Genomic DNA, 287,416 nt, shown 5'->3' on the forward strand with positions numbered 1-287,416 from the left:
TGTGCCGAAGGCTTCATTTTCTATTAAGACAGCTGTTCATGGGAAAGGGGACGTAGTGGTTTGACTTTCTTGCCTTTGTTGGTAATCTCATAATTCCAACTCAGACTACCACAGTAATGGCTGCCTGCAGAGTCTCACCCCCTCTTCTGTGTCTCTAAGTCATATCTGATTGTGTAACTGGCTTGCTTGGAAGCCCCCACGAACAGAAGAGAGCCTCACCATCACTTTGAAGGCCTCCCTTCCATCGTTTTAAGATCTTGAAATCCAACCTGAGTGGACCACACCGTTATATGGTTTCCTGGCTTTTGATGTGCATTGCACCTTAGTGTAGTCTGAACGTGTTAAACTTGGCTGACAAAGTCATTCATCTTACAAAGTCCAACATGAAAACAATTTCTAGTACATTCTTGATGGTACTCTACTCCTTTACCCGGATGTGCCATGCTGTCCATTCAACATAATTGTGTGGCTGTCTGTTCCAAGGCTCGCTACTCTATGAAAGGCCGGCTCTGGTCCTCTGTGTGTGAGTGGGTGGCTGATGAGCCTGAGCCTGAGCAGTTTGCCTGTTTTGTTTAACCAATTTCTGATCTTACAAATACAAGGACCAGCCTTTGATAGACAGAAGGGGTTTCTGCTGTAGCTGAAGATGACCTTCAACTCCTGTTCCTTCTGCCTTCCTAGCACTGGGACTATAGGCATAGACTAAGTCAGGTTTTTTGAAGATCTTAAGTGAAGTGTGACACTTTGACTAAAGTGTTTTTGAATAAAGAATCCATATACAGTCTTACAAACCAGAATAGGGAAGTGTAGAATGAGAGCTCGTGACTTGTCCAAGGTCACAGTAAATACGTCATCCAAGCTTCTAATTAATATTCATAGCAACCTGACACAGCAGTAACATTATCACTGTTGTGTAGATGAGAAAACAGTCAGAAAGAATTTGCCTAAGTTCACACAGTCGGTAACTGACAAAACTGGACTTCAAAGTCAACCTTGAACTAGGATGTGTGCCTGACTAAGCCGAGGTTCCCATCACATAGTTTCAGAAGCTGTCATTCTTCTCAAGGGGTCAGAGTTGACAATCTAGGTTTCCATAGTCTCATCTCTGTCCCCTTATGATAAGAGCCAGACGTTGTATACAAGTAAGCAAGGACCATCTTTTTTCTAGCTTTTGGGTTCAATTACCAGAAATTCAAGTAAATGACAAATAACACCCGCATTACCTAGCTCATCCTGTCCTTTTGACCAGAAAGTGGATCAGCAATAGAAAAGACAAAGACCAAGGATTCTTTGACTTAAGGCTGAATGGTATGACTCAACGGTTGTTCTGAGACTGAGGAATAACACAGTCACAAATGATTTCCTCACAGGCATGAGGATCCAGAATCCTGTCCAGCATGGGCCTCCACTGGCTGACAACTCTTAAATGGTTAATGTGGTTTAAGTGTCAGTTACTGACTCTAATTCTACTCATAAACGCATTAATTAGCCTGTCATTTTCTTTTTGTATGTGTATGAGTGTGGAGACCAGAGGGCAACCCCGGGTGTCTTCTGCCTTGATTGAGACTTTCTCTGCCAAGGATGCATGCATGCTGTGTCTAGCTAGCTTTGGAGCTGAGCATTCTCTCCTCCCCACCCTGCTGTGGAATCTCTGAGGCTATAGACATGTTAATTGCTCATGCTTTTGCATTGAGTACAGGGATTCATCTCCCCAGCCCCTGACAACATTGTTTACCTGTAGTTTGTAATTAATGAAAAAGTCGACCCACTTGATTATATTTTAAATCATTAAGCTACCTTGCTTTTATTTGGCTATCCATATTCATCTTTTGTTCTTTTTTGCCATTTACTTTGAGAGTTTAGAGGAGCTGATAAAGGTTAAATCCAGACTTGCCTCTCACAGATCAGGGCTGCTTGTTTAGTGACCATGAAATGCAGCAAAAGCCAGCTAATGGAGCAAATGATTTCTATTTAATGTCTGTTTTCATTTTAAAAGTACACAGGTTACGTTAATGTTGTTTACCTTGGGTGATCCAAGTTGTGTAATAGAAAAAATTGGCATATCAGTGTGTCTGCTATGTTAGGGTTAGGTTTTTAAAAACCAAAAATCAGCTATTCCTGCCAGATGTTAGTGGCACACCCCTTTAATCCCAGCACTCAGGAGGCAGAGGCAGGTTGAGGTTGAGTTCAAGGCCAGCCTGGTCTACAGAGCAAGTTCCAGGACAGCCTCCAAAGCCACAGAGAAACCCTGTCTCCAAAAAAACAGAAAACAACAAAAAAGCTAACCCTTCCTGTGCTGGTATTTGTGGCAGTACCTTATTTTGACTCTAGGGGGCAGAGTCTCCTGCTCCAGGCATTCATGGGGACATTTTTCCAATCCTGGTATGTGGTTGTGTTTATCAGTAGATTTACCTTTAGTAAGTGGCAGTATAAGAGCAGAAATGCCCCTTTTTAATGTGTGTTAATGGGGTTCCTTGATAGTAATCTTTAAAAAATGCTTTCAACTTTTATTTCTGAAAATAGTTTCAAGGTAAACTTGATAATTAAGCTGCAGCTAAAATCCAGAGTTTGTTTGTTTGAAGTGGATGTGGTGGCTTCACACAAGTGGTCCCTACACTCTGGAAATGGAGGCAGGAGGGCCAGGCCTTTGGGCCCAGCCTGGGTCACAGAGGTTGGTTTGTGTGTGTGTGTGTGTGTGTCTCACATGATTTGTGATTTGACCTTGGCAGTTTCCTTAATCTTTTCATGTAAAGGTCTTAAAACATCAAAATATTTTATTGGACTTTGTTCTGTTGACCAAGAAAATAAAGTTCAGCCAGGTATGGAGGTTTGTGTCTGTAATCTTAGTACCTGGGAGGCTTGACGTAAGAGAATTCTGAAATCAGGCAGGTCTAGGCTGCATAGGAATAAAGGGAGGAGGAGAGGAAGCCGAATAAAGTCAAGGCTAAGGGTGTTCTGTATAGATGGTTGTCTGGAAGGCATGAGGCTATGGGCTTGGTCCCGGGTGCCATGGAATTAAGGAGGCCTTGTGTATCTATATGGAATTCTTCTGGGGTGGGGTGGGGTGTTGCTATGTATAGCTAGTGGCCTCAGACTCATAGCTGTCCACCTGTCTCAGCCCTCTGCGTACTAGGACTGCGGCCCACCACCACCACACCTGGGTGGGATTTTTTGCATCACGCATTTGTTTAGGGAACTATGGATTAGGAGTTGGTCTGCACTAGCCTATCTATATTGGGCAACATAACTGGATTTTTTAGGAATAAGATGAAAAGGTCCTCCAGTTTTTCAGGTTTGACATTTTTGTTCATGGAAATTTTCTGTGGCCATAAACAGTAACAGTGGGGGGGTGGAGTACTCTTTATTGTACAGTTCCATAGTCTTCCTCCATCCAGGCCTTCCTTAATGTGAAGGTGGAGCCTGCTTACCATGCTGTGGAGATGCTCTGACCACCTAGGAAGGACTGGTCCAGAATTAGAACAGACACCTGTGAGGTTCCCTGAACCTTCACCTGTGCTTTTAACCTCAGAACAGACTCTAAGACTGGGAGAGGAAAAATACAGCTGGTGGTGACTTAGCATGGCTAAAAGGTGATGCGTGTGTTGGAAAGGACATTGCTCTCCTGTGAAGTGTGTTGTGTATCTAAATGCATACAGTATGTGCACTGGGAGGTTTTTCTGAAACCACCAGTTCAGAAAAAGCTGGGGTTTGTGGGAATAAGAAATAAATTACGCCACGTTAACGTGCCCCTAAAAAGTTAATTTACAAATGTTGCATTGCTGTCATTAAAAATAAAAAACCTGCTTGTTCTCATGCTAGTTTAATGTGAGGGTTCTAAGAATGAGAACTTAGTTTTGTTGGTAAGCTCTCTGACCCTGGTAAGTGTTTTGGTGAAGCTTGTGAGTGAGTGTCTGTTGATGTGTAAAGTTACTAATGAAGCTCTTCTTTCCCACTTCAAGATGATGACAAAGACGAGCGAGCATCGAGAACGCGCAGGGTAGAGTCAGGAGAAACGGCCAAGAAGAAGAAGTAGACAGGGTGCGACAAGAACACCCGGGCTGCTGAGCCCTTGAGATGTGGCGTTTAAGGAACTAACACGATCGCCTCAAGACTTCCCACTATAGAATTCGTTTTTTATTTAAAGCCTGTGTGTATTCACAACTCTAATGGTGATCTGTGATTGTGTACTGACAGTACTGGAAGCATTCTGGCTATCACAGAATTGGTGACAGGAGTGGAGAGTTTTGTCACATGGACATGCCAGTGTTCTTTGAACCTTTTATAAAGGAATATATTTTTAAAGTAAATATATTGTAATGTACTGTGAACTTGTGGGTGCTTTTCTTTAGTGTCTGTACAGTGTAAATAGATGATCATGGAAATAAAACTACTTATTGCTATTATTGTATGCCACTGACGAGTATTTGACGAGCAGTCTGTTTGCCCTGTGACCTTTTAATTCACAGTAGGGATTAGCATGTAGGGAGAGCCTCCCATGTTTAGGTGCCTTGTACATACTTCCATAGAGTACACGTTCGTCTTCTGTTTTGTAATGAAGAGAGCTTGAAGAACTGGACGGGGTTACACAGCCACTGAGTGAAGACAAGCAGACTAACTCAGGACTCTGACTCCAGAGCCAGATGGAACGACCTGACTGCTCATCAGACTTTAGTCGCTATCCTCTCCTCCATGTACACTTGTGCTGTAGGGGAGGTCTTTCCTGTCGTTATTCAGCTGCACTTACAGTATATGCCTTACAGTGTGATTACTTGTTCATTCCCTCATTAAATATACTGGCTAGGCTCTTCTGTGAAAGATTACCAGATTGAGCACAGAACATCAGGTATCCAATTAAATTTGAATCTGAGTATATGTGATATGAGACACATTAAAAATTAATCTGAAGTTCCAACTTAACTGAGCATTTTGTTTATTTTGTGAGCTGGGTGTGAAGCCCAAACCCTGTCCATGCTAGGCCAATGCTGCGCTTTCTACTTTCCTTGCCCAGCTCCTGTGTGAATGCTGTCTAACAAGCAAAGCAAAGGGAACCTCTATTCTGTGTCCTTCCCGGTCTCTATTCTCCGGCTCCTCCATCTTCCCTGAGGCCAGCATACCCCGTGCCGTAATTCTTCCCACCAGTTCATGGCAGATTGAGGCACGCTGCCACCTTGGGAACGCTGTCATGGTCTGCCTTGGGCTTGTACATCCAGCTCTAGTTCCCCTTGTCTAAAAGCCCCCACATAGTGTCCAAGCCACACCTCCCGTATTTTCTTTCTGCCCCCTGCTTTACTACCTGACAGGTCTGGTGGAAACTTCCTGTCCTACCATGCTCTCTTGAAGTTTAATCCAGCTGCAAGGAATGAGTTACAGTTCCCAGATGTGCTTTTCTGATGTATTGTTCTGTTCTGCCTTATACCCTCTGCTTGGTCTGGCTCTTGTCCAGTGACCTAGTGAACTCCAGTGACATGTTCCCCTTGGATTCATTTCTTACCTGCCCACTGCCTGGCTCTCCTCAACACTGACTAGCCAAAGTGTACCAGATCCTACTTTCCAAGCAGGGGAAAATGAGGTACAGACTAATTTACTCAAGGGTGGAGAAGGGATAGGCCAGTGGGTTTAGTAAGCTGTTAAACCAGACAACCCAGAGTTCAATCTCCAAAAGCCACACAGCCAGTTCCCACAATTGTCCTCCAATCTACACTCATGTATGCACACCTCCCCATTGACATACACACACAAAGAAATGAATAGGGTGTTTATGTTTAAAAGTAGGGGAGTCACTCATCAAAGTTTTAAAAATACATTTATTCAAGGGAGACTGAGCAGTATGGCCCCAGGGTCAGAGTAGCCACTACACTGAGACTTGAATGCAGGAAGGCACCTGCAATTAGTTTAGTCACGTGTATTTGGTTCAAAGAATGTCTTTCTGTAGCTTGAATAATAAAACCCACAGAGAAGCAAAGCGGCCAGCCCTAGAGAGTTCTCGCCTCTACCACCGCTCGGACAGAAGGGGCGCTCCACCGAACCTCACCAAACTTCACAACCGCACTGCTGCTCAGATTCACTGGGCTTCTGTCTCCCGCTGTCTTATATCCACTCTAGTGCATGGGATTAACGGTGTGGGATCCCAAGTGCTGGGATCACCTCTGTGTGAGCTGTTTCTCTTTCATACTGGATCTATTTCATGCAGCCTCTGTCTCTCGAAAGTTGTGATTAAAGGTGTGTACCACCACTGCCTGGCCTCTATGCCTAGCTAGTGTGGCTAGCTTTGTACTCTAACCTTCAGGCAAGCTGTATTTGTTATAAATAAATATCACCACATTTTACCATTGGGGTATTTACATATCTAAAGAAATAACAAATCGGAGCAGGAGAGAAGGCTCAGGTGTTAAGAGTATTGGCCGCTTTTCCAGAGTACCAGGATTCAGTTCCCAGCACCCACAGGGCAGGCAGCTCACAACTGTCTGTAACTCCAGTAACCCACACACCAGTGGACATAAAATGAAGTTAAATAAATTTCTAGAAAAATTAACAAATCCACCAGGTGTTGGTGGCGCATGCCTTTAATCCCAGCACTCGGGAGGCAGAGGTAGACAACTCTCTTTGAGTTTGAGACCAGCCTGGTCTACAGAGCTAGTTCCAAGACAGAGAAACCTTGTCTTGAAAAAGAACAATAAAGAAAAGGAGAAATTAACAAATCCCAAGCTGACCAGTCTTGATCTAAAGTACCAGGAACATCTTTCAGACGAACCATCTCAATACAAAGTCAACATGCGAATGTTTTAGGAAAGTTAGTGCATATTTCAAGGACTTAGATTTTTCCTTTTAAAGACCCTTAACTAAAGCCCGAAAGCAACAAGTCTGAGACTATATCCTCCTTCCCAAAATAGTTTTCAAGAGAAGGAATGCAGCTCAATGGTGCTTGTTTGGTCTACAAGGCCATGGGTTCAATCTCCAGCACAGACAGACAGATTTGTTTATGGCAGTGCTGGGGATAAAACCCAGTCTGACACGTGTATTGAGCTGTGTTTGTCACTAGCCCTCATTTTGCCTTGCAAAGTCAGTCTCCAGGTAGCCACAACCGTTCCCTGAAAGTCTGCTGGTTTTCCTCTCTCATTTCTAATTATGGCTTGAGTTTAAAACCCTAGCACCTAGACAGCAGCTCCCAAAGGATGTATGAGGGCAGCCTTCCCACAACTGGTATTGTTTTAGGTGTGAGCATCGCCTCGCTTTTTTAGGCTCTTGAAATGACAGGCTTAACAAGCCAGACTTGTAGTATTCTGGTACCCCGGGTCTGGAACTCCCCTCTCTTTCCCTGTGTTTACCACTTCCTGAAAAAAGAAAAAGAAACAGGATTTGATGCATAAATTGAAGAAAGACAAGAGCTGCTTTCCTGGCATAATTACCTGCCTCTGCTTCTAAAGAGAACTCAAATCCTAGCAACCCTCTCTGGCATGCCTTGGAGTTTGTATTCACATTTTAAATTTAGACTCCCACGGGAAAGTGCCATGGGATTACTGAACAATCACTTCTCCAACTAAGGAAGCGACTTCCCGCAAAGGACGAGCAAGCCAATACAGAAGAAACCACAGGTGTTGGTACTGTGGAAATCTTATGACTCGGTTGCTCTTTTTCCTAGTTTAACTTTGGACACAGGTGTGTGCATGCACACATGTACGAGCGCTTGCGCGCGAGCTCATACACACACACACACACACACACACACACACACACTTGTTCCCTGTGGCTTTCTCTTACCGATAATGGAAAGTTCCCGTGTTCATCCTCGGGCCTTCACCTCTGATCCTGCCCTAACTATGAAAAGTGGCCAGGAGCCCTGCCGTAGGATTTCTTAAAGACATCCAGGGCCCATATGTCAAGTGTGAAGACAGCTCACTTCCTCTTCTTCCTCCTCCCCCATCCTCCTTCCTTTCCTTCTCTCGTCTTCCTTTCTTCCTCCCTCCTCCAGCTCCTCCTCTATTCCTGCTTTTCTCTTCTCCTTCCTTTTCCCCTTCCTCCCTTCCTCTTCCTCTCATCTCCCTTCCTCCCTCCTACTCCTCCGGTTTCCTCCCCTCCTCCTCCTTTAATTCAGCTTAATTGCCTGAGTTCCCAAAGCTCTCTGCCTGCTGTCCCTCCATACCAAACTAATTAGTGCAATTATCTGTGCCGTCCATGGCTACAGATCAGTTAGAGCCTGTTATTGAGGTTAACAAATGAGAGGGTTAATTTTTCCTGACTGCCCCGTCGCTGGGAAAGAAACATAATAAGCCTTTGTGTTTGCGCTTTCAGATCCTCAGGCCCCCTTCTCTCTGGGCACTGCTGCCACCCAGAAAAGGGATTTACTGTGGGTCTCAGGAGTCTCCGGAACCCAGAGATAAGTGGCTCAGGGCTGAGCAGAAGCCTGGAATTCACCACCACACACCAAGGGACCCCCAGCCTTGTTGTTTCGGGGTGGGAAAAGTTTCGGTGCTTCTTGAAAATATACTTCTAGGTCCTTCCTGAGCCAACTAGAGATGCTAACTTAAAACGTTAACACGTGGTAAATGGCTTTTTCTAACAAACTGGTTGGTGCCCTGCATATATTAACTGTCTTAGAGGATGCTGAATTCACCCGGTGAGTCTGGCTGTATGAGCCGCCTGGCTTTCCTGTTTTTTGCCACCTGTATTTTTACTGTAACCCTGGGAAGGAGACCCTGCGTCACCAGGCTGGGGAGCTGAGCTCTGCTCTTCCTTTCATACTTTTGCTCTCTCTAAAGTCAGTGAAGATGGGACATTCAAATTTTCTTGTTATTTTCCTGATTTCAACTAATTTTTCCCTAAGAATTGTGGGAATGTGATAGATACGTGAGAATGCATATCGGTGCCCCCACAGAAATGTCACACGCTAGGGAAATGTCCCGAATTTCACAGAAGCACACACAGAGCCCTACATGCTTGTGTTTGGGGTTTGCTGTTGTTGTTTTGCTGTTGCTACAAACTTATTTAGTCTTTTCAAAAACCAGAATATTTTATACCAAAATACACATTATAATTCTTAAGTCCAATCACTTCAATTAATTCTCGTTATATCAATGTTATATATAAAATCTTTGTACTATTAATATTCACAAAAGTTTTTCTGATTATGAAAAAATGATACTTTCTCACTGTCTTAGAGGTTCTAGAAGTTCTAGAAACAGGAAAACTGTAGGCAAAAAAAAAATCTATTGATAAAAAATAAATAAATAAAATGAATGATTTAGATTAAAAAGAAAAAGGAAAAAATCTATTGTACCATGTTCTCTTAATTTTCTACATATATGATGTACTAATGCTAGACAAGACACCTACTCTCTTACTAACATTTAACCTTTTCAGTGCCATGGGAATTCCCCTCTCCCACCCCTCCCCACCCCCTCAGCCCGAGACAGGGTGTGTGTGTGTGTGTGTGTGTGTGTGTGTGTGTGTGTGTACACTTGGCTGTCCTGAATCTAGTTCTGTAGACCAAGCTGGGCTTGAACTCACAAGAATCCACCTGTCTCTGACCCCCCCCCCCAGTACTGGGATTAAAGGCGTGCGCCACCGTGTGACTTCTTTAAAAATCTATTTTGGGTGCTGGCAAGAAGGCTTAGCAGTTAAGAGCACTTTCTGCTCTTGCAGAGGACCTGGGTTCGCTTCCCAATATTATGGCTCCCAACCGTCTACTCCAGTGGCTCTGATGCCCTTCTCTTTGGCGTTTGTGGGCACCTGCATGCATGTGCTGCACATATATACACTCAGACAGTCAGACAGACAGACAGACACACACACACACACACACACACACAGGTATACAAAATAAGTTTTAAAACTTTTTAAAGATATTCAACTTCATTGCATCATAGTTTAACATTTAGCTATCAGACAATAAAATTACTTCCATTTTTTTTTTTTTTTGAAAAGTTAAAAATTCTTTAACTTTTATTCCTGGTACCACTACCACAATTTACAGGGCAATATACCTGATGTAATGCAAAGAAAAATACAAAGCTACAACAGATGAAAGACCTCAGGAATTATATCTAATCGACACCACATCGCATTAATCTTTTGCAAACTGTGGCTATGCCAGTCCTGAACAAGAAGGGTTTCCTGTTTAAGCTGCAGTCACTTTTCTGACTCTGGATCATCGTTCCTCCTGGGGCAGATTTTTACAGTTCCTCTAATGCATTTGGGACGGCTGTCTTAGGGTAGCCTGCAGCTTTCCTGACAACTCCTTGCTCTCTCTCCTGCTAAGAGCCACAGCCCTTTTCTGCTATATATATTTTTTAAACCTTCTGCTACCGTATCCACCACCAGATCCACAGCCACCACCATAGGGACAGCCTCTGCTTCTTCCACCAAAACTGCCCCCTTTCATGGGTCCATAGTTTAACTGCTGTTGTCCACTATAATTTCCAAAGTCATTCTGGTTTCCACCACCATAATTACCTCCACCAAAATTTCCTCCTTCATTGTAACCATCATATCCTCCTCCACCGCCATATCCCCCACCTTGGTTTTCACGTCCTATCCGCCACCACCATAACCGCCTCTACTACTGTAACCAGGACACAGGACACCACCATAGTTGCCACTGTCTCCCCCAAATCCATTCTATCCACCATCACCACCTCCATAACTTCCTCTGCCGACACCACTTCCCCCACCAGAGCCTCCTCTTCCACCAAAGTTTCCACCACGACCAAAATTACCTCCACCACCTCAGAGTTTCCTCCACGACCCATAACGCTGCCAGAGCCACCTCCAGCAGAGGGCATCTCTTGTTTAGAAAGGGCCTTTTTCACTTCACAATTATGCCCATTAATAGTGTGGTATTTCTGAACAACAATTTTATCAACGATGTGTCATGATCATCAAAAGTTACAAAAGCAAATCCTCTCTTTTGTCCACTCTGCCTGTCTTCCGTCACTTCTATGGTTTCAATCTTGCCATACTTTTCGAAGTAGCCTCTCAGATTATATTCTTCTGTATCTTTAATACCACCAACAAAAAAATTTTTTTCACTGTTAAACGGGCACTGGGCTTTACAGAATCCTCTCTAGAGATGGCTCTTTGGTTCTAGCACACGCCCATCAACCTTGTGTGGCCAAGCACGCATTGCAGCATCCAGCTCTTCAACACAAGAGTAGGTCGCAAAACCAAAGCCCCTGGAACGTTTTGTTTGGAGTCTCTCATTACCACACAGTCTGTAAGTGTGTCCATTCCTCAAAATGTTCTCTTAAGCTGTCATCTGTGGTTTCAAAGCTCAGACCACTAATAAACACCTTCCTCAACTGTTCTGGTTCCTTTGGACCGTGGCCCTCCCCCAATGGTGGTGGCGATGGCCGTTGTCAGGCTGGAGTGACCGGGAGGAGATTTTACCCTCATTTTGACTCGCGTCTTCCAACTCGAGTTCAATATTACTTACAAATTTTTTACCACTATAAATAACACTATGGTGGGCACTTTCAGTCTTTGGTAACAGTGTTGATCATGGGACTGCTTTTCTAAGGTTTCAACATGAAATCACTAACACTTGGAGGTGTTTGCTTTGCTCAAAGTCATGCTCCTAACCGATCTTCCTGTCGGGGGTGGGGTGGGAGCTTAGGTAGTCTTCCAACTTGCTCTGTGATGAACGAACCTTGAACTCCGGATCCCCCTGTCTCCACCTCCCCCACGTTAGGATGATGAGCATGTGCCGCCATGCCCAGCTTCTACTTTTAACTTCTTGAGGCTGCATCTGAATAGCCCCTTCCAACGCTTTAGTACACCTTGAAATCCTAAATGGTAAGCTTCTCACCACAAAGCAGATGGTTATGACGAGAACGTGGCCTTTCTTCTGTGCCCTCTTTTAGCTCTTCTCAAAAGCCCTGCTTCTGTTTTTAGACTGCTCCAAGAGCGGTACTTGTCAGTGCTCCCTCCGAGAACCGGCTCCTTTGGCCTCTGGCAGTAGAAATTGATGGCTAATGTGGGCGAAAGACAAATGTGGGGTGAAAAGAAACGTCCAGAAAGAAACAAAGTAGACTAGACTACCTCTACCAGCAACACGTCTGCATTACTAAAACGGTGTGGCAATTAGCAGAGACAGACCTTAGGGGGAGCCAGAGGCTACTGAACTAAGGCCGCTGCCTGGAGCTCTAGGAAGTCCCTTAGTTCGGGGTTTGCCTCTTTGCAGGAGGCGACCTTAGCTACTCTGAGAAAGGAGGGCCGCGAGGCATTTCTCCATTCTCATCATAGCTCGTGGGACTGGGGAACTCCACAGTCACAGCTCTTGGGAAAGTGAGTCTGGGGGTTAAAAGCTCAGGGCTAAGAGAGGATATCAGGACTCAGGATCCAGGCTCTCTCCTGGTCAGGGGAGCATATTGCACCAGTCCAGGAACCCACTCCTAGAGGGCCACATTTATCATACCTGTCTATTTGGCTTAGGGCATGGCATCGGCCAAAAAGGGGCGGGGCTGTAAGGGAATGAGATGCTGAGGGAGGAACCCCTTGTGATAGAGAAGTTTAAAGGGGGCGGGATAAAAGGAACTGAAAAGAGCCGCAATTCCTTGACAGCAAGCTCTTCGGTATGCTAATAGGCTCCACAGGCAGCCATTTGACTCCTTAGGTAGAGGGGCGAGGTCCTGACATTTATAGACTATGTCATAGCTACTCTGTAACTGGCCTTGATATTCTAGTCCTGTCCCTTACTACACATAAGTTCCAGCCAACTGCTAAAGCTCTCCAAGCCTCATTTTTCTTATCTCTAAATGTGAGACAACCCTAGGAGCTATTTTACGACAGGAGATAGTTCAGGCAAAAGCCCTTTTGTTCCCTGCTTCTTTCTTTGTCTTCTTTCTGTATGGGTCTAGACGTTCTTAACTGATAGTGAGTCCCAACGGTTTCTTTCTTTATCAGTGTTGTTACTGTGGAATGACCTTTGTCATGAATATAAACCTCAACGGTAATACTGTTTAAATGGACAACTTTGATAGGAACTTTTATTACATGATTTAAACCATCACTTCAACGAATTCGTGCACAAAAGCCAGGTGTACTATTGCTTGCATGCCTGTAATCTCTGCACTGGAGAGACCGAGGCAGGAAGATGGGGCCCGTCAAGGTCATCTTTCTTGAACTAGCCTATCCAGTTTAAGGCCAGTCAGTCTCTGTTTCAAGAGCCAAACAAACAAAAGTCTAAAAAGCGAGTAGATAACGCATGGCCACAGATGGAAATTGCTGTGATGTGGAATGTGGGATTCAGTGTGGTGTGAATGTGGTAGGTGCTACTCATTGCTTGCCCCTGCTTTTCTTCTCCGCTTGGACGATGAGAAGACCCTGCTTCCCAGCCCCTGTGCAGTCAGACCAGACCTCATGATGGGTCTCTCCTCATGAAGCAAATCCCTGTTGAGCTGGGTCCTGGGGTGGGGGGCTCTGGGGAACATACTGACATTGGTTGTGCAGTTATGTTCGCTGTCCTTTTCCAATACAGAATGTAATGAGAACATGTAAATTTTCAAGTTGCAATGAAAGACCCAATAGCTGTCTATCACAATGGGATCTTTCCAGAATTTTACATGACAATCTCACTTTTGTTTATTTCTTGAGATAGGGTGCTGTTGTTTCAAACTGGAAATCCTCCTGCCTCGGTGCTGGGGTCAGATCACTATCACCCTCCACCCTTTTTAGAGCTCTGTGACTGAAATCAGGCCAGTAAGTGCTAACATTCTTCTGAGGTTTAGAACATAGGAAATGTTCTAAACATTACTCCAATCCTCAGTTTCCAAGCTTTTAGCTGGAAGGCCTCTGGGCTGAAATGACCCCCTTCCCCCTACTCTCCACCCCCACCCCCAGATCTGGAGCTGCCTCATATTAAAACAAAACCTGACAGGAACAGTAAAAATAAGTGTAACCAATTAGAAAAACCACAGTGAGAAGCTAAGTAGTACTTCCCACTTCAACTGATCAAATATGTCTTCTATCTTCCTTTGAAAATCCAAAAGTGCTCTTTTTTGGGGGGAGGGGGTGGCGTTGGGACAGGGTTTCTCTGTATTGCTTTGGAGCCTGCCCTGGAACTGGCTCTGTAGACCAGGCTGGTCTCAAACTCACGGAGATCACCTGCCTCTGCCTCCTGAGTGCTGGGTGCACCACCAACACCGGGCTCCAAACGTGCTCTCTTACACTTTCCTGAAGACTGCTTGCTGCTTACGCCTGATGCTGTCTGATTGGTGTATCACCGAACACTCAGTCTTTAAGATTGGAATGTGTCTAATCTAAGTCTGTGTTACAATACCCTTTCAGAATCCTGTAAGGAGACACTAAGGAACTTTCCGGAAAAAAAGAAATGAAATCAGGATTTGTCCTCAGGGCATCAGACTCAATGCTCTCAGTGACTATGCAAGGAATATGCACTTTTTGTTTCTACACTCCCCATAGAAAAATGCAGTGTCTTTTTTTCTACTTTGAAAATAGGCACTGACAGATAAAAAAAGAGAAAAGCCTTCATACTCATTAACAAAATAATTTTTAAAATAAGTTTAACATGAAAGGTTTGAGACATATATCAGGAAAGGAGATCTGGGAAGATGGCTCAGCATGTAAAGACCTTGCTGCCAAGTCTGATGACTGCAGTTCAATCCCTGGAACCTACCTCTATGTGCATGCTCTAGCATGTGTGCACACATACAGACACATGCTAAATAAATAGCTTTTATAAGATTTCACTTATGTATTATGTATACAGTGGTCTGTCCGCATGTACCCCTGCAGGCCAGAAGAGGGTGCCAGATCTCATTGCAAATGCTTGTGAGCCCTCATGTGGTTGCTGGGAATTGAACTCAGGACCTCTGGAAGACTAGCTAGTATTCTTAACCACTGAGCCATCTCTCCAGCCCCAATAAGTAGTTTTATTGTTTTGTTTTTTTAAAGTTGTTTTGTTTTTTTAAAGTAAGGGATACATAAAGTATGTTCAGAAGTTCGGTTTTTTTAATGGTAAGTTTTTTTTTTTATGAGAAAAAATGTCTCAACATGTTTTAGGTAGGAGAATTTAATATTACAAAAGTTAATAATCTTAACTTAGGGCCTCTTAGTACAACCAGTGGTTTTAACAACTATCTTATTGTTGCTGTGAGGAGATGCCATGTTTAAGGCAACTTATTAAAGGAAGCATTTAACTGGGGCTTGCTCACGGCTTCAGAGGGTTTGTCTATGACCATCAAGGTGGGGAGCAAGCAAGCAGCAGCTGAGAGCTCAAATGATGTACTTCCTTCCTCAAGGCCACACCCACACCTCCTAACCCTTCCCAAGCATTTACACTAAGGACCAAACACTCAATGAGCCAGTGGGGGCCATGCGCACTAAAACTACCACAATCTAGACGCTTAGCTTCCCTTTCATAAGCTTGGGCCCCTGGGGCTGGTAAGTTGTTCACTCACACCGGAAATGTAAGCTGCTCCTCTCTTACTGCCTGGCTGTGTCCGCATCTAGACCTTTCCTTCAAGGGTTGGAAGGTTGCCCCAAAGTGGTAATGCAGAGACTGACAGCGATCTTAGGGTCAATCTACAGAGAAGAGATTTTGCTCAAAATATCACAGAAAGGCCTCAGCTAGTTCTCCAAGAAGCTCTTTAGTTGATGACAGATGTCTCAGTTGGTAAAGTGCTTGCCGTACAAGTATAAGGACAGGAGCTCCATCCCCTGGACCCCTGTAAAAACCCCACAGCAGCAGCAGCACAGCTATAACCCCAGTGTTGGAGAGCCAGAAGGATCCCTGAGACTATTGGCCGGCCAAAGTGAATTGGTGGCCTCTTGAGACCCTGACTTTAAAACACAGGGTTGGCAGCAATTGAGGAAGACACTTTTTATCCCATGTTGTTTTAATTGTGTATTTTGCAGATGCCCCAGACGCTTGGACACACAGTAAGTTAGTGTGTATAAAATGCTGTACGTCTAATTCATCTCTTAAGGATGGCCTGTTCCCCAGGTGTCACCAAAGAATTCACTTTACAGGTGGCAAAAGAAGATAAGGTTGCTTGATGGTTAACCTTCATTGTCAACCTGACTGGAGTTAGAATCCCCCCCCCCAGAGGCACACCCCTGGGTGGTCTGTGATGGCATTCTCAGAGAGGCGTAACAGAGGAGGGGACACTCACCCTACTGTGGAGTGTCGCTTTAACCATGTAAAGAAGAGTTGCATTTGTTTATGCTGCATTTGTCTAATTATGTAAAGATCTGTTGCTGTGCCTGCCTAGTCACCTGATTGGTCTAAGAAAGAGCTGAGTGCCCAAGAGCTAGGAGTAGAGGGATCTAGACTGGAGAGGATGAGAGAAAATTGATTAAATAAATTATGGTTCATTCAACCTGTGGACCAATTGGAAAATCAAAAGGCCATTATTAAAGACTGATAACTATAAGGTGTTCTTGGAAGATGCCCCAGGACACAGTTCAGATAAGACAGGCAAGAACTATCATAGGCGCGCGTGCGCGCACACACACACACACACGCGCACGCACACACACACGCGCGCACGCACACACACGCGCACGCACACACACATGCACCCGCGTGCACACACACACGTGCACGCACACGCGCGCACACACACACACCCGCGCGCGCACACACGCGCGCACGCACACACGCACACACACACGCACCCGCGTGCACACACACACGTGCACGCACACGCGCGCACACACACACACCCGCGCGCGCACACACGCGCGCACGCACACACGCACACACACACGCACCCGCGCGCACACACACACACGCGCACGCACACACGCACACACACACGCACCCGCGCGCACACACACACACGCACCCGCGCGCACACACACACCCGCGCGCGCACACACACACACACACCCGCGCGCACACACACGCGTGCACGCACACACACACGGCATACATGAGGGGAAAAGGACATGTTCATAGCATATGAATATATTACTTTTATTCATATGGGAATACTCATTTCTTGGGATTAAGAAACAACCAACCACCTGGCAGGGCGGCCCAGGCCTTTCATCCCAGCACTTGGGAGGCAGAGGCAGGCAGATCTCTGTGAGTTCGAGGCCAGCCTAGTGTATAGAATGAGTTCCAGGACAGGCTCTAAAGCCACAGAGAAATCCTGCCTAGAAGTAAGTAAGTAAGTAAGTAAGTAAATAAATAAATAAATAAATGGAAGGAAGGAAGGAAGGAAGGAAGGAAGGAAGGAAGGAAGGAAGGAAAGAAGCAACCAACCTCATGAAAGTTATTCCACTCATGAATTTGAATAACGATTTGTGAGATTGGTGATGGCTGCTTCTGTCTTCTTGGCGCTGCCTAGAGTCACCTGAGAAGAGTCTCAGTGAGGATGGCCTGTGGGTATGTCTGTGGGGATGCAGTGAAATATTCACTTCGTCCGCACCTGCGGAACAGACCACGCCCACTGGGGGGTGGGAAGGGACTAGGTCTGAGGAGGGGGCTTGGGAGCTCTCTTGCTTGCAGCACAGGACGGGAGCACTTCAGGAGGCATCCTTGGGACCAGGAACCTGCTGGTGTTCACCTGTCTTGTTGTGAGTTATTTCTCCCTGAATAAACATCTATTCTGCCTGTTTCTCCTGATCCTCATTAAACCTCAATGGGGGGGGGGGTTGTCTTAGTTGCCTTAGTTAATGTAAGAAGACCCAGCCGAGTTCCCTAAGTTTGGGCTCTGACCAAGAGTAGAAGAACCTAGCTAAGTGCATGTATGTGTTTCCTTCTCTGCTCTTGATGGTGAATGTGCTCTGGCTGGCTGCTAAGGCATCTGCCAGCTTGATTTCCCAACCATGAGGGGCTGCAGCCTGGAATTGTGTACTGAAATAGACTTCTCCTCCTCCACTAAGTACTTTTTGTTAGGGTATTTAATCACAACAAAAACTAAACTAAAACAGGTACTCACCAAAATGTTAACAGTAGTTACTACAGAGTGGCATGGTGTCAAGTCCCTAAATATTATATATATAATATGCATACATATTTAATTGTAAAGATGTATTTTAACATAGTCAGGTAGTTCTCTTTTTTTAAGATTTATTTATTTAAATAAGTGGTCTGCCTGTAGAAGAGAACATCAAATCTTATTACATATGGTTGTGAGCTACCATATGTTTGCTGGGAATTGAACTCAGGACCTCAGAAGAGCAGTCAGTGCTTCCCTCCCCCCCATCCCCAGGACAGCTTTGGAGCCTGTCCTGGAAATAGCTCTTATAGACCAGGCTGGTCTCAAATTCACAGAGATCTGTCTGCCTCTGCCTCCCAAATGCTGAGACTAAAGGCGTGCGCCACCAACACCCAGCTCAGTCAGTGCTTTTAACTGCGAAGCCATCTCTCAGGTAATTTTCATCGTGAGCAAATTAAAATAATGAAAAATTTCAATTAAGCAATGAGAATGTCTAAGTATTTAAAAACTTTTGCAGTTTTCCAGTCAAAAATAAATAAATAAATAATGAACTAGAGGCTGGAAAGATGGCTCAGAGGTTAGAGCACTCGCTGCTCTTGCAGGGGCCTGTATTCAGTTCTGGAACCCACATGGTGGCTCACAAACATCTGTATTTATACAAGCAAAATATCCATACAAGTAAGATTAAACAAACCTTTAAAAAATTAAAAATAAGTAAATCTTTGCCTGGAAAAATTGATATGTAAGTATGCAGGCAGAGGAGCTCTCAGGATGGTGTCTCCACCCCAGGGCTGGGCTACAGGCATGCTTGTCCTGTGTCTCTGGTTTTGTTGCATTTTTGGTATCAGGTGCTGAGATTCAAAGTCTCATGCTTATATAACAAGCATCCTTACCCACCAAGTCCTCTTCAGCCTGGGAATTTTTATTAACTTTGTTTTGTTTTTGCTATTTCAAGACACGTTTTCACCCTGTAGGCCAGATTGGCTTGGAAATCACTATATGCTAGCCTCTAATTTACAGCAATCCTCCTGCCTCAGCCTCCCAAGTGAAGAAGGGACTCAGGCCTGAGCCCCAGAGACCGGTTTGTTGGGACAGCGTCTCATGTAACCCAGACATACTATGCAGCCAAGGATGAGCGTGAACGCCTGCCTTGTGGTTGACCTCCCGAGGGCTGGAATTACAGGCACACACCACCACACCTGGCTTTCTGTACTGTTGGGGATGAAACCCAGGCTTCCTGCACGTTTTCTCCAGACTGAACCACAGCAATTGAGCTGTATCCTCAACATAGGAATTTTTCTCTTGAGTTCACCCATAGGTATAATATATAAACCACTTCTTTTAACCAAGCGAAGCCCTGCCTATTAACAAGAAGCCACGTATCTTCGAGCAACCCCACCTTACACTGAAGCTGTGCTATCAGCCAAGGACAATCACGAGAGAGAGCAGGCCAGGGATAAACCCTGACAGAATGAAGATTCGAAGACAGGCCCCGCCGGGCGTCGGTGGCTCATACCTTTGATCCCAGCACTCAGGAGGATCTCTGTGAGTTCGAGGACAGCCTGGTCTACAAAGCGAGTTCCAGGACAGGCTCCAAAGCAATACAGAGAAACCTTGTCTCAAAAAAAAAAAAAAAAAAAAAAAAAAACCAAGAGAGAGGGGGAGAAGGAGGGAAGAGAGACAGAGAGAGACAGAGAGAGAGAGGCAGGCAGAGAGAGAGAGAGAGGCAGGCAGAGAGAGAGGCAGAGAGAGAGAGAGAGGCCCCTGTTTTCAGCTAGCGCACACATACCCAGTCCTCCTCCTGGCTCCCCTGGGCTCTCTGACTCCCGCTCTCGCACCCAGTCTTTTTCTGCTTTTCCTACGGCTCCATCTTTGCGTTCTTTTCCAGCACCGTGTTCCAAGTGACCCTTCTTTCTCCCCCAGTGACAGCCTATTGGCATTTAGTGTTCATCAATGTATTTCTCTTTCAGTGACCAGGAGTTTAGACTCAGCAGTATTTGGGGCTGTGGGTTGATCCGTCTGCCCCATCCTCTGGGTTTCCAGAGCCCCGGGCCGTCCTCCTTCGTCCTGCTGGGAGCCTTGCTTTCTCGTGGGCTGTGGGTTGGGCAGTCACTTGCTTTCTGATCTAATCCAAACCAACCCTTCCAGAGGGAAGAACACTCATGATACTTAAATGGAATCTGCCTTAACTCTGCAGTTGTGAAATATTAGCCATGCTTTGCTAAGCACTGTCCAAACCGCTGCTGAAAGCTGTGGAAATCTTCAGTCTCAGGCGGTGATGCAACCGGTAAGCAAACAATAGCTGCTTCTATCCAGGATAAGATGTGGGATTCGGGTACGACTATTAAAAAGCAAAGAATTGTGGTTTGTCGTTCATTAGTAAAAGTTATGTTCAACAGCTCTGTCATGATTGGTTATCGGCACATTTTCAAACCAGAGATTTTTTTTTTTCATGGTTTGGAAAATTCCAGTGGCGCTCTGCCGTTTCCTTATTGACAGAAGCCATCAGGCTTCCCAAAAGGGTCTTATCTGCCAGGAACAGCCGTTACTACCAAGCTGCCAGACAGGTTCAGTGGGGTTACACAGCGCTTGGGAGTTGCAGGCCAGGCGGGGTGAACTCTGGCTTTCTCCATTCATGGGCTGCAGGCTTTGACCTGTAAGTAGGTGCCTAAATTGTCTGCTTTGTCACACAAATAAGCCTCAGCAGTCATAGTGATGCCCTTTGTTACGTGGCTGAGCTTTGCTCCTAAGGCACTGTATTAAGTGAGTTGCTGTATAAATTGCTGCTGTACTTGAAGTTATGCCTGGTATTTCCATAAAACCCTTTCAAGACATGATATAATGATTCAATTTTTATTTATAGCAGCCAATGAGAACAAGGCCTTTCCTACAGCTTCAGCTTCTAGAAGCCACCCTAAAGTAACAGCAACAAGAGCCTTTGGCCGAGGCCCGTGACCTTCAAGGACTCAGGGACTCGGTGCCCGAAGGAGTGGCTTCAACTCCTTTGAGATGGCCTCTCCCTTCTCTGCCTACGGTGATGGGCCTTCATTCTGGTGTTGAAAAGCAGATTTCAGATTGGTGGTAGTTTGCTCTTGATGGTTTACAGAAGTTTTCAATTTGGGAAATTGAAAAAAAAATGCCACAAATGTGGCATCATCTTTGACATTCATTTATAGAATGAATCCCTAGGCAAGCTTTGCCCTGTTTTATTCCTAAAATAGAGAAAAATTGGCTAAATGGTTGAAAGTGATATTTACATATCAATTCTTACTGTGGAGGTCGTTTGGCAGGATGGTAAGGATAATGGGTTTTGGAAGTAAGATTGGGACATTGAGTCATCAAATCACAAAACCATTTTAAATGTCACCTGTACTTAGCACTTCTGGTAATATAGTCCTCCTAATCTTCCGGTCTCCACCTTCCAAGTACTTGGATTACAGGAAGTGATTAGCTTTTTAAGGGTACTGTTTTAGTGGCATACATTCAAGGGAAAGAACTTTATTATTTACTCCCTTTTTTGTTTTGTTTTGTTTTGTTTTGCGAGACAGAGCTTCTCTGTGTAGCCCTGGCTCTCCTGGAACTTGCTCTGTGGACCAGACTGGTCTCAGACTCAGAGGTCTGCCTGTCTCTGCCTCCTCCTGGGATTAAAGGTGTGTACCACCGATGTCTGGCTTTAACTATTTATTCTTATTATTAACTCTGAAATGGAGAGTATTGAGAAGTATTGCCTAGTTGTCAGATTAAGGAAAAAACAGTTGCAATTTTATATAATTATATATTAATAATAGTTAATAATAACAATTTTAATAAACTTAAAACAAGTTGTTCTATAACAATTGGAAGCAGTTGGTGCCCTGTTCACTCTAGAGCAATTACCATGAGGCTTAAAAATGGTCAAATGTTGCCAGCTTGGATTTTTGTGGTTTCACAACTTTTTCCCTGTCTTAGTGTTTATATATTTATCTTCAAACCATTTTCTTCTGTATTCATCCATTCATTCTTTAGTTTTTGACTATTTGTCAGGCCCTGAGAAGAGGGGAGAAAAAATATTCAATGTTTGGGCTGAGATTGGAAAACAGGATAGATTCTCTGTATGTTCTCAAAGTTAGTGGGAAAGACAGATAGTAAACATAAAATGTCAATTTTTTAAAAAGATCCTTACAGCTTACCATACCTGTTGCGATCGCTCTTGGTGTCACCATAGTGACACTGGAGACACACTCTGAAAGATGAAAAGGGTGAGCCCTAAAGACTCTTCAGAGCAGGAAATGCTCTGACAAGATCAAGAGATAGGAAGGTAACCAGCATGGCCCGAGGGTGTCTTAGTTTCTTTCCTTGTTGCTGTGACAAAACATTCTGGCAAAAGGAACTCAAGGATAGAGGGCTGGCCCACACAGGTCAGGGGTCCAGCCGCTGCCTGCGGCGTGGAGGTGTCAGGAGCCACCATCTGTGGGCAGGAAGCAGAGAGCTGTGAAGGAAAAGGGATGCTGAGCTCTGCTTTTCCTCCAGTGTGGTCCAGAATCTCAGCCAGGAAACGGTGCCTGCCGCTCACAGTGGGTGGGTCTTTCACTTCTAGGAAGGAATTCAAGATAATCCCCATTTACCTTAAAGAGAACGAAAAGATGACATTGTGTCTGTGCTCTGCCCCAGTTCCTCTGCAGAAATCGACCCCTCAGGCTGTTGGTATCAGGAAGTGGGACTTTTGAATGGGATCTGAGTCCTTAAGAAGAGTCCCAAAGGCTGGCGGCTACACGGCCAAGTGCAGAGGATCTCCATATGCGTGTGGAGAGCCCTTTGGGGCAGGGAGGGGGGTTTGAACCACTCTTTTACAGTGATCACCTAAGACCACCAGATATGTTCATTACAATTCATAGCCGTAACAGAATTATAATTATGAAGTAGCAATGAAAATAGTTTTATGGTTGGGGCTCACCACACATGAGGAGCTGTATTAAATAAAGGGTCACCGCATTAGGAAGGTTGAGAACCGCACACGGGCTTAGTGGGTAAAGGCACTTCCTGTCAAGCCTGACAACCTGAATTCAATCCCTGGGACCCACAGGGTAGAAGGAAAGATCTGACTCACCTGAGTTGTCTGTGTTCCACGTGCTAGGGAGCTCGCAGGCACGCGCACACACACTAAAAATACAACTACAAAATAATTTAAAACAAAAGAAGCCCGTGAGCGGCTCTTGACCCAGCCACTGAGTGTGGACACAGGAAGAAAGCACTGGGTGTGAGGCGGAAAGCAGTCCTCCTCTGACCACAGACCTCCTCCTGCATGTCTGTCTTTGAGTTCCTAGCATGGAGAACTGGGTGGGTAGCTGGGTGGGTAGCCACCAGCTACCAGGTTTTTGTTTGTTTGGTGTTTGTTTTTTTATGGCAGTCAGAACAGATTGAAGCAGTAAGGATGGAAGGTGGTAGAAATTACATCCAGTGGGCTCCTAGGCTGAGCTCAGGAATTTAGAATGCATTCGGTAAACACTGGGGTCAGGTAAGAGCAGAGGGACATTCACCCGGAGTATTGCTGCTGCTTAAGACAAGGACCTCGGGCTGTGATTAATCTGTTGCTGCTCAGGAAAGAGCTTCTCATTTTACAAGCTTGTATTGAAACCCGTAACTAACTGGAACAGCCTTTTGCACCAGAATTATGTCACTAGTCAAAAATTAGGAGGCTGCCCCAAAGTGCAAAGTTTTTGAACTCTATGGCATGCCTCTGAGAACAAGCAGAAACAGACTGATCTTGTTCCAAGCATCTGTATGAGCCACGTGAACAACTTAAAGGACCACAAATAATATCATTCCCTTCCTTTTCTCTGGATATTAGAAATCAAAAGCCGTAGCGCTTATTTGATTCTATTGAAATTGGCTCAGAGATAGCAGAGTAACAACTCACAGTTGGGGGTGGTCCCTGGGGTGCAATCACGCTTTCCTTCCTTGTAGACTTGGAGGGTAGACTTTTATTACTTATACTATTTTGATGAAATGAGAAAACTCCGTTCGTTCTGCATTTCGCGAAGCCTTTCCATTTAAGTGTGAGTTGGACTTCATCTGGTCTGGGGTTAGTCATTTCACTGGTGGTGCAGAATCTGCCTCATCTTTCCCGAAGGCAGGCACAGGCTGTGCTTTTTTCGTAGGCAATAGTTATGTCATCTTCCTTACGCCTCTCGTCTATCTGCTGTGGCCTGTCATTGACCTCATCCACACACGTTCTTGGGCCCTCTCTTTCTCCAAGAGCAGTTTTGGAATGCTTGCATGGAGAATTGGTTTATATTTTGGCTCATTATTTTGTTAACATAACACGATGGAATGCAATCCTTGCTTCTCAGCCTTGGCAGGTCTCGGCAGTAATTGCTACTTGCTTCACTGTGATTCCCATCGTGGGGGGGGGGAGGGGAAACACTCACTCTTCTTTTCATGGAAAGCCGTGCCTCGCATCTTCCTCCTGGCCTCTTCTCTCTTGTCCTCTGATGCAGCTTTTGCCTTCATGTTGTACGTGAAGCAGACAGCTTACTGTTGCCACTAGTATGGAACCTCCCACTCTCCTCTCTCCAGCCAGCATTTTGATGCTGCTTCCTGTACCAAGTCTGCTTGGAACCCTTTCATCAGAAATCTATTTGACCTGTCATCGGGCATGTCCCCTAAGACTATGAGCTAAGAGGTTTCAAACCTGGGACAAACGGCTGAGGTGCCTACTTATAACATATAACTTATAACTAACGTGTTCAGATTTCCTACAGACAACAGACAGAAGCCAAAAACCAGTAAAGACCCGTGACTAGCGTGGGAGAGAAGGAGCCAGCTGTTTGGGGAAGGAACAGGTAGAGAGAAAGGGAAGTCTCAGGCAAGGTTGTAGCTGGGCATGATGGCACACGCCTTTAACCCCTGACTTTGGGATGCAGAGGCAGTCAGATCTCTGGTCTATAGAGTGAGCTCCAGGACAGCCATGGCTACACAGAGAAACTCTGTTTCAAAAAAGGAAAACAACAATAATAAACGACCAAGCATAAAAAACATGAAGAAAAGAGAAAAGACAGATGAAGGAAGGAAAGAAACCAGTGTGTTTTTTTGCTATGAATTCTGAAAGTCCCTTAGCAATTCTGTGACCCTGGGTGAGTTACCATTCCTTTTCACGCCTCGGGCTTCTCCGTCTGTAAAGCGGGGGAGTAAGCCAAGTCTCTCAGAGCTGTGACAATCCAGGAGAATATGAAGGACTTGGTGTTTGTCAAAGAGCAGGACTCCCCAAAGACGTTAGCTTTTTCCATTACTGTGTTGAAAAGGAACGGAGTGACTGGTCTAAACTGCCCACTGGCACAAAGAAAGTCTGGTGAGGTCTGGTGCGCAGCTGGGAAACAAGCAGATTGGGTAGATGTGTGAAGACATTTCCAAGTTGCAGATCAGAAAGGCAAACGGGCCAGCAGCCATCTACGGGTCAGGAACACTGGGGATATCAAATGTGAATGAAGAGCAGGGTTTGAGGACCCTGTGGCTGTGGATTCAAAGCTCAAAGACGAGAGAAGGTCGAGTATATTTACCTATTCAGCCAAGACCTTGTGATTTCCTTAGCCCACTGGAGTGTGGCCAAAAATATCATGGCCCTCAGAGGCATGCTGTGGGCAACCACTTCACCTTCTCCAGGTAGCAGACACTGCCCAGTAGAGAACAATCTGGGTCTGAGTATCCACAAACGGAAAGGATTTCTCTTTGTCGCCTCCAAGACTCTGAAGTTGTCATACAGTTTCTGTGGGAGTCAGAGAGGGCATCAAATGCCCTGGAACCAGGGATCTGCAGTTACAGAAGATTACGAGAGTCTCTGTGGGTGCTAGGAACTGAACCCAGTCCTTTCCAAGAGTATCAAATTATATTAACTGCTGAGCCATCCTCTTCAGCCTTAGCAACTGATGTAGCTTTGTTATGTCCAAAAGTTTCAGCGTATGAGCTGTGGGCTGTGGTTCGAAACAACTGTTCAGTATTGTAAATCTTTGCTCATTACTCAGCCTGTCCTGTGGCATAAGGGTGACCTAGTGGTCCATGTCCGATCTGGATGGCTGAATGTTTTCTGATTACTCTAGTTGTATACTGATTTGGCACCATCTGACTGCTTGGAAGTTGGAGCACAAGGTAACGTAGTAAACCCTGGGGATTTGTGCACTTTCTCTGAGGCTGGGTCAGGAGATCCCATGCAGCTCTGTAAGCGAATACTCGAGGGCTTCATTGGGAGCCCGGATGGTTAACCCTGATCATTCAGTTGGCGATGACTAGAAGCACACAGGAGGAGACCAACCTAGGAACGCTGGGAAGGAGTTAAAGTGTGTTACTTGAGTAAGAAGATCCTTTCCTAAATGTCGGCGCGTGGTGCTGGTCCACGGTCTGGAGGCCAGGAGAGAGTGGACCCCACACTAGCGATCATTTCGCTCCGCTTCCTGGCTGTAGATGCCACGTGACCAGTCACGGTCTCTTCCTCCTGCTGCCGCGCCTTCCCTGCCACGGCGGACTGTACCCTCAAACTATGAGCCAAAATAAACCTTCCCTCCCTCAAGCGTCACTGATGTAGACGCTTTGCCATTGGGGGCTCCGGCGCCCAATTCCACCTTTGATACTGATTAGTCTGGCTGAGAGATACTGAAAGACTCCCGACATCTGCACCCCGGCTGTTCTTTTTAGAGTGTCCGTATGGGGGTTGCATGTAGACCAGCTAGGCTTCATAGCTGAAAGATATCCAGAACACTCCAAACCCCAGTCTGTCTTTCCGCTCCACGGTTATTTCATATAGAACTTGTCATGACTACATTCCAGGGCATGTATCCAAACCTGTGGGTGTACCTTAAGTTTACATTACTACATTTTATCAGAAAGCTTTCTCTTGTTTTCTCCCTGTCTGTAGCACATAGACTAAATATAACCGTGATTCATGTATTAAACACGCATCCATTTAATTTACTCGCAGGTAAACAGAGACATAAAACTTCTCATACCTCCAGGCAGTCTTGACTTCGGCATTGAACTTTGCTGGGAGGGAGCTTTGTTCCCTTTTTATTTGAACAATCTTTAGGCATGTAATTATGAGGTTACCGGCTGGTGTGCATAGTGAAGAAAAAAAAAAGTTTTCAGATTAGTGAATGTCTTCTCCATTTAAAGAAAAACACTTTCCTTCCCCCAGAGTTCCTGATAGAAACAGAACTCCAAATGGATCACTAAATTATGAAAAAAAAGTTTAAAGATACATATTTGACAAAATATACTAACCATAAAACACTGTGTTCTAAGGTAATTATTCTTTATTACCAGAATATTATTTTAATATTGTTAATGATATTGTTGAAGCATTTTAAAACATGCTTTTCCAGCAGCAACTGCTCATGGGAAGAATACACTTCAGTAACTGAGTTTGTATGTGTGTTGGAGTGGTTACATGAGGAGTTTTGCCTTTTGGTTATTTTTTGCTTTTCTACCTTTCTAGGTTATCTATGCCTTAACACATACTTTACTGTCAGATAAAACAATGCTTGTAAATGTGATGGAATTTTAGAAGGGGGGTAGGGGTGAGGGGTGGGGGAATGTTAGGCTGTTGGTTCATTTGTGAGATCCTCCTGCTCCAGCCTCTCAGGTGTTGTGGTGGCTGGTGTGCCCAGCCTGGAGAACCGAATCAGGACCTTCCTCAGGCCCACGTGACCATCACCAAAGGCCCAGTGGCCATCACCAAAGGCCCAGTGGCCATCACCAAAGGCCCAGTGGCCATCACCAAAGACCCACCTGGCCATCACCAAAGGCCCAGTGGCCATCACCAAAGGCCCAGTGGCCATCACCAAAGGCCCAGTGGACATCACCAAAGGCCCAGTGGCCATCACCAAAGGCCCAGTGGCCATCACCAAAGGCCCAGTGACCATCACCAAAGACCCAGTGGCCATCATCAAAGGCCCAGTGGCCATCACCAAAGGCCCAGTGGCCATCACCAAAGGCCCAGTGGCCATCATCAAAGGCTTTGCTCTCAGGCTTTTGGCTTCCTCATGTGAACATGGTGATGGTCCCGTTTATTCTATTTATTTACCCCCAACACTTTTGGGTGACACTCAGAGGTAAAGTTTGAACGCTTCACGTGGATCGAATTCTGAGCATGGGGTTCATGCTGAGACTGAGATTGCTACTGTGAAAATGAGACGAGCAGAGGACTTTGGTTGTCACCAAACATGTTACTCCTTGGGTCATAAGGCTGACTGAGTATTTAAAATTATGATGCTTAGTAATTTAGTACTTTTTCAAAAGTTCTGTAAGCAACATCTATGCAATACTTCCCGATGATCAGAGGATACAAAAACAAAAAAGCAAGTAGTGTGCATATCTGGTTGATCTGCCTCAGTGTCCTATTATCCCATACAGCAACCTTAACAATGCCCAGGGGTGAGGCGGGGTGGGGGATTGAGGGGCTGGTGCATGCCTTTAATCCCAGCATGGAGGCGGTAGTAGATGGATCTCTGTGAGTTTGGGGCCAGCCTGGTCAATAGAGTGAGTTCCAAGATAGCCAGGACTGTTTCACAGAGAGACCTTGTCTTGAAAAACCAAGCAAGCATGTAACGAGTACGGTTTTTTCCGCCTGCCGCCTCCCGGTCTTGTCCCGCTGCCGCACCAGCCCCAAATACAGATGGCTGTGAGCCACCATGTGGTTGCTGGGAATTGAACTCAGGACCTTTGGAAGACAAGCAACCAAACAAAAAGAATGCAGTGAACGGAAAGATGGCCCAGAGGTTGAGTGTGAACTGCTCTTGCCAAGAGTCTCAGCTCCATTCAAAGCCAGCAGTTCACAACTGCCTATGGCCGTAACTCCAGGGGATCCAACACCTTTTTGTGGCCTCTGTGGGCACTGATGGGAAATGTCCTTCTGTATGCTGTGAATATATGTTTCTCTTATTGCTTGATGAATAAATCTGTTTTGGCCAATGGACAGGCAGGATTTAACCAGGCAGAAAATTGGAACATGGACAGAGAAAGGTAGTGGGAGGAGTCAGGGAGATGCTATGTAGCTACCAAAGAAGCAAGAGATCTGGGCATCACCCATGAGCCAACACCATGTGGAGATACACAGATTAATAGAAATGGATTAGTAATTAAGAGAGAGCTAGCCAGTGAGAAGCCTGAGCCATTAGCTAATTAATATAAGCTTCTGTGTGTTTATTTGGAACTGAACAGCTGCAGGATCAGGCGGAACAGAAACTTCTGTCCACAGGGTGCTGTTCACATGTGCACAAAACCATACACAAACATACATGTAATTAACAATAAAATCTTTAGGGGTTAGAGGGCTCTGCTCTTCTGGAACACTTGGGTTCAATTTTCAGCACATACATGGCAGCTCACAATCATCTGTAACTCCAATACCAAGAGATCCAAAACCTTCCTCTGCCTTTGCAGGCACTGCAGGGATTGTGTAGATATGTGCACACGTAGGCAAAATACTCATACTCATAAAGATTAAAAGAAACAAAATCTTTTTAAAGGGGGTTGTAAAACTTACTTCTTCAGCCAAGGATTATAGAAAAGAACACAAGACAAGGATAGGCTCTTGGTAGGCTACTACTTCTGGGGCTGAGGAAGCCACTGTTCGCTTTTCCTAGGAAGTCTGGTTGCTACACCTGGATCTGTGCCTGTTTTGGCAGGGCCTGTCCGGCCCCAGAAGGCACTGAGTTTGGAACTCTTTGATGGAAATGCAAGATCAAGTTATCTTTGAACAATTCAACCCCGTCTTTTTAAGAGTGATTACTCATTTCCCTAAGGTCTTTGACCTTTGTCACAGCTGTCAGTAAGTGGCTATCAGTGGCCGTGGTGGTTCTGCGTCTTCAATTAAGAAGTCATGTGTTGAATACATAGAACTGAAGGTTGAAAAACCAGAATGTGGAGTGTCGTATCCACCACAATGAGACAAGGCTTTGAAGTGGTTTTGCATCTCTAGGTGTGTTGTGGAAAAGTGTCATCAGTCTGCCTCGGAGAGTCACTAGAGCTGTGGTTTTGTCAATGATGAAGGCGGATTAGGTGGTCCTACTGTTCACCTTGGCCTTTACTAACGTGCAAAGGGCTTTCATTCCTGGATGGATGGAGACAGTGAAACTGGAAAAAGGTGTATTTTTGAACAGGAACTTGACATAAGTCTGATGTCCAGAACTTAAAGCTGGGTAGGAAAATAGAATGGCAAGCCATGTAGGTTTGAAGAGTAACACATGATTTCAGCCTTCAGAGAAAACATAATGCAGGGGACAGTTCCCTTGGTGATGACTCCTTTGTCGTGTGGTTAGTAACTAGAGAGGATTTTTCAGCACAAAGAAATAATCTGTACTTCCTGGTGGAGCATCAATATAAACAAAAGCTAAATATCTTGTTCTTTGGAACTATGCTCTTAGAAACCAGGTTTCTTTATTGCTTTTTAAATTAGTGAATTGATTTATTAATTGTGTGAGAGCCTGTGTGTGAGTATGAGTGCCTGTGCATGAGTGAGAGTATGTGTGTGTGTAAGTGTGTGAGTGTGCACCTGAGTTGCCCTGGAGCGTGTGTGGAGGTTGGAGGACATCCTAGGCTCTCTCGTTTCTGTTGCACAGCAGTGAACTCTAGGCTTCTTTAGTCTGCAGGCATCGGCAGAGTCTCCTGTTCCCAGCTCCCGTTTCTCTGTTGCGGGGCTAGGGTAACAGGTTCATGCCATCCCTTCTAGTTTGTTTATGCGGTGTGTAGGGAACTGCTAAGCCACCTGCCAAGCTCCAGGCAAGTTATTCTGAGCTGGTGGCTAAGCTAGTAGAAGCACTTGAGTTATTTGTTTGTTTGTTTGTTTGAGGCAGGGTTTCTCTGTGGCTTTGGAGGCTGTCCTCAGGCTGGGCTCGAATAGCTCTGCAGTTTGATTCTCCTGCTCTGCCTCCAGAGTGCTGGGATTAAAGGCATGCAGCCCCAAGTCCTGGCCTAGAAGAAGTACTTGATACCAAGTGTGTTGGTTTGAATAAGAATGGCCCCATAGACCCGTATTTGAATGCTTAGGGAGGGGCTTTAGGAAGTGTGTCCTTGTGGGAGGAAGGCTGCCCCTGGGATGTGAGCCCTGAGGCTTCAGAAGTTTAAGCCAGGCCCTGGTGGCTCAGCCCTCTCTTCCTGCTGCCTGCTGAGTGGGATGCGGGACTCTGAGCCCCTTAAGCAGCACCATGTCTGCCTGGGTGTTGCCCCCCCCACGCCCACCTGTAAACCAACTCAAGTAAATGTTTTCTTTATGAGAGTTGCTGTGGCTATGGTATCTCTTTCACAACAACAGAATGCTGACTAAGTCACAAGCAAAGGAGAGGTTGGTGGAGGTAGGGAGGCGGCTATCAGAGAGTTGAGACACACAAGAGAAGGGATGGATTGGGAAGTTTGGGAGTGTTGCCTGGCAGCCTTGGGGGACCCTGGTGCAAATGCAAGGAATGAAGAAAAATTAGTTTGAACCAGGGTTGAGGTTTCGCCGAATGAGCAGGGTGAATCGGGACATAGGTGAGGAATAGCCCTTCCCCTGGGAAAACAGGACCTGGACTAGGTGATCAAGAGAGTGTAGTTAGGGAGTGTGTTGGAACCGAGGAAGTGGTGTGTGGTGAAAGACCGCAGAGCGTGGACCTTCACGCTCCCACTCAGGAAAGGCGCCCCCCCCAATCCTCATGAGAAGTGGTCTTGATGTAAACGCATGAGGCTTTTATATTCCAAGTGCACTGGGGTCCACAGTCATATGCCAAGCAGGGTAGAGAACTTAGGACCACGAGGGCGGAAGTAATATAGCTTTTATAGGATTACAACAAAGCCCCGCACATCTTAAACCAATCATCTCAGCATCCAGAGCCCGCGCGGTGCAGACCAATCAATTTAAACCATTCAAGCCTGCGCTTTATAGACCAATCAGTTTCCTATAGCCCTGGAAGTTTGCATTCTCTGGGGTTCCTGGGTGGGATGACAAAGCTCACAGGTCCTGTCCTAAATAGCAAAGAATGTGACCTTTTGCCTATTTACTGGCTGAGGGCAGGGTCTGGATTTTAAGGTTTAAACTTTTAGCTTCCTGGGGTCATTGGAGAGTTAGGTTGTATTTTTCCATCCTTACAGTGGAATTGTAGCTAACTGGTTGTGACAAGGGCTAAGGTGTGACTCTGGCACTGGGTGGCGCATGCCTTTAATCTTAATCTCAGCACTTGGTTGAGAGGCAGAGGTAGAGGCAGGGGGATCTCTGCGAGTTCCAGGTCAGCCATAGCTACAAAGTGAAACCCCCATCTTAAAGAAAGAAAAAAAAGACAGAACAGGGCATTAGGTGTATCCTTACATAAATAATGGAATCACCAAGATGGCAAAAAAATGACAAATAAATAACGAGGTACATGCTGGAATAAAGCAGAGTAAGCAAGCTGTCATGTGACTACAAAAAAAAAAAAAAAAAAAAAAGCAAAAGTGCATGGGACAGTCCCCAAAGCATGGGCAAGCATCAGGACAGTATGTGACAGGACAGGACAGCGTAGCAGGAAGCCCTAAACTTACTGAGATTTCAGCTAGGGGTATTGACTCCAGGCCTCCAGGCTTCAATTCCAGGGGGCAGAGCTCTGCGAGCTTGAAGCCCACGTGGGCTACATAGTGAGACCCTGCTTTAAAAAAAAATGTCTTTGATATTTTTATTTTGTAATTTTTAAAATCATTGAGATTTTTTTCTTTTTCAACTGTTTTTGGTAACTTGATCATGCAGCTTTCTAGCCTGCACTTTGTACTGACCACCTTGTGTACCAATATGGAAAGACTGAACATGCCTGGAAGTCACTCATTTCAGAAGTGCTGTCGTAGTCAGGGTTTCCTTCTAAATGACAGAGATAACTTTGTAAAACTCTCCTCTGGGCGGAGCATGGCGGCTCACATCTCTAACCTCTGCACTCCAGAGCCTGGGACAGTGGTAGAGTTGCAAAGTCTGAAGACAGCCTGGGCTCCATAGTGAATTTTAGTCCAGTCTGAGCTACAGGATGGAATAGTCTCCAAACAAAATGGAGAAGGGGACTTACCTGAAATCTTGGGATCACAGGGTCACACTTAGTTTGCTTTTGAAATTCCGTGACGGGGCTGGGGAGATGACTCAGTAGCTGAGAGTGCGTGTTGCTCTTCCGAGGACGGAAGTTTGACGGAACTCACAACCACCTGTAACTCATGGGGGACCATATTCCCTCTTCTGTTCTTCAAGTACATCTACACACGTAGCAACCATAAACACATACACATAACTAAAAATAAATCTTTAAAAGAATCTGTGGCCAGGTGTGGGGGCTCACACCTTTAATTCCAGCACTTGGGAGGCAGAGGTAGGAGGATCTCTGTGAAGTCAAGGCCAGCCTGCTCTACACAGAGGTTCTAGGACAGACAGGGCACGATAATTGAAAAGACCCAGAGACAGATATTGGTATTCAAACTTCAAGCTGAAGATCAGAAAAGCAAAACAGCTGGGTACTAACTAGCTTTTACACTTCCCAGACAGAATGGGCTGATCCTGGCTCCACCAACCTCACTGTAATTCCTGGGATGGCTATGCTCTCCTCGACGTGACTGGAGAATCCTGAGAGTTCAATATCTTCCTATCCTCAATGTGGCTGGAGAATGAATGTCTGATACTGAGACATTCTGAGACTCCTGAATTATATACCTTCATAATGCTGGGACTAAAGGTGTGTGATCCCAGATGCTGAGATCAAGGCATGAGCGTTGTTAACTTTTTTCTATTGTGTAGGCCATGGTGGCCTGAACTAACAGAGATCCCTCTATCTCTTAATCCTGATTAAAGGTGTGTACCACCACTGCCTGATCTCTAAAGCTTGAGTCTGACTGAGCTTTCTGAATCCTCAGGCAAGCTTTAATAAATCATAAATAATAGATCACCACAACACAATGAGACTATGTCTCAAAACAAACAAAAGCAAAAAAACGAAACCACAACAAAATAAAATAAAAATTAAATCTCTGTGACAATCCAGTGGCATATACTCATCTGAGACAGGGTTTCTCTGTAGCTTTGGAACCTGTCCTGGAACTAACTCTTGTAGACCAGGCTGGTCTTGAACTTACAGAGATCTGCCTGCATCTGCCTCCCGAGTGCTGGGATTAAAGGCATGGGCCACCAGTGCCCGGCGGATAATAACCATCTTTGACTATATAAGAAGTTTGAAGTCAGTCTGATCTGCAAAAGGCTCTGTTTCAAAATAAAATAAAATGAATTAAAAGGAAACAAAATGAAACAACTCAACTTATGGTGGCTGATCTTTGTCAGCTTGATTGATTTAGAATCACTGAAGACACTCTAGAGACACATACCTCTAGCTGCAGTTGTGTGGACATTTAAAGGAAGATTAACGTAGCTGGGAAGACTTAGCTTGAATTGGTGGCAGCATCCATGTGCCCTGGGACTGGATGGAACAGGAGAGGAAAAAGGAAGAGGTGATCTGAGTACCAGTTTCCTCTCTGCTCTGTTTTGAAATGTGGGTGGTAGGTAGCATGCTGACTGGTACCCGCAAACTGTGAGCCAACAAAACCCTTCCTCCCTCAGCTTCCTTCTTATTGGCTATTTGGCCCCAATCATAACAGTGACGATAACAATGCTAAATTGCATTGTCTTGCTTTTAAAAATCAGACCACATTTAGGTATTCTATTCTGTGTGGTTTTGCAAATAAATTCACAGATAAATGGGAATATGGGCTGTAGCTCTAACAGCCCTGATTATGATTGTTTTAAAGAAAAATTGAAACATTTGGTTGTGTTTCCCACAAAATCATAAAACATTAAACTATTTTCTGAAAGGTGATCGGTTAGTTTGTAGCAAGGAATATTCAAGTAAGAGCAAATGATGTCTCAGGAAGAGTGGCTAGCATCTATTTCTGTTTCAGGAAATGCCACCTGGTGCCACGTTTGTTTTCCCAGCTCACCATGGTGAATTTGAGCAAGTAATAAGTATAGATCAGATAAGATTAGGTAATATAAAAGGTCATCGAGTATTCTAAAGCATTAAATGTTTCTAAATGTTAGAAAACACATGCAAATTTAGCAAAAAGTTTTCCTTTCTTTACTTTACAGGAAGCTGGGAAACAAAAAGGAATGTTTCAAACTGCCAGATGTTAATCAAGAGCCACTGTATGGAGAACACACCATCTGTGTCAGGCGGCAGTGTGGTCTGCTGTAGGCTCAAGTTACTTTTTACTCAGTACCAATGGAGCTGCATGGTAGGTCAGATAGGTCTGCACCCCAGGATTTCAGTGAGGCAGTTTAGGAAGAGACACCTGCAAAAATTCCAGGGCTAAACTTACCTTTGGTTCCTTTAAGAATGTCATGGAAGACAGAACTAGCTAGATTGTCTAGAAAACAACTGTTAACACACTTAGCTACATCCCTTCCGTGACTGTTCAACGAGCCCCGTGCCTCAGCCTGCCTGTTTTCCCCTTCTCCTAGATCGAGCCCGCCCCATCCCAGCCTGCTTGGCTTCCTGCCTTCTCGGAACTGTATTATCCCAGTGTTAAATCTTTTGTGCCAGTGCCAGTGCCGTAGCTGTCAATTCAAGAAACACCAAAGTGATTGCCAAGCCTCCGAGAAACAAGTGTCAACACTGGAAGATGTCTTGGTCACCTCCTAGTTTCCATGGGAATCTGCAAGATTAGGCAGGAAAGGAAATGGAGATAACTGAACAACCTAAGATCAAAACCTTGCTACAGTGGATCATACTATAGATCATGCCTGTTCTGCAGTTCTGAGGATATGTTGCCTTAGAAGGACATGCTTGCAAACTTTTTTATTGAAGTATAGAAAAATAGGGTTAGCCAGGGATTGGTGGCGCACGCCTTTAGTCCCGGCACTGGGGAGGCAGAGGCAGGTGAATCTCTGTGAGTTTGAGACCAGTTTACAGAGCTAGTCCCAGGCTTCCAAAGCAATACAGAGAAACCCTGTCTTGAAAAACCAAAAAAACCAAAACAAAAAAAAAAAAAAAAAAAAAAGTAGTATGTATTTAAGTCCATTAAATAGTATTACATGATCACAGCTGTATTATTAATTTCTGTGACTCAAAATAGAGTTAAAATTGTGAATTCACATTCTAGAACATTCCCAGGCTGACCTGTGAACTTCTTATCTTCCTGCCTGTTCCTCCTGTGTGCTGAGATTAATTACAGGTGTGGGTCATCGAGTGCGGTTTATTTGGTGTTTGGGATAGAATCTGAGTTTGTACACCTGCTCTCAGTAAGGCACACTGAGCCCTAGCCCTAGCCTGGTCCACATCCTCAGTTTAAAGTAGTGTTGGATTTCATTGTGGCGTGCTATATTCTGAGTGATGCCTAAAGCAATGCACGGCATGGCATAGTACACTGACCACAGAATTTCATGACTTCTGAACAAGTTAGCAAGTTGAATTAAGGACAGAGTCCAATATATAGATCTCTCTTTCTCTCTCCCAGTGCAGCTTATGGGATTTTAAACTCTGTTAACTACAAATAATAAAATGATTGTGCAACACAGTTGGAAGGAAAGCAAATTTTGAGATAGAGATCAAATTGTGTTTATAGGATCTGTTATTGGCAGCCTTGTCATCAGCCACTTCCTGTGGGAATATTCACTGGGGAATATTTTTATGCCTTGATTATTCATGAAACAGCCTTGGGCTTCTACAATAAAAATGTTCTAGCATTGACAGTATAAACAGCACAGTGCAACATTTCATCTTCAGAATTAATATTATTTTTCAAACTGTCTTTCCCATTTGTTACTGAAAGAAATTTAAGACAACACCAATATGCCATGATCTAGTGGAGAGTCGAGCAACAGACTGGAAACGGAAGCTACTTGTTTTCTCTAACACTGCTGTCAGTAAAAACAGTTCGCCATGTACAGTGTTTAAGACATGGTATTTACCACAGTACAGGATAGTAGTTTCTGTCCTAAGAAAATGGATGCATTTTGAATTTTCTCATAAGGGAGACAAAATACGCATACAAACTATGTAAAACTAAATAGGTACAACAATATGTCTCAATAAACATGACAAAGATGTGTGTGTGTGTGTGTGCGTGCGCTGGATAGCGGTAAAGGATTGTTGGAGTTTGATAGAACTTGAGATCATGTGATGCTCTGAGTTGAAAGTAAGGATGGGTGGATGAGTAGTTCGACTCCCAACCCCTACCCCCATACATTCTCATGTTTTTTTAGTGTGTCACAGCCATGTGTAGATGTTAGAACATAAAGGGTCCCCACCTTCCAACATGTGGGTCCTGAGGACACAACTCAGATTGAAGTCATCAAGCTTGAAGGCAGGCACCTTTGTCTGCTGAAAATTCCTGTCACTTCCTTTGTTTAGTTTTTTGAGAGAGGGTCTCTCTAAACAGTTCAGGCTGTCCATCACACGCCCCCACCCAATGCCTCCTCCCTGCTGCTGACAATACAAATATGTACCCCACCACACCAAGCCCAGGATGAGTAAGATCTCCACAAACACAGATGTAGGGGACATTACTCCAGGAGGCAGAGAGACAGGACCTAACAGACAGAGTATAGATGTAAGCCAGTTTAGATGACGGAAGCTTTGCTGCAGAAAACACAACTCACATAGAGGACCACACTGGAATAAGTTAGGACCGAGCTACTTTATTTTGTAAGCACCATGTGGTCAATTACTGCTTTTCCAGGACTTGAGTACCTACTAAGTGCAGGTATGTGCATTACGAGTAGCCCAAAGGCCACTCCTAATGTATGAAAACTAAAACGTGTATCTGAAATCAGGGATGACGGTAACACTGGTTCTTGTCTATCATTGCCAGGTAAGTTAAGCGTGAGGGACTTGGATTTGGTGTTGCTATACAGAGAGCATAGGCCTTCCTGTTTTCTGAGAGTAAGCATTTCCAAATTCCACCCTTTCTCCATTTCAATCCAGCTGTTTCCAAACGAAGAGCCAGCATCTTTGCATTTAAAAGTTGTAAACTAGTGTTTTTAATTTGGTAGTTTTACCCAGGACTCTGATATCTGTGGCTCCATTTAACATGTTTCCCTTAGAGGAGGAATTAACGTTGGGTGAGCACGCATCATTTTTACTGAAGGAAAAACGGATTTGAAGGAGAGGAAACTGCAGTGATTTAGGGCATTTAAAAAAAATCCTTAGCAAAAAGGAATTGCTGCAAATTCCCTTTTTCATTATTTATTTTTATGTGCACAGTCGTTTTGCGTGCGACTGTCTGTCTACAACAAACACACATGCCAGAAAAGGCCAGAAGAGGGCATCCGAACCCCTGCAACTGGAGTTACTGAAGGTTGCGGGCCGCCAGGGCTGCGAATCGAACCCATGCCCTCTACAAGAGCAGCCCGCGCTCCTAAGAGCCGAGCCACCTCTCCAGGCCCGCAGATTCCTTTGCAACAGCTCCGGGGGCGGGGAGGGCAGGGACCTGATCGGAACATCTGGGGAGCATCGCTCCAGTGAGATACACCTGCACTCACCCTGGATCCATCCAAACAGTCTTTGTTGCCCTCAAGCCGGGACTTGCTGCCCCGGAGCCACGCCCCCCGCGGGGGGCGGCGGGGAGGGGCCGGGGAAGGTGTCGGGGCGGCAGCGGGACCCGCCCCACCTTTCCCTCCCCGCCGGCCCCGCCCCGGGAGCGCCCACCTCGGCCAGGCTGCGCGGCGGCCCGCGCGCCCCGTCGCGGCTCCGGCTCCGGCTCCGGCTCCGGCTCCGGGGCATGCGCGCTGCCGCGCCCGCGCCCTGCCCCCACGGCCCGCCGCGGCAGAGTTATGCCAAGTATGTGAGGCGCTGGCGGGCACCGGCCGCGGTCATGGAGAGCCGCCGCCTCCGCCTCCGCCCGCGCGGGACTCGGAGCCAGCCCCGCGCCCAGGGCGAGGCGGCGCGCATGGCGGAGCCCCCGCGGAGGACGCTCGGCCGGCTCCGGGAGCGCCGCGGCCCCGGGACGCTCGAGCCGGGCGCGGGCACCGTGGCCGCTTCGCTCCCCGAGGGACGCTCGCCGCCCCGCGGGCTCGTGGGCCCCGGCACGGAGCGGCCCGCGTGGGGCAGCGGGGTGCGCTCCGAGCGGCCGGGCGCGCGGCTGCCGTGCTCTCGCGGGGCTCCGGAGGCCGCCGCTCGGGGCCGATCGCCGGATCGCGCCATCCCGGGCCCCGAGGGCAGCGGCGACGACGGGGAGGACGAGGGCGCCGACTACTACGAGAACCTGCCCGCGGGCTGCGCGCCCGAGGGGGCGGAGGCGCTGCCGGCCTCGCCTTCCCCGGCGGCGGCGGGCTCCTCCCCGGGGGTGGAGGGCGGCCGCCTGGAGACGGGCAGGCTGCAGACCCAGTTGCGAGAGGCCTATTATCTGCTGATCCAGGCCATGCACGACCTGCCCCCTGACTCGGGCACGCGGCGGGGCGGACCCGCAGCAGCCCGGGCTCCGGCCCAGCAGCCGCCTCTCCCCCACGGCGCAGCCGTGCGCCCAGCCGGCGGCCCCCGAGGCGACGCCCGCCCTTCGCAGCAGGTGTCCCCGCCCCGGTCGCCTCCGAAGGAGTCGGTGGTAGGGCGGCCGCTGAGTCCTCGGATGAGGCTGTCCTGTTGCAGAAGTCTCGAGAGCCTCCGCGTGAGGCCGCAGTCGCCTCTGCTCCAGCGGTGGGCGAGCGACAGCTGGATCTCGTGGGGTGCGCACCGGGACAGGGACGAGCCCCCGCCACGTGGAGGTGGGATGGACGGCTGGAGCCGGGGCGGCCACCGGGCGGCTGCGTCCGCCGTGCTCCTGCCTTCCATCTGCCAGGACCCGGGCCGGTCCTCGGGGCGTCCCTACAGGGATCTTGCGGCGGCGACCTCTGTGAGAGCCAGCAGCCTAGAGGACCGTCCCGAGGGGCCTCCCCTCCTCAAGCCACCTGCGGTGACAGTCAAGAAGCTGCAGAAGTGGATGTACAAAGGACGCCTGCTGTCCCTGGGGATGAAGGGTCGCGCTCGTGGGCCCGCAGCCAACGTTCCCGGAGCGCAGGGAACCTCTCCAAATTTGGGCAGTTGGAAAGTGCATGAAAACCACGTCCTCTCGGTGACCACGGACCAGAGAATCACACTGACAGGTAGGGACACTTTGCAGTCAATATGCTAAGCAACCTTCCAAATGCTGCGACCCTTTAGTACAGCTCCTCATGTTGCGAGACCTCCAACTACAAAATCATTTCCGTGTTACTTTATAACTAAGTTTGCTAGTGTTAGGAATCCTAACGTAAATAGCTGATACACAGCCCCGTGGCGGTCGCGACCCTCAGGTTGAGAACCGCTGCTGTGGCGTTTACAAAGTGGGCTTCTGCCAAGTGTTTTTGCAGACGGTCGCGTGACTCTGCCAGTGTCGCGCATTAACTGTGTTCCTCTCGCCCTCCCTTTCCCTCCTCCTCCCTTCCTGCTTTTTCCTTCTTTCCCTTTTAGGATTTTTTTCTTCCTCCTCCAAGAGTAAGCGCTCTCCTCCCTTAGGACAACAGTGACTAAAAGTTAAATTCTTTACATGCTTTTTCTGTAGATGGCCCACACTGTCTTGATTTTTCTCTCTAGCTCTAGGCAAACCCTAAGGCTTGGGAAGCTTGTGAACCTGAATTTGATCCAAGGTAGAATTTTACAGGCTTCATAAGCTGTCATTTTACTTATTAGGCCTTATTTCTTCTCACCCAGGTACTCACACATACTTGAGCTCAGACTGGCTGGCCACACACACATAAACAGACCCACCGCACAGCCCAACTAAACCCAAAGCTAAGATTTCATTCACTTGTAGAAAACCTAGGCTAATGAAAATAAATGTCATTCAGCACTTGCCCATGTCCAAGCGCCCAAAGTCACTTGGAAACACTATTTATAGTAGAAAAGAATTTTTTAAGCCTGTTTGTCCTTATATAGTGTTCACGCTGCTTGGTTTGGTATGTGTGTGGTTTGTAGTAATCACTGAAGGTCTAGGTTATCAGTTTTAGAAATCTCTGAATCTTGTAAATATCAGAGTTCTCTGGTGAAAGAAACTCCAAAACCCTGTGGTGTCTCACATCCCTTAAATACAGGGGCTTCAGTGAAGAGTTTTAAAAATAGTAAGTACTGAAAGTGATGGTTTCATGGAGTGTGTATGCATTCCAGGTGCGGTGGCTTGCATCTCTATCCCAGCACTCTGGAGGGAGGCAGAGGCAGGTGGGTCTCTGTGAGTTCCAGGCCAGCCTGGCCTACACAGTGAGACCACGTCCAAGAGAGTTCCTTCCGTCATGGCATTAAATCTGGAGGTGCTACCAACTTCAAAAAGAAATTAAACCAAATAGTGCAATTCCTATACCAGTATTTTATGAGAAGTCTAGCCTAAAGCTGCCCAAATCCCCCATGTAAAAACTTCGTCTTCCTTACCTCCGTTCATATCACAGTTTATTCCTTAGGAAGTGAAAATGATAAAACAGTTTTTTAGCTTCTGAGATGTGGGTAGTTGAAAGTTTTTCTCCATGGTCTGCACTGTTCTGGATTCTTTTGCTCCTATCTTCTCCCCATCCACGATAAGGCCATTGTCGCTCAACACGAAGGACCTAGAGGTAAGGAAGGTGCTGAAGGTGTCTTGCTGCTCTACAGATTCACATCGCTGCTGTACAGAGATTCATGCCGTCCTGTGGATTCAAACTCAGTTCTCATGACTCAGAAACCTCACCGTAGAAGGTCCAAGAGACTCAAACTTCTCTAGAGGCTTGATCCAATTAATTTCATTAAATGGCTTGACCTGAGGAGAGGGACAGAGTTTTATAAACACGCTTTAGAGCACAGAGAAGATAGGGGGGGGGTTCTAGAGTAGTCTTCAAAACCTTTAAAAGAATTTAATGATAATTTAGTTCATTTTTAAACTGAAATGTTATGTGTATGGTGCTTACATGTATTTGTGGGCACTGCGTACCTGCCTGGTTCCTTGGAGGCCGTCCTCTGGAACCGGAATTAGACAAGCTGTGAGCCTCCCTGTGTGGGTGCTAGGAATTGAACTAGGGTCCTCCGAAAGAAAAGTGCTCTTTTCTGGTGACCCATCTCTCCTCCATCCTTGCTGTATTCCTTGTACTTAAAGTTGATGTTACTTGGAATTCTCTTGAGTCGTTTTGTTGGGTTGTTTATGTCGCTCAGTGGTAGAGTAGATGCTTAGTAGGGTCAAGACCTGGCTTTGATTGCAGAGTCTTTCTTCCTCCAACACATGAGAGAGAATAAAATAAAATTCCCGAAACTGTTTTCTTTTGAAAAGTTATACAAAAGTCTGGTTTTGAAGCAGACTATTCTTAGTTGTACAAAAGGAGGTATCTTAAAGGATTTATATCACATTTTCTAAATATTCATAAGGATATTTCCTTTCAAAATAAGATTGCAGTTCAGAATATAATAGCTATGTAGCAGGATGGAGTTACCCAATCTGAGTATTTTTAAAAAGTTTGGAGACTATTATGACATTGGGGACAAGTGGCTTTCTGTTTTGCTATCTGGCTCTACCAGGGACCGTTAAACTTTTGATGGTATTATAATGCCAGCAGTGTGATGCATTTAAGTGTGTAGTGTTCACAGATTGGCCAATTTGTTCATAATTGAGATGATTATTTAAGAAATCTAAGTCATTACACATAGTAAATATTGTCAAGTTCCTGCAGGCCTTAAAATTATGAAGGAATCATAGTTTATTTGCCAGTTGAACTTCATTATAAGTCTTAGCTTTAATTAGCGTGTAATTTTTAGAAATATATTTTGGGGCATCAGTGAGGTTTTTTTTTTGGCTGTTCATTCGTTGAGCCCCTTTGACTCCACTCTTGCCTCTGTGAAGGGAGACGTGGTATGTAACTGTTACTAACTTAACCTGGAAGTTTTAAGGTACTGTTACTTAGATGGCATGGTCTTTGTTGTTGCTTCTGTAGCCAGTGCTGGTCTTGAACTCCAGATCTGTGAATGACCATTCTTTGTGGAGAATGGCCTAGGGCTCCCTGCTCTGTACCCACCGAGCAGCACCCCAGATTCCTTTTTGTATGACCTTTTTTGTTTGTTGCTTTGGAGATAGAACTCACTGTGGAGATCAGGCTGGCCTTGAATTTACACAGATCCTCCTGCCTCCTGAGTGCTGGGATTAAAGGCATGAGTCTTTGTGACTGGATCTGCCCCTCTCTCTTGCCCCTTTTAAGGTTTATTTATTTGTATCTTATGTGTATGACTGTTTTGTTTGTGCACTGATAGGTACAGATGGTTGTTGGCTGCCATGTGGGGGGCTGGGATTAGAACCTGGGTCTTCTAGGCGCTCTTAATTGCTCAGCCATCTTCCCAGACCCCCAGATGGAATGATTTTTAACCATCATAAGTGAAGCTGATAGCCTAGTACAGATTCTCATCTACTACTTTTCTGAACGTCTGGTTTCATGATTGCTTTTGCATTGACGCACCTTCAGGACCCCCATCATTACCAGCAGCATGGGATTGGTTTCTGAAAGTCTTCTCTCTTGAAATCCCATGTGGCACAGCTTGGCGTCCAGGCCTTTGGAAGCAAGTGCAGCTTTTTTTCGTTTGTTGTTTTGGGAGAGTGCCATGGAACATTGGAGTTGCTGGTGGCTGGAAAACTTTGAGAATTACAAAATCAGCAGAAAATAGTGTCCTGTTGGTTTGAAAGTCCCGTGCTTCTAAATCAGTGATTTCCAATCCAAGAGATGTCTGCTGATCTTTCGAGAACATCTTGGGCTGTTTTCTAGGCCCTTTGCTGCAGAAGATTTGCTGTTCACCATTTGAGAAGGATGTTTGCAAACAGTGCATATGGATTCCTGGAAAACCTCTTCAGAGTGTGGGCAGGGTCCTGAGCCTCTGGGTTCTAACAGGCTTTCAGTAGACAGATGGTACCGTTTGGAAGACCACCCTTTAGTGACATCTGGAGTTCTCACGAACCTCAGTCTAGAAAGACTTCCTTATTTAATACCTGATACTTATCCTGACCCCAGGTAGAGCAAAGAAGAGAGCTCTCTCTGCTTCAATCTTCTATGAATTAGTAGTTAGTGCTTATAACATGTGATGTATTTAAGCAGTTGTCCTGATCCCATCTCCCACCAATCAATACTGGAGATATTGGAACCTGCCCAAGAGGGGAGCATGGAGGAACAGTGGTTAATAGGTTCTGGACTTGTGGACAGACTTTACTTCCTTGACTTTAGACAGGATACTCAGCCTCTTGTGGCATTTTTTTCCTTAGTCTGCTGTGAGGATACTAAAATAATCTGGGACTGTGAAGGCCCTAGGCCCTGGCAGGTTTTGTGAGGGTACTTTCTTGCCTAGTTGGAGTGTGAGAAGATTGAGGAGTTAGGCCTGGGGGAGCTTTGAGGCTGAACTAGAGAGATACCCCCACCCAGTGGTACTTCCTTATTCTGTTCTCTCCAATGCCTCCTATTGCCAGGCAGGGGTGGCGCACACCTGGAATCCTAGAGATCCCAGTAGGTGGGTTCTATGAGTTCGAGGCCAGCCTGGTCTACAAAGTGAGTTCTAGGACAGCCAGAGCTACACGGATAAAACCCTGTCTCAGAAACAACAAAAGAGGACAGCTCAAAGTTTTTCTTTCTACCTTTTCGATGTGAGAGTATGGTTTGCTCCGGGGTTTTTATTGCCAGTCATAAGGGGAGGAAAAAAAAAAAATGTGTCTCTCCTTACCCCCTACCCCCTTTCAGATTTATAATCTGGGAAGTGCACACGAGTTCCGTTTTCTTAAACAAACAGAACCTAAGCTTAGACTTCAATGTCCGATGCTTATAAAAATGCTTTTATTTGAGGGTTTTAAAGAGAAGAAAGGACACCGTTTCCTTCAGGAGATTTTAGGGTGGTGAGAAGATTCCCATGGATGCTGTACATTTTCAGTTAGCAGTGAAATACATAGTGGAAATTATAGCTTCTGAAGTCCATAGTTGCAAGAGAGTGCTGTTTTTGCCCTGCAAGTTGACATGCTTATTTTACTTCCATCTTCTTGTGTATATACAATCTGAAGCAAGGTTTAACTCTTAACATCTGAACAATTGAATTAGGCATTACCTTTTAGCATAGACAGGGAGGGTAGAGAAGACTACACACAGCCTTCCAAGTTCAGTGAGAGACCCTGTCTGGATAAAGCAAGATGGCAGGGCCTGGAGAGAAGGCTCAGTGGTTAAGTGCCTGCCTGGTTCTTGCCGAGGACCCAGGTTTGTTAACCAGTACCCATGTGATGGCTCACAGCCTTCGGCAACTGCAGTTCCAGGGAATCCTGATGCCACCCTCTGCTTCTCTGAAGATCCGCACAATGTCACACACTGTCAGACCACACACACAATCACAAAAATAGCGTCTTACCACATGCCTGTCCCTTTTAGTAGCATAACACTTTGATTAAGCACATCAGCTTGTTTAGACATAAGATGCTAATAGCTTTGTTTTTGTTGCTGCTGTTCCTTGGAATGTAGTCCGTGTAGATGCCTGTCAGGGTTAGTGTGGGATGTATAGCGCGTGACAAATAATGATAGGATGCAAAATAATGTACCTACCTGTCTAAATTTTTGGGTGTAGTTAAGGAACTCTGAGAAGATAAACAAGATGTGACTCCTAGCTTCAACGCTGTAATTGTGTCAGAGCTGTGTGTAAACAGTGTCCTGTACAGGTAGGGTATGCCATTACATAATAAGAGACGTGGACCGAAATGTGAGGTAGCTCTAAATTTCAGAGCACTGGGCAAGAGCCTGTGGTCCCTGGGAACCCAAGTCCCAGTGATGTCTGTTCTTGTGCTTGCTATCTTTGAACGTGAAGGAGAGAGAGCTGAAGAAACTTTTTTTTTTTTTTTTTAATATAAATTTTGTTTTTATTTTAGTTTTCCAAGATAGGGTTTCTCCATGTAACCCTGGCTGCCCTGAAACTTGCTCTGTAGACCAGGCTGGCTTTGAACTCAGAAATCCGCCTGCCTCTGCCTCCCAAGTGCTGGAATTAAAAGCGTGCACCACTGCCTGACTTATTTTTCAATTATGGGTCTATGTATCTATGTCCACGTGAATACTGTTGCCTGTGGAGGCCAAAAGAGGCGTTATCCTGTGGAGCTGGGGTTCCAGGGGTTGTAGGCTTCCTGATATGGGTGCTGGGAACCCAACTTGTGTCTAATGCAGGAGCAGTGAGTGCCCTTAATAACTGAACCATCTCTGCAGCCCCAAAGAGAGACACTTGAATCAAGTTTCCATTAATTAAAAATATTAAAAAGGAAATCATTTCAAGGTATTTTTGAGTATGTGTCATGTTTGCACCTTCATCCTGGAGGGTGGAGGTATTACTCTCTTCCCATGTTTCTGCAAGGGAAGAGTAGGGATGGAGAGCTGCCTATTCTGTTTATCAGCTAGGTGGTCCACAGAAGACCTTGACATCACTCTTTTATGAACAGCTACCCCAAAAGGTACAATGCCGGCTGTCTCATGTTCAGGGAGAGGTGCTTCCCTACTGTGAGTGGGCTGTGTGGTCTGTGGGGAGGGGTAAGGGTGCTAGTTGTCAGGTTAGACAGTTGAACACCACTCATACTCACAGGATTGCTGTAGAGCAGTGGTTCTCAACCTGTGGGTGGAGGGCATCACCTAAGACCATTGGAAAACACAGATACAATTCATAACAGTAGCAAGATTACAGTTATGAAGTGGCAATGAAAATAATGTTATGGTTGGGGGACACTACAACGTGAGGAACTGTGTTAAAGGGCCACAGCGTCAGGAAGGGTGAAGGCCACTGCTGTAGAGGGACAGGGCATCCAGAGCTTTCTTGCTGCTTTCTCTCTCTTGCCTGGTACCTTGAGTAGATCAATGACTTACATAGTAGGAGCTCTTGAGAGTTAGAACAGCCAAGTGAGCACTCAGGAGGTAGAGGCAGGTGGATCTCTGTGAGTTCCAGGACAGCCAGGGCCGCACAGAGAAACTCTGTCCGGAAAAACAAAACAAAACAAACAAACAAAAGAGCTAGTCTAGATTGTATCTAGAAATAGTTGAACTCAACCCTCAATTTGTGATAAGGTTTTGCTTTGATTAGCTGCTTGGTTGGGTACCTGTTTAGGTTTAAATTTGTATTTTTAAAGTTTATTTATTTACATTTTTATTTGTTTGTTTGTTCTTTTCAGTAAATGGAAGGCTACTGAAAGCCTTGATTTTACATGGACCTAATTTTTTTGTCATGAAGCTTCTCATAGCTTAATGTTTTTTATCACTGCTATTAAATCATTGTTTTATTTGCTGTAACAAGATGAATTAGCTGTATATATATTCAGACTGTAATAACAGTATAATCTAATAATATGATAACAGTAATAATAGTAATAATTTAAAGACACGATGTGATCTCAGATTTCCACAAACGTGGCTGTTCTTTCATTTTGTGTAGTGAATGTTGTTTTGATAGATACGTGCTTAGCTTGGTCACTGCCACTTAACTCTTAGGATGCAGAGGAAGCGGACACTCCTTTAGTTGAAAGTAAGGTAACATTGCTTATAACATTGTAACACTATACTGACAAGGTACACATGGAAGTGTCTGGGGTCTTCACTGGATTGTGGGAAGGGGCTATTTTGTTCAACATTTATCTTTTCCTTGTGTTTGTGCTTTAATTAAAGTTAAAAATTTAAAGGGCTTTTATTAAAAATTAATCTCTGTGAAAGTAAAAGAATGCTACTTTGTGCTTCCTCATGACTTCTGGCCGTTTTAACAGTGAGTTGGATATTATTCAGATATCAATTTAAAAAGTGTTCCTAAGACACTTTCAATAAGTTATTTTGCTTAGAGCGAGGCTCCAGCACTGTTGTGTTTTGCAATAGAGGCAGTGTGAGCTTGTTTTTTATTTTCCCTTAGAATTTCATAACCCTCAATAACCACTCGAATTTCTGACTGAAATTATATTTCCGTGGAAAAAGCAATGTTTTTGTGATTTGACTTTGATCTGTGACTATAGTTAATATCACTTCTATTTTAAACATTTTGATAGCTGGTCCGAAGTGACATGTCTGTCTTGCTCTGCGCGACATTACCATGTTCTCTTGTCTCCTTTGAAGCAGACTTATTTGAGAACGACGGTGGGTCTCCACTGAGGAAGAGAGAACCTGTGGATGTAAAGGACAGCACAGAACTTAGAGAGCGCCAGCCCCTCAACAGCATCACTGTCTCAAAGAAACGCAATTGGCTGTATCAGAGCACCCTGAGGTCGCAGAGTCTGCAGGAGAGCAGATGCAATTTCTCCTCCCTCTCCCCCGCGTCTCCACACAGACACAGGCAGTTGCCACGTTCCTGTAAGCCCCCCAAGAAACACTGCACACATGCGATGTGTAATGCCGCCAGCTCTTCCCCATCGGGACACTGCTCTTTAGACTTCAGTGAGGACACCGATGCCGATGACGAAGGAGAGATATGGTATAACCCCATCCCTGAGGAAGATGACCTTGGCCTAGCGAGTGCCTTGAGACTTGAGGAGGCAAAAGCTGCCACGGTGAAGCTCCCTGCTCTCAGAGTGAGCATGTTGTCCGCTAGAGACCTGAGGAAGGCTGAGCCTCATGGTGAAGAGTCGCCGTGCCCTGCCCAACACACAGGGGATGCCCAGGCTATACCGTCAAATGGAATTATTTCTGCAGATTCCATCCATTCCACAGAAGCTGTGCGGCAGGGCAAGCACAGGTTCGGACGCCGGGCCCCAGGGATGATGGCAGAGGACAGCCCCATGTTGAAATCTGCTTTTACAGGTAAAAATGATTGTACAGCTGAATTTTCTTTTTTCCTTTTCAAGTCTGTGATAGTTCCTAAAACTTAGATGATGTCGGCCGTATGTCCTTAGAAAGGGAAGATGTTTCCGGTAGCGATGGCTCAGCTTTTATAGTGCTCTTGTGAAGACCTGAGTGTGGGTCCCACACCCACATCTATTTGCTCACAATCACAGCTACCTATAGTTCCAGCTCCCACAGGATCCAGCACCTCTAGCTTGGTACAACAATACCTCTTGGTGTGTGTTTAAGCATTTCTTGTTTTATACGTCTCATAGCTGTTTTGTGATTTGTTTGGTGGTGTAATTCTAGAATTCTAGAATAGAATTTTGTAGTAATTCGACTCCTAAGTTTTAAAAATCAGCAATTTGTGTGTGTGTGCGCGCAAGTGTGTTCACAAGTTCGTGTCAGGGACAACCTTGGGTGTCTGTCCTCACCTTCCACCTTGTTTGAGGCAGGACGTCTCTCTTCGTTGCATGTGGCATGTGCCAGGCTGGCTTCACTTCCCGGCTCGAGGTAGCACACTGCCCACTGACACACACTACAGCACCTGGCTTTACACAGGCTCCAAGGACTTGAACTTAGGTTCTCGTGCTTGTGCAGGGGGCACTCTCTCACTGAGCCATCTGTGTAGCCCCACATTTTTCTTTTAATAAATTCCCTCTCATCTGCAGTAGAATCTCTAACATATAACACGTTTCATTTTTAACAACTAACGACTTAGGTAGGACACGCTTATTAACAGTTTATAAAAAGAACCTTGTCATTAAATTCCTTAATAATGTAGGAACACACAGAGCAGTTTAATACACTGAGCAGCCTTCCTATTAACAGACCAGGTTAATGTTAGATAAAGCAGACCCTGATGGCTACAGCACGTTCTAGACCAATGACCCAATAGGATTGTGATTGGCAGTACAACGGATGCTTTGTCCGATATGAATGAAGCACTCCAATCCTTACCAGCCGTTTACCAGAAAAGCCCAGTGTGCCTACTTAAAACAGTCCTCTTTCTGTAGAAAGATCGTGCTTGTTGTCAGGGCACAGGGATGCGCAGAAGGTGGCTTTCATGTTAACTATTTAAGAAAGGTCGATTAATCTACTGATCTGAGCAGATCTCATCTTAACCCGGAAATAGTTTTTCTGAGATTAGATTCTGGCATTAAGGCTATTGGATCTTTATCTAAAGTAGTAGACAAAATCTGGAAATTGAATATGAAATACTTGGGATGATGTTGAATTTGCGGGGGTGGGGAGGTGAAAGGGTGAGGGGGAAGCATGTATTACGAGCAGTTTCCTGCCAGCCTGGTCCCACAGCTGCGTCAGCTGCAAAATAACACACAGACTCAATTAGTTATAAGCTGTTGGCCAATGGCTAGAGCTTTCTATTTGCTAGCTCTGTCTTAAATATTAACTCATTTCTATCAATCTAAGTGTCTCCATGTGGTCTTACTGGAGAGAGAGAGAGACAGAGAGAGAGACAGAGACATCGACCGGACCTCTTATTCCTACATCTTGACTTTTCTCTACTACATCTCCCAGAATTCTCTTTGTGTCCTCGTCCCGCCTATCTTGCTTCCCTATTGGCCAGCAGTGCTTTATTCATTAACCAATAAGAGAAACATATTTACAGAATGACATCTTCCATTAGGCATGTTTTTCAAGACAGGGTCTCTGTGTAGACCAGGTTGGCCTTGAACTCAGAAACCCACCTGCCTCCACCTCTCCAGTGCTGGGACTAAAGGTGTTTGGCACTGATTTTTTTTTTTTTTTTTTAAAGAAATTTTAACTTACATATTTCAGAACGTTCTTTTTTCCTTTCCTTTTTTAATTTTTTTGGTTTTCTGAGACAGATTTCTCTGTATAATAGTTCTGGCTGTCCTGGAACTCACTCTAGACCAGGCTGGCTTCTAACTCACAAAGATACACCTGCATCTGCTTCCCGAGTGCTGCGATTAAAGGTGTGCATCACTACCACCTGGGTTCAGAACATATTTTTATTTTGTTTGATTGATTTGAACACTTAGTAGGAACATGTAAATACTCAAAAATGAAATTGATTGATCTGTCCTTCTTAACTGGTTTTGCCAGAACGAGCTTTTCAGGAAGTTTAATTGGATGTAGAATATCCTAATCAATTTTTAGAACAAAGAGGGCCTCTCTCCGCTGCCCTATTACGGATTTCGGTGGTTTTTCGCTGTTTTAAAGATGAACACTGCTCTGTGTAACACTCGGCTTTAGAGGGTGTGGGTGCAAAAGCGGCGTTGTGGGTTAGAGTTGTGTTTCTAGTTGGATGTTCTGGGATGGATGCTTGTCCAATTCCTCCAGAACGTAAGCCGTCATTTAAGCATCTGCACTCACTGGAGTGGACCGCAGAGGGACATGTGAACAGGGAGTCCGTGACCCTGGCTGCGTGACATCCAGCCTACCTATAAAGTAGAAATAAGAGGTTGGTACACTCTCTTTATAATGTTCTTCTTTTTTTCTTTTTAAGGTCCTGGGATCTTGGTTTCTACAAACAGGACTGAACTGAGAGCTATGGAACCATCTTCTCCAAGCCCTAGCCCTGTGAAGAAAGGCAGTTCAATTACTTGGTCTTTGCCAGATAAAATAAAATCTCCACGCACTGTGAGGAAAATATCCATGAAAATGAAACGGTTGCCAGAATTCAGCCGGAAGCTGGGTGCCAGGGGACCCCCACACTACGTGAACAGTCCAGATAGTACGTCACCGTCGTCTAAATGTAACTGCCGTGAACTGCCTCATAGTGTCACTGTGTCCTCTGGGAACCCAACCAGGAACGTTATAAGCCGGTACCATCTTGATACCACTGTATCATCTCAGCACACTTACCAGAAGAAAGCCACTGGGAGCTCCAAGTATTCCTGCAAGGGTGGTTACCTCAGCGACGGAGACTCACCCGAACTTAGAACCAAATCTAGCAAACATGGATCCGAGCACAAACTCGGAAAAGGGAGAGAAGCCATTCCAAGCAGTTGTTGCAAAAACGAACTAGATATAGATGCCTTTAGACATTACAGCTTTGCTGACCAACCCAAGTGCTCACAGTACATATCTGGGCTCATGAGTGTGCATTTCTATGGTGCAGAGGGTTTAAAGCCACCCCGCATAGATTCCAAAGACGTCTTTTGTGCAATTCAGGTAGACTCAGTAAACAAAGCCAGAACAGCTTTGCTCACCTGTCGGACGACGTTTTTAGACATGGACCACACTTTCAACATAGAGATCGAAAACGCACAACATCTGAAACTGGTGGTCTTCAGCTGGGAGCCCACTCCAAGGAGAAATCGAGTGTGCTGTCATGGCACAATTGTCCTGCCTACTTTATTCCGCGTGACAAAGACACATCAGCTGGCTGTCAAACTTGAACCCAGAGGCCTTATTTATGTCAAGGTGACCCTCATGGAACAGTGGGAGAATTCTCTCCATGGCCTGGATAAAAACCGTGAATCGGTCGTGTTTGGGGTTGACATTCAGAAAGTCGTAGAGAAAGAAAATGCGGGCTCGATGGTGCCGCTGTTGATACAGAAATGCATCATGGAGATTGAAAGGAGGGGCTGCCAGGTATTTCTCTGTGTTCCCTACTTCTCCTTTATTAGTTGATGGTTAAGTCTGAGAAAGGAATCCAAGGTAAGGTTGGAAAAAAAACAATTTAGCTATTTCCCCAGCTCTGCTGTACTTGCATTACATTATTCTTGGAGTGTGCATCATATCTTAGCTTTGGTTGCCCGTGATTGAGAGCCTGCTAGATGGTCCCACAGTTTAGGTTCTGAAACAGAACTGTGTGGGGCTTTAGGGCTGCAAGGGACTAGATTCTTTACAACGATCTGTCTAGAAAAGCTGGTTACGCCGAAAGGCTCGGTCCCTTGATAGACATTTCTTCGTGCATTGAAATCCCAGGCCGTTCCAACAATGTGTCACAGGGTCTGGCTTCATATCTGAGAGTAACCTCATCCTTAAGAAGGCCGCACTTACCGGCTCTTTACTCTGAGGGGAGGTGAGGAGAGCTTCTATTGGTCAGATCACGTGTCCGTGTTTTGTTTTTGTTTTGCATGGTGTGTGCCTGGAAGCCCATGGCAGCTTGGAGAGGGTGTTTGGGTGCCCTGGAACTAGATTTACAGACAATTGTGAGTGGCCCTATGGGTGCTAGGAATCGAACCAAGCTCCTGTGGGAGGGCAGTCAGCAGCTCTTAACTGCAGAAATAGTGTTCGTGCTTCTAAAATAGAATGGCAAAGGCCTACAGAACAAACGTTATTTGCAACACAGTTTGAAACACACCAGAAGTAGGGTGTGTAACCTGGAGAGCTTCAGCCCAGACACATGATTCCGTCTGGTTTGTGTCGTCTCTTTGGAACAAGTCATTTGCATTACTGCCCAACTTCTAGTCAACTATATTTTATTCATAAGGGTTCTAGTTCCTCTCCTGTCCCCACCCCACCTTGTGTAGAAACTCAGTGATTAGGCAGACTTTAAAGTTAATCATTAAATAGAAACTTTCCAATTTATAATTAAAACAAGGAGCATAAGCAGTATTACATTATTAGTTTATTTTATAAAAGGTGTATAAGGACTGCTATTTTTGCTGGGTGATGGTGACACATGCCTTTAATCCCTGGAGGCAGAGGCAGGTGGCTCTGTTGGGTTCGAGGCCAGCATGGTCTACAGAGTGAGTGCCAGAGAGACTCCAAAGCTACACAGAGAAACCCTGTCTCGAAAAACGCAAAAAAAAAAAGAAAAAGAAAAAGAAAAACGATAGATTGATCGATAGATATCCTGGACTAGGGAGATGGCACAGCAGGGAAAGGATGTTGCCTTCATATGTGGACCATGGCAAAATGGTGCACACTCAGGACGCATGCCTCATGCACTGGTGCACACTCAGAACGCATGCCACACGCACTGGTGCACACTCAGAACGCATGCCACACACCCTGGTGCACACTCAGAACGCATGCCACACACCCTGGTGCACACTCAGAACGCATGCCACACACCCTGGTGCACACTCAGAACGCATGCCACACACCCTGGTGCACGCGCAGAACAGATGACTCTGTCATTGTAATACAAAACAAAGACTTCCTGTGACCTAAAATCTTTCAACAGTGCATTAGGAATTGTATGTTGGTTTAAACCACAACCCTGGTCCTGAATTCTTGATCCTTCTGCCTCCGTCTCAAAGTACCCACACTGCAGGCATCATATGTGGGGGCTGGAGAGATGGCTCAGTAGTTGAGCTCCTGCTGCTCTTCCAGAAGACTGAGGTTCTGTTCCCAACACCCATGTCTAGCAGCTCGTCTCAGCCTGTGACTTCAGCCCCAGGGGAGCTGACACTTCTGGACCTGCACTCATATCACACACACACACACACACACACACACACACACACCACACCCCTGTACTCACACACACACACCTGTACACACACACACTCCTGTACACACACACACTCCTGTACACACACACACACTCCTGTACACACACACACTCCTGTACACACACACACACACACACACACACTCTTAAAAATAAGTGTTTGGGCCTAGAGAGATTGCTCAACAATTCAGAGCACTGTCTGCTCTTGCAGAGAACCTGGACCTGATTCCCAGCAACCACATGTGGCTCACAATCGTCTGTTACTCCATGTCTAAGAGACCTAACACCCTTTCCGACCCCATGGTCACCAAGCGTTTTCATAGTGCACAGACACATGTGTGGGGTAAAATAATGACTAAAAAGTCATTTAGAAAGCTGCATATTTTTAAGAAGTATTTGCTTTGAGTCCTTCCCTTCTCTCGCATCCAAGAGACCGCGTGGAAAGGGGTCTGCTAAGCCTGTGCTGTGCAGCCTGCCACACATTGTCCCACTTAAGTTTTGTTTGGCCCTCTGCTACTGTTTTTGCTTTTTTCACTGTGAAAACCATTGGTGCGCAGAGAGAGGGCGTGGCACAGACATGTGCTTCCTGTAGATGCTCTGGCCACTGCTGCCTCTGCTTCCCGTGGGAAAGGTCACACCAGAGGTCACACTCGCGGCCCGTGCGCTGTAGCTCAAGTGTGTTCGTGACTCAGCCTCTGAACTGAGGGCTGCATCACAAATGTCCTTTCCTTGATGTACACTCAGATCTTCGTCCTTTAAAACCTGTGTTTGTAATTTGAGCTTTTGGGGATAAGACGTTTGATCCGCTTACTGTCTCAAGTAGTAGTCTTACGTTTATTTCATCTTCAAGTTCAGAGGTGTAAATCTTTTTATTTTTTTAACAGTTTTTTATAAATATTTATAGTATTTTATTATACTTAAATGGGCCTTTATCGAAAGGGCTGGGGTGCAGTTGGTTACTATGGAAACATTTCCCTTGATCCTATTTAACATTTGGGCTTTGTTCTCTTTGTCCTGTACATTTAACCTGAAATGTTACTTACCTTATTTGTGGGTTTCTCCCAGATGGTGGATCCTGTTTGCTGGTCAGGACCATGACAGAGAGGTGGCTTCTCTGGATTTTATGCCTGCCAGTTGCCTGGATTTTCTTTTTTAATTATTAGTATTTTATTCCATGTGCGTGGTGTTTTGCCTGCACTTGTGTGTAAGCACCATGCGTGTGCAGCCCGCTGTGTTTTCACCGTGTCTCTTGAGACGGTGTGGTAGCCCTAACATGCTCTCCTCAGTATCAGTGGCTCGGGACCTTTAGGACCTTGAAATGAGAACCGTCTTTCCAGCATAGTCCTCAGCTTGCCTTGGGTGTTGTTGACCCTTTTGCAGGTAGGAGCACTTAGCATGAATGTTTACCCCTTTGAAGTAGAGTCAGGTCTCTGCCCGTGTTTCAGTTAGCACAGCTAGTCGTCTGAGTTCTTTGGACACCATTTGTCCATGTTGTTGGTGAAGCTTTCCCGTATCAAACCCACCTCTCTGCTGTTGTCTTTCAGCCTGGACATTTCATTTGACTTCTTCACCTTCTGCTCACTGAAAATACCCTGCAGATCCCTAATTCATATTTTGAGAGGATTGTTCATGTTTGTTATTGTGAAATAGTTTTCTGTAACTGTTCCTTCAACTCAGGTGGCTGCTTTTTAAATAGTCTTTTGATTTGAAAGTATAGGCGACAACCCCTTATACTCCTTAAATTCCCTCCCTCCCTCCCTCCCTCCCTCCCTCCCTCCTTACCTTCCCCCGCCCCAATACAGTCTCTTGTAGCCCATGCTGGCTTTGAATTTACTATGCATCTAAGAGTGATTGTGAATTCCTGGCCCTCCTGATTCCAGCTCCCAAGAGCTGGGACTATGGATATGCATGCCACCACACCAGGTTTTTATGGTGTTGGAGATGGTACCCAGGGGATTCTATTAGCTGGACGCCCCCCCCCCACCTCCGTATTGCGGTTAAATAAGGATCAGGATAAACAAATAGGCCGAATAGATGTTTATTCAGGGAGAAATAACTTACAACCTAGACAGATGAACACCAGGAAATTCAACCCGATCCTCTCCTGTCCCAGTCACGCCGGAAAGAGAGGCCTTTCCTGGCCCCCTCCGACCTCCTTCCACAGGTCACTTCCGCCCATGGCTCCACCCCCCAATGGGCGTGGTCAGTGCCACAGAAGGAGACAAAGTGAATATCCCACTGCACCTCCGTTTCCTTAAATTACTTGAGGTTTAGTCTTTCAAAAGAATCTAGTAGATTAGCCTGAGATTTATTTATTTATTTGTTGTTTATTTTGGGGGGACCAGGTTGGCTTCCTCTCTTGGGTGTGTGTTGAGCTTCTGAAGACTTAATAATTAGAAGAGCTGGCAGTGTTTACATGACAAGTATTTTTGTAGGGCCTGGAGTAAGCACTGTCTTTGTAACTATCTATGACTTTTAAAATATGCTTTACTTTTATTTTTAAAATTTGTTTTACTACCTATTTTTACCTAAAATAGCTTTATTTTTTTTTTCCATCACTGTATAATCAATTACCTTGAGATCCCAGAAGCTGCATTTGGGTTGTTACAATAAATTTAGGGTATTTCTGATTGCCAAGCTCATGTGATTTATACCTTTGCTTTCATGACCGTCTCGGTAATGTGGCGTTTTGTTTCCAGGTTGTAGGCCTGTATCGATTGTGTGGTTCAGCAGCTGTCAAGAAAGAGCTTCGAGAGGCTTTTGAGAAGGATAGCAAAACTGTTGGTCTGTGTGAAGACCAGTACCCAGATATAAATGTAATAACAGGTAAAAATAGACTTTATTCTCTGTTCGTTCTGGAAAGACTACACCGGAAGGAAGGAAAGTGGAAATCCGCGTTTATTACCTACGCTCAGTTTGATTTCTTTCTGAATGAAGTCTTACTTTCCTTCCTCCGTAAACTACTGCATGTTCTTTTCTGAGGGGAGATGCTGAGATATGGCTCCATTCTTAAACAGCCAACTAAATTCACCACAGCAGACCTGCGTCTTCGTGGAGAGAACTAAAATGCCCCGGGAGTTCAGTTTTCCTGTCGCGTAGGTGGTTAACGGAAAGGAAATGGTCGCCTGATGAGAGAGTTTAGATTATTTAACAGGTAGAGGGGCTCCCTTAAAGGTTCTGGAGTAGGGGAGTGGGGTCACTAAAGGCTGTTTTGAGGGATCTTACTCTGCAACTGTGTGTGGTGAACTGAAGAGAAGAAAGTTAGGGAACTATGGTGATCTCCCAACATCACCCTGATGAGGCCGAAACACACTGCAGTGTGGGGGGGGGAAGGGGGTGGGGGACAAACAGGCATCCGGAGCTAAGAAAAAGAAATGATTCTGGAAGGTAGCTGGCCATGCCCTGTCCGCAGAGATAGACTAGGGGCGCAGAAATGCTGTCTCAGTGTTGGGAAAGATCAAACCTGAGTTTTGAAGTAGGAGATGTGAGTGGAGAGGTCAGGTGGAGTGGAAAGTTCCCATCTGCTGCGGAGGAAGATGTCCTTTCCCCTCCAGAGACGAGGTCTCCTTGGGTAGCTTACGCGGGCCTCAGATTTGCTACCCCCCTGCCTCAGCCTTCCTTGTGTGGGAGTTACGGGTCAGGGCCACCATGCCCCGCATGAGGAGCGGTCTTTGCCCCAGTAGTGACTACGGCCCAGCGCATAGCAGTGCAAACAGTACTAGCAGTTGTGAGGCACAGAAAATAGGGAATTTGAGAATGACTGGCATAGAAATTCAATCCTGGGATTGTCCATAACAGTTTATAAAGGCAAGAACTTGGGAAGTGTTTAAACTTTGGAGGCAGGCGAAGAAGGAAGAACCTTGGAAAGTTCGGAGGAGACAGAAAGTTTGGGAAAGCAGAGCCAGCGGTTGCTACGGATTATGTGAGGCAGCAGTATGGTGTGGAGGGGCGTCCCTGGGGAGAATGGGAAAGGTGTTTGCATTTGAGATTGCTCCTGGCCTTTCTAATAATCTTCTGGGTCTGTTCTGTCACCTACAATTTCCTGTGGCTTTACTTTTTAAGTACTAAAGTTTTGGGGCCGGTGTGGAGGTACGTCCGTTCCGTTCACCTGGTTCTTCACATCCTGTAGCCAGACTTGCCTTCGCTCTCATTTATTTGATCCTCTGCAACCCAAGATCAGTGAGAAGCAGACCCCAGACATCAAGCCCTCCCAGCCACAGGTGCCCAGTGGGTCCTCTGTTTTCGCTCTGCACCTGTGCTCTATTGCCTGACATTTTCTTTTCCTTATGTGTTCATGTTTACCTCTCCTGATTTGTTTTCCTATTTTATGCATGATGACTTTTAGGTAAGAATTTAAGGAAAATGACTTGTACCTTGAAGTGTACTTTTAGGATCACAGCTTTAGGAATAGTTGAAGCTCAGGGTGCCGAGTGGCTCATATAGAAACTTGTATAGAGTGTTTCCTATCATCTTGAATGATGTAACTTTGAGCTAAAGCAATTCACTACTAAGAGAGGCAAACCAAGGTATTTTCCCTTTCTTATGGACATTTCATTTATTGACTTTCTTTTGAAACTTTTTAAAAAAATGATTTATTTATTTTTATTTTATGTACATTGGTGTTTTGCCTGCATGTAGGTCTGTGTGAGGGTGTTGTATCCTCTGGAGGTGGAGTTACAGACAGTTTGGAGTTGCCATGTGGGTGCTAGGATGTGGTAATGTATTGTTTATGATTTAATAAAACCACTGGAGATCAAAATGCAAAGCTAGCCACAGCCATAGAGCCAGGCAGTGGTGATACTTTAACTCTGCCAGCCACACTAGTTAGCTATGGAAGCTGGGCAATGGTGGCACACACCTTTAATCTCAGGACTCAGAAGACGGAGGCAGATGGATCTCTGTGAGTTCAAGGCCATACAGGGTTACATTAGAGTGAATCAGTCTAAAAGAGAAACAGCTCACACAAAGGAGATAGATAGATCTCAGCACTTGGGATCACACGCCTTGAATCCCAGCTTTAGAGAGGTATAGAAGATAGGAGCGGGCATTCAGTAGTCAGTCTCAGAGGTTTATTCTCCAGCCACGCTGAGGACAGGACAGCCCTTTCAGCCTGAGGTAGAGGTAGTGGCCGGCTGCTTTGCTTCTCTGATCTTCAGCTTGAGCCCCATTATCAATCTCTGTGTTTTTATTATTTGTGGTTCACTGGGAATTGAACCCGGGTCCTCTGTAAGAACAGCTAGTGCTCTTACTTAGCCTCTGAGCCATCTTTCCAGCTCCTCATTTTAGTTTTGAGACAGCCTCACTATGTAGTAGTTTTGAGACAGCCTCACTGTGTAGTTCTGGATGGCTTGCAGCTTCCCATGGAGACCATGCTGGCCTCAGACTCACAGAGATCAACCCATTTTCCCTCCCATACATCACCATACCTGGCTCAGATACATTTTTAACAAATCAGAAACTAGGTTTCTGGTAAAGAGAGGCTTATTACTTAAAAAAAAAAATGAGATAACATATTATTTGTAAAATTAGCAAAGGGTTCATTTTGAGAAGTCATTAAAGGAAAAGCTTATAGATACCTGTTTCTAGGAAAGTATAAACAAAAGTAAACTTTTGTCTCTGTGACGCCTTAGCTTAGGAATGAGAGTAATGCTTGACTGTTTAGGGATGGAAGGTGTGATTTGAGACAACTCTTTTGTTTAAGAAGGGATCCTCGGGTTTGGATACTTGCAATGTTTGTAGACATGAACATAGGTTAGTGAGGGTCTGGTTTGTAGCGTTCTTTTGTAAATAGGAGAGTCTAAAGCCACAAACTACATGGTTCTTGCCTCTGTTATTTGCACTGTTCCATTTCAGTTAAGCTATTTTTCAAAGGAATTTGGAGCTGTTTTCTTTCTTGATTAAAAATACGAAACAACAATGGAATGATTTGTCTGAGAAGTGGCGCTGGGATCGGGATAAATTACACACGGGGTCTCCGAGCCTCCAAAGAGAGTGTCGTGCGTGCGTTCGGGAATTGGCCAGGGATGAAGTTGTCACATGTGTTTATTCTACATGAACTCACATTTCTGCCCAAACTCAGGAAAATAATAGCTGAGTGAGACTAAACACAGAAGTGAATGAAGTGAATGCTGCCGTGTGTTCCGAAGTTCATGTGTATTTAGTGGTCTTTTCCGCCTGGAACAGAATGGAACGCTTCAGACAGTGTTTTTAGAATAGGTACAGAGTTTAAGGAGGGAAGTCTTGATACCTTGTCTCTGGTTGTAGTTTCCATCATTTTACGTGACTTGAGCATGCAAACAACAAGTTCAGAACTGGCCTCAAATTTACAACCCTGCATTAGCGTCCCAAGTACTGGGCAGGATTACCTGTGTGCCACCTGTCCTGGTGCCGGGCGACCTTTACGTCAACTCGACTTCAACGACTCACTCCTAAGGTCTGACCTGGCTTTTGTTATCCAGAAACCGTTTGTCTTCAGCATTTGAATTTATTCCATCCCAGATCTTTCCTGTCTCTCCAGCTTTCTCATTATTTTCCAGTTGCTTTTTCCCACTGAGTCAGTCTCCTCTAATGTACGTGTGTTTGCGGCTTCTTCCTGAGTCCCCTAAGTTATAATATCCCTTTCTGTGGTTCATTATTTCAGTTACTTCCATCAAGGTCCCGAGTGTCCTTCCATGGCCTCTTCTTCGTTTCTCCCATCTAACAAAGCTTCCAACCTGAAATGCCAGTAGTTAGTATTACAAAACAGCTTTATTGAGGCATAATTGCCATAAAATAAAATGGCATGTATTGAAAGTGTGAAGCGGGTGTTTTCACAAGTGTATGCCCCAGGAAACCGTAGCCAGGGTGAGTAGAAAGGATGCGAGTGTCCCCCAAGTCCTCCTGCCTGCGCCATTACTCCATCGCTTCCGTCCTTAGGCAGCCATACATCTTCCTATTGCTAGAAGTTGACTTCCTTTCGTGTAAGGTATATAATAGAACTGTACAGGAGGGGCTTTTCCTTTTTATAAGCAAGTGGAAGTAAGTACATGGTTTTGTTTAATAGCAAAATTATTTTGAAATCCCCCATGTTATTCCAAGTGTCTATGGCCTGTTTTTTATTTTATTTTTATTTATTTATTTTTTATGCCAGTGTTCCACACTATGTTTATAGTGGACATAATGCCATTGGTGCATCCATTCATCTCTAGACCGACATTGACTTTGTTTCCAGTTTGGGGTTGTTACAGCTAGAGCTGCTGTGGGCATTCATGCACAGGTTGTAATCACATATGCATGTCTAGTGATGCCTAACCCACACCATCTTAACTGTTTAATGTGCAACGAGACTTGGAATCTCAGGTACAGTTAGGGTTTGCATTGGAGAGATCCCTTGAGGGGAAGTGTTCAAGGATAGAGCTTCGGGGTCATGATTGAATCATGAGGGTTCTGGCTCCATCAACGGATTAACCCATTGGTGGGAAGATGGAAAGCCTGGTCTGCTTGAAGGAACTGCGTCACTGGTGTGTTGCTCATTGTCCCTAGTCTCCTTCTCATGCTCTCCAGGTCCCCGCAGTGGTAAGTAGTAGCTCTCCTTGTCCATGCCCCTCTGTTGTGTTTCTGCGTCATCACAGGCCTAGCCATGGAGCCAGCCATGAGCCCAACCTCCAAAATCATGAGCCAAATTAAACTCTTCTCTGGAACACTACTTTTCCTCAGTCAGGTGTGCTATTGCATGCCTTTAATCCCAGCTCTCATGAGGCAGAGGCAGGTGGATCTCTGTGAGTTTGAGGCCAGCCTGGTCTTCATATGAGTTCCCGGACAGCCAGGGCTATGTGGAGAGGCTTGGTGGAACAAAAGAAAGACAACAGAAAGCCCTTGCCTCAGATACTCTGTCAGGGTTAGGAAACTGGTGTGGAGCTCTTGGTTCCCAGCCTCACTGTTTTCCTTCTTTGTATGCTTTGCAGGAGTCTCTTTGTGGGTGCATTGCCGTAGGCCCTTTGTGTCCCCTATGCTTTGCAGGAGTCTCTTTGTGGGTGCACAATGGCCTCCAGAGGTCCAGGCTGTGCCCAGCCCTGGAAATCTTGGCTCAGTTGCTGTCCTAGCAGTGCCCTTGCTGTGGGGTGGGCGAGGGGGTCTGAGGGGAGTTCAGGGTGGGGTGGGAAAGCTTATTGAGCTTTTGATTACAATGACAGTATCAGGTTGAGAAGAATTGACATCTTTACATTAAACCACACGCTCTACCTCAAACCTTCTATTCTCCTCCAGGGTTGTGTTTAATTTCTCTCAGCAATTACTGTCCTTACACTGTGTCTTTTTTTTTTTAAGATTTATTTATTATTTATTTATTACATGTACAGTATTCTGCATGTATCCCTGTAGGCCAGAAGAGGGCACCAGATCTCATTACAGATGGTTGTGAACCACCATGTGGTTGCTGGGAATTGAACTCAGGACCTCTGAGCAATCAGTGCTCTTAACCTCTGAGCCATCTCTCCAGCCATTACACTGTGTTTTTACACATTATTCTATTTATTCCTAAGTACCAAGATATCATTTATTTATTGGCCCTTTTGACTGTTTGCCTCAGAGAAATATTGACTTGCAACTCTTGCCCCTGTTAGATGCTTGCCTTTATTATTAGACTGAAGTTGTCTTTGTATACTCTGGTTCAGGCCCCTAATCTAATAAATGATGTACTAATATTTTGTTTCCCTCCAGCCCCCCATTGTGTGGATTGTCTTTTCGCTCTTTTCATGACTCTAAGTTAGTTTTGATGATTCCAACTTTCTTTTTCACTTAAAACTTTGGCTGTTGTATCTGAGGCTTTTTTCACCCTAAATTTGTGAAAATACTCATCATTTTCTTCTGAGAGTTTCATGATTTTTACCTCTTACATTTAGATCTGTTACTCTTAAGTTTTGTGCATTTTGTAAGTCGTGCTTTAGTCTTTAGCAAGTGGGTGTCTGCTTGTTCGGACTTAATGCTTTTTCCCTATTGCACTTGACTGTTTTCTTGTTTGTTTATGTTGTCTTGTGTATTAGTGGTTTGCTTGCGTGTGTGTATGTGCACTGTGTGTATGCATGGTTCCTGCTGAGGTCAGAGGATGGCGTTGCATGCAGTCCCTGGAACTCAGTTACAGATGCTGTGAGCTAAGCTACCACAGGGTACTAGGAACTGAACCCTGGTCGTCTGTAAGAGCAGCACGTGCTGTGCAACCCCTGAGCCATCTCTCCTGCACCGTCAATGAGCTGTCTTCACTACTCCATCGGGCTGTGCCTCTTGTTGCCTGCGGTCACACTGATGACTGAAGCTCAGCAGGATTTGAAGTTGGCAGGTTTTAGTCCCCACATTTTCCTTTCCACGATATCTAGGCTGTTCGAATTTAGAATCAGTTTACAAGTTTCTGTGACAGAGCTAGCTGCGTATTGTTTATTTATTTGGTGATGATGGGGATCAGATCCAGGGCTTGTAGATGCTAGGCAAACACTCCACCACTGAGTTACACCCCTTGCTCCTAGCTGGGATTCTGTTAGGATCGGCATGGATTCTTAAAGATCTGCTAAGATTTTTTTCAAGACAAATTGTTAGCTTTCTGAGTAACATTTTGTACCTGTTTTGTTCCCGCACATATTTAATTCTTTTTGGTGCTAATGTGTTGGGATTGCTTTTCATTTATTCACTTATTTATTCCTTTATTTACTTAGTTTTTATCTCTACCACTTGTCCTCTTCCTCCCACAATGCTCTGTACCCCACCTGTTCTTCTCCCGAGTCTACAGATACCTTACTCTCGTCACGGGTCACCTTGTTACTTATTGACGCCCTTGCTGCCTCCCGCCACAGAGACAGAAGCCGTCAGGTGGGAGCAGCGTGTCTGCTGTGCCCGCGGGGTCGGTCATTCTTCCCATCTTCCCACAACCCTGGGTGATGGGTACAAACGATCGTCCTGACTTCTTGAACTGATCCCAGCCCTTCGTTTTCCCAGGAGTCTCTGCTGCTTCCCTGGGGACCCCCCCCCCATTTGGGTATAGTCCCTCTCTGCTGTCTTTCATGCCCATTCGTCTGACCAGCCGCCTGGCTCTGTCCTTTGCCAAGGCAGCTGATTTCCTTTTGTCTTCTTCTTTTGGTCCCCATCTCTGATTTGTCTCTAGGTCATTGTCTCCTAGACCTAGCTACAAAAACCTTTGCCATAGACTCACGAGAGCAATTTGTTTATAAATACAGGGTTGTGGACCTTGGCAGGAGGTCATGATGCAGCAGGGGTGGGGTGGGGGGTGGGGTGGGGGGTGGGGTGGGGGGTGGGGTGGGGGTGGAACAGACTGCTCTCTGTGGCATTTGTGGCCATTCCTATCTAACCTAGTTATTACTGTGTGTCACTTGATACCTCAGAGCCTGTGTCTTGAAGCAGCCCTTCCTTGTCTTTCTACTCATCTCTGACACACCTTTTCTAACCACAGGGGTCTTCTGTCACTCTTCCCTAGCTGGGTTTGAGAGAGTGCTTCCCTTTGGAGTTAGTTCCTAGTCATCTCTTGACACTGTTTTTCGATGCATGCATGCACGCACCAACACAGCGTTTTTGGGGATCAGGTGAGTAGGAGACAAGAACTCATTTGTCATGCTGTCCTGGAAGATGACCTTGAACTTCAGACCCTTACACACCCTGAGCTCCAGCCATCTTAAGTTGCTCTCCTCAGGGGCAGATCTTTGGTCACATCTTCCTAAGTCTCCTAAAATTTGTATGGAGCAAACTTACATATCCCATAGACACGCTTCCTGCCTGATAAACTGTAGTTCCTTCTGTCTCTGTCTCAAACAAGACTCACTTGGATGGTAAAGCCCTATTCTTGGCAGAGAAGCAGTCAACCTTCCCTTTCTGCTGAGTTACAAATGCTTTTTAGAACTTACTGTCGGTCATAGTCTTCAGACATCTCCTAACTTTATGGTGACTTTTGTTTTTGACTTTTGTTTTAATTTTCTTGGTATTAGGAATGATCTTTTTCCTTTTGTAAGACAGTGTAGCCTTAGAGACAATCCATTTAAGATACGTGTTATGATATGTTGATGTCCCTTGATTCACAAAGGCTTCGAACAGTTGGTATCCTTTCAATATCAAAAGTTTAGAAGTTCAAAATTTGGATAGTTAAACAGCTTACAACTAACATCTGTAGTTCTTACTGTCTTAACTTCTTGCAGTATCTTCTCACGGGGGGGGGGGGCGGGGGAGGGTCATTAGGGCTTATGTAGCAAGAACATCTTCAAAACTATTGAAATTATGTCTGTATTTTAGCATGTTCCAAACAAAGTTAGTTACTAAGGAAACTTTCACGAATGAAAATCGCCAGCGTTTTTGTGATAATACTTTTTATGTTGTTGTTTGTATTGTTTTCGGAAGGTCAAAAGTTGGACTGCTGTGATGTTTGCATTTTTAAAGATTTCGCTGTGCTGACCTCTCTGTGGAGACCCATCGCCGATTTCCCGTCTATCTTTGCAGGTGTCCTTAAAGACTATCTAAGAGAACTTCCTTCTCCGCTGATAACAAAGCAGCTGTATGAGGCCGTGTTAGATGCCATGGTGAAAAGTCCTTTGAAAATGTCATCAAATGGTTGTGAGAATGAGTCCGGTGACTCCCAGTTCGCAGTCGGCCTACTGAATTGCTTGCCGGATGTTGAGAAGGTAGGTGTACTTGGTAGACCTTTTCCTGAAAGCTGGCACACGAGCTCATCGTTTAGACTCCATCACCACACACAGCCTTTTAGGTCTCTGGCATTTGTGGCTCTTGGGTTTAGGTCCTGCCTTTCCCACTTCTTAAATGCATCTGGAAATCAGTTTTATGTTTTCCGCGTATGACTTTAGCCCAGGCAGGAATGTGTCTTGAGTTCTCTTTTAAGGATTTATTTTATTAGCTGGGCAATAGTGGTTCATGCCTTTAATCGTAGGACTTGAGAGGTAGAGGTAGGTGGATCTTTGTGAGTTTGAGGCCAGCTTGGTTTACAGAGTGAGTTCGAGGACAGCCAGGGCTAGAAAAACAAAAACAAATAACAAGCAACAAAAAAAGAAAGGGCGCGAAGGAAATGTCTATCAAAGTAACACTTAGGAACAGTATTACACGTGAAAAAGATTTACATGTATGTACGTGTGTGTACCATGTGCATGCTTGGTACCTACAGTGTGGAGAAGAGGGTGCTGGCTCCCCTGGAGCTGGAGTTACCTTGTGAGCTGCTTGACCTAAGTGCTAGGAGCTGAACTCAGGTCCTCTGCAAGAGCAGCAAGCACTTTTAACCACTGCGCCATCTTTCCAGCCCCCAAATAGCAGTTTGTAAATTCACATCCATTGCTTTAATATAATTTATAAAGAAACTACAGCTCCTTTCTTAAAATGTTGATAAAACATACCACTACTTAAAAAGAATAACTCTTACCATAGGTGCTTAATATTTAAATGACTTTCCCTTTTGAGCCAACTTCCTTTATTAATTTAAGGATTTGAAACAGTAAATTTTCCCCCCACCCCAGGAAATATATATACATATGTATTTGGTTTCTTGAGACAGGGTTTCTCTGTGTAGACCTGGCTGTCCTGGAAACTCTCTGTAGACCAGGCTGACCTTGAACTTAGAGATCCACCTGACTTTGCTTCCCGAGTGCTGTGTTTAAAGGGCATACACCACCATGCCTGGCTCAGGACATTTTTCTTTTAAACTCTGCTGCTATTTTTTCTCCTTATAATTTTGTCTGTTTAAGAATATTTGTTAGTTAAAAAGCATGATGGGAAGCGAGAGAAGCGTGTCGTCCCTTAGAAGCCATTCTTTTACATTAGATCGCCACAGTCCTGGCTCTGCTTCTAACTTCACACTTCCTAGTGTGCTGCCCCTTTGTGCAAGCCCAGGGTCGTCTTTATTTAAGCCAACAGCAGCTGCTGGTGTTGCTTTAGAGGATGAAGGAAATGGCTTTTCCTAAAGGGGCCAGTTGGAATTTAGAATACATTACTAATATTTTATGTGGACGTCTAACCACTGAGTGTGTTAAATCCTGTTTGGACATATTTAGGCGACCCTGAAGATGTTGTTAGACCACCTGAAACTGGTAGCTTCATATCATGAAGTGAATAAGATGACGTGCCAGAATTTAGCTGTGTGCTTTGGGCCAGTGTTGCTTAACCAGAGGCAAGAGACTCCGACCCACAACAACAGAGTCTTCGCCGATTCCGAAGAGCTCGCCAGCGCCTTGGACTTCAAGAAGCACATCCAGGTTCTTCATTACTTGCTCCAGCTCTGGCCAGGTAAAGGAGTTTCTGAAGGATATTTCTGTAGCAGCCATGGGATATGTGGGGTAGAAATGATTAAAATGCCTGGATGTGATTTGGGTGGGGGGGGTATGTAGATTTTTGCTTTTTCAATTCTGAAGAATTGCCACCTGCTCTATAGTGTTTGCTGTTTGTATCTTGTGTTTGATATAACGCTGTTTGAGCCATTGTCCACGTTTTGGGTGTAGTAAGACCTGGATTGGAATGCCGCTTGCACCACATACCTTGGCAAGCTAAGTTTATAGACTGAAAATTAAGTGCAAGATTGTGCTTAAGGCACAGCACAGCCCTGAACACATGGTGCTCAGTTATTCATGTAACTTCTATTTAGTTTGCTATGAAGCAAGTTTCATTTTTCTTTTTAAGTCTAGTCTTAGGATTTATTTTGTTTCTATTTTGTGATGTGCTCATGAGGATGGGAGTCTGAGGAGGTCAGAAGAAGGGTCCCCTGCAGCAGGAGCCAAGCAGGCAATTGTGAGCTACCAGATGTGGGTTCTCCCGAAGAGCAGCAAGTGCTCTTAAACACTACGTCATCACTCCAGCCCATGTCCATTCTTTGCGACAGAACCACAATATAATGGCTATTTTTAAATTACTTCAGCTCCTGCTGGCGATTATCTCTGACATTTTGGCCTTAAAAATTGGTTTTGCATGGTACTGAAGAGATGAATCAATGGTTAGAGCACTGGCTGCTCTCCCAGAGGACCCAAAGGGCAGGCTCAACTCCCAGCACCCACGTGGTGGCTCACAACCATCTGTAACTCCAGTACCAGGAAATCGGATGCATTTCTTCTTCTCACATCTGTGGGTATCAGCCACTCACATGCAGAAAAAAAATACATAAATAACAAACATTTGTAAAACTTTTGTTTAGTGTGCGTGTGTGTGTGTGCGCGCGTGCGCGCCTGAGGTCAGAGGACAGCTCCTCCCACCATGTGGTACTATGGATGGGACTGGGATCCTCACCCTTGAGCAGTAAGCTCTCTTACTCACCGAGCCATCTTCCCAGTCCTACCCCTTACTTCTCTGTGCTACACACACATCTGTGTGTGTGCAAATTTAAGTAGATTCATTACCAGCTAGATTTTGCTTGTCTAAGATTTATTTTGTTTTGTATGTGTGTTTTGCTTGCATGTCTGTCTGATGTCAGATCCCCTGGAACTGGAGTTACAGACAGTTGTTAGGGACTAGGAATTGAACCTGTTTCCACTGCAGGAACAACCAGTGCTCTTAGCCTCTGAGCCGTCTCCACAGCCCGTTGACTGTATTGTAATGATAACTTGAAACAACTCTCTCATGTTTAGCTAGCATCTTATTCCAAAGACTTTTGTTGCTGGTTGTAATCATAACCTTTTTCTATAACCTCTTATTTTCCTTGAAAGTACCTTAGACAAAAGACAGAGCCAGGCAGAGGTTGAGGGAAACAATGGTTTTCCCTTCTGAATTGCCTGTTAGGGATTTCAGGGATGGGGACATCATGTAACTAAGGTGCAGTTACTGGGCCTGTGTAACTGAGGTGAGAGAGAGTGCCGGAGCTGTCCCATGCATCAGTGGAAGGGCACACAGCTTAACTATTCTGGGAATCTCCTGCACTCCAGGGCTCTTAAGAGTTGCCTTCAGCCTCTTTCGTTATATGCATTTTCATACACATTTTGCTTTTTGTGTTACTGTTGTTACTCCCCTCCCTCACCCCAGTTTGGGGCAAGCAGATAATTTGCTTAGAGATTTCTGTGTGTACTGTCCTGTCTTCGAAGTGCAAAGCCTGCTGTATTAGCCCCTGAAGGGAACACTGCCTCATCGTCCAGCACACCTGCTTGTCAATCTGCCAATGGCTTTGCCGCTGGGTGAGCAACAGGTCCTGGCACTGCAGAAACACAGACACCTGTATAGGACAGTCTTCCTCTTACATGTTTTGTATTTGGGGCTTTAAAAAAAAAAAAACAAAGGGCTTGGGATTGAAAGGAGTGCTGGATGGTATTGTTAGTCTCCACTACTTTCAGAGTGGAGCTGTAGATTTAAAAGTTGTTGCTGTCCACATTGCTTGCGATGAATACACTTGGGGCAGGGTTTCCTACTTCTTACTGGGTTGTAAAATTTTTAAGGTCATAGATGATATTTACCTACCCCATATTCTTACTTCCTGGCATTAACGGCCATCTAGCATAGTTCTAGTAAATAAAGATGTTGTTTTCTAAGGAAAAGTAATACAGGGAACTGAAATCTACTGGTATAAAATATAAGGACAAATGAAGTTTTTAGTACTCATTACACTTTGAAGTGTCCTCAGCAGCCTTACTCGGTGGTGTTTTTACTTCTTTCTGTTGAAAACAGTGAACAGAAGCCCAGGGAAAGCCAGGCCTTCTCTTTCAGGTTAAGGTTAGCCGTTTTCCTTACAAATTTGGAGGACAACATCCCAGTATCAGTAGTTTAAAAAGACAGCTGCATTGATGCTTCCAGAAATTGATTTTTAGTCTAACGTAAAATACTGATTTAATTGGCTTCTTGAGTGTTCTCCAGAGATACTGGCAAAGTAGAGTTTCAGTAGAGTCCTGGCTGAGCAGAAGAGATGTGGATTTTTCCTGAGGTTGCCAGTGTGCTGTCAAACTGCTTGGCAGAAACTTTGGGCCCAAGAGTGACAACAGGAATAGCACAGAGGACAAGGGAAGCCAAGAAGCAGCGAGATAATAAGGTCTCTTGTCCTCCACTGGTGCCAGGCACACACCTGTACACATACAAACATGTGGGCACAAGATTCATGCGAAAAATAAATCTCTAAAAGTGAAGTAAGTAGAAACATTAAAAACATGCAATGTACAGCTGCTAAAATAAAAGTTACATTTGTGAAATATCTACATTTGTGAAATGTCGGGAATATTATTTTGAGTGGAAGACTAGGATGTGTATATCTTTCTTAAGTTGTTTTCTTTTGCAAACAAACCTTCATTGTATGTTGCAAAATCGAGTTATCACTGGTTTATGTCCCCTTAGTGAGGATGCTATAAGGGAGAGACACATGGAATAAGCCAGAAGAAAGAGATATAGGCAGTGTGGATAGTCTTTAATAACTACGCCTAAGCATTTTACAGTCGACTTTATATGCAGAAGAACCTTAGACAAATACTTTGCTCTAAGTAAGCAATGGAAGTCTTGTTTTGTATGAAGTCCTGTGTGTCTGTCCTCTTCCCTGTGACCAGTACAATGCAAGATGGCAGAACACAGCTTATCTCAGAAAAAAATATTTTAAATACAAAGAGTGTTATTTGAGGTTGTTAAATCTCTAACCAGAATTGGAAAATAAAATATCTGTGCTATTTCCAGGCAAAAAGAAGACGATTAGTAGCTAATGCTGTATAATCACTCAGGTAAACAATGGCCGAGTCTTGTAGTCATGCATTTTATCCAAGTGAAATTTGGGCTGCTTGGTAAATGATGACACACTGCTAACTGCAAAAAAAAAAAAAAAAGCCCACTAAGGTCAGAGCTAGAAAATCACTTTAGATGCCTTTGCCTCGGCTAGATGTTTGTAGAAAAAGAACTTCTTGTTTCATGCCATTTACGCACGTCTTGCCTGCTTTTTTGCTGTAGCCTTTAATGTAAGAGAAGCTACTAGCATAGAATTACAGCTAGATAACAATTAACTTGCACAGAAAGTTAATCAGCGTTGGGAGGTCTCATTGGGGAATGTTTCTATTGAGCATGAAGTAGTATCACTGAACGTTCTAGTCTGTATGCCTAATCTTAATTATACGGTGGCAGGAAAATTATTGTGGGATGCTTTCTTCCAATAGAATGCATGTCTCAAGTGCATGGATGTGGTTGGTTATTAAATGGCTTTATTGTCTGCTCCGTCTTCCTAAGGCGAAGGCTGTAACTAAAGCACATGTATTCATTTCTAGTGCAACGTTTAGCGGTCAAAGAACCCACAGACAGTTTGTGCCTGGAGCAGTCATCTCTGAATCATTTGAGGCGAAAGAAAGAGCGGCCATGTGTATTGAATCTGAGCAGTGTGGATTCATCGGGGGTGCTGAGGCCAAGACAGACCAGACTCGATAGTCCACTCAGCAACCGCTATGCAGGAGACTGGAGCAGTTGTGGGGAAAACTACTTTTTAAATACAAAAGACAATTTCAAAGATTTGGATTATGATTGTGTTCCCTTAGAAGATGGGGAAGATAGAGATCATTGCAAAACCAATGGAGCAGAGGTCGTGATGGAGCAGCAGCTTGCCATGTCTAAGGCGTGCACGTTCCAGACGTACTTGACAATGGAGACCATCGAGTCTACGATGAATCAGAAGGCTAACCTCAGAGATCTGCAAGAAAGTATTGATGCTTTGATTGGCAGTCTGGAGCGTGAGCTCAACAAGAATAAACTCAATATGAGTGTTTGAGATGGGGGGGGGCGCTTTATTTCAGGTCAATCCTCAGTTTCCTTTCTTATTCCTCCCTTCGTGTCACTGTGTGTGTGTATGTGTTCCTAATAAGTTCATGTGATTCAATTACAGACACTATTCATTAATATGGTTGTTTTAGTTATGACAGTTTGGGGGGCATAAAGCTAACTTGGACTTTGGGGAACATTTTAATAAGCCTAGCTGGTCGTGTGGAGGGAACTTGGATCAGGAACGTTTTCACCCCTCAAGCCTTTGGAGCATTGTGAGGACTGCTCTTCTGTAGGTGGGGACAATTGTCCTCTGCAGAGGACACTGCAGCTGGCCAGGCTGATTTGCAGTCAGAGTCCTAGTGCAATGCCATTTGGTCACATTTCATTTGCAATACGAATGCTGCTATAAGAAAACTTTTTATAAATGTAAAATTATACAGAGAATAATTAATGTATTTTGTATTAACATCCAGTAATTATTTAAGCTTATAAAAATTAAATATTTTTATGTTTCTGAGAACGTGTATATATTTATAAGTGCGTTGTGTGTATAGGTTTTACAATGAGGGAAGGGTTTGGCTCTAGAATTCTATATATTTTAAAAAGTATATTTCATGGGGCCAAATTTGTTAGCTTAAAAATGTGTTCTTCAGGGAAAGACTGTTTAAGTTAAAAGAATAAGTTACATAAAAGCCTCTTGAATGAAGACACACCAGAAGTGTTAGAGGAGAAATGATGGTGCTTCCCTTTTGCTTCTTAGATACAGTGTCCCTGTGAAAAGTCATAGTCTAAGCTGGACCCTTCAGCTGCGTAAGGGACCCAGTGACCCCTTAGTGACCTAAGGAAACCTCACCTGTTCTGTGCATTTCTGCCTTCTGTGATGCTGTATTTATTTGTAGCGGTACACCTAAAATGTTGACTTCACAATTGCTCTTGTTTCTAAAGAAGTCCTCTTGCCAGGATGCTGCATGATACCATTGTTTTTTATTAACTTATTATTATGTACATCTGTGAGGCAGTTGTTACAGAAACAATACTGGTATTTGAAAAGACGTAAATTTAGAAGGCTTTTAAAAATTAAATTGTCATGTGTTTAAAAAAAAACTTTTATACTTACAGATGTATAATTATAAAAGTATAAATGAAACCTGAGTTACCAGGTTTAAAGTGTGACAGCTGTGCAAAAACTGGCTTCTTAATGTATTTCTAAATATTAGAGTGTTTAATGTAACAACCACTTCTGTGTAATACACGAACATTCAGGTATTTAATTTGAAAGCCACTGTATAGGAAAAGTAACTATTTTTGTGTGAGACTTTCATTTTCTACAACTTTGTGTAACAAACACCGGAGACTATGCACCAGGTGTGTGTCATGGGTGAACAAAGTGTTGTTAAATGTTTCCCAGGGAAAGTTGTCCATTTTCTTCCTTTTGTATCATAATACACTATGTAAGTAAAGTAACTTTTATTAAAAATATTATAACAGTGTCATGCTATTATAACTGATTTTAAGGGTTATTTTCACATTCTTATTTCTCTGTGTAGTCCTGGCTGTCCTGGAACTTGTCTGTAGACAAGGCTGGCCTCTAGCTAAGAGATTCTGCCTGCTTCTGCAGTGCTGGGACTCTCTGTCTCTCTCTCTGTCTCTCTCTCTCTGTGTGTCTCTGTTTCTCTCTCTCTGTCTCTCACACTCATTCTTAAATGAGTTATTCAGATATATATTCATTATATGTCCAAAATTGGAATTTTCTGGAGACTGAAATACTTCAAGGTCTATTCTTATTTTTATTTATTTATTATTATTATTATTATTATTATTATTATTGGGTTTTCGAGACAGGGTTTCTCAGTGACTTTGGGGCCTGTCCTGGAACTAGCAGGCTAGTCTCGAACTTACAGAGATCCACCTGCCTCTGCCTCCCCAGTGCTGGGAGTAAAGGCGTGTGCCACCAACGCCCGGGTTCTTATTTATTTTTATTGAGAATAGTTCTTAACTAGTGTCTGTCACCTTGATTATGTTAAACATTTTTTTTTTTTCTAAATCGCTGTCAGAACTACAAGCCTTTTTTTCTTGCCTTTGCTGCTTCCAGAATTAACAAATTTAGGTGCCGTTACATAAGCATTTAAAAAAATTACACCATATTTTAGCGTGTGCACGCGCGTGCGTGTGTGTGTGTGTGTGTGTGCGTGCGCGTGCGTGCGTGTTTGGGTGGGGCACACTGACACCTCCCATGGTACGTGTGTGGGGTCTTAGAGATCAAACTTAGGCATCATGCTTGGCTTTTCCCACTGAGCCATCACTGCCCCGAGCAAGTCCTCACTGAAATGTGTTCTGATCCACATCCGTCAGCTTCTGGATCTGTTTGCTGAGAGCCCCGGTCCCTGCATCTGCTGGAGGCTGAGCAGGGCACATCAGGATAAACTTGGAATCTCTCCATGTCTCACCGGGTCTTCATTTGTCCCCCCCCCCCCCCTTCATTTTGATTGGCCTTGCAGTCAGGCACCTGTTGAAACTAGTTTAGAACACTGGAGGCGTTTCACATTAGGTAAACAGTCTTTCCGGTTGTGTAGAAAGCTGAGGCAGAAACATGGTCACTCAGACGAGAAACAGCAGTAGAGGTGTGTGTGTGTGTGTGTGCGTGTGCGTGTGTGTGTGTGTGTGTGTGTGCGCGTGTGTGTACGTGTTCGTGTGCGTGTGAGGAGCCCAAAGAATCTGCCTGCAGGTTTTGGAAGCTTAGCTCAAACAGTAGAAGGGAGTTGCCAGAAAAAAAGAAATCAAATGGCCAGGCATGATGGATGGCACACACCTTTAATCCCAGCACTCAGGAGGCAGAAACGGGGATCTCTGAGTTTGTGGCCATCGTGGTCTACATAGTAAATTCCAGGACAGCCAGGTTACATAGACCTTGTCTAAAAACAAAGACCCCAAATGATTTCCTGCTAAAGTGGTCCTTAGATTAGATGGTATTGGTAGCAGCCCTTATCAGAGTGCTTCATGATGTCCTGTGTCTGGTGCTGATGCTGGTCACCCCCAGACTCTGGACCAGAAGGCTTATTGCACATCTCTAAGGACTGCAATGTCTCATAGCCATCCATGAAAATGGCAGAATGTGTAGTTTTATGTTAGGGACCCAAAGAAAATGAATTCGGAATTTATTTCCTGATCACAGAGTAATTTATATTTATTTATTTTGGTTTTTCAAGGCAAGGTTTCTCTGTGTAACAGCTCTGGCGGTACTGGAACTTTCTTTTGTAGAACAGGCTGGCCTCTAACTCACAGAGATCCACCTGCTCTGCCTCCTGAGTGCTGGGGTTAAAGGCGTGCGCCACCACTGCTTGGCATATAATTTTGTGTTAAAATCATCATTTTTAACTTGAAATGACAAAATTGGATTACCCTTAAGACTAACAACTCCCCCAAAGGCTGAAGGATCACTGCAAGTTCAAGGCCAGCCAGGACTATTTAGTAAAACCCTGTCTCAAAAATTCCCACAAATCCTAATTGGGTTCCTATTCACCTGAGTATAGGAGAGATGATCTTTGACCTCCATTTCCTGGCCAGTTTGCAGAAACCCATCTGGTTGGTTCTCATAGCTGGTGAGCAGTGGAGTACTGCATGCAGTTCTTGGTCACACTCTGACTCAGCTGAACATTAACCGGCTAACTCAAGCATAAAAGGGATTTTAAAACCAGGAGTCAGAGGCAAGGTTCTCCTAAGGTGTTGACAGACTTATATCTTGTACTTGCTGGTTTCAAAGATGGTTATATCTCAAGTTGCACACTTTCGATTTGTGATGTTTTATAAGTTATGCTTCAGTTAAAAAAATGTATGCTAAAAATAATCGGCAGGCTAAGAAAGTTTGAGAAGAGGTAGGAACGATGGTAGTCCTGATGTCCCTGCTGTGATGACCACGCCCTGATGCCCCTGCTGTGGGGACCACGCGGCGCCCTGATGCCCCTGCTGTGGGGACCACTGCCCTGATGCCCTGATGCCCCTGCTGCTGATGCCCACGCCCGGTGGCCCCGGCGGGGGGGCCCCCCCCCGGGGCCCCTGATGTCCCTGCTGTGATGACCACGCCCTGATGCCCCTGCTGTGGGGACCACTGCCCTGATGCCCTGATGTCCCTGCTGTGATGACCACGCCCTGATGTCCCTGCTGTTCTGACCACGCCCTGATGCCCCTGCTGTGGGGACCACTGCCCTGATGCCCTGATGTCCCTGCTGTGCTGACTACTGCTCTTCGGCATTTCTGATGTGCATTTCCTGACTAAGGCACCAGTTCTGTCCCCTGTCTCCATTGGTTAGGAATTCACTCTATACTTCCCCAGGAACAGTGGTTCTCAACATCCTTAATGCTGTGACCCTTACACAGTTTCTCATGTTGTGGTGACCCCCGGCCATGAAATTATTTTCATTGCTACTCCATAACTGTAATGTAAGTACCTGACACTCAGCATGTCTGATGTGCAGCCCCTGTGAGAGGTCGTTGGATTCCCACCACTCCCGGGTCGAGTGAGAGCCGCTGTAGCCTAAAGCGTATGGTAGTGGATTTCCTGACTACAGGGGGATAATCCGAGTGGCACAACTGAGGAGGAAATGCCCACAGCGCTTCTCTGTTCTCTGTTTTACCCTGTCGCTGCCATGCTGGTCCCCTCCACCTACCCCTATATCCTCCCATCAGAGACCTGAGTGTGCTGGGTCCCAAACTGCCGTACTTGTTCCTGCTCACAGCCTAACGTGTTTCTTCTGTTTCCCAACGGCTGCCGCTGTTCCCTCTGTGTCCACGGTCTGTGGAGACCAAAGTGCCGTGGAAAGGTAGAGTCCCACGCTTGCTGGGTGTTGCTGTTCCTTGTATTCAACCCGTCCTGGAGTGTCGCTTGTCCCAGGGGCTCTCCGCGTGCCCCTCTGCTTGGGAAGCTCTATCCACCTGTTACTTAGGTAGAGCCTTTTCGTCATTCCTGTCTCTGATGAAATGTCACTTCAAAGAGGCTATGTATTAATTACTTTTCTATTGCTGAGACAAAACTCCGTGACCAGTGTTTGGGCTTACTGTTCCAGAGGGGTAAGAGCCATCATGACAGGCAAGTGGCAGGTATGGCTGTTGGAACTGAAAAGCGGGAGACGGAGAGCAAAGCGGGAATGGTGCACGGCTTTTAAACCGCAGTGGCGTACTTCGTTCAGCAAAGCCACACCCCCTAAACCTTCCCAAATAGCACCGCCAACCGGGGACCACGTGCTCAAACATCTGAGCCTGTGGGGGACATTTTCCTTCAAGCCATCGCAGGCTGGAGATGGCTCAGCAGGCAAGGGCGCTGGCTGCCAACCAAGTGCAAGGACCTGAGTGACCAGGTGGACGGGGAGGGCTGCTTCCGGTTGCTTCCGACTCCCTTATGTGCACAGTGTCACACACACACGCACATGTGTACATGCACAATAAGCAAGTTTAGAAAACAAAACATTATTAGCCCTTATCATACCTACTGGGACTGGCATATTTCCATCAGAGTGGTTGCCTGAAGTTACCTTGTTTTGTTATCTGCCTCTGCCTTTCAGATGTAAACAGTGTTCCCATGGCAACAAGAACCTTGTACGTCTAGTTCATTGCCATATGCCTAGAGGGGCAATAACTTAGAAGATAATCAGCTAATGAATGACTGCAAAAGATACTCTTAGGATAGTTGTCTTTTTATTGAGGAACGACAAAAACTAAGGGCTGTAAGATGCATATTTGACTTTAAAATATTCTTCACTCGTTGGGGCTGGAAAGATGGCACAGTGGTTAAGAACACTTGTTGCCTGTAACTCCAGCACCCTGCAGGAGACCCAATGCCCTCCTTTGCGTAAGCACATGCATGACACATGAATACACATATACACAAAGTGCTCTTTCATGATAAATGGTCCGTCTTTCTTTTTGTCTTAATGACATATCTTTGCTTTGGAATTAAAATGGACGTGGAAAATCAATCACAAAAGTTAGTTGCTAAATTTTGGGTAGTAGCTGTTACAGAGTGCGAATAATTAAATAAATTACATAGGACAGGTCTCTGAGGAAAGTTTTATTTAAATGTGTCTTTCTACAAATGGTGAGTAAAATATACCCCTTTTGGTTCTTGCCAGATTCATCTGATTGTGTATTATAGATGGAATTTTCTAGAAATGCAAAGATGTATTTTCTACTTTATTAGAAGGAAATAGTTTATAAGTAGGATGCTTCCTTGTTAGAGAAGCCGAGAAATCACACAGGGAACAGATAAAACATCTGATGGTTTTATTTTTCTCGTCCAGTGTCCTAAGACTCTTGCTTGGTGGGGGAGGGGTCTTCACCCTTGCTTAGGGCCTCTCAATACACTTTCAAGTCATTTGTGTGTCTTTGTTTTTGCCTAATGGAGACATGGGCATAGCGAAATCTTGGGTTTTTCCTACATATGTCTGTGGAAATTCCACTCATCAAAATAAAGTCCCATGGATAAGTTAAAATTCCAACTGTAGAAATATGTAGTTCACGTGAAGTCAAGCGAGGGAACCCCCTTTCACACCCAGGGTTGTTGGTGTGTGTGTGTGTGTGTGTGTGTGTGTGTGTGTGTGTGACATTACCAGAGCTACCTGTCACTTGTGTACTTTCCTCAGCTGCAGATGACAGTGACCCTTTGTTCTTGACCTTTGATCAGGAAGCAAGACATAGGTTGCCAGCTTGCTTGTGTCCCTTCTTGCCTAGCCCTTTCCTCCTGTGGCCATGTCAGGCGAGTTTGCATCATTAGGTAAGTGAGAAGTGCTTGTTTAGACTGGCAGATGAGGGATGAGAACACAGGCTGCTGGCTATCTACATTTGATCTGGTCTGGCTTTTCCTGGGGAGACATGAACAAACGTCTGTTCACTCCAGGTAGCACCCACAACAAAATAAAACTGATTCCAACCAAGTGTAGCTTGATCAACAAGAGACTTTATGATCATGCAGGAGCATGGCTGGCTCGGAGGCCGCCGCCCACCCCTGCACTGGTACTGACTCGGGAAGCTGCCCCCTGCATCTTCCCGCTTGGCTTGCAGGCAGCTCTGGGAAGAATTCCTTGCTCCAGCGATTGTTCACAGCTTACAAACTTCAGGCTGGGGTCTCGTTAGTCTTGCAGCTTCCTAGCTTCTGAGTCCTGTAGACTTCTGGCTGCTTGATGAGTCTTCCTCATTCCTCCAGCAAGCAATGGTTGGATTTGGAGGAAGTAATAACACAGTAGGTCTGTGCTGAATTAGCGCACAGCCAAGCAAATGGGCTGCACCCATGTCTTTTCTTCTCACAACACTTCAGTGTGGACACAGAGCTGGATGCAGCATGGCAAACACCCTTTATGAGAATGAGCGTGTTAGGCTGCAGAGATGGCTCAGTGCTTAGCAGCACTTGGTTTTGCAGATGGGGTTTTGACGCCCACGTGGAGGCTCACGAGTTTAACTCCTGTTCCAGGGGTCTGGCCGTTTCCAGGCATGTACTGGGTACACATACATACATACATGCATGGGAAACTCATGCATTAAAAAGGAACATTTCCTATAGATGTTTGGTCATGTTCCTATCCTTATCTATCTTAATTTTTGTTTTGGGGCACAGGATTTTAGTATGTAGCTTTGGCTGTCCTGGAACTCACCCTGTAGCCCAGGGTAGCCTTGAACTCACAGAGATCCACCTGCCTTTGCATAAGTACTGGAATTGAAGGCGTGAGCCACCATGCCTAGCTATAATATACTTTTCTTATTTCTTTAGGGTATCTGTTAAGGCCCAGCAAGATGGTTCAGTAGAGGTGGTTTGATGGCCCTTGCAGGCCCATGGAGAGTAGAACTATTAGGGGGTGTGGCCCTGTTGTAGTACATATGGTTTTGTTGGAGGAAGTGTGTCACAGAGGGGAGGCTTTGAGGTTTCAGAAGCTCCAGCCCAGCCCAATGGCTCTGTCTTCCCGCTGTCTGCAGGTTCTGATGTAGAACTCTAAGCTACTTTCCATCACCGAGTCTGCCTGTGTACCACCATGCTCCCTGCCACGACTATAAAGGACTAAGCCTCTGAATTATAAGCCAGCCCAAAATAAATTTTTTTCCTTTATGAGAGTTGTTGTGGTCCTGGGGTCTCTTCACAGAATCAGAAACCCAACTAACGTACTCAGTTTCAAGCCTGGCAACTTGAGTTCGATCCCTGGGACAGACGTGATGGAAGGCGGGAACTGACTGCTCCAAGTTGTATCCTACACACACTGTGGTACTCACTCCATACATATAAACATATAATGTGATTTTTTAAAATTAGAAAATACCTTTTAATAGTAAAATGTAAGGTAAACATCATCATTCTGTGAGTGGAAAACTAGTGTCACTCATCACCAACAAGTGTAATTTTTCCTCTACATAAAAGTAAACTCACAACCTGTTAAGTGTGTGGTGCTACACACCTTGAGCAGGATACACACAGTAACCGAAGGGATGCTGCTATGGTCTCAATCCTGCCTCCTTTCTGTCACAAACGGGGACATGGAAGTCAAAGCTGCTCTGGAGTTGGGCACATGGCTAATACCAGGCTGTTCTCTGTTTAAGGGTTGGATGCATCTTGTCCAGATAAACATTTACCCCGTCTCATCCTGAGGGGTCCATGCAGAGGTGAAGCTCTCCTAATGGGAGACTAGAGAGGGTCTGACTGCAGCGTGGCTCATTCTTCTGACCCCTGTAGGATGCTGGTAGAAACACCTGAAGCCCAGTCCTCACTGCCTGGATGTCTGCCACAGGAGTTCCTCAAGTGTGGCTGCCCGCTCCGCATTTTACCTTTCAGTGTTTAACACTTTAATGGTGCCCCAGCAAATCTTCCTATGCGTTAACATCTGCTTTAACAGAAGGTGGTTGGAGACACATAACACCTACTTTCCCTCCTAAGGTTAGAACTAAGGCATGAGTTAGATATGCACAGGCTGAAACACCGCCAACGGATGAAGGTACGGAAGGAAGATGCTGAGAACCCTCCCCGGATGGCCTTCTCCATTCTTCTGCCCATTCATTGGCAGGCTTAGTGCAAAAGCCTATTGGCTCTATAAATCCCTCCACCAGGGCTACAGAGATGGCCAGTGCTCCTTCAGAGGACCAAGGAGGTCAGTTTTTAGGAGTCACATGGTATGGTTCAGCATCTCCTATAACTGGAGCTCCAGAGGACCCCATCAGACTTCATGGCCTCTGAGTGTACTGTATGTGCGCACATATACATATACACACAATAAAACTAATCTTTAAAAAATGCACACAGTGGGTAGTGGCGGTACACACGGTAGTCAGATTTTTCTTTGGGCTACCAGCTCACAAATAGTGACCTGGACACTTATTATTAATTATGGAAGCTTGGCTCCAAGTCTGCTGGGAAGTCTGCCGGCTGGATTCTTCCTCTTCTCCTCCCTGGAAACCCCACCTACCCTCCCCTGCCTAGCTATTGGCTGTCTAGCTTTTTATTACACCAATCACAACAACAGGTCTTCACACAGTGTACAAGTATTCTCAAACAGCCCATGCATGTAATTCAAGTACTCGGGAGGCAGAGGCAGGTGGGTCATTGTGAAGTCAAGGCCACCCTGGTCTACAGACTGAGTTCCTGGACAGCTAGGGCTATACAAAGAAATCCTGTCTTTAAAAACCAAAAACCAACCAACAAAAAAAAAAAAAAAAAAAAAAAAAAAAAAAGAAAATGGCGATGAAAACAAAACAAAGACGAACCAACACGATTTGCTGGCTGTGGGGCAGTGTAGACAACACCAACTGCTCCCGTCTGTTCGCTTAGATCAGTCAGCTTTGACTTTGGGTATGCAAACGAGGGAGCTGAAGTGGGAGGCAATGGTTTCCTGCCCTGAGGTTTAGGGTTTCCTCCCGTGTAAGGAAACAGGAAAAGCGCAGGAAGCCACCCCCTCATAGCTGCTCCTATTGCTTCCCCCTAGACTGACCAAAATGTGGGGACCTCCTACAAGAAGAGCAGGAGCCAGAAACAATGGGCTGTGTGTGAGCAGCCAAAAACAACACAGGTTTTCGAAGCACTCCATAGCAGTTGCTGCTGTGAGGTACCCGGCTGATTTCCCAAACCTCAAACAGTTGGGCATCTCCTCTCCTCGCTAGACAGATATTTCTGTGCTGATGCACAGGTGGCCATGTGCCCATTCTAGCTGCCTCGAGCTGCAGTAGCTCATGTAGCCATTCCTTTGCCTCGTGTCCAAGAGGCGGTCACCACCTCCCCTTCCCCCTCCATCTCCTCCTCCTCTTCCCAATTGTCTCTCTCTGAGTTCTCGCTAGGAAGAACACAGCCTCTTTTCTGATTTAAATCTTAGGGTGTGTGTGTGTGCACCTAAGAAATAATACATATATATTTGAGACAGAGTCACATTGTGTAAAACAGGTTGAACTCAAACTTACATCAAGTCTGTCTTTGCCTCCTGGGTGCTGGCATTGCAAACAACCCCTACCATGCCCAGCAACATTTTATTTTTATAAAGCACACAAACACACACATTACTTGTCAGTACTCAAGTCATGTCCGTTAATGAGATGACATTTGAAACAACTGTACTGGCACTTTGCTGTCTCTTCCTCAGTCGAATGCCCAGGCTGATTCTGCCCACTGGTCCTCAAAACGGCTCAGCAGCCATGCGTGAAGCAAATTCACCAGACAGGCTTTACTCTGCCCTTCACTGAGATTCAGTTTCCTGATGGGGACCCAGCTCAGTTACCTAGTAACTGCCCTGGCATTGGCAGCCTAGCAACAGGGCAGAATGTCACCTACTGCTGCCCGTGCTCAGGGGCAGAAGGGCACAGGGAACTGTTAATTATTCACTACATTTGTGGGTTTGCAGACCTGCAAAGGACATGGCCACAGTCCTCGGGGGCTAATTGCCTTTTCATCCAAAGTGCACGCAAATGATGTGCTTATCTGTGGGCCTGAAAATATCCTGGCTTAATTACACACTTCTTGGTGAGCGGAAAGCAATTTGTAAAGCTGAATGATAATAACATTTAATCTAATAACCACATATTGGGTGACTAGTTACTGAGTAATGTGTTATGTTCTGGAAAAGAAAGGAAGAAAGGAATGAAGAAAGCTAGATAAGGTAAAGAGTGATAGAACAGCACACCTGATGTTCTAGACTCCATGTGAACAAATGGACATGCAGATGTACACACACAGTGTGAGTATGCACCCCTCCCCCACACCACACGTGTACACACAAAGAGCTTGCAGGGAGGGAGGGAGGGAGGGAGGGAGGGAGGAGACGGGGTGTACGAGAATTTCCCTTTAACTAAGATTAGGGAACAATTCAGCTTGTCTAAGGTGACAAGTTCAGGTCTGCTAGGATGTAGAGCACTGTAAGGCAGGGAGGACAGAAAAAGATTGTGATTGTGATTTACAATACAGGAGGAGGGGTGGGGGGCGGGGGCGGGGGAGGAACCAACAGCAGGGACAGAGGCAGGACTCTGGGGACTCTGGGGAGGAGCATCACTTAGCTCCATCTCTTGCACACAAGCTGTCTCTACGTTTGCAGTGCCTACTTAGAGCTTTATCAGCCCAACTGCGTTCTTTGCTGGGGTTCAGCAGATCTGTCACCTGCTAAATGAAGGGTCTGAGCCAGAGAAAGGGGTGTCAGCTGGTGGGATCCAAGAGCCTCGGAGAGAGCTCATTGCACTGCTGAGCTTGCCTGAGTTCTTGTGCCGTGGGGGCGTCCAAGGGAGGAACAGTGTGTAACTGAGATGATGCTAGGGTGACTGAGGTGCAGTCTGTCTGTCTGTATTACATCCTCTCCCCTCTCCCTCCACAGGTACAGATCTTTCCCAGATCTATGTCACCTCCCGGTGAAGTGCTTGACAGGCACACTCACTGAGCAGTTCAAGCTCCCTGGATGAAGTTCTAGGCAGGCTGGTTGAGAGTTCAAGACCAGGCAGGTGATTTGCTGTTCTAAACAACAATAAACTCCAAACCCCGTATGCTGACAAATATGTGGCTTCCAGCTGGTTGGATGATGCTCTCACAGAGCTCCGTCATCTGTCCAAGGGCACGCAGGCGGGTAAGCGCCCGTCTCTGGCTGACTTGACAGTCTCCTTCCCTCCATTAACCTGAGTTATAACCTATGGCCCCTCTGTGTCTTCCCTTCCCACTCTGTGAGCCTCTCAGTTCTGTCTTAACACAACGTTTTACATCCAAGGCCTTCTAGTCTTTCACCTTCAACTATCATCACCACCTCCTAAGAGGGTTTCTGGCTAGGTGGCTCTCCTCTCTAATCCATTCCTTATCTTCCTAAAGGAAAGCGGATCGGATCCTTCCGGCTTAGCCCTTCTGTTAATCCCCCCACACCCTCCTTGGGCAGGGTGACGGGAGCATCACCTTGGGATTCCACGCTTTCCTGCAGTGCACGTACCTGCACTAGTTAAATGAGTGGGGTGCCGTCCACACCTTGGAGGAAAGCTTTACCCTTGTAGTGCCTCTAAGGAGAATGGCTTACTAGGCTCTTCTGCTTGTATCACTGGGTCCCTGGTTGCTGGAACTGCTTGCGGAGGATCACGAGGTGTGGCTCTGTTGGAACTCTGTATCCTCATGGCTGTGTCTCAAGAGGGGCTCTCAGCTACTGCTCCAGTGCCAGCTGCCATGCTCCCTGGCGTGGTGGTCGCAGACTCTAACCCCCTCAAGCTGCGAGCCCCAAATTAAATGTGCTCTTTCAATAAGCTGCCTTGGTTGTGGCGTCTCATCGCATCAATAGAAAAGTCACTGTAAGACAGCTGCCGCAAGGGTGCGTTCTGATGCCCTTCACTGGGTAAAGAAGGTCTTCTCTGTAGTTGCTAAGAATGGGCTGGTGCCATGAATGTTGCATTTTTAGCAAATGTTTTCTGTGCGTACCAGCATTACAATTCCTCTGTTCAGTCAATCTTTGACTCTTTTTTTCTACTGTTAAATCAATCTTTGTTTTCCTGGATACATCCACCCGGCTCTTCCCATGTTATCCTTCTAAAAATACATTTCTGGATTCAGTTGGCTAATACTGTGTTTACAACATGGCCCTACTGTTAGTTTTCAGGCGTCTGTGCTGGCCTGCCCTTGGGGTCCTGACAGGATACGCCCTCAGCTGCAGCCACTGAGAGCACCACATGTGCACATTCACTGTGTTCCTTTTAAAAAGGGCCCCTCCCCTCCCCCTCCCTTCTTTCTCTCTCTTTTTCTCTCTCTCTCTCTTTCTCTTCCACCACTCTTGTTCTTAGGGACCCGTCCATCTCTGCGCCGCCCCCCCCCCCCCCGTCGTCTGCCCCTTCTCTCTCCAATTCTAATGAACTGCCTATGTGAGACCTGTTGTGTGGTATGACTTCTCTTTGAGGTGGTTTTTAAACTATAACACCTACCATCTGTTCTCTGGCTTGGGGGAACACATTTCTTTTGGAGAGGTGGACCAAAAGTAATGTGTTGGGGAGAAACGCAGTCTGGTTTCTGTTTCTGTCTGGAATTAGGGCTTCTGCATGACCAGGCCTGGGGGGCGGGGGGCAGTCTGAAGCTGGGTAATACCACTATAGGAAAATAAAGATGTTCTTATTAAAAAGGACCACATTCTGCACACAGTTCAATAAAGCTCAGCATGAGATTGAGATAAACATGACAGAATTTAATTGGTTTAATGCCAGTGAAATAAAAGCCTGAATTTACAAATAAACCTATATATGTGGATCAGTATATATATATATAAAACCTTGGATAAAACACAATTGATAAAAAAGAGGGGAGATCAAGAGAGTCACTCCAGGAACCATCTTCCAGAATCTTTGCTATATCATATCCAAGTATGACACCTTATCCGAGACCTTGACTATGCCGAGATTGAAGAGGACGGCTTTCTCGAGCTCCAAGTAGCTGTCATATTCCAACTTCATTTCAGCCTCCATCTGCTCTTTTGTCTTATTATAGACTCTCTAGGTGGAGACAAGCACTATAAATCACAGATAGCTTGAAAACCCAAGGGGAAGGACAAGGAGCTGGTTTAAGGACAGCTGGCTTCTCTCTGGAAGGCGTTTGTGGGAGTGTAGAACAGGTGGACCAGAGGGCAGTCTGACGTGCTGGGGAAGTTGGGGAGTGGGGGGCGGCCTGCCCTAGAAGCGGTCCTCAACCTTCCTGATTCTGCGATCCTTTAATACAGTTCCTCATGCTGTGGTGAGGGCCACCCCCCCCAACTATAAAATTATCTTTGTTGCTACCTCATAACTGTAGTGTTGCTAAGGTTATGCATTGCACTGTGAATGTCTACGTCTCCCAGTGGCCTTAGGTGACCCTGTGGAAGGGGTGGGAACTGTGGCTGTAGAGCCTGCTGCAGACAAGCAGACTCCTCTCTCTGCATTTCCTCATGCGGACTGGAGGCAGGGTGCTGGCTTGCAGACCTGCTTGGTACTTAGATTTGTAGCGGTGGATAAACTGCTGATGTGGAGAGTGACACAGTGCCTCACACTGAAGCACTTAAGCCGGTGTTTGTGAGTGTGCAAAACCCCCCAAACAACAACAACAACAAACAAACAAACAAAACTTCCACCAATTCATTTGTGCCAGTGGGACCAGACAGGAGGTCAGTTTGCTGGGATCACTGTATGTTGTCGCAACCAAGGGTGTTCTTTGAAATGAGCCAGCCCTCCGCTTTGATTGTATGACTGCGTGGCTGTCAGTGAGTGATGCATGCACATCTTTGAAGTAGCCTCTTGCTATTGCTTTTCTTAGGGACCTGGGTTCTCACCTAGAAATTGACTTTGGAGGAAGCTATATGCTTGGCTGTGAAGAGGGTGGGGTCATTGGGAAACTGTGGTGACAAAGAGGCAAGGGAGGAGACAAGCCACCAGGAGACACGGTTACAGACCCAGGTGACTCCAGTGGGAACAGGAGAAGAGCAGTTTATAGCGCATGTAATCCCCAATTCTGGTGTATGACAGAAAACCAGCCCTAGAACTCCTGTCCCTCAGGGAAGGGCCGAGGAGGAGGAGAGTGGGCCTGCAGAGTGTCACATTCCTCTGTCCGGCTGTGTGGAAGATGGGCATGTTCTCCTCTTCTGTTTCAGAGATCACAGCACTACCCATCATGGTGTGATAAAAAACACCTCTCTCTCATCTCTCTGCTTCCATAGTTAGTGTAACAACCATTTGGTGCGGGTGGTCATGTTATTTAGTGGAAAGCATCTCTCTGCTTCCATAGTTAGTGTAACAACCATTTGGTGTGGGTGGTCATGTTATTTAGTGGAAAGCATCTCTCTGCTTCCATAGTTAGTGTAACAACCATTTGGTGTGGGTGGTCATGTTATTTAGTGGAAAGCATCTCTCTGCTTCCATAGTTAGTGTAACAACCATTTGGTGCGGGTGGTCATGTTATTTAGTGGAAAGCCTTCCAGCAATCACCAGAGGTAGTGATTTCTAGTGATTTCTAGACAAGACAGCCAAAGCTCAGCCAAGTTGGGGGCCAGCTCACGCCTTGACTTTTGTATGGCCTGTTTTGATGCAACGCTCCCCAGACATAGAAATTCTATGTAATGAAAGCACTTACCTGTGGACCTTGTATCTCCAGGAAAGGACTTTGGAACTATAGGAAATTACAGAAAGATGGCTTGGGCAGAATCTCACTGTGTGTCAGGGATGGTGAGCTGGCTGGCTGGGCAGAGTGCCTGATGATGTGAGCTCCTTCCTTGAGACTTTCATGACACACAATTGACTCTCATAAATTGTCCTCTGACCTCCAGATAGGTGTGAGTTGTGTACAGACTTACCACCCGAACCCACTCACATGCAATAACAGATAAACGTGGGATAGGGTCCCACTATATGCTCAACAGATAGCTGTCACTTATGGTGGTCTAGGCAATCAGAGAAATGCCCACTGGAGTCTCCTAGGGAAAAGCAGAGAGCCACAGAGCACACAGGACTCAGTGGGGTGAGCCGAGTGACTCTTTCCCACTGGGAGGAGGAGGAGACATGTCTCCTTCTCGAAATCTCACTCACAGTTTTCTTCTTTGCCATTTCCAGGGCTATTTCTCTCTTTTCTTGGTCACGGACAATCTTGCGCTGCTGGACATATTCCAGATGCCTGACTTCTCTTTCAAAGTAGTAGTTCACACTCGATACCTACCAGAAGCAAAGGTAGGTGATGAGCTTAACCACACAGGGACGCCCAAGGCTCTGTTAGAATGCCTGCTGCTCTGTGGTTGGGATTTTCCCACCGCATCTCCCAGCTCCAACTGACCAGGACCTCACAACCACTCTCTTAACCACATGAGCAGAAGAACCACCATAGAATGCTTCTCGTCCTTTAGGCAGGTGTGAATTGGAGGTGTGCCTGCAGGCCGGGGAAGCTAGCTCCATGTGCATGCTCCTGTGCTTATTACACTCAGGCCCCTGTGACTTGCAGGTTCGCCATTATGGTTGGAAGGAGAGAGCTGCAAAATCTTTCAGTTGGTATAGTAGAGAGATTTAGGAATTTGCTGTCTCCTCTTTTCTTTCTTCTTACTTTGGAGACTGAAGTTGCATGCCCTCAGTTGAACTCAGTAAACTCAGATGATAGCTATGGAGACTTTCTATTTCTGATTGTGAGCCCAGCCTTTAATGGTTGAGCCATCTCTCCAGCCCTCTATGGAGATTTTAAAGGGATTAGAAGCAGAGCTGAATTCCCAGCCCCCCCAGAGGGCTTAGCATGCAGGCTTATGGGCATTGGCAGGGATGCAACCGAGACCTCTCTTGGGAAAGGCAATCTGCACAAGCATGGTACCTGTTAGGAACTAGCCTGATGCTGGGACTCATAGGCTGCAACCTGTATAATTAATGTGAGTGCATATATACTTATGTTTTTCATTCATCAATCCTTTTATGCCTTCATTCTTAGTATTGGTTGCAACACTTCGGTGGTGAGCATAAGGGTTGGAGGGGGCAGAGCATTGCGGTTCGGAAGCAGGGCCAGCAACATGCAGAGGTTAGGAAGGGTGATGGAGAGATGTGAACAACAGAAGGGGAGGATGACACTGTAGAGACAGAGCTAAAACTCAGTTACAGTCTGAAAATAATGACTTTCCCAGATTGCACTTCATTCATTCGACTTCTTTCCCATCTCAGGTTTGATTAGTTTCCTTAGCTTCAAGCTATCTAATTCATACGATAACATATTCTCTTATTATTTAAAATGGCACAAGTTTCTCATTCTCTTGTAAAACAGAAGTGCCAACATTTTAAACACACTTTTAACGTATGCCCCCAAAGGTTGGCGAGATGGTTTGGCAGGTAAGGTGATTGCTGCCAAGTTTGCTGACCTGAGTTCAATCCCTGCTACCCACGTGGTAGAAGGAGAGAACCCAACCCCTGCAAGTTGTTCCCTGACTTCCACGAGTGTGCTACGGCAAAGCCGAGACTACTAACCTCGTTAAAGGAAGGGTGGCTTAATGTCCAAGGGATTTCCAAGATATGCAGTGTTCCGTAGTAATCAGCTATGGCTATGAACTGCTGCTTAGCTGAAAGGTAAAAAAAAAAAATGGCGGGGGGTGGTGGTAATTCTGCAAACAGAAAGTCATCTAAAGAGGTTGAACACAAAAGTCGGGTTGTTTGTGGTTTCCCGAAGGACCTGCTGTGGCTGCCAAGCTCCTGGCAACTCCATCGTGTGCTCACGACTGGACTATGCAAACACGGGCAAGTCGTGTTTTCCAGTTGATGAGATGAAAGCTAAAACTCCGAGTCTTTGTCAGCCTCCCCAACCCCAAATCTCTCTCTTCCGGTGTCTGTATAAGGACAGGAGCTGATAGCTCATTTTCTCCGTGGCCTTAGGAGAGCAGGGATAGCACAGGGTTCTGATCCATGAAGCCCATTTCAGCCAACACACCAAAAGCTGACTTTCCCAAACACAGCCCAAACCGTGGTTTTCCTATGACAAGACAATGTGTGTGAGCATGCTAATTCTCTGTCTCTGTGCTCCCTTCCCCTTTTTAGGAGGTTTGGTTCAAATTGCTGAGTCCTACACTAAAACCCTGCAGGTACAAAGCTCTGTTCCCAGGCTAGGAAAACAAACATGCTTTGGCCGTGCCTCATGGCTAACTGGAAACCAGACTAAGACTGTCTAGAAATCCTGAAGCCTGAGTCTTGGGGTGGGGTGTTTCTAGGAAAGAAAGCCTAGAGACAATCTTGTGCCTATAGACTTTTGGAAACAAAGGGAAAGTTCTTCCAGTAAAGACAGGCTTACTGGAGTTACACAGAAAATATTATTTGAGCCAAACAAAAAACAAATTGAAAATCATAAAAAAAAAATCCAAAGGAAATAAATCACTTTTCTATTTATGCAGAATTTATGCTTCTGTGGTAGTATACTGCTGTTTACTCATACATAAACCAGATACGAAGGCTTATGTAACCCTAGAGAATCGTGTGCTCCCATGAAGGGACTTGCTTGACACGGTCATTGGAAGCATCACTAAAGTACATAACATTTGGAAAGTTGACCAAGAAACATAACTCAACATTTCTGGAAAAGAAATAGCAAACCAGCAGCAAAACTTTAGGGCAGCTCAGTTGGGCTGAGATGGAAGCTTTCCATTCTGTGGTTCAAGATAGGCCTCCACCCGACCTTAGCTGACGTCTGAGAAGTTGCTGCTGCTGAGCCCAAACAGCGAGGGAAGCTTTGGGGCTCCCAGAGTTTCAGAGTAAGACGGAGAGAAAGACGGGAATGTTGTTGGAGAAACACAGGCAAGAGTGGAGAACAGAAGGGAGGGAGGGAAAGGAAGACAGGAAGAGGGGCAGGAGGACCGGAAGGACCGGTGGGGTGTGTGGGACGGGGTAGGGGCTTTTCTAGTAAAAGTCAGAGCCATCTAGCGCCTCCATATGCAACAGGCAACAGGTGCTCCATGGGTTGGAATGAACGTACAGGAGAAGGTCCAGGGTTTGATGTAGGTGATCATGGTGATGCAGATGTTCTGAGACTGGGCTGGTTCATGAGTTTTCTCCAGGAGGTCCCAGATGTCGACGTATCCATCCTCTCGGCCGATGTAGAATACTCCGGGCCTTGTCAGGGACCAGTGCCCTGCCGTGTACCTTTTTGGTGCGCAGCATGTCTGAAGCAGCGGTCCAGTCTAAACACAAGTTTAAAAGGCACGTTGAGAACGTTTGCTGTGACTCAAGGGAGATTCACAAGGATTAATTTTTTAAGTACACATCAGCTGGCCAAGATTACTTAACCCTAAGTTTAACCCCCTGGGAATTCTTACTTCCTTTTGTTTTTGGGTTTTATTTTTATTTATTTTTTAATGGGACAGGCAGACAGACAGACACAGATGACAGAGAGTGGTGCATGCCACATGCCACAAGGCTCGGGTGGACGCCCACGGACACCTGTGTAGAGTCCCTTCTCTACTCTCTACCCACTGAGCCGTCTTGCCAGCAATGTTGTGGGTTTTTTACATTGGACAAGTTATTTTCTCTCCCGTTTATTTTTATAAGTAACCTCTTTTTTCTTTCATGTTTTAGTCTCTTTTTAGGAAAGACTGAAAGATTGAACCTTCCAGTTTGGCTTCAGAAAGTCCTGATAACCCAGTTGCCTCTTAATGGAATGGATTGCTATTTCTTTCTCTGTCTTTCTCTTTTTCTTTTCTTTCTTTTTTTCTTTTTTTGGCTTTTTGAGACAGGGTTTCACTGTATTGCTTTGGAGCCTGTCCTGGAACTAGCTCTGTAGACCAGGCTGGCCTGGAACTCACAAAGATCCGCCTGCGTCTACCTCCCGAGTGCTGGGATTAAAGGTGTGCGTCAACAACTAAACTCAGGGCTCAGGATTGCTATTTCTATGAGGTTCTGTGGACAGCAGGCATAAGGAGAGTGTAAGTGTAAGAAGTTTCTCCTCTAACTTTTTCTTGCTGCCTGAGTCCCGGTATGGTGTCCATAAGTAGCAAACAGAAAGGTGAGTGTTAAGGTTTTCGTCTGCATCCCGCACAGACTCATGTGGCGAATGCTTGGTTCCCAGCTGCTGAATTTCTTGGGGCCCAGCTGCTGAATTTCTTGGGGCCCAGCTGGAGGAAGGTCATGCCTTTGCCTACACCTGATCCTGGTCCTGCGCCTCTACTTCCTGTGAGCAGCTCCTTCTGCCTGCTGCTGCTTCAGCCTGGGACCAGGGTCAACTGAGCTGCACGAGCTGCACAACCACGCACGGGTCAGTCAGGAAACAGAAAACACCCTTCCTGCCTTAAGCTATTATTAAGGTGCTTTCGTCACAGCTACACAAAAGTCACGAAGGCAGCTGTCAATCCAATCCCAGCAGAGCCCGCACACCTTCGGCATCTCCTCTCCACCATGAGATGATGTGCTAACTTGGCAAAGCTGTGATTGGACATGCCTTCTACTGTCTTCTCCATCTACCCATGAGCTACTACATCCAAGTGTCCCTTATATTTCCAGTGGCTAAAGCAAGGCATGGGATTGCCTCTCACAAGTCCACAGCCCTGCACAGGGAACCCTGTAGCGTGGGGTGGGGAGAAGGCTGCCCAGGCCTGGCCACTCGGTGCCTCCAGGCCTTTGCATCTCCACTCTCTCTCTCAGCCTTTGGTCTCGGTGGGTGACCTGTTCTTTAGTTCCTGCCAGTCTTCTGAAAATCATGCCACAATTTTCTTTTTCTAACTGGAAAAACTTCCTCATTGTAAAAGCAAACAACAACAAGACAAATAAAGCCCATATTTATTAATAGAAAGTTTAGTGGTGGTGATTTAAGTAGCTTTCAGTTTTATAAAGTGACACCCTGTGTACAAATCACAAATTTCCTTTTAAAATTACTTGCATAAATTAAATATGCAAAGGGGGCGTTATTTGGTGAAAGAACATGTATATTCCAGTCGTGATACACATGTGTTCTCTGCCTCTGTCTCTCTCGTTTGAAAAAAAAAAAAAAAAAAAAAAAAAGAACAGGTTTGCCCCGCCCTGCTTCACTGGATTTAATTTTTTTTTTTATTTGTTTGTCTTGGCAGTCTGACTCCTGTCTGGCAGGGCCTGTCTCTCAACCCTGACCCGACCTTACCAGTGCACACATGTGTCTGGACAAGCAGTGCTCTGCGGTCTCTGGGCCCTCGGTCTACAAATGCCAACTTCCTGAACCTGCCAACATGCGGCTGGTGTGGGAGCAAAGTGGACACACGCGCAGCCATCCCCTGGACTTCGTCAGGTCATCAGGGCCCCAGCTTTACAAGGAGGCAAGCCGTGTGTCGGGTGAGCTGAGCGCAGTAGATATCGTGAGGAAAAGGCGCTATGAGGTTCCAGGGAACAAGGGCCTGCTGTGCTGTTCACTCCCTCTCTAGAAAGAAGGCCACATGGCTGTGTTTTCAAAGACAAGCAGGAGCCAGACCATCTGTCCTCATTTCTCTGGGAAGTGCCCCATAGGCATGATGTGCTGGGACAGCCATTGTTCCCAATGCCTTTCTCAGTGACAAAGACACACCCGCCCACTCAGTTCTGCAGGCAACTTACCATGACTTCTTCCTTCCAGATGGCCACATTCCATCCCCCGATAGTGAGAATGATGTCATTGTAGAAGGGTGACCTCTGGATAGTGTGGACAGCCCCGTCATGGACAGTGTAGAGGTTCACAGGTTTCTTGGCTGTGGAGGTAGGACAAGGCCAACTTTGGGCGCCTGGTCTGTCACAGAAACGTGCCCCGGGCCTCTTTCCAGGCCCTCAGCAGTGCCGTGATCTCCTTCATTTACCTGTTCATCAGTCCATTCAGGGTTGCTAAATATCTGTAGGTTGCTTACACGCACAAAGGTCTTCATGTGGGTGGCTAGACAATGGCTAGCTAGTAACGCACTGTGGTCCTGCCCTCAGGTGGCTAACACTCTAGTGGTGAGGACAAGGGGCACCTCCAACTTACGCTGAACGAGTCATTTACGTCCGAGGGCAGCTGAGCTTTGGCCGTTTCTGGTGCAGAGGAATAGTGTGCACAGAAGAACCATACCAAAGTCCATGCAAGAGGGATGGTAAGGGGGAGATGGGCTACACGTATAAGACATGACTGGACAGGGTCTAGAAGGGTCTAGAAGGGTCAGGCCGTGCAGGGCCCTGCAGATGGAATACAAAGTGCAATGTCTTTTTGTGGGTCCCGCTAAACCCACGGATGTTTCCAAAGTCACTCTGGCTGTGGTGAGAATGGGTTAGGCAAGTAGAAGCGTGGTGGGGACTCCAGTGAGGACTCTGTGGTAGTTTTGGTGTGTGTGTGTGTGTGTGTGTGTGTGTGTGTGTGTGTGTGTGTGTGAGAGAGAGATGGAGAGGAGGGAGAGAAGAAGAGAGACAGAGGGAGGGACGGAGGTGGAGGAGGGAGGGAGGGAGGGAGGGAGGGAGAGAGAGAGAGAGAGAGAGAGAGAGAGAGAGAGAGGTGACTTTAATTGAGGTGCAGTAGCGGAATGGATAATCAGGACATACTTGGACAGGCAGAGTGAGCCAGATGGAGTGCTAAGAGCAGCCTGGTTTCTGACAAGAGCAACTGGCTTGATGCAGTTTCACTGACTGCAACTAAGAGAGGTAAAGTTCAGATGCTGTGGCCAGAGCTCTCCAGAGCCTTTTGCCACAGGCTCCAGGGTCTTCCTGCCCCTCAGGTCTCCGCCCACAGGAGTAGGACTCGGGTTTCCCTTCCATCTGTCAGGGTTGACTGTTGACCTGAATGCTCTTCACTGTTGGCTCCAAACTCCCAGGATGACTATAGAAACGAACGCCCGTGGGGCCCAAGCTGCAGTGTGTCTGCAAATGCGTCCCAAGCCACAGTGTCTCTGCAATTGTGTCCTGTTCCTCATCATCATGCTACCGGAGGGCTGAACTGCCACCACCCCATCCAAACACTGATGGGATATTAAAGAGAAAGAGACCTCCTACATTTTGTAAGAAAATTATAAAGTGTGGTTTTGAAAGGCTATTTGTCCATCTACATTCACTGCACCATTATTTGCAACAGAAGAAAGGTGGGGGTAGCCATGGATGAATGCCCAAACAAAATGTGGCCTAGATATGTGGGCTGCAGAGATGGCTCAGTGGTTAAGCACACTGGCTCCTCGACCTGGGTGATTCCCAGCTTTGGAGTAGATTAGAACATCATGTCTCTGTTGAGGGGCAGAGATATTCTATCAGGAAGGGGCCATTCCTCAACAGTGTCTATGGGTAGAGATGCTAAAACCACTCAGGAGATGAGTTGTCTTTGAGGAATTGATGTAATCCATTCTCACCATGAAAATCCAGAAACCTAATCTGAGAGCTGTTGACCAGAAGGGATCATCAGCTGGAGTGTCAAGACTGGAGTCTTGGTCATAGGTCGCTTCCAGGCAGAGGTGCTCACATTGACATTGATAAGAAACCAGACCTCTCTGCTGGACCTCAGGGGCTGGGGACAAGGACATTTCCTGCTTCTGGCCAAGGACGAAAATGGAGTTGTTCACTTTCAAGGTTCTTGCCCGTAAAGTGACTTAGGTGGCCACTTCCAGTCCTCGTCATTACCTTAACAGATCGCAGGCTTCCACTACCCCAAAGCTAAGGTGTCTGTCATCTGGGGTATCGGAGACCGAGAGACGATGCCCCCTCCCTTTGCTGTGACTCAACTGCCTGGGGTTTCCAGCCATGGATTTGAAAAGTGTTCGGATTTATGATTATGATTTTTTTTTGCTTTGCTACAATAAAAATTTCAAGAACCTTTTAAAAAAAGTCCATATTCGATTATGGAATTTAGGGTAGCCCCACTCGGTGTTTTCAGACGTGAACATATCCATTTGGCTCCAGAATAAATTATCTTTTATCCCTTTTGAGGTGAGAGCTGTTTCTTCCTTCTTCCTTCCTTTCTTTTTTTTTTTTTTACATTAACAGTAGCTTGCAGGATGACTACAAAGGGTTAAAAGGGAGGGGGTTCTAGAGGTTTCAAAGATTCTGAGAAACCGGGAGGCTGAGGGAAATGTGGTCTATGGTGGTGAGCTGACTAACCAAACCAAGTCAGAGAGGCTGCTCTGGCTGGCGGTGGATTCAGGCTGCAGGGTCAGGGTCGAGCTGTGCAGTTCAGTGCAAGGAAAAGGCAACCGGGCAGGGCTGTGTCCTTCAGGAGGGGCAGAAGGTGGATGAACAGGAAGTCAGTTCTATCCAGCAGGCCACACCAGGAGAGAATGAGCTAAGCTGAAGCCCTGGGGCAGCTTGGGAGCTCTCCACCTTGACAGGCCTGTAGGAGCCATGGTCTCTGCTGTTCTAAGTGCCTACTTTTTTTTTTTTTTATCCTTTGAGGAGGAGGAGGGCAGCTGAGGGGATTACAGTCTTTCCTGGGTCTGGAATGTCTGCTAAGCTCTTGGGGCTGGTTTCCCTGACATACATATACATATACTTGCCCTTGTTTCCCTATTGCCCCAAGTCACCCTGATATACCCACCCATAGGGTGGCACCCTTTCTACAACATTAGTGGTAATTTACCAGCCGGTGCCACTGTGTGCGGCACCAGACAGGCGGGATGCCATTCGAATGTCCACCCAGCTGCAAAAGTCATCACCCGCCCTGAGGTGAGACTCTTAGGCCGGGGCATAGTCTGAAGACCTACTGCTTTACACACTATAGAGCAACTCGGAGTAAGGCACAGGCTGATCTCAACAAACAAATAAAAAATAATAATAACGGTAGCTCTTCTGGGTAGGAAACAACAAGATATGTACTTGCCAAGGCTGCATCTTGAAGACATGACAGAACTCATATGCCCCAGGCTTTCTTGAGTGGTCTAGAAAGCTCCTGGTAAGTCAGAGGACACCCTCCCAGCCCCCTGCCCAACAGTGGCTTTGTTTGTGCGGGTGCTTTTGTTTCTCTCTCTCTCTCTGGTGTTGTCCCTGAGTTAGTTTCCCTCCACACTGTCTCTGAATGAGCATGCTGTCCTGGGGGCTGGAAACCCTCGAAACTGTGTGATCAGCTATGACATTATCCACAATGGTAAGGTCTGTTCTTTTTAATAACATCCTACGATAATCTTTTCTCCCTGGCGTCCTTTGGAAGACTTGCATGCCTTTCAAAAATGAATGGAGCTGTTCCTGAGTTACTAAACGGAGTGCCAGAGCCTTCAGGCCAGGTTGTTTAAAGAAAATTATAATAAACCATAAGGCACAGGTTGGCAGCAGACTGCATGGGTTCAAAGACAACACCGATGCCCAAGGCGGTGATCCCATAGGGCTGCTGTAACAATGACATGAGTTTATTCACGGACAGTGCTTGGAAGAGTGCCTGGCATGCATACGATCTCATTGTACAGCTTAAGGGTCTACTGCATAAAACGATTCTGCCAACTGGCCTCATTCAGATCTGCATCTCTTCGCTTGCCCCTTAGAGCATGTGGAAATATTTGATGTGACCTCGCCCCCGCATCATTCGGGGTTTCTTTGTGTGTGTGTGTGTGTGTGTGTGTGTGTGTGTGTGTGTGTGTGTGTGTGTCCCGCCCCAAGAGGATGGAATTCTCTCTCCTGCCTGGTTATATAGAGTTAAGCAGACAGGAGGGATTAGGTTTCAGGTGTAGCTGCTTCTGCCTTTGCTCAGGAAGACAACCCTGGTGTTTGTTTATGAAAGGTGCAGGTTGGGAGCTCACAAGAAAGACATCTGCAGCCTGCAGACTGTGAGCAGAGCATGTGAATTACAATTCAGTGCAGCTGTGTACTAACCCCCCCCCCCCCAGCAAGCATTATCCAATGGGGATAGCAGGCTGGCACAGCACTACCTGTATTACAGTGCTTGGCTGATGGCTTCAAGGGTCTCCGCAGCCCTGGGGCTAAAGCTCTTCCTGTTTGTTGGGAACCTTCCTGTTTGTTGGGAACGGACTAAATGCCAAGGAAGGAAAAGCAACTCCTTTCATCCTGACCATCCGTAGCTCATTGGTCACCTTGCTTTTCTGCTTTGTGACTATCACCATAACTGCCTGCTAGTCTCCACTGGCTCTCACTAGGCCACTGTGACTTGCTTCCATCTTGCCTCTATTAGGAACTCTACTGACAGTAGCCATTCCTACTGACCCAGCCTCTGCTCTCTCTCTCCTCTCTCTCTCTCTCTCTCTCTCTCTCTCTCTCTCTCTCTCTCTCTCTCTCTCTCTCTCTCTCTCTCTCTCTCTCTCTCTCTCTCTCCAGGCTCTTTTTCTGAATATGACAGGCTCTAAAGATCACATGAAGACAATCTGCCCCTGGGCTGCCGTGGTTGACCTCTAAATTGCTGTGATTTGGCCCTGGATTCTCCTGCCTCCTCCCTTCCTGCTCTTTTGGATTCCCATGTACTCGCCCTGGTTGATCTTTTGACAAGGAGCATCTTTCCCTGCTGAATCTATCTGAAAATTCCCAACCCACCCTTCAGGACTGTGGTGGCTTGAATAAAATATCTCCATAGGCTCATATGGAGTGGGTGGGGTTATTTAAAAGGATTAGGACATCGGGGTTGGTGTGGCCTTATAGGAGGAAGTGTGTCACTGAGTGTAGGCTTTGAGGTTTTAAATGCTCAAGCAAGACCCAGTGTTTTTCTCTCTTCCTGCTTCCTGCCCATGCAGATATCAAACTCTCGGCTCCTTCTTCAGTCCCATGTCTGCCCGCATGCCACCATGCTTCCTACCATGATAATGGACTAAACCACTGAACCTGTAAGCCAGCCCCTACTAAATGTTTTCCTTTGTAAGAGCTGCTTAGGCATATACCCAAATGATCCACATTCATGCAACAAAGACATCTGTTCAACTATGTTCGTAGCAGGAACTTGAAGAAACCATCCTGAATGAGGTAACCCAGTCACAAAAAGAGGAACATGGTATGCACTCACTCATATATGGATTTTAGACCTAGAACAAAGGATCACCAGCCTGTAATTCACACCGTCAGAGAACTAGGATACAAGGAGGATTCTAAGAGATTCATATAAAGTCCCTCACAGAAGGGGAAGGGACAAGTTCTCCTGAGCATATGGGGAGTGGGGTGGGGAGTAGTGGAGAGGGAACTAGGAGAAAGAGAAGGGGAGGAGAGGAAAGTCAGGGGAAGAATAGATGAGTGGAGAGAGAGAGAGAGAGAGAGAGAGAGAGAGAGAGAGAGAGAGAGAGAAAGAACATAAAAGAGGGAGCCATTATAGGTTTCAAGAGAAAACTGACTCTAGAGAAAAGTCCAGAGACCTACAAGACTGACCCCAACTAACAATTTGAGCAACAGTGGAAAGGCTACAGTAATGCCCTTCCCTGATAATGAGATCAATGACTAACGTATCCACCATCATGGAGCCCCCTCATCTAGTAGCTGATGGAAACAGAAGCAGACACCCACAGCTAAACACTGAGCCAAACTGGAATCCAGATGCAGAGAGGGAGGACAAGACCAGGCTACAGAAACCCACAGAGACAGCTGACCTGAACAAGGAGGAGCTAAGGGGCCCCCAGACTGATAGCTGGGAATCCAGCATGGGACTGTCTCAGACCCCCTGAATATGGGTCTCAGTTAGAAGGCCTGGGCAGTCTAAGGGACCTCAGACAGTGGAACCAGGATGTATTCCTGGTGCACAAAAGGACTTTGGGGTTACAACCCCCATGGAGGGATGCTCCCTTAACCTAGAGACAGAAGAGAAGTCCTAGTCACTCCAAATGACTTGACAGATTTAGATGACCCCTTCAGGAAGGCATCACCCTACATGTGGATTTGGGGGGGGATGGGATGGGGGGAATGGGATGGGAGGGAGGGACGGAGAGGGAACTGGGATCGATATGTAAAATAATAATAATAATAATAATAATAATAATAATAATAATAATAATAATAAAGGAGTTGCTGTGGTCATGCTGTTTCTCCACAGCAGTAGAACATAGACGAAGACATGACTCACCTCAACTGTGGGTCCAAGTGGGACCATTTTTTAACATCCCAAGAAGGACTGTTCCCCTCTGGACTTCTGCATCTTTCTGTTTGCTAACCATGATGCTAACATCTGTTTGCCTTTCTAACAGGTCAGAGGAGGACAGCTCCTCCTCATCTACTGTCGCCATTGCCTGATCCATAGCATACAAATGGGGTAAAATTCATTTAAAATAAATGCTTGTAATTTTCCACGGTTAAATAGTTTCAAAAGCTGCCTGTGAGAGGAGATGGGACCACAGGAGAATGTTCGAGGCCAGGAGGAATTCATGTTTGTCATGGCATCGCGTCCTCTCCAGAGTGCCAAAGGAATGAAGGCTGCTATCATGATACATAGAGTCTGGCACGGAGCATACATCCTAGAGCGAATATCCATGAGTTGCCTGCTAACTATAGCGACATCGCCAAGGCTCAGGGAGCTTCCCAGGAGGAACGCAAGGTTGAGGAAAGGAACACAGTGAGGTAGGAGGTGGACTTCAGAACACACACTGTGATTACACGGTTGATCTCACAGCATTCCTGACCACTAGCATAACCTCTGGGCACGGCTGGGCCTGTTGGAGTTGGTACTGGGAAGAGGGAGAGATGACCCACAAGGCCCCAGTGCCCCTGAGGAACCACAGGCAGATGATGGTTTTTCAGTCACGTAGGGGCTCACCAAGCCCCGCCACGTCCTGAATATCTATAGATAGTTAATGGTGGCTGGAGGAGATGTGACATCTCTTCAGTGATGTAAAACTGGCCCATGCTCTTGTAAATAACCCTTAACACCAAGACCATGTAAGGAAGCCCTGTGAAACTCATTGGGACATTAAATAAACTAAAGGGGACTAGGAGGGAGGCCAAGGGGGATCAATGGGAGTTGGAGGCGATAGGAGAGGGCAATGAGGAGCAAAGATGATAAAAATGCATCTTAAATGCATGTGAAAATGCCACAATGAATCCCATTATCATGTATACTTAAATATACTAATAACAAAAGGAAGACTTTAATATCAGGTTAGTCCATCAAACTTACCCATGAATCGTCCGGTTTCTGAGTCTCTCTCCATTTTCCAGTCTGTGTATATCACTTCACCTTCCTGGAAAGGCAACAGGTTCTGGATAAATGCAATGATAAGCTCACTGGCAAGAGAACCCATATTCCCATGGTTCAGTGCTAAGACTCAGGGCACAAAGACAAATAAAGGCAACAAGTCAGCTTAGTCACACGAGAATCCAGTATACCAGGAGGGAAGAGAGGCTCCAAGTTGTTACTGGATTTGATTTCAAGATGAAATAAAAAACAAAACAAAACTGAGTTTGCTTTATGTGCACGTAGCGGCGTGAGTAACACGGGCAGCTGTGGAGACTTGTTATGTTTAGGCTTTCCTAACTGTCTGAGGATGTGGGGTGGTGGTGGTGAGAGCAAGTTAGGGTCATTCGGTGATTCGTTCTCAGCGTTTAACCAAGTCAGGACTTGGTAAAGACCTGGAATAAGACAGAGCGGAAGACGCATCACAGCATTTACCTTTTAATGCCGAGAACGAGAGGCACAGACCTCAGCTCGGATTTAGGTATTGTACAGTCTGGTGCTCATGGGGAAGCAGCAGACGAGGCAGCCACACAAATGGGAAAGAGACAGAACTCACTTTGTCACAGTGAGTGGTCCTGCCGTGACAACTGATTCTCAGTCACCTGCATCCAGGTGGCCTTGAACGTGTGACCCTCCCGCCTCCTTCTTCCACCTGCCCATGCGCTGTCAAGCCTGGTCTGTGTGGTGCTGCTACAGAGCCCAGGGCCCTGTGCGTGCTAGGCAGCTCATGGCTGACGACATCCCCAGCCCATTAAGGAGATTCCAAACCTGAGTCTTCGGGGCATCTAAGTTAGAAATCTTAAATATAAATGCACGCATTAAAACGTGAAAATGCCTTCAAACAGCAAATATGTAAAAAGAAAGAAGTAAAGGTTATAAGAATGTAACAATGGGGGCTGTAATTTAAAAACCAGACAATCCTAGTCTACCTCTGTTCCCACAAAGAACTTGGTGTTGAAGTCTTCTATGGGCTTGAGAATGTTCACTATCCCAGCTTCCAGATTGTGGTAGGGGTTGATTTCTGCTGTCTTCAGCGCTTTGACCTGGTTCAACACCTTGTCTTTCAGAAGAACGTGGATAGAAGAAGTACCTGTTGAGAGAGACAGATCTTTTAACATATGTATTATAGTTTCCTTTGCATGCTCTGTTCCATCCATCCTTTCCCCAACATGGCAGTGAGTAAGTCCAAGGCTCAGCAGGCTTCAGTTCAGCAGTAGCCCTCGTCCTTTTTAGGCCAGCACCAACTACGTCATAGTCTACATTACACATCAGAGCGAAGCGCGCAAGCGATGTAAGGGACCGCTGTTCTGGAGGCAAGATTTATTATTTCAAAGTGTGTGTGTGTGTGTGTGTGTGTGTGTGTGTAGGCACACGTGCACAGCAAGAGTATGACAGTCAGAGAACACGTTTCAGAAATTTGTTCCACCATGGGATTGACCCCAGGTCTTCAGGCTACACTGCTACACACACCCTACCTGCTGAGTCATCTTGGTGACTCAGTACAACAACTTCGTGCTGTGAAGTCAAGGAGGCCAGAGAGAGATGCTTCCACCAATTGCGATTACTCAGACTCGAGTGGGATAACCTTGGGTATTTAGTGAACTCAAAGCTCTTGAGTGGGATAACCTTGGGCATGTAGTGAACAAAAAGCTATCATTATGTGCCACTGAGCTTCAGTCTCTGGAGTTAGTGATTCTTGCAATTGACTTTTATTGACCACTTACTACGGGCCAGACACTGTATTAACCTGTCCTATGAGCCAGTCACCTCCCTTATGTATTCCTTTTACCTCTTCATCTTTCCTTCCAGATGGGATAGAGCTAAGGCATGGATGGACAGGCACAGTCGTTTACTTGGCCAAACAATGAACTGTGGCTTTGAAACTTTAAACACAGACCATCAGTGGCAGAATCCACTCCCAACTTCTATGCCACTTCTGAAAAAGTGTGTGGCAGGCTTTCAAAGAATTTAAAGTAATTCTTTAAAAGAATTCAGATGCTATTAGAGTAAAGCCTTAAAATACATACAGACTTTCTCGTGGAAAAGGGAGCTAGCTGGTGTCTACCTAGAGCCTTCACCTGTACTGATCAGTGTCACCGTATTGGAAGGTATTCTGCATGCCACTAGAGGAGAAAGGTGAACACTGATGGGAGATGCCATTCTGTAAATATGTTTCTTGCATTGGTTGGTGAATAAGGGACTGTTTGCCAATAGGAAAGCAAGATAGGCAGGTCTAGGAGACAAGGAGGTTTCAGGAAGTAATAGAGGAGATTCAAGTTGGAGGGCCTACAGGGTAGTACGCCAGGCTCTCTCTCCGGTAAAATGAGACCACGTGAAAATGCTTAGATTGATAGAAATGGGTTAATATTTAAGACAGAGCTAGCCTATAAGAAACTAGTAACAGGTCAACAGCTTTATATCTAATACAGCGTCTCTGTGTGTTATTTGGGGCTGGCTCGGCGTTGGGTCCAGACCGGCGGGAAAAACCGCTCTTTACAGAACACCAACCCAGTTACAAGAGCTTCAGTTTGCAATGATGGCCTGTCTGCAGTAGTGGCGCAAACACTGTGTAGCAAACAATCACTATCTAATTATATTTAGGGCCATAATCAGATGGAACCCATGCCTGACATTCTTGGCAGTCCAAGAACTTGAGACTAGATAGGCCAGAAACCTAAGGAAAACCCAAATACTACTGCTCTGCTAAAGGAATACAGCAATAAAATTATTCTTAATGACATTTTGTGGTATCCATAGATCAGTTTCTTGCTTAGCCATCATCGGAGAAGCTTCTTCTTACAGTGGATGGGAACAAATACAGAGGCCCACACTGGACAATGTACAGAGAGTGAGAGACCTTGGAATGCTCAGTCAAAAATGGGGTGTCTCATTAAATCCCTCCCCTCAGGATTCAGGGAAATTAGTAGAAGAACAGGTGGAAAATTTGTAAGATTGCAGTGGAGATGGAAGACATCAAGAAAACAAGGCCTTTTAGACACAATGGGGCCTGCACAACACATGAACACAGAGACTGTGGCACCATGCTCTGGGCCTGCAGAGGGCTAAGCCAGGGAGTAGACACAAGATTCCATACCTAACCCAGAAGCCACTTCCCATTGACAACTGCTCACAAAGGAAAACATAGTTTTCTCTATTGGAGTCTCACTGGAAAGACAAACCACACTTCAGGGCAGGCCCACACTAGATGACCAACCTGGAAACAAACTCAATGATATTTTTGGAGTTTAGGGTTTTTGAATGCTTTGTCTAGGCCTTCCTTCCTCCCTCCCTCCCTCCCTCCCTCCCTCCCTCTCTCTCTCTCTCTCTCTGTCTGCATCCATTATGTGTTTCTTGTTCTTTTTCTTTGGCTCCTTGTTTTTTTTCTGTTTGCTTGTTTGTTTTTTCCTATTCTGGTTTGTTTGTTTGTTTGTTCTAGTGGCCTGTTTTTTAATGAGAGAGAAAGAAAGGTTGTGGATTTGGGTGGGTATGGAGGTGTGGGGGAGGATCTGGCAAGAGTTGGGGCTAGGAAAACCATGATCATATTATATGAAAGAATATATTTTCAATTAAAAATAATACAGTATTTCTTGAAGTTATTGACCTACATCTAGGACCACCAACACTCGTGCTTTCTAAAATGGTGGGAAAAGGCAAGTGGTCCTTGGTCACTAGATGGCGACAGAATACCAGAAAACTGAGAAGGTTCAATGGGGTGTGAAATTCATGGTCAAGGTAGCTGGTGTTCCATCAATAGGCAGCTCCTCACAGGAAAGTTATGCGTGCACTCTACTAAGCAGATCCGAGGCCAGCCAGAATTCGTGCATAGCCAACAGTGTGCCCAAACCACAAGTAATGGCTAATAAATTTCTTACAGCTGGCTGTTCACACAGAAGACAGGAAGTGGCCAATCGTGGAACTGACTACAACAAGAATTTTTGGATGGCCCACTAGTGTCTCTGCTGGAAACATGCCTGTTCTTTCTGTGATGCAATTTATCCCAAATGTTTCTCTTTAAGAACAACTTATAAAATAATGTTGTCCAGAAAGACACCATTTGATGGCTTGTTTAACAACTAAGAGTGTTCTATAAGCTGCTTATATTAAATAGGGTTTTCCTTAAATGCATGCAAATGTATTTTATGTCTGACCCACCAGACATTAGCTCTATGAAAGGAAAGATTTAGCTTAAAAATATATTATTATTATTATTATTATTATTATTATTATTATTATTATTAGAGACAGGGTTTCTCTGTAGCTTTGGAGCCTGTCCTAGAATTCTCTCTGTAGGCCAGGCTGGCTTGGAACTCACAGAGATCCTCCTGCCTCTGCCTCCTGAGTTCTGGGATTAAAGGTGTGCACCACCAATGCCAGGCAAGATTTATTATTTCAAAGTGTGTGTGTGTGTTTGTGTGTGAGTGAGTGTAAATGTGGGCACACACATAACTGCAGATGCCCACTGAGTCCAAAAGAGGGTGTCCCGGAGCCTGGAACTGGAGTTAGGTGGCTGTGAGCTGTCTGATGTGGATGTTATCAACTCAACTGGCATCTACTAGAGGAGCAGAAAGTGCTCTCAAGGGCTAAGCCATCTCATCAGCCGTGAGACCTGTCTTTTTCACATTTGTGTTCTCAGAGCCTGGGGCTTTGTGAGAGTTTAAGAAATACCTGTTGATACCAATGACAGCTTATGCTGGAGAGGATGTGGAGAAAGGGAAACACCCCTCCACTGCTGGTGGGAGTGCAAACTCGTACAGCCATTTTGGAGATCAGTATGGTGGTTCCTCAGGAAAATGGGAATCAATCTACCACAGGACCCAGCAATCCCCAGCTTAGGCATATACCCAAATGATCCACATCCATGCAACAAAGACATCTGTTCAACTATGTTCATAGCAGCATTATTTGTAATAGCTAGAACCTGGAAGCAACCTAGATGCCCCTCAATTGAAGAATGGATAAAGAAGATGTGGCACATTTACACAATGGAATACTACTCAGCAGAAAAAAAATAACAGAATCTTGAAATTCACAGGCAAATGGATGGAATTTGAAGAAACCATCCTGAGTGAGATAACCCAGTCACAAAAAGAGGAATACAGTATGTACTCACTCATATATGGATTTTAGACATAGAGCAAAGGATCGCCAGCCTACAATTCACATCGCCAGAGAAGCTAGGGTACAAGGAGGAACCTAAGAAATTCATACAAGGTCCCTAGTCAGGTGAGCGAGACAGACACTGTGATGGGAGATGTGATTCTGTAACTATGTTTCTCATACTGGTTAATGAATAAAGCACTGTTGGCCAATAGGAAAGCAAGATAGGCGGGACTAGGAGACAAGGAGGAAAGAGGAAGTAGGAAGGAGGAGTCAAGATGGAGAGTCTGGAGAAGGAGAACCACCAGCCGCCTCTCGCTGGTAAGACATTGTGGAAATACATAGAAATGGGTTAATAATTAAGACAGAGCTGGCCGATAAGAAACAAGTAACTGGCCAACAGTATTGTATCAAATACAGAGTCTCTGTGCGTTATTTGTGGCTGGCGCGGCGGCGGGATAAGACCAAGTGGCGGGAGGAAAAGCCTTACTCCTTACAACACTGCAGTGCAAAACACACTTAGAAGCGCTACACTGAAAACACTGCATCGCTGCATCAGTGAGGACACTTGGACTGCACACTGCTAGTGGGCACAGCCACACAACCAGTTAGTCTGTGTGGTGGCTGATCCTGGCTGCCAGCTGGACACCAGGGATGAGGGAACCTCAGTTGAAGTATCACATCCAACAGAAAGACTTGTAGGCGTGTCTCTGGGGCATTTTAAAACTTTTACATTGACGTGGAAGGGCCCAGCCCACTGTGGGCGGTACCATGCCTAGGCAGGTGGGTCTGGGTTGTACAAGCAAGCTGGCTAACCATGGCCTGAGGAAACAAGTCTTGATAAGCAGGGTTCTTCCAGGAATTCTTGCTTTAGTATCCACCTCCAGGTGCTGGCCTTGGGCTCCTCCCCTGGCTTCTCTGGGTGACGGACTTCCCTCCCCAAGGTATGGTTGGGCCATGGTGTTTTATCACAGCAACAGAGAGTCAAACTAGGAGGGCCTGTATGAAAAGGAACGGACTAGGGACGTAGATAACATGGCTAAATCTGTTTAAGTAATGTTCCCAATTGAAAAAGCCCATCCAAAGCTGAGTGTGGGAGTGCCCACGTGTAATCCTAGCAGTAGGGAAGCTGAGGCAGGAGGCCAGCCTGGGGATACACAGTGGGAACCTGTCCCCTAGAAGCCAAATACAACAAACAGCTAGCTAAAACTGGGAGTGCATACTCTCAATAATTCATATAAAGCTGTACAGTGGCAGGAAGTTAGGACAGATGACAAAGGGAACTGCTGTGGGAGAACTGAGTGTGAGGAGCGTGCAGGCTCAACGAGGTGGCTGCTGGCTGCGAGGATGGTTTCCCTAGGTGTGCATGTGTGAGCCACCCAAACTCCCACTAATGCGCAATACACCTTACCTCTATTTTTCCAAATAAAATTATTAAGCTCAATAAAAACTCTTCACACTTTAAAAAGTGTAGTAATATTCATACTCTAAACTGGATAAATAATTTCTTTTAAAAACTGGGTAAGTATAAGTAGTCATAGATATGTGAGTAATCTATCTACTTTATGACTACTTATATTTACCCCGCCTTAGAAAATGATAATAGGGTTGGAGGTGGAGCTTGGCATCTGCAACCTCAGCACTTCCAAGGTGGGGTCTGAAGGGATGCTGAGAGTTAGAGAAGGCATGCTAATCATGCACATGCCTTCATTCTGTGGGTCAGGGACTGTGCTAATCCTTGCTTGCCCTGACCCACAGAATGAGAGAATGCACACGATTAGCACAATCCCTGACCCACAGCAGGAACTCTATGGATAATGATGGATAAATGGAATACAAGGAAGAAGAGGAGAATCCCTAGTTCCTTTAAAATCCGTGGGTCCAACCAAAGGAAAACAATCAGGCTATGTTTTAAAAATGTCCCCGAATCCAGATTCCTTCCTCCAGCACAGGTCTGCTCTAGCTGGGCATTACTTACATTAAGAAAAAAGAAGAAAAAAAAAAGGCTTTTCTTAGATGTCCTTCGTTTAAACAAACCTTAGAAATTTTACCATAGGAACTTTTGGGGGCGCTTTTAATGAACAAAGGTGGTTAGCTACCTTGTATTCTGCAAAGAAGGGGGTCTTCACTCAGGCTCAACTTGGTTGGACAGTGGTCTAAGCTCGTTTCTCCCTTAGATAGTTTTATCTGCCGGAAGAACATAAAACAAAGTTATATTCTTAGAAAATCCTCGCAGTATTTTTCTTTGCCTGTCCCTTCTGCTCCTAGATGGTAAGAAACTTACCTTCTTATTCCCTCTTCCTTTATTCCAGTTGCTCTCTCCACGGAAAGCACCGAGGGAAGCTTGCCTGGAGACATATTTCCCAGTCTCAAAGTGTTATTTCCTTTCTTTATATGTTTTATATCATATTCCAAAAGTCAGCTTTATGAGTTGTAATGTTGAATAATGATTTAGTTCCCTGTTCCCTACATCCTTCAGTAGAATGAAGTTCCACAAAGGGACCTGGCATCTCCCTGGATGCCTGCTGGTCCCATCAGGGACACATTTTACCCTGAATGACAGCTGTGGCCCTGTGCTGGCATAGTGCATTCATGGCCAGAATGAAAAATGGCCGTTAGGGTTCTTCCTCCATGTCTCTCTCCCCAGTTCTCCCCCTCTGTATGTTTATCCACTTGCAATGCCTTTAGTTTTTGGTACTTTGCATATTAATTTGTTTTGCTTAAATTGTCCACATCTCAGTAAATCTTACTCAAGACAATTTCTTTTCTTTCTTAAAAAAAAAAAAAACTCTTTTAGATTGTTAAAAATATTTTATGTGTATAGGTATTTGGCCCATATGTATGTTTGTGTACCATGTGTATGTTTGGTGTTCATAGAGGCCAGAAGAGGGCATCTGATATCTTGGAACTGGAGTCAATGATGGTTGTCGAGCCACCACATGGGTGCTGGGAATTGAACCTGCATCCTCTGCAAAGAGCCCCAACTGCTCCTAATCACTGATCCATCTGTTCAGCATCCTACTCCAGACAATTATTAATGTTCTCTTTCCTGTTCCCTCCCAGTTGATTTCAGAAATAGTCTCGCCCCTCCAAGCTCCTTTTCCAGGACCAAACACCCAGTGATATTGATGGGATATTCATAAATCACAAGATATTAAGTCTGGGAGTCAAATTATTCTAAAGACCTCCACACACCTTCCACACGCCCCCATCTACTGCCATGCTCTTTGACTCACGTTAAATACAGGCGACTTCTTATTCAGTGACTTCTAGGCTCTGTGTGGTTGGCAGTATTATAGTATCATTTCTTACTGCTCATACTTTTCCTATGGGTGTGGGGAAAACTAACTCTCCTGGGTCCACCTGAGCAGCTGCCAATCTTCAAGGAACCAATCACACACCTGTTTGTAAATTGTAGCTCACTTACTCGAGAAGTACCAACCCCTAGTTCTCTGTGATGAGGGTGTCTGTCTGGGCTGCAGGTCGGCATCGGTCATCCTCAGTCAGGAGTTTATTGGCTGAATGAACGGATCCACGAATGTTGAGGTACCGTGTTAATCTGAACCCCTCTTCATTTGGAGGGTGGGTGCGTGGGTGTGATCTGTGCAGAAGATGTAGTGTGTAGGTGGAGTAAAGACCTTGTTACTTACTCTAGACAGGGGTTTCCAGGAGAGATCCAGATGTAAGAAAGTTGATGGCACGTCAAAGGGAATTTCAATGGTTTCTTCTTTCTTCTTCTCTGCTGCTGGTTGCTGGGAGTTGTTTGTGGTTGTTGTTGTGGTTGTGGTTGTGGTTGCAGTTGCGGCTGAGCTTGTAGGTTTTTGAGGTCGAATGTCCCAAAAACATATTGTGCTAAAAGAAAGTTCATTATTATTATTATCATTATTTGTAAATGGAGTTCTTAATTGTTCTAGATAATAAAAACCCAGAGTTAGATATAGAGAAAATGCTGAGAGATTAAAGAGAAGAAGGAACAAGCCACAGCTACAGACCTTACCTCCTTAGCTTCTCAGCAGACAAGAGAATGAGTTTCTGTTTCTGCCCAGCTATCTCTCTTCCTGCCTGTCTGTACAGACCTCCAGACCTCTATGGTTGGCTAGTGACAAGCTTCATTCTCTGACCTTCAGACAGGCTTTATTTGTACAAGCCGAGATATCACCATACCTGACTCTGACCCTGAGTGCAGAGGTTAGAAGATAGCCCCAGCCTTCCTGGAGCTAGAGTTACAGGAGGTGGTGAGCTGCTGCATGTGTGTGCTGGAAACCGAACCTAGGACCTTTGCAAGAGCAGTCAGTACAGAGTCGTCTTTCCAGCACCATGTTTCATAGTTTGCAAAGTCACAGCATGCTTATGGGTATCTTGATGGTAATACACGAGGATTCAGTTTGGAAACTGAAGACTTTAAAAGGGAATATAAATGCTTTGTTAAGATACAGCTCATATATAATATGTTAATCCATTAAAGCATAATTTTAACAGTGTTTGTTAAAGACCCCAATGCCTTCTCTCGGATCTAAAGCTTCTGCTCCTGCCAGCTTTCCTTGCATAATGTGTCATTATTTCTGTCCATAAAAAGGATTTTTTTGCTTTTGTTCTTTGGATTCTCACTGTGTAGCTCTGACTGTCCCGGAACCCATAATGCAGACAGGGGCTGGCCTCAAACTCAAAGAGATCTACTTTCCTCTTCCTCCCAAGTGCTGGGATTAAAGGTGTGCACCACCACACCCTGTTATGGAATTAAATATGTGTTACATTTGTTTATGCTATGGAATATTTGTTTAATGATGCAAATATGTGTTTCATTTTTTTTTGGTGTTGCATTTTTAAACTCTGTGAAGCTGTGTTACTTTGCTTGTAATAAAGCTGATCTAATCAAGAGTTGAATGGGGTGCAAAGATGAAGCTGAATATCTCCTTCCCCGCCACAGGCTGCCAGAAGCTCATCGAAGTGGACGATGAGCGCAAGCTTCGTACGTTCTATGAGAAGCGCATGACCACAGAAGTAGCTGCTGATGCTCTGGGTGAAGAGTGGGTTACATGGTCCGAATCAGTGGTGGGAATGACAAACAATGTTTTCCCATGAAGCAAGGTGTTTTGACCCATGGCAAAGTGCGCCTGCTGTTAAGTAAGGGACATTCATGTTATAAACCAAGGAAAACTGGAGAGAGGAAGCGCAAGTCTGTTCGAGGATGCATCGTGGATGCCAATCTGAGCGTTCTCAACTTGGTCATAGTAAAAAAAGGAGAGAAGGATATTCCTGGACTGACAGATACTACTGTTCCTCGTCAGAAGGATATTCCTGGACTGACAGATACTACTGTTCCTCGTCGGTTGGGACCTAAAAGAGCTAGCAGAATCCAAAAGCTTTTTAATCTCTCTAAAGAAGATTATGTCCGCCAATATGTCATGAGGAAGCCTTTAAACAAAGAAGGTAAGAAGCCCAGGACCAAAGCACCCAAGATTCAGCATCTTGTTACTCCACGTGTCCTGCAACACAAACGCCGTCGTATTGCTCTGAAGAAACAACGTACAAAGAAAAACAAGGAGGAGGCTGCAGAAGATGCTAAACTTTTGGCCAAGAGAATAAAGGAAGCAAAAGAAAAGCTCCAGGAACAGATCACCAAAAGACGTAGGCTGTCCTCTCTGAGAGCGTCTACTTCCAAGTCTGAGTCCAGCCAAAAATGGCGAATAGCCATTCAGAAAGGATAGGCAGGGCTGGCAGGCAGAGAGAATAAACAGGAGGAGCAGGAGAAAGGAAGAGGGGGCCATCAGGGCCAGCCACCCAGCTGCATAGCGAGCCATGGAGCAAGAAGTCAAGAAGGGTATACAGAATAGAGAAGGGTAAAAAAAGATAGATGGGATAATTCAAGTCAAGAAAAGCTGGCTAGAAATAAGCCAAGCTAAGTAAAGCCAGGCATTCATAAGAAAGAATAAGCCTCTGTGTATTTATTTGGGACCTGGGTGGCAGGTCCTCCAAAGAACCAAAAGAAAGAGTAAAACAACAACAACAGCAACACCCAGCTTCAAAGATTTAAAAAACAAACAGGACCTCAGGCAGGACCTAATCCATAATTCTTAGGCTTTAGTCTTTTGAGTGCTTTGATTATGAGGCTACAAAGCTGTTTTTAATAGCAGTTCCTCCCCCCAGCATTTGGAGGCTAGATAAGCATTACTAATCTAGATAAGCATTACATTTCCTATATTGCTATGAATTATTAATTCTATAGATGGGCAGATATAATTTTATCTGAATGAATGACATGGCCATCAAATTATACCAACACTCTTCTAGTTTTAAAAAGGCTTCCCTAACATCTGTGAGATAAACTGAATTAAACAGCATATATCATAAAGTTCCAAATATGGGGTATGAAGATGCAGAATAACCATGGATAATGATATGCACTGATATCAATGGCAAAGCACAGTTAACCATCTATCTGTCTTCTAAAAGTATTTTCTTTACTACTATTATTACTGTTATTACTGTTGTTGTTATTATGTTGTGTGCATGCGTGTCTGAGCACAAGCCTGGCATGTGTGGCAGGCAGAGGACAACTGCTGAGCCTTGGCTATCCCTTTCCATCCTGGGTTCCAGGACTCTAACTCGGGCATTTTTGCCGAGGGTTTTTACCAGCTAAGCCTTCTTGCTGTCTGCTGTTTTCTTACTGTTTCCAGACTTCTCTGCAACAGAAGGCTCTGTTGTTTTCTTTTGGCCCAGAACTTGCTTTGCAGACTACTTGGCTTCCCACTCACGGGTCCTGGCCCACTGGAACCTCCTGAGTGTGGGGATTAGAGGCTCACACCATGCCGCTCCAGGTCAAAATGGTTTGTTTTACATTGCAGCAACATCACTACCAGCGACAGTCTATGCGACTCTCAGTTATACTAGGGTAATGGCCCTGATAACCTATGTATGTCATTGTATGGGCGGAAAGAAACATCGGTTTTAGGAACACCGAAGTGATACAAACACAGCTTGCGAAGGGACTCAGACATCTGACACTTACCAGTCTGCAGAGCATGTGACGAGCTGACAATTTATCCCATTCCGATTTTCAAAGACAGAGCCCATTCTGTTAATCTGTTTAAACATTTTTAAGAAAAGAAAGTTCTGGGGGGAATGGGATGGGAGGGAGGGAGGGAGAGGGAACTGGGGTCGATATATAAAATAAGAAAAAAATAAATTAAAAAAAAAAGAACGTTCTGTAAATGAATAATAGTAGGTTCCTTCTAAGGGTGCCTCTGGCCGCTAGCCATCATAGTTTCATCAGGTATACATACATACGATTCTCAAAGCATAAAAACTATTGTTAAAAAAGTGAATTCTGAGGAGCTGGAGATGATTTTTCTCGTGGTTATTTTCCTTAAATTTTTTTTTCTTTAGAAATATTTTGTTAAAATATTGCTAATACTATCATAGACATTTGGAATCTGGGTTTTTAAGATCAAATACAACTCTACTTTGAATTCTTATCTGCTCCCTGTTCACAGAAATAATTTTAGAGTTTTCATATAGTTTTACATTTTTATATATTTTATATTTTTATATAGTTTAATTAGAATGCATATCGATGCCAATTCTCAGGTTTTCCAATTCACATAGCTTGAATTTTACCTGCACATTCACAAATTGTTCTAATGGATTGTAAAATGCAGATGATGTACATCATTTCACTATTCACTGGTTGGAGAAATGCTGGCCTTTCAGTTTTTCATTATCAATTGTGGAGCCCAATATGGATTTCAGGAGACTCTTAAACAATTAAGCTCAAGAGAAGAGGAAGCTGATGGTAGCTGGGAAGTGTGGTACATGCCTTTAATTCCTGGTCTGCATAGAGAGTCCCAGAACAGCCAAGGCTACACAGAGAGACCCTGGGCCCCTAAACCCCAATTGTTTTTAAAGGAGAATAAAAGAACAGAGGAAACTGATGGTGTCCACTGTCAGATAACTGATAACTCTGTAAGCACACAGAGGGTCCTCAGGCTCCTCTCACGGTCTTCCAAGGTCCAGAGTCCCCACTAACTACTTGTTAAGGAGGCTAAAGTTGGGAGCAACTTGTGCCGGTGTCTCTCACTAATGTCTTGTCTTGCTAGGGTCCATGAGTGAGAGAGTGGCCTGTCACGGGCTTCCAGCAGGGCCGAGTGACAATGAGAGGTTGTAGCCAGTTCTGTAGGTGTCACACCAGCTTTCTGGCTGTGTGCTGAATGTTGACTTCCATTGGATTTGATAGGGTAAGAGTCTCTCCCTCTATCTACTGAGGCCACCCTGAGGGTCTCAGAGATTCATCACTCTGTGGCCTTACATTTTAAAGATTTATAACTCTGTCTGGATTATCTTTGTCAACTCAAAACAGCCTAGAGTCAACTCAAAGGAAAGCCTTGGTTGGGGAACTGCCTGGACCCAGTTGGCATCCATATGGGCATGTCTGTAGGAAATTATCTCATTCCTTGGTACCCGAGAGCCCAACCCACTGTGGGCAGAACCATCTCTAAGAAGGTGATTCTGGGCTGTATAGTGCCTGGCTGCGGTGGTGCACGCCTTTATCCCAGCACTTGGGAGGCAGAGCCAGGCGAATCTCTCTGAGTACGAGGCTAGCCTGGTCTGCAGAGTGAGTTACAGGACAGCCAGGGCTACACAGAGAAACCCTGTGTGGAAACAAACAAACAAATGAAAAACAAAACAAGAAAGTTGTCTAAGCGTGAGCCCAAGAAGGAGACAGTGGTGGAACTAGCAAGTGGGATTCCTCCAAGTTTCTGCTTCAGCTTCCTACCATGTCCTCCCTTAAGGTGGTTTAGTCAAAGCATTTTATTACAGCATCAGAGAGGAAGCTAGAGCAAACTCTTAAAACCACAACACTATTTCAGAAGCTAGGAAAAAATATTTTATAACCTAAACAGGGACTGAGAATAGCTTGGTTGGTACAGTGCTTTCCAAGTGTGCCCAGAACCCTGGTTTGACCTCCAGCTGCACCACATCAACTGCGCATGGTACACATCTGTAGCCCTCACAGGAGAATCAGAAAGGCCATCCTTGACTACATAATAAGTTCAAAGCAGGTCCAGGATAACACACACACACACACACACACACACACACACACACACACACACACACCCCTAGCAGAATTCGGGTTCGAGATGGCTTGGTGGTTAAGAGCACTGGCTGCTCTTCTAGAGGACCGAGGTTTGATTTCCAGCGCCCACACAGCCATCAACACTCACCTCAAATGAGTCTGGCAGCCAGTGTATGTCTGTGATTACTTTCCTATGTCCATTTTCTATTGAAGACACTGCACAGTGCCGGATGTACATTGCTTCCTTGTTGCTGTCTGGTTCAAGGAGAAACATAGGCTAGAGAAATGTTCAAACAAAGTTGCATTTCAGAGAGCTGATGGGTGAATTCCACTTTACTGGCTATTGCCAGAGTTGTATCAGTTAAGGGAAAACACAAATTACTGTTTCAGTATACCATATATTTAGTAACGGACTTACCAACTTGCCTTTTCAATGCAGTTTAATCACTAGACTTCACAAGGATTATAGACCCAATCTATTCTTGAAGGAGTGTTTCCATGGGTACGGGGATGCGTACATCCTACCACTCCTCAGTGAGAGAGAGCCCTATGGATCCCAAGACTGGAGAAGTGGGGCTGGAGGGATGTGTGATATGGAAGGTGAGTCCTGACCTGGAGGCTGACTGTTCTTCCCAGTACTACTACAAACTCACAGAATCATACCAGGTTTTCTTAATTTAAAATTTGCATTATTTAATTTGCTTTGTACATGTGGGAGTCAGAGGACAACTTGAGGGAGTCAGATCTCTCCATCCACCATGTGGGTCTCAGGGATGGGCCTCAGCTCATCAGGCTTGGTGACAGGTGCCTTTACCCATCGTCACCCCTTCATCTTATACATTTGAGCTGGCCCTTGGAGAGGCGAGGTGGCATGTCCAAGCCTATGAGACAGCGTCTGAATAGCCTGCCTTTCCACCCTTTCATCTTTAGACAAATCATCTGCTTCCTTCATTTTTTTTAAAACAATGAACACAGCAACAGAACTGCATAAAATTGTGCTAGACAATGTAAATTGCTTTGCTGTGTCTTTGGTGAGCACCTCCATAAAAAGTGATCCAGGACATGCCCACAAGCAGATGTGAGGGATGGTAGAATAACATTATTGCCACATTTCTTATACCGAGCCTTTAAAAAGCGTGGGGGAGTCTGTTATGTGTGTCTCTGATAAACTCTTGAGTGGATAAAAGCACCCTCGAGAGTGAAAAGCTCAGATGGCCAACCTTGAGAGTGGCCTTTTTACTTCTGCTGCTACCCGCCTTAATGTTTTCTATGCGGTCCGCATGTGAGGTGATATCCCACAGGACAACCTAAAACAGAGAGAAATGTCAGCATAGCATTTTCAGGACATGGAGTGATTGGCACACAGCCCGAGAAAAATCCATCACCTTAGGGCATAACCCTGTCTAGCCTGTAGCCTACACAGCCGAAAACTTCTAGCGCAGGTACCGAAGAGGATGTTTTCATCTCTCCATCAGTATTGGCAACTCTGTGCTCTATGTCCGTGAATGCTGTTATTGAGTAAATAAATGCAAGGTAAATACCATACACTTCCATACATGCGATGGTAAGATTTTATCCTGTGTTCTGCTCTGAGTTTACGTATAGCTGCTTCAGACCTGGGGAGAAGCAAAATTTACCCAGATTCTCAAGAATTAAGTACAAACATCCAATCATGAGGGAAGAAAGGCAGACATCTTAATTGCCTCTAATTGCTAACTCAGACTTTGTATATTACCCTAACGGTTATTCTTGTAAAAACAAGAACAAAGTAGACTATACACCACCAAGCTAGGGTAGTTGTCAGTGGCTAACTAGCATGTCCGTACGCAAAATGATATGTTAACAGAATGTCAATGTCAGAGATTCATGAGTGATTTTATTACACAGTGTCCTTCTCTAAAATATTCTAAAACAATGGCATACCGTTTTTGTTACAAATACAAAGGACTTCAGATGTTCTTGGCTTAGGAAAGGGCTCTGGGTCGTTACTACAATCTCAGTAGCTGTTGGGAAAAAGCCAGGGAGGTGTTTGTTTTCCTGCAGTTGTGGAGAAATTCACCTGGAAGCTGCAGCTGTGTGAATCTAAACTAAAGAGGTCTTCTCAGCCACACACAGGAAAAACAAATATCTTGATTCTATTTCAGTAATTGGGATTGAGTCTCATGTAGCCCAGGCTGACCTTGAGCTATCTATGTAGCCAAGGGTGACCTTAAACTCTGGATCCTCCTGCCTCCACCTCCCAAGTGCTGGGAGTGCAGGTGTGTGCCACCATTCTCTGGGGGGGGGGTGTCAAATCCAACGCTTCACACATGCTGGGCAACACTCTCTAGCTATATCCTTTGTTCCAAGTTAAGTTTCTAATAGTCAAACTCACTGCATTGAAATAACTTGAAGCTTAGACCATAGAAAGGCTTCCCGAATTCAACAGTATTTATCTTAGAAGATAAATAAAGGAAACGTAGTACCAGCTACATCCAAATTCAATGATGTATGAATATTTTTTTTATGTATGAATATTTCCCAGTGAACTTCTACTTGCATTCTGCATTATTTAGTAATTCCTACATAGCCTCAGGGACATTCAAGCAATGTTCTCTTTCCTAAGAGGTAGTGATGCTTGCATTGGTTAGTTTTTTTTTTTTTTTTTTATTGTCAGTTTGACACAAACTAGAGTCATCTGGGAAGAGAGAGAAGTTGCTTGGGTCAGAGTGGCCTGTGGGCATGTCAATGAGGCATTTTTAAAAAATTGCTAAAATTGATGTAAAAGAGCCCATCTTGAGAGGTCAATCCCTAAGCAAGTGGGCGAGGGTTGCATATGTGAAAAAAGGTACATTTAACTGAGTTTTGTTATTCTGACTGAATTACCCATGAACACCTCAAGTGTCGATATTGTGCCTGACATACTTCCTACTCAAGTCCTGACAGAATGATTGACATGTGGCCAACCTGCCTTCCCTGTGCCACACTGATCCCTTAAGTTCTAAAGTTACCAAAATCAAACTTCTTAGAGCATCGATAAATATCTGAAGACAATTTCCAATTACCTGTCCATTTATACAGCCTCCAGCGATGATATTGGGGTCACTTGGACAGAACTCAAAGCAGAAGATGTCATCCGGGCTCTCCAGCATCAACTGAAGTCAACCCCATCAATCAAAAAAAGAACAAGAAACTCTATTAATAATATTGACATGGGTATAAGTCTAACTTTGTAGCTGTTTATCAGCAGTGTGCACGTAAATCAGCCTTCAGAGGTACTTCTGTTGAATTTTTCATGGACATTGGCCTCACCTATGAAACTGATGGTTGTGCTCCCTCAGGGATCCAGTTCTGTCCATCACCCATCCAAAAGATAAAAATTATTGGGGATATGTTATATTTATAACAGAAGAATATGAGACTTTTGAAGAGTAAGCAGACAAACCCTTGTGAGAGTAAGTTAGTTGTTTTTCTTCTCCGTGGCATCTACTCAGACACACAGTGGACCGTCAAAAAGAAAATACCTGAGTGGGAGAATCTGGAAGTAATGTTGCTTAACTATTTCAAGTTTTAGAATGCTATGAAATACAGAAGATGAAAAATATGCATGCAGGAATCATTAAGTTAATATTACCACCAAGCAAGATGCATGACTATTATTTTCCACCCTCAGCACCAAAAGATAGACCCCAGGCAAAGTTTTCCAACTTGATTTTCCTTTTCTTTCTTTTTCTTTGAGAAGGGTACTTCTATGTAGTTTTGGCTATCCATGAACTCACTGTGTAGACCTGGCTGGCCTTGAACCCACAGAGATCCAGGTGCCTCTTCGTCCTGAGTGCTGGGATTAAAGGATCACACTACCATTCCCAGCCCAACTGGAGTTTTCAACTATACTTGGGAAAATTATTTTAGTTTATGGAACTTCTTGGATTTTAGAGAGAGCTCTACTTCTAAAAGTAAAAATACTAATACTATCATAATTTTGATTAGGAAATGTAAATCACCTATCCCTTAAAAGTACATATTTTTTTGGTGTGTGCATATGTGTATGGTGTGCGTCCATGTGTGTGTGTGTGTGTGTGTGTGTGTGTGTGTGTGTGTGTGTGTGTGTGTAGCTCAGAGGTTGGTGTCAACTGTCTTTTTTGATCACTCTCTGCCTTATGTATTGAGATAGGCCCCCTCACTTGACTCAGAGTCAACTCAGCTATGCAGCTATCTTTAGTTATCCAACTTGTCTCAAGGTCCCCTCCAAAGCACTGGGATTCCAGGAAGGTCGCCATAGCCACCGAGTGATTTCCTAAGTGCTAGGGATCTGAACTCAGATCCTCACTCACACACTTGCTTTACCCACAGTGCCATCTCCATAGCCCATGCTTGTCCTTTTCAAGCTATTCTTTAAACTAGAGACGAGGAAAGTAATTTCACACCTTAGACTAGACATTAGGCCACAATTCCATGGCAGAGTGGAGAGCAGCGTCCTCCTGTGCAACAGGACATTGTCTCTCAGGAGAGGCCTGCACTAGTTTCTGGTAAAGTAAGTGAAGGACTATCTGATCTGTGCATCTATAACAGAACATGCATATAACAGTAAACTAGAACATCTGCACCTATATCAGAACATGCATGTCCACTAGAACATCTGCATCACCTATAACAGAACATGCACAGTCCACTAGAACATCTGCATCACCTATAACAGAACATGCACAGTCCACTAGAACATCTGCATCACCTATAACAGAACATGCACAGTCCACTAGAACATCTGCACCTATAACAGAACATGCATGTCCACTAGAACATCTGCATCACCTATAACAGAACATGCATGTCCACTAGAACATCTGCACCTATAACAGAACATGCACAGTCCACTAGAACATCTGCACCTATAACAGAACATGCATGTCCACTAGAACATCTGCACCTATAACAGAACATGCATAGTCCACTAGAACATCTGCACCTATAACAGAACATGCATGTCCACTAGAACATCTGCACCACCTATAACAGAACATGCATGTCCACTAGAACATCTGCACCCCAGCTGCCAGTCTCATTTATGTGGGTTGATAAGGGGTTTGGTTTGAGTGTGTGTGAATGTGTATGCACGATGCTCATGTGAGTGTGTTTTAGTTAAACTGTTTGAAGTTTGAAGAGTTGAATACACAGTTCCATGTTTTGGACCTCCTTGATGACGGGCTGCCAGGAAAAGACAGAGTTATTCTGGGATGGCTGCTCCAATTACCCTCCTACACAGGTCTTCCTACTCACTATCAACCCCTACTGATGATCCTTAGAATTGAGGAAATTCTTAGGAAACCAAAACTATCTGCATTGGAACTTCTCAATATTCAAATAAAACCCATTAAAGAATTGTGTGTGTGTGTGTGTGTGTGCGCGCGCACATGTGCGAGTGTGCATGTATGTGTGTGCATGCATGTGTGCACATATGTGTATTTGCATGCCTGTATGTGTGTAGACTCAGGTGCCCTCAACCGCTTCTCTACCTTATGTTTTGAGACAGTCTTTTCTGAGCCTGAAGGTCACCAAGTGACCTCAATTGACTGGCCAGTGAGCCCCAGAGACCCTGGATCTTGTATCCCAAGCACCGTGGTTACAGTTGTGACAATCATTGTGGTGCTTTACGCGGCTTGTGAGGATATGAGCTCAGTCTTCATGCTCTTCTGCGGACACTTCACCGACTGAGCTGTCTCCCCAGCTCCAGAGCTTTACTTTTTAAAGTTGACCGGCTCAGCATAATTCCCATAAAATAACTGTAGAGTTTAGCCTGGCTCGGATTACATGATGGCAAGCTGTGACGAAAGAAATCCTATTTTCTATTTTCTAAGGGCTTACAACATTAGATCATAAAATAAATCGCAGTTAACTCTTTTTTTTTCCTAAAGACACGATGATGTCGGGGTATCCGAAAAAGCTCAGCTTTTGGTGTAGCGCCCATCTGTTACCTGAGGGTGTATGGGATCGGAGAAACTCCAGAAAAGAATCAACGATGGTTGCAGCAGTAACTTCCCGGAAAACTGAACTCTCTCTTCGTAGGAGAGGCGCACAGCCACCGACACGACTATGAGCCCTGGTTGAGACACAAGTGGTTGAAAGGCAGTGAGCGGCCACTGTCCGCAGAGACGCGTTCTGCGTCCGCCTGGGGCTTGTCCTAGCCCTGATTTAATGTTGCAGTCAGCACTCAGAATTTAGCTGTTTCAGACTGAGGTGTGCAGTTAGCACAGACAGCTTACTCGGAAGATTTTATTTTTAATTGTGTGTCTATGTGTGTCTGTCCCTGTGTGGTATGTGCACATGGGTGTCAGATCCCCTAGAGCTGGAGTTAACAGTGGTGGTGAGCCATCTGATGTGGGTGCTGGGGATGAACCCTGGTCTCCTACAAGAGCAGTATGTGCTCTTGAGCAATGAGCCCTCTCTCCAGCCTTCACGAAATACTTTTTAGTAAGGAAAATGGCAGCGAGGAGGGGTGGAAGGGAGAAAGTATGCAGAGACTTCTCTTTTCACGGCTACCCTGGAACACGCTGATTGCTTTTCCTTTAGCTGTTGAGCTCTGATCTGTCTGGAGTGTTGGGGGCAGTGAATCCGGCATGGGAGTCGGGCAGGCTCCAGGCAGAGGCAGATTTCTTCATTTACTGCCCCAGCCGCCCGGTGACCTGACAAGTCTCTCCCCCAAGTGCAGGTATGGAAAATGCTTGCTTGGCAGGGACCCGGCACTCAGTAAGTTTTCCATGTTTAGCTGAAATCTATCTCATTTTTAGTTTGAGATATTAAAGTGAGACTTTTTCAAAGAAAAAGAAGGGAACCCCTGGCATTTTCCTCCCTTACCATAGATGGTTGGGTGCCACGAGACACAGGTAATCATCTTCTCCATGGTGCTGTGAAGGTCTGTAAAGGACTGGTACTCTTTAAGGTGGGTGTCAGACTTGTCCCCGAAGGTGCTTTCTTCCTCTGCTAGGGTCTTCCAGTCATCGATGAATGTGTTCATGATCTCATTTTGCTGCAGGGCTATTTCAACACTGTTTCATTTTTAACAAAAGAAGCGGCAGACATGCTGGGTTTTAGTATTCCATGGCATTGTAACTGTCATCCCGGGCACGGAGGTCTAAAAGACCTCCATGAGGGCCATTATTGCTTACAGCCCCAAACTGGTGCTTCATGAGTCCCTTGGAAGTGTCTCTCACCATTTCCTTCTCTGGGAAGTGATGTCTACACGTAGGGTTATTTTCAATAAAATTCTAAGAGAAAAACTGTTGTGGGATATTTTCATTGCATTCTGGCACTCACAAGATTGGCAATAAAGTTACTTTGAATCAGAGGGCAGAGCTACTTCCTGACCTAAATTAGCCATAGAGGTTTTAGAGGGCCAAGGACGTATAGAGGGACACAGGAAGTAGTAGGGAGGGCCTTAGAGAGAGGCTAGGGCTTTTAGATCGAGGAAGGAGAGAGAGACAGAGATACAGAGAGACAGAGAGACAGAGAGACAGAGAAAGGAGCTTACTGGTCACTTCTCTGGTGCTTTTCCATCAATCATGTGACATGTTTATCGAATTGTTCTTTTATCAATAAAAACTTGGGAATCAGATAAGGGGTAGAAGCCCTTATTGTTTGAGACAATATTTATACCTTAAAAGAGGTTTTAAAGAGACAAAATAAAACAAAAGGATTATGAGATTAGTGGCAATAGTCCCTTAATTTTGGTTTTTACTTCTGTACCATACCAGATGGCTCTTTTGACACGAGACAGATTTTGGGTTTTCCTTTAGCAAGCATGCTCAGGTTTAGAGAAGGAGAGGGTCATGCTGAAACTCAAAAGCCAGCATCAATTTTGAATTGAATTGGTACTACAAAAAGACCAGTTGCCTTATATGTTGCATAAAGCAGCAGAAGCAAACATTTGGGAAGATTTATGAAATTTTATCCTGTTGGAAATGTGTTACACTACTAGACCAATTTACAAATTTTCTTGGGATATTTTTTCTGGATGATTCTTCATTTTCCTTCATATGTATCACCTGTCTAGTGGTCTTCAGATTCCTTAGCTGGATGCTTTTATTCTCCTGGAAAGACAAAAACAAAACCCTGGCCCAACCCTAACTTTTGAGTTCTCTCTCTCTCTCTCTCTCTCTCTCTCTCTCTGGCATGTTATATCTGATCAAATTAAAGGGATTTGCTAGTCTCTTAACCAAGATGTCTCTCCTGTTTGAATCTAATATTTATCAATTTCGGTAGTATCTATAACTTTTCTTCTCCAGTGGAAACCAAAGCAAAATCTCTTCTCCAGTGTAACACATATCCTGGTTTCCATTCTCAAGTTTGCACATCCTTAAAGTGTACAGGCTGATTTAATTTAGCAGATTTTCTACTACAATGTTTCTCCAAAGCTGCTGTCCATTTTTCATTAGCATTTAAAAAAAGCCCCACAATGAGGATTCCACCTGGATTGTGGTGATGCCGCTAAGCTGACACACACTGCCCAAAGATCAGCTTTGGACTACAAACTGCTCAGGGTGGTTTCAAGATGGCTAGCTAAGATGGTCCAGTCTCGAAGACCACTCCAGCCAGGACTTCAGATGATCCTGGTACTTTCACATCACACCAGCCACTTCTCCCTGGTCTAGACCATTGTCTTAATTTTTTCAGGGTCCCCTAAAGATGTCATCATCCCCAGATGACAGCAAGTAACTTTAAGAACTTGATACTCACATTCCCAAGGTGTGGGATGGGTGGTTTTGGGCTATTGTGGGGGTTATGGATGATTTATGGGGTTTGGTTACAAGTTGTTATTGGTCACAATCAGGGAGGAAACTAAGCAAAGGAGGTTAGATTCAGAGGTCTCTTTCTAAAAACAAAAAAGGGGATATAGGAACGATAGGATAAAAGGGTAGATTATTGGATCTACATTTAAACTATAAAAGCAATGGCTAGTTTTAAATATTTTACATTGTTATGGATTTTTGTATGCTGATACAAATTTAAGGCTATTTTTGTTATTATATATACATATATACACATATATGTATATATATAATATATATATATATATATTCTTCTTTAAGATATTGTTCCTATGCAGCTCGTTTAACAACACAATGTAAATTTCTAGTCCTTGGAAGTTATTATTATAAACTGCCTAGGGTAATTAAGAAGTACAGGCTAGTATTTAGTCACCTTTAATAATCAAGCTTATGCTAGGTATGTTTTCAAGGTTAAACAAAGATATATTTTAGATATAGGTGATCTTCAAACATTTCAGAGACCTACAGAGTATGACATTTAAGATGTTTTAATAACATAAAGCTTTTCAGTGGTGCTGCTCCTGGCAGCAGCAACAATCTGCTTCAAAAAAGGATGATGGGCATCGAAGAACCTCCATCTGGAGTTTTTTGGAGTGAGTAACTATCTAGGCAAAAGAAACTGCCTTTGCTTTGAATGCTGACAATATACTGTTCAAATTGGATAAGCAGGACACACAGAAAGCGATTGCTGAACTTGGTCAAGACAATGTAGGGCAGACAGTCCTTCAAAATTACTGCTTCACGGAAAAGTTTATCATATATTCTAGGCCTATAGGCCAAATATGGATGCCCCAATGTTACAGAGAAACCATGGGCGATTGTCCATGCAGCAAAACGTCTCTGTTGTTTGGAAGTTGTGTGCTCTATACTTCCTGTTTACTCAGGTAATATTTTATCCTTCTTGGGTTTTTTTTTTTTTTAAATAGGGATTGAAGGCTAGATAGTTATTCAGTTTTCCTTGTTACTAAATTCAGAAAGGAAAAAAAACTGTATATAAAAGATGTAAAGTTTATATAGTTGGGAAATATAAAAGCTTAAGTTGCGCTTCTTCTACTTCGGGAAAACACCAAATGGCGATGATGCCGGATGGCGGATGATGCCGGTGCAGCTGGAGGGCCCAGGACTAGGAGGCTGCAGCATCCTTGGAGGCTTTGGCAGTGGTCTCAGGGGCTGCAGTCATGGTCGAGGCTAAGGGGCTCGTGGAGGTAAAGCCCAAGACAAGGAATGGATTCCCGTCACCAAGCTGGGACGTCTGGTAAAGGACATGAAGATCAAGTCCCTGGAGGAGATCTATCTTTTCTCTCTGCCCATTAAGGAATCCGAGATTATTGACTTTTTCCTGGGGGCATCCCTTAAGGATGAGGTTCTAAAGGTCATGCCAGTACAGAAGAAGACAAGGGCTGGCCAGCGGGCTGGGTTCAAGGCTTTTGTCGCTATTGGGGACTACAACGGTCATGTTGGTCTTGGTGTTAAGTGCTCCAAGGAGGTAACCACAGCTATCCGAGGGGCCATCATCTTGGCCAAGCTTTCCATTGTCCCTGTGAGGAGAGGCTACTGGGGGAACAAGATTGGCAAGCCCCACACTGTTCCATGCAAAGTGACAGGCCGCTGTGGCTCTGTGTTGGTGCGTCTCATCCCTGCCCCCAGAGGCACTGGCATCGTCTCTGCTCCTGTGCCCAAGAAGCTACTGATGATGGCTGGTATTGATGACTGCTACACATCAGCCAGGGGCTGCACTGCCACCCTGGGCAACTTTGCCAAGGCCACCTTTGATGCCATCTCCAAGACCTACAGGTAACTGACCCCTGACCTCTGGAGAGAGACTGTGTTCACCAAGTCTCCTTATCAGGAATTCACTGACTATCTTGTGAAAGCCCATATCAGAGTCTCTGTTCAGAGGACCCAGGCTCCAGCTGTGGCTGCCACAGAAGGGGTTTTATACAAGAAAAATAAAGTGAATTAGGTCTGTTAAAAAAAAAAAAGCTTAAGTTGTTTATTCAAGAAGGTGTTTTAAGGTCTAAAGAGATAATTTCAAGATGGTAATACATATGATATTAAATGGTTTAGGTATAAAACTTTGGACTCATCAAGATAAGATAGATAATATGGTAATTTCTCCAAATTTGCCAAATACATATGGTCTGTGGTCTGGACATTGTTAATGTAATTCTTACCTGACAATTGTTCTTATTGTATATGGTTTTACTGTGTTAGAATGAAAAAACCTTTTATTTAGACAAAAATGTTGTGGGGTGTTTTGACCAAACTCTGACGTTCTTGAGACTGCCAATAACGTTTACTTTAATCAGAGGGTGGACCTAAGTGCTAGCTGACCAGAATAAGCCTTAGAGGCTTTGGATGATCAAGAGCATACAGAGAGACACAGGAAGTAGTAGGGAGGACCTTTCGGATTGAGGAAGGAGGGAGACAGTCACTGGCCGCTTCTCTGACCAATCAGGCTCTTACCCCAATATCTGACTCCCAAGTTTTTTATTGATAAAGGAATAATTAGATAAACACTTCTACTTACTCATAGACCAGACTCACACTTCCAGGAGCTTAAAATATATTAAATAATGGTAAACAGTTTTCAAACCGGAAGAAAAACAGTAATATTAGTATTTGAACCAGTGCTATTATAGTTCTTGTACACATTTTGTTCTATCTTTTGGGTCTGGGTTATTTTTCGTTTGTAACAGGGAAGGAATTCCAAAAGCCCCTTCGCATTGTAACACGGGCTTGCACCTCCTGATCTCATACCCTCCCCAAGGCCTTGTCTCCCTGCACGGCTCTCTGGAACAGTTACCAAGCTGTCTGTGCTGTCATCGCACAGCTCTTAATTTATAGTATCTGGGTGTTCCTTGCCATACATTCCAGGCTGAACTAAATCATGTAATGTGAAACGCCCCTTTACCCATGAACGGACATAAAAAGGTAGACTGTCCTTTGTATAGGTTTACCCATGAACGGACATAAAAAGGTAGATCGTCCTTTGTATAGGTGTGCATGAAACATGAATTAATTTTTTGCTTAGACTTTTATCCCATCTACAGTCTGTCATGTTCCGGCCTCAAGCATTCAGATATGTAATGCTCAACTCAATTGCTGATTTGGAATTAGGAAAACATCTTGATACACTTGGTTGTTCTCGCTGTTGGTTGGTACAGCCCTAGAATGAGATGCTTGTGATAACTTAGCAGTAGAAGGGCAGGAATCATGAAGACTCATTCACTCATGTCTTACAACTGTCCTCATATTTCTAAATGTCACACATAAAGCTGCATCTCAAGACACCATTATTAAAAATAAGTGTGTGCATATTATGTTTAAAGTTTTTAGTGTGCACTTTCTTACCTTGTGGACACATTGTTGAGGAAATCGACCAAACTCTTTGATTGTTCAAGGGTTTCTTTTTCCTCTTCTGAAAATTCTCTTGCATAATACTGTGTAGTAGCATTTTTAGGAAATGTCCTAATATAGAGGAGAAAGTTAATACCAAAACTTGGATCAGAGAAAGCAAATATATACCAGGTTAAAAGTCTATTTCTGTGGCAGTAGTGTCAGAATATCAAAATATTTTACCTTGGTACTTTTTGTTTATCATAAAATTGATACTGATCACCAAAGTCTACATGTACATTTCTCCAACATAATAAGAAAAGTCTTGGGAATGAACAGGAGAACCTGAGTAAGTAAGGGGTGTATAGGAATTTCTTCATTGTTATATTCTTCTTACACCTTTCCTATGTTTTTTAAATGATTTCCAAATAAAAGTTTACAATATAAGACTCTTTAAAGCTACTTTTAATATATATGCACTGTGCACAGTACTGGGTTTCATAAGGGTATGACGTATTTTGACCTTGTTCACTTCATAGGCCCCCACTGACCTCCATACACTAAGCCACTAGTCAGCCACAGAGGACAGGCAGTGGTGGGCACACCTTTAATCCCAGCACTCGGAGATGGATCTCTGTGAATTCAAGGTCACCTTGGGCTACATGAGAGTGAATCAGTCTAAAGGAGAAACAGAGCTCACGCATTTGATCCCAGCACTAGAGAGGAATATAGGGCAGGGGCTCGGTGCAGTCTCAGGGAGCCTGAGGTTTGGTGGAGCGCACTGCAGTCTGCGGGCGCTCTGAGATCAGGGTCTCCCCCTTTGGTCTGAGCCTTGGTAGAGGTGAGAGCTACTGGCCAGCTGCTTTGCTTTTCTGATCTTCAGCTTGAACCTCAATATCTGTCTCTGGGTTTTTATTGTTCGTCCCTTTAATTTACAGCTTCCCCTGCCCTGCCCTGTAGCACACACCACCATGGATCATATCTACACTGTAGCATCAAGTGCTTTTTGTTTCTGAGCTTGCCAGCATCTCCTGCTGGTCCACAGCTTTTTGCTTCTTTTTCCTTTTTCTTAGTTTACATATTGATCCCAGTTCCCTCTCCTTCCCTCCTTCTCTCCTTCCCTTCCCCCTCCCTCCCTCCCTCTCCTATCCCATCCCCCCTCCACATGTAGGGTGATGCCCTCCAGAAAGGGTCACCTAAATCTGTCAAGTCATTTGGAGTAGGGACTAGGCCTTCCTTCCTGCCTCTAGGCTAAGGGAGTATCCCTCCATGGGGAATGTGCTCCCAAAGTCCTTCTGTGCACCAGGAACACATTCTGGTTCCACTGTCAGAGGTCCCTTAGACTGCCCAGGCCTTCTAACTTAGACCCATGTTCAGGGGCTCTGAGTCGGTATAATGCTGATTTCCCAGCTACCAGTCTGAGGGCCCATTAGCTCCTGCTTGTTCAGGTCAGCTGTCTCTGTGGGTTTCTGCAGCCTGGTCTTGTTCTCCCTCTCTGCATCTGGATTCTAGTTCATCTCAGTGTTTAGCTGTGTACCTCACTGTGAAGGAATCAAGACTCTAGATATTATCCTAAGGGCTCTGGATGGACATTTATTGTTTTTTAATAAGTTGATGGTGGCCCAAATAAGAACTCTTGTCAATGAAGCCAGACAATCTGACACAAAGGACATAAACGGTCATTTGGAGCCAGTGCAGTGGTCTGTGCCTGTAATCCCAGCATTTAGGGAAGTGAGGCAGGAGGATCACTGTAAATTGAAGGTCAGCCTGAAATACATAGCAAGTTCCAGGCCAGCCTGGGTTAAATAGTGAGACCCCAATCGTAAAACAAAGTCTTTCAGCAGGAAGAATGGAACTTCTAGAAGACAACAGCAAAATTCCAGGCGAGAACCAGCCAGCACTGTGATTATTAACACCATTTTTCATTTTCCTGCTTCTTGTTCCCTAAGATTTGGAAAAGGGAATTATTGGGCATAGTTCAGCCTTCCTGGACTGAATACACATCTTTGTCTGTTATGTCCTGTCATACCTACCATTTTGTCTGAGTGCCCGTGTCCTTGACTTCAGGAATGACTTGCAAGCCAATGTCTTTCTCAATTTGTGTGAGTGTGTAATTTTTATCTGAGTAGGAAGCACACTCAATGTAGACATCTTTTACGCTGGAAGCATTCTGGTCTCTGAAAGCCACAGGTGCGCCAAATTGACTTCGTTTTCTAGAGATCATGTATGTCACCTGCAACACACATAAACAGCAAACAAAACCCAGTGAGGTCCCTGGAGGAGAGTGGATGTGTGCAGGGTATGCCCTGCCCTCCTAGACTCCTTTGGATTCTTCCTGTTCTTCTCTAGATCCGTGTGGCTTTTGTTCCCACAGCCTGAAGCCACCGTTCCTCAGTGAAACCATGTTCACCATGGCTGAGCCTCTCTTCCTGAAGCCACCATTCCTCAGTGAAACCGTGTTCACCATGGCTGAGCCCTCTTTTCCTGTAGACAAACGGGCCAAGAAGTGGCTGGGAGTTTACATCTTGTCCGGTGGCAGACTGGTAGGAGGTGTGTGGAGGTCCGTCTCCTGAGTCCAAGCCCTGAGTGTAATTTGTACTCCCAAGGTCCTCTACGGACTCAGGACAAAGCCTTACTTCTAGAGACTATGGCAAGCTCGTTCCCTTGGGGGGGGCTTCCTTCCCCCCTAAGCCAATTGCAGCACAACCATCTCCTCAGGAGTTGCTTTGGGAGGAACACTCCTGTATTCCTTTCCTACCATCGCTGTAACCAACTAGGGTGCCTTAAAACATAGGAACTTATTCCTACAGCCATAGAGGCTGGAATCTGTACTTGTCTAGCTGAAATGGTCTTTCCCAAGCCCTGCTGCCAGCTAGCAGTCTTCGTTATCCCTTGATCATAAATACGTTCTCCTTCAGGTCTCTACAGTCTTTGAGCAAGCATGGGTGTTGGGGATTGGGCCAAGGGCTTGGAGGGCTCGAGGTCCAGTTCTCTGTCCTTTCATCCGGCATCCCTGTCTACATCTGTACACGGCCAACTTCTCATAAGAACACTAGTCAAATTAGATTAGGAGCCGATTCGATTTTTGACCTCATTATAACTAATCATATTTGCAAAGACTCCCTCCACCCCCACATACCAGTAGTGTTACACTCTGGGGTACTAGAGGTCAAGATACTTTTAGATACCCTTTTTTTGTGGGGTGGGGTGGGGGAGAGATTCAATCCCTAACACCTGCCAAAGAAAGAAACCATTATTCTGTTAGGAAAAAGAAAGGAAGGAAGGAAGGAAGAAAAAGAAAGGTAGAAAGAAAGCCCACCGTTGCCAGTAACACATATAGCAAGCCCAGGGTGTCTCAGGAAAGAAGTATTCAGTGACTGGGAGGTAAAGACTGGAAAACATTAAAGAGTCTGACCCGCCTTTTCGATTCCTTGACAGATTCTTCCTCAATTTCTTTCTCACTGCCCAAGGACACCCAGGGCTTGGACATGGGTGGCTTGTAGACGTACATATCCTCTGGAGCAAGCTCCTTGGGTTCTTCTTGCTCCTCTGGCACTTCTGGGGGCTAGACAAGGACAGGAAGCATTCAAGAACGTATAGCCGCCCATGTATCCCGTGTGCGTCACCAATTAACCTGGCTTTTATGTGGGGACACGAAGCACTTCCTACATCTTTGTTAGCCTGTGTTTTTGTAAGTCAGCTAAGCAAAAAAAAAAAAAAAAAAAAAAAAAAAAAAAAAAAAAAAGGGGGTGGTGGTGGTGGTGGGCGAAGAACAAAGAATTAAACAGGAAGGCATCAGGGCATGGGAAGATGACGAGGAGAGACAAAGATAAGGGGATGAAGAGGACACTCCACACGCTCAAAAGCATCATTTACTGCATGGTTTTTTTTTTTTTTTTCAAATAATACAGATTGCTTAGTTTGATGGTTAAATATAAAACTCAGTTTCCCTAAATTTATGAAGGGTTAGTTGATAAGAGGAAAGTGTGTGTGTGTGTGTCTGTCTCTCTCTCTCTCTGTACTGTATTTGGGATAACCCAACCCTGGGGTATAATTTACACTCTTGAGTTCCTCTCCAGATTCAGGTCAAAGCTCACCGTTTGGAAGCTGAGCTGAGCTCAGGGACAGAGCCATCCATGTGTGGGGGCCTAGGGGGTCTCAGAAGCACCGCACCCTCCAGTAACCAGCCTGCAAGGCTTGGGATTTTCTTACCTTTAAAAAGTTCTCCTTGCCATCCTCAGTCCCGATGAGGTAAAAGTTGAGTCCGTATTTGAAGTCTCTGTCATAAACGAGCAGCAGCTCCTCCCCTGGGTATTCCTGTGGGGATATCAGCAGAAGGCGAGTGTCAGAGCACATTCAGTTTGTCCCAGTGCCAACATCAAATCTACTTGCCTGAAATGCAAACGTGGTGATAATCTGCCTGCTAAACTCAAAGCCCCAAATTATTTAATTAAAAAGTTCTTAAAAATGCAACGGATCCATGGAAACTTTACAATGCAATTTAAATTTATTTTAATTTTATATTTATTAAGTGTTGTGTTTGAAGGAATTGATAAGCACCATGTGCGTGACCAGCTTCCATGGAGGTCAGAAGAGAAAGCTGAATGCCCTGGAACTGGAGGTAGCTGGTAGCACATGGATTCCGGGAACCAGACCCCTTTGGAAGAGCTGGCAGCACTCTGAATAGCCGAGTCATCTCTCCAGCCCCATTACCATGTGGTTTTATTTCTAACAGAAGGAGGAAAACATCGGGGCTAGGGAAAATGACCCAGTTGTTAAATGTCTTCTGTGCATGCCTGAGGACCTAAGTTCAGATTCCCAGTGGGACACAGGGGCATTGTCTCTGATTTCAGGGTTGGGGTCAGGAGATACAGGAGTTGTTGTGAAACTCATTGGTTGTCCAGCCCAGCCTAACTGACAGATACCAGGCTCAGTGAGTGGTTTTGTCTAGAAAAATAAGGAGGAGTGTTATTGAGAAAGACACAGGAGGTTAACTCCCAGTCTCCACAACCCATGCACACTCATGCACCAGCACTCACAGGGTACACCTACCCATCCCAACACACACACACACACACACACACACACACACACACACACACACACACACACACAGAGCAAAGCATGCACACTGTTTGATGGTGTGGTCTACACGCTTGGAGGCAAAGCAGGACCAGACTATGGGTTAAACACTTTAAAGCAGTATAAGGAAACATTTTTTGAGACTCAGTCTTACTTTGCAGGATGGCCTGGGATTTACTATATATCCCACATTGTCCTCAGACTTGTGACCTTCCTGCCTTAGTCTCCCAACCGCCACCATGCCCAGCTAGATTCCTATTTTAAGTTTCGGGTAAGAATGAACCTTTCATTTAGCATCCTCACATAGGATTCCCAGGGGGCTGAAATAAAGAGAATGCCATTTTTGGATGCAAAATCTTCTCCAGTTAGCTGGTGTTATATGGTGGGATGTTCTTGACCTAGGATTGAGAGCCAAGAGCAAGCCTGTATTTACCCGGACGATTTTTTTGACTGGGTGGAAGTCAGATACTGCGGCTCGGTTCAGCAAGTCCGCCAAGATATCTTCTTTTTTGATGAGCTTATATGGTTGCTCCTCTGTGAAATCTTCATCTACTCGACAGCTGAATATTTCTTGGGTCTTGGTCGTTAATACTAATGGATAAATTTCTGGGTGGCCTGTGAAAACAAAGGGGAATTTGGTGGTTAAGTACAGTTTAAAATACTAGCACCGGGAAATGTGCAAGTTGTTGGTTTTTAAAAATAATTTTCTCGGTGAAAAATTCGAGACTCTAAATGTATTGCTTTTACATTTGAAGTAGCGACATTCACGGTAAACATTTTGAACCTCGGGCTTTAAAGATGACTCACTCAATAACCTTTGCCTCACAAACCCGAGGATCCGAGTTCCACCCACAGCACCCACGGAAAAGGTGGACTTGGAGGGCCACCCTTGTAATGCCAGCCACAGTGAGCTGGGAGGCAGAGAAGGCAGATCTCTGGAACTTCTGGCTCAGCAGGCTTGCCTACTTGAGTAGGTTCCAGACCAATGAGACCCTATCTCAAACAAAAGTGTAGCAAGTGGCTGAGGAACAAATGATATTCAAAGGTGTCCTCTGACCGTCACATGCACGCACACGTCTGACCTCCACATGCATGCACACATATCCGCCCACATGTACCCACTCAAACACAAATATGCATGCATGCACACACATAAAATCTCAAGCAAAATAAAAAGATGTTTACTCCAAGAAACAGCTTATTGATATTTTCCTCTCTTCATCCCATGTAGGCCTTTTAAGAAATTCTGAATCCTGCTTTTAGCATTTTACTGTTACCTCAGATGTGTTTCTAATATGACATTAAGTAACATCTCTGAAACATTATTTTAAGTTGACTTATCCCTGTATTGACCATCTTCTTACTGGTGAGTGCTGTTTTTTCTTTTTCGTTTCCAATTGTTATAACTACTCTCACAAATTAAAAAGCCTGCGGACTGTTCTCGTGTAACAAACCACTTCTTTGGGGGTAGTTTTCGAAGTGGGAGTACTGGTCTGAAGGTGTGGTGATTTTCTTTTAGGTCCCTTCAGCTTCTGTCACTCTCCCCGATCCTTTCTCTTTCTCCCACCCCTGGCCAGCCCCTAGCAGTGGCATGTCCTGGCTCAGAGGACGCAGTAGGACAAGGGAGCATTTAGCCAGTCGCCAGCCTTCACCCAAGCTGTCTTCCCGCTTTTTATCCTACTGAACATCACTGCTCTGTGCCTCCCTACAGCCCATCCTTTCGTGCCAGCATTCCTGGGGTCCCCGGGCCTGTTCTTACTTTCCCCATCTCTCATACTCCTGCATCTTCTCCATGATCGTTCCGACCAGCAGCCCACTGGTACCAGCAAAGCCAGAAAGATAACACTGCCTCAGTTGGAGCTCTGCGCTTATTTTCCTGCAGAAGTATCCTGCCCCCAAAGTGGCTCTGTGGGATAATTAGTTATGTAATTTGAGGGCCTTAAATGATCTTAGGCAGAACTCTGATTATGTATGAGAATGTATTCTAGACTGCAATTAGTTGTTGCAACAGTCATTTGTAATACACATTAATCATGAATTCTGGACAAACCCCTTTTTAACATCCTCAGAGGTACCAACGAAAAGTTTTTAGTTACTGACTTTTCAGTTAACCGAGATCCTCCGTAAGTGGTTGGAACACACGGAGGATGGTGATGTGTAGCATAGACTACATGTTAAAGGCTCTGTGGTTTCCCCAGGAAGCTGCTGGGAGGAAATGTGGACTCCTCTGCAGCAGGTGGCGCTGTACTAACTCAGGTGTTCAGAAAGGCAAGAGGCTGGCTGCCTCCCACGAAACAGGTTCTCTTTTTAAAACTGTAGCGACAGAGTCTGTTGATTGTTAGCTTTAATTATCAACTCAGTGCAACCCAGAGTCACCTGGGGCCAGGTAATCCACAGTAGATCGGCCTTATCGGCAGGTCTGTAGGGGGTGGTCGTCATTGGGTTAACTGGTGTGGACAGTTTCAGCCTCTGTGAGCGGCACCATTCCCTAGGCAAGGAGGGAGGGCCACACTCATTTGTCTCTGCTCCTGACTGAGTGTGAAGGGAGCAGCTGACGAAGTTCCTGCCTTTACTACCCCTGTCACTGGAGGACTATAAACGGAAATTGTGAGCCAAATATGTCTTACCACCCCTATGCAGCTTTCTGTCTAAAGCATGGTAAATAAGAATCTGGGAAACGATAGGCTACGGACGTGTATTCTGGGAGAAATCACCAGAAACAGATGATCGCTGCAGGTTCTCATCCCAAGGATGCCTCCGGATGCTCTCTGTCTCCGGCCAGGAAACAAGAGAGAGCTGGGGTCAGGACCCCAGACCTAGTCCCCCCCCCAGGTCACGCCCGCACCTGTCCCCATGCCCCAATGGGGCATGTGCAACAGGTACGGTTGGATGTCTCACTACATGTCTCCAGTTATTTTATCATGGCAACAAAAGTAAAGTCTGGAGTAGGGTCCCACTGTGAACACAGAGGCTGTCCAAGGACTCACTATGCAGAACAGGTTGGCTTTGAATTTGTGGTGACCCCCCTGCCTCAAGACTGCATTTCATATTTCCTGCCCCAACCAGACACACAGTTCAGCTCCTACTAACTTGTCCCCCCCCCATAAAAACAGTCCATTTTCACTAACTGGATGTTTTAAAGGCAATTTAAAGATAGGATTTGACATTTCCTTATGTAGAGGCTAGTAAACATTATAGGCTATTAGTAGCTGGGGAGGCGATTGATGGTTACTGTGAACAAGAGGCAGCTGATACAAATGTGTTCGGTGTCTTCATGCTGGCATAACAGGCAGAATAGAGCAAGGTCTAAGGATTCTGCCTCCCCACAGAGTCTGTGGCGAAACTGGATAAGACCAGTTTGCTCTTTAGGCTTTAAGGCATGTGTGGAGGCCAGCATCAGGACCTCAGGCTGCAGAACTTGAAGATCAACAGGGAGAGGCACTCACTTGAGCCTAAAGGGTAATGGGATGTTGCCTGCTCCGATGAGACTGAGGAAGGTCCAGGACATGGGCACACAGCAGTGTGTGATGTATGTATGTGTTGGGCATGGGTGCACAGCAGTGTATGATGTATGTATGTATGTGTGTGGGCATGGGTGCACAGCAGTGTGTGATGTATGTATGCATGTGTGTGGGCATGGGCGCACAGCAGTGTGTGATGTATGTATGCATGTGTGTGGGCATGGGTGCACAGCAGTGTATGATGTATGTATGTATGTGTTGGGCATGGGCACACAGCAGTGTGTGATGTATGTATGTATGTGTTGGGCATGGGCACACAGCAATGTGTGATGTATGTATGTGTGTGGGCATGTGTGCACAGCAGTGTGTGATGTATGTATGTATGTGTGTGTGTGGGCATGTGTGCACAGCAGTGTGTGATGTATGTATGTATGTGTGTGTGTGGGCATGTGTGCACAGCAGTGTGTGATGTATGTATGTATGTGTGTGTGTGGGCATGGGTGCACAGCAGTGTGTGATGTATGTATGTATGTGTGTGTGTGGGCATGGGCACACAGCAGTGTGTGACGTATGTATGTGTGTGGGCATGGGTGCACAGCAGTGTGTGATGTATGCATGTATGTGTTGGGCATGGGTGCACAGCAGTGTGTGATGTATGTATGTATGTGTGTGTGTGGGCATGGGTGCACAGCAGTGTGTGATGTATGTATGTGTGTGTGTGGGCATGGGTGCACAGCAGTGTGTGATGTATGCATGTATGTGTTGGGCATGGGTGCACAGCAGTGTGTGATGTATGTATGTATGTGTGTGTGTGGGCATGGGTGCACAGCAGTGTGTGATGTATGTATGTGTGTGTGTGGGCATGGGTGCACAGCAGTGTGTGATGTATGTATGTATGTGTGTGGGCATAGGTGCACAGCAGTGTGTGATGTATGTATGTGTTGGGCATGGGTGCACAGCAGTGTGTGATGTATGCATGTATGTGTGTGGGCATGGGTGCACAGCAGTGTGTGATGTATGTGTGTGTGTGGGCATGGGTGCACAGCAGTGTGTGATGTATGTGTGTGTGTGGTCATGGGTGCACAGCAGTGTATGATGTATGTATGTATGTGTGTGTGTGGGCATGGGTGCACAGCAGTGTGTGATGTATGCATGTATGTGTGTGTGTGGGCATGGGTGCACAGTAGTGTGTGATGTATGTATGTATGTGTTGGGCATGGGCACACAGCAGTGTGTGATGTATGTATGTATGTATGTGTTGGGCATGGGTACACAGCAGTGTGTGATGTATGTATGTATGTGTTGGGCATGGGCACACAGCAGTGTGTGATGTATGCATGTATGTGTTGGGCATGGGTGCACAGCAGTGTGTGATGTATGTGTGTGTGTGGGCATGGGTACACAGCAGTGTATGATGTATGTATGTATGTATGTATGTATGTATGTGTGTGGGCATGGGTGCACAGCAGTGTGTGATGCATGTATGTATGTGTGTGGGCATGGGTGCACAGCAGTGTGTGATGCATGTATGTATGTGTGTGGGCATGGGCGCACAGCAGTGTGTGATGTATGTATGTATGTGTTGGGCATGGGTGCACAGCAGTGTGTGATGTATGTATGTGTGTGTGTGGGCATAGGTGCACAGCAGTGTGTGATGTATGTATGTGTTGGGCATGGGTGCACAGCAGTGTGTGATGTATGTATGTGTGTGTGTGGGCATGGGTGCACAGCAGTGTGTGATGTATGCATGTATGTGTTGGGCATGGGTGCACAGCAGTGTGTGATGTATGTATGTGTGTGTGTGGGCATGGGTGCACAGCAGTGTGTGATGTATGTATGTATGTGTGTGGGCATGGGTGCACAACAGTGTGTGATGTATGTATGTACATGTTGGGCATGGGTGCACAGCAGTGTGTGATGTATGTATGTGTTGGGCATGGGTGCACAGCAGTGTGTGATGTATGTATGTGTGTGTGTGGGCATGTGTGCACAGCAGTGTGTGATGTATGTATGTATGTGTGTGTGTGGGCATGGGTGCACAGCAGTGTGTGATGTATGTATGCATGTGTGTGGGCATGGGTGCACAGCAGTGTGTGATGTATGTACGTATGTGTGTGGGCATGGGTGCACAGCAGTGTGTGATGTATGTATGCATGTGTGTGGGCATGGGCGCACAGCAGTGTGTGATGTATGTATGTATGTGTGTGGGCATGGGTGCACAGCAGTGTATGATGTATGTATGTATGTGTTGAGCATGGGTACACAGCAGTGTGTGATGTATGTATGTATGTGTTGGGCATGGGCACACAGCAGTGTGTGATGTATGTATGTGTGTGGGCATGGGTGCACAGCAGTGTGTGATGTATGTATGTATGTGTGTGGGCATGGGTGCACAGCAGTGTGTGATGTATGATGTATGTGTGTGTGTGGGCATGGGTGCACAGCAGTGTGTGATGTATGCATGTATGTGTTGGGCATGGGTGCACAGCAGTGTGTGATGTATGTATGTATGTATGTATGTGTGTGTGTGGGCATGGGTGCACAGCAGTGTGTGATGTATGCATGTATGTGTTGGGCATGGGTGCACAGCAGTGTGTGATGTATGTATGTACGTGTTGGGCATACAGTGTATGATGTATGTATGTGGGCATGGGTGCACAGCAAGCTTTGGGGGTCAGAGAACAACTGTGGAGCTGGGTCTCTCCATCCACTTTATTATTTTTTAATATAAAATTTAGTGTTTTAAAGATTATCTATTCTCGGGAGACCACACCAACTATAAAGGGTCAGTGGCTCGTCTACTAGGGGAACTGCCCTTTCCCAGGATTCTATGCCCCAAACCTTTCCCCGGGTCCATGCGCCCCAACTAGTCCCTGCCCCACTCTGGGGCCTGACTCCAACCCCAGCAGAGTCCTGCCATTGAGGTGCAGACCACACCAGCCAGAATGGGTGGGAGACCCCCTCCCAGTAGAACTGCACCCCTCCTGGATTCTTCCCATCCTTCCTTCCCCATGCCTGTCCCTGATCCCTCTGCTGGGCCTATCTGGGCTAGACAGTGAGACTTCAAATAACAGTCTGTTATTCCCACTCACCCATGCAGTCTGAGCATCATTCATACTCACCCATGCTCTCCATGTTCATGGGTTCCTCTTCTTCAGCAACTAAAACACAATGAAATATCATATTCACATTGTTGAATCCAATGACCTCACTTTGTTATAATACTGTAAAACATCAAATCTAGAACAGAGATGAAAACATGCACTGAAGAATTCAGCTGCCACGCTACTGGTTACAGAAGAAGCAGGTGTCTGTCCTTCGCTTGGGTGATGTATGTGCTGTGGCGTTTCATGAATAGTGTAGTGTGAGGCAAATGGGAGGAAGATTAACCGCCAAACATTTACTGTCTGACTTTATAACAGCAAAAGTATTCCATGTTACTTGGTAGGTAAAGCCAAAGTATACACACACAACAACATACAATAACACGTAATAGCCAACTGTACCTGGTAATGACTGTTTGGTCTTCTTTTTGACATGCTGGCCCTTTTTCTGGCTCTTGGGGCTCTTTTGTGGTTTTGGAGCCATGGCTCTGATGTAGGCTACAAAAAGAGGTACATTATTTAGTCCTGGTTTGTGCACTCAGGTGTGAGGCATTCTTACTTGGTGAACGTGATGTTTTCTAGGTTTGGGACTAGACTAAGCTGATAATGCATTTTCAGTAGGAACTTTGGGTTGGCTGAATCCTGTGACTACAGGTTGGAATGCAACAGCAGCGTGATTGAGAAGATCCTGTTCCTATGGTGCCATGGGCTGAGGTGCCTCCTCACCATCCCCGAGTCACTGGGGCCTCATTCTCTGTGGTTGCTCAGTGCTGCCTCGTACTTTGTCTCCTCACAGATGCCTGGGCTATACTGATGAGCTTAAAGCCGGTGGGATGAGCCAGGTCTACAGCACCGACATCTGTGCTTAATTCTTAAATGAATATAATTTGTCATACTCCTGTCTTAGCAAATGAGCATGTAATTATTAAGGTCTTATTTGTGCCATCCCAGGATGCTTTGATAGGCTGTAGCACGGGACAACGTCATCCTATGACATTAAATCCCTGTCAAGATAGACTTATCCTATTAAATGGATAGAGATGTGATTTCAGAGTCTGGTATAGTGGCCATGCCTATAATTGTATCTCTTGGGGGTTGGAGCAGGAGGATTGTCAGGCATCTGGGCCAGCCTGAGCTACAGTATAAGACTTGTGATTCCCGGGGTCTATGGACCAGGATTTACAAACAGTTTCTCCTTTTTAGCTGAATGGTCTTGGCAAACCATAGACCTTCTTAGTCTTTGTGTGCTTCTTTGTTTGGTGGGGATAATAAAATCTACCTCAGAAGCTGGCTATGAGGGCTCCATGAAAGTAGTAAACAGCCAATCATTAACACTGTTACTTCCGAGTGGTTTGTCATATTGTGAACTCAACAACAACACAGGTTGGGCATCATCTTGTAGCTGATGGCTGAGACGTCGTCAGTTTTGTTGATTTTTTTACCCAGTTCCTTCATTACAGAATCCTGACCAGAGTACGGGTGTCTGTGTGTTTGCCATACATGTCTTTCTTGTACACACTGGAAACATGATTTATTATTATTATTGTGTATGTGTGTGTGCCCATGCATGATGTGGGGGGAGGGGAGTGGCATGTGCGATACTGTGCTTGTGTGGCTGTCGAGGGACAGCTTTGTGGAGTTGTTTCTCTCTGTTCACTTTTGGTTCTAGGATTGAACTCAGGCTGCCAGATTTACCCAGCAAGAACTTTTCATGTTGAGTCCCGAAAAGTCCAATGTGTCTCAACCTCCACACCCCACCATCCCTCAGATTTCTGTGTTTCGGTACAAACATGTCTTAGTTGGGGTTTCTATTTCTGTGATAAAAACACCATGACCAAAAGCAGGTTGGGGAGGAAAATGCTCATTTGACTCACACTTCCACACTGTAGTCCATCACTACAGTGATGGCGGGCACTCCCACAGGGCGGGAACCTGGTGGCGGGAGCTGATGCAGAGGCCATGGAGGGGGCTGTTTATGGCTTGCTCCTCATGGCTTGCTCAGCCTACTTTCTTACAGTGTCCAGGACACCAGCCCAGGGATGGCCCCACCCACGATGGACTGCCCCCCCATCACTAATTAAGGAAATGCCCTGCATGCAGATCTTATTGAGGAATTTTCTCAAATGCAGTCCCCGCTTTTCTGATGACTCTACAGTTGGTGTCAAGCTGACATAAAACTGGCCAGCACACAAACAGGGCTATTTAAAGCCATGGCCTTCATTGATAAAGGTGTAATTTATGCCTTGATGGATATTTTATGATTCTGATAATGTTTAGACATTTCTATCCCTCCCTCTCTTCCCCCTACACCTCCCCCTCCCCCAGTGTGCAGGGGCACTTGGGATGTCATGCCTTAGGCACAGTCTACCTGTCATCATGATTTTTTGAGAAAGGGTCTTTCACTGACCTGTTCACCAAGCGGGCTAAACTGGCGGGCCATTAAGCGTGAGGAATCTTTTTGTCTCTGCTTCAGAAGCACTGAGATTTCAAGTATGTGTTACCAACCCTCCACTAAAAAACCTTTTTTAGATTTACTGTTTGTTTTATTGTATGTGTGTTTTACTTGCATGCATGTATGTGTACCATCTGCACATCTGGGCTTGCGCATGCAGATCAGAAGAGGGAATCAAGTCCCTTGGCCTGCAGTTACCGGCGACTGTGAGCCAGGCCCTCTACAAGGGGATCAAGTGATCTTAAGCACTGAGCCATCCCTCCAAACCTTCACCCTGTTTATTTCCCCTGGTATTTCTGTGACCAAATTCAGGTGCTCACAGTTGTAAGGCTGGCATTTAGCCAGCAAAGTTACTTCCTCAGCCCTGGGCTTCCGACTGAAACACATTTAATAGCATCTATTTATTGATTTTTGTATGTGTGTGGAGGACAGAGGACAACTTGCTGGAGTTAGTTCTCCTCTTCCACCATGTGGGGTCTTGGTAGCAAACTCAGGTCACCACACTTGGTGGCAGGTGCCTTTACTCATCTGCCCAAATTTCTACTTTTTAAGTGGCTCTCCCGGCTTTTTAGATGAAGTGTTACCCACCCCAGTGTCCAAAATCGTAAATTCAAACTGTGGACATCATTCTCTTTTGGAAGATTTCTCATCAGTGTATTCCTCTCCGTGTTCTATTTCAGTTTCATTTGGCTGGAAATACTCAACAACAGCCTGGCTTTGGTGGCACTCGGGAGGCAGAGGCAGGCGGATCTCTGTGAGTTCGAGGACAGCCTGGTCTACAGAGTGAGTTTCAGGACAGGCTCCAAAACAATACAGAGAAACCCTGTCTCTAAAAAACAAACAAACAAAATACTCAACAACATTGTAAACACCATTCAGCTTCATACAGCTACAGCATTGGCAATCACACAGGTGTGTGCGCATGCGCACACACATTAATGCTGCTGATAGTATTACGGCCATTACTGTTCACTGCATATTTTATACAGTGAATGTTATTTCTACATGCACGAAATGGTCAGGTCGCTTCCCTATACAAAGACATTCTCTTGGAGTATAAGATTGATGTCACTTGAAATGCAAATTTCCCAAGTCCCTTCTACTTCTGAAGAGTGGAGTTTGCATTTTAGAAGCAGGTATCAGAAGATCCTGTACTGGTGGTCTGCTTTCTCTCTCAGCCTGACTTATCTGCTGACAGGGGTTCTCAAACACACTGCCTGAGGGGTTGCTGTTCAGTATACAGTACTACTAGGGAACTACTAGGGAGGAGAGGCTACGCTAGAGGAATGAAAAAAAAAAAACTTCCTTCTTCGTCTCCCATCCCCCAGGGATCCGCTTCATCCCACGTTAATCTTCCACTGTGTTGATGAGAAACCAGGATCACGTCATTCCCATATTCACTTATGCATAATTTATTGAGCTCCTACTGCGTGCCAGGCAATGTGAGAGCAAGGACAAGACAGTATGTGCTGTCTGTTCCCGCATTCTTAGATCGCGGTTTGCTGTCTCATGGCTGTTTTGTCTCACTGGCTTAGGCTGGGAGTTTTTTGAAAGCAGCGGGGGGGGGGGGGGAGTCTTTCCTTACTTCGTAGACTTCACTGCCACCACCACATTTGGGGAGGGTTCTGAAAGCCGTTGAAATGGTTACGAGCTATTTAGTTTTCCCATGCCTCCTTTTTCCATTCTGAACCACCCTTACCTGGAATCGCTAAAGGGAAAAGAAAGCAACCTCTTGGCAGTACCCGGGAGGAAAGCTCCTTTGAGGGTTGAAGATGCTCGACTCCTCTCGCTCGGAAAAATCAATCTGAAATCTCCAGCGACAGCAGCCAGGCAGCCGGTGTTGCTAGGACGCCCCCGTTGCTAAGAGGAGGGGGGAAAGGTCTCTTTTGCTGAGATTGACAAACCCCCTGGCCAATAGCGTATTGGCGCTCAACAGTTTCTTTTATGGAAGGCTTGTAATTGGTTGTCACGTTGTGACGTCACCCAAAGTAACCCCAGAGAAGCCGGCAGTTCTCCACCAGTCAGGAGAGCGCAAGCGATTTCCGCTGCTCCTAGTAGAGCCCAGCCAGGTCCATGCCTGGCTTGGCATCCACTGCAGCATTACTCAAAGGGTGGGCAGCCCCAGGACAGCCACCTGACTCCACTGCAGGGAGCAGAATGCACCTAGAACCTGGGTAAAATTGCGGTGTGGAGCGGAAGTTGCATTCCAGTTGTCCTTGACGTGCTCAAAATAATTTTGTACAGAGTTTCATTCAAGCCTTAAGTACAAGTCTCAGAGGGAAAGCTCGACTACCTGTTGATTGTAAGGATCATTTCATCTGACTATGGGCCCTCTGGGATGGTTAGACGGAGCTCGTCTTGTCTCTCCAGGCAGCGACGGCTGCTGCTTCCTCACTCTCCTTTAAAAATACAAATTAGAACTGCTAATTTGTAACCCGGCAAAATTCAGTAAAGTAATACAGTTGACAGACACGATTGGTCTAAAGAGTCTTTTATTTTATTTTATTTTTGATAGGAGCTCACTCACTGCCATAGAACTCTGTCTGAAGGATGGAGGATGGATGGATGGACGGACGGACGGGTGGATGAACCATAGATGCCACATCTTAGCAGAGCCGAGATTAATTTACACTCTAGATATTTTTTCAAATCTCTCTCTCTCTCTCTCCCTCTCTCTCTCTCTCTCTCTCTCTCTCTCTCTCTCTCTGTGTGTGTGTGTGTGTGTGCGCGCGTGTGTGTGTGTAGGCAAGTGCCAGTATGCATATATGGAGGTCAGAAGACAGCGTCAGGTATCCGTCCTTGTTTGTTGTTTTTATGTGTAGGAACACTAAGATTACAGATGTGCACTGGCACACTTGGCCTTGTGGGTCCTGGGATTACAGATGTCTGCTAGCACACCCAGCTGTGTGTGGGTCCTGGGTTCCAACACTGCCAGGCACGGATAGTTCTCTGAGTCATATCTTCAGCCCCATCTTCCAGACATCTTTGAGGTTCCCTCCCCAGGTAGCATGCCTATTCTTCTGTTGGCAAAACTAGAAATCTTAGTCATCCCTGATTCCTGGTGTACAAAAACTTGTACAAAACTCTGAACATGACCTGAAAGATAGCTGGCAGATGCCAGATGCCTTCTTACCTCTTTTCCTGCGTCTTCACAAGTTTAGCCCAGCACTTTTGGTCCACTTCTAAGAACCCAGAAGCACGAAGGCTCAGGGGTAAAGGGTTGGCAGAAGGCTGAAGGGATGAGCACTTATCATGTAAGTGTGAGAACCCAAGCTCAGATCCAAGACCCCAGAGGCACATCCCAGTGCTTGCACAGTAAGATGAGAGATGAAACAGGAAGATTAGAGCTGTTCAGTCTCCACCTGGGCACTAGCTATATGTCCCACTCACACAAAGGTTACATTTTTTTTTTTTTGGAGAGTTTGGCGTTCTGCTCCACCATGTATCCATATCGACGTCAATTTAAAATGTGTGAAGTCACTGTTGGCTAGACTAGACATACTATCGAAAGAAAGAGAAATAGGCAGCCATCACATGGCCGTCACTTGATTTTAGGCAGCTCTGTCACCCTGTCTCAGGAGATGGCATGTTCCCAGTGGCTCCTGCTGGCACCCATGCAAGCCTCCCCTCTGGACACAGCGGCTCCTGCTGGCACCCATGCAAGCCTTCCCCTCTGGACACAGCGGCTCCTGCTGGCACCCATGCAAGCCTTCCCCTCTGGGCACAGTGGCGTTGCTTCTATTTCTGCTTCAGTCTCTGTCCTTTTCCCCATCTTCAATGCGTCACGAGACCCTTCATCTTTCAGGGCTCAACTCAGGTGCCATCCGCTCTGCACAGACGCACAAACACACAGGAGAGCTAGTCACTCTCTCCAACTCTTGCATTTGAGTTCACAACATGCAGCTATGGCTACTTTATGTGGCACATCCCTTCTTGACTGTAAGGCTGGAGTAATATCTCCTTCCTAAATGGACACCATCCAGCACAGCTCCTGAGTCACTCATATCATATTATATATACATTCATACATAATATATATATATTTGCTTATGCCAGAGCACAAATGCAAGAGAAATTAACAAAGGCTTTTAAAAATCCTTCAAATGACATATTCTCCTTCAAAAGTTTTCCAATAACTGCATTTAAGAACGACATAACCTTTAGATGCACCCCAACAAATACGTCAAAAGTCACAATACCAATCAAATAACAAAAGAAAAGGGAAGTGATTAATGCTTTCTCTATGCTGCAGATTCTTTAGTGGGCGTGGCCAGAAGAGGGGGCCAGGGTGACATGCATGTGTGTGTGTGTGCACAGAGTCAGAGTGCAAGTTCCTGTGTGTGCAGGTGTGTGCACATGCATGTGTGTGTGTGTGCACAGTCAGAGTGCAAGTTCCTTGTGTGCAGGTGTGTGTACATGCATGCATGTGTGTGTGTGCACAGAGTCAGAGTGCAAGTTCCTGTGTGTGCAGGTGTGTGTACATGCATGTGTGTGTGTGTGTGCGCACAGAGGCAGAGTGCAAGTTCCTGTGTGTGCAGGTGTGTGTACATGCATGTGTGTGTGTGTGCACAGAGGCAGAGTGCAAGTTCCTGTGTGTGCAGGTGTGTGTACATGCATGTGTGTGTGTATGTGCACAGTCAGAGTGCAAGTTCCTGTGTGTGCAGGTGTGTGTACATGCATGTGTGTGTGTATGTGCACAGTCAGAGTGCAAGTTCCTTGTGTGCAGGTGTGTGTACATGCATGCATGTGTGTGTGTATGTGCACAGTCAGAGTGCAAGTTCCTTGTGTGCAGGTGTGTGTACATGCATGCATGTGTGTGTGTGTGTGTGCACAGAGGCAGAGTTCAAGTTCCCGTGTGTGCAGGTGTGTGCACATGCATGTGTGTGTGTGTGTGCACAGAGGCAGAGTTCAAGTTCCCGTGTGTGCAGGTGTGTGCACATGCATGTGTGTGTGTGTGTGTGTGCGCACAGAGTCAGAGTGCAAGTTCCTGTGTGTGCAGGTGTGTGCACATGCATGTGTGTGTGTGTGCACAGAGGCAGAGTGCAAATTCCTGTGTGTGCACACAGAGGCTGAGGGCAACTTTGGATCTTGTTCTCATTGGCTGTCCATCTAGATGTTCGAGACAGGCTTTCACACTGGCCTGAAGCTCACCAGGTTGGCTAGACAGGCTGGCCATAAAACCCCTGGAAGCCCCCCCCCCCCGTCTGCCTCCCCAAGAGCAAGATTACACGCACACAACACATGCTTGGCATTTTTAGGTGGGTTCTTGGGGTCAGATTCAGTTCTCATGTTTGTGCAGTAAACATGGAGCCCCTGCGTGCCTGTGAGAGCCCTTCGGTGTGAGCAGGTGTTGAGCTTTGGTGAGGCACCAGATATGTCTAACTTTTTTTTTAACATTAGGGAACTTTTAATGTTTTTAAAGTGGTACTATTATACCTAAAGCAAGGAAATTATACTTGCGCCTAAATTTGTTACTGTCTACACAAGTTCCACTGACAAACTAAACTTTCCAAATTTGAGTGTGTGGGGCCACATTGCTTCCCTACGCGTAGGACAGACAAGGGTGGGATGAGCCTTCCTAGTAGATCACAGGCAGACTCCCCAGCCAGTCCTGGCCCCACAAAGAACTTTCTGTTAGAGAAAGAAGGGGAGAGGAGGGGGAGGGAGTCAGAGGAGAGAACGAAGGGATCCTTTTCTCAGCCAAGCAGACAGCTTTGAATTTAAAATAAGATCTGTGTTAAACAGTTTTGTCATGTGAGGGGACAAATCATACGGTTCTATCAGAAGGCAATTCTCCATCCCTGAGGCTAGCCAATGTTTCCCTACACTTCTGAACAGTTGGGCGTGCTGTTTCCAAAGCTGTCTGGTTTGGAAAATTAGATCTGTAATGTTAAGATAATAATTAAATCATTAATTTGAAATGTAAGCACGGGCATGTATATCTGTGAGAGAGACCGTTTCCCCCCTGAGTCAGTTAATTTTCCTTTCTCTGAAATGCTCTCACAGAAGCAGCTTGAGAGCGAAGGGTTTAATCTGGGTCACAGCCGGAGTGTACGGAGTGTTTAGTCCGTCATGGCAGGGAAGGGGCCAGGGCAGCTGGTCTCTTGCTCCACAAGTCAGGAAGGAGGCAGAGATGCATGCTGGTTCCTCACCCACTTCCTCCTTTTCATCCGGGCAAGGACCCAGGTCCTCCATGCAGTGATGCCACCTACAGTGAGAGTGGTCTTCCCGTCTCATTTCACCTAACCCGGGTAATCTCTCACAGGCATGCCCAGAGTCCAGTCTTCTAGGGGATCTAGAGGCCATTCTCACAGGCATGCCCAGAGACCAGTCTTCTAGGGGATCTAGAGGCCATTCTCACAGGCATGCCCAGAGACCAGGCTTCTAGGGGATCTAGAGGCCGTTCTCACAGGCATGCCCAGAGTCCAGTCTTCTAGGGGATCTAGAGGCCGTTCTCACAGGCATGCCCAGAGTCCAGGCTTCTAGGGGATCTAGAGGCCGTTCTGGATCCCGGGCACCCGATGAGTGTGGAGGCAGGGTATGTTTCTTTGTGTATATGCCCACTGGCATGCTGTCTATGCTCCACACCCATGCGTGTTACAGACAGCACTAACTAGACTCAGTGAGTTTTAAAGAAAACAAAGAAGAGAAATGAAGCGGGGTGGGGGGTTAGCAAGGAAATGGAGGGCTGGGTATGATCTTTATAATGTGCACATATACGATAGTCTCAGAAAATAAAGAATTACACAAAAGGCTGCATTTCAGCCACATGTAATAGCATTGTTTTGTAGTCATCTATAATAAAAATAATTAAAAGAATCTCAATAGTAGTAAAATAATGACAGGTTTCTGTGTAGCTGAACAAAACATTTTCTTTACACCCTTATAAGATATTTAATATCTGTTGTTTACTTTCCATTAAAAATGAAGGCAAAAACACATGGACTCAGGATTTTACAAGGCCAAGACCATCATTTTCTCCTACTTTACTTGAAAACCTCGTTCTATTAGGTGGTTTTCAAGGGTGATAACACGCACGGAGCTGCCATCAGCTCTGATATTGATGCCCTCTTTGGGAATCCCACCAAAGGGAGTCCTCCTGAATATGTTTTACAGTCAACTTTTCTTCAAAAATACACTCCAAAATACAATAAAGATGCAGCAAACAACAGCAACAGAGTCATTTATCACCCTCGGATGTTGTGTTAATTTCTTTTCTATTGCTGTGATAGAGCACCATGACCTAGGCGACTTCTGGAAGCGTTTGCTTTGATGCTCAGTTTCTGAAGACTGGAGTCCACCACAACAGGGCGGAGGCAGCAGGTAGGCATGGTAGCTGGGAAGGAAGCTGAGCACTCACATATGAATTGTAAGCATCAAACGGAAAGAGAAAACTGGAGTGGATCAAGGTTCTAACTCCTAAAGCCCGCCCTCACTGGCACACTCCCTCCAGCAAGGCTGTTGCTCATGAACCTCACAATGCCGCCAAATGGGGCCCGAGTGCTCAAACACGCCAGCCTCTGGGGGACATTCTCATTCAGACCACCTCAGGTATCATGTACAATTCACATCAGTATGATGGTGTTTTGTATGCCATCTTGCTCATGTCTGCATCATCCCAAGAGATGCTAAAATGCTATGATGGCTGTATCACTAGGTTATGGGGATTCTCCAGCTCTGTTTTCATCGTACAGGAACACACACTTGTAACATGGTAAAGGTTAACGTAAGGATGACTGACCGAATCATAACTGCTTCTCTTTCCTACTTCTGCCCTGCTTTCCAGAAATGTCCACCCAGATATTTGACTCTGGTGCCAAAGATGTCTTTCTTTTAGCTTCATGCCAGCGTATCCTATTTTTGAAGCTTTGTCTTTAGTGTGTGTGTGTGTGTGTGTGTGTGTGTGTACATGCGTGTGCATGCACATGTAGGCGGGTCTCAGCCTGAGTTCATGTGTACCACATGCCACATGTGTGCAGGCACCTGTAGGACCAGCAAAGGGTGTCAGATCCTATGGTGCTGGAGGTAGAGTTGGTTGAGAGTTGGTTGCTGCTATGTGGGTGGTGAGAACTGAACCCAAGCCCTCTGCAAGATCAATAAGCTCTCTTATCCCCCAAGCCGTCTCTCCAGCCATGAGTGGGTTCTACTGAACCAATAGTACTACTACGCTGATTATTGAGGTTCATTTTCCCGTTTGTGTTATCTATATAGTTTTGTTAAAAATCAACAGACAGACTCTAGGTTCTTTGCGTTGGCATATGAGTTTGTTAAATTAAAAACAACCCAGCCCTTTGGAATTTCCATTAGGGCTGGATCCAAACTATAAATGAACTGTGCAAAACCAGAGATCTTTAACAATATTGAGTCTTTGCAACTCATGAACACAGCTGAATTTTCCATTAACTTTGATTGTCCCAAAGACAAGAATGGACACCTGTCAGCACATAATACGACCCATAATTCACATGGATCATATTAATACTGATTAATATTAATTAAGTAGTTAATACACACTATTCCTTTCATTGGAGAGATTAGACATGAGAGGAAGAGAGAGTAAATGATTTCTTACAAGCAAGCAGGTAAGTGACATAGAAGGGAATTTGGGCCTCATTGAACTAACAGTAAAGCCTAACTTTTTTCATTCACTACTAGACACAGCTCAGTTGCATCAGGGCTGAGGAAGGGTCACCCCTCATTTCTGCAAACCTCCCCACAATTCAGATCATTTCTGAACAATTGTGTGTTTCAAATTCTTGCTACATTGATAATAACTTCGGCTGCACCAAGGAAGAAGACAGTGTTAAACTGTGCAGAGACATAAGGGCATTAGTAATTAAATTATACTTCCAAATTGCACTTGAGAATAGAGTGTGCCAATTATATCCTCTCAACAGCTAGCTTGTCTGTCACACTCGGGATTTGGGGATTTGGATTAATGAACAGCATAAACTTTTTGCCCTCCATTGCAAAACAAGAGTAAAAATACTTCCCCCCACAAAAAGACACAATAAAGGGTAATTCCAGTTATACATTGTGCAAATTGGTTTAGGAGTTGAAAAAAAAAGTTTCCAGAATGGTCGGTCTGCTCTGGATGTAGTTTGTGGGATACCCTGTTGGGGAGATCTACTTACTTTACAACTTTAAAACGTATTTGTTTTTTCAAAGGAGAGCATGCACACAGTCCCCCACTACCACAAATTATGAATTGAGTTTCCCACGTTTGGGGAAATCGCAGGGGTCAGGACATCCAGAGTGTACTGGATAAGCCTCATCCTGGGAAAACCAGCTTCGTGATCATGGAATCTCCCCTGCGGGGTAAGTATTCATGCCCCACGATAATGAAAATAAGGTGATAAATGAAAACAAATCTCAGGTGGTTGTAGTTAAAGTTAGCCAAAGTTCCTGCTGTCAATCAATGTTAAATGTCTCAGAGGGATTCGTGAAGAAGGGGCTGCAGTTTAAAAGTCTGCTCCCAAGCATTTGCTGTAAGGGTGTATTTTATTTTTGTGGACAAGTGTTTTGACTATGTGTTTATGTGTGCACCCCACGTATCTACCTGGTGTTCTCAGAGGCCAGGAGAGGACACCTGGTCTGCTGGAACTGGAATTGCAGATGGTTGTAAGCCATCATGTAGATTCAAACTTGGAGCCTCCGCTAGAGCAGCAAGTGTGCCTAATGTCTGGAGGTTTTCCTCCAGTCTGGCACTTTTGAAAAATACATGTTTGGTGGCTGAGAGATGGCTCAGCAGCTGAGAACACTGACTGCTTTTCCAGAGGACCCAGCACCCACATGGCAGCTCACAACTGTCTGTAACTCCAAGATTTGACATGCTAACACAGACATACATGCAGACAAAACACCAATGCACATAAAAGTTAAAAAGGAAATTGCATGTATGGGCATATGCACCTAAGTGTGGCATGCTGGTACACATGCATGCTTGTGGTGGCCAGAGGACTGCCTATGATGTGTTGTACTGAGAATTCAGTGGGACAAGGACTCTCATTGGCCTGGAGCTCACCAATTAGACTAGACAGGCTGGCCAATGAACTCAGGGATCTCTCTGTCTCTCACCTCCTGCAGGACTAGGATTGTGGGTGCCACATGGATTTGGGGGATTGACTCAGTTCCTCAAGAGTGCAAGCTTCTTTCTTCCTTCCTTTCCTTCTTTTCTTTCCTTTTTTCTTCTTTTTTTCTTTTTTGTTTGTTTTTTCGAGACAGGGTTTCTCTGTATTGTTTTGGAGCTTGTCCTGGAACTAGCTCTGTAGACCAGGCTGGCCTCGAACTCACAGAAATCCGCTTGCCTCTGCCTCCCGAGTGCTGGAATTAGAGGCGTGCACCACCAATGCTGGCTGGCAAATGTTTTTCTAAGCAAACTACCTTTCAGCCTTGTTGTATTCACATTGCACCTCAGGGCTCCCCAGGGCTCTTTCTGTCCTCTGGTTTGGGGAGAGTCAACAGCCCTTCATTTCCCGTCCTTTGATAGATGATCCAGGGCTCCGGATGGATTCCTTGTAATCTCTGTGTTCACATTGTCTGCAAAGGTGAGTATTGCGGGTCTGGGAGCCAGGTTACTGCAGGGGAGCCTCCGTGTGTATCCCACACAGCCTTTACAGCTCCATGCCACCTGTTGGAATGGTCCCCTCGTGATCCACCTGCCAGCTACTTTCCAGCTCCCGGGGAAAGCCCAGGATGGGAGCGCAGGGAATAGGCTGCTGGGGGCGTGGTGGGAGAGAGAGCCGGCACCACAGCCACACTCCTCCCCACCTGTCTCAGAGAAAGGCCGCCCCACAAAGGGCGTGGCAGGGAACCCGAGCCTTGGGGAGGAGGGTCACGAGTCTGGGCCCCGAGGAGGGCAGACGGCTGGAGCTGGAGCCTGCCGGGCTCAGAGGAGCCGAGGGTAACCCTGCGCTGATGTGTGGCTTCCTTCTGCGGCTAGCAGGACCTGACTCCTCCCCGCGGGTCCCCGCCGTTCCGCCCGTGGCCCCTCGGCGCACCTTGGGCCTCAGGTGAGCCTAGCCCAGCGCTGCCCCGGGGCATCAGGTGTCGTGGGAACGTCGTCACTTCGCCGGTGGCGCTCGTTCGCTCGGGGAGGGAGCCCGATGGCTCCAGCCGCTGGTGACACAAAGCGGGAGGGTAGGGGCCCAGGACACCTGCGCCAGCCATGGAGGGCACCCAGAGGGTAGAAGAGTGCGAGATGCACCGGTTTGGCCTCACTGGGGCTCCACCACGGACCGCAGGTCAGTGGGGCTTGTGACTGGGGTGGAGACACCCTCTGTGTCAGTCAGCTCGGCAAGGTTTGGAGGTGACAACGGAGTCCTGCCTGTCGATGCTAGCTGCGCTTTTGCAGGAGGCAGGTGAGGATGCAGCGCAGGCTGCCCCTGGAGCCCAGAGCGCTCGCTCGCTCGTTCTCTGCTTGAGGTCAACTGGACTCCCACCAGGGTCTCAGAGGCCATCCTGGAGTGGTTTCGTGTCTGCTCTTAACTTGGGCCCGTCCTTTGTAAAGGCTGTGCCCAGGGGTAGAAATGGGGGCAACCGCAGGGGCTCTGCGCTAGTCTGGATTCCAGCAGGTTGCAGAAGCCAAGATCACAGGGTGTGGTGTCTGGAAGGCAGCAGGCCAGACTTGGCTTTCTAGCTAGGAACCAGCACCACAGAGGCATGGAAGAAGAAAGAGGGGGGAGGAGGGAGGGCAGAGAGAATAGAACCGGGGTCTCATTTTGCCGGAGCAAAAGCTAAGGCTCAGTGTGGACCTAGTGAGCTGCCCCGAGTCATAGAACCAGAGAGGGAGGGAGGGAGGAAAGTGAGGAGGGGTCTCATGATGCGGAGCAGCTCTGAAGAAGGAGGTTGTGGCAGCTTGTGGTGCTCTCTCCAATTACACATTCGCTCTCTGCCGCTGCATTTCTGCAGTTCAATCCAATGTAGCCCCTGACTGCTGCGAATAAAAGATCTGTCTAGGGCTAGCACCCTGACACCTGAGGTTCCCTGTGCAGGCCTTGACATCAGCTGCTGTCAATACCTGGCCAGCCAACGTGGCTCCCCGTGGTCTGTAAGCTTAGCAGCCAGTCCAGAAGGAAAGCCGGGCTTCCGAACAACTTGAGCAGTGTTTTGAATAAATTAATGGTGGTTGGCTGTCTTCTCTTGGCTCCTGTAGGTTACTGTTACATGGTGCATGGCCAGTGTGTTTAAAGTTTAATTTCCTCTGTATCATACATGGGAACGGGCTCGGTGGGACTTCAGTAGTTCACAGAACACTTAACTGTCAACGAATTCATTATTGTAGTTACTGATACATAGCAATCGGCAGAAACTGTTTTAAGTCTCTCCTAGTTAGGGTTTCTGTTGCTGTGATAAAACACCATTACCAAAAGTAACTCAGGGAGGAAAGAGTTTATTTCAGCTTACAACTCTCAGGCCACAGTCCAACACTGTGGGAAGTCGGGGCAGAGGCTGGGGACATGAACTAAAGCAGAGGCCACGGTGAAACGCTGCTGGTTGATTTGTCCTTAGGGTTTGCTCGCCTGCCTTCCTTCCTTTTTCCTTCCTTCCTTCCTTCCTTCCATCCTTCCTTCTTCCCTTTCTCCCTTCATATCTACCCTTTGCCCTTGCAACCCTCCGCTCCCCCCAAAAGAAATTTAAGAGAGGAGAAAGAAAAAAGAGAGAAGGAAAAAATCAGTCTCATCATTGGAAGCTGTAGTGTGACAGTGAGTCGTGCAGTAAATCCTTTTGTCCACATATCTTCACCGGTTCAAGGCCTCTGCTTCTGCTGCACTGTTGATGTTGGGACCCCACTGGAGCTCCTCTTGGTTATTCTGTTGTTGCCCTGTGTTGTGGAGATCCTGCAGCTTTGGGTCTGCAGACTGGTCCCTCCCTTGCTCCAGCAGATCACAGATGAGGTGGATGTTGCAATTGGCCTACTTATAATCTTGGCTCTGGGCTTGGGCAGCTGCAGGGTTGGTCAGCCCGCCAGCCCTCCCTTGTCCTCACCGCCAGGGTGAGCTCTCCTGCATTGCCTTGGAGATAACACCCCTGGAAGCAATGAGCAAGGGGCGGGGCCAGTTGCGCCTCTATCCGCAGGGTTGGGTCTCCCACACCTACACCTTCAGGATCAGCTCTGTTGTGTGCCTGGGGTAGGGGCCCCTCTGTGCTGCTGATGAGAGGCGGGGCCAGCTCTTGAACTCATGACCTCAGGGCCAGCTCTCCCACCTGCCTCGGGTGTTGATGGGGGGAACCCCCCCCCAGCCTGTGCACCACATGACCCACCAGCAATGGGAACAGCTCTCCCATGCTCCCGCGGGGGCTCACCCACACCTCTGCCAGCGGGATTGGCTCTATTGTGCTGCCCGGGTGAGGAGGAGGGCCTGCTTGCCTGCTGCAGCTGGTGGGGGGCAGGGCCAGCTCTCCGGCCCTTCTGACCTCAGGGTCAGCTTCCTGCTCAAGCCACACAGGGCAGAGGAGTAACGGGAGATCAGCCTGCTTTCCTCCCTCCCTCCCTCCCTCCCTCCCTCCCTCCCTCCCTCTCTCTCTCTCTCTCTCTCTCTCTCTCTCTCTCTCTCTCTCTCTCTCTCTCTCAGTCTGCTAGCTCTGTTTTCCCCTCCTTTTTTTATTTAAATTTGAAACAAGGTTGTATTACATGTCAATCCCAGTTCCCTCACCCTCCCATCCTCCCCTAGCACCCCCACCAAACCCCAGCCCACACCCTTTCTGCTTTCTTATATCACCTAGGACCATCCATCTACCCAGGGATGGCCACCCCCTCCCCCAAGCGGGCTGAGCCTCCTACCTTAATATTAAGAAAAGGCCCCGAGCACACCTACAGGACAATTTTTATAGGGGTGTTCTTTTGCAGTTATGATTCCCTCTTCCACGGTATGGGTATGACTGGACTGTGTCAAGATGACGACAACCAACCCACAAAGTCCCACAGCCATACAAGAGAAAGAAGCCATCACTTCTTAGGATTTTTCACTCGAGAATACCCTACCTTCTTCAGAAGAGTAGACGAGCAGAGCAATTAGAGCTCTTGTCTCCCCTGGACAAGGCTGCGGGCTCAACCCCAGCACGGCGAAAGCAAACACATGCTGTCTCAAACACCCTCTGCTCTTTAAAATTAGTTTTTCATGCTCCTTTCTCTCCGTTATGTCTTTACCCAAGAATTGCTATACACACCCATCTTTTGAGGGACCGTGTGACAGTGGAGGCAACCACACGTCAATGCATGCCCGTGTGGTTTTCTGTGGAAGGAACTGACTGCATTTGTGGCATAGTAATGTTTTATGCATTATTGCCTTCACTCAGCAGTGGCCTTATTAATCTTTCCATTACTCAGGAGTTTAGATTGTTCCCCATGACTGGCTTTTATAGCCCAAATCTACATTTTAGGAATGTTGGGTTTGCAGAGAATGTTGTAATCCTTGTCCAACCTGCGATTCTAGACCTGGAAAGCAGTAGGTCCGATTTATCAGATGTGTAAATGTAGGCTAAACTCCTCCCCCTTCATTGTTGAGTGCACAGCATTATGGAAACTTTCAGCACAGAAGGGCTTCTGTTCTGTGTGGGAGGACTCGACTTTCTTGGTGAGAGGGGGGATCTTATTTGAATGGGTTTCCATAGTGTCACTACTAGTCTGCCAGGAAATACCAGGTAACTCCCAGTCTCTGTAGAGACTTCTTCCTCAGTCTGAAAAAGCTTCTTTACCCCTTTCAAAGAGGCAAAAGAGATAGTACATACACATGCTTCAAAGAGTAAAATGTGCTGGGTAAGAGTAAACAAGTTCAAGTATTGGGCCATTTGGGAAGTGGGCTGCAGTGGAGGGCTGCCTTCCCCGTGTAGCAGAGGCTCACATAGTCCCTAGAAACCTCTTGGTGTTAGCTAGAGAGGAAATGAGGCTGCCTGCTTACGTTCTATGTTAAGGCCTTCTTTGCATTTTATTTAATGTTTGCTGCAATCTTCCGAGGATAGATACTACCATTTGCAGGACTGAGGCTCAATGTGGGCTGAGCGAGTTGAGGCAATTCATAGAAGTATCAAGATCCAAACTGGTTCTTGGTTCTTAGAAAACCTATTCATTGATTACTAATGGCATTGAGGTTTTGTTTCTCCCCAGAGAGGAAAATGAATGACCATATCCACATGAAAATCTGCACATCATTTCAGGGTCCATTTACTCTCTGAAGTCCTTACTCATCCTCTCAGGCTCTGATCTTTTGCAATGACTGTATCTGGTACCTGATGAGCCAGAAAGCACACATATACCCTAATTTTTAACTAGATGAGAATTCACTGAAGTAGTTGAAACCAGTTGGAAACTGATATCCTCTCTTCTAACCAATGCTCACCGAAGATGGTGCCTGGTACAGGACGCTGGGGCAGCCATACAAGCTTTTTGGACGTGCTAACCAAAGCAGTTTTGAATCTGAGAAGGCACAGCTCTACCTTCACCACCTGCAGCAGGCTGGATCCATGTCTTTGATATGGAAAGGAATTTCAGGACTAGCTAACCTGAAGCAGAGTGGGAGCTGATTAATGATGCTTCAATGCACTTTTAAAGCATGAGGGTGAATGAGAAAGAGGGTGGTCCAGGAAGGAACAGTAAGGCATCGTGTGCATGGGCATGGGCTTCTCAAGAGAAGGCCACCAGTGTTAGCCTCGTGTACCATTTTGGTGGCTTTCAAGCCACATCTCCAAGCATTGCTGGGAAATTTCCTTTCTTTCCCACTTTGATAGTTAGGATGACAGGTGGTCCCAGAGATATTTAAGATGGAATTATAATCTAATAAAGTAAAGCCAAGAGCCACCAGGGTTGTGCAAGGGGTTTATAAGATGTCCTTTTCCTGTTAAGGGGGTTTCCCACTGAGAGTTAGTTCTGAGAAAACTTCAGGTTTACCATTGGAAAGGGAGGGAGGCCTTAAGCAATTGCTAATTGTGCTAGAATATTAGATTCTTCCTGGTAGGAGGCTTGAACCCCTCTCAGAGTGAGGAGCCAGTCCATTCTCATGTCCCCTGCTTTCCCATCTTTCTTTTCTGTGTCTTCCCTTCCCCACTGAGTGGAAATGTTTGGTTCCCTCCCTAGAGATGGCAAACCCTGAGGTGGCTGGAAGCAGCTGCAGCTCCCAGCAGGATGAAAGTCCTTGCACTTTCCACCAGAGCTCATCCCCCAGTGAGGAGCTTCTCTTAGAAGACCAGATGAGGCGGAAACTCAAATTCTTTTTTATGAATCCTTGTGAGAAGTTCTGGGCTCGGGGTAGAAAGCCGTGGAAACTTGCCATACAAATCCTGAAAATCGCAGCGGTGACTGCCCAGGTAAGCATCCCCCATCGCCCAGCACAAGCCGCTTTGCATAGCAGAGAAGGAGGGCTTCCTTTCTGAGACAACTTTTTAACTGCATGCATGAAGACACAAAATAAGAAAAGATACAGCTGTCTTAGGTTTTCATTGCTGTGAAGAGACACCACAACCACCGTGACACTTACGAAGGAAAACATTTACTTGGGCCTGGCTTACAGTTTCAGAGGTTCAGTCTGTTGTCATCATGATAGGAAAAACATGGTGGCGTGCAGGCAGACACGGTGCTGGAGGAGGAGCCCAGAGTCCTACACCTCAGTCCACAAGCAGCAGGGGGAGACCCCGTGTCACATTGGGCTGAGCTTGAGCATGAGACCTAAAGCCACACCTCCTAAAGGTGCCACTCCCTATGGGCCAAGTATTCAAACACGTGAGTCTTTGGAAGCCATACCGGTTCAAACCACCCATCAGCCGTAAACCCTTCTCCCTTGGACATTTGTGAAAGACTTTGGCTTTTTAGTGCGCACGTGTGTGTGTGTGTGTGTGTGTGTGTGTGTGTGTGTGTGTGTGTGTGTGCTTGTGTGTGTGTATATGTGTTAAGTTTCTTTAAATTTTTTTTTTTTTTTTTTTTTTTTTTTGAGACAGGCTCTCACTATTTAGCTCTGATTGTCCTGGAACTCCCTATAAAGACCAGGCTGGCGTTGAACTCACGGACATCCACCTGACTCTGGCTCCCCAGGGCCGGGATTCAAGGTGTACACCACAACATCCAGCTCATCTTTATCTTTCATTATTATAATTTTACTACCATAATAGTTTTAACAAACAAACAATTTTAACATTTGGATGCTAATAAAGACATCCCTTGAGAGGTACCTAAGTCTTCCACACATATTAGCTGACTCCCAACGTGAGGTTTGTCTCTTCTTCCTAATATTTTGGGCATTTCTTTCTTTAGAAACTGCATGGATTTTTGCTGTAGGCAATCTGGATTCTCACAGGCCTGCATTATACGAGCTGTGGAGAGGAAGAATGTGGAGGTTGCAGAGGGGGACTAGCATTGGCCTGTGGAATATGTGCCTCCATTGTTGAGAGAAGGGGAATTTCAATCTGTTTTCCATAGCTTCTTTTAGATTTTTTTTTTTTTTTTTGAGGAATCACGTTTTGTGATTGTTGAGTGTGCTGCTGTGGCTTATTATTAAAATGGATTCTGGGGCCTGGTAAAATGGCTCTGCTGGTAAAGGAGCTTACAATCCAAGCCTGGCAATCTGAATTTGAGTCCTGGAACCCACATGGTTGAAGGTAGACTAACTCTTGTCAATTGTCCTCTGACCCCCACACACGTGTGCACATACAAACAAAATAAATAAATGTTTAAAAACCAAAAAAACAAGACCAGCTTTCCTGCTGGTGAGGGGAACTATATCTTGCTAAAAGCAGAAGGACAAAAATGAAGGCCGAGTTTAGGTTAGTATTTTTATTTTCTGTTCTTGTGAACACTTGTTATTGAAGGAGAGTTTTTTTTTTTCAGTGTTGAGATGGCTAATCTTAATTGCTTATTGAAAACAAGTAAATAGTAAACCAAGGGAGTTGCTAGAATCATTTGAAGTTGGTGGAATGCTTATTTGAAATTTCCAACCCTAGAGTTGGGTGACCATTCTGTCCCCATTTCCTGTCATTCTAACCATCTCCGACTGGGGATATCCTCTCTCACCTTACGGAGAAGGGTACTGATGCTTGCAGTGGTTAAAAGCCCCATGGCTCACAGTGACTGCGTGGGGATTCCAGAAGCAGGTGCACTTACCCTTCAATACATCACCATGAAAACGCACAGTTCTCAGCATAATACTTGGCAACCTGCACTTGAAGTTTTATTTCCAGGTGATAATGCAATATGCCACAGCACTGAAAAGCTTATTTGTGTCATTTCTGTGGAGGGAGCCTGTACCAGTTGGATAGAAATGCTATTTACTTAGAATAATAATAGGCACATTCGGGTGACAGGTGTGTGTCAGGCTCAATATGTACACATGTTCATGCTCAAGTCTTAAAGCAAACTGGACCTGAGCAGTGTATCTCTGTCCCTCAGACAGTGATGAGGCTTACGTGATTGTGTGCCCCGAGGGATACAGGAAACTATAGCAGAGAACAGTCATGCCCCATCTTAGATTTGCACACTCACAGGGCTATGTTCATACATACCCCCTCACCTTTTTACAGGATCCTCAATAGTTACTGGAGTGAGCAAAAGGAGTGTAAGTCAGTGGCTTGAGCCTTTTGGTAAGAAACACACAGAGGTGTTTAGGTAAGTTTTTGTTTTGTTTGCATTTTTGAGATGGGGTCTCAATCTATTGCCCAGGCTAGTTTGGAACTCGCTGTGGAGACAGGACTGGCCTCAACGTCAGTGCAATCCTGTTACTAGCCTCCCAGTGCTGCAATTACCGGTAGGAACCTCCATACCTAGCATCTGAGTTCTCTCTCCCTCTATCTCCCTCTCTCTCCTCTCCCTCAGAAGAAAAACTACATTTAAATTGTGTGTGTGTGTGTGTGTGTTTGCCACATATGGAACAGTGCCTTTAGGAGCCAGAATAGGGTGTCAGTTCTCCTGATGCTAGAATTATAGGGCATTATGAACAGACTTGAGTTCTAGCCCTTTGCAAGAGCAGCAAATGCTTAATCACTGAGCGATCTCTCTAACTCCCGTATTTGACCCTGTCTCTTGGTTTCTCTCTGACTGCTCGGGAACTTGCTTTGCAGACCAGGCTGGCTTTGAACACATGAAGGTCAACCTGCCTCTGCCTCCCAAGTGAGCCACCATGCCCAGTGAGTGATCCACATCTGACTCTTAACTATCATCTCTCCTTAGTCTGGACCTGAGCACTCAAACGCATCGCACACTGGCTACTTTCTCGTTGGGAAAATGAAGGTGACTTGGTGTGGATGATCTTTCTCTAGGGGAAAGGAGCCTCTATGACCGGAGGTTTTGCTTTTCAGCAGTGGAAGGAAGATGTCTGCAGCTCTGAGCCCTCCCCAAGTTTCCGTTTCTCTCACCATCTCACTCAGTCTCTGGAGAACAGCAGGTCTCTCAGACACTGTAGCCTCTGTCTGTCACCATGTCACCAGAACAATGGGGAGGAAGGGAGGAAGAGAGGGAAGAGGGAAGAGAGAAAGAGAGAGATGGAGAGCCAGAGAGGGACAGAGGCAGAGGCAGACACAGAGAGATCTCACCTTCACCTGACCTCTAACAGTGTTGCAGATTACAGAGAAGATGTTACCACAAGCCATGCATCTGTGGACTCTACTGTGAGATAAGTTACCCGTGTGGGATGCTGAGGCAGTTCCGAGGAGACGGTTCCTCTTTTACAGAGTCCTTCCCCAGCCCCAGCCTGGGTCTCTTAGACACGTTTTGTTTAGGTTCTCTTGAGATCAGGACAAATTGTTTCCTTGTTGTCTAGTACTCGCTCAGTATTGAATTCTGGGAAGAACCTGGAAGTTTGGATGCCTTTATGAGAGTATCTTTGGAGACTTTGGGGGGATCCTTGGACCAGTTTTGATAGCTTTAAGATCCCTAGAAAACTAAGCTGTCATTAGGTTTAGAGAAACTCTTCAGAAATGAAAATCAAGTTAGGTAGAAGATAATGCTGTATGTCTAAAGGAGAAAGACAAATGCATCCTTTGTCACCAGATCCTGGGAACAGATTTCCTAGAATGATGGGATAAATGGAGCTTGGGTGTAATCTTTCAGACATGGATTACAGTCTTAACTATGCACTTCCTAGTCATGTGACTTTAAAATTATTCAATTCCTCTGAACTTTTACAAACACATCTGCAAAACTGTTGTATTAGGGACTATGCTGTGTGGCTGATAATCGTGGGGTATATTTCTGCAGAGAGAGAGAGAGAGAGAGAGCGAGCACATATAAGGGAGATAGAGAAGGAGGGAGGAGATACTGAAGTGGCTTGGGAGAGAAAAAGCATCTAGAAACTTGAATTGAGGCAAGTAGAGTGAAGCAACTTTTTTCCAAATCTGAACAGCTGAGATTTGTGGAAAATTCTGCCTAAATATTAATGAGAAGTTATTTTAGGATACTCTAATTTAGAGAATATTGCTTTCATTTTGGACCTTATTGGCGCAACTTGGGTAACAAGTCTAGGACTTTAGTTTGTTCATAGCACATAGGCTTTATTAGTTTGTCATCTAATGAGTTCTCTCCTTCCCTCCCTCCCCCTCCCCCTCTGTCTCTCTGTATGCATGCTGTGTGTGAGTGTGTATGTGTGCGTGCATGTGTGTGCGCGTGCATGTGTGTGTGAGTGTGGGTGCGTGCGAGTGTGTGTGTGTGTGTGTGCACTTTTGGGCATATGAATGTGAGTGCATACTTGCCCTGGTGCGCATGTGGGGATCAGAGGACAAAGTGTGTCAACTCTCATCTTCCAGCCAGGTCTACTGTCTTGTACTGTGTGCACCATAGCTGGCCCACAGCTTTCAGATATTCTCATATCTCTGCCTCCCACGTCCCTTGAGTAGTGCCGGATTGCTGGCACACACCTGGCTTTTCTTTGGATCTGAGAATTTGAACTAGTAAGGAAAGTACTTCCACCCACTGAGCCATGGACCAGCCCCCAAGCTGCCAAATCCCTTGCAAACTCTGGCGGGTCAAGCCCCTGAACCACATGTCTCCCATTCTTTTCTGTTCAGATTTCTCATCATCATGCTGTTTCTCTTGTCTTTAAGCTGGTCCTGTTTGGTCTCAGTAACCAGATGGTAGTAGCTTTCAAGGAAGAGAACACTGTAGCCTTCAAACACCTCTTCCTGAAAGGATACATAGATCGCATGGATGACACGTATGCAGTGTACACTCAAAATGATGTGTACGACCAGATCACCTTTGCAGTGAACCAGGTAAACCAATCGTGTGCATCTGCTGTTGGTTTTGCTTGTTCGTTTTAGGTATTAGGGGTTGAACTTGGGCCCTGCACGGCTAGGCAAGCGTTCTAATAATGAGGTACCCAGACAGTGTGTACTCTTTATTTGGGAGAAAGAACAGCTGGACAAATGCTAGCAACAGATTATATAGAAGCCCACACTCAAGTGTTGAACAGTTCTGCTTGGAGATGACCTATGAACAAACCATTTAAATATAGCTTAAGGGCGGGAGAGATGGCTCGGCAGTTAAGAGCTCTTCCAGTGGACTTGAGTTTGCTTCCCACCCCCCACATCAGGCAGCTTACAACTTCCTGTACCTTCAGCTTTAGGGGATCCAATGTCATTCTGGCCTCTGCAGGTACCCCCTCCCCCGACACAGGGCACAGGTGCATTCACACACACACACACACACACACACACACACACCACACCACACCTAAAAATAAAATACACACTTAAGAATTGATTGAAAAATATTGCTGAAAAACTTTTATACAAGTGGAAATTGATAACAGCTTTCATTTCCAACGAGCAGAAACATCGAATTTCAACGACTTAATTAAAAGAACCAGGGTCAATCGAGAGCTTCAGTATTTGAAATTACTAAGTAGTCATTATGTCTTCAAAGCTGGTGCTTTCAACCAAGGCCTTAAGCTCATGTATAAGCAAGGCTTTTATGTCATGCCTGGTGATTACCCTGAGATGCTGAATAACTGCCCTACAAAAAGGAAACTTGTTTTTCATACCCTAGGGTCAAGTTTTCATTCTGGGTTATTCTTGCTGTAACTAGTGCTTTCTCAAGGGTTGAAATCACTTCTTTTGAAAGGATAATTAAAAATGCTTTTGAAGTCAGTGTATTGTTTGTTTGTTTTTAGAGACAGGGTTTCTCTGTCTAACAGCCCTAGTGTCCTGGAACTTGCTCTGTGGACCTGGTTGGCTTCAAGCTCTGTCTGCTTCTGCCTCCTGAGTGCAGGGATTAAAGGCATGCACCACCACAGTGCTTTTAACCCAGGGTAGTTACAGATCACATTTCAAAATCCTTAACTCCCTTCCCCAGCAATCATGACTTCATTTTCTAGAGGTAACCTATTCAGCGACCAAGAGCTGCTGGGGTGAAGCGTGTCTTTCTGGAGCCAATGCTCTTGATTAGCAGTGGGAAGAGAAACTTAGAGACAAAAGCTGCAGAAAGTTGGTAAACACAGCCATGCCCTATGATTTTTAGAGGGAAAATAGCAAATGGCTTAGTGATGAAGATAAGTTTAGAGACCTTTCAAAAACAAACGTGTGTGTGAGTGTGTGAGAGTATGAGAATGTGAGTGTGTGTGAGAGTGTGAGATTGTGAGTGTGTGAGTGTGAATGATTGTGTGTGAGTGTGAGTGTGTGAGAGTATGAGAGTGTGAGTGTGTGTGAGTGTGTGAGAGTGTGAGTGTGAGTGTGTGAGAGTGTGTGAGTGTGTGAGTGAGTGTGGGTGTTTGAGTGTGTGTGTGAGTGAGTGTGTGAGTGTGTGAGTGTGTGTGAGTGTGAGTGAATGTGTGAGTGTGAGTGTGTGTGAGAGTGAGTGTGTGTGAGTGTGGGTGTTTGAGAGTGTGTGTGAGTGAGTGTGTGAGAGTGTAAGAGTGTGTGTGAGTGTGAGTGAATGTGTGAGTGTGTGTGAGAGTGAGTGTGTGAGAGTGAGTGTGTGAGAGTGCTGTGTGTGTGAGAGTGTAAGAGTGTGTGTGAGAGTGTGAGAGTGTGTGTGAGTGTGTATGAGTGTGTGAGTGTGTGAGAGAGTGAGTGTGTGAGTGTGAGAGTGTTGTGAGTGTGAGAGTGTGAGAGTGTGTGAGAGAGTGAGTGTGTGAGTGTGTGTGTGTGAGTGTGTGTGTGTGTGATATCTGTGCAGGATATGGCACGGCATTTGTGTCAAGGTCAGAGGACAGCCTTGGTTGCCAGTGCTCATCTTCTGCCTTGTTACATCTTTTGTTCACCATTGCACGTACTAAGCTAGCTGACTTGCAAGCTTCTTGGGGGGATTTTCTTGTCCCTGTCTCTCACCTCACCATAGGAAAATTGGGATTATAGATGCATGCTACTGGACCGGTTTCCCATGGGTTTGGGGATTTGAACTCAGGATTTGGTGGTGAGTGTTTTATACACTAAGCCATCATTCAGCCCTAGATTTAACTTTTAAATGTATTAAGTATCTGTAAAGCATGGTACCAAATTTATATATTTCTTAGGTGTTATGTAGAGACGAGAAGTAAACAGTCCATTGCATTTTGCTGTTTTGAGGCAGGACCTTATGGAACCGAGGGTGACTTGACACTCTCTGTAGCAGAGGCTGGCGATGATGTCTTGATTCTTCTGCCTCCGTCTCCGTAAAGCAATTGCTATGTCTAACTAAAGACCCAGTAAATCCTTTATAAACCACCGTTACCTTTATCACTCGTTCTAAACTTAGTCTTCAAAACACTGTCTGGCATGGAAGCCATGCATCTTGTTAGATCTCCGTGCTCTTAGCTGTCACATTTCTTTCTGATGCTCTAGGAAAATATCTGTAAGGATAATATGTGAAAGCAGTTTCCCACTCACAGGTGTGAAAGGCTAAGAGCAAGATGTCTACATGTTCAGCTCTTGTTGGAAGGGATACAGGGGGCCAAAAGGCCTGCAAAGTCTCTCTAGCCCCGCTGTGTGGGAAGCGTTTGGTCTGACAGTCAAACACAGCATGTTAATTCCTGCATCTGGCTGCTTCCTTTTAGTTCCCAATCAGGCGCCCCAGTACCTCTACACGGCTTTCTAAAGAATCCATCAAAATCATGACTCTTATCATATAGTACTGCTCATGCAGGCAAGAGAGACATGTTCTGTCCATGTCCATGTCCATCTAACCCTCCATCATGCTCAACAGCATGGCATTTCATGATGTTACTCCATGAAGACGGAAGCATCAGAGAGACACAAAAATGTTGGTTAATGGGTTCAAAATCCTTACCGCATGTGACAGGGAAGGAACACAGATGAGCATTGCACAATTGCTTTACTTCTGTAGTGTAGTGCTTGGCCACGAATCTTTAACTCTGCTTTACTTCGCCAGTCAAAGAATGACCTGCGATGCTGCATCTAAGTGAGAAGCCAGGGGATTGTGGGACAGGAGTGTAGTGTAGGGAGAGCCTGTGGTCAGAGGAACTGACCTGGAGAATCCCTGGGTCTGAGTGTTCAAGGCCTCGGTGGGGCTTTCCCTGGACTCTGCTGTCCCTTCTGGTCCCTGCTGCTGTTTCTTATAGCCTACTCACTCGGATGCAGCATCCCAGTGCGTGTTTCCAGGATGTGTGCACCCCGAGGGGAGATAGGAGCCTGCCCTCTCGTGACATGTCCAGGAAGGGTTACCATGGCTTTGCCTTTAGCCCGGCTGGCATCCCTTTGTCCTGGTTGGTGTTCCATTCCTATCTTTCTCTTTTGGATGAAGTACTTGCAGCTTCGCAACATCTCTATTGGCAACCATGCTTATGAGAACAAGGGGGCGAAGCAGTCGGCTATGGCAATCTGTCAGCACTTTTACAAGCGAGGGACCATCTGTCCCGGGAATGACACATTTGACATTGACCCAGAAATTGATACAGGTAATGATCTCCTATAACCTGAACTATGTTTTTTAATTTGCGGATCTCTATGTAAGCCCTGTGATGACTAGCCCTAACCCTATGGCATTGGAAGAACTATACAGTTCTGTGTCTGCCTCTATGTGAACCTGTGTTATACAACTCATGAATTCAAAAGAAAATGGATAGATGAAACATTGAGGAAGTAGAGACAGGGAGAATGATGACATTCTTAGACAGAGTTTGAATGTGTCCAAACCACTCTAGAAATGTCTCATGTCTTAAAACCAGGAGTGTCAAACCAAGAGGCATTGACGCCGACTGTCTCGATTCTCAAAAGTAATAAACATGAATGATTGGTCTTAACCATCATCCTTTGAAAGTGCATTTTATTTATGGTTTTATTCTTTTCTGTGGCAGAATGTTTCCTTATAGAGCCCGATGAACCCTTTGACATTGGAATGCCTGGAGAAATCAAACTCAATCTGACCCTGGACTTCCACAGGTGAGGAAATCAGGGGGTTACGCAGCTCAGCCTGTGTGTCCCTTCATCTCGAGTATGCTCTGCTTTCCAGACTCCTGACGGTGGAGCTTCAGTTTAAGCTGAAAGCCATTAATCTGCAGACTGTTCGCCACCAGGAGCTTCCTGACTGTTACGACTTTACCCTGACTGTAAGTGTGGGCTGCGCTGAATGCGGCTCCTGTCTAGAGAAAATCTGTTTTATCTAGGTGTACGGTCCAGGGTCACATACTGGTACTAAGTACGGCATGGCATGTCCCACCCAAATGTGCCTGGGGACATTGCTGCAGCTGCTCTACTCTGCAGCTTGCTTACTTGCTGTTTGTCTTCTGCACCTTAGTGCATGTCCTGTGAGGAGGGATTTAGCTTGTCTGTTATTGTATGTGGCGTGGGGCCTGGTGCACAGCAGATGACCAAATACTAGTATGTCAGGTGTGGTGGTGGTGTGTGTGTGTGTGTGTGTGTGTGTGAGAGAGAGAGAGAGAGAGAGAGAGAGAGAGAGAGAGGAAGAGAGAGAAAGATATAAAGAGAAAGAAAAAGAGAGAGAAAGATAGATAAGAGAGAAATAAAGAGAGATAAATAGAGAGATAGATAGAGAGAGAGAGGGAGGGAGAGAGGGAGGGAGAGAGAGAGAGAGAGACAGAGAGACAGAGAGAGGGATGGAGAGCTTTCCATTGTTGCCCAGGGGTCTTTGCTGAGCTTCCTCATCATGGATGGTTGCAGCCTTTGGGTCGTTGCTCCCAGCTTCCCTGTGGGGCCCCAGCTACTCCGTTTGTCCCTCCCTCTTCTTCTGCTCCTGGGTCCCACTTGTAGATGGAGCTGCCAAGTTCTCTTAGTACAGGTGCTCTCAAGGGCGTTCAGTATTTCAGGAGACAAGTGTAGGTGGTAAGAAGCTCGGCAGAGGAGGACGCTTGGGGCCAAGCTGATGGCCTCCTACACGGTGGAAGGGAGAGAACTAACCCTGCAGTTCGTCTTCTGACCTCTCCATGTGCACTGTGGCATGTGCTATGTAGCACCAGCACACACATACACATATATCCATACCTACATATGATAAATGTGGGCAAATGTGATTTTTAAAAAGATATATCAATATCACATTTTGTTTGGCCACATGTAGGACAGAATTAGAAACTTTTCTGTGGTGACATATTATTTATTGATGTATTAAAGCTTATCTGAGGATTCAAAAAGCAAAGTCAGACACAAGCTATAGAGATCAGGCACACCTTTAATCCAAGCAGCCAGAAGCTAGGAGGTGGTACACACCTTTAATCCCAGGACTCAGGATTAAGAGGGAGATAGATCTCTGTGAGTTCAAGACTACCCAGATCTACACAAGACTGATCCAGTCCTAAATAGAAATGTCCCACACAAAGATGATCTCAGCACCTGGGTTACACGCTTTTCGTCCCAGCACTAGAGGGCATAAAAGATAGGAGCAGGGTCTTCAGTAGTCAGTATTGGCATTCATTCTCCAGCTACACTGCGGGTAGGAAGACATGGAAGCCTCCGGATTCTCCAGCCACGCTGAGGAGAGGTTACAGTCTGAGGTCTGGTGGAGCCAGGAAGGATCACCTTTCAGTCTGAGGTAGAGTAAGAGCTAGTGCCCGGCTGCTTTGTTTTTCTGATCTTCATCTTGAAGCTTGACCCCCAATATCAGTCTCTAGGTCTTTTATTTATCATGCTTCACCTTTCTTTTATTGGTCCATTTGTACGGCCTTTGCGGGAGCTTGTATTCATGAAGCTTGATTAATTGGTTGTGAAAATGGTGTCTCCAGGAGTAGGTGTGAAGTAATATTCCATCATATAATATAATGGTCATGGAGAAGTTTAACATGAAAAAGCATCCAAACCTGAACAGGATTTTGAACCATACTATCTATGTTGATCCCGGTATCAACCAGCAGACTATGAATTACCATATTACCTGATTGTGAAGATTCTGGGTCATCATCATGTCTTCTCTATTTTGAGTTTGAGGAATGATAAGATTTTGAGATATTACATTGTCTCTATTTTGAGTTTGAGGAATGATGTTTTCAGAATTCTTATAGTCTTGATGCCTTCTTGATTGACTTCTTGTGGTTCTTCAGTTATAAACACATTCTATAATCTCCCAGGAAGTGACCTCAATTATTTTGTTCTCATTTCAGCTTTCATTGTATTTTCTTCTTCTCCCTTTTTATATTTTATATGGTTGATGCTTTACTCTATTCTAGAATTTTCTAGGTGCTTGACATCATCTCTGTTATACTGGAAGCACCTTGAAGCTTTCGGTCCTTTTGTTAGTATTTTTCCCCTCAAACAACACACAGTAGGTGATGTGAATACTGGTTGAATGAATCAAGAAAATGCTTGTGAAATCTGGGTCCTTTCCAATGGCTCGATTTTGGTCTCTAAGTCTCAGATTTATTGAAATAGTATTTAGCATTTGCTTGCATGTGCTAAGTATTTATAACAGAAAAAAGAAGGTTCATCTACATTCAGAAGCCTCACATGTTTTTGGAGAGCCTCCATTAGGTGTATAAACATCTGAATTTCTTTGTGGGTACGTATGTGTGTGGTGTGTTTATGTGTTCACATGTGTGTGGCACGTGATGTGTGTGTAGTCTATGTGCACATGTATATGTGTGTTCACACATGTGTGGGGGCACATTCATATGTTGGTGCTTATATATGTGTGTGTACATGTGTGTAAAGGCCCACAGTTAGCATTACGAGGCTTCCTTGATTGCTTGCCCTTCATCTATTGAGGCAGGTTGACAAGTTCTCTCATTGAACCCAGAGTTCACCGATTCTGGCAAGCCTGGCTAAACTGCTTGCCTAGGAAATCCTTTGTCTTAACTTCTCAAGTGTTAGAGGCAGCCACTGTGTCAGCCTGGCTTCACACGGATTCTGGGGATCTGAACACCAGGCCTCATGCTTGCATATCGAGAGCTTGTGTCTTCAAATATTACAACCTTTATTTCTGTGGTACTTTTTGTAAATCTCATTCAGCATCCTTCCTCCTTGGGGAGATTCAGCATCTATAGAGGCTTACTGAGATGCAACCCGAGACATCTACTGAGTCTCTAGCAGTCCTTGAGTCCTTCATGTTGGAAAATATACTTTCTCATTGGCAAGGACTTTTCACCTCCATCAAATGACACTGATGTCTCCTTGTGTTAGCTGTGTTCTTCAGTCACTGGGGGAGGGCAGGTAACAGCAGGGGCCTAAGTTGTGTGGGGAACAAAGCTGATACTCCATCTTGAGGGGACAGAGTGACTAGACTCTTTGAAGTGACTTTAAATCTCATATCTTAGCAATGTATATTCTAGTCTCCTGATACAAGCAACTTCAGAGAGGTATGAGTAATTCTTTCCAAACTGTTGTAAACAGGATTTAGTTTTTGCTACAATAGAAGTTTCTGCAAGTACAGGATTGTGCGATGTTTCAGTCACTTGAGCTATGTCTGCCTTCCCTGTGTGGAGACGCTTCAACAAAATTCTTTTAAATGGCGGAGCTTTTTGAGCATTTTTTAAAGTTCTTTGAGAATTTTACAGGTGAGTACAATGTATTTTGATCGCATTCTCCAGCACTGTATCCCTCATCCAGATGCTGCTTTACACCTCACAAGTAGTCCACTTGGTGCTGTGTGTGTATGCATGGGTATAAGGCCATTCCCCAGAGCATGGACAACGTATCTGAGATCACACATCCCAACAAAAATGACCCTTCCTCTTCCAGCATCCATCACCTACCAATGGCGCCTCAGCGGGGCGTGAGGGTGAGGTGTGGAGTCTCCTGTGTCTTACCATCGTGTCTTCACAAGTGCAGCCCCTCATATGGCATTAGTTCACAGCGGTCCCCTCATCTTTCAGCTCCTACAGCCTTCTGCCCCTTCTCTCTGATATTCCCCGAGCATGGGGAGTGGAATGGGATGGCATAAAGGTTCACTGAGGACCTTCCCCATCCTTTGGTGGGAAAGTGAAGAGGCGCGTGGATTTTCTTGCCCCTCTTTCCTTTTCTCTGCATGGTGGAAGCAAGGGGATTGGGAGGAGACACAGGAGGATTGCAGAAGGGTTTGCTGCAGCGGTGTGCTACTTGCACCTAGCATTTGTGACTGGTTAGCTTAGAAGCAAGACATGCTAGTAACTGCGACACCAAGCCCTTTGTAATACACGTGGTCCAGAGCGGTTGGAGAAGTCTAGGCCTGGAATGCAAAACAAAACAAAACAAACAAACAAACAAAGAACCCAAAACCAAAACCAAAACAAACAAACAAAACAAAAAAAACCCTCAAAAAACCAAAAAAAAAAAAAAAACCCTCTCCATTTGTGGTGTCTGAAGACAGAAACGATGTTTCTGTTCTGTGATTTCCTAAGACACCAAAAAGCCATCCATTGCTGAGACCCTGCAGAAGGTAGGGCAGAGCTAGCCTGTATGAATGCCTGCCAAGTGAAGTTTCTAGAATAGGAAGGAGGTGAACTCACTCTTGCTTGCCAAGGTGTCCAGGGCTGGAATGACTCCTAGAGAAACAGAGGTTTTAGACTCCAAAATCTCTGTATAGCAGATCTAATTCAATATTATCCACCCATAGAGAAATAAAGGGGACTAACAGTTGCCATGTGGTCAGAGACGAGGACTAGCATCTCCTGCGTCCTTCGGAGAACTGCTTCCTGATGGGTTCAGAGAGCTAGCTTGACTACAAAGCTCAGTTACACACCCTGGCCCTTTTCCTTGTCTTTACAGATAACATTTGACAACAAGGCTCACAGCGGAAGAGTCAAAGTCAGCCTAGATAATGACGTTTCCATCAGAGAATGCAAAGACTGGCATGTATCCGGATCAAGTGAGTAATGAAATCCTCTCCTTTGCAGGGTGGCAATTAAATAACTGAACATTAAATTACTGCCTGCAGGACACGAGGACCACTAAGCAAAAGACTGAGCCAGCTCCAAGTCGCTTGACGTTCTGTAAGCAGGTTGCTGTGTTGTAGATTGTTGCACATGTCCAGTGTTTCAGACAGTGTGCAGCTCTGAAAGAGCTCTTTACCTCCTGTACACCTGCCTCCTCCTCACTAACTACGCACTCAGTTCTGCGCTCCAAGCCTACACATACCTGCTTTCCTCATGCTAATGTTCTTAAACAGTTGGATGAGCAGCAGCATGGGAAACCAAGGCTCAGAAGAAGTGAAGTGTTGTGGTCCGTGGTCTTAGAGTGAGGGGGATGTCAGGTGGGCTTGAAGCTATGACAGACACATTGTAGTCGTCTTGCATCTGGCTTTAAAAGTAGAGTCATGTGGAAAACCTCTGTCCTAACAACACAAACAAAAGTTCAAATCACTGTTGCCCAGTTTCTTTCTGACTGGTTTGCCCAGTCCGAGGCCACCGCGATGAGTCTGCAGAGCCAAGCACTCCTGCTGCCGTTATTTACACCAGGAGGCAGCTTCAAGTGTGCGAGGTTCGCTCTCATGTCACAAGCTTCATTGCCAGCACAGACTTTGCCTGGGTGAGTGGTGAGCAGCAGCCCGCATAGGAAAACGGGAGCAAATGGAATGTGGGCAGGCTGCCTCTCAGATGTTTGTTTCTTGGTTTTTAAATCATTCTAAGGTAGAGTTAGACTTCTGTGCAGCCATTAGAAACCACTTGGCAAACACCAGTAGTTTGCTTTGTTCTAGCACTTTCTGAAACTGCTCAGCAGCCTGCCTGGTAGAGATAAGCTCTCCATGTGGTCCATGGCTGTGCACTTTCCATTCCAGGATTTCAGTGTGGCCGAACAAAGGCTCTCCTCTCCCCTTCCCTCCCCTTCCCTCCCCTCCCTCCCCTCCCTCCCCTCCCTCCCCTCCCTCCCCTCCCTCCTTCTCTTCCCTCCTCCCCTCCATTTCTCTCTTCTTCCTTCCTTTTTTCCTCTCTCCCACTTTTCTCCCCCTCCCATTTTTCAAACAGGGTTTCTCTACATAGCCCAGGCTGTCCTCAAACTCACAATCTTCCTGCCTTGGCCTCTAAGTGCTGGCCTCTTGTGCCACCAAGCCTGTTAGAAGCTGGTCATTTCTTGTTGCCCCAGGCTCTGTTAAAAGCCCCCGTGAGGCCTCTTTCCTGGCTGCCTTCTCCAGAATGGAGAGATGGCTCAGCCACACGGCACTTCTGGTTCAGCAGTTTTATGGCAAGAGCTGAGGATGTCCCCTAAGGGTTCTAAAACCAAACAAAATGACCCTGATGCAGAGTGGGAGGTGCTGAGAGCAGGCTGTGAAGGACTGGATGCCAGCTGGGCAAAAGCGTGTGGGGTCATGACAGCCTCATGGGGGCTGTTGTGAGGATCCTTACACACAGAGTGCTTGGAACTGAGTCAGGAGAGAGCTGTGCCGAGCACAACCTGAGGTTGTGATTTAACTAACTGCTTTTGCATCATTCCATCTGTGTGTGCCGTCCACACTCACTACATCTGTGTGAGAGCCATCCACACTCACTCCAGCTGTGTGTGTGAGCCGTCCACACTCACTCCAGCTGTGTGTGTGTGCACGCGCGCTGTCCACACTCACTCCAGCTGTGTGTGTGTGCACGCGCGCTGTCCACACTCACTCCAGCTGTGTGTGTGTGCACGTGCGCTGTCCACACTCACTCCAGCTGTGTGTGTGTGCACGCGCACTGTCCACACTCACTCCAGCTGTGTGTGTGTGTGCACGCGCGCTGTCCACACTCACTCCAGCTGTGTGTGAGCCGTCCACACTCACTCCAGCTGTGTGTGAGCCGTCCACACTCACTCCAGCAGTGTGTGAGCCGTCCACACTCACTCCAGCTGTGTGTGTGTGTGCTGTCCACACTCACTCCAGCTGTGTGTGAGCTGTCCACACTCACTCCAGCTGTGTATGAGCCGTCCACACTCACTGCATCTGTGTGTGTGTGCACGCGCGCTGTCCACACTCACTCCAGCTGTGTGAGCTGTCCACACTCACTCCAGCTGTGTGTGAGCCGTCCACACTCACTGCATCTGTGTGTGTGTGTGTGCTGTCCACACTCACTCCAGCTGTGTGTGAGCTGTCCACACTCACTCCAGCTGTGTGTGAACCGTCCACACTCACTGCATCTGTGTGTGTGTGTGTGTGTGTGTGTGCTGTCCACACGCCTGCCTTTTGCTTGTCTCAATGTCGTAGATGCCCCGTTAGGTCAGGGGCTTTGCTTGCCTTGTTTACCACTGTGCCCCAGTACCTAGAAAAGTGACAGGAGTGTGGGGTGCTTAATGAGTATCCCCAGCTAAGTACGTTAACAAGCAATGAAGGCTTTTTTTTTTAAAAAAGACGTTCACTGTATGTAGCCCAGGTTGGCCTCAAACTTAGTAGATAATCCAAGCTAGCCTAAACCGTTTGGTAAATTTTCTGTTTCTTGCTCTCATGAACTAGGATTATAGGAGAACCTTTTCAGCATAAAGACCAGAAACTGATACTTAAAGATCTTTGATATGGAGGGTTTTTGCTTGTTTTGTTTTGTTTTGTTTGTTTTTGGCTGTCAATCATTATCTGTATTGGTTTCCTTTTCACATCTTCTACTCTTTTTTTTTGATAATTTTTAATTTAAATTTGAAACAATGTTACAGTTCCCCCACCCTCCCACCCTCCCCTGTTCCCCCCCCAACCCCATCCCATCCCCTTTCTGCTCCCCAGGGTGAGGCCTTCCATGGGGTGTCTTCAAAGTCTGTCACATCATTTGGAGCAGGGCCTAGGCCCTCCCCCATGAGTCTAGGCTGAGAGAGTGTCCCTCTATGTGGGATGGGCTCCCAAAGTCCATTCTTATACTAGAGAAAAATACTGATCCATTACCAGAGGGTAGGTTTTGTTTGTTTGTTTTTTAACTTTCTTTAAATACTAATGGGAAGAATTGCTCATACGTTCCTTTTTTGGTCATCATTCTGAAATGCTTGCGTTATCCACATTATTGTAAAAAGCAGCCAGCACCATCATATTAATGTGTCATCGGTGAACAGGGCGCTCTGTCTTCCAGTTCAGAAGAACACCCACTACATGATGATCTTCGACGCCTTTGTTATTCTAACCTGCTCATCGTCACTGGTGCTTTGTGCCAGGTCTGTGGTTAGGGGTCTCCAGCTTCAGCAGGTAGGGTGCTGCTCCCTGAGATGCCCATGCTCAGCTGCAGGGACGGGATGCTCACAGTCTCTCCTCTTCCCAAAAGGAATTTGTCAGCTTTTTCCTTCTCCACTATAAGAAGGAAGTTCCTGCTTCTGATCAAATGGAGTTCATCAATGGATGGTACATCATGATCATCGTTAGTGACATACTGACCATCGTTGGATCAGTTCTGAAAATGGAAATCCAAGCCAAGGTAAAAACTCTTCTTCCCGATTGTGTTACCACAATGGTAAAATGTATTTTCCAAACTATGAAGAAATTGAAAGCAAACGCTTCCTTCTGAGCCTTGTGTTCAATTAAATGGAAATTGACAAGAACAGTTGTCTTAACTCAGACTCTGTCTCTTAATCAGAGTTTTAAAATCCATAATCCATAAATGCAGGTTGGAGTCATGAGTGGTCACAAAATGCTCTGTGCTAGACCAAGAGAGCGCAAACTCTCCAGGCCACAGACACCAAAGCCATGTGTACGCTAAGGAAATCAGCTGAGAGCTTTCAAGGAAATGTTAAAGTTAGTATTCAACAACAGCCAAAGAGAGTGTGGGGGAGAGAAAGTAAGGCCAAGGGCATGACCTTTATTTCTGCTCACAAGTATGCTTATGTTCTTACTTTTTCCATTGATATTATTGTCTTGAAATAAGATTAATTTGGTCTAGTATCTCTTTAAACAAACATTTTAAAAATTAGCTGTAGTGAGATACCCACCTGTAGCACTGACCACGCCCATTTGGGTGTGGTCACAGGGGCGGACATGACAGAGGGTTAGGTTAGGTTTGGGGTCCTGGACGCCAACTCGCTCTCTTTTGGTTCCGGTTGGGTCACTGAGAGCATCCTGGGTGTGGATCCTTGGAGCCCGAACTTGTGGGTCATCGGTTTCTCGTATAAGTGACTTCTCCCCGAATAATATTAATAACCTATTTTAAACTTAGTCCCTTGTATCTTAATCCATGCATCAGCTCCAGTGGCAATTAACGATATCCAAACGAATCTTGCTCAACTTTGTACTTTCCTAGTCTTGCTGAGATTAACTGCAGATGGCCTAGGAAGCTGGCTATAAACCTAGGCAGAAATTCAGCACACCGGGGCTGGGTCGAAGGGCAGCTTGTTCTCTTTCTCAAACAGTCAGGGTGGGGATCTGGGTTGGCAGCGCATTCAGGAACCTGACCTCTCTTCATCTGTTCTTGTCAGAAGTCAAGGTCTCTTCCTGAGTTCATGGTTGACACAGTGTTGCCTTGACTCAGCCTGTGGGAAGTGAAAATACCAGCTGGTGGCAGCCCTCCACGTCCCTCCCGTCTCCCTCCATCACGTGGCCCAGGCTGGGGAGTAGCAGATTTCATTTCTGTTCACATGCTCTGGAGTGGAGCTGTCAAACTCACCTGCAAGAAGATCTTGGGGATTAAGTAGACGCATGCTTGAGAAGAAGGCGGGGCATGAAGTTATTTGCGATGGGCTGCCTGCTGCTGTATATGGCTGCCATTTGAGTAGTTCAACTTCAGGGAACAAAAGAAAAAAAAGATGCATTTGTAATACATATTCATTTATTTACTTTTGAGATAGGATCTCATGCAGCTCAGGCTATCTTCAAACTCATGTAGCCGAGGCTGGTCTTGAACTCTGATCTCAACACCCCCACCTAATACCATACATGACACAATTTATTTTTACCAACCTCAGCTATCATTTCCTTCAGTGATCCCTTAGTAGTGTCCAACGTTTTCTTCATTTTCTGGTCTATCTTCTCTTCGGAAACCTCTAGCACCCCCCCCCCGTTCCTGTTTCATAAGAGAGGCACCCCTTCCACAGTCGTCTGTCCCTGCTTACTGTCTCCAGAGTCTGCACATTGTCACCCTGTAAATGATTTAGGCTGCTGCCCGAGGCTAGCTCCTTCAGGTGCCTCTCAGGAGCTGACCCCAGGTTCTCAGTGGAGGATGTAGCTTCAGCAACTCTTTCTCCTCTCTGGCTTGTCTGTGTCCTGTAACTGTCAACCGCTTTATCCTTCATACCTGGAACAGCTCCTGATGCGTAGCTACTTAATATTTCTTTCCCAACTGACATATTGCTATTTAACCAATCTTTCCCATTCTATCTAGAGCCTCACAAGCTATGATGTCTGTAGCATACTTCTTGGGACTTCGACCATGCTTGTGTGGCTTGGCGTCATCCGATACCTGGGTTTCTTTGCGAAGTACAATGTAAGTCATCCCGAGGAACCAGCCAGAATTTTATTCCACTGCTTTGCCGAAAGGGCAGGGGGATTCTAACGTGCTTTTCCTCCCACAGCTCCTTATTCTGACCCTCCAGGCGGCGCTGCCCAACGTTGTCAGGTTCTGTTGCTGTGCAGCTATGATCTATCTAGGTTACTGCTTTTGTGGCTGGATTGTGCTGGGCCCTTACCACGACAAGGTACTGATAGCCAGCTTTCTTCCCGACATTATTAACCTCAAACAACAAGGACAATGGCTCGTATTTTTATGACTACTTTTTATTCATTTATATTTTCGTTTGTGTTCAGGTTGGCCTTGAACTCACATATGTAGTCAAGGATGACCTCCTGCCTGTATCTCCCAACTTTGGGGATGGCAGGTGTGTGCCAACATACCTAATTTGCTGTTTTATTCACTTAAAATATCAATATTCTTATTTATTCTTTGAGAATTTCACACATATACACAGCGTATTTTGATTGTATTTTCCCCCTACTCCTCCCAATTCCTTCCAGATTCCAATTTCATGTCCGTGTGTGTGTGTGTGTGTGTGTGTGTGTGTGTGTTTGTGTGTGTGTGTAATCAAATGAGTCCAATTAGTGCAGCCCACATGCACACGTGTGTGGAGTCATCCATAATAGTATGGTCAGTCTACCAAGGACCCTACACTGACTCCCCAACCAGCAGCCATCAATTGCCAACAGTGTTATCCCTCTTAAATCAACTCCATTGACTGTGTAATTCAGCCTTAAAATGTGGAAATCATATGTCTACATCCACATGTAGATCCAAGAATGAGTGCATCACTATTTATACATCAGTCAAATGTGAACCCCCTTCGGGAATCACTGGCGGGCTCCATTGCCTGGAGTCCTGCTTGGAATGTTAGATAATCATGTTCCTTCTACAGCCAGTGAAGTTGGTTAGTCCATTTGAATTCACCAGTATACATCTAAACAACTATGGGGGGGCACCTGTAGAAACATTTGAAAAGGTCGCTGTGAGAACTGTGGTCTTGAGCGGTTGACATTATCTTGAGTTTGGATGAGCTTCAGTATGAGACAAAGGACGGGTGAGTCTGGAAGCTGGATGTCTCTGCAGAAGCAAGCATTTCAAGGGTTTCTTTCTGCATAGGAGAAAGGAGGAGAGGAGGGAGGGACAGGAAGGGAAGAGAGGGGAAAGGAAGGGAGGGGAGGGGACAGGAAGAGATGGGAAGGGAAGGGAGGGGAAGAGAAGGGAGGGGACGGAGGAGAGGAGAGGGAGGGGAGGGGAGGGGAGGGAAAGAGTGACCCTGAAAGGCACTGAGAGAACACAACAGCCCCTCCTGCTCTTGTTCAGGCTGCTGCAGCTCAGAGGAGCAGGGAGAAAGAGCTGCTTGACCCCGGACAAAGCAGCAGGCTAGGACACAGCGCAAGCAGCAAAGCAAATGCTTGTGGCTGCCTGGGGGTGGCTGTGGGGAAGTGTCACCTGGGATGGCAGGTCTGACTATTGGCAGGATGATGTCATGAACAAAAATCTCCCACTGAAGGACGCGGGAAAAAAACTAAACTTTTCCTGTCCCCTTTGCCCAGTTCCGTTCTCTGAACAGGGTCTCCGAGTGCCTTTTCTCTCTGATAAATGGAGATGACATGTTTTCCACATTTGCAAAAATGCAGCAGAAAAGTTACCTGGTGTGGCTGTTCAGCCGGATCTACCTCTACTCCTTCATCAGCCTCTTCATATACATGATTCTGAGCCTTTTCATCGCGCTGATCACAGACACGTACGAAACGATTAAGGTAGGCTCGTCAAAAGCCGGGGCACCGCTGTTCTAGAACATGTGTAGTGGTTAGACAGGGGACACCGGTGGAGAGAGGTGCAACTCAACCCTAACAATTGGGAAATAGAAAGCGGCAAAGGGAAATGAAATTTCCGGAACGCTGACTGTCTTGTTTCTTAGTATCCATGTCAATAAATAAAAAAGAGTTCCATTTATTTATTTATTCATTCATTGTGAGTTGCACTAAGGGTCAAACCCAGGGCCTGGCATGTGTCAGGCACACTCATACCATGACCCCAACCCTTCAGTACTTTTTATAATCTTTTGTTAGACTAATAATGGTCAGTAGTATTGGGTGTACACATTTGAGGAAGGCAAATTTTTGTGGGGTCGTCTGTGGAAGGTGAAGGAGGCGCCGAGCTCAGATCCCAGCCAGGTTGGGACTCTGGCTGCCTGAATCAGGGTCCACCCGAGGAGCTTCCTTCACACTGTCTGCCTGGAAATCGACTGTGGGCATCACAGGACTTAGGGTATTGCTGGCTAAGTATTTCCCAGGAGAGGGCTAAGGGCAAGATTTACAGGTAGACTTTGGGAAGCAGGCCCAGAAGGACTGAAGCCGAGCCCCAGGCCCATTTTTCTTCCACACAGCCTGACAGTGGTTCTGGAGGGGACAGTTCCTGGAAATGCCTGGGAGTGCAAGCTAGACAGGGCCTTCCATCGCCAAATGCGTCATCATGAGTTTGGAATGAATACAGCTGTTGGAGAGGGCCTCATTAACCAGGACATTTCTCTTCTTCCATGTAGCGCTACCAGCAAGATGGCTTCCCAGAGACAGAGCTTCGAAAGTTTATAGCAGACTGTAAAGACCTGCCCAGTTCTGGAAAATACAGGTTAGAAGAGGACCCTCCAGCATCTCTACTCTGCTGCTGCAATAAGTAACCACCGGGGTTCTCTGTGCTTGGTGGAAGAAGTCAGTGTGTGCTGAGTCAGAGACAATATGGATGGCTTGTGGTCACGCACAGTATGTTCAGGTGTGAGTCTTCTGAGCTAACTCACAGCTACGACTTAGCAAGGTCTGTTCATGTGTTTTAAAATAGCCAGTGTCTTTTCTGCTTACATTAGCATTTCAAAAATAGCTGGTTTGAAGAGGGAAACTACTGGGTCAGTGCTGTCTTAGGTGCTACAGCTCTTGCCTGTGTTTGCAGCCCCCTTTACCTCATGGTGTGGCTGGACGTGCACTGGAAAATGAGCTCCAGTCTCCCAGTGCCTTTGGATGACCCAGTGTTCCTTTCCCAAAGCACATTTGACATCATTGCATCTTAGAGTCTCCCCTTTAAAGAAGACACAGCAGGAAAGAGGCCTTCCGCATAGTTGATGGCTGATGCCTGGCTCTTAGAGACAGCCGTTACATGCTCTCATATTCATTTAGAAGCTCTCTCTGCATTTCAGTGTTAAAGTCCAAGGCTGGAAGAGATTCTACACATGAATGAAAGTTAAAGTGTATGCCAAGGGGGTATTTGATCCAACAGGGATGGCCTTATTAACATCTAAGCAGTGTGTGTGTGTGGGGGGGAAATTAGTGATGTGCCTTCCTCCCATTGGCCCATGCAGTCTCAGCAAAGGCATGTGGGGTCAGGATCTGTAGCTCCATGAACTGCAGTTCTAGAACCCAAGCTCAAAATTTTAAAATAAATATATGTGTCTTGAAAAGGTACTGAATTAGGCTCTACATTTTGTAGTTCACTGATGGGCAAGTATTGAGGTTTTTATGGTATACCAGTCATTTTGTATACTATTTATCTATGTAGACATTAATTCAATTATGTGTAATAATGACTTTATATAAGCACATTTAGAAAATTTTAACATTTTAATGTTGCAATAGAGACAATAAAAATAGCTCAAGAAGATGACTTTTTTTCCTTTTCTTTTCTGTTTTCTTTTTGTTTTTTGAGACATGATTTCTCTGTGTAGCTCTTGTTGTCCTGGAACTTGCATTGTGGACTTGAATTCATAGCGATCCACCTGCCTCTGCCTCTGTCTCCCAAGTGCTGGGATTAAAGTGCCTGTGCCTGTGATATTGAAATCTTGATATTTAATCATAGGAATGACTCCAGATGTTGCAGTGTGAGGCTTTACAGTGTTATACGCCTCTTTCGAGGTCCTTGTGGATTAAAGTTGTGACACCTAAGCTTTTCAGACGAGAGTGTTAGGGCTCTGAGTATCTTAGTTAGGGTTTCTATTGCTGTAAGGACAACATTTAATTGAGGGGCCCGCTTACAGTTTCAGAGGTTCAGTTCATTATCATCATGGTGGGGAGCATGATGGCATGCAGGCAGATGTGGTGCTGGAGGAGGAGCTGAGAGTCTTGCAAGCAACAGGAAATCTACTGAGACACCGAGCAGCATCCTAGGCATAGGAAACCTCAAAGCGTGCCCCGACAGTGACACACTTTCTCCAACAAGGCCATGCCCACTGCAATAAAGCCACACCTCCTAATAGTTCCACTCCCTATGAGATTATGGGGGCCAATTACACTCAAACAACCACAGCTGGTACCATGCTTATTTTCCAATTTATTATGATGCCACATGAATTTTAAAACTGTGTTTATTACCTAAGAAGTTCTTATTATTACTCTTTTTGAAATGTTTTTGGACTAACAAAAATATTTCATTGGAAACACAAAACCTGGAGTTGGGCCTGGAGTTGCTTCCCTCTGCATGCAGGGGGAGCTGGCTGTAGAGGAGCAGTATTGGGGAGTTCTGCAGTTAACTGAGAGACCCTCCCTCAATGAATCAAGTGGAGAGCAGTCATGGAAGACTCTTGATATCAACTTCCAGCTGCTATACACTTGTTCACATGCATATACATGAGTGTGCATTTCATGCACACACACAACACACACACACACACACCATACATTGCAAAAAATTAAAATAGATGTTAGAAGAGATTAAAGGTTCTATATAATGAACTTTAGGACATCCAGAGATACATAAAGAGACTCTGTTTCAAAACAAACAAACCAACAAACAAACAAACCAAAAAACAATCGGGGGAGGGCAGAGGACAATGCTGTCAATGCTGATTTATGGGGGTCCAGGGTTAGGTATACAATTGGATGTTTATGTTAGAAGAGAGAAGACATCTAAAATTCATCATCCAAACATCTACCTGAGAAGTCAGAGAAGCAAGAGATCATGGAGAACTAGGGTAAGAGTCAAGTGATATCAGAGCATCAAACAAGAAAATAGTAAATCAATAGGCAAAAATCAGCAACCCCCCCCAATATTCCTTTTAAAAGAGCAGTAAAGTTAGCAAGCCTCTCAAATCTAGACAAACAAAGGAAAGCAATGCAGACACTAATCACTAACGCTTAGAAATGGAGGAAGGGCCATCACAGTGGAGTCCATGGCATTAAACGGATAATCAAGGTGCTGTGAGAATCTCTGTGCACAGCTTGGCAAACTAGACGGAGGGCTTTGGTGGGATCCCTGAAAGCTCGCCTGTGAGGAGCTGAATTCACCAGTGTGAGCATAGGGGAGCAGGGAGCCTCGTGGAAGCCATTGGGGTCACAGGAGTGGAGCCCTCAGAACAGGTTGCTTTTCTCATGGACGTATAAACATACACACATACATACACACACGCACATACACACACACATACACACACATACATATACATACATACACACACATACACACATACATACACATACACACATATACATACACACATACATACACACATATACATACACACATACACATACATACACACATATACATACACACATATACATACATACACACATACATACACACATACATATATACACACATATATACATATACATACACACACATACACACACATACATACACATACACACATACACACATATACATACACACATATACATACATATACACATACATATATACACACACATACATACACGCACATACACACACATACACACACATACATATACATACATACACACACATACATACACATACACACATATACATACACAAATACATACACACACATACATACACGCATATACATACATACACACATACATATATACACACATATCCATACACACACACACACACATTCCTTCTCCTAATGTGCTCTGCTATCCTGATTTCTCTAATGGTGATTTCCTCACCAGAAGCTGAGATGTTTCTGGACTTGCTTTTCTTTTTTAAAACTTCCTTTTTATTTATTCTTTGTGTCTTTCATATCATACATCTTGGTCCCATTCATTTCCCCATCCCTTTGTATCTGCCCTCTGCCCTTAGCAATGCCCCCCACCAAATAAAATAAAATTTAAGAGAAAAAAAGAAGGAAAAAAATCTCACCATGGAAGCTATGGTGAGTCATGCAGTAAACCTTTTTTTCCATATATATATTTTTCAATATATATATATTTGGCTGGGCCCTCACAGGGACTCCTCTTAGTTAATCCTGTTCTTGCCCTGTGTCCTGGAGATTCTGCAGTTCTGGTCTGCAGGACTGGCCCCTTCACATGCAGCAGATCACAGATGGGGTGGATGTTGGGGTGGGCCAACTCATAACCCTGGCTCAGGGCCTGGGCAGCTGCAGGGTTGGTCAGCCCGCCAACTCTCCCTGTCCTCACCACCAGGGTGAGCTCTCCAGCATTGCCCCAGCTAGTTCTCCCCTTGTATAGATGAACAAGGGGCAAGGCCAGTTCTCCTGAGTCATCTGTCTCACACCTGGACCATCAGGGCCAGCTGTGCTTTGCTGTCCAGGGGAGGTGCAGGACCCATGTTCCCAGGTGCTGCAGCTGTTAAGGGGGAGGGGTCAGCTCCCTTGCCCACCACAAGTGGCAAGGGCAAGGCGGGAAGGCATCTTCATCCTCACCACCACGTGGCCGGTGAGGGGTGTGTGGCCAGCTATCACACCCTTACACACTCAGCGGCAGCTCACCCTGCCCCTCCGCCAAAAGGTCAGCTCTACTGTGCTGCCCAGGCAAAGAGCAGGGTCTGCTTCCTTGAGTTCTACAGCTGGTGAGGAGGAGAATCAGCTCCCTTGTCTGTCGCAGGTGGCAGGGGTAAGGGGGGGGGGACATCTCTTCCTGGCCCAGCAGCTGCCCAGGCCCAGACATTACCATGGCCCTAGGTGGCAGTCAAGCCATCCATCTCAGCCTGCTCTGTATTGCGTCCACCTGTTTATATATGCCTCAGTCTCCTGGCTACGAACAATCCCCTCTCCCCCTCCCCTCCAATACCACACCATACATTTGTTCACCATAATAGTACCCATCTGCCATTGCTGCAAGGTGCCAGGTGGGCCTGTGTTTTCTCCATGGAGCCCAGGGTGGACCTACCCAGGCCTGTGTGTGGGTCTCCTTGTCCTGCTCCATCCATCATGCTGCTGGGCAGGGCCCTGCTTCCTCATCACAAAGGGATCATGATAGTGCCCACCTGCCCAGTGCCAGAGGCTCCTGGTTGGTGTGGAGATGTTGCTGGAGTCCCATTGAGGCTGGGGCTAGAAACCCCTGGCTGCATATGGTTGAGTCCTGCCCACCCCAGCTGTATTGGGTTTCTGGACTTTTTTTTAGCTCCAGAATCATGAGGCAAAACAAGCTCCCATCCTTTATAAGTTACTCATTTCAGGCGTTCTGTTACAGCAACGGGAAAGAGTGGAGTACATTGGAAGCAAGTAACAGAGCACCGCTAGAGCAATACTTGACTGTGGAAACAGTAGTCAAACTGAGTAACGGGCCCAGGCTGCAGCAGCGTTGAAGTGCACGCTAGCAAAGGAGGGGGCTGTCATATGTAGAACACTTAGGGCAATTCTGGGGAGACCTCGGGAAAATACGAGACCAAGGACGGCATGGAACTAAAATGGTTGTGGCCATACTCCTGAGAGTCTGCCCTGTGGAGACGAGGGTGACGGCATGATGTATCTGGAAGAAGAGCTACCTAAGCCACAGAGCTCCTCAGACACTCCCTGGTCTCGGCCCCATTACTCATGGGATGCACAGCTATGGGGTGGCTGACACTGGGAGTCGTCGTCCAGAGAGAGACACAGTGCTGAGCCTGGGGATGTCAGTGGTCTGGTCACGCAGGGGTCAAAGAGCATGCTCAACAGAGACTGCAAGTGCGTGGTCAAGCTGCCTCTTGTGAGGGAGGTCAGGGTGCGCACAGATGAGGCAGGTCCCATCCCGCAGGGCAGTGGGGAAAGGCCACCAAGTAGTCTTTGAGTCTACTTCTTTCATCAAAGGCCCAGAACCCTAGAGGGCTTGAATGGTTCCAGGAGGACCGCCTGGGGGATCCTCCATGACCTTATCGTTTCTGGTGGCACAAGGGTTCTGTTCCTCCCATCACATCTTGGTTCTGCTCAGCCACAACCAGCTTTGGCTTAAGTGTGTCCAGGTGTGGCTCTGGGGCCACATATCCGAAGTACCAAATCAATAAACCTGGGCAGCGTGCTCCGTCTCAAGTGGGCCCAGATGTGCTCCAGAGGGCACAATAAGCAAATGCTGTAGGCACCCACTCGGCAGGTGAGCAGAAAGCAGGGGCTGTGAAGGTGTGGATCCCCCAACCAAAGGTGAAAAGATGTACTGGACTTCTGGGGGCTACGCTGGGGACCTGCAGGGATAGGAGGTAGCAGGGTTGGGGTGGGTCTGCACCTGTGATCCCACAGTGCAATGAAGACATCTCCTCCCTCTCCTCCGACAGTAGCCTTGGGGATTGAGTGCCCCAAAGATGTGGGAACAGAGCTGCCTGCTGTCTAGGGAGCCCACCTCTATCCTGTGCTTGGATGAGTCTAGATTTGTAAGAGATAATGTATATTCTGTTGGGTGCCATCCATTTTCCCATCCTATGGCCACTCTCTTTGGGAACGGAAGTGTCTACCCTAAATCTGTTCTGCTTTTACGTCTCAAAGGTGATGGCATGTCCTGATTTTATAGCCTCACACTTGACAGGAGTTTGCCTGTGTCTCAGACAACAAAGGGGACTTTGAAGCTGATTCTGGAACTAGTTGAGACCTGGAGATAATTGGGATGAAATAAATGTATCTTTCATAACAAGGAGTACATAAACAGGAGGCAGATAAGGAAGGCTACAGTTTGAGTATGTCCCACCGGAGGCCCATGTGTTGGGAGCCTGGGCCTAACGGGAGGCATTTGGTCCATGGGGATAGAGGCTTCATGGATAGATTTATGTTTTCCTCGTGGGACTAGCCAGTCATCCTGGATGTTTGTGGCCCGTTCCCTTTCCCTTGTGCTTACTCACAGGTTGAAGCCCCATAGAGTGTCCCCTAGAAGGTAGCATGCTTCTGGACTTTTGGACCTTGAACCACACGAAACCCTTTCTTTATAAATTACCGAGTGCCAGGCATTCCTGTTACAGCAACAGAAGATGAACTAAGTCAATTGTTCAACTTCACACAAGGGAGAAGAGTTAGTTGACATTTTTCTTTCTTTTGGAGACAAACTCTATGTAGGTAGGCCTGGCTGCCTGGAACTTGATACGTAAACAGGCAGGGCTCAAACTCACAGAGCTCTGCCTACATCTGCCTCTCAAGGACTGGGGTAAAAGGTGTGTGGCTGCACATCTAGGTAAGGAATTTAGAGTTTGAATAAGGCAATATTTATTAAATAAATGAATCATCAGTAATCCGTTGAAGCAGAAGTATATGCTTTGCAAAAGATACCAAGAGAAAGAGATGAGTAGGAGAAAATACTTAAAAAAAAAAAAAAAACCAGAGCTAATGATACACAAACATAATATAGGAAGAACTCAAAACTCAACAATCAGGCCACCCCTTTAAAGTGGATATGAAACTGGAAAAACGCCTTTCTGAGGATGACATACAGGTGGCAAATAACACGTGACAGGGTCACTATCACGTGCCACTAGGGAGCTGCAAATAAAACCAACTCCGGTACACCATTACAGCAGCCAGCATTCAAAACTTAAGATCCCAAACGTGGGTGAGGATGTGAAGGGACAGGCAGTCTTGTTTCTTACCAAGCAGAATTCAGGATGTTCTGGCCAGCTTGGAACATAGGAGGTTTCTTACAAAAGTATATTTTCATGGCATGCACTCTAGCAGCACTCACGCCTCTCAGTGCTCATCTAAAGGATTTGGAAACACGCTTACACTAAACGACAAGGAAAAACAATGTCCTCACAGATGCTCATAGAAGCTCCCTTCAAAATCCACAACACATGCAAACAACCGAGACACTCTTGAGGAAGTGAATGGATAAATATTCCGTGGTATGTCCATTCGACAGAGTATTATTCGGTGCTTAAAAAGAAGTGAGCTAGCAGGTAATGGAAAGACATGGAAGGTGTTTAAGTCTGCGTTATGAAGTGAAAAAAGTCAACCTGAAAACTGCTACATACTGTTGGATTCCAACCATATGGTGTTCTAGAGACAGTAGAAAGATCCATCATTCCTAGGGGTTGCAGGAGAGGGGAGGATTAGTAGACGGTTCACAAAGTGTTATCAGTCAGTTCTGGCCTCTATAACACACTCGTACAGCTCCAGTAGCTTAAACCAAATAACAAATAGTTATTGTCCACAGTTTTGGGAGCTGGAATATCCAAAGTCATGGTTCCAACACATCTGTTGCCAGTGAGACTGAGTTTCCTGGTCTGCAGCCCAGATGTTGGAGACTCTGATGTGGGGTGTCGTTTGTGGAGGAGGCAGAGGACGTACTGGAGGCCCCTGTGCTTTCTGCTCAATTCCACTTTGAGCCTATATCTGCTCTGAGAAACAAAATCTGTTTTTAAGAACGGAATATTCCCACAGCTGGAGAAACAAAACCATTTAGTGTTTGTTTCCCTCTTGTCTGTGCCAATTTCTGTATCACACCTCGGTTGCAACAGAGACAGTGCCGTCCCCAGAGCCCAGGGCAGTGCCATCCCCAGAGCCCAGGGCACCACCGTCCCCAGAGCCCAGGGCAGTGCCATCCCCAGAGCCCAGGGTAGTGCCATCCCCAGAGCCCAGGGCACCGCTGTCCCCAGAGCCCAGGGCACCGCCCTCCTCCTGACAGAAAGATCACCAACCCGGGGTTACAGACTGCTTGTGCTGAGCCGGGTTTCTTTCTGCAGAGTAGCTGAGCCACCCTTACCCCCCACCATACGTGAAAGCTGAAGCGCAGGGGTTTTGATATGGCACACAAAGTGCCTACAGAGGAAGCAGAATACCGGGTCTCTCCAGAGTAACCTTACTTCTCCACATCAGGACCTAGTTCAGAGGTTAAGGACCAAACAATGTATTTGCAGTGTTTAAAACCAGCAAAAGATTAACTTCTGGAAGTTCAAAGCCTACTTTCCTGCACATCAACACATAAACAAAACGCACATTTCCCTGATATTTGGTTGTGCCCTGCCTCCATATAGACTTCGCGGTAGGTACGGCTTTGGACTGCCTGTTTTGTAAAATTGTTGCTGGTCTACCATTACCCCGGCTCACATTTTCTAGAGGACTTAAATCCCCTTTAACAGTAAAATTATGAAATTGTCCCAAGAAGGAAACCCACTAGAGACATTCACGACCGTGACTGGTAAACTGGAAAAGTTCTCCGACACACAGTACAGGTTGAACAAAGATTCTTGTGTTGTCTGGTCATGACAAAGCTGTGTCAATATACGAACTTTGAATGTGGCATGCAGGGCAGAAACCTGACATTGGAATGACCGACGCACAGCACCAAGCAGTGCCCGAGGTCACCACTGAGAAATGAGCGGGGTACTTCACTGTAAGCAAGGGACACTGGTGAACTGAGTGGCTTCACTGCGTGCCTGGAAACGATAGTTCGATAGTTCGTGTCTCTCAGTGAGCCTGGTAGCCGAACCCTCCAGCTGTCTGATTCTGTTTTCCATCTTCCTTCTCATCTCCTCCTCTCTACCCTCAGCTCCTTCCTAGGTTAGGTCGTTTTGGGGTCTTTGGTACGTTAAGAGCAGCACCTGTACTGGCTGTTGTTGCTGGAGCTTTCTGTCCTGTCTGGTCCCGTGTTTATGAGAAGTATCTTCCTGTTGGGGGTACACAGAGCTGCCTGATCCCAGCCAGGCAGCCTGGAGTCATGTGCAGGCGAGGACTGAGACCCAGCACCCTGCTTTGGGAAGTTTCCCCTCTATGGTCTGTGAGAGTTTGCAGGACTGGAGAGATGGCTCGACATATCTGAGACCTGCAGCTCTTGCTGAGGGTCGGAGCTCCGTTCTCAGCACCCACACATTATAGTCTCAAAAGTCCCTGTGACTCTTACTCCAGGGGATCTGACGCCCTCTTCTGGCCACTCAGATACACGTCCTCACACATGGACACACAGGTATACATTAAGGATAAAATTCTTTTTTTAAGAAAAGAATTTGCCTGCTGGTTATATTTCTCATATTTGTTTTCATTAAATTTTGAGATAGTGTGATATTATATAGCCCGGGCTGGTCTGTACTCACTATATAATCTAGGCTGTTCTTAAACCTATTGCAATCCTCCTGCTTCAGTTTTCCAAGTGCCAGGATTACAGGCATAGACATATTAGTGCACCACACCCAATGTTATTTTTAAATAGATACTTTTATAAATTGATACTTTTATACTTATTCATGATACAAGATTCATTGATTACAACTATCTAGATAAACATCTTTAAATTTTATTTTAAAAATTTAATTAATTAAAAACTTAAATAATAAGCTGGGTGTTGGTGGTGCATGCTTTTAATCCCAGCACTTGGGAGGCAGAGGCAGGCAATCTCTGTGAGTTCCAGGCCTGCCTGATCTACAGAGCTATTCCAGGGCAGGCTCCAAAACAATACAGAGAAACCCTGTCTCGAAAACAAACAAACCAAATAAATAAATAAATAAAATAAAAAGTAAATAATTAAACAATTTAAATAATAACATGATTTCTCCCTTTTTAAAAAAAATTTCTATGTTTCCCATGTTCCTCCTCACTTCCTCTAAAACTGATGACCTTTTTGCTTATCATGTCTCTGCCTGAGTTCATGTTAGTATGGCTTTTGCACATGTGATTTCAGGACTGACCGTTTTGCACTGGATACCCCATGCGCCAACTGCTCAGGAGAGATCTTGGAAGAGAGGGCAGAAAGAACTTGAACCAGGCAGTCAACAGTAAGGTCCTGTCTCTTAGAAATGACAGGGAAGACATGGATGGGTAAGTGTCTCTTTTACAACTGTTTAGGTGAATGCATGTTTTCTCCACCTGAGAAACTGTTTCTAAATCGTCATAGGTGGGACCCTGTTTGGGTCCCCTTCAAATGAGGAAAGCTACAGAACAGTGAGAACGAAGGTTTTGGGGAGTCAAAGACCTAAAGTCCGAGGAGGAATAAGCTTCTCTGACCTTGTCCCCTATCTCCTTTCTCCCTCCCGCCCCTTAAAAAATCCTTATTTATTTCGTGGTGGGGACAGGGACACCACACAGGCGCTGCTGATGTGGAGAGCGGAGGACAGCTTGCTGGCTCTGTCCATCTTGGGGTCTGACTTAGGACTGGCAGCAAGCATCTTACTTCCTTAACTATCGTGCTGGCACTATCTAGCTGCTTCATGTGGGGCAGTGTGCAGAATCCTGAGCATGGTGGATGCTGTGACTTCTCAGGCAGACTTCTCAAGCTCTCTGCACCTAGTGGGAGCTTCTGCTAAGAGGAATCCTGAAAGAAAGAAAAAAACTAAGAGTGGGTGAGGAGCGTTGTTGCCTAATAGTCCTTGGGCAGTGACTTTTAAACGAGGGTAGATTCTGTGGGGGCGGGGTGGGGCGGGATGAGGGTAGAATATTCCTTAACACCATCAGCACCTGTGAGGAGAGGCAGAAGGATCAAGCTGGAGGCTAGCCTGGGCAAGTTACTTGAGGGGGTCTCAAAATTAAAAACAAAAGCAAAACAAACAAACAAAAAACCCAACAAAAGCCCCTTGCAAAAAGGGTCAATAACGCTTCTACATCCGTCTTTCTGTCCACCTGTTTCTACACAATCCTCTGCAAACTGTCCTTTGCCCTTGCTAACCCCGGGGACCTTTTGAACCCATACTGATGCACATAGCCCGGAAATGTAGGGGTTTTGTTCGTGCGGCTCCTGGTGAAGTTGCGAAGCTCTGGGCCGGTTCTGTCCAAAATGTTCTGCCAAATTTTGGTTCATGAATGGAGGCGAGCCGTAGTCTTGAAGCTCCGGGTTTCGGGCAGCAAGGCGGAAGGGCAGGGCTACCGCTGGGGTCTGCTGCTCTGGGCTCTCCAGGAGTCACGAGACTGTGGCTGCAGAAGGTCCGCTCAGAGCCTGGCACCTGGCGTCTTGCAGTCCACATGTTTGTCTGACACCCCTGTGATCCCACTCCTTGTCAAGGAATTGTCAGAATAAAGACTCCATAACGAAGAAGCCGGTCCCCACCACCTTGTTGATCCCTAGACAGAGGAACTGCGATTTATTAATCCCGTAGAACGCAGTAGGGCACTTAACGCGGCAGAACAGAGCTGGCCAAGGAAGCGGACAAGCCCGGCGTAGGTGGCACATGTTTGAAATCCCAGTACTGAGGAGGCCGAGGCAGGAGGACAACTTTCAGTTCGAGGCTAGTCTGGGCCATGCAGCGAGCTCAACAGAAATGCAAAGAACGTCTGAAGGGGCCAAACACCATTCTGGGAGGAATGGATGGGGGTAGCCCGGTGGCGGAAGGCAGGGAGGGCGTGGCGGCCGGGGGCGGGGTGGACAAGGGCGGCCTCCCTGCGGGCTCCCCGGGCGACTTCCCTTTATAAGGGCGCCTGCTCCGCCTGCCTCCCGCAGACACCCGCAGGCGGAGCCCGGTGTCCGCGCCATGGAGATCAGGGGGGCCGACGGTGCGGGAGTCTTCCACGTCGGCGGCGATCGCGCCATGCCCGGAGGCGAGGAGGCGCTGGACTTGCCTGCGTGGAACCGCGCCCCGGACCCGGCCTGGGACCCCGACCACAGGTGAGTTCTCCTCTGGGGCGCCACGTCTTGTGGCCTCCTGGATTCTAGCGTCACCTCCTTCCGGGACTGCCCCAGCCGCGGTGTCCCTGCGCCCACACCTGGCTCCGATTCTGCCTCTTGCCTCCGGCTAGCGGCCACGTAGAGAAAGTCCTTCGCGGCGACGCCGGCGGAGCAGCGCCCTGGCTCGCCCGGCACTGGAGGGAGGCAGCGGCCGCGGGTGGGGACGCGGGGGCGTGGCGGGAGAACAGGGCCACGTTCTCACAGCCACCGCGGGGCCTTGGGACTGCAATCAGAGCGCTGGCTGGGAGGGTGAGAGGCTTTGGATCACCCCAGGCTTCCATCTGGGGGCTGCTGTGGCGCGGGGTGGCAAGTGGGCAACACTTCGCAGCTGCTTCTAGACCCCGGAGCTGTGGAAAGTTCCAAAGGCGGAAAGAGGGCTGGTCCTGCAACCTGACGGTTTTCCCAGGTGAGGGACCCAGAGAGAGATCAGATGTCTTCAGCTTAAAGTCTTGGTGAGGCTTTTTCTGGAGACAGGACTCTGAAAGATCCAGGTTGGCTCTTCTTGCTACCTTGGGCAGGCCTACGCTAACTGCAAGCATGCACTTAGTTAAGTAAGGCCGGGTTTTACCTTCCGGAACAAACAGGCCTTTTCTTAGGAGGGAGGGTTACGGTGTGGTCAACCCTGGTTTCCCCAGCTCTATGTAAAAGCTTTCAGTCAAGCCAGATGGCTCCGCTAGGCGGCCCCTCCTATGTGCTTAAACTTCTGCCGGGCGGCCCTCGGTTGAGGAGAGATGAGGACAAAGTGGCCTTTGGCTCCTGCTAGCTGCTCTTAAAACAAATAGTGGTGGGCTGTTAAAGTTTTCTAAGGCAGTCAGGAGCAGTCCCAGCAGGGTGTTCTCAAGGCCAGCAAGGAAAACTGAATCAGAAGGGAATTTACTTAGTCTATGATGCATTCCCGGGTGGATAATTTTCTGCAAGGAGAACATAGATTTCCCAGAACTTTGAAAGACCAATTTTGAATTGTGAAAACATTTGTGGGGCTGGAGAGGTGGCTGGTTCTCTGCAAGCTCAAGGGTGGGGTTGGAGCAGCAACAGCCAGGTAAAAACTCAGCTCCTGTGATCCTAAGGCAAGAAGGGTAGAGGAGAAGAGGGCCCCAAAGTTCATTGGCCAGCCAGTATCCCCCAGTCTCGGAGCTCCAGACCAATGGGAGACCCTGTCTCAAAAGAGGTCTGTGTTGTTCCTGGGAATGACTCACAAGGTTGTCCCCAAGTGCACAACACATGTGCACACATGTGCATGTACACGAATATACACACATCTATAAAAAAGGTTCAACTGTCACATCAAAATGACTAATGTCGTAAATCACAAATTACCTCACTGAAAGTAGAGGAGTTTATTTGTAATCGGCCACATGGAGAAGCTGTGCACCCTCTCCTCTGTCTTATCCCTAAGGGCAGTGCCCTAAAAGCTAAGGAGCAAATGCCTTTGGATTTATGGGCTCACTGTCTTCTGTTCGGCCCGGAAAAAGGCTGTGTTCATGTTGGGTGTCATGCATAACCTTAAGTTTTATTTTTATTTGACATTGTTTTTCCTAGCACATTTCATTCAGGGCTTACATGTTTTTGTTTGTTTGTTTTGACATATTCTGTGTCTTTGCAAGCTGTGCGCGTGACTAAAGGACACAGACTTGATGGAAACTTCATGGAAACTGCATTTGAAGACTTGTAAATATGAAAGGCACCACAGGCAGGTGCCTGGCTGTGCAGTGCTAATGGGAAGATAAGACAGTGTTGGTGTAAACTGAGAATGGAAGGGAGGGGATGCGAGAGATGGGAAAACTGCCTGTGCACATCAGGATGCAAGTCTGTTATTTGGTGCACAGGGGTCCAAGGATGCAGCTCTCTCTGGAAGTGGGGCTGTGAACTCTGTACTGGCAGGTGCTGCTCGCGGTATCCATGACATTCTACCCAACAGCCCATGTCTGGGGCCGCTCGCAGTATCCATGACGTTCTACCCAACAGCACATGTCTGGGGCCGCTCGCAGTATCCATGACGTTCTACTCAACAGCACGTGTCTGGGGCAGTTCGATAGGTTTCCTTTGTAGAGTCTGAATGCTGCTAAGACTTCTGCTCGTCTTCCTCTTTAAAACCCAAGACGAGTTAAACACCTGTTCACCTGAACTCCCCCCATCCTACAGCCAGGATCTGTTTAGATGGGCACCTGTCATGTAACCTCCAACACTGAGGCGATCACATGCGTCTCTTTCGAGGAGAATGATTTTTATAAAAAATGTCACAACACTGAAGTCTGCCAACAAAGGGAGAAGGCTGGGGTGTATTTAGAATGAAGCCCTGGAGAACGCAGAACTGAAAGTCTTCGTCACAGCGTTAGAAGCTAGTCTGTCTGGCCTGTGTCTCCCCCATCAGTGACACAAAGACTGTTTTCAAAACGTAGTGGAAAAAAATGAAAGCCAACAACCAGGTGGCTTCTTGTGGCTAAGGGTTGTGAGTAAAAACAGTTGCCAAAGTTGGCCCTAAAGCCTGAAGCGAGCCATGATCAGCTGGGCCTTTGAGTTCTCAGTATCACTTCCGAGGAGCAGAATGACTCGTCAGAGCACCTGTGTGTCCCCTATGCAGAAAACTAACTTCATTCCCAGAAGTAGTTATTTTTTAAAACTTTTTTTGTGTGTACATGTGTCTGTGTGTGTGTGTGTGTGTGTGTGCATTGTGGATAAATGCCCATGGGGGCAGAAGGGGCTTCTTGTGGCTTGGAGCTGGAGTAACGGGTGACTGTGAGCTGTGTAAGGGAATGCCAGGGTCCTCTGGAACAGCACTTTTAACCTTGACACAACTGCTCCAGCCCCAGCCCCAGACACACACACACACACTCACGCATGCACGCACGCACGCGTGCAGAATATGGCATTCTACTCAGTGTGCATGTGCCCATCTGTGTTCACTTGCTTCTGCTGCCACGGACGTCCCCTCCCAAGTCTTTTCTGACCCATCTGCAGAAGAATCCCGGTTCTGTTTGAGCCTGGTCCCGAGCTCCCTGGTCCTGGGCTTCTGGGGTCGCGAGCTCCCTGGTCCTGGGGTCCCTGGGGTCCTGAGCTCTCTGGTCCCTACCTCCCTGGTCCTGGGTTCCCTGGTCCTGGGCTCTTTCTCCTTTAAAAGGAAAGACTTTGTATGCACAGGTGTCTAACTTCCTCCTCTCTCAGATGGCTGACTTAGTCTCTTCTCTTTCAAAAGTTATCTTTGTCTTTCTTTCTTTGAAATATGTCTTCATGACATAGTTCCTGCTGGGTGGAAATTAGTAACTCATGAGGTCAAAGATTCTGCAATATTGTCCTCCATATCCCAATTCTTGAAGACCCATAGTTTAAATGATGGACTTTAAGAAGGAAATCATATTACCCATGCCACATTTCCAAGAGACCTGGCCCATTACAGGCTTGGTAAGCAGGACTTGGGAATCAGACACTTGTTGAAAACTTGAGGAAAGACAAGGTGAGTTAGGGCAGGCCATCATTGCGGCTGTGGCCCTTCCAGAACCTGTACTCCTGAGCAGCGGCGACCCCTCCCCCTCCTCCCGTGGGCCCCAGGGAGCAGCTTCATGATTGCACTTTCAGAAGGAGAGTGGCTTGTTGAGAAGAAGCACTTTGAACATGTGCAGTTCTACTTCTGCATCCCTGGTAGTCCGAGGCAGCGAAGAGGAGGACAGGGATGGCTTCGCAGGAACTCAGCAGCACAGCTGTCTTCAGGGGAATCCTGAAAATCGGGCATGTTCGTCCTCTGCGAGAGGACTAGTGGGCAACGGGAAGCCCCTCAGGCTTGCATCAGGGTTCTGGGGTTCCGGTGACCACGAGCTTTATCTTTCCAGAGATACACCGAGAAGGGAACCAGAATTCACTTTTTTTTTTTAAATAACCTTCTTGACTTAGGCAACAGTTAACTTCTCTTCGAAGACTAGGAATTCACGAGGACATTAGTTCATTAACAGGAAATGGAATGAAAAAGTCGGATGGGCGTAGTCAGGAGTGGGCCAAGTCTTCATCTGCCAGACTGGCCATATGACTCGTGTCCTGGGGCCCACACGGCCACCATTGTGGAACCCCACGTTTACCCTTTCAGACCTCAGCTCCCTCCACTCTGTCCATCTACTCACAACACGGGAAGCTAGGACAAGAGAGTCCCCTGATACACACGAGACACCTTACTTTAACCTTAATGACGATACTTTAACTTGTGATAGTAACTAAATAATTGTCACGTTGTTAATCACCAACACTGAAGGACATAGAGAAAACATGAGGAGAATTAAGATTACCTGGGAAGCACTTCCCTGAGCCTTGTGGGTAGGCAATGCTTTGTTTGCTAGCTCTAGAAGTCTTGAAATGTTGGAATATGGACACAAACACTGACATTTTAAAAAAATAATGGGATTATACTATATTTTGTAGTTTAAAATGTAACAGGCATTTACTGGCTCATACACAGTCTCAAGCCTGGTTGCAATGAATATGTTTATAACCATCTTGATAGATAACAATGGCAAAATCTGCAGAAAAAACACATGAAGCGTTGGTTCCTTGATGGCACAAGCACTGATAATGGACAGAGTGCCTTTTAGCAATTCCATAACTCCCAGGAGACTTCCCCTGTATTTAATACAGGAGGGTCGAGCTAGATTTGCACCAACCTGATTGCTATAGGACTTCAGGTAGTGAATGGCCACCTCTTTCCAACCCTTTGCCTGCAGCCACGCCAGGCCATCTTTTTCTTATTAGCAATTTGGGCTATTAGTAACCCTTACCCATTAGCTACTAACGGCAGTAAGCTGTTGGCTTACTGTATCTTCCCGACCTTCTCCAAGTCTGCCTTTTGACTCTGCTTGTTGCGTGCGTATTCCTGTGTGTGTGCGTTTGCATGTATGTGGATGCGCATGGGTGTCTTCTTCCCCGGGTCATGCTGTACTTTTTGCTTATTGAGGCAGAGTCTCTCATTAAAACTGGAGCAGTCTGGTTAGTCAGATTATCTAGTTAACCAGCTTGGGGGGAGGGAGGGTTGGGGGTGGGGGGGTTGGGGAGTGGTACTTGTGCTTTCAGAGTGCTGGGATTACAGGTGGAGCTCACACTCACCTGGCTTTTGCATGCTTCTGGGGTTTGAACTCCGGTCTCCCCACTTGCTCAGGGAGCATGTTATCCAGTGAGCCTTCTCTCTAGCCCACTGTCCCTAGACTCTTTGAAGTGTTAAACTTGTAGGCCACATTATTCTGCCATTTTTTTCCATGCCTTCTGAGCTTTGCTGAATTTAGAAAGGCACATTAACTTATTTTTCTGAATTCTATACCGATTTCTCCACTGATTTTATTTTTTAAGATTTATTTATTTATTATGAATACAACGGTCTGCTTCCATGTCTGCACACCAGATCTCATGACAGATGGTTGTGAGCTGGGACCTGAACTCAGGGCCTCTGGAAGAGCAGCCAGTGCTCTTAACCTCCGAGCCGTCTCTCCAGCCCCCATGATTTTATTTTTTAACACAAACTTTTTTTTTGTTTTGTGCTTTGTTCTTTTTGTGTTTTCTGTTTCTGGGAGGACTCTTAGGCCAAAAGAGCAGATCACGGTGTTAGTAATTTATCAAGTTGACTCTAAAAACAAAACACCAAAAACAGAATTAGTAAATAAAATAAAGTAGCATTCCTATCAGCAAATTGGGCACCTAAACCACCTAGAACCTTTGAATCATCTTGGGTAACCTGACTTTATTATTTCATTCAGTTGTTCTTTCTAACATTTTCCGTTTTCTATTGTTATGTAGTTAATATTACTGTTGCTACGATTTAATTTTAAAGAGCACCGAGGAAAAGTTTATGTAGCCAGAGTAGGTGCCTCACTCATTGATTCATTTCATTTCTTCCAAGTGACATTCATTGAATACCTACTGTGTATTAGGTAGTTTATACCTACTGTGTGTTAGGTTTATACCCACTGTGTGTTAGGTAGTTTATACCTATTGTGTGTTAGGTTTATACCCATTGTGTGTTAGGTAGTTTATATCTACTGTGTGTTAGATTTATACCCACTGTGTGGTAGGTAGTTTATACCTACTGTGTGTTAGGTAGTTTATACCTACTGTGTGTTAGGTTTATACCCATTGTGTGTTAGGTAGTTTATATCTACTGTGTGTTAGATTTATACCCACTGTGTGGTAGGTAGTTTATACCTACTGTGTGTTAGGTAGTTTATACCTACTGTGTGTTAGGGAGTCTGCTGTATGCTGCCAGATACAGTGGAGCAGGGATTAGGGAAATGTTCACAGGAAAACCAGCTGAATTAGAGAAAAATAAAGGTTACAATAAGGAATAGAAAGGCCACATGTAGTATGTGGGCATGAGTAGCTGGGCCTCTCTAGGTGGGCTGTAATCCCAGCTATTTGGGAGGTAGAGGCAGGAGGATCTCCAGTTCAAGATATGCCTGGGAAACAGAGTGAGTTTGAGGCCAGTGTGGGCCACTTAGTGAGACCCTACATGAAAATAAAAAGTAAAAAGAAGGTTGGAGTATAGTCTATGGAAGGGCAGTTGCTTACCAGTTTAAGGTCCAAGGTCTAGTGCCCAGTCCTGCAAGGAAAGCCCCCAAGGCCTCTGCAGAAAGATGACATCTACCTGAGAAACTCCAAGGACAGGAAGGACCCAGATTGTGCAAAGAGCTGTGGAAATACCAAGTACAAACCCTCAAGTGGGGAGAATGTTCCAGAGCCAGGAGCCACTGACTCTTTGGGCTCAGGGAGGGAGCAGAGTGGAGTGTGGGAAGGAGCGGGCTGGAGTCTCTTAAGCAATGCCAGGAAGTGGTTGGAGGCCCAGTGCCTATTCTGGGAGGAAGAGAAAGTCCCAGAGGTGTCTTCAGCTGGGAGATTATGTCTGACTTCGGAAATGAGATGAAATCAACTTAAAGGTAACTAAGTCAGCCTTAAGCATCTAGCTGTGGTGTGGGAAAGCTGTGATGTGATCAAGTAAGAGAGAAGATGCTTAGAGCAGAGAGGGGCTGTAGTAGGCGCAGAGCTGAGAGCGCTCAGGATGAGGGACGTTGTGACAACTGCGATGTAAGAATAGATACTCTCGGTGGCACAGCCTGGGAATCTAACCGAAATCCCAGTGCCCTCTTCAGACCTCACGCCAACTGGGCCAGAATGTCTAGCAGCTAGGGCATAGTCGGCTCTATGCTGAAGTTGTCAAGGAACCATAGAAATGTCTGGAAGGATGTCACAGGTGGCTGCACCAAGGAGACAGGTAGCTAGCGGATAGGTTTGGGAGTTCTTCTAGACACGTGGGTGGAGCTTCCAGAAAGGAGTGGGTAAGGAGGAGAGGGAGGAGTCAAAGGGGTAGAAAGCGCCCCAAGAGGTTAGTGTTTGAAGGCACGGAATTGGGTTAGCTCTTCTAGAATAGGAGAAAGAAGAGTCACAGGACCACGCCCTGGCATTTAAAGGTCATGGGAGACAGAGAAGCCAGTGAAGGAGAATGAGGAGGCAGTGAGGTGGAAAGGAGGCCAAAGAAACGAAATGTTCCAAAAGTTGAGAGGAGGGTCGTTCGTGCCAGGAAGATGGCGGTTAGCGGAGTCGAATGCTGCTCAGTGACCAACCCCAGAAGTCTTGGGGATCCACAGGCTGTGTACTCTGAAAGGCGTTATGGAGCAAGGGAAATGGGAGCCAGTTGTGCGGGTTATGTTCACTTGACTGTGACAGGAAAGAGGGTTTGTTTCTGCTCGTCGTCGTAGATAACAGTTCCTCACCGCGGGGAAGTCACAGCTTCGGGAGTGCGCGGCAGATGTCACAGGCTTGCATCCAGAGTCAGCAAGCAGAGATGAGCTCTGTCTCAGCTCACCTTTTCCTTTTATTCAGTGGGGACCTCAGTCCAGGCAACAGTGACGTCACATTTAGGGTGGGTCTCCCGACCTCAGTGAACTCCTCACAGAATGCTCAGGGGTTCCTCTTCCAAGGCCTGGGTTTCTTTTCTTATTCTGGTCACACGAGAGCATAGGAGTCTCTTGAATTTATGCATTCCAAGACGTCATATATTTTTCACTGAAGTCATATTAGACCTTAACACGTGTTCTCCATGCCTGATCATTCTGTAGGCCGTTAGTCCTTAAGTAGTACAAACTCGGTGTCAAGAAAACATTGACAGAGATCTCAGTAAAAACCAGAGTTTTGTATTGGGGCCAGTGTTGAACTCAGGGCACCTAACTTGCCTCCTTGGTAGCATGGGGGGATAGCAACAGGCCATTTGACAAGTGAGCCAGTCATTAGAATCATCCTGTCACCCCAGTGGAAGTCCCACACGATAGCAGCCTGAAGTGGCTGCATGTTCGCCAGCAGGAGACCATCATTGCACCTGGTGTACGCATTTTTCAGAAGCGAAGGTCAAGAACCTTTGTCCTGTTCCACAGTGAAATTTGGGGTTATGATCCCAATACGGTTAAGCATTGTTGACAGTTGTCTTTCAAATTTCAGGCTTGCACGTACTTGGTTTGATAAAGCTGGAATTGCCTTTAGTCACATGGTAAGCCCAACCGTCACATGGTCTCGATTACTCAGGGAAGGGGAGACTTTCTTATGAGCCAGCCCAGCAGTGGCCTGCTTCCAGCCTGCTTCCTGTTGCTCCCCGCCACCCGGACCAGCCACAGGCTTCTTCTTACACCTGCACTTTCTAGCATTTGTTCAGCCCATTACCATATTCTATTTTAATGGAATCCACTTATGGATACAGTGGATACCAGCCTTTGGTGATTTGGTCTTCGACAGTGTTATTTAATAGGCTTATAAATATTCAAGAGCTAGGACTGTGGCTCCATCAGTAAAGGGCTTGCTGCACGAACATAAGGACCTGAGCTTGTGGTGGCCCCTGCCTATAATCCTGGTGTTGGGGAGGCAGACACAGGCAGATCCTTAGGGCCCTGTGGCCAGCTAGTCTCATCTCCTCTGTGAGCTCCAGCTGCGGTGAGAGGCTCTGTCACCTTCATCATTGTCATTGTCACAGTGAGGGAGACAGCTGGTGTCAACTCTGGCTTCCACAAGTGCCCGCATGCGTGTGCACAAACATAGATATGCAAATGCTGTGATTGTCCTGATCGGCTTCCTGCAGTGCCAGTGTGTGGCTGCAGCAGCTAAAGGGTTGGCGTCGTTAGACCTGCACAGCTGCCTACTCCTTAAGCAGGGTTCTCATCTCTGCTCACTTGAAGCTTTTGCCTTTCTTCTGGCTCTGTTGCCAACTGTTGTCTCCGCTGGTGGGAGCTGCAGAGTTCCTCCTGCCTTCTGACCTCGTTCATGCTCACGAAGTAATGAATGCAGCCTTCAAGCCCCTGTGCCCATCTCCAAGCTGGTATTCCCTACCAGAGTGTGCTGGGAATGGCTGTCAAGTGAATGGATGATTTGCCCTGACTATTGCCCACTTTTCCTTTACTTCTATTTTCCCCGTCTCTTTGTTTTACACCCCTCTATTGTTGTTATAGCAATGCCTGTGCCTTTACAATACCTTCACCTACTACGCAGCTGGACCAAACTACAACCTGGGAAGAGGGGAGCAAGAAAGAATGTTCAGGAAATTCCCAGTGACTTACACATTTAAACTTTCCCTTTGACATACTAGAATTTTTGAACCCAAATACCATGTATTTTTCTCCAAAATTTAGGTGTTTAAAAATCTAAGTCAAATTCACCCTGAACATTCATTATGTCAACTGACACTTGTTTTTTCTTTATTTCTGTCATTCTATCAACTGGTCTCACCCTAGTGATTCTTTCCTGTGTTTTGCAGATTGAGTGATTGGCATGGTGTGTGTGTGTGTGTGTGTGTGTGTGTGTGTGTGTGTGTGTGTGTGTGTGTACTATGTCTTGGTCTCTACTCCCCTGGAAACGAGAATGGAGCATGCATCCACATGACTGGCACTTTTCATGTAGTCTCTAGGAAATCAGACTCAGTTCCTGCTTACAAGGCAAGCACTTTACCACCCGCTCATCTCCCCAGCTCTGTGGCCGGCCTTCTTAAGGAAAGGGTCTTGGGGTAACAGTAACATGGGCTGCATTTCTTGACACTGAGTGTCTAGGGAGCCAAAGGCATCAGGAGATGCATTACTGAATGCTCTTGAAGCAGCTGGGCTTCACAGCATAGTCCTCTGCCTCAGGACATACGTCAGTGAAAGCTCCTGACACATCCTAGCCTGCTTCTCCCCATTCACATCTTCTAGGGACCTGAGTACTAGAAGGCATGGAAATGTCTCCAGCAGATGTTGGTTCTCCAGATATTCACTTGACCAAATGCCCTATGCTTTTACTGTTTTCATGCAAAAGCAAGCTCTTGTCTCAGGTTCAGAATTTCTTGCATAGTCTCTCCCTCTTCTTCTTTCTACTCCTCACCCCTACTCGTGTGTGTGTGTGTGTGTGTGTGTGTGTGTGTGTGTGTAGGGTTCTTCATATGTCACGGATCTAGTGATCCAGTACACAGCTTTATTCAATGAAAAGCATATCATGAAATGCCAAAGTGGCTTCTTTAGGCTAAAATGACAGGGGTTGACTCTAAAGTTATCACTTGTGCACCCTCAAGAGCTCACACACATCTTCAAGAGGCTCTAAAGCTCCTTCATGAGGAGCTGATCTCAGGCTCAGGGAGGACGCTACTGGGTCCCTCCACCTCAACAGTCAAGTGCTCGTTAACACCTGTGCATAATGACCATGATATGGTTCTTCTTGTACTCTGAACACTTTACCTCACAGTCAGAACTAGGTGTCTGGAATCGTGGGTGCACTGTGGTGCAACCCTCACTCATCCACTTAATAAGTCTCTCCTGCTGGAGCTTGAGCATGTGACCTTCAAGAAACCTACTCACCCCCATGTCCTGTCTCAAGCACCTAGCTCACAGAGTGAGTGATTTCATTCAGTTAGTCCGACTAAGCAGCTGCCTGTAGTATGCTTAAGTCTGGAGATAGTCTATAGCTCAGGGTGGCCTCGAACTCACTATGTAGTGAGTTGTCCTAGAAGTCCTTATAACCCTCTTGTTCCAACTTGTGGAGTGCTGAATTTATAGACATGAACCCAGCTTCATCTTTTGAAATGAGACTCATTTAGTAACTGGTTTATTGTTATTTTTAAAAAAGGCATTTTGTTTATTAAACTTTATCTTAGAGATATTTCATCCATGCTGTTTGGCATTCAAGGCTGCTTTCTTTTTCTTTTAACTTTAGTTTTTAAAGGTTTATTTACTTATTATGTATAGAGTGTTCTGCCTACATGTATTCCCGTATACTAGAAGAGGGCACTAGATCTGTATCTCATTACAGATGGCTCATTACAGATGGTTGTGAGCTACCATGTGGGTGCTGGGAATTGAACTCAGGACCTCTGGAAGAGCAGCCAGTGCTATTAACCTCTGAGCCATGTCTCCAGCCCCTTCATTTTATTTTTATGTATATGGGTGTTTTAACTGCATATAGCTCTGTGCACAGTATGAGTGGAGTACCTGCAGAGGTCAGGAGAGGGCACTGGATCCCCCAGAGCTGAAGACAGACAGTCATTAGCCACTGTATGGATGCTGGGAATTGAACCTGGGTCTTCTGGAAGAGCAGTCAGTGCTGTTAACCACTGAGCCATCTCTCCAGCCTCAGCTAGGCTCTTTTCTAAGGTGTCCAGTCCTAATGCACACAGTCCTGCAGGCCGCCTTTCTGATGCTTGGAAGCCATATTGTTACTTGATTGCTGTTGAAGCCATATTGTTACTTGATTGCCTTTCCGCTTCTGTTTGATAGGTGCTGGCCATACCTTAAGAGTTACGTATTAGATTGTTCCAAGTCCCTGGAGGCTCATCCACCGCTTATCCCCAGCACACAGAGAGCAGCTCCAGTCGGATCCCAACACTTGAAGTTCCCCAGTCAGCTAGCTTTGGGTTCCACTGGCCTGGTTTATGGCTAGTGTGTCTGGGGATGGGGCTGCTTTTTCATTTCCTCTTTCTTTGGAAATAGGATATGGAGTCAGTCTGGTCTGCAGGGTAGCCTCAGCAGCAGTTTCTCAGCCTGCTTCCTGAGAGGGAAGTGCTTTGGGGTCCACATCTGCTTGAGAGGAGAATCCGCTGTCCCCTCATGGTGGGGTCTGGCCCGAGCTCTGGTTTCTTGGTCCCCTTTCAGGAAACCACACACCTACAAAGTCCCAGAGTGCATGAGTGGCAGTTGGAGACAGCTGTAGACACATGGTGAGATTGCCCCAGGATCCATCTACTGTCAGACCTCCAGTCCTTACAGGCTCTTCCCCAGCCACCTTCACGCAGCATGGACCTTCCACAGGAACCATTTTCTCCCTCTCTGTGTGCACTGGCTGGTTTTTGTGTCAACTTGACGCAAGCTAGAGTTATAAGAGGGAAAGGAACCTCAGTTGAAGAAACGCCTCCATGATATCCAGCTGTAGGTCATTTCCGGAATTAGTGATTAATGGGGGAAGCCCCGCCCATGTGGGTGGTGCGGTCCTTGGGCTCCTGGTCCTGGGTTCTGTAAGAAAGCAGTCTGAAGAAGCCAGGAGAAGCAAGCCAGTAAGCAGCTCCCCTCCATGGCTTCCGCCTCAGCTCCTGCCTCTAGGTTTCTGCCCTGTTTGAATTCCTGTCCTGACTTCATTCAGTGCTGAACAGCAATGCAAAACTGTAAGGCAAATAAACACTTTCCTCCACAACTTGCTTTATGGTCATGGTGTTTCCTCAGAGCAATAGAAACCATAGCTAAGACACTCTCTCTTCTTTCTCCCTTCATGTTTCTTCTCCCCTCCGTTTTCTATGCTTGCCTTCCTTTCTTCCTTTTTTCCTTCCTTCTTTCCTTCCTTCTCTCCCTTTTCCTTACTTTCTTACCTCCTTTTTTATTTCTGGCAGGATGGTTCTAGCTAACCTAGTGTACCAGTCTTAGAAATGAGGCTTAAAAAAGAGATAGAAAAGAAAATTAATTTAGAAACAGAAAGCCAGAGCCAGGGAGAAGGCTCAGTCTGTAAAGGTGGTTGCTGTGGAACACTGGTGGCCTGAGTTCAATCCCTCCTAAAGGTGGAAGGAGAGAGCTGATTCCATTAGGCTCTCCTCTGACCTCCCACAAACACCATGGTGTGATACCCTATCATGCCTTTCCGCTTATTTTAAAGTTATCAGTCCAGGTAGAAAACATAGATCACAGACATATAAGACATTGTTCAAATAGTCTCTATCAGAAGGTCTCCAGAGGAACAAGCTCCCCAAGAAATCTGTTCATGAGCAATCCTGGCCCAGCTGCACTTACTCACAATGACAGTCCCTACTCAAATTGACACAGCCTCCGGGACTTGAGCTTGATCTCAAAGTCTTGAGACAGATAGCTTCAGAAAGAGTTGGAGCCAGGAGCTCTGGTGTTGGGGGATATTTGTTTACACCGTGTGAAAGATGTGTCACTGTGGTTGGTTTAATAAAGATCTGAATGGTCAATAGGTAGGCAGGAGGTATAGGCGGGCCTTCAGGAGAAAGAGAGGAATCTAGGCAGGTGCAGGAGATGCCAACGACACAGAGCAAGTTGGAAATACAAAATGGAGGGGAGGTGAAAAGCCAAATGGCAGAATGTGGATTAATAGAAATAGGTCAGTTCAGGTTATATAAGCTGGCTGGAAACAAGCCTGAGCTAAAGATCAAGCTTTTATAATTAACAATAAGTCTCTATGTCATTATTTGGGGCTGGTGGCCAAAAAGAAATTCTTTCTACACTCTGGCATCATTATTAAACGTGGGGTCTGTCTCCTCTAACTTCCTGGGTGAGCTCCAGCCCCTGGAAGCTCTCACCTATGGTGGCAAGTTTCCCCCTTGGAATGCCAAACTCACAGCCACAGCCCACTCTTTTAGCCTATGATCTCTGATCTTTGTTGACTCTGTCCCAACAGTAAAAGTTTATCACAATATTCCTATTATGATCATACTGACTGCATGCTACTATTAGATATACTTTACAATTGTTCTATTGTGCTATAAATATAATTTACATTAATTTTGTGTTATATATGTTCTATGCTATATTAACTAATAATGACATTCATGTTTTTAGTTTTAGGGTTACAGGTGCAAGCATTAATAATTTCCGTAACTGCCGGCATATTTTGCACTCCTCACTTTGGAGACTTAACTAAAAATCATGCATCTCATCAGTTATGGTTATAGTTATGTGACCACTTCTTATTGGTTTTCCCTGGCCTTGGTGAATCACATGACTAGCCATTAGTTTGGAGTTGATGAACCAAGTGGACAAAAACATGGCTGGATGTAAACATGGAGCTGCCATTCTAGCTTTCTCAAGCTGTTTACATTTTGGAATTAAATGTGTATTCTTTAACAATTTCATGCATGTATATAATGCGTTACTATCCTATCCATCCCCCAACACTCTCTTCTCGAGTCTTGTAATCACTGATATTTATCCATAAGTGGAGGACATAATCCTTCTCAGACTTATAAAGATTCTCTAATTCCTTAACAATTTGATTCTGTTTATCCAAATCAAGTGTCAGTCACTTAAAGATTCTCTAATTCCTTAACAATTTGATTCTGTTTATCCACATCAAGTGTCAGTCACTTCAAACCCAAAGTGTCATGACAGATTCCCATCTTTTTTTTTTTTTTTTTTTTTTTTTTTTTGGTATAACAGCTCACACAAAGAGAGACTCTCTTTCATGCTCTCACTTCAGCCTTACACTCACACACTTCCTTATAACTCTTTAGCAACGGGGGCGCTGTGTATGAAGATGTAGGAAATGACAGGCAAAGTTTTTCATTCTGATAGTAGGCATTTTGAGTGAGATGGGTGGTTATATTCAAAGGCAGGCAACAAAGGAGTGGGACCTTCTTTTGGGTTTCTACGGGCAGGAGGTTCACTGGTCTGAGAGCCTGTGAGCAGGAAGTGCAGGCCAGGAGTACCGTGGGAAACAGGCTGTTCCGGGGTGTTTAAAAACTGTCTTCTGTGGCAGAAGTGCAACGGCATCTCTTGATTCTGAGGTGAAGGAAGCATGTCTGAGGGAAGACCTGAAGTTCTACTTCATGAATCCCTGTGAGAAATACCGAGCCCGACGCCAGATCCCGTGGAAGCTTGGCTTGCAGATCCTGAAGATAGCCATGGTAACCACACAGGTAACTGGCACAATTACCCCTTCCTTCCCTGAGATCAACCCAAGCTCTGCAAGCCTCACACTGAAATTCATGAAAGTGAAATGAAGTCACCCCCAGAGGGTAGAGGGCAGGGTGAAGTTCAGTTCAGATGACCTGTGGCGATTCATTATTCATGACTTAATAAAGCTTGCCTGAGGGTCCAGAAAGCAAGGCTAGTCACAAGGCAGCTTGAAGCTTGAACCCCAATATCAATCTCTGAGTTTTTATTTCTCATGTTATCCTGCCTGGTTTCAATAAGTTCATAGGCCATCACTCCACAGCAGCTGTGAAAAAACACAAGAAGATCCATGCGGAAGGGAGTTTTTCACTCCCTAATCCATGTGTGGTGCACAGGCTGCCAAGGTGGTCTCAGAAATGCATCATACTTTATTTGCTATGTTTTTGAAAGTCTTCAGACATAGAAAATGCTAAGTTCTTCTAATCAGTAACATTGTGCCTCAAATAAGTGCTGACTACCAGGTACTATGAAGAATGCCTGAGTGTTAACCCGTGGACCTTGATGTAAAGTTGTACTGCAGATCACTTTATCACCAGACCTGTGGCACCGACCTCATCTGTGGTGACTTCTCTGTCATCAACTACATTTGAACATACATGTCTAAAAAACATAACAAAGCAAACAAAACAACAACAACAACAAACAACAAAAATCGGTACTGACTTGGAGTCTTAGCTCTACTGGTACATAATCTACTGGTACCATCCATCCAAAAGCGTATAAGGATGGTTTTTGTGGAAGGTAATATAAAGAAGGTAAGGAATGACTCCATTTGGAAATGAGAGGACCTCAGCTGAAGGTACAGTTGCAACTCTACTCTGAGTTCATAAAGGGACCTTTGAGTTGTGTGATGTGCTGTCCCTGTCTGCATCAATTACTTTATTTTTAATAATAAACTAATTCTGGGAACCGATAATTTTCTTTTTGTGTGTCTTTCTGTTACTCCACTAATACAATCTTACAAGTTACAGTCTATTCCTGTCACAATCTTACTCCTGTGTAGCCTTATTCTACCTAGCTGTAGATGGCTGGCTCACTTTCTCTTATATCGACCCCAATTTTCCTTTCTCCTCATTCCATGTCTTATTCTAATCTGGGGAGTCTGAGGAGATGGGAGGCATTTAGTCAAGGGTTCAGAGTAGGAAACGTTTTAAAAAAGGAGCTAACTCTGTTGTGCAGAGATTTAAGACCTTTTTTCCCTAAGTTCCAATCTTTCCATCCCATGTCCATACACCAATGAGTGTCATCTTGCTTTTACTGGGTACAGTATGTTTTCTCCTACACTGATTTCATAATGATGGCTTTGATTCCCAAGCTTTGCCAGACTATATTTAATGAGTAGTGTGTGTGTGTGTGTGTGTGTGTGTGTGTGTGTGTGTGTGTCTGTGTCTGTGCCTGTGTTTTGTATCTTGTTCACAGCAAATCTTGACATCTAGTTAGTGGTATGGGATGCAGCTTCTTGCTGCCACTTGCTTTTTTAAAATAAAGTTTTAGTCCTCACTGTCCTCCCTGCATCTGCTGCACAGGAAAGGTTGGTTATGTCAAGGCCAGAGACGATGCCATTTCCCTCTCATGATCATCTCTCCTAAGGGTTTTGGCAATTTTAGTCCCTCCTGATGATGCTGGACAGTGCATAGGGACATTGGCTTGTTCTAGGAGCAAGAGAATTGCGAAAATGTCCTGCTCTTCATCCCAGATGCAGGATCCAGGCAGAGGTCACAATCCGCTGTCTATTCATCCCAGAATTGTGTTGATGGCTCGAAGTTTAAATAAGGCAGTGGCTTTAAATATCAATTGAGTGTATGCCCTATTCTTGATCAGATTGTCAGTCCCTTGCTCAGGTACTTACTTTGTGGTCCTTTGAGTTTGCTGTGAGGGTAGGAAGGGAGGGCCTAACACCCCTGTGTCTAGAGTCAGGTGGCAATGTTTGCTCCAAGAGTGTGACAAAGTGGTTGAGAGGACAAATAGGCCTCAGTATTAGGCAAATCTGTGTTCAGACCCTTAGGCACTTGCATGAGTATACGGCCTGACTTCAGGTTGTACATGTGTACAATGGTGTTACATTCATCACTCAACCTGGGTACACATTCCATTTCTAATTCAATGGTGCTATGAAAACAAACAAACAAACAAACAAAGCCTCTTCCTCATGGAGTACAGATTAATGGGGGGATTAAATGAAAAGTCATTATACATTTTTTCAAACCACAATCCTTGGTACTCTGCGATGAGTTATTATTCAGCGAGCTGTGCAACCTTACTCTTACCCTACCCCAGTTTGGGGAGGGGCCATTCTGTACACGATGATTGAAGAGTTTCATTCAAGGGGCTCCTGCTCAGGCTGTGGGGGGGGTGGCTAGCCTCTTCTAAGTCTTCCAAACAGTCCTGTGTGTTGCTTCCTAGTTTATTTTCTCAGCTTAAAAAAAAAAAACAACCCGACCTCTCCTCGCCTCCCTTGCAGGAGATATCAGCACTGACAGACATCACCTGCCTGGAGAATCTGACTTTAGCTTTTCCCATTTCCAGCTCAGGTTGGAATAGACTTGGGTATCCTATGTGATGTTCTCCTTAGAGAAGCTGTGTTTGTAACATTAATCATTGGTATTTGAGGGATGTGACATGGTGGTATTAAGTGATCAAAGAGTATCATCTGTACACATTCTCAAGCCATGGTTGTTTTTATAGTTCTGAAAAGCTAGAACTAAAAAATCTGTTTCTATGAGAAGTTTACCAGACTTTTTGAAGACTTTTTTTTTTTTTTTTTTTTTTTTTGTAGACAGGCGTTGTTCAAGTAGCATGATAAAGAGCTTTGGAACTAAGCTTGGCTTCCGTTCTGGCTAGGTAGCTGGATGAAATTTCAAGAAAGCGAATCCAGCTAACATGGGTGTAAAGTACGGGCTGTGGCAATGGCTGGCGACAACAGGGGCTGGCTGTAGTGATGGACAAGATAAAGCAATGAACCTGTTAGTGTGGGGCCTGGCCTATGGCAGGTGCTGAACACAATGAGACTAATTGTTTTTTAATTATTTAGTCTGTCTAGGTAAACTAAACACATTACCATATTCAGCACTAATTGGATTCAGTGGGTTAAAATTTTAAAAAGGACAAAATAATAGCTCAGTGGGTAAAGCGCCCGTGTGTAACTCCTTCGACCAGGGCTCAGATTGGAAGTGTGCATGTAAAGGCAGGCATAGCAGCCTGCCTGCAACCTCTCTGCTGTGGGAAGTAGAGACAAGGGTTCCTCAGATCAAGCTGGCTAGTTAGACTAACTAAACCGCAAACTCTGGGTTCAAGTTAAAGACTCCAATAGAAGATGGAGAATGATCAAGAAAAACCCCCAATGTCAACTTCCAGGTCTCCACACACATATATGCCCATACACACATGTTAACATGTATATGAACTGGCATACACAGGAAGACATGTTAAAAGCCCAACCAGACAAAATACAAAAATTAAGTCTGTAAACAGCTGGGAAGTCCTCATGTGAATTTCATTAGTCTCCGTGCCTGACTGTTTGATTTGTACATTGTTCTGTGTATTTATAGCATGCTGAGTAACACAGGATATTATAGAACCGCCAGGGACACCCAGTCCATTTTCCTGAGTTCACTCTGTGTGCTAGATGTGTGTGTGTGTATGCATGTGTGTGTGCACGTGTGCGCGCGCGCGTGTATGTGCGTGTGTGTGTTTATGTAGCTTTGAATGAGAGTGTGCCATGTGCGACAGGTACAGGGGTGAAGGCATGCACTGCAGGCATGTGCACATATGCACAATGTGTGTGAAGGGGGATCATGCCTGCTATAGTTTGTGCATGGGTATAACATGTGCAGCTTCCTGGTTTCTTATAGACCTTTGGTGTTAGCTGTTTCCCTATTATGGAGTCTAACAGGAAAACTGTTGCTCTTGGTAAAGAGAGCCCTTTGAGTATTTAACTGTGTGTTTGGGGAGGGGGCTGTTGAGAAAGGGTCTCATTATACAACCTGGCTGGCCTTGAACCCATGGCAAGCCTTCTTTTGCCTCCTCAGGGTTGGCATTGCAGGAGTGGTCACTGTGCGGGGCAGTAAGTGATTTTAAGGGAGCAGAGATCCTTATGAGTAGAAAGCAGCCAGCAGCAAAGTCCTGGGTGCTGTGTCAACCGTCTCTTCTATGAGTCAGTTCTCCTGCCCTGCTTGATGGGACAGAGAAGCATGTGACGGTTCTGCTTCTCTGAGGGTACTTCTGTTAGCTTAAGGAACCCCAGAGAAAGTCTCCGGGGAGCCAGGGGGTCTGCTGTGTCCCATCCCTATTCTCTGGGACGTATTCTCAGTCTCAACACACTCTTGTACCAAGAGTTGCTGACGTAGTGCCAGAGGTGGTCCTCTTTCATGCTCTTACTGTGTAAATCAAGGGATGAATATTTTTCTTCAGATGCGTAGAGGTGAGAATTGCTGGGAGTCAGAAGGCATTTTCTTTCTCTGGCAAATGGTAAAAGCCACATTCCCGTGTTTTCTTTTATAGCTTGTTCGGTTTGGCTTAGGTAACCAGTTGGTGGTGGCTTTCAAAGAAGATAACACTCTTGCTTTTAAGCACCTGTTTTTGAAAGGATTTTCTGGAATTGATGAAGACGACTACAGCTGTAGCGTATACACGCAAGAGGACGCCTACGAGAGCATCTTTTTTGCTATAAAGCAGGCAAGTGTTTTAAATGACCTGCCTTGAAAGACTGTATTGCTAAGTGGCTGTGTTGTCTTAGCAAACTAACAAACATGTCTCATGTAAATTTTGCATAGCTTGCCAACATCTTTACTGCTACTTCAAGCACTAATAACAGAACTCACCCACTGAAAGTTTTTCTTTAGGTTTTATTTTTTATTTATTTTTAGTTTGTTGTTTTTAAACCACCACTTTGGGAGACTGTCCCAACATAAAGAGTTAAGAGATTATAAAATCATGTTTTGTGCAGGTTTGAAACACAATCTGAGAGTGTGTAGTGGTCTCAAATTTGATGTGATAAGCATTAATAATCCAAGCTAAATGTTAAAAGTATATATGGTGAGTGTGATATTGGTAGACTTGGGGTAGTGTTTTGTTTTCCTTTTCATTAATTCAATAAATATTTAAGTACCTGGTATTTGGCAAGCTCTACACATTGATGCTGTAGCAGTGAATAGAACAGATAAAATTCTGGCCTTTCTAGAAGAGAGTTGTGTTAGAACAGTGAGGTACAAGTCGAGGCTTTGGTATTTGTTTGCAATTTTCATTAGCCGTATGAGGGGACACCTTGTTGTAGGGGACACCTTGTTGTAGTGGTGATACCTGGTCAAGACTTGAAGGAGTGAACTAGGTTGATAATAATGGAATTCCAGGAAGAGAGAACTAAAAGGCCAGAGGTAGAAGTGTGTCTGTCAAGCTCTGGCATCTGCCTGGAGGCCAGTTTGGCATTATAGGGTAGGGCCTAGGAACCTCAGCATGAGGTAAAGTCTGAGAGGTGAGTAAGACCTTGGTTTTGGCTGGGAAGAAGTTGGGAGTGCCCCTCCCCCAGGATACTGCTTTGGTGTAGAGTTTGATGAGGTAGTGTGTCCCTGTTCAAATGATTAGCATGACTCTGCTGTGTTGAACTGGACACTGCTCTCCAAAAGCATTGCATAAGCAATAAAAGTAGCTAACATCGCATTAGTTATGACTTGTGGTTTTTAAGAACTCACGTGCTTATTTAACTATAGTGACTGTGTGTCTGTCTGTGTGTGTGTGTGTGTGTGTGTTTTTTTTTTTTTTTTTTTTTTTTTTACCCAGTATCATCATATAAAGAACATTTCCCTTGCAACCATTGGTTATGGAGAAAACGAAGACAACGGAACTGGCTTGAAACTCTGTAAGCGGCATTACAAGACAGGCGCCATGCTTTCTTCAAACGGGACCCTGAGTATTGACCGAGACATTGAGACAGGTAACAGCAGTGGCCATTTCATCGCGCGACTTTGTCCTTTTCTGTGATGAGCTAAATGGCTCCCACGTGCTAGCGGCTCGGAGGAACCGGGTGGAGCAGGTTCCTGCTGGCTCAGGCTGTCACACTTCCACAGCTGCCGCTGAAGATTTTGGCTCAGGAAGCCACGTGGTCCTGGTGATGGGAAGGGGCACCGCTTTGGGATGCCTCTTTGGTGCATCTTAAACTTGTGCGGTCTGTGTTCTCAACCACCACCCTCCACTTTCACTTCCCAAGTGTTGGGGCCAAGGGTGTGTGCGCACCACCACACCCATCCTATCGTTTATAAAATATACAGTGTTCTTCAAAGGTGAGTTGAAGTTCATGATTATTATTCTCTTAAGAGATTGCTTGATAAAAACTTCCCAGCTAGCCATGCAGCCACTTTGGGCCATTCTGTTAACAATGTAAAAGGACATGTAAGGGCATAGTGTATGCTTCAAGACTTTGGAGTTTTGCTGTTCAGTCAGCAGACCCAGGACACTCACCGTCTGCTATGGGGTTGCCAACGACAACCCATTTTGGCTTTTAAGTAGCAGGCAGTTCAGGAGGAGGGTTCCCAGTAGTGGGGTAGGCGTTAGTTAAATGACATCTCACAGCCTGTTTAGCCGTATTTCTTATTCTGATCTTGAGGTGTTTTGGTAACACAGGAGAACCCCCACAGGACAGGGAATTTACCTGCTTCCTTGAGTTGACTGTTCAGAATCCATATGTGAACAAACGTGCCCTGGGCTCTGTGTCCTGCAGGAAGCAGTCAGTGAGTCACACTGGCCCAGGCAGTTGTCTGGCTTCCAGGCTGCTGTTAGAGACCATCCTGGGGCAGGTGCTTGGCCCTTGCTCACCTGAGAGCTGCTGGTAATTACATGGCTTTTCCTAGGGAAATGTGAATGAATGTGTATTTGATGCAGATAGGACATCAATGACAGACCAAAAAAGCTTATTCTACCCACAATTGTTAGTGAAGTGATGAGTTAGTTGGGATTGGGCACAAGAGTATGGGTGACTGAAATTCAGCCACACTCTGTGGAAAGCCTGCCCAGCATGGATGACAACTTTCAAAAGCTGCATCCCACATTCCACAGGGCCCCTCTTACACTAAGATCACATGAGCCAGCAAGAATTCACTGCTTTTGTGACTTTGGAGAGGATTCAGTGGATCTTGTAGCTTTCAGTTTCTTGAGCCTTGTGAGTCTCCTTAGCTTTCTGAGTCTTAGTAGCCCTCACCCTCAATGCCCACATCCTTCAAGGAGGGCATGCCTAAGGCCAGAGGGAATACCTACCCAATAGGCAGTTCCCAGTGACACGTATGCCATGCTTTGCTTTTTTTCTTCTGACTAAATTTTCTGGGGGGAAATGCTTAAAGAAATGTAGCCATTTCTTGAAAAAATGTGGTCAGTATGAGTGGCTAGGGAAGATGGACAGGGCTAAAAAGCAAGTTTTATTTATTTTCCAACTGTTGCACAGTGGTGGCATTGTTCATTTCCTTTCTCCAAGAATACAGAATATTTTAGAGGAAATGGGGAGACGTGGCTTATTAATCTGACTTTAGGAGAGAATGCCTTCTCCGATCTAACTCATTATAACTGTCAAAGAGAATCTGTAAACCTTCTGAAAGTGCATAAAGATTCTTTTAAAATTTGATTCTTGATTTTCTTGTATACATGAGAGAGAACTTTTGCTAATGAGGGAAATGCGGATTGACTTTTCCCACCACTGGAAGCCTCCAGATGGTGGGTCACGTTGGACTCCCTCCAGATGTGGTTGTTAAGAAGGCTTGGTAGATGCTGTCTTAGCTATGTGTAAACGTGGCATTTCCTTTGCTACACAGGAAACCATCCTTCATGTTCCGATTGCAGACAATCGCCTGTGTAGCCAGCCATCTAGTGGGCTGAAGCTCAAGTTGCAAAACTGAGTATGAGGATTAAAGAGAACAATTCATTAACCAGAGAACATACGTGGCCACCACATGCTTTCTGTGGTACGCCGTTTCACGAGCTGTCTGTTCAGTTCTGTGTCTCACGGGCTGTTTGGCCCAGGGTGGCGCATTTTTATTAAGCACAAAAGGACCCCGCATTTCATGGATGTGTTTCCTGTGCCAGCTACATTGGAGGCTGTGGGGGTTTAGCAGGGTACAGCCGAGTTGCCCTCTTGTTCTCAATGGCCTCATATCTTGAAGTCACAGAGGATCCTCCCGCCTTAAGCTCCCGAATTCTGGGGTTAAAGCCATTTGCCGCCCGCGCTCTGCTGGTCACTGCATTTTCAAGGAGAAGAACATCTCCCACCAAGCATTTTTGGCTCATCACAACTGGATGAGGTTATGCATCTTTAGAAGGGATGTCACACGGCTGATATGCTCTCCCTGGTGCATTGTAGCAGGAGGCACCTGAAGCTCCTTCTCCCCCAGACTGCCGATGTTGACTTGCGGGTGGCACTTGTGGGTGTCTGCACTGATGCGCCCCATGTTGTAACCAGCTGATATTTTCTGGCGTTCAGAGGATGCTTCTCATCACATGGATGCTGTGCTGACTGCAGCACCAGATTCTTTCAGAAGTGACCGTTCCTTGTCTGTCTGTCGCTCTAGAGTGCACTCACCTCGACCTCCAGGTGCTTGACAAGGAACCCGAGGTCTGGACACAGGCTCCCTTCTTCAGGCTGGCTTTCTATCGGTAAACACAGCAGGAGAGGAGCCCTGGGTGGGGGTGGGGGTGGGGGTGGGGGTGGGGGGTTGGACAGGAGGCTGGTGACACTGACAGTTGTACCATTGACTGCATTTTACTTAGGCTTGTGCAAGTTGATATCTCCTTTGCCCTCAAAGGAATTGATCTGCAGGCAATCCATTCCCGAGAGTTACCAGACTGTTACAGCTTTCAGAATACGGCAAGTGTCTTTGTTGTATGGCCGCCTCCCTCTGCCCGTTTTGTTCCCTGTGGAGAGGATGAACACCACAGCGTACAGACATCGGAGGCTGCAGGGTTGGCGTAGCTTTAATGACGGCGTGGTCTCATGTAGTTACTGTTTCATATGAAGATGGAGCCAGCCCTTTCCAACTCCCATAAACCGTATTCCTGGGCTGGGGAGGTGGCTCTTGGTGTGCAAGGCATGAGGACCCAAGTTCAGGTCCCCAGCACCCACAGAAATCCATCACCCCTTTACACTACTTTTCACTGCTAAAGAAAACAGTAAAGGAATTCTAGTTAGCATCAGCTGTCAGCCGGACACAGCGCACGCTGACCTGAGGAAGTGTTCACTAGAGGGTTACCCAGACTGGACAGCCCCGTCAGCTCTTAGGTGGAGCATCTTCTTGGCTGCAGACTGATGTAGGAGACAGCACCCTGGGCAGGTCGCCCTGGGCTGTATCAGAAAGCAGTCAGTACTTTGGTCAGGTCATCCTGGGCTGTATCAGAAAGCAGTCAGTACCCTGGGCAGGTCGTCCTGGGCTGTATCAGAAAGCAGTCAGTGAAGGTTGTAAACAGCCTCCCTCTGAGGTGTGTCCTTCAGTCCCTGCCGTGACCCCTCTCAGTGATGGAGTGTGATCTGGAATTGGAAGCTGAAATATCCCCGAGCTGCTTAAGGTCCATATTTTACCAGCTAGACCAGAGCCCATGTGCCGGGCATTTTTCTTGGTATGATCTCTGTATCCGAGTTCCACCAGAAGGCTGCTGCTGACTTTCATAAGTAGTCCAGCTAATAACTTCCACCTCCTGCTGGACTATAACGAACGTCTCCATTTCTGTCTCCAGATTACCTTCGACAACACAGCTCACAGTGGAAAAATCAGAATCTATTTTAACAGCGAGGCCAACCTAGAAGAGTGTAAAGACATGAACATATCTGGGTCTGGTGAGTGTGCGGTGCGACCCACCCTCTGTGTGTTACAAGGTGGCTTGTGACTTGGAGGACCCATGTGATCATTGTTGATGGTGGGGGGAAGGAAGTTCCATAAAAGCAAAGCTCAAACACGAGTCTCGAGACTTCTGTCCATGTCAACAAGGGTTTATTGCTTCTCTGGAGGACTTAGCATGAGACAGTGGCTTAGATCAGCCTCTGCAGCCAGGTTGCCAGGGTTTGCATCCTGGATCTGTTTGCCACTGGCCTCTCTGTCTTAGAATTCTCTAAGCGCAAGGACAGTGAGTGCATTTGATGACAGTGTTGGCATCCAGTGCTGAGAATGGGTGTCCTCAGCGTGAGGAGGACAAGCCTTAGCAAGGGAGACTGATGTGACAAGATCTCTAGTGCATTATGGGTAGGGATAGGTGGGGAAGTATGGAGAAGGTAAATGGTAGATTTGACCGGGGCCGAGTGGGAATCATAAAATGGTTCTTGGAGAAGGTATGTTCTGATCCAAGCCCTGGACAACGGAGTAAAGAGCCCAGAGTGCAGATGGCAGTCTGGATAAACATGGGGACATTTCCCCAGTCACCCCATGCTCCAGTGCTGACAATGACATTGGTGTGCTGGGTGCGATACAACAGATCTGCAATCCCAGCACTGTGGAAGAAGAGGCCAGATTTCAAGTTCAAAGCCAGCCCAGGTTGCACAGGCGTAACCTAGAGGAGAAAAGCCTAAGCAATGTACACCCATTGTGCTTTCAAGTGGCCAGGGCGCTGTCTCTGAAAGATTGTCAGCATTGCAAATTGGCAAGTGTTGTTCAAATGAACTCCCCTTTGAAAGAAAACGGGAGCCACGTGGATTCTGTTCTAATCTTGGCCCATTACTTTTCAGTTGGACAATGGCCGATGATTTTGAAGTTTCCTTTTTCTTTTCTAGCTTTGGTCTCAGTTGTTTCCTAAAGGAAACACCCAGTTTGGGTTCTGACAAACGGTTTCCTACCCACAGCAGAGACTCTTTCACAGACCAAGTCCAAGCAAGGCTGCAGCTGTGTCCTAGGAAGAAAGTAACCTCTGTCATACTTAAAACGTGATTTTCCGCAGCCACCATGAGGGTCAAAGTGTGCCACAGGGGTCCCCAGACCGTAGCTCCTTCTTAGACATTGCCCCCCCCCCCAACCTGTGCACAGAAAGGATGAGCTCTACCCCCCTCTTGTGGCCGACAGAGAGAAGCGCGTGCCACATAGATCTGGGTGGAAAAGCGGCTAAAGTGTGCTATTCTTACAGCCATGTCTTAAAATGGGCCCCATCACCAGGAAAACGTGCATTTAAGATAAAGTGAAGGGTTGTGGGATCATAAGAAAAAAGAAAGAAAGAAAACCAGATGTTTAGAGCTGTGTGGTGGGTTGAGAAGCCCTGCCTGAGAGACAAGGGCAGAGGCGACATCTGGTGGGCTCCAGCCGCTATTTCCTGTGTTCTGATGTTCCCTCCCACAACTCCGCATCTGCGCTGCTTGCTTCTAGTCTCCTCAAAGCTCAGGCAAGGTCCTCTTTCACAGGCGGGCCTCATCTGCTCCCTGATAACTGTTCCTTCCAAGTGTTTCTGGTCTTTATCAATTTGAGTTTATAAGGAGCCTGGTGGGCCGGGCTCCCTGCTGGTGGGGGCGGGGCGGGGGCGGGGGCGGGGCGGGGCGGTGATAGCTTTTACTTACTGCTTAGTGGGAGGTAATGAATCTGGACAGCCCTGGGTCAGGGTCCCACAGGCAGAGAGTGGTAGGGTGTCCTTACACATCAGATGACGGAATGAGTAGGGTGCCCGGCCTCCCTTGCTAGCCAGGGTGGCAGTGCGTATTTCTGAGCAAGTGTTTTCCAAACTCAGGTTTGGAAACTGTTTCAAAAGGCAAAGTAGTTTCAGAGCACCGTGGAGCTGGTGAGCAGAGCTGCAGCATCTCAGTGTGGCATTTTAGTTCACTTTCTTATTAATAAAGCGAACGTGCTGTCTGTTTCTTCACGGGACAAGACTTAGGACATATGGGCACTTTTTCCTCTTTTGAGCGGAGCCTAAAAGGACCAATTCTGTTGAATTCTGCCCTACAGTAAATATTTATGAGGACGTTTAGCTCACTGAGTAACATTGTAAGTTCCGGGAGTGTCAGCTTGTCTGTGCACTTCTGAATGAGTGCAGTATGGTTTTGCTTCTGATAGTTACTGTTTTAACAATAGGTAAATCGGTTTTTCTTTGCAATTCTCTTCAGAATGCCATTTGCTGGGAAATTATCCTCCCCAATTTGTGCGAGGCGAACTTAACTTCTGCCTTGTTCTGCAGTTCAGAGAAGCCCTCACTATGTGCTGGTGTTTGATGTATTTGTCATCATCATCTGCCTGGCATCCCTTATCCTGTGCACCAGGTCCATTGTCCTCGCTCTGAGGCTCAGAAAGGTGAGCGTAGATCCTCATGTTCTCTCCACTCTCGGCCTGCAGCCTGCGTGTGTCTACAGACACTGGGCTACATCACCCTTTCGATTCCTTTCCTTTACCACCCAGAGGTACGGGAAATAAGACGATGCCGGGGGGGGGGGCTAGTGAGACATGCCAGTTGGTAATGTGCTAGCCATGCAAGCACGAGGATCTGAGATCGATTCCCAGCATGCACATGAAAAAGCCAGATAGAAAAGCCAGACAGGACCACATATTCGGTAGAAATGTGGGCCTCCTTGGGGTTCGCTAGGATCAGTGAGCTCAAGTTCAGTGAGAGACATTGTTTAAAACAAATGCGGTGGGGAGTTGTTGAAGAAGACACTCTGGCTTCCACATGTGTGTGCACATACTTACACACGCATGTCAACATACATGCACATATGCATACACGGAAACTTTAAAGGGAAGGGAAAGGTTTAAGTCCTATCAGGAGGTCAGGTCAGATAATTACTCTGCTTGAAACTGATCTACAAGTACAGGTATTTGTGGTAAGATCCTCAAGCATTTAGAAGCTTCCAGAATAAACTTTTAATTCCCGCGGGTGATCTTAAGAGCATGTGTGGGTTCAAGGAAGAGTTCACTGTGACAAGAAGGCACAGTAAGTGGGTGATGAGGAAGCATGACATTCTTGGATTTGGTTTCTTCAGTAGGGTCATTGTACCTCCTGCCTCTTCCGGTATGTATTTCCGGGAGTGCAGCTCACTGTGTGTCTTAGTCTGGCTTGGGGCATAAGTGTAGGTTCCCGCTGGGGCCCGGGGAGGCAGAAGATACTGAAACACCATCTTCAGAGTAGGAAGTACCCTATGGTCTATTTTATTTGATCTTGACTTCCATGTTGGCTTTAAATTATTTTTTGAGATTTATTACTTTATGTGTATGAGTGTTGTGCACACATGTATGTCTGCGCACCATATACATCCTGTGCCCTCAGAGGCCAGGAGCAGGTATCAGATCTCTTGGAACTGGAGTTACAGACAGTTGTGAGCTCACAAGTAGGTGCTGGGAACTGAACCCAGGACCTCTGGAAGAACAGCCAATGCTGTTCTTTGTAAATGCCTACTTCATATCTGCCTTCCAACCTTCTAGATATTCTGAATCCAACGCTGAGGTCTGTCTCTGCCACGTGCAGGCACAACATTGGGAACACAGTGCTCACATCTGGGCCACAAGAGAATCCTAGTTCATTGGGAACACAGTGCTCACATCTGGGCCACTAGAGAATCCTAGTTCATTGGGAACACAGTGCTCACATCTGGGCCACTAGAGAATCCTAGTTCAAAGGGTTCCCATCAACCGGCTTGAACGAAGCCATAATATGCAGTATTTGGAAGGCACTCTGGGCTGAGTGACAGCACACGTACTTAGTGTGTGGGCTAATTTAACAGATGTCTAAGTTCTTGCTTACCCTGGAGTAGACAATGTGACTCAGCGTGTAGCATTGTATCTCCCCATGAGGTAGATCTGCCATCTTGGAACTGTTTGCTCTTGTCTTCTGCCTCCAGAGGGCAGTGCGATTTATAAGAAATGCTTTGTAAATGTTTGCGGTAGAGGTTTCTAAACTTCTTCCTGGAGAAGTACAAGCGACGTGTGTGCGATGCTGACCAATGGGAGTTCATCAATGGATGGTATGTCCTGGTCACCATCAGCGACCTCATGACAATAATTGGATCCATATTGAAGATGGAGATCAAGGCCAAGGTAAGAGACACACCATCGAGGATCTTGTATTATCTTGTCATTAAGAGACACAGAATGCTTCTGGAGACCATCGTGATTCTTGTGTTTTCTCTTTTATGACATAAAGCTGCCTCACACTCTTCCCTAGGAAGATTGTACACTGTGGAAGGTGACATCTATGGCCTCCCTCCAGGCATGGATAGTCGTGTTTTTAGAACAAGGATTGAAGTTTGGGAAGACTGAGGTTTCCTTTGTATTTATCTATTATTTATTAATTTATCTATTTACTTGGGTAACTTGCAAAGGAAGCAGCTGGCACACTGACCAGTCACCTCTGCTGAACATACTGAAGAGCCTGTGGTAGATGCGTGCGTGCGTGCGTGTGTGTGTGTGTGTGTGTGTGTGTGTGTGCGTGTGCGTGCATGTGTGTGTTCATGCTGAGGGAGGAATAAGGAGTGCTTGAGTGTCTACAAGGTTAATTGGTTATTTTCTGTTCACAGTCTCACAAAGCTACCCTCCTCATGGCTACAGGGCCTCCTGTCCCTCCTGTCTCCTCTCAGGCTGACTTCCTCTCTGGCCAGCCTTCTTGTTGGTGTTTCGGGTTTTAGTCTTATATCCCACAGATCCAGCTGTACAGTGGTTGGGCAAATTTCCTGGAAACACCCAGCTCTCTGTGACAGTCCTTTCTGTCTCCCAGGACCTACTCAGGATGAAGGGACCTACCGTCATCATGGCCTCTAAGGGTCTCCTCACTGGTCTCTCCCCTCATCCTGGCGCCAGATCTCAGCCTTAGTGATGTCCAGCCTCTGCCCATGAGCCTGTGGACTTCTCTCCAGTCTGTGCTGTGTGTCCAGCTCAGTTCTGGGCCATTGCCTTGGGAGAGCCTCTGTGAAAAGTGGCCGCTGTGTCTTCCATGAAGTTAGCATACTGTATTAGAATTGTGTTTATCGTCTGTCTCTTCAGGGAGAACTATGTTCGCTAGTCACACTGGAGTTTGCTTCCAAAAGTGGCTGGGCTGTGTTGTTGGATATTTGGCAAACACCACGCTCTTTCATGCCTAGGTCAGCGGTAAAGGCAAGTCCTATTTCAAAAAGAAAAGAAACCAGTTTGCAATTAAAGTCCTAAAAGAAAATGGAAACAAAACATTGGAAGTTTTCTCTGCTCCCTTCCTGTCTTCTCCTTCCTTCCTCTCCCCCCTCCTCCTCCCCTCCCCCTCCCCTCCTCTCCCCCCTCTCCCTTCCCCTCCCCTCCTCTCCCCCTCCCCCCCTCCCCCTCCCCCTCCCCCCTTCTCCTCTTCCCTCATCCTCTCCCCTCCTCTCTCTCCTCCTTCCTTCCTCTCCCCCTCCTCTCCCCCTCCCCCTCCTCCTCTTCCCTCCTCCTCTCCCCCCTCCTCCTCCCCCTCCCCCTCTTCCCTCCTCCTCTCCCCCCTCCTCCTCCCCCTCCCCCTCCTCCTCTTCCCTCATCCTCTCCCCTCCTCCTTCTTTTCCATTTCCCCCTTCTTTTCTTCATCCATCTTCATTGTTTGTGTTTGGAGACAAGGTCTCACTCTGTAGCCCGGGCTGGCCTAGAACTTACTATGTAGTTAAAGCTGGCCAAGAATTTACTGTGAACTCCAGGCTGGGCTTGGGAACTCATGGCGATTCTCCAGCCTCAGCCTTCAAGTGCTGGGGTGACAGATACGGGTAGAGGACATTCAGTTCTTCTCATCCATCGAAAGGAGGTAAACAAGCCAAGGGGACCGGGCTGTCTTACTCACCTGTGTCTTTTCCTTCCGCAGAACCTCACAAACTATGACCTGTGCAGCATTTTGCTCGGGACGTCAACGCTCTTTGTCTGGGTGGGAGTCATCAGATACTTGGGCTATTTTCAGACATACAATGTAAGCTCTCAGGAGTGCTGTCATGCTTGACACTCGTTTCTCCGGGTTCTCCCTGCTACTTTCCATCCGCCAACCCGTCCACTGCTCTGTTTTTCAGGTGCTCATTCTAACCATGCAGGCCTCACTGCCCAAAGTCCTCCGTTTCTGCGCTTGTGCTGGTATGATCTACCTGGGGTACACGTTCTGCGGCTGGATTGTCTTGGGACCGTACCACGAGAAGGTGAGCGGCAGCCCCTCTCTGTACGGAGGGTATGTGGGGCCCTTCGCCTTGAGCCTCCAGCGCTGACCTCCGCCTCTCTCCTCCAGTGAGCACCCCTGCAGTCAGGGCCCAGAGAACTCTTCTATTTCTCTACCTTCTCCTCAGGACATTGAAGTAACGTTAGGATATAGAAACAAGAACTCCAGGAGACGGGAAAACACACTTCTCACAGTAGTCTGCGCCTGGCAGAGGATCTGACACATTCAACCAGCTGATTAGCAATGAAAAATGTTTGCACGTGAGGCCATTGTTAGCAAAACTTTTTTTTTTTTTTTTTTTTTTTTAAAGTAGGGATGATATGGCAGAATTGTACCAGGGTGAAGTATCAGGCTTGACATTCCCATTGGCTGAGGTGAATGGAGAGGAGTGGCTGCTCTACTGGCCATGAGCACCCCGTCGTCTCTCTTGAAACGAGCTCACACCTGTGAGGGTGGCTTTGCTCAGGCATGAGGTCTCCATCTTAACAAAGATCAGAATCGGGGTCTGTTACTTCCCTTCAGGCAGCGTCATAGGCCCAGGAGGGTTGCACTGATGGTTGGGCACGGCATAATCCCAAGAGTGTTGAGGAAGGAGGAACTGCTTTGAGCTCAAGGCCAGCCTGGGCCACAGTGAGCTCAGGGCTAGCCTTTGCCTCAGAATGGTTGAGAGAACATCATGAGAAGAAGCCAGAGAGGCTGTGTCTCAACCCAAACAGTAACAAGAGTGATTGCATCTTACAGAACGTCTTCTCCAGGCTGTTGGGACAATAGCAAACATGACAGCAGTTAGCACAGTTGTCAGTGGGGTAGGTGCCGTGCACAACATTCCGGGGACTCTCTCTCATCACACACAGCCCCTGCACGCTCACACTGGTGCCATCAGGCACCCAGAGAGCAGAAATGAGGCAGAGAACACAGAGGTTTTCCTTCAAGTCTGTGTAACAGCTCAACCCTAAATTCTGACCTTGACATTAATGGAGGTATGTGGTTGGTAAGCCGTTCACGGGGTGAGTGATACACACCCAGACCCTCCCCCACATCCTACTCCTTCAAACCCCGGCTTGAAACACCCAGGCTTCTCTCTGTCACAGTTGATGCATCCAGAGTCCAGATTTTTCTTACTGGAAAAAAAAAAAAAACAAAACAAACAAAAGTCGATGAACAAAGAGACAACCTGTCACTTAACAGCAAGTGTTAATGAAGCTATTGAGTTTTCTGTTTCGTGTTACGTCTTTGAAGGTGGCTCAGAGGTAAAAGTTGTCCTTTGACACGCTAACTCTGACTTGGAGAGCTCACTGTCTGATCAAGTCCAGAGGCTGCGTTTTTCTTGCTTGCCTCCTGCTCCTGGAGCATCTCCAGCCCTCTGTCACTAGAGGGCACTGTTGCACCGTGTGGGATAAATACCGAGCCTAACCCGGGTTCCGTCAATCCATTGGCCCCGAGACAGTCAGACAAGTCCTGTGTTCTTTGTCACCCGTTTCTGGCTGTTCTTCCACCCCCACCATTGTTCTGGGAGGTTTTCAGTTAATACTGTTTGAAGTTGCTGCTACTTTGCTTTTTCTTAGGCTCATTTGCTGTCCAAGTTCTCTATCACCCATGCCCTGTTACCCCTCCCATTAGCCCTCTGTCTCTGTTATAAAATGCTCGACAGACAGACTTGGAAGGAAGGTTTATTTTATGTCACGGTTTTAGTTCCCAGTCACTTCCCAATCACTTGGTCACGTTTTCCAGCTTCCCTTCATCTCCCTCAGAGTGAACCGATACCCAGTATTTCTAGCACCCCCCACTGGTCAGTTGATGATGTGCTCCCACCTCCAGTCAGGCTGATAGACTGGGAGCTACTGAGTTTGCGCAGTAAATGCACAGGCCGGCAGGTGAAGGAACTAGCCCGATGCTGCCCGGGATCTCTGCTGCTTTAAATGTGAAGTTGGAAAAATTTACTGCCAGGTCATTCCACTAAGCCCTTCAGGGTTACCCAGACCCCGAGCAGCCGAGCGAGCGTCGTGGCCAACACTGGTTAGTTTGAGAATCACAGCATCCTGGAGTGTGGAAACCATTCCGGATTTAAAGCGAACAAGCCAACAAAGAGCTGCAAAATGACGGCGTCTTGAAAACCCTCACTTGATGCAAGTGAGTGGGAGTAAGAGCCCGGATTCCTTAGCTTCCTGTTTTCCTGCCACACATTTGATGGATCAAAAAGTGTCACGTCGATGTCCATTTCCAGCACTAATGGACTTTGGCACCATGTTCCTAGAAGATGTCTGGACCCAAAGAGCTAAAGACTGTCGATGGTCTTCCAAACGTCGTCTTGAATTATTAAGCACTTCTCTAATGTGGCTTTTACATTTCCCATCTCCAGGGGACTTTTTTCCCCCTTAAACTATGATGCATGAATAATTGTTCTTGCATTGTCCCCGTTTTACAAATAAGAAGAACAAAGCATTGAAAAATCATTGCACTTTGTTGAGGCCACGGGCACGATCCTGAAATGTCCAAGGTTTCTGGTCTTGTTTAGACACTTCGCTTATTTAAAATAATCACGAGCCAGCTGAAACTATAAATCTAAATATTACAAGAGATTTGTTACCTTCCCTCGGAGAACACATTAAACCATTTCCCGACCTAAGCAAATGCAGGTTATATCTGCCTTCCAATGAAAGGTCTTTTGACTACAAGCATTATTTATGACATAAATGTTGTGTTTCTTCGATCTCATTGGACACGTCAGAACTTTTAATGGACATACTTATTGGCTGTTTATTCCCTCCACATACGCAGCTTGTCAGGACTGAGTTTTTAAAAGGCAAAGATTGTGGCTCCTTCCTCTTCAAGTTCCCAGTGCTCACCCTGTGGCCTGGAATGTGTCAGGCACTCAGCGAGGTTTGCCTCTGGGAGACTGTTGATCTTTCCGATCAACCTGCCTCCATTGAAAATCACCTTAGAGACATAGCTCCAGGCATGAGCATTTGGGCATTTCCAGAAAGTTCCAGCAGAGGAGGGAGGACTCCCCCTGAATGCAAGGTCTCAGAGTCCAGCATGAATAGAAAGGGAAAAGGAAGAGAGCCAGGGGAGTGCCCTGACATTGTTGACCCTCTGAGATGTGAGCAAGCAGCTGTTGTACACTCTGCCTTCCTGCCACGATGGATTGTATGTCCCCCTCAAGCCATGAGCAAAGCAACCCTCCCTCCTTGCCAGGCATTTGTTCACAGGGACAAGAAAAGCAGCTAGGCATGGGGGCTTGGCATTCTTAGGAGGTAACCAATGTGCTACTGTTCAAACCCTTTGCTCCCGGGACATGCTTATGAATGGCATGCAGTTTGTTTTAGTGGAAGTGGTAGCAGTTTGATAGCTTCTCAAAGGCAGGATGACTGGCTGTGGATTCTGGCAATACTCTGTGCTAGCCTTGGGTCCATGTTTAAGCTCTGTGTGCACACCCTCAGCTGAACCTACTGTCTGAGTCTGTTAAGAGCCTATGAATAGTAATTTTTCTTCTATAGCTAACAAAAGAAACTAAAAGAAGGGTTTGCTTTGGCTTACAGTTTGAGGGTACATTTCATCATGGTGGGGAAGTTTGTTGTGAGACCAGGAGGTGGCTGTCACATGTCACTTACAGTCAGGAGGCTGGTGCTCAGCTTGCTTTCTCCTTGTTATTGGGAATATATAATGTGCTATATTATATTGGTTATAATTATTATGAAATATAATATGGATTACACACATATCTGTATCTGTATCTATACATATCCACCTATATATAGGATGAATCTTCCCACCTAAGTGTAACTACTCAGATACCTGCCAGAGGTGTGGCTCCCTGGTGACTCTGGATCCTGTCACGTCAACGAAATTCAACCATCACATGATTCTGGCCCAGCCCTTACCCTTCCTGCAGATATACTTTCTCCAGAGTCTCTTTGTTTGGTTAGGACTCTCTGCCTCATGTGAATTCCTAATGTCACCTTTGACTTGCACCTGCCCCTGGGCTGCTCCTGCTCTAGGAGATATCCCATGGGCCATTAGTTTTTAAAGAAGCATGCGTCAAATCACATCGCTCCTGCGGCTCAGATGTCCTTCACTCAAGTCTGCCTGAGAGCTGGGTTGAGCCTGATGTGTGCCGTGTCACTGAGGGCCTGTGCAGCTCATCACAAATGTCTCTGCTCAGCCGTTGCTGTGTGTCCATCCTCACAGTCACTGTTTCTGTAGTCACTGAATACAACCTTTTCTTTCCCCTGCTGAGGACGAATTCGGTGCATCACTGGCCTTGTATGGCCCACCCCACTGTCTATCTGAGCTGTGGCTTGTCCACTCTTGGGGCTTGGAAGTGTTCCTCCGTGTGGTTGGGAAGACTATGGTCTTGTGTTGTCTTAACCACTTCCATATGTAGCTGGCTAAGACACAGACACCCCCATTCTACTAATGACAAGAGCAGCCAGAAGAGGCCACGCTAACCCCAGCCCCCGCTTCCCATCATGCAGTGCCCACATTCAGGGCTTCCTTTGTGTTTGCCCCTGCAGTTTGAAAACCTGAATATAGTGTCTGAATGCCTGTTTTCTCTGGTCAACGGCGATGACATGTTTGCCACGTTCGCTCAGATCCAGCAGAAGAGCACCCTGGTTTGGCTGTTCAGCCGCCTCTACTTGTATTCCTTCATCAGCCTGTTCATATACATGGTCCTCAGCCTGTTCATTGCACTCATCACTGACTCTTATCACACCATTAAGGTAAGTCACAGTCAGTATTTGCTCCAAAAAGCACCATAAGCATTGCATGGGTTGGAGCATGAGAAGAGGCTGTAATCTTATTGAAATACAATTTTATTCAAGTTTTTAAACATTTAGAAAATATACCTTCTTCGTTCTGATGACTGATTTTAAATATGCACTTGTCTTAGGGTTTCTATTGCTGTAATAAAATGCCATGACCAAAAGCAGTTGGGGAACAAGGGGTTTATTTTATTTGGCTTACACTTCAACATCTTATTCCATCATTGAAGGAAGTCAGGGCAGGAACCTGGGGTCAGGGCAAATGCAGAGGTAATGGGGATGGGGGTTGCTGCAGATGGCACCACCCACAATGGCTGCAAAATCGCCCATGAATCATTAATCAAGAAAATGCTCTACAGTCGAATCTTTTGAAGGCATTTTCTCAACTGAGATCCCCTCCTTTCAGATAACTCTAGTTTGTGAAAAGTCGATATAAAACAGACCAACACAGTACTTGAAACATTTTACTCGTTGCCCTGATCAAAGTGGTTTGGTTTGGAGGCATGCTGGGAAAGAGAGGGAAAGGAAGAAAAGCTGAGTATGGTTAATTCAACAACCGGATGGCTATTGTTGGCACTGACAGATGCTCCTGCCTGCATGGCTACCTGGGACTCAGGTCTCAGGATAAATTCCAGTGACAGGAGTTGATTGTCACCCTGGCAACTGGGTAGATAACAACGTACCTCATACCTGGTGATAGGCACACTTATAGTTCACCTTTCGTTAAGGTAAAGAAAGGGAAGGCCCCCGATTTCCTGAGCCATGGTGTACCCTATGCTTTCAGATGGGGTCTGTGAGGTCGATTTAGAGCTCAAGGAAGCTTGCTGTCTTCGAGCTGTTATCTCCACAGTGGATGGTTGTGCTGGCCAAACCACTTCAGAAGGACTAGCGTCTAAGCCACACAGAGTGCTGCCCCCTCCCCAGGCTAACTCAGAAGAAAGCTGCGTGTGGGGTTACAGTCAGAGTGTGTATGGCAGTTACTCCTGCAGCAGGCTGTGTTGGGGCTTACAGGCTCTTGCCATGAAGATTCATGTCTTTGACATGGTAGTATCCTTGCGTGGGGGCAAGTATCAGTGTTGAGCTAGATGACCTTACTAAGCATGACCGGAAGCTAGGGGTTTTACGTCTGTTGAGAGAAATCTGCCCCTGTCCCATTCTGTGGTCAACATCCATGTACGCAGAGAATGGGGTTATGTCTGTCAGATTCTAGGCGGGCTTTGTATAGAGGGAAATTTATCTGCTGTTCTCATTATTAACATTCTAGCTTTGTGGTTCTGAGTATTTCTTTTCAACACACCACTTCTTCCTTCCCCAACGGCTTGTTTTCTGGAGATTTCCTTCCCATTTTTCTCAGTTCCCATGGCCTCCCCGGCTTAGCTGTTCTAGGACGAACAGAATGAGTCATCATTGTTCATAGTCCTTCTTGGATCTGAGCTAGCACTGTAGGAGTCTCATTCTCAAAGGCGGGTCTGCTTTGTTGACAAAGAGAACAAGTTCTCATGCTCTAGAGAGGAGTTAACGGCATTGTGTGCTTTTCAAAAGAAATACCAGCAAAGTGGGTTTCCTGAAACGGATCTGCAGAAGTTCCTGAAGGAATGCAGTGGCAAAGACGGGTACCCGAAAGAGCCATCAGCCTTGCTGTCCTGTGTCTGCTGCCTGAGGAGGTCAGTGTTGTGTCTGTAGCTGGAAGAAAGTCATTCCAAAGTTAACACTGCACTCTGAAGTCAGCTTGTGGTGGGAAACAGTTGGGTTTTCTTTTCTTTCCTCCCAAACACAAATTTGTTTCAGAAGTGGATTGTTTTCTATAAAACAATGTTCTATACAACAAGGTTGTGTAGAAAGCTCCATGACATGGTTGAAAAACTCTTAGGGTCCTTATACGTGCCTCATGAGGAGATGAACTGTGACCCAAGTCAAGAGGCTGGGCCCTTAAGGGACCAACGGTGGACTCTGAAGAAGGGGGGAAGGGGGTTGGGAGATGGACTTCCAGGCATGTCAGATACATTTCTCCCCTCCAGGATATGGTACAAATCAGCTCCTTGGACAGATAGGGGCCTGATAAAGAGGAAGCTGTTGGTGTCTGTCCTAGTTACTTTTCTGTTGCTGTGACAAAACACCATGACCAAGGCAACATAGAGAGAAAAAAAAAAAAAAAGAATTTGTTGTTGTGTATACAGATTCAGAGGTTGAAGCCATGGTCATCATGGCGGGGAGCACGGTGGGTGGCAGGCGGGCAGACCTGGAGCAGTAGCTTCGAGCCATACCCTGACCCACAAACACAAGGCAAAGAGAGCTGACTGGGAATGGCATGGGCTTTTGAAACTCAAGTGAAGTCTAAGTGAAGTACCTTCAACAAGGCCACACCCCTAACTGGGTACTAAGTGTTCAAATATACGAGCCTATGGGGGACGTTATCTTTCAAACCACCCACATGCCCTTGTTTGAAACCATGCACCAGTGTCTCTTCGGTGCCCAGCCAGGCTTCGCTGGCTGTTTGGACTCTCAGAGAAATGACATGGATCTTGGGGACCAGAGTGTGCTACATAGTTGTGTGGGGATGAGGATGGAGGTCAGATGGGGATAGTTTTCTGTATTTTCACGTGGGTTAAGGGTAGGAGTTTTTACGGTATACCATAGCCATGTTTTTTAGAGGAGGATTCTATAATTCAAATTCCTAAAGGAAGAGGGGAGACTATGACTACATATACTCACATGATGCGTGTTTCTGTTAACCAATTCACACTGCATCGTGGGGCTTGCAATGAAGTGACTTGTAACACAAACAGTAAAAGACCCAGAGGCAGATGTTTGGGGTTCAAGCTTCAAGCTGAAGATCAGGAAAACAAAGCAGCCAATCCACTAGCTCTCACCTCCACCTCGGGCTGAAAGAGTTGATCCTTCATCCATGAGTTCTCCCCAAGCCTCAGACTGCTGCTCTCCTCAACATGCCTGGAGAATGAATGCCAGCTCTGGGGCCCAGTTCTTGCTGAAATACCTCTGTGAGTCCTGGGATTAAAGGCGCAAGCTCTGTCACTCTTTTAGACTGATTCCATCTCATATAGCCCTGGGTGGCCCTGACCTCAGGGAGATCCACCTGCCTCTGTCTCCAGACTCCTGAGATTAAAGGTGTGTACCACTACCACCTAGCTCTATGGCTGACTAGAATGGCTGCTTTAGCTATTTTGATCTCCAGTAGCTTTAATAAATCATAAACAATGTATCATCACAGCAACTCAGCACATGCAAAGAATGTCTGGTAAACATGAAATGAGGTCTTCTGAGTTGTTTTCAAAACTGTGTTTCATCATCTCAGAGCATCAAGTCATTGCTGTAGATGCCAGAATGAAGGAGGATTAATTTTCTTCGTTGGCAGCCGCCTCCTAAGAGATGGGAAGGATAAGACAGGTCTCTTGGGGTTGCCTTGTTATTGTGTAGTTGTTATATTAGTGACTTTTCTTGCTGCTCTGATAAAATGCCTAAGGAAAGAAGGGTTTCTTTCAGCTCAGGGTTTGAAGAAATAAAGCTTGGTAACCAGAGCACGTGGCAGTTGGTCACTCTGCAGACACGGCTAAGAAGCAGAAAGAGATGAATGGGGGCATTCAGTTAGCCTCCATCTCTCAGGGTGATCTTCCCTTCTCAGTGAAACATCTCTACAAATACCCCCAAAGTTGTACCCAGTGTATTGATTCCACGCCTCTCCTGAGCCACTTGGTGCCTGCAGTCAGTCATGGTGGGGGTGGTGGGGGTGGCCTCACATGATGGACGCCTTGGAGAGAAAGGCTTGGTTGAGCAGAGTCAGTTGTCAAATGTTCCTTGCTGGGAAGGAGTGCCTGGACCCTGTAGGCCCATAGGCTGTGCTAGAGTAGAGTCCTGAGTAGAGTCCCAAGAGACGATGGCTGCTTACAGGTTGTTTCCAGAAGCGATTATCTAAGGCTCAGAGCACGCACATTTCCCTTCTTCGGGCTTCTTCCTCTTTCACATTTTGCCCATGTACACTGTGCGTGTCTAGAATGTAGACGATCCCAGTCTTTTTATATCGATTTTGGGGAGTTGGGGATGGGGATGTAGCTCAGTGGCAGGACACTCGCCTAGACTGGGTAAGGCCCTCAGTTTGACCCCCAGCACTGCTGTATACATAATAAAGTTTTAAAAATGTCAAGCATGGCAAGGTCTGCCTTCTGGGAGGGGAGGCAGAAAGATCAAGAATTCATGGCCATCCTCGGCTACATAGTCTGAAGCCAGCCTGAGCTATGTAAGACCCTGTCTAAAACAACAACCACAACAAAACAAGGCTACCCACACAAAAATTCCCAAGTCATTGCTGTCTTTTTTCTTCACCCACTTTTCTGTTTACAGGAGAGGAAGCGATGACCACTTGATTGTCATTGACTAAAACCCTTCTGCTAATGTCAATCACGTCTTTCTTCTGTGGTAGAGCAGAGGGACCTCGGAGGGAGCAGAAGTTCACTAAAAGATTGCCTTTCTGAATTGTGGATGCAGAAGGAGGGGTGTCTGCCAGCTGCTGACCAGAAGTGACACTCCAAGTTACCTTTTATAAACATGGAGGGTGGATAGGCCCCTCCTGCGAATTCATGTGATGGAAGTTTTTTTTTTTTTTTAAATGAAATTCATCTGCCGTCTGTGCCTTTGTGACATCAGAAAGTTGGGAAGGAAAAAATACTAGCATGTCGGAGCGTGTAAGCAATATTTGAAGCCAGGTAAAGATATATGTATATTGCCAGAAAAGTATTTGTTTTAAAATATGATCCTTGGATTTGAAGATATGTGTCAATTCATGGTCAACACAGAAATACCTTTGGTTTCAATACCAAGCTGAGGCTTGAACCTGGAGGACTGGTAAACCGTGTAAGGCTCACGCTCAGACATTAACAGAAGGACGTCTAGAAGAACTCAGGTCTTGGCTGGTTGTCTTGTGAATTTGCCTTTGGGGCATGCTAGCACAGCTAGTAAGATGAGGTAGAACATCTAGCTATCTTCTCAGCTGAGCTTTCCTGGCCTGTACACCAAGGTGAGTGGCCACTTGGAGTGGCCACCTGTTTCGCGAGTCATCGCCACTGTGGTGGGGATTTACCTCTGTCTAGCAAGGAAATGTGGTGTATGTTTCCTTAAATAAATTTATTTTCATGATGCTACCAAGTGGAGGTTTCATATCACACCCCTCTAAACTACTTTTCTACATGAGAGATCTTTCACTTTTGAGCAAGTGTTGGAGGACCTATGGGGCTTGGTCCATAGAAGCTGTTCAATACAGATTTGTGCTAATGGCAAGAGATGAAGATCACCTTGAACACAGATTTACAGCACAGCCAAGTGGGCTCAGGGGCCGTGAACTCCACTGGTGTGCTGTGAGATTAAATTAGCACCTCAAAGCTGCTCCTGCAATTATTTCCCTGGCGTTGTCCAGACCCCAAACCCCATTGTCAAGAATCATCTGTCTGATTCTCCATCTGCTCCTTATCCTTGATCTTTATTCACATGCCTACATCAAGTCTAGGCAGAGAAAAATCACACAGTCAATAAGGTTAAAATGTGTAAGCAAGTAAATGACTCATTTCAGGGCTATGTTTGGTTCTGAACAGACTGAACAGACTAGGTTTCCGGTCTGCAGCTGTGATTGCCATATGAACAGAAAATTAATGATGGTCTGACCCATTCTTAGGTATATTTTTTTAATGTCTTTCATGGTTCCTTTCTTTTTGCTCTGGTTGGCTCTAGTACTTTCAGAAAGAAAAATCTCTTTCAAGGTCACTGTGGAAATAGTGTCACTTCTGGGTGTCATTGGACCATGTGTTATGGTGACTGTTAATGGACAAATCTGGCACAAACCATTTCCCCTCCTCTCTTAGACCTCAACCCAGGGACGTCACTGTGACGGGACATGTATTCTTTCTACCTCTTAGTTGCATTATGAATTCTGTACCTCTTGTAGAAATTGCCTCCTTGGCTTGCGGTGGCACGGCCAAAGCTACACACAATTATCTTAAGCTTTCTGGCTTGGCATGGCAGAAACAAGCATGCAGCCTGTAGTTCTGGGTCTCAGGACAAGTCACTTTCTGCCTTGAGGTGATGGTGATAAACCTGTTGTTCTTTTGCTGTAGCTATTGCCTGTGAAACACAAACACGAGACTCATCACCCACGTGGAGTTTATTGAGAAAGGGGAGAGAAAGGGGGGTAGCTGGTGGCCAACCGAAAGCAGGGGAGAGAGAGAGGGATGTGGCGCGCTTGCTTTAAAAGGGGGGCTTGCGCATGAGTAACTGAGTCCCCTGCACAGCCTGGTAGAGCTTGAGCAGTCAGGTAAAGCCTGAGGTAGGGATGACATGGCCATGAGCACCCCGTCCATCATTGGGGGCGGGGTCAGCAGACTGATGGGTCCCAACAAAACCCCAGTGCTGAGATTGGCATTTGGCTCACACAGTTCCTGCAAACTCTGGCACTAGTGTAGACTGCGAGCCTCATTCCGCTCGCTCCTTCCTCTGCCATGTTTAGGAGTAGATTCCATCCGTTCATGCAGCGGTACCGACACAGAACCTTTGCCTCCAGAGATAGTTTGTTGGGGCTCTTCTCGTGCCTATCTCTGGACCAGGCACAGTGTGTCTCCGTCTCTCCATGTGCAACATGGAGATTGTGAAAGTCAGGAGTGAGACTACAGTTCGCAGGAAGGGGCTCGGCTCCTAGTTCTCCACTATCACGTCATCTTGCTTGGTGTGCACGTCCATTCGTGGCCAGCCAGGAAGATCTTCATTTTCCTATGTGATTTCTGTACACTCTTGGTGGACTTCATTTTGGGTATGGCTTTGGAGGCACAAAAGTCCAACTTTAGCCCTGTCCTGGATACAATGGGTAACTGAACTCTAGAAGCTCACAAGTGGCTGTGGAGTGTTCAGGGTGAGGCAATCTAAATGTCCTATCACAGCGTACCCAGCTGTCCAGATCAGATGGTAAAGATCCCGAGGAACACACACACTCTCGCAGTCTCCAGTCCTCTGCCAGGAGTTTTTGTGTCCTTAGCTAGACATTCCCAAACGTAAAATGATGGGCAGCTTCATCCTCAGCCCATTTATCCAACGTGGCAGGTGTACAGGAGGCGAGGAGTCCTTACCTAGGTAGATGTGCGGGAGGTGAAAGGTTCTCACCCAAGGCTCTGCAGTACATTTTCACTGTGTGACAAACAGCGAAAACTTAATGGTTTATTCAGACTTATAATCGAAGGCACAGCCAACCCATCATGGATGAAGAGCCAAGGCATGGCTGCGGGAATTGCTCTTGGCTATGGTGGCAGGAGCATGAGCCTGCTTGTTCACATAGAGCTCCATCACAAAGCAGAGAAAGGGGAATGGTTCCTCTCCCCCTGTTTCCAAAATCAGTTCAGGACGATGGTGCTGCTTACATTCAGGATGGACCCCGCCCCTCTTTCAGCAAGTGCTCTCACAATCACACCAGAAGGTGTGATTCATTAATGTTGTAGGTGCTTCTTAATCCCATCAAGTTGATAAGATTAACTATGACAAGCTCTTCCCCACCTTGGTCACATTCTACTCAGAGTTCCGAGGAGCCCTGGGCCATCGGAGACCCAGGCTTGCAGCCTTGACCACGGGAGGTCCATGGCACAACTTCTTATCAAGGGGCAAACAGCAGTCCCAAGAGCCTTCACTTAAAGATAGCCTGGCTCTGGCATGGCACCAGGAGTCCAAAAGTCATTAGCAGAGTGTGTTCTGGAGTTGCCCTCTGGTGCTGGTCAGAGTCCTTTCCTGACGCTGTAGGTGTGGACTCCTTCACCAGCCCTTTATTGCAGTAACGCTGGACCAACAGACTTCGCTGTGGACTGGGTCCACTTCTGTTTCCATGTAACGTTGGCAAATTTTAATTTGCTCTGTCTGCCTTAAAGTTTGAACGTTTCAACTTCATGTTCTCTACCAAATACCTAGAACCTCCCACAGTTCAGAGCATATGCAAACCCTCCCTTGTATGGCAGGATGAAGAGGACCCACAGACTACCCCAAGCACAGAATTCTGTGCACCCACACTGAAGGAGGAGGAGAGATTTGCTGTGTCACTTGAGATTCCCATGCTCTCAACACGGATGGTATCTGGATCAGCTTGGCGATGGTATGACCCGTGCATTCTCAAAGGACTCTGCATGTGGCTTCATGGCCTGTCATCAACAGTCTTGGAATTCTTAGTGTATTTTGGGCGAGGGGTCCCATGCATTTATTTTTCAGTGGGCTCTGTAAGGGTAGTAGCTAATCCTGATATGACTTACTCAGCGGCTAAAGCATCCTTTTAAAATTTAGATTTGAATTTAATTTTATTTTGGTTGTGAGCCTAGTCTTTAATGGCTGAGCCATCTCTCCAGCCCTTAATTTAATTAAAAAAACACACACATTTATCTGATTTGTTTTGTACATCTTTGTGTGTGAGTACTCGCAGAATCTAATATTGGACCCCTGGAAATGGAATTGCATCCGTTTGTGAGACACCCAACAAAGGCTCTGGGAACCCAACTAGCGTCATCCGGAACCCAAGAACATCCATGCTCTTAACTACTGAGTTACGTTTCCAGCCCCTGAAGCATGCTTAAAACAATTTCTTTTTTCCTGTTCTTGAGATTATAACATTGCAGAAGAAGCATGCTTGTAAGGAAGGATTAGAAACCTAGGCTTGTATTTGTATTCATTGTTGTTTTGTTTTTGAGGCAGGGTCATAATGTGTAATCAAGGCTGACCAGGAACTAACTACGTAGCCTTGCATGAACTTGGACTCACAGAAATCCCCCTGCCTCAGCCTCTTGAGTACCAAGATGACAGGTATGTACCACACCAAGTGGACCTTTTAATTTAACTATATACTAGAAATAAGTGAACTGGAGTTGGAATTGCATTTCTTAAAGCAATAAACTTTGTTTTTTAGGGAAGTTTTAGGTTTGCATCAAAATTGAAAGTGAGGAGCGTTCCCATAGCCTCTCCCTTCCCACAGTGCCCCGGCTCCCAGAATAGAATGGCACATTGGATGTCAACCCCATAAGTGAAACTGCATGGGTGCATTGTCACCCACAGCCCATTGTTGCATTAGGCTTCACTTTTGGTGTGTGCCCTATGCGTTTGCAAGCTTGTGTGACAGCACCCCTGTTGGGCACTCACGCAGGGTGCTCTCCCGCTGTGAACACTACCTTCTCTGCTTACCGCTTTCTCCTCCTTCTTCCCCCAGTCTTCATAACTACAGTCCCATCCTCTTCCTCTTGGAGTGTGTAATCTAGTGGGGCTCCCACAGTCTGTCGCCCTTTCTGGTTGATGTATTTCACTCACAAGGGTGAGTCACATTTCCCCCGTGTCTTCTTATGAACCTGCTTATTCAGTCTCCCCAGTGGAGTGGATGAGGGGAGCTCAGTCGATAGAGCCCTTGCCCAGCCTGTGGGAAGCTCTGGTTTTCATCCTCAGCACCAAATAAACCAAACCCAGTGTCAACCCAGTACTCTGGAGGTGGAAACAGGAGAATCAGAAATTCAAGGTCCTTGATGACGCAATGAACACATCACAGTTCTGGAAAGTGTGGACCTTTTCTCAAAAGCACCAACCAGACAAACAAAACCAAATCCAGAAGAACCAAGACACTACCGCCACCAAGAGACAAACAAAAACCTAACACTAACACCATCTCTCATGTCCCCACAAATATGTGACTGCGGGCAGGTGAAGCTGTGATACCTTCCCCGGCCGAGCACACTCTCTTTCAGAGCACACTATCCTTGTCTGGCTTGGCATTCCACCCCCTTGTCAGCGAATGTAGCCTTTTGGTACCCAAACACAGAGCCTGCAAGCTTGCTCTCCAGTACCCACGTGACCACCTTTGATGTGAAGGTTTTGTGGCATGGTCAGTGTCGGCCCTGGAAGAGGTAAAGGGAATCTCTAAGTAGAGTCTTGAACTGCTAGGGAAATAAAACATTGCATGACTGTTCTTCACGGGCCCCCTTACAGCTAATGCTGCCAAAAACAGCTGTAAAACAATATGGCCAATGTTTCTGTGCCATCAGTCTCTGCCAGCAAACTAGGGAGGGATGAGAACATGGCCCCGACACACCCTGGTATAATAAGGACACAGAAGCCCGACTTCCTAAAGACCCTCGGGAGCTGTCGGTGGTGAACGGGGGAGACAATTTATTAGTGTGATATATGTTTCCTGCTTCCTAATGATACATAAATTATCCCCTGAGCCATGATACATATGGTTTAAAGAGACTTTTAAATGAAAGTCTTCCCCCAGTAGTACTAATTGCCTAGCAGCATTAAATTACTCATTCCCTGCTGCTCATGGGCTGTGGCCATTACTCTCTCCTCCAGGTTGAGCCGATGTCCCCCAAGAGGAATGGATGCATCTCCCCCCTGTGAGCACAGCACAGCAAGTCACAGGTTAACAACATTAACACACCTTTGGACGATGACTGTGGATGTGTCATACCACCCACACTATCCACGAGGATGGGGGTGCACTAGGTCCTACCTCTTGGTAGGGAGGACACACGGGTGCTGCTATCAATAGTTAATCTTCTCCCGCTGTGCGACTTAAAGGTAGACTTAGGTAATAAGCATGGGTGTTTCCTGAGTGACAGGAAAGGGGAGGGATAAGTGTGATTAATTTTGACAAACACCAGATAATTACATGGCGTAGGAAGGAAAAGGATGATGCTATTAAGAATCACGACTCCAACACTCAACTGTTAGATTTTAGGACTGCGCTATGTACTGAAGCTGCACGGAATGGGCGACAAGATCACTGCCCTCAATAAGCTGACTCCAAAGGCAAGGGTGATGCTCGGGCACAAACTCTAACCAAGGTGCCACAGGGCAGCAGGAAGTCTGTCCTCATGCCCCCCTTGGACGGCAGGAAAGCCATCCACGCCAGAGCCTCCCCCATGGGAGAAATGAGGCAGAGTGGACTAGAAAACACAAGAACTGAGATGTAGGCACGCATGCTTTGTGGTGGTTATGGGAAGAGAATGGTAAAGGCATGGGCCTCTGAGACAGAGCTTGGTCAGTTTGGAAGTGTGTACTTTGGAGACAGGAGATCATGCATAGATAGGGAAAATTATAGGAGACAAGACTAAAGGAAGTGACCAGGTAGGACAGACCTATGTCACCTAAGAGGATTATAGACCTGAGAGCCAAGTGACCTGAATGGGCTGGGTACAGTGAGATGTACAGGGAAGCCAGTTACAATAGTTCTCCTATGAGAGAGAGAGACAGAGAGAGACAGAGACAGAGAGAGACAGAGACAGAGAGAGACAGAGACAGAGAGAGACAGAGACCGAGAGAGGCAGGCAGAGAGAGAGTGAGAGACAGAGAGAGTGAGAAAGACAGACACACACACAGAGTAAGAGAGAGTCAGAGACACAGAGAGACAGACAGACAGAGAGACAGAGAGTGAGAGAGACAGAGACAGAGAGTGTGAGAGAGACAGGCAGGCAGAGAGAGAGACAGAGACAGAGAGAGAGAAAGAGACAGACACACACAGAGAGACAGAGACAGAGAGAGACAGAGACCAAGAGAGGCAGCCAGAGAGAGTGAGAGACAGAGACAGAGAGTGAGAAAGAGTCAGACACACACACAGAGTAAGAGAGAGAGACAGAGACACACAGAGAAGACAGACAGAGACAGACAGACAGAGAGTGAGAGAGACAGAGACACACAGACAGAGACAGAGAGTGAGTGAGAGAGAAGAGAGAAAGAGACAGAGACACACAGAGAGAGACAAAGAGAGAGAGGGAGAGAGAGAGAGAGCGCTTAGGATGCTCACCGGGAAGGTGTGGTCTCCTTGTGTAACCTCTGCTCCTGGAGAATAACACTGTCAGGATAGATGAGTGATCTGTGTTTCTGTCACACGGGTTTGAAGAAAAGCAGATCTCCAAGACGCTGTGCTGACATCCACACCCCTGTAAGTTCCCTGGTCTAGGCCTTCAGAAGTTTTGCGTCTCCAAGGGTGACAAGAGGTAGGTGTTATCACGGACAGAGTAGCCTGATTTCCTGACTGCGAACATTACCATTGGCCAAGCACTCCAAGAAGTCTCCTCCTGGCCCCTCCCCATCTGTGAAACTTCCTCGTCCCTCACCCCTTACCCTCCATAAGTAATGGAGGGCACCTACTTATTATGACCACCATGGAGATTTGGGACTCCGAAGGCTCATAACTGAATGTGACTGCCTGGGAGGAAGTGTTCCAAGAAAATGACTCCCTGGGGCTAGTGTGGTGTGTCTGGGGAAAGTGAGGGGAGGGACTGAGCCAGGGTGGTGAATGACAGACACCAAGGAAACAGCATCTTCCAGATACAACAGGACTGATGCACACACGGACTCACAGAGACTGAGAAAACATGGGCAAGGGCTGCGCAGGTTCAAACCTGATAAAATCCCAGCAGGAGAAAGAGAGGTGGATGCCGGACCCAGCACGAACCGAGAGGGTGCTTGTGTTCGATACCTGCCGGGAAAAGGGAAATCAGTTTTCTCCAATGCAGTGACACTAGGTGTATCAACCATATCTCCCAGGCCTCTTCCCTTAGCCCAAGTCCCCCCCTGACCCCTCCCACACACACTACATTATCGGAAGCTGATGGATTTCCCCCTGTCTGCTCCTTTAAAGGTCAGGTTCCTGGAACAGCTTGTAAGGCATCAGAGTAATGGATGGATGGAGGAAGAGGTGGGTGTATCTGTGCTGATTCCTCTGCTAGATCTTCCTTCGCCTTGCACCAATGGTTCTACAGGACTTTGGAAAAGATGAGCACAAGGAGATAGGACCTCAAGCTAAGCGACGCTGGGGCATGGGGGCGGCTGAGAGAGTCTGGCATGCTCACCTCTCTCTGATTCTTTAGGCTCAAGGAGGCCTTGACCTTTAGACGCTACACAGGATGCTTTGTCAAGATGTCCACACTGGATTGAGACTAAAGAACCTCTTTAGAGAGAACTTTCTGCATCACACATGAAGAAAGTGGAGGCTGTGGAGGCTCCTGCCTGCCCTGCAGGAGGAAGGACCAGAGTTCAGGTCTTCAGCAGCCACATAAAAAGTCCAGTGGTACATCTGTGATCCCAGCACCATGAATGTGAAGACAACTCCTAGTACCTACTGGCCAGCCTGCCCAGGCAAGCCAGTGAGATCCGGCTTCAGTGATGGTAAGGTGGATAAAGGAAGACACTGTGTCAATATCTGGTATGTACAGATACAAATGAACATGTATACACATGCCCATATGCACATATGCATACCAATAGACACATTTACTGTATGTGTACCCACGTTGCATGTGTTCCCACACCCACATGAACATGTACAAAACACACAATCATATCACACAACGAAGAAACCAAATAGGACAACCCTCACACACACACACATTTCTTCTCTGGTGTCTTTGAAGACTAGTGATCCACAGTAGGCAGCTTAGAAGCCAACCCATTCATCCTGAGCTCCACCAGTTCATGTCAGGGAGCTGTGTGGTGAGGACTCTGTGTTCAGATGACAGTTACTTCATATCTTAGAGCCACAAGCATCCCGGATGGGTTATAGAGTACAGTGTGTGTGTGTGTGTGTGTGTGTGTGTGTGTGTGTGTGTGTGAGAGAGAGAGAGAGAGAGAGAGAGAGAGAGAGAGAGAGAGAGAGAGAGTGGTGTGATGGCCCACACCTTTAACCCCAGCACTGGGGAGGCAGAGACCGGGGGATCTCTGTGAGTTAGAGGCCAGCCTGGTCTACAAAGTGAATTCCACACAGAGAAACCCTGTTTGAAATTCTGCACCCCCCCATAAAAAAACACAAACAGATATATCTTACTATGTAAAGCAGAACAAAAACTTTCATAAAATTAGGGACAGAAATAAAACTTCAAAAGTACAAAGTGTGTGGTAGCATATTTCGACTTCATCCGCAATCTTGCTCCTCAAGGGGCCACTACTCAACCTGTCTCACACACTGCTTTCTGTCTCTCATTCATAGAAAGTTCTGGAGAGGGGCAGGCCTTCAACAAAGCCATCTTGTTTTCTTTTATTTTGTTATTTTAGACAAGGTCTATTCTGTAGCCCTGACTGGTCTGGAGCTCATTATACAGCTCAGGCTAGTCTTAAACTCACTGAGATCTTCCTGACTCAGCCCCTGAGTAAAGGACCACCATATGCAGACAACATATTCTCAGTTACCGTGTTTGATTTTACTCCCCAGGGGATAGGTGTCTGATTTCTAAAGCTGTGAAAGGTGGCCATGCACCTAAGTCACTGCTAGGATGGTGGTGTGTGCCAGGGGTGGATTCAGGCAGATACCCGGGCTCCCTGGCTAGCCAATTGTTGAGCACCAGGTTCAGTGTTAGGCTGTCCCCAAATGAGATGAAGATTAATAAAGGAAGACACTCCTCTTTGACCTCTGGCCTATACACCACCCCCCCCCCCCGCTCCCACACACACCCAGCAAAATTTCCATTTTACTGGAGCAAAACCAAGTACGGAGAAGGTGGTGGGCGCTGGTTTCAATGAGGACTTCACTGAAGCCTGCAGTGAAACTGAATAGCAGGGGGAGAGTCCAAGCTTGCTTTATGAGGTGGAGGACTTGTCTTTTCAGACACCGGGCACTCTTGGGTTGGTGGATATCGGAAGATCATGTCTCACCTTCACAGAGGAGTCAAAAGGCCCTCAGGAGCTCCCAGCCTGACACTTGGTTGCCTGGTGATTTAGACAAGTTGGGAGGTTGCTTCAGGTCCTGGAATCTTTACCTGTGGGACACGGATAATAAAATGGAGAGGACAGAGAGATTCAGTAACATAGTCAGGGTCACACACGGTGACTGCTAGAGCCAGGTGGGATCCAAGTAGCCCTTCCTGAGAGCCACAGTGTTCTTGGGTCAATGGGATGTCCCGGAGAACTGTGTGAGGCAAGCTTTGGAAACGCGGTGCATGACACGTCGTTGGCTAAACTGAGATAAAACCTGAAGAACTAAGGCTGATTTGTGCAAGAATAGTGAGAAGCAGTTCGAGAAGTCTATCTCAGATGCCTACAGCCTCCTTACCAGCCTGGTATCTATCTCCAAATTCAGTTCAAATTATACATGGGCAGACAGACTGACACCTCCCTCCAACCCTTCAAAGTAAATCAGTGTGGCAGTACCAATAGTGGGCCAAACGCCGGCACATGTACAATCAGACTCCTTTAAAAGACAATGCTAGCTGGTCGTGGGTGCCACACACCGTTAATTAATTAGCTTTGAGACTATGAAGCTTGAGCAGGATTCACAGTATCCTTCCCAGGGGGAACCGTCCAATGCTATTGGTCTACCCTCATTGTGATGTTCCTTTTTATCTCTTGATTGACATGATGTCAACCTTTTCTAGTGGTGCTATGGTCATGGGTATACAGGGCTCAAATCTCCTTACACAACCAGTTCCCTTATGTACTGGGTTCAGGATCCAGCCAGGTGGGACAAGCTCCTCGATGACTTCTCCAAGCAAATCAGCCAATGATCGGGTTAGCACTGCAATTTGTACTGTTTTTAAAAGCAATTCACTCACCCATTCATTTCCTGTTGTTTGTTTCAGATTCATGCAGTCTACCTCAAGGATTCGGGATGATCTAAATAAAACTTAAGGACCAAATGCAGGGGCGCAGGGCCAAACCATTGGAGTCATGTTTACCAGAGTTATAAAACCCATTACTAAGAAAAATATTTGAAAATGTATTCCTTGGGGCCATACGCACCTGCAGTTCCACCTCTAACAGTCCCCAGAAGACTCACAGCACATCTCCCTCCTAACTTCATGTCCTCTGAGTCTAATTGATGCTGCCGCATGTCATGTGTGTTGGTGTGGGGTGAGAGGGTGAAGGAGAGTGCTGTGAAATGCTGTCTCATACACAGAGCATGGGAGTCACACTCACAGACTCACAGGTGCTGTGCGTGCCTGCATAGGATCGAGCCTGGTGCAGTCTCACCATGACGAGGGGGCGGAGCTCTTAGGGAACCGCCCCTTACTGACTATTGGCAGGGCAGCTTCAGCACAGGGTGAAGCCATCTTAGGATGCCCCTACTGGAATATTACCTATGCCTCAGTGAATGAACAACCTTGGTCAGAGAAACTTACTTTGCGGTGAAGGCAGTAGTCATGCAGAAATGCGCCGTTGATTAAATTGCTGAGAGGAAGGGACTGTGAACGCTCAGCCCGAAATGAGCCACCGGCCCCTGCCCCTGCCAGGGCTCAGGGAGCATCAGGGAGGAGAAGGTGAAAAAAAATATTTATTTACCGTTCTCTCCCCTTTGGAGACAGATGTAACTCTAGGCTTTATGTGCACATCCAGTGACAGAGAGCAGAGTGGAGAGAACATTTCGCTTGACCGTTGTTTGCTTTATATTTGAATAAATACATAAATGACACCAGTTTTGTTCTTAAAAATTAGAGAAGCCACATGATAACAGATAACTGAGATTTCGCAAAGGTATTCAAGGAACAGTGATTTTTTTTTTAATTTAAAACAATATTTTCTCATTTTACATACCAATCGGAGTTTCCACCTCCTCACCTCTTCCTGCCCCCCCCCCATCCACTCCTCAGAGAGGGTCAAGGCTTCCCATGGGGACTCTATAGAGTCTGGTATATTACTTTGAGGCAGAACCAAGGCCTCCGCCACCACCCCATGTAGGATGAGCAAGGTATCCCAGTTTGTGGAAACCCACAGAGCTGGTGGGAGCTCACTGACTCTGGACTGACAGCAGAGGAACCCGCATAGGACCAAACCAGGCCCTGCGAATGTGGGTGGCTGTTGTGTAGCTTGGGCAGTCTGTGCGGCCCCTGGCAGTAGGGTCAGGCTTTATCCCTAGTGCTTGAACTGGCTTTTTGGAGCCCATTCTCTTTGGAGGGACACCTTGCTCAGCCTAGAAATGGTGGTTTTTAATGTGGACAATCCATCATAGGAGCACGGCACAAGGTAAATAATCCCTTACACGCACATCATTTATCCTTATCCTCACAGTAACAATGAGTGTGTATCATCATCCCCATCCCATACACAGGGAAACTCTTCATCCACAAGCAGAAAGGGGGAACCCAATGTGAGTGTAGATTGTAAATGATGTATCTGGAATCCAGTTCAAACCCGAGACTGCCCGATGCTACACCGGGACACTCGGGTTTGTTTTGGGTAATATTCAACATTTAACATCATTGCTCATATACTGGCACCAATGCCCTCAACCTGCAAAGCGTGAGTGCTTGCTTTATTCTAAATTCCTTTAGCTGCGTTTTGTATCCGGTGCAGCAAATAAAGCCTCACGAGTGCTGAACAGGAGCCATTTGTTTTGATATTGCTAAAATACAAACCACATCACACCGGCTAGATTGTCATGGGGTTCATCGGCAAGAGGGAGGAAGTTTTGGAGATGGTTATTTGAGAGGTGGGATAGGAATAGTTCCTTAAAAGATGAGCACAGGGGAAGTGGGGGGCAGCGAATGGAGAGAGAAGTAGGAGAAAACGAGGGGGAGGAAAGGAAAACACGTGCGACCAGGAAGATTGAGCCCGGTTAGGAATAGAATACAGGAGAGAGAGAGAGAGAGAGAGAGAGAGAGAGAGAGAGAGAGAGAGAGAGAGAGAGAGAACATAAAAGACAGAGCCAATATTGGATTGAAGATAAAATTGAACACAAAGAAAGGTCTAGAGAACTACAAGACTGCTGCCAACTAACAATTTGAGCTTCCGTAGAAAGGCTACCATAAATGCCCTTCCCGGAGAGTGAGATCCATGGAGCCCTCAAGTAATGCCTGTGGGAAACAGGAGCAAACACCCATACATAAACACTGAGTCAAACTAGAACCCAGATGCAGATGGAGAGGACAAGTCCAGGCGGCAGAAACACATAGAGACAGCTTACCTGAACAAGGAGGAGCTAAGGGCCACCAGACTGATAGCTGGGAAGCCAGCATGGGACTGACTCAGGCCTCCCTGAATATGGGTCTCAGTCAGAAGGACTGAGCAGTCTAAGGGACCTCAGACAGTGGAGCCAGGATGTATCCCTGGTGCACAAAAGGTCCTTGCGAACACATCCCCCATGGAGGGATAACTACCTTAATCTAGAGACAGGAGAGAAGCCCTAGTCCCTACTTCACATGACCTGTCAGATATACATGACCCCAACTGGATGGCATTCCCCTACATATGGAATTGGGGTGGGGGGATGGGAGGGAGGGTGGTTAGGGTGCATGTGAGAGGGCAGAGAGGGTAAAAGGGAGGGAAGGAGGGAAGGAGGGAGGGAGGGAGGGAGAGGGAACTGGGATTGACATGTTAAAATAATAAATTAAATAAAAAAATGCTTTGACTCCAAAATTTAAGTTCAAGGACAAGTTACTGGGGAAAAGGATTTCTATTTTTGTTTCCACAGAAAATGAAAAGCTGTGTATTCCTTCCAGACTAATGTGGTTTGATCAAGCCAGACCACCTGAAACAGAGTACCAGGTGATCCTACATTCAAAACAGCTGGACAAAACAGCCCTACAGACTACAGCCAGGATTTCTGCATCTTCTTAGAATCCCCCATGACAGCACCCCTTACCAGCAGGAAGTAGTTTGGAAAGAACAACGCCCAAATTCCCAAAGATTGTCTATAAATATTTGTTTTTATTTAAATGGACTTGGTTATAAAAAATAAAGAAACTGACAGATTAAAAAAAAGATGAGAAGCAGGTTGTGGAATGATGGTTTTATAGGTAAGATGCTTTTCTTCATTTCAAACAACATTTTCTCCCCTTTCTTTTGCTATGAGGTCTCTCACAGTTTGTTTGAAATGTTTGTTTGAAACTCTCATATGAGTGTTTGATATCACTTATATGAACTAACAGGTTCTCTGTCTCCACACCCCCATAACAGGTTTCTCCACCAACACAATAAGCCAAAATCAAGCCAAATTGAAAAAGTGTAGCAACAGGTTGATTTGAGTATAGCAATTCCAGGGTGGGTTCTCCAGTCCCAGAGATGGAGGCCAGAGAAGCCTCAAGCGGGAGCCAAAGCTGGGAGATTATATAGCTTGTAGGCCAGGGGTGACGATGTGTCCACCACAAGCTCGGTTTGTGTCCAAGTATGGTCAAAAGCTGGGAGCCTTAGGTGGAGACTCGGGCTGCTGGCAACTTCAGGGGAGGAGGCAGCCACACTGCTAAGAAAGCTAACATGGGTTTTTGGTGCCTTCCATTTGTTGGAGATTCTCTGAGAGGGTGGGGTTTAGAGAGAGAAAGAGAGGGAGAGGGAGGCAGACAGGGAGGGAGGAAGGGAGAGAGGGAGGGAGAGGTCTCAAATGAACATGAACTTTCTTTAGTGTTTGCTCAGTATTATTTTTCTTATTACAATTTAAGTGTCTCATTGAGATGGCGTGAGGCTGGATTTGTTGGTTCACGTGCTGTTTATGTATTGCCTTCCTATTTGTGTGTGGGGGGAGTGGGTTGCTGTGGGGCGTGTGTAGGGTCAGAGGACAACTGGCAGTGGCTTCTCCTTGCACCTTGCTGTCCCTGAGGTTGTCAGGGGTAGCAGCAGGTACTGGTGCTATGGACCATCTTGCCAGTCCCCAATACTTGTTTGTATGTGACAGTCTGTCTTCTTCACATTGATTGCGATTGCTGCTATGTTTTGACTCATTTCTATAACCTTCATTTGCATTTTCTATAAATCATGCTTTAAAGAAAAACTGGATCAATGCCATTTTCGTTTGTTTTTCGTTGTTGTTTTGTATTCCCATAAGTGTCTTTATTTTAGTACTTACTCAACCTTGTAATTTTTTTACTTGACTTATAAATGCTAACCGTCATCAGTTTTCCGTTTTTAACATGCTTTTCATTTATTTTGCATACCTCCACAGTTTCCCCTCTCCTCTCATTCCCTTCCTCCAACTCCCATCTACCCCCTCCCCACCCACTCCTCCGGGGACTCCGTCCAGAAAGGGGCAGGCATCCTCTGGGCTTGAGCCAGGCTGAGGTGGAGGCTGAGAGCTCCTCCCCCTCCATAAAGCTGGTCACCCAAAGATGTGAGACTGTTAGCTCCATTCCAACCTCCTTCTTACTCTCTATCACGCTTTTTTTGTTTGTTTAATGTTTATTTCTTTTTCTTCTTTCCTCCTCTGAATTTTTGCTTCTTGTCGGCTGCAGACAGTGTGGATTCACATTTACTCACAGGCTCACCAATTACCACAAGGAAAACGCTCTCTGTAGACCACTTCTTCTTTTGGGGTTCATTTCCTTCCTTTCCTTACCCTTTAAAAAAACTGAGGCTTTGTCTTCACTAAAAAAAGAAAAAGAAAAAAAGAAAGAAAAAAAAAGAAAAGAAAAAAGAACTCCCCCCCCCCCCCCGTTTGCAACACTTTGCATGGATATTAACTCTGGCTTGCTAGTATTTTTCTCCAACACTTTGGGAGTGATGTTTCATTTTCCTCCTGACCTCTGCTGCATCTGAGAAGTCTGGGATCAGATAACTAATCTATCTTTTCTCAATAATTAGTAAATGCTGTTCGTTCATCTTAAAAGCTTCAATTTGTGAATATGGAAGCGTATACTCAGTATCACTTTGTGGACTAGTTGAGTTTCTTGACTCTTGTCCCAACCTGGAAGCCCTCTAATCATGTCTTTGTAGATATTCCCCTCGCCTTTGTATCTAGCCTTGCTTCCTATGTCTGACTACAAAGATGCCGATATTTTTTCTTGTTCATCTCCATCTCTCTTGACCTCCTTTCCACATTCCCTTTCTTCACTACAGTGTAATGAATTCCCCAGGCATGCCTTTCACTTCATTAAGTCTATCTCCAGCTATTTAAAAAACTCAGGTGTTTTACTATGTATTTTAACAAGTCACCTTTTCACTTTTATTTTTTTTTTATAATGACCTCCTTCCTTTCAAAAGCATCTCCCTAAAAGGTCAGTTTCTTAAAGAAGATGAACTGAATGCAATATGAACAGAAGATAAATTAAATCTTGACTTGCCCATTGAAACTCACTGCCCTTTCCAGTGCCCTGAGAGATTCTGATCATCATTAAGTAATTAGGCATCATCTTGAAATTAGTTTTAGATAAAAGATCTGTCTTATTTTAGAATTGTAATGAGTAGCGTCCCTGAATTTCACTCAACATTAAAAGTTTTCTCAGTTCCATGCTTGAGTTATCCCAGCTAGAAGTCTAAAGTGTCAGGGAGGCATCTGGAGGTTTGGAACTTCTTTTTCTTGCTTGACACTGTATCCACTCCTTAGACATTGTAATACAACATTATTATCTACACAATTCATACCCAAGGACCATGCAATTGAGGAACAAAAAATAATTGCAAAGGCTTCCTGGTGTTTTAGGTGAGTTTATCTACCATTTTGTGCTGGTCACATTTACCGCTGTCCTGGGGTGTGTGTGGCCTGAGAGTAAGGTTTGAACACAGGTGGAGGAGGTTAGGGTACATAAGAAACATAGTGCTGTGTGGTACCATCTTGACTGACTTTGGCTCTTTGGTCCCAAATATTCAATTGCTGTGCCTTTCTCTCACAAGAGAATTTTCTGGTCTTCTCATCATATACCTACTTCACACCACACGAGGATCAAGCTATTCGAAGTTTCCCTCAGAGGATAATATCTCATTTGTACAGAGTTGCTCACCCCTTCCTATTCACTCTGGGCCTCACACAGTGCTCCCTCAAAAATCATTCTGCCCTTGAGAAGGACCAGGAGGGACCCTGTTGCAAAGCCTCCTTCAAGCCTGACACATCTTCATGGAAACGCTAACCTCTGTGCTTTCCCAAGTGATAGCATCCTGCAATCTCTCTGTAGCTCCCACCACTGTGTTTGGCTGTCTCGTAGACACATGCTAGTCTAATGCCCACTCAAAGACCAGGACAGCACAGCTCACATTTCAGACAAGGTCTGACAGCCTGGTGGAGTGCAGACTCTTGGTCCCACAGCCCAGACACACTCAATAAGAGTCTGCTTGCCCTGTGACCAGTCTTCTGTGACATCATATAAAGGAGACAGAGTCTCACTGCACACTGGCTCATTCCTGTTTCTCTTCAAGACAAAGTCCCACAAACTTTTCATGTTTGGTTCACTATATTTGCTGAATCCTCTTGTGATATCTTTGTTGGTTCATGGGTTATTATGTGCATGAATGTAATTTCCAAATATCTGGTGATTTTTCTAGATCCCTAGATTTTGTTTTCAGTTTACCTTGCTGCAAATTTGGGCAGAGAATAATTTTAACTCTTAGGTGTATTGAGACTCATTTTGTGATTCAAAATGGCTGTGTCATGTATGTCTGTTTTGGTGGCTGTTTCATGTTGTGTGCATTTTGTAGTTGATACTGTTTCATGAATGCTAATTACCTCAAATTAAGTGTTCTATAAGCTGATTTTTGCCTACTTTTTGCCTACTTTTACTATCAATTACTAAGAAATGCCAGCATTTCCAACCATAGTTACAAGCATTTTATTTCTCCTTTTAGTTAATTTTTATCCCATGTATTTTGAAAGTCTGTTATGTGATGAAATGATCCTTTTGTTATCACTAAATAACATAGTATTGCTCTGGCAATAAGATCATTTAAAATTATTATTGCATATCAGTTCTTTTAAATATCATTGTACTATATATATATATATATATATATATATATACACACACACACATATCAAGATACTATATATAGTTGTGGAGACAGTGAAATTGGGTGAAGTTTAATTAGTGAATATTGTAGAAGACACTGTAGGATTTGTTAGTTTCTGTTTCTGTTTTTCAAGACAGGGTTTCTCTGTGTTGCCCTGGCTGTTCTGGAACTTGCTCTGCAGATCAGTTAGCCAAATCTGAGACATATTCCTGTCTCTGCAACACAAGTGCTAGGACTAAAGGCGTGTGCCACCATGCCTGGTGACACTGTGACTTTTGAGTGTGACTGTGAGGATAGTTATGCTGGAGTGGTGGTAGTATGTGCCTGTAATACCAACACTTGGGAGGCAGGCAGATCTTTGTGAGTTCAAGGCCAACTTGGTCTACAGAGTTCCAGGACAGCCAGAGTTGTTACACAGAGAAATCTTGTCTTGAAAAAGCCAATAAATAAACATTTAAAAAATAAAAATAAAAATGAATCATAATTATTTTAAGTAATATTTCTATGATGAAGTCCTATAACAATTTTATTTTTATTTTCTGGTTTTCATTTTTGCTATTTGTTTATTCTCAAATACACAGGTCATTATGCTTCTTATTAATTTTTTTTTTACTTCCCCTATTATGATTTGTCTCCACCAGTTCTGGTCTGATCACAACACAACATACTAAACTAAGTCACATGTAACTAATTAAAATGAAACTAAGATTTGAGCCTCCTAGAAAATCTTCTACGAAAAAAGGTAGTTTGTGATGGTGTATTTTTTGTTGTTGGTAATAAGAAAACTATTAATAATAAAACAAAGCATAAAATCATGAGATAACATTGTCAATGTATTATTTTCAATATTTTAGAATCCCGATTTATTTAACTTTTATTTCAATTTTTTTTTTTTACATGAAAGAGAACACACACAAAAAACTGCTTATCTGTTGACTTCCATTTCTAATGAATAAACCCTGCATCTTAAACGGACTGAAGAGCAACAGCTCAAATTGTTTTCATATTGTATTCAGGTCAGTCTGCTGTGTTATTATTCAAATTACACAAGAACATTAAATATTAATTTGGCCAGGATCCATCAGATCTAACCTCAAAAACAAATCAATCTCAGAGACAAGGATGTCAGGATCACGTTACAACTTTCTGTTGCAAAACAGGGGAAAACATTGAGTACATAGAATGCAAAAAAACTCTAGCAGGGTTTATTTACACATATTTCCTTTTTCTCTTTTTGGGTTTACCAGAATAAATATTTGCACAGCTGAAAGTATTGCTAGTAGCAGGTTCTTGTGGACAGCCTCAGGCAAGGCAAATATCTAGTCATAGCTTGAGTATGAGGTTTGGGAGAAGACAGCTCATTATATAATGTATATGTTGCTGTTGTCCAGACATGGCTTAAGTTTTGAGCGAACACTTAGTGGCTTGTAGTTGTTAGCTACCCCATCGTTTCTTAAAAATTTTTGGTATGATGCATATACTTCATAGGCTGAAAACCTAGGCGGGCAAACCCCACACTATTTTTGCTGCCCTGGACCTAGAATCACTTTTGCATCTCTTGTTTCTGTCACTGACATGAAAGCAAGGGAAGTTCAGCAGTCCCATCCCATGTTCTGCCTGCAGTGGCTTTCCCGTTCCGAAGTGACTTTGTAGTGTGTAGATGGGGGTAAGCGGCAGCTGGGTTATAGATGGCATGTTCCCGTCATTCTCCAGAGGATCTGGTCCCTGCCTCCATCGCACCTGCTGCTGGAATTTCCCCGACTCTTTATTGGCAGCAGGTAACTATCTTCCATGCTACTCTCCACCATCCTGGGCCCACAGAAACCCTAGGCGGTGGTCTGGTTCCCCGTGGGTCTGGTCTGCCATATTGCCGGTTTTCAGAGTGCTATGCCGTGAAACAACCACAATGCACCCTGTGGAAGCCGCAGCTGCAAGTCAGGCCACACTTCTCACTCTCTGTCTAGTCAGGATGTAGTGGTCTGTGTCATGATGACCAATGTCTCCCAAATCTTAGTAGCTGAGGAAGTCAGTTCGAAACCCCATGGTTTCCATGGCCTCTTCATTCTTGACATTCTTGAATTTAGGCAGGAGCCGATATAGCTGCTGTGGGGTTAAGGGAAAATAGAATAAAATGAGCCTTGTGCAGATTAGTAAAGCTCCCCACCCCCTTCCCCGCCACACACACCTTTTGCCACAAGTCAGATGGGGGAAGCTTGACAACAATGTACAAAGAAGCTGGATTCTATCCTAGGACACAGAGAATATGTTAAAACACAATGAGCCATATGGCTCCTGTGTTCCTAAACATAAGGGGGTTGTCAGTCTCTTAGATAATTGGCAGTGGTCCCGTGGCCACAGTTTTCACGATGAAGGAAACTGTCTGGGGCCCAGGGAAGATGTTTGCTCTTCGCCCTGTCTCTGCCTTTGGGTTAAAGCCATGGCCTTTGACAATCTGGAGAAAGTGGATTTTGCAAACCACAGACCTTGATTTATCTAAGAGTTATTTTATGTTATTTATTTTGTCCTGCGGGAGTTGGGGCAATCTCCCTGTAACTTAGCAGCTGTGGATGTGTTTGCTCTTTGTGTTCTTTTTCTCCAGTGATTTGTTGTTCACTTGTCGCTGTAGTATTTCATATTTTCCCTTGGCTTGGTGGGGCCGGAGAGTCCTAAGGAAGCAAAGGACAGCCAATGAACGGAAGCTATGGTGTGAGCTCTTCACCACTGGAACAGTGAAGAGGCTGCCAAGATAAAGCCCCCATGGGGCCGTTATCTGAGGGAGTTTCTGAAGCATGCTTTCCTTGGTGGTGGCAGATTGTCATCTCACCTTCACAGTCACCAAGGCTGACTAATCTATAAAGAATCTTGCCTTTGGGGATCACATGACAGGGCTCTTGTCAAACACAGGTGTACTGCACCAGTACTCAAGGGGCATTTGAGTGAAGTAGCAAATGAGTAAGACAGGAAGTTCAACTCAGGGCCTGGTTTCATGAACAATTTAAAGTGCAACAAGCTGTCATTTCTTCATCTGACAGGTTCTACCCTGACCCTTTATCGTGCTATAATTTTCTTTATAATTGTTTATATTTGAAAAGGAGTGACCATATTTATTTGGAGTTCACCACTCTTGCATGGATTTTCTTGGAAAGACCTAAAGAAAAATGTATCTATATTCATCCGGAGAAAGCAGGGAGGGCTTTAGAAAGGGTTCCATCTTGGAGAACCATTGAGTTTATTAGGATTTCTAATAGGAGCAAACATAATTAACAGGCAGCTCTGCTGGGAAGTCCCCTGTGCAACCAATAGGCAGCTGCACCGCAGGAAAATCCCCTCCCCATGCTAATCATTCACTTCTTTTATTATTTAAGTAAATCCAGGGAATGGAGAGTCTCAGACAGAGCTCATCCAGGCTGGTGAGTTCCAGGGATCTCATGAGCTCCCTTCTTTGCACATGGGCACAATCCCATGACTACATGAGGGTGTCACAAGGGTGGTAACAGCTGCTGATTCATGTACAATCTCCAGGAAACATCTGCACAGCACCCATCCACCCACTCACCCATCCACCCATCCATCCATCCATCCATCCACTCACTCACCCATCCACCCATCCATCCATCCATCCATCCACTCACTCACCCATCCACCCACTCACCCATCCACCCATCCATCCATCCATCCATCCACCCACTCACCCATCCACCCATCCATCCATCCATCCATCCATCAACCCACTCACCCATCCACCCATCCACCCATCCATCCATCCATCATCAACCCACTCACCCACCCACCCATCCACCCATCCATCCATCCACCCATCCATCCATCAACCCACTCACCCGCCCACCCATCTACCCATCCATCTACCCATCCATCCAAATATTACACACACACACACACACACACACACACACACACACACACACAAATCCCATCTCTGAATTATATCAGTTCACACAAATGGGGCATTGACTTGCTGTATTTGTTCATTCAAAAGTCACATGATAAATCCAAACAAAATTAATTATATAGTCCTGTATTCTGCCTTTTATTAAAAAATACCATATGAAGGGATACATATATCCCTTTAATTATCTGTTCTAGGGAAATATAATTTTTATGCCTCCATACTAGACTGTTCTGTTGATGAATAGATATATATTCAGTTTCCTATTGCGGTTTTCATTTGATATTGGTGTTGTTTATAGCATATCAGTTATGTATGTCATCCTGAAATGTTACATATACATTAAAGTCTTCATGAGTCTGTAGTGCTGGTGTTCATGGGACGATGCCGAAATGTTAGATTACACAGTCAAATGGTGTGGCCACAGTTAGATTTCTTGATAATGTCCCTTCCCTCATCTGTTGACCTCGTAAGTTAAAACAGTGTATCATTATTTTATACATGTATGTACGTACAAAGATGTCAGAGAAAAAAATGTTTCCTTACCCCTTCCAACCTTTCTTTTGTGATTATTGAATTTCTGTGCTTACTTAAAGACAAAACAATTATTTTCTATTTCATTTTTGTGTATCTGTAAAGGAGAAGTTAAAGTGTTGGCTAAAGTATTCACACCTAAGTTCCCCATTTTTTCTGACTGAGTGTACAGCTCAGTGTTGATTGTCTGGCTCGGTCAGAGGCCCTGGGGGACAGCCTTAAGAACAATATCCTTCAGAGGCCCTGGGGGTCCAGTGTTTACTTCCAGTCCCTGACCTCAATTCTTGAAACTTCCATCTGGTGCCAGTGGCCACACAGCCACATTACTGCTTAGCTGACACTGACCATGAGGCACAGCCCACTGAAACACGTACCTCAGAGAACCAAAGTACTATACTGCACATGAACATTACCCACCAGAGTCATCAAACTAATTTGTTATCCCACCAGCAGAGCCTAAAGTTACACACTCGCTTTAGATTTCAGTCAACAGTGGGGAACCTCGATATGATGATGATGAAGACGGCAATCGTGTTCCCCATGGCTAGGAGAAGGAGCCCACCTAGATATCCATTAACAAGCAAATGCAGAAAGAAAATGTGGTTGATGTAAGAACATGGTGGGATTTTGTTCAGCTGTAAACAAAAACATGGCATTTGCCTGAGACTGGATGGGGCTGGATGGGGCTGGATGGGGCTGGATGGGGCTGGATGGGGCTGGATGGGGCTGGATGGGGCTGGATGGGGCTGGGAGTTATTATTTAAGCAAGGTCCCTCGTACTTAGGAAGAAATACCACATATTTTCTCTCATGTGTGGATTCTAGATTTTCGTTCTTATGTATGTAGGGGAGTGCAGGTCATGAGACTACCCACATGATATGAAGCCCAATGGGGACACAGGAAATAAAGGAGGCCGATGGGAGGGGCGGAGGGAGGAGGGGCTACAGGAAGTATGGGTGCACAGGCCCATATCAACGCATGTGCTCATTAAAAGCATATGGGTTAATTAATTAGTTGTCAGTTTGGAAGCTAATACATGTCCTCTCATTTTAGTTTTTACTTCTTTTATAGGGAGACTTATAGACATATGTTTTCGTATATTTTTGACCACCTTTCTTCCAGTTATTGGTATACTTGACTAATTTTGTTTTATAAATTTTTAACTATTAGAAGCTCTTGGGGCTGGAGAGATGGCTCAAGATTAATAGCACTTACTGCTCTCTCAGAGGACACAAGTTCCGTTCCCGGAACAGGCTCTCAAATGCCTGTAATTCCAGTGCCAGGGATCAGATGCCTTCCAAGGGCACACACACACACACACACACACACACTCACACATACACACTAATGAAAAGGAAATCTTTTAAGACATTGTCGGGGTCTGAAAAATGGCTCCACAGTAAAACATGCTTGCTGCTCCTGCAAAGAACCACAGTGTGGTTCTCAGCACCCAGATCAGGCAGATCGCAGCTGCTTTGCTCCAGCTCCAGAGCAATCAGACCCTTCTGGACTCCACAGGTCCCTGCACTCATGTGTGTACATTTATAGGCACATATACGACACAGACACACTCATACACACTCGGACAGACAGACAGACACAAGCACACACAGGCACCACACATTCAACAATAAACTAACAAGGGTTTAGGAGTTCCCTACATGCTGCTCAATAGATCACAGAGACACACACACAGACACACATACACACAGACACCACACATTTAACAATAAAGTAACAAGATTTTAGAAGTTCCCTATGTGCTGCTCAATAGACTACAGACAGACAGACAGACAGACACACACACATACACACACACACACACACACACACACACACACACACACAAATAAACTAACAAGGTTTTAGGAGTTGCTTTCCTGCGGCTCAACAGATCCCACAGGAAAGATGCCGATCTCTCAGCTACCATCTGCTGCAGATAATTTTCTCTCCTACTCTTTTGTCTGTTATTTTAAAAACTGGATTTTTTTAAAAATTTACTTTTGTCTCATATGTTACATTACATCCTGACTACGATTTTCCCTCCCTCGTCTCCTCACTCCCCAAACCCCCATCCACTTCTCCATTTCTCTTCAGAAAAGGGCAGGCCTCTCATGGATATCAACCAAACAAGGCTAACTAGCATGGCTAGCTTTGCACTCTGATCTTCAGGCAAGCTGTTAGATCGTAAACGAAAACATCGCCACACTCCCACCCAATGCTGTGTTCTCTCTTGTTGTTCTTTTTATATCGATCAAGTCCAGCTTGTGCTCCCTGTAGGTTCTCAGACGCGTGGCTCTCCACCAGACATGGTTGACTCACCATGGGCTGCAGTCTTGAAGCAAACTGACTTCCTCACCCTCCCATCATCTACCAATGCTCCCACCTCCTTAGCTAGGGGGTGGAGCTTCGTGCCCACCTCCCTATCTATGCTGGGATTTGGTCTGGCTAGAGCTTGCACAGATCTTATGCTGGGATTTGTTCTGGCTAGGGCTTGCACAGATCTTATGTGTATGGTCCCAAGGGCTGTGAGTTCATACAAGCAATTACTCTGCTCTGTGCAGAAGACACTGTTTCCCGCAGTAATTCACAAACTCGGCCTGCTACAGTCTGTCTTCCCCATCTCTGAGCCTTGGGAGGACTGGGTGTGACACAGCTGTCTCATTCAGGGTTGAGAACTCAGCGGTTTCTCATTCTCTGCACATGACCAGCGGCTGTAAGTTTCTGTAGTTTATGCCATCTATTCAGAAGCCTCTCTGAGAAGTTCCAGTGGACTAGCTATTGTGGCCCGAGGCTTTGTCTCTCTATTCTTGCTGCAGTGTCATACTGTTTTAACTATTGACTAAGGTGGTTGCATAATTTAGCAAACAAATAAATACTATTGCAAGTGACTTATGCTCGGTTAATAGGAGAAAAACCTGGATTGTCCTGGGCAAACTGGTGCATAGGTTACCCTATGCAAAGCCTATATAGCATGGCTTTATGATGTACTTTCACATCTGATAGCACAAAATTCTCCTCATTACTTATTTTCAAACCACTCTCTTTTAGGAACAAAACTAAGCAGAGTATAGTGGTGTTCAGACAACCATGGTTGTACTTCATACGAAATACAGTTTCCTCGATTTAAACGGGCAGATGTTCATCCTGACTTTTGAGTTTGGGGAATTTATGGTCACGTCTGCGACTTTCTCCCTGAGCTGGTTAGCACGAGGCTGAGGCGTCTGCACAGGACCACTTTCTGCTTACCTCCACTCATCTTCCTCTTGGTCTCCCATGTTATTAACTGGCATGCTTAGTTTTCCCCCAGAACTTTCTAGCTAACTATGCTTTCAGGTACCATTTACGTCTTCCCCTTTATGCCATTGCATTTTCTCACACATCTGCCTGCTCCTGGAGGCAGCCTCTTTGCTAATTAGTTCAGGGCAGCGAATTGAATTTCAACATAGCCTCAGTTCAGTTTGTTCCCAAAATGAAGGGCGTGTGAATTCTTGCCCATATGATGGCAGGCCCAGGAGTGGATGGAGGAACACAGGCCTTTCCCCACAAACCACGCAGCAGAGGCCTTCTTGGAGCCCATGGTGCTTCTCTTCATGGCAAGGGGCTGCTACTGCTTATTTCGTAACAGTTAATAATCACCTCACCTTGGAGCACTTACATTATCGCATGAAGATGGGTGGGATGGAGCTCCTTCAAGGCTGCAGTCCACCCCCCCCCACCCCGTTCCTCTATGAAGCAATGCTATAACCCTTGCTTTCCCAGGGTTATAAGAACACAAGGAAGCTGTTCAGGGAGTGTTTGTTTAAAAGGTTTTCAATGACTTTCCAGGCAGTAGCCACCATCGTGCTTGCCATTTGTGGTATTAGCTTTAATTTGTTTTTGCTAAGTGGTACTAATTTTAATTTGTTTTTAACTAATAAAAACATTTGGTAAAGAAGTGATATCCCTGATGCAACAAGGACTTAAGAAGAGTCTAGTGGCTAATCCTTGAACTTCATCTCAAGAGTCGGTGGTGTTCTGTTTCCTTTGGTTTTGTTTGAGGGGGTGCGTCTTGTTTTTGGCGTCTTTCCATCCTTTCAGTCTACCCTACTCCCCGTCTAGGTGGTTGCCACTGTTCTTGTCTAGCTTTGGCACTGTGTGCCTTCACGCCTGACCCCATTTGTTAAAAGCTACAATTCCATTTTCCTTTGGCACGGGTCACCACCCCGCTTGTTTGAAGGATTCCTTGCCAACACTAGCCACACCTGACTCCACAGGATCAAGGTCCTCCTTTGCTAATTCATAGAGTCCCCAGGCTACAATGTAGTGTTTCCAAAGCCTTTTGCTACTAGGTTGTTTGTGGCTGGGAGAAGATTTTCTTAGTTTAGCTTACAGCAGTGCATCAACTTGATATTTATGATTTTCTTTTCCTTTTTTCTTTTGTGGAGTAAAGGGGCCTTAAGTGTTGATGTTTGAGACCTTTTGCATTTACCACATTGCCCTCTGGCATCTTGGTTTATGAGTGGCCCACTTACTCTTTTTATTCGTTTCGTACATACCACGTCCGAGCTTCCTTCTTATCCTGGTAAACACACAATTCTTTAATATTAATGTAATACATTGTGTCCCTCTATCCAGTTCAAATGCAACATACCACAGTGGTTTGCTGAATTCACAGATAAAATAAGAATGATCAAAATCTAGCCATATTCCCCAGACTGCCCGAGGCCCATGAGGTTCTTGCTGTTTAAGGGATAATGTGGGTGAATAGGGCGTCATTAAAACACCATCTTCAGAGATCACAAATGTGTTATGTGTGTGTGTGTGTGTGTGTGTGTGTGTGTGTGTAAGTTGGAAGGGGGAGTTGGATCCACAGGAACTAGAAATACAAAGAATATTGAGCCACATGACATGGGTGTTGGGAAGAGATCTCAAATCCTTTGGAGAAGCAGGACTATCTCGAGGCCACCTCTGTCCCTCATGATGGCAGAGATTCTGACAGGTTGTCTCCTAGAAGGTGGCTTCATTCATTCAGTGTGTGTGTGAGTTTGTGTGAGTGTGTGAGTTTGTGTGTGTGTGTGAGTTTGTGTGTGTGTGAGTTTGTGTGTGTGTTTGTGTGAGTTTGTGTGTGTGTGAGTGTGTGAGTTTGTGTGTGTGTGAGTTTGTGTGTGTGAGTTTGTGTGTGTGTGAGTTTGTGTGTGTGAGTTTGTGTGTGTGTGTTTGTGTGTGTGAGTTTGTGTGTGTGTTTGTGTGAGTGTGTGAGTGTGTGAGTTTGTGTGTGTGTGAGTGTGTGAGTTTGTGTGTATGTGTGTTTGTGTGTGAGTGTGTGAGTTTGTGTGTGTGAGTGTGTGAGTTTGTGTGTGTGTTTGTGTGAGTTTGTGTGTGTGTGAGTGTGTGAGTTTGTGTGAGTGTGAGTTTGTGTGTGTGTGAGTATGTGTGTGAGTGTGTGAGTTTGTGTGTGTGTGAGTATGTGTGTGAGTGTGTGAGTTTGTGTGTGTGTGTGTGTGTGTGTGTGTGTGTGTGTGTGTGTGTGTAGGCCAGAGGTTGACCGACCTTCAGGGTCTTCCTCAATTGCTCTCCACCCTGTGTTTTGAGACAGGGTTCCTGCTGCACCTGGAACTCACCCAGCCAGCAAGCTCCAGGGATGGATCCAATCCTCCTGTTTCCACCTTTCCAGGATGGGGCTTGCGGGTGGGCGTAGCACAGACAGCTCTTTACGTGGGGGTTGAGGGTCAAATAAAGAATCTGGGCTGTGCACGTTACCAACTAAGCCTTCTAAGGGCACAGAGAAGGGTCCCACAGAAAGCATGCGATTGAATGAGTGGCAAAACACTCTGGAAGCAAACCCACACTGTAGACAGTCCCAAGTGTCTGAGGCTGAGTAGAAGGACTTTTCACCTCCCAGTATCTTCTTGCAAAGTTACCAGGAAGGCCCACCTTCTAGCATGCTGTGACCCAGATTTCGTTTTCCAGCGCTAAGCCTTTAGACTCTTGCTTTCCTCTGCACCAGCTTTGCCAAAGGTGGGTCAGTTTGGAAACAGCTTATCTGGGACTGTTCACTGCAGGAGGTCAAAAAGACTCCCACAAGGAGCTTAGACACGCCTTGTTGTAACACAAAGAAAGGTGAGTGTTCTTCGCCTCCGGGGTGCCTGAACTCTAGGGTGACTGTGGGGTTCAGGCTTTAGGGTATCAGGTCTGGTCCTTCCAGCAGCCACCTCTAACACTTACCTTTCCCCATAGAGGAGCGAGGGTCAGAGCGATGTGATTCAGCCCGGGGATCCCTCTGAAGTAAGGCTCTCTTTGTAGGACCCCTGGTTGCTATTGGTCCTTTAGGAAGCCTTTTGGTGGCCTCTTAAAGCCGGCCACCCCATTGCACTAGGTCCCTAACCAAACTTCTGCAGACCTCCTCGCCGGGGCAGCCCGGGCTCTCTACTGCACCGATCTGATCGGAGCCTGGCCGGCGGGGGGCGCTCTCCCGTGGGAACTTGCAGACTCACCCGGCCGGGCGGGACCAGGCCGCCCCTCCACCCCCACCCCCTTGCCTGGCAAAGTTGCCCGGGACTCCAGGGCGTCGCTGCGGACGCTGGAGAGCAGGCGCTCGGCTCTGCCTGCTCCACGTCCTCCACCGCTGGCCGGCCGGAGCCTGGTCGCCCCGTTGCCCCTTCGAGCTCCCCCGAGGGCATGCGGCTCTGGGGCGAGCAAGAGCGGTGAGTGGTGAGTGCGGTGCGCGGCCAGGGATGGGGGTTCCCAGCAGGGCTTTTTCGGGGTTCTCTGGTCTCCAATCCTCTCTAAACTCCTGGGAACGGAACTTTCCCCGCCGTGTGTGGCGTACCTTACCCTTTCCCACTTCGTGTTTCCCAAGAGCAAAAGTCAAGGCAGATAGATGCAAAAGCCTAAAAGCCGGGCTGCATCGGCCTTGGCTCTGAGCTGGTTGGCAGGGTGCAGGGACACCCGGCTCCATCTCCATCACGCTGCGCTTTGCAGGGGCATTTCTTTCCAAACTCCGTGGAGTCTGTCTGGTGATGGAAGTGGGTCCTCCCCGGGAGTCCTGGGAGGTGACATTTTCCACGTTACAGTTTCATTGTGGTCTGTCTGTTGGTAAAAGCGGGAGCTGAGTGCAGGCAATCCTCTCAAGATTTGGAAAATAGTCACTCTGTCCAGCTCCGACCAGTAGTGAGGGATGAGCCAAAGGTCTCTGGGATCCCTTTCACCCCCAGGGAGGGGTAGGGTGGGACAGGAGTGCTTTGTTTTTGTATCAGTTTCTTCATTGCCTTCTCTGTGCAAGTTGCACAGATAGCAAGTTGCTATCAGAAATTGCTTAGAATTTTCTCAGGCTTGTGATTTGAGGACAGAGTTTTGCAAACAATTTAGTCTTATTAACATGATCATAGAAAGGGCCGCCCAGAGCACTTAGAGATCAAATTGTAAATAAAATAATTTCCCCCAAATGCTCCTCTCATAAAATTTGCTTCTGTCATTGTAACAGTTTTGTCCTGCCTAACTCTTGATCTTGGAATGTCACATCAGCAGTAAAAGACTCAGCTTTTCAGGTTTTCTCCATGTAGTTTGTAAATCGGAGGATAAAGTGAATGTCGTCCTAGCCAAACTCTTTGCAAGCAGGTGAACTTTGCGTACATGCCCAGTCTTTCCTTAATGCAGAGTACCTGAGTTGCTAAAGAGAGTTCTGGGTCTACCTGTGGTTGTCAATCCTGCTAACAGGGAGGTTTGGGTTCAAGCCTGTCTGATGGCTTCAGTGAGCCCAGGGAACCAGGGACAGGAACTCCTCTCCTCATTCCCAGCAGGAATGATGCTATTGGAACAGGCTTGACTCAGTTAATATAGTTTGTCCAAGCAAACTGGGCCATCCTAAAACGTACTGCTAGCAAACCCTGTCAGTTAGGTGGGTCCTATCCCTTGAGACCCTGTGTCCCTGGACATTTAACCATGGGGACAATATTTGCACTGTAATCCACATAGCCAGTGAAATACATTGTTTAGAATTTTTTCCTATTAATATTTTTTTTCTATTCTTCAGTATTCAAAACCTTGATGCTTTCTTTGATCTAGTGACAAATAAAACTTCTAAATTTTACCAAATGCATTCAGCAATTGCAAGTCTTTATATCAGATCAGGTCTGTTTTGGTCTGGCTGTTTTATAAGATGTTTAACAGAACGGATCTGTACAGGTTCTCATGAAAGGAAACTTTAAAGTATTTAGTGGTTTTTTTTTATGTACTTCATCTGAATTCAAGGTGCTACAATGCATTAATTTCTCCCTCTCCCTCTCCCTCTCCCTCTCTCTTGCAGAATACACAGGCACAGGTGTGCACACACAGTTGAAGAGCCAGGTAGCAAATAAAGCTAACTCCCTGGAAGTTGAACCCTCATGCCTAAGAGTATCTCCTTCCCTAAGCTCCCCAGCTTTCTCTGAGGGTCTGCAGCCACCATGGCTTAAGCCAGCCCCTTATTTCTTTGGGCTGGGGCAAGGAGAAATCACTGTAACTCGGGTATGAATTGCTGTAACTCAAATAATCCATTAGTCACTCTCCTTGGCGTATATATTAGTTCAAATGCTTTCTGGCTTGTGATTATACCCCAGAAAGTGGTTAAGTCTGATTGTAAGCTTCTAAATGGCCCAGGCCAGACTCAGGCCATTATTAGTGTGGCATAAAGGGAGGGACAGACCTTACAGCCGGTCCAGCCTTTGTTCTAGCTGGCATTGTGACCATAAGCACATTGTTTTGCTTCCCTGTAAAACTGAAGATTGCATTCAACTCCCAAGATTTAAAGTGAATGCAAGAGGGTCCCCAGAATACAGGAAGTATCAAAATGGTGCCTGGCCTTTCCCTCCTAAACGTAAGTGCTGGGGTCCGTGTAAGCCTGGCCACACTCGTCCCCTGTCCCAGTGAGAGTGTGCAGAGGTTTCAACCGCAGGTGACTTAACTGCACACATTTCTCTTATGTGATACCCATCCCTGGACATGAGCCTTGGGTTAGTTTCTGTTTTCGCAGCCGCAACCACGCTACTGACACCAAGCTATTCAAGGGAGGAGAGACTTGGGTTGTTTCATGATTTGAAGGCCCAGCCCGCTATGGTGGCACGATCTGGAGCAGACGGCTGCTTGCTCACATGTGGAGGAATCGGGGCGCAGAGAGGGGACAGGGAACAGGGCTGTAAGTCCTCCCTCAGAAACACTCCTCCTCCAGCCAGGCCTCGTCACCACAACCCCCAGAAACAGTGCCCGTGGGAACATTTCTCATCTGCAGCAGGCCTTTCCACATGTGTCTAGCACTCTACAGGCAGTGAGCTTTCTTCTCTCTGATCTCGACCGAACATCATCCTCATTCTGGATTCTGTGTGTAGGCGGGAACATTTGGCTCCACCTTGAGTGTGAGGGGAGGTGGTGGAGTCAGGAAATTGTCCTCAATGTGGGGGGGTCACCTTTCAAAGACCACCGGAAAACGCAGATATTTATATCACATTGCACAACAGGGACATGATTACAGCTATGAAGTAGCAATGAAAATGATTTTATGGCTGGGGCAGCCGCACGTGAAGACTGTATTAAAGGGGTTGCGGCATTAGAAAGGTTGAGAACCCTGGCCCAGAGCTTGTGCTTTGTAAGTGATGGGCTAGAGGTGTCTGGCTCTTACCGAAGCCTCATCTCTGTGGGATCTGTGACCTTGTCACATTTCAGTTGGTTTGGTAATTTATATGATGGGGATTATAATTCCTTTCTCGGTTGCCTGTGTGGGTTAGTGACAGGTCCCGTTAAATCCTATGTGTAAGCATTGTACTTGGGGGAGCTAATAATGGTAGTAATTAAAGAGGCTGGGCATCCACATGTGGACATCCTGGGCATACAGATGTGGACCATCCTGGGCAGATTCACTCAGCACTGTTGAGATGAGTGCCAGAAATCCCATGTGGGTGTCTTGAGGATGGAGTGGATATCAATGCCATCTCTCCTGCTCTTTGAGGCCATACTAGACTTCAGGGAGGAAATTGAAGCGGAGCTTAAGAAACTGCTTTGTGAGGAACTGCAAGTTAATCACTGAACCAAGATTACTAAACAGCATGCAAGGGAAGGCACAGAGCAAAGTTCCACGCTGCTTTAAATGTAAAAATTTCTGTCACCTCAGTTCCTGGTGTATAAAACCCAAGGGCTAGTTACCCTCCAGGAAGAGAGTGGGGGCAGCAGTTGTTAGCCATGCTGGACATGGCCCTGAACTCCTACACCATTCTCTCGGCCCTGTGACTTCCCAATGACTGAGTTTATCTTGCAAAGTGATAGCATGCCTCGAGCCCAAACCCTGGGCAGTTTAATTATGTCTCTCAGTCAGAAAGACCAATGTTACTCACCACCTGATCATGAGCCAAGAGAGTAGAACCACCTGAGGGAAAGGTCCCAAGGTCCTGGGTTGTAGCCACCTCCTCATCATGGTCCTACCCCTAACTTGTCCTGTTTGCCTATAGTTTTCAACTGCTCTTCTGCTCATGACCCCTGATGTCACCTCATTCTCATAATCCCTGTCTCCTCTTATCAGACGTGACAGGCTATGTCTCCCACCAGGACAGCCAGCCATATCCCTCCTAAGACTGATAATCAGGCCCCTAATTGCTCATCTGACAGTTGTATGTCTTTGTTGTTCCTGGGGCACTAGGCTGGGTGGGGTGGGGGAGAGGTCTTCCAGCCCTGATTTGACCCAGCAATGTGCTGATTTGTGGACTTATAGTGGCAGGGCTGGGTTGGAGGTCCAAATAGCCCTGAAGACATGTGCAGGTTTTCTCAAAGGCCTTCAAGCAAATGGACAGTTTTAGCAGAAGCAGTGATAATGTTTTATGAATGAAACTTTAGGACAACCCCTTGACCTCTCTTCAAAACTCCAGTCATGATTATTAGCGGAAACAATGCAGAATAACATTTCATCCTCAGTTTCTCACAAGGGCACGTGTAGCTCACTGACAGTAGGAAATGCTCACGAGTCTCCTTTGCAGTCAATGTGTTGACTCATATGTCTGCTTTTGTTTTGATGCTCGGATTGTACTCACTGGAGATTCTGTGATGGTTGCTCTTGTGTTTTATCATTGATTGAGCCTTCCTTCCTTTTCCTTTTCTTTCTGTCCTCCCCCCCCCCCCAATGTGTTCCAGGCTCATCTCGTACTTTTTCTAAACTATTTCATCTTCTCTTGGAGTAGATAATGCCATTTTCTCCTTTGACAACTGTACACTTAAGGGGTTTGATGCGATACTTTGATATACTTATCTCAATACACATACACATCATAAAATGATTGCTACACTTAACCGAACTCACATGCTTCCATCTCATACAGTTGTATGCGAAAGGCGCCTAAAAATCTTCCCTTTTGGCAAATTGGAGCTATACATTGCCATATTGTTGAGAACAGCCCTCAGTAGTGCATTGCAGGGTGGGAGGAAATGGAAATGGGAAGGCACGGAGTTCCGTTTATGTCACGGTGACTAAGTCTAGCGATGTAGTGTACAATGTGACAACAGTCAGCATGGGGAAAGCTTATATGCCCGTTGTTACCTTGGTGTGATTGTTCCTATAGCTCTCAGAAGACAGAACTGGAACGTGAACACACACACACACACACGCACACACACACACACACACCTCAATACTCGGCCTTGTGCTATAAAATGACAGTTCTAAGGAGGATATTTCTTTACTTTTCCCTTTGTGTGCATGTGCAAAGGTTCTCTCGAAATTCCTGCCATCATGAGTATTTCTTCTTGTTTGCTCAGAGTAACCAGTTTCCCTGCCATGAAGGTCCCTCCCTGACTACTTTATGTCCATCTCTTTTCCTGTTCCCACAATTCGGGATCTCCTCAGCAGCTTCAGTTTCTTCCAGCTCATAGCTCCATGGCTCCCAACCCTCGCCCATGGCTCTGCGCATGGCCTGTGTGTGTTGTGAGGCTGCATTCCCACTCACTGCCAGTGTCTAAGTATCTCAGGGCTTCTCTGGGAGGAGGACGGAGTTATCCCTGGCTGGATTCTGCTGCTCTGTATTACAAGCTTTCTGGGACGATTTTATAGCCTTATAAATCTCTCTCTCTCTCTCTCTCTCTCTTCATTTGTCTCGAACAGTGAGAAACTTTAACTGGGCAGGGAAGAGGAGACTCAGTGAGTGGGCGACCCCTTGGAGTCCAGGAGAACCTGCCCACTGCATACACACACAGCTCTCTGTAACTGTGATCCCAGGACTAACCAGGAGGAAAGCCAAAGAGACCAGAAAGTTACAATTGCACTGGTTGTCCCCAGGTCTGCCCCAGTTTACTTCTACCTGATTTACCCTAGTCAGATAAATGAAGTCTGTAGCCTTGTAAAAGTTAATCATTTGTTCTACTGTGGTAATTCAAAAAAAGCTGTGAGAGACAAAGATGCCATGTGACAGAGTTCAAGCAGAGGCTTTTTAAAAAAATATATTAGGGGAAAAGAATTGTAAAGAGGGGAAGGAAGGGGGAGACTGGACTCTGGGGACAGGAGTAGTGGGAGAGAAGAAAGAGGGGCAGAGAGAGGGAGAGAGAGAGAGGGAGAGAGAGAGAGAGAGAGAGAGGGAGAGAGAGGGAGGGAGGGAGAGAAGGTGGGCGGGGCTCTTTTAAAAGGGAACACAGTGAGTGTGCACAGGTGGTGCTCTCAGTGGCTGCAGCTGAGGGCGTGTCCTGTCAGGACCCCAAGGGCAGGCCAGCACAGATGCCTGAATACTAACACAGACTGCATTGCTTCTCTTCTGAGCGTTCCCTGAAACAGGAAAGCTGACATTACTGCTGTTCCCTATAAGGGGTTTTATTTCGTTTTGACATTTTCAGTTTGTCACCTGAGCTTTTTCCCCAGTAAACTTTGAACAAAATTTTGAAGGAAAGATGCATTTATTTGTTATTGGTATTTTTAAGCACAACCGGATCATATTTCTTCTGGAATCCATAAAAGCTTGCGGAATAGAGAACCGATACTGTGTATTCCCTTTCTTACATGAGTAGAAAGAAGAGACCTTGAGGGTGAGTGCAGTGAAAAGAGCCTGGGCCGGGAAGTGGGGAGCTGGTCAGAAGGAATCAGTGCCTTATTTGTAGTGTGTTCACCCCATGCTGACATCTCCCATGTGGTGGGAGGGACAGGAAGTGATGGGGAGGGATGAGGAGGGGTGGGAAGGGGTGAGGAGGGATGGGTGGGAAGGGATGGGAAGGGGTGAGGAGGGATGGGGAGGGGGTGAGGAGGGGTGGGAAGGGGTGGGAAGGGATGAGGAGGGGTGGGAAGGGATGAGGAGGGATGGGGAGGGATGGGGAGGGGTGAGGAGGGGGTGAGGAGGGGTGGGGAGGGATGGGAAGGGATGAGGAGGGATGGGGAGGGGTGAGGAGGGGTGGGAAGGGGTGAGGAGGGGTGGGAAGGGGTGAGGAGGGGTGAGGAGGGGGTGGGAAGGGGTGAGGGAGGGGTGGGAAGGGGGTGAGGAGGGGTGGGAAGGGGTGGGAAGGGATGAAGAGGGGTGGGAAGGGGTGAGGAGGGGTGGGAAGGGGTGAGGAGGGGTGGGAAGGGGTGGGAATGGATGAGGAGGGGTGGGAAGGGGTGGGAAGGGGTGAGGAGGGGTGGGAAGGGATGGGAAGGGATGAGGAGGGATGGGAAGGGGTGGGAAGGGATGAGGAGGGGTGGGAAGGGGTGGGAAGGGATGAGGAGGGGTGGGAAGGGATGGGCAGCCACTGAAAGCTGGAATATGCAGCATTATGACAATCAGCTCCAGTGCCGTGACAGAATGGGTCAGCAAAAGCTTGGCTTTTGTGTCCTGGTAACCCAGAAGTACCTTTAAAGTGTCACAGGTTGAAATCCCTTTGATGTGCCCCACCCACCACGCATCATCCTTTAGTGACACACAGTACACTGTAGAGTACAGACCTCACTCATAAGTGGAGGCTGTGGGGTCTGCCTGGTATCAGGAGAGGCCATCACACTATGTAGTACTAGTCTACAGAAAAGCATCAAGGTCCAGAATTTGAGACATATTTTCTATGGGATGGGCATCACTTTTGCACCATCATAAAGTGAAAATAAATCCTAAATGGGTTCACTGTAAGTTTGGGACTGTCTGCAGGGAGAAGGCTAAACGTCAGCATTTCACGCCGCTGGCTGCAGAGTCCCTTCTTCCATGGTTACCTGAAACTTGGTGTTTTCGTTGGTGGCGAGAGAGTTATCAAGTGGGCTCTGAACTGAGTGGTGGGGGAGACCTTGGCTTTGGGTGGCTGTTCTGATGGCCCACTCCACCAGAGGAAACAGATTGCTTTGTTTTCCCTCCCCCTCCCCCATAATCTATCTCTCTTAAATCCTCCCCTTGCCTCCACAGCCAGCCTGGGGATCTCTGGACTCAGTTTTCTAGACTTAGACAGTGCATGACTGTGCCGTTCACCTCATCCCAACAGCCTATGCTCCATTATGGCCCTGCTATGGCCAAAGAAACTGAGCTTCAGAAGGTCCTGCTGATGACAGCAGTCATCAATTCAGCGGTGTGTGAGAATGTTTTAAACACATGGGCCCTCCCAACAGTCTTAGGAAGAAGGTTTTCTTATAGTCTCCATTTTGCAGATGGGCAACTTAAGGCACCAAGAAACTAGGTGGCTTTCTAACTGATAAGCAAGGCTTCTAAGAGTTTGAATCGTTCCAGGGGCCATGCTCGTTGACAACATGAATAATGTCATTTGTCAAAGAGATGACCCTTTCCCCACTTTATGTTCTCATCATACTCTCAAACATCAGTTGACTGTTTATACATACGCTTATTTCTGGACGTCCCTCTTCTGCTCCATTGGTCTAGACTGCTGTCTTTTGCCAGTACTATACCATTTTAGTTATGGTAGCTTTGTAGTGTGGTTTGAAATCAGAAAGTCAGAAATTGTGACTTCTCTGGCTTTGGTTTTTCCTAACATTGGTTAGCAATTTCATGAGTTTCAGTATTTTTTTTTCTGCATTGATTCTGCAGATCACTTTGAGTGGTCTGGAACATTTTATCATTTTTAAATCTCTGATCCATAAACATGAGGGTTTCCCCCACATTTTTGTGTTTTCTTTAATTTCTGTCATCAGCGTTCGATAGTCTACTGTGTATAAGGCTTATTACTTGGTGTTTTGCCTTGTTTTGATGATATTATGAGCGTGATTCCTTTCTTAGATTTTGTTGTGGATTGCGCATTGTGAGTGTATAGAAGTAGAATTGGCTTTGTGTGCTTGACTTCTATTTTGCAACCTGACAGAGTTAGTTTACTTGTGCGGAGACTCTTTGAACAAGTAGCATTCTCCCTACAAAAGACCATATCATCTGTGAACAAAGGCAAGTTTGCTTCCTCCTTCCCCACCTCAATGCCTCTCTGGCTTTCTCTTGCCTGATTGCTCTGGGTAGAGTCCTGACCAGAGGCCGTGGCACAGCACAGTGTGTTCCGATTCAGAGGAGAGGTTTCAGTTTCTCCCCCAGAGTACCGCTTTGCTCATCACCACTTAGTGTAGCTCTCATCAGCCAGTGTTCAGACCCTGGATCTGAGTCCTGTATCTTCTCCTCTCTTCTGCATTCCTGCTGTGCTTGGGGCAGTTCTGAAGCCTGGATACTGTGGCCCTGAGCCTGCACTCAGGCAGAGTGAAGTCTTCCCGAGACTATTGCCGTTTTAGCATAGTCACAGGATGGCTTTGTCATCGTTCCTCCTTAAATAGAGGACAGTTAAAAATCTCAGAATTTCAGTTCTGTATTGCATTGACTTTTCAGGAAGTTTGCTAGCCCTAATCTTCTCGGGGTTGTACTTTCGTGCTATGTACCAGAAGTGTTGCTTTGATTCAGTCCTGTTAGTGACTCCATACGGTTTTAAGATTATGCCAGTTTTAGAGAAGAAGGAAGGGCCAATGGCCTGTCAGTAGGTGTCGGACGGAGCCATTTCTGGACAGAGAATTCCACCTCTGAAGAAGGTTCAGTAGATGGCCTTTCACCATCCTACCTTGATGTGTTGTGTAGGCTCTAGCCTTCTGATGCTAAAATGCTCTTCACTTTCTTGTTTTGGCTGATGAACCTGCCATACCGTGGAGGAAAATAAGAGAGAAACTCAGAACACACAGGGACAAGTAACGGTGACAGGGAGCTGCAAACCCTGAGCAGGAATTATGGGGTCTCCCAGCAGTGGCGTGAACTGTGAAGGGGGCCTTCCCGAGAGCCTGACCACAATGCTCTGTGAGCACCTGTACAGTGAGCATTGGGAAACATGGGGCCCACAACAGAGGACAGTCAAGACATGGATTCCTTGTCAATATAATTCCTTGTGTTCCTTTTGCTTCTAGTAGATTCTATGTAGTTACCACATGTGAATTCCACTGGGGATGAATTCTCAAGCGTTGCTATTTTCTGGCTCTGATGCTTACCTGGTCTCTCCTCTTCCCATCAACATCTGCTGTGAGGTTTTCTGGGATGCAGATGTGGGAGGGAGGGTGTACCCTGACTCACATTTACTACAAGCTTTCCCTCATCCCACTGGAGCATCTGAGAGCCCTTGGGAAAGACCATGAGTGTTCCCTGAAATTCCTGCTCTTGAGGTTAGAGAAGCAGCTATGTTTTCTGATGCTCTGAGCACCTTGGTTTCTGGACACTTTCTGTTCCTTTCAGCCTTTGCTTGCAAACAGACGCTTCTCAAATGAGACCATCTCTCTCTGGTAGGGCATTACTAAAAGCTACAAGAAGCAGTCAACACTCCCTCACCCTCTGATTTTTTCTAATCTGTCATCCGGAGCCACAGGCATGGATGTCTCAAGTGTAGTGACTTGAATGAAACAGAAGTTTATCTTTCTGTCTTGTTCAAGGCCCTTTAGTACTGTTTTGAGTTCAGACTCAAGGCGTCCTTTCTTTTTGTTTTTGAGGCATGCCCTGGGATGTTGCTTATCAAATCTGCTTGATAAAAGGAAGTAACCTGTTTGCCTAACATTTGCAAGGCTCTGGGTTCAGGCACCGATAAATGAATCGAAAAGAGTAAAGAACTTGTTCCTGCCGAAGATCAGTCAGTGTATTTTCAGAGACAGGGCCACTCCTGCGTTTTTATCTCATGACAACTTCAAATTGCTGTAACCATTTCTAAGTATTTGTTCTCAGTGTCTGTGTTTATTTCCTCTCCAGTGGACGCTAGTCCATGGCTGTGGTCATCTGTGCTGACCCAGAGCTTTTTCCTTGCTTCTGTGTTCAGTGCTGGGCCTTGGGTGAGGAAGAGCGTGAAAGGACTCGCGTCTGCTTAGGCTGACTGTGCACAGCACAGCTCCCTGGAAGAGGGAGCACCAAGCCATGCAAAGGATGGGGTACAAGCATACAGCTGTGCAAGTAAAGAAAACACCGACCTGGGAGATGGCTATGTTGACAAAGTGTTTGTCTTGCATTCATGAAGACCCGAGTTTGATCCCAGAACCCACTTACTAAGTCAGGTGCAACACTGTGTACTCGGTGAGACAGGAAATGGGGGTGACTGGGTCCCTGGAGCTCACTGTCCAGCTAGCTTTGCCTATTTGGTACATTTCCAGGCCAATAAGAGTCCCTGTTTGAAACAATATGTGGAAAAATTCCAGAGGAGTGACAGCCTAGATTGTCCACATGTACATGCACTCAAAAGCAAACACACACACACACACACACACACACACACACACACACACACACACACAAGAAAAACAAAGCACAACTCAATAGTTTGTGCTGTCGAGCCTAGAAATGAACAATAATTTGAAGTGCCAATTTCAAGAGAATTCACAGGGTAATCTACAGTTATGGGCAGATGTATTTCAAGTAACTGTGGGGTTATTGTCACGTTGTGCAGGATTCTTAGATGGAGAAAGGGTTCCCAATGGGCCTTTAGGGAAGCCTGATGGTCAGGGGCACATTGTGTGGTGAGAAGTTCAAGTGGGCGGCTGAGGTCCACTCTCAGAGGAAGTCCACAAAGCAAATACCCAGGTGGGAACTACCTTAAAATCCACAAGGTTATGCCAGCATCTAAGCAAGGGGCAAGTCCAAAGACATGGAGTACTGTCACAGTTGGGACACTTACAGACCCGTCTGAAAGTGTGTCTCCCTGGGAGGTTCTATACCCCCTCAAGTTGATGAGCAAGATAAACTGATATCTGCTGTTGCAGGTCACCCTGCTGGGACACCCCTTGGGGGAGGGCCTGAGAAGGTGCACCACCAATGACCCAGGCACCAGGAGTCAGAAAATAGCAGATGGTGCTGCAGACTCATTTATTAAGACGTTAGACCTGCCGTTATACCCCCTCCCAAGATCCTATGGCTCAGGCAGCTGCTTCTGCTGCGTGTCCCTTCCTCATTGGAGTCTCTGGGTCAGGTGTCTCTGCATCAGCATCTCTGGGCATTGAGGCAGGCTTGGCTCAGGGAGGAAGTGCCTGCCATGCCTGCGCATTCATTCATGCGCAGGCTGGCCTGGGCACAGGGGGCAGGGAGACTCCATCTTGGGTAGGCTGGCTGCAATTTCTCCCACAGTCTGCACGGTGGATTTAACCTTTTAAAATTATTATGATTTATTTTACTCTATGTTCACGGGTGTTTGGCCCGTGTGCATGTCTGCTCACCACGTGTATCATAGGTCTCTGGATGCCATGTGTAATACCCACAGATATCAGAAGAGGGAGTCAGAATCCCTGGAACTGGAGTGACAGACGGTTGTGAGCCACAAAGTGGGCGCAAAGAATCAAACCAGCTCCTCTGGAAGCACAACCAGTGAGCGCTCTTAACTGGCAAGCCGTCTCTCCAGCCTGAGCAGTCATCTTCTAACAAAAGAGTTTAAAAGGAGAGGAGAACTAAGAAACAAGACCAAGACTGCCCATAGTCCAAGGCTGGTGGAAGAACAGAAGAGGGGACATGGAGGACACTGTGGAGTGATGGGAGATGTCATTCTGTAGATATGTTTCTCGTATTGGCTAAGGAATAAAGCACTGTTGACCAATAGGAAAGCAAGATAGGCGGGACACGGAGACTAGGAGGAGAGAGGAAGTGGTAGGGAGTTCCAAGATGGAGGACAGAGGGAAGAACGCCAGCCCCTCTCTCCGGAAAGATGAGACCACGAGGAAGTACTTAGATGAATAGAAATGGGTTACTATTTAAGACAGAGCTAGCCGATAAGAAACTAGTAACTGGCCAACAGAATTATATCTAATACAGAGTCTCTGTGTGTTATTTGGGGCTGGCATGGCGGTGGGTCCAGACCGGCGGGAATGCCCGGGAGTGTCAAGTAAAGACATCCACGTTCAGCTCCGGCCCACGAAAGGAGGGCTAGAAACGACCTGGGAATTTTTCAGATTGAATGCATTAAAAAAAAGTGCCCATTACCAACCAGATGCTGTGTTTTTAGTTCTAAAAAGTGGGAGGCAGAGGGATATCAGCTATCAGCTCAGCTTATAACAAACTCAGACATGGGGTTAGACGAATGAATATTTATGTAGTGGAGTATATTGAAGACCTTAGCAGGCATAGCAACGCATAAGTCTTCCAATTATGTGATACCCAGGCATCATTCACCACAGAATTGGTAGGCTTCCATCTGCTCTCCATCCAATAAACAGCGGACAAACACATCACAACTAAGCATCTGTTGAACATCGTCTACTTGACACTGTACTGAGCACTAGGACACAGACGACGTTCATGCCCTAAAACACTCATCTGATGGTAAAGGCATACATACACATGGGCAGAAAATGCTCACACTATCTAAGAAGTTCTTGACACACCCGTTAAGAGAGTCTGAATATAAAGCTAAAACACCACTTAGGGCTGCATAGATGGTGCAGCTGGTAAAGGAACGTGCCTTGCTTGCATAAAGATGTGAGTTCTGCCCCAAGACCCCACATGGAAATATTGTGTGTATCGGCATGCCCTTGTAATCCCGGTGCTGGTCCAGCACCAGGGAGGCAGGCACAGGGGACCCTTGGGGCTCACTGGCCACCTATCCCAGCTAACTGGTAAGCTCCAGGCCAATTGGGAAGTAGATGGCGTTTCTGAGGATGACACTTGAGGTTGTCCATCAACCTCCACATGCATGTGTGCTCAGGAAGTAGTTGTAAGAGTCAAAGGAGAAATTGGTAGGAAACTATCTCATGGAAATTCATTAGAAGTGATATGGCACCTCTGACCCAGAAACGGCAAGGGACACCAGTCGAGAGGAAGGAGAAGGCAATTCTGTCCCATTAGAGGGCTGCCCAGCGGCAACTGAACCAGGACACTCATCGCAACCTGGAGAAAAGGTGGCAGGACATCAGCATGGCCACCTCCCTCCCGCCTCTCACTGCCTGGCTGGTGCCTTATTGCCAGGCAAGCATGGCTTGGGGGCAAGAGACCAGCAGAATGGGGGGCAGGAGCCCCCCCCCCCCGTCAGGGATGAGTTCACTTCATCTTCCTTCTCTGGGATCTCTGAAGCATCCGTCAGAACTGTTTCCCACCACAGGGCGTGGACTGACACTTTCTCTGCAGAGACTGAGGCTGAACTCAGGTGGACAAGCCCTGCAAAAGCAAGAAGGAATCACTGTAGACCACCAGTGGTCTGACACTGGGCACCGTGGAAGGCGGTTTGGGACAAGCTCTGCAGAGCAAGGAATTCCTGAACGCCCTTCTGGGGACTAGAGAGGGGCCACAGGAGGGAACACAGCACACAGCTAGATAACAATAAGAAAGTTTGGACATCAAATTCTCCTGTTGCAGGCTTTGCACTACGGAGAAATATGTTTGTCTTCTCATGGGAAATGTTTCAAAATACCTTTTATAGACAAAATTTTTCTGGTCAAGAAATGTATTTCCTTCCGTATGACTGTCTGCACCTTTAATTTTTGTATTCTCAACCCTTTCAACGGCGAAGCTACCGAATGTGACTGCACAGTGACCTAAAGATTGTCCAGGGAGTTACGTATAAGTAATACTAACTTTAAACATTTTGGCCAGCATTTCTAATGAGGGTCAAAGGTCAAAAATGTATCTCCTTCTGCAGCTTAATGAATGAGATACAATTTTATAATGAGGTAAACGCCATTAAAGATTTACATTACATTTGGATAAACAAAGTCAGGGAATTTGTTGCTCACATAAAATCCTTGTGTTCTCTCTCTCTACTGTGTTTCCACTGCCGTCTTCCTGTTTAGCCAAGGGGCTTAAGACAGTCCTCAGCCACCAGGAACATCCGGGAAACAATGCCTTTGATTACAGCTGTTTATTAAACAAGCCGAAGCTGTGGTGTATATCGCATGCTGTTAGTCCACCCACTCCCTAGGGAGAGATGGCGGTGGATGACCTCGCTTACATGTCTCATGCTGCCCTCCCTGCCTAAAGGACTCCAAATGTGCTCTGACACAATAACCTGTTTATTCTGCTAAGCCTGGCCTGAAGTTTGTCCTGAATGCCACCGTGTCCTTGGGAATGTCAATTTCTGGGGGTGGGGAGGGGGTGACACACGCAAAAGCCAGAGGAAAAATACCAGTGTCGCCCTTAGGAATGTGCTGTACCTCTTTGGGAGGACAGGGTCCCTCGTCAGCCTCAGCCTGGGGCTAACCAATTAAGCCAGTCTGGGTGGCCAGTGAGTACCAGGGATCTTCCCTCCTCCTCCCTGGCACTGGGATTACAGGCACACACTACACCTGGCATTTGCATTACTACATGAGCTCCGTGAACCGAACTCTTGTGTTTGTAAGCATTTTACTGAGTCATCGCCCTTAGCTCCAGCTTCTCTTTTTATTGGGGATTTTCCCCGTCACACCAAGTGAGCATTTGCTGGTCCTCCATGTGTGCCTGTGCAGGAGATATCAGGGGAGGGGGGAGGGGACGCTGCTTGTGAGGAACAGACTCTGCACTGGGATAATTCAGCTTTCTGGGGAGAAAAGACAGAATGTCTATAATGAGACCAACACCCCTGAAGTAAGCACACAGCAGCTTTATCTGCGATCATCGGTGGCATCCACTATCCCATTACCAACAAGACGGGCTTAGGTGTAAGCTGTATCGAATCACTGCTTCCCTGTTTACGTTATTGTGGCAAGGGTAAAGCAGGCGCTTTTGATTTATTTTGAGGTTATCGTAAATACAATGGAGTTGGTAACCTAGCCCTTGTTTCTAATTTTTAAAAATATTTAGGTATAGCGCAATTTTAGATTTACAGAAAGATGGACACACAGTAAACTTCCTAGTTCCTACCCTACACGGTAGCTGCCATTGTTACATCCTAATTTTGTGCAGTACATTTGTTACACAGAGAGGCGGTTACTATTAAATACCTGTTTTACGGAGCTCTGGAGCTCTCCTTAGCCTTTGGGATACACATTCCTTTCGGTTGTTAAGTCTCATAGCCTAACACTGGCACAGTCTTCTCTGGCTGCCATTGTTCTGCCTTTTTGTTTTTTTAAGTTGTTGTTTGTTTGTTTTACATGATTAGCAGAGTGTGTGGTTGCTTCAGGAGATCACAGAGTAAATTGTTATTTCTAAGACATGGTCAGGAGTTAGACAGTTAACAGAGCTTCAGACTGCTGACATTAAGTTTGGTCCCCTGACTGAAATCATGCTTGCCAGTTTCTCAATGTCCATGTGTGTATTCGGACAGGAAGTCTCTGAAAGGAGGTCACTAGGTAGCACCTCAAGGACTGGAGGTTGAGCTTCCATTCTTAGCAGTGGGATCTCCATGTTATTTATTAAGAATAAATCTGCTGGGGCTCCTTCTCTTCATTCCAACTGACTCTTTTACTCGGAACCCAGCCCTGGATACATATGGTGGACATAATTGCATTCTGCCTGACTTTGCGTTGTGACTCAGATTGGCCCGCTTTGATAATTGGTTCTTTCTCTTTTGAAGTTATGTTCAGAGGTCTGCACTCACAGGGAACCTCTGTGGTAGCTCCTCAGACCACCCGGACTTGTCCGCTCTAGTGAAGCCACATTCAAGAGCAGCAAACACTATCCTCACACCTCCGCCGACAGGATTTGGGGCCGAGTCAAGCCAGGGAAATGAATGAGTTGTGAAACTCAAATTAAAGAGCACAGATGTGGGGGTAAGAAAGAAGTAAGGGTCAGCATGGTTAGAAGGTTGGAGTCACGAGGCAGTGTGGTTAGAAGGTTGGGGTCACGAGGCATGGAGGGTCTTAAGGCTCCTCACTCAAGTCTGTATTTAGTAAGTTTCTACAGAGACCATGTGTGTGTTGGGCATTCTTCCAGAGTCCAGCATGCCTTCCTAAATGTGCCTTCTCACTGGAGAGAGCACCCAGGACCCCAGCTAGGTTGTCAGATGGTGAGAAATGCTGCAAATTAAGGAGCAGAGTAAATAAATGGCTGGAGTGGAGCATGTTGGCTGCATCCCCTTAGCGAGAGAGGAAGAGATGTCTGATAAAGTGGTGCTTGCATAGGAATGAAGTAGGAAGTTGAGCCCCGGGGGGTGGGCGGGGAAAGAGGTAGCTGTAGAGATGGTATTGAAGGTGTAGAGGCTTAGATGGTAATGGCCAACGAGCACTCCAGGGATTATGGGTGTGTTTAAATCATCGCTGCTGTCCTGATTCGCCATTAGCATGAATTATTGAATTCAGTGAATGAACATAATGATCTATGCAGGCATTCCTAAGTTAGCCACCATACCTAGGTCAGCCCCCACCCAGGTGAGGTTTCTACCTGGGAGAGGGTTGTTCTTTGTTTGTGGGCCATAGAAAGGGGAATCGCAGACGGCAGTAACCCACCCTTCTTCTCTGCACCCATTTCCTTCTGGAAGAGGGGCGTGCTTGTGAAAAGCCAGGCAACAACTTGTCTCTGAAGATGTAGCTAGAAATAAAAACTACGTGAGTGGTTTTTTGATGGCTTCATTGCCATAATTGTTTCCACATTCCAAGTTGCCTGGTTATCTTTTTTTTTTCTTCTTCAGAGAAACAAGTTGGGAGGATGCAAATGAAAGCTTTGCTCATGAACTTTTCATTTGGATTCCACATATAGACTTTCCAAACCACCGTTTTATGAAGTCTTATATTACTGGAGTTTGAAGTTGTGGCCATCACTCCAAAGTTCAGCATCTTCTGTGTCTGGGTCAGAGCTACTAAACCTTCTAAAACCCTCAGCATAAAAACAAACACGAGCTGAGATGGGGGCAGGATCGGGCCAGCACCGTCAATGTGACTGACTGCATTGCTTCCCATGTTCTGTAAAAACCGAACGCATCTTTTCAGGGGGAGAAAAGTCCTCTCCCACCACCTCAGGCTATTTTAAAAGAGGAGCGTGGAGGGCCGAAGCCTGTTTAGAGTGTTCATCTGTGTTATGTACCGTGGGGTGGTCTTCAAATGTGATTTGGTCAAATCATCTCCTTTTCAGTAATGTAGCCATCACTGACTGTCTAACTAGCATTCACAGTTCTGCCTGGTGTTGCCTTGGCCTAAGGAAGGGAAGGTCCGTGTACTGTGAGTCTATGCGATGGCTTCCCGAATAGAGTCAACTGCCTCTCAGCCTGGTGCTCTTGACAGCTGCTTGTGTTTTCTCTTCCGCAAAAATGGCTGTGCGTCCTTGTTGGGAAGATGAAATGAAGTGATCCATGTAAAATGCTTAGTCCAGCACTTGGCCCCAGGACACACGCTTAATATTAGTAATTAAATTAGAATAGAGTGGCGATGTTAACTCACTGAGAACACGTAGTTAATAAGTGATGAAACTCCAGTTTGGCTTAGTGACTGTTGTGTAAGTCAGTAAAGCTGCTCAACTCTGGGCTTTTCGTTTGAGGGGAGTGGGACACAGCAGAGGACAAAGGTCACGTGCTCACTTATCAAGTCCATGCTATCAAGGTGAGCATAACAGACAGATCCCTGCACCGTTGGAGCAGAACGGTCTGGGGTGAAAGTTGGATACGTGGAAGAAAAGCCTAGGCATTGCCTGAGTTACAGCGTGTCTGTGCAAGTGCTGAAACACATCCAAAGGCCTTCAAGTATCCAGAGTGATGGCAAGTTGAATTGGCTATCTTGTAGAGAACACTTTAGGTTAGGAGTGAAATGACTTATTAATTTTTGTCTGAAATCACACAATCATGTTGTAAGGGCTGAGAGAGGTCAAGAAATGCTGAGTTGGTCATTAATTATAAAACTGTCAGGATTTTTGGTGATTTCCAGCTTAGAAAATACAATAACATATCGCCAGTCTGTCCTGGAAGCCATCAGTAAGCTTGGTAGCAAATGTAGATGGCAGGAAGTCTTGTGGGTGAATTGATGAAGGCTGCAACCAGCTGCATCAGTTATCCGTGTGGAAAGTCTTAGGGCGGTGTGTGTGACCTAACATTTCTTCTCCATGGAAAACCCTCAAGTGAGCAGAGCTGGGGAAGGTCAGTCAAGTCTACGCATGCCTTCCAGGCTTCTCCTTTAACCCTGAAGCTGGTTCTTAAGAGCAATTGATGTACAACTGAAAGCAAGGTGGCCGTGGCGGTTGCCTGCCTTTAGTCCCAGCACTCAGGAGGCAGAGGCAGGCAGAGCTCTGAGCTTGTGGTCAGCCTGGTCTACATGAATTCCAGGACAGCCAGGGAGACACGGCTTCGAGGCATGATTTGCACGTACTGCTTGATAGTCTTTCCCCGTATGAACTGTGCCCTCTCATTCTGTTTCTCCCAGATGTAGAGTCTTGTGCAGGGGTGGGGTAGGGTGGGGTGGGGAGTGAGCCACTCAGTATAAGTTCTGCTAATCATAGTTTCCCTGTGATAGCTCAACATTTTTCAAGACAACATGGCTTTTTGTTCTCATAACAATTTTTCAAACCATGAATATGCAACTTAATTTTTTTTAACAGAAGAAAAGTAGAATTTGAAGATTATTTTGAGTACCAATCATCAAGGCTTTCCTGCCTCATACAATCACAGAGTTGACCAAACGTAAAGACCCAAACTAAAAGCCCAGCACCTCTTTAAAAATATGAAAAAAATTAATCAGACTTTAAAAACATCTGAACTCTAACATTCTATATACTATTTCTAATAAATCACTCAGGAATAATATCATATTTAAATTAGAAAAATGTCTTTCTTAGCCATCTAGAGTATATAACAAAGCAAAATGCATATGTAAATCATTTTTAATTAGTGAAAGGAAACAGTATGATTGTATCCTTAAAACTTCTCATGTGACATTTGGGGACAATTCCTATGGCTAGAACTGAAGTAACTTGGACTACATAAGTATACACAGAGTTTATTTCTCACAGTTATGGAGCTGGGAAGTCCGAGATCCAAGATCAAGACCCCATCAGATCTGGTGTCTGGAGGAGGCTGAGTCTCTGCTTTAAAACAGAGCTTGGCCGTGGTGTCCTCCTGAGGTAGAGTGACAAAAGAGAATCCGAATGGTCTTGTACGGGGTGGAATTTCAGTGATAATTCAGAGTAATTCTGCCTCCACAAGGAGGGGCCAGACTGATCTGGAATGACACAAGAGAACAATTACAGAGTGAGTTCCTCAGATTGTCTAGAATCTTTCTATCATTTTAACGTTGTTGAATGTCTAATTTTCTCCTTGGGTATTTAACTGAATTCCAGTAATTAATATTTTCTGTTAAATCTTCCTCCTATCTTGCCAGTAGACTTAGAAATACAATCGCTCTCAAGCAGTTTGCTAAGCTCTGTCATAAACCTTTCAGACACATTGATATCCTCTACTTCATCCTGAAAACCATGAATTATTCCTACAGTTGGCCATGCATATAAAGATTAATTGCTTCTAAAGGTAAAACACTAGAAATAACCTCAGTGTCCAAACCTAGGGACTAGTTAACAGGATGTTAAAAAAGCTTTTAAAACTATGAAATTTGCTTAAGTATACCAAGTAAACATTGAACATTTTATCTCACAACAGAACAAATACTTGGTTCACCTTAAGATACCATTCCACAATTGAAATATAAGTTGAGACGCAGGCTGAGATATAGCTATGCTTTGTGCTATTTAAAATCGTCTAGACTTGTAATCCCTTCTCTGGTGTGGCGTCAGATTCCAGAATCTACAAGAAGTTTCAAAACTTGGGATTACTTCTGTGCTTTCCCTGTTACACAGACTTCATTCCAAAAGGTGGACAGCTTAGCTATCACATCTGCTGAGCCTGTGGTTCAACGAAAAAATCCAAGCCTTGTGTTTCATGAGGGATTAGATAGCCCTTCCAGCCAGAATTTAGAATATTGGCTTCAACTCCACTCAGTCTTATATCGACAGGGACCAGTGTCATGCCTGCAAGCCTCATACTATAGTTTGGTTATCTGCACAAACCCTAGATGTCAACAGCATCTGTGAAGGCCTTGCCCTCAATCACCTGTGGGTTGGAGAGCATCCTGGAAGAAACTGACTTGAAGTGGTTGGGATGGAAAACCCAGCAGACATATTTTACCCTGGGTGTAAAATGTACACTGGGTGGCTATGTAGAAGAAGTGAAGAAGATGAGGGAGGGTATTGAGACCAGGGTCCCCCTCCCTACACCATACGCTTAATAAGTGATTGTCACTGTAGCCCGAAACCAAATGATGCTGACTGATTGATCAAGCCTGGAGTGGGAGTTGTGGGAATCGATCTCTTGGAGAAGGCATTTGGCCCTGGAAGAGTAATGCAATCCCATTATCTTGGCAAGAATATGCTTGGCATTACAAGCCTGCTTTTGATTACTGGACAGAACTCATAAATAAGCAATGGCCTAGACACTAACAGCAGAAAGCATTCATTAGTGATTGTCACTGGAAATCCTAAGACAGCACATTTGACATATTGATGCTTCCTTGGTCGTCCATTCATTTATTAGCCAGCTGTTCATTACCTGTCGCGAGCAGGCGGAGTGTCCGGATCCTGGTGTGAACTAAGGGAACACAGGCACTCGCTCCCTAAGCTTTCAGCTGACCCTGGGGAAGAAAGAATTTGCATGCAAGCAATGCACTGAGATGGAGAGCAGGAGTGTCTGTCCCAACACAAGAGGCGTTTACGCGGGCCGAGACACAGGAGACTGAAAGGGGTCACGGGGGGGGGTGTGCGGTGGTCAGTTGGTGGCTTAGCAAGTGATGCTCCTGCCAGTGACGTTTGTCTTCTTTTCATCCCTTTCTAGGGTGTGCGGCTCTTGTCACCATGAATGAGTGCCACTACGACAAGCGGATGGACTTCTTCTACAACAGGAGCCGCACGGACACGGCCGACGAGTGGACGGGGACGAAGCTCGTGACTGTCTTGTGTGTCGGGACATTTTTCTGCCTCTTCATATTTTGTTCTAACTCCCTGGTCATAGCCGCAGTGGTCACCAACAGGAAGCTTCACTTCCCCTTCTACTACCTGCTGGCTAACTTAGCCGCTGCGGACTTCTTTGCTGGAATCGCCTATGTATTCCTGATGTTTAACACTGGCCCAGTGTCAAAAACCTTGACTGTCAACCGCTGGTTTCTCCGGCAGGGGCTCCTGGACACAAGCCTGACTGCTTCTCTGGCCAATTTGCTGGTTATCGCGGTGGAGAGACACATGTCAATCATGCGGATGCGGGTGCACAGCAACTTGACCAAAAAGAGGGTGACACTGCTCATTCTGTTGGTGTGGGCCATTGCCATCTTCATGGGGGCAGTCCCCACATTGGGCTGGAACTGCCTCTGCAACATCTCTGCCTGCTCTTCCCTGGCCCCCATTTACAGCAGGAGTTACCTCATTTTCTGGACCGTGTCGAACCTCTTGGCCTTCTTCATCATGGTGGTGGTGTATGTTCGTATCTACATGTATGTCAAGAGGAAAACCAACGTGTTGTCTCCACACACGAGTGGCTCCATCAGCCGCCGGAGGGCTCCCATGAGGCTAATGAAGACGGTGATGACTGTCTTAGGTAAGAGGAGCCAAATGGGCCAGTGTTCCCCTCCAAGCTGCAAATCACTGCCGAATGCTCACTGTGTGCAAGGCCCTCGCTGTGCACTCAGGAGGCAGTACTGAAGAGATAAGGCACAAGTTCCCACTCAGTGCTCAAATTCTCATAGTAGTGAGAAAGTAAGTGTTCTGATAGGGCAAACACCGCCAGCAGGACCTAAAAGATAAGTCGTGCACTTAAAAAAAGGAGGCAGAATAGATACCACACAGGTATAGCTTGTGATTCTCAAAGGCACGTGAGGCAACACAGGCTTTGGAGCAGAGGGGACAGCCTGCATATCTGAGCCATGTCACCCAACAGAAGCTGAAGTGTGGGTGTGGGAGTGAGGTCAGATAGCTGTCAGGCAGGGTGGCCCACCCGTGACCCATGCAGGGCCACGTGATTGCAAGGACTTTGGTGTTTCTGAGTGAGGCGAGGAAGGCCTGGCAGGGTTTGGACCAGGTATTGACACACCTGTCTGCTAGGCTGTGTCTCCCACTGATGCAGGAGGATGCCGATTGAGTAAGAGCAAAGGTGAAACCTGGGACCTGGGCGCATCCCCAGGGACTTTTCCAGGCTCAGAACTGTAAGCCCAGTACATGGGTGGCTGAGCCAGGAGGAGTTCAAGCCCAGCCTGGGCAGAGAGTGATGCCCTTTCTAAAAAACAAACAAACAAACAAACCCCAAACAGTTAGAAACAGAAGGACTTCAAACTGCCCGTGGTTTACCCTGAGAAGGAAAAGTATTACAGATTTTGGGAGACTTGGGTCATGTTTGGAATCAGAGTGTCTCTAGGACTTGGGCGTCAGCAGACACCAAGCAAGATGGTTCAAGCCAAGGGCCTATGTAATAAATATTTATATAGTGCCCAATATGCACTAAACATTTGTCTTGCTTTTTTACGAGTATTAATTTATTTCATCCTCATGGCAACTCTGTGAGATTGGTGCTTGAATTATCCAGCCATGACTGGATAAAGAAACCAAATGTACAGTTTAAGCAATGTGGCCTTAATCATTTCCCTGTTGGTGGTGGAGCCAAGGTCTTTAGAATACACATACCTGCTGTCACAGTCCATAATTAGTTTTGATTTGTTTGGAGAGAGAGAGAGAGAGAGAGAGAGAGAGAGAGAGAGAGAGAAGCTCTCTCTCTCTCTCTCTCTCTCTCTCTCTCTGTGTGTGTGTGTGTGTGTGTGTGTGTGTGTGTGTGTGTGTGTGTGGTCAGAGGCTAACCTTAGGTGATATTCTTCAGATGCTGTCTGTTTTGTTTTGTGTGACAGTCACTCACTGACCTTGTGCTTACCAAGTAGGCTAAGTGGCTGATCAACAAGCCTTAGGAATCCACCTACTTCTGTCTCATGAACAGTAAGGTTGCAAGTGTATGCCGCCATGCCAGCTTTTTAATACTGATTCTGTGGCTCAAACTCAGGTCCTCAGTCATGCAAGGTGAGCACTTTACCAACAGAACAAACTCCCAGGCCCTAATTGTGTTTTGTTTGCTTGCTGCCATTTTTTTTCTGTCTACTTCAGCATGTCTTCCTTCAGCATGTTGGCTATTTTCCCCTGGAGATGTACAGGCTCATGATTCTTCCAATGAAGACTGGGGATTAGCATAAATAGGCATGCCAGTGAGCTGGGATACATCTGCTCAGTGTGTAGAGATGACTATTTGCTTGGCCATATGTCTTGAGGAATTACTTGTCTTCAAGAAACAATACCTTCTCTCTCAGCACACTGTCTGTATCATGCAGCAAGAGGTAGAAAGGGCTTCTGTCCCCCGGGTGGAAAAAGCAGGTCTTGGCAGTAGTTACCACCATGGGCTTCACTTTCCTGAGTGAGTTTGCTGACAATTGTGGCAGAGTTTAATATAAAGGACTTGTATGGTTTCCACAGCTGTGGCTTTGGATAAGAGAAAAACCAGAATAAACAATGAAAGCTCGGAGGAAGATATGAGAAGTCGTGGGATTTGGATGCAACAGCACTGGGGGATTGGTTACCCAGGAGGAGACACTTGGGGGTGTGGGGAAGTTAACCAGTGGTGAGACAGAGGGATTTGGTGGAAGACAGGAAATTAGGGAAAGGGAAATGAAACTGACCAGCTAGGTGGTGATGTCTTGAAATATCTAGCTTCCAATTTCTTTAATGACAGAGATTTGGGGTTTGGCCCCCCAGTGTTTTAAAGGTTTTCTTTCTTTCTTTCTTTCTTTCTTTCTTTCTTTCTTTCTTTCTTTCTTTCTTTTATATAACCAAGCCCATTTAAATGAAAACAAACATTTATAGACAATATTTGGGAATTTGGGCGTCGTTCTTTCCAAACTACTTCCTGCTGGTAAGGGGCGCTGTCATGGGGGATTCTAAGAAGATGCAGAAATCCTGGCTCTAGTCTGTAAGGCTGCTTGGTCCAGCTGTTTTGAATGTAGGATCACCTGGTACTCTGTTTCAGGTGGTCTGGCTTGATCAAACCACATTAGTCTGGAAGGAATCCACAGCTTTTCATTTTCTGTGGAAACAAAAATAGAAATCCTTTTCCCCAGTAACTTGTCCTTGAACTTAAATTTTGGAGTTAGAGCATTTTTTAAAATTTAATTTATTATTTTACATGTCGATCCCAGTTCCCTCTCCCTCCCTCCCTTTTACCCTCTCTGCCCTCTCACATGCACCCTAACCACCCTCCCCTCCCATCCCCCACCCCAATTCCATATGTAGGGGAATGCCATCCAATTGGGGTCATGTAGATCTGACAGGTCATGTGAAGTAGGGACTAGGGCTTCTCTCCTGTCTCTAGATTAAGGCAGTTATCCCTCCATGGGGGGTGTGTTTGCAAGGTCCTTTTGTGCACCAGGGATAAATCCTGGCTCCACTGTCTGAGGTCCCTTAGATGCTCAGTCCTTCTGGCTGAGACCCATATTCAGGGGGGCCTGAGTCAGTCCCATGCTGGCTTCCCAACTATCAGTCTGGGGGCCCGTTAGCTCCTCCTTGTTCAGGTAAGCTGTCTCTATGTGTTTCTGCTGCCTGCTCTTGTCCTCTGCATCTGCCTCTAGGTTCTAGTTTGACTCAGTGTTTATATATGGGTGTTTGCTCCTGTTTCCAACAGGCATTAGATGATGGCTCCATGGATAAGATGGATAAGTTAGTTGTTGATCTCACTCTCCGGGAAGGGCATCTATGGTAGCCTTTTCACGGAAGCTCAAATTGTTAGTTGGCAGCAGTCTTGTAGTTCTCTAGACCTTTCTTTGTGTTCAAGTGTTCAACTTTATCTTCAAACCAATATTGGCTCCCTCTTTTATGTGTTCTCTCTCTCTCTCTCTCTCTCTCTCTCTCTCTCTCTCTCTCTCTCTCTCTCTCTCTCTCTTCTGTCTTCTATTCCTAACCAGGCTCAATCTTCCTGGTCGCACATGCCTTCCTCTCCTCCCCATTGTTTTCTCCTACTTCTCTTTCCATTCACTGCCCCCCCACTTCACCTGAGCTCTGGGGGACTTGTCCCTTCCCGGTTCTGTGAGGGACTTTATATGAATCTCTTAGAATACACCTTGTATCCTAGTTCCTCTGGTGGTGTGAATTATAGGCTGGTGATCCTTTGCTCTATGTCTAAAATCCATACATGAGTGAGTACATACTGTGTTCCTCTTTTTGTGACTGGATTACCTCATTGGTGTTTCTAATTTTAGCCATTCTGGCAGGAGTAAGAGCAATATACAGCAAACCAACTGCCAACATCAAACTGAATGGAGAGAAACTTAAGCCAATTCATCTAAAATCAGGAACAAGACAAGGCTGCCCTCTCTCTCCATATCTGTAGAGTGGTCTGAAGTACATTATTCTGTCTTTTTGGGAAGCAGAGTTTCTGAATCTGGAACAGAATAGGTTGCCTTTAAGTTCTTTCCAAGATGTAAGTAGCCAAAGGGAAGAGAAAAGAAGAGGTGTGTGTGTGTGTGTGTGTGTGTGTGTGTGTGTGTGTGTGTGTGTGCGTGTGTGTGTGTTACAAAGGGAAATGCAGAAACCATGGATAAATGAGATTCCTGCAGGGCAGCAGCCAACACAGAGCTGTGTGGATTGACTGTGTCAGAAA

General features: G+C 46.0%; 6 protein-coding genes, 1 non-coding gene and 1 pseudogene across 7 annotated transcripts in view; 5 read left to right on the forward strand and 3 right to left on the reverse strand.

The window, feature by feature from the left end:
* The window catches only part of CUNH1orf52 (chromosome unknown C1orf52 homolog), a 6,402-nt gene extending 1,490 nt beyond the window's left edge, over positions 1–4,912 (forward strand). The window contains exon 3 of the mRNA XM_051194834.1: positions 3,960–4,912. Within this exon, the coding sequence (XP_051050791.1) occupies positions 3,960–4,033 (74 nt within the window). The 3' untranslated portion in view covers positions 4,034–4,912. The remainder of the gene's footprint in view (positions 1–3,959) is intronic.
* A 5,169-nt stretch (positions 4,913–10,081) lies between these two features.
* On the reverse strand, positions 10,082–24,392 carry LOC127230599 (heterogeneous nuclear ribonucleoprotein A3-like; annotated as a pseudogene).
* Positions 24,393–38,600: 14,208 nt separating this feature from the next.
* Positions 38,601–73,203, forward strand: Syde2 (synapse defective Rho GTPase homolog 2). Its single transcript, XM_051194847.1, has 7 exons — positions 38,601–39,969; positions 47,938–48,615; positions 51,128–52,218; positions 56,731–56,857; positions 65,501–65,682; positions 67,057–67,288; positions 71,209–73,203. Exons 1-7 carry the CDS (start codon positions 38,613–38,615, stop codon positions 71,700–71,702), a joined length of 4,161 nt encoding a protein of 1,386 aa, XP_051050804.1. The 5' UTR covers positions 38,601–38,612; the 3' UTR covers positions 71,703–73,203.
* A 12,198-nt stretch (positions 73,204–85,401) lies between these two features.
* Dnai3 (dynein axonemal intermediate chain 3) lies at positions 85,402–139,098 on the reverse strand. The gene is made up of 22 exons (XM_051194863.1): positions 139,003–139,098; positions 138,619–138,657; positions 132,469–132,650; positions 131,166–131,270; positions 130,369–130,518; positions 128,987–129,186; positions 126,969–127,085; positions 121,645–121,835; positions 120,765–120,889; positions 117,858–117,947; positions 116,034–116,120; positions 114,962–115,090; positions 112,747–112,820; positions 109,388–109,589; positions 107,837–107,924; positions 101,570–101,730; positions 100,584–100,647; positions 93,173–93,303; positions 90,594–90,798; positions 89,102–89,193; positions 87,698–87,820; positions 85,402–85,639 (listed from the first exon to the last, which is right to left on the reverse strand). Exons 1-22 carry the CDS (start codon positions 139,082–139,084, stop codon positions 85,496–85,498), a joined length of 2,781 nt encoding a protein of 926 aa, XP_051050820.1. The 5' UTR covers positions 139,085–139,098; the 3' UTR covers positions 85,402–85,495.
* An 11,117-nt stretch (positions 139,099–150,215) lies between these two features.
* On the reverse strand, positions 150,216–150,378 carry LOC127230854 (U1 spliceosomal RNA). Its single transcript, XR_007835233.1, has one exon. It is a non-coding gene; the product is annotated as a U1 spliceosomal RNA (small nuclear RNA).
* A 6,748-nt stretch (positions 150,379–157,126) lies between these two features.
* Mcoln3 (mucolipin TRP cation channel 3) lies at positions 157,127–179,399 on the forward strand. Its single transcript, XM_051194989.1, has 12 exons — positions 157,127–157,354; positions 162,071–162,238; positions 165,705–165,858; positions 166,258–166,342; positions 166,413–166,509; positions 171,092–171,191; positions 174,337–174,449; positions 174,526–174,675; positions 176,572–176,673; positions 176,762–176,884; positions 178,257–178,463; positions 179,249–179,399. The coding sequence occupies exons 1-12, from the start codon at positions 157,127–157,129 to the stop codon at positions 179,381–179,383; spliced, it is 1,662 nt and encodes a 553-aa protein (XP_051050946.1). The 3' UTR covers positions 179,384–179,399.
* An 11,768-nt stretch (positions 179,400–191,167) lies between these two features.
* On the forward strand, positions 191,168–232,577 carry Mcoln2 (mucolipin TRP cation channel 2). The gene is made up of 14 exons (XM_051194977.1): positions 191,168–191,399; positions 206,403–206,562; positions 211,100–211,273; positions 212,375–212,528; positions 215,146–215,230; positions 215,345–215,441; positions 216,305–216,404; positions 218,717–218,829; positions 220,417–220,566; positions 222,323–222,424; positions 222,522–222,644; positions 227,176–227,382; positions 228,967–229,088; positions 231,781–232,577. Exons 1-14 carry the CDS (start codon positions 191,266–191,268, stop codon positions 231,815–231,817), a joined length of 1,758 nt encoding a protein of 585 aa, XP_051050934.1. The 5' UTR covers positions 191,168–191,265; the 3' UTR covers positions 231,818–232,577.
* Positions 232,578–261,169: 28,592 nt separating this feature from the next.
* The window catches only part of Lpar3 (lysophosphatidic acid receptor 3), a 71,169-nt gene continuing 44,922 nt past the window's right edge, over positions 261,170–287,416 (forward strand). Inside the window, exons 1-2 of the mRNA XM_051194912.1 lie at positions 261,170–261,192; positions 282,575–283,330. Of these exons, the coding sequence (XP_051050869.1) occupies positions 282,595–283,330 (736 nt within the window). The 5' untranslated portion in view covers positions 261,170–261,192; positions 282,575–282,594. The remainder of the gene's footprint in view (positions 261,193–282,574; positions 283,331–287,416) is intronic.

This window comes from Phodopus roborovskii, unplaced genomic scaffold (genome assembly GCF_943737965.1).
Source record: "Phodopus roborovskii unplaced genomic scaffold, PHOROB, whole genome shotgun sequence".
Lineage (NCBI taxonomy): Eukaryota > Metazoa > Chordata > Mammalia > Rodentia > Cricetidae > Phodopus > Phodopus roborovskii.

What these genes read in the sequence shown, in the direction of transcription:
- Syde2 (XM_051194847.1), top strand. Translation starts at nt 38,613, where the DNA reads ATGCGCGCTGCCGCGCCCGCGCCCTGCCCCCACGGCCCGCCGCGGCAG. An exon ending in TTGAAAGGAGGGGCTGCCAG is followed by an intron (nt 52,219 to 56,730) that starts GTATTTCTCTGT and finishes TTTTGTTTCCAG; the next exon opens with GTTGTAGGCCTGTATCGATT. An exon ending in AGATATAAATGTAATAACAG is followed by an intron (nt 56,858 to 65,500) that starts GTAAAAATAGAC and finishes CTATCTTTGCAG; the next exon opens with GTGTCCTTAAAGACTATCTA.
- Mcoln3 (XM_051194989.1), top strand. Translation starts at nt 157,127, where the DNA reads ATGGCAAACCCTGAGGTGGCTGGAAGCAGCTGCAGCTCCCAGCAGGAT. An exon ending in TCACCTTTGCAGTGAACCAG is followed by an intron (nt 162,239 to 165,704) that starts GTAAACCAATCG and finishes TTTTGGATGAAG; the next exon opens with TACTTGCAGCTTCGCAACAT. An exon ending in CTGACCCTGGACTTCCACAG is followed by an intron (nt 166,343 to 166,412) that starts GTGAGGAAATCA and finishes TCTGCTTTCCAG; the next exon opens with ACTCCTGACGGTGGAGCTTC.
- Mcoln2 (XM_051194977.1), top strand. Translation starts at nt 191,266, where the DNA reads ATGGAGATCAGGGGGGCCGACGGTGCGGGAGTCTTCCACGTCGGCGGC. An exon ending in GTTACAGCTTTCAGAATACG is followed by an intron (nt 215,442 to 216,304) that starts GCAAGTGTCTTT and finishes TTCTGTCTCCAG; the next exon opens with ATTACCTTCGACAACACAGC. An exon ending in TGTGTCTGCTGCCTGAGGAG is followed by an intron (nt 229,089 to 231,780) that starts GTCAGTGTTGTG and finishes TTCTGTTTACAG; the next exon opens with GAGAGGAAGCGATGACCACT.
- Dnai3 (XM_051194863.1), bottom strand. Translation starts at nt 139,084, where the DNA reads ATGGCTCCAAAACCACAAAAGAGCCCCAAGAGCCAGAAAAAGGGCCAG. An exon ending in GAGGCTGTATAAATGGACAG is followed by an intron (nt 116,121 to 117,857) that starts GTAATTGGAAAT and finishes TCTCTGTTTTAG; the next exon opens with GTTGTCCTGTGGGATATCAC. An exon ending in CCTTCTTTGCAGAATACAAG is followed by an intron (nt 101,731 to 107,836) that starts GTAGCTAACCAC and finishes CTCTCTCAACAG; the next exon opens with GTACTTCTTCTATCCACGTT.